Source organism: Rhopalosiphum padi, chromosome 1, assembly GCF_020882245.1.
Source record: "Rhopalosiphum padi isolate XX-2018 chromosome 1, ASM2088224v1, whole genome shotgun sequence".
Taxonomy (NCBI): Eukaryota; Metazoa; Arthropoda; class Insecta; order Hemiptera; family Aphididae; genus Rhopalosiphum; species Rhopalosiphum padi.
This window is the reverse complement of record NC_083597.1, coordinates 71,671,361-71,925,553: the sequence shown is the minus strand read 5'-3', so window position 1 is coordinate 71,925,553 and position 254,193 is coordinate 71,671,361. Positions and strand designations below refer to the sequence as shown.

General features: G+C 28.0%; 18 protein-coding genes, 1 long non-coding RNA gene and 7 other non-coding genes across 36 annotated transcripts; 14 read left to right on the top strand and 12 right to left on the bottom strand.

Moving 5' to 3' along the window:
* Positions 1-13,520: 13,520 nt before the first annotated feature.
* On the top strand, positions 13,521-19,806 carry LOC132918017 (lipopolysaccharide-induced tumor necrosis factor-alpha factor homolog). The gene is made up of 3 exons (XM_060979068.1): positions 13,521-13,780; positions 18,789-18,942; positions 19,293-19,806. Exons 1-3 carry the CDS (start codon positions 13,726-13,728, stop codon positions 19,396-19,398), a joined length of 315 nt encoding a protein of 104 aa, XP_060835051.1. The 5' UTR covers positions 13,521-13,725; the 3' UTR covers positions 19,399-19,806.
* A 5,146-nt stretch (positions 19,807-24,952) lies between these two features.
* LOC132918218 (lipopolysaccharide-induced tumor necrosis factor-alpha factor homolog) lies at positions 24,953-29,334 on the top strand. The gene is made up of 3 exons (XM_060979352.1): positions 24,953-25,261; positions 28,474-28,609; positions 28,981-29,334. Exons 1-3 carry the CDS (start codon positions 25,213-25,215, stop codon positions 29,069-29,071), a joined length of 276 nt encoding a protein of 91 aa, XP_060835335.1. The 5' UTR covers positions 24,953-25,212; the 3' UTR covers positions 29,072-29,334.
* A 9,408-nt stretch (positions 29,335-38,742) lies between these two features.
* On the top strand, positions 38,743-40,068 carry LOC132931971 (uncharacterized). Its single transcript, XM_060998115.1, has 2 exons — positions 38,743-38,910; positions 39,032-40,068. The coding sequence occupies exon 2, from the start codon at positions 39,089-39,091 to the stop codon at positions 39,590-39,592; it is 504 nt and encodes a 167-aa protein (XP_060854098.1). The 5' UTR covers positions 38,743-38,910; positions 39,032-39,088; the 3' UTR covers positions 39,593-40,068.
* Positions 40,069-40,821: 753 nt separating this feature from the next.
* Positions 40,822-46,980, bottom strand: LOC132932071 (putative uncharacterized protein DDB_G0282133). Of its 3 annotated transcripts, none has more exons than XM_060998269.1 (5): positions 46,914-46,980; positions 46,433-46,602; positions 45,942-46,078; positions 44,204-44,405; positions 40,822-44,122 (listed from the first exon to the last, which is right to left on the bottom strand). In XM_060998269.1, the coding sequence occupies exons 1-5, from the start codon at positions 46,914-46,916 to the stop codon at positions 40,960-40,962; spliced, it is 3,675 nt and encodes a 1,224-aa protein (XP_060854252.1). In that variant the 5' UTR covers positions 46,917-46,980; the 3' UTR covers positions 40,822-40,959. The 3 variants fall into 3 exon arrangements, with proteins under 3 accessions (XP_060854252.1, XP_060854255.1, XP_060854253.1); XM_060998272.1 differs by having other exon boundaries at positions 46,841-46,928; XM_060998270.1 differs by lacking the exon at positions 46,914-46,980 and adding an exon at positions 46,674-46,901.
* Positions 46,981-50,472: 3,492 nt separating this feature from the next.
* Trnak-uuu (transfer RNA lysine (anticodon UUU)) lies at positions 50,473-50,545 on the top strand. Its single transcript has one exon. It is a non-coding gene; the product is annotated as a tRNA-Lys (tRNA).
* A 1,162-nt stretch (positions 50,546-51,707) lies between these two features.
* Positions 51,708-66,277, bottom strand: LOC132932392 (uncharacterized). Its single transcript, XM_060998753.1, has 5 exons — positions 65,717-66,277; positions 56,224-56,372; positions 55,850-56,019; positions 53,680-53,863; positions 51,708-53,377 (listed from the first exon to the last, which is right to left on the bottom strand). Exons 1-5 carry the CDS (start codon positions 65,771-65,773, stop codon positions 53,176-53,178), a joined length of 762 nt encoding a protein of 253 aa, XP_060854736.1. The 5' UTR covers positions 65,774-66,277; the 3' UTR covers positions 51,708-53,175.
* A 10,637-nt stretch (positions 66,278-76,914) lies between these two features.
* Positions 76,915-86,451, bottom strand: LOC132922515 (uncharacterized). The gene is made up of 2 exons (XM_060986083.1): positions 86,112-86,451; positions 76,915-81,089 (listed from the first exon to the last, which is right to left on the bottom strand). Exon 2 carries the CDS (start codon positions 81,080-81,082, stop codon positions 77,579-77,581), a length of 3,504 nt encoding a protein of 1,167 aa, XP_060842066.1. The 5' UTR covers positions 81,083-81,089; positions 86,112-86,451; the 3' UTR covers positions 76,915-77,578.
* Positions 86,452-86,590: 139 nt separating this feature from the next.
* On the top strand, positions 86,591-89,648 carry LOC132922534 (chromatin modification-related protein MEAF6). The gene is made up of 5 exons (XM_060986106.1): positions 86,591-86,962; positions 87,754-87,960; positions 88,612-88,645; positions 88,729-88,922; positions 89,264-89,648. The coding sequence occupies exons 1-4, from the start codon at positions 86,888-86,890 to the stop codon at positions 88,896-88,898; spliced, it is 486 nt and encodes a 161-aa protein (XP_060842089.1). The 5' UTR covers positions 86,591-86,887; the 3' UTR covers positions 88,899-88,922; positions 89,264-89,648.
* Positions 89,649-90,469: 821 nt separating this feature from the next.
* LOC132922525 (osteopetrosis-associated transmembrane protein 1-like) lies at positions 90,470-92,164 on the bottom strand. Its single transcript, XM_060986095.1, has 6 exons — positions 91,885-92,164; positions 91,614-91,776; positions 91,433-91,553; positions 91,134-91,345; positions 90,903-91,071; positions 90,470-90,822 (listed from the first exon to the last, which is right to left on the bottom strand). The coding sequence occupies exons 1-6, from the start codon at positions 91,974-91,976 to the stop codon at positions 90,755-90,757; spliced, it is 825 nt and encodes a 274-aa protein (XP_060842078.1). The 5' UTR covers positions 91,977-92,164; the 3' UTR covers positions 90,470-90,754.
* Positions 92,165-94,115: 1,951 nt separating this feature from the next.
* LOC132928718 (uncharacterized) lies at positions 94,116-108,455 on the bottom strand. Of its 4 annotated transcripts, none has more exons than XM_060993584.1 (16): positions 108,020-108,455; positions 105,963-106,010; positions 104,461-104,551; positions 104,241-104,360; positions 104,038-104,154; positions 101,559-101,672; positions 101,241-101,497; positions 99,567-99,735; positions 98,232-98,373; positions 97,898-98,063; positions 97,435-97,808; positions 96,882-97,059; positions 96,546-96,820; positions 96,312-96,480; positions 95,900-96,238; positions 94,116-95,820 (listed from the first exon to the last, which is right to left on the bottom strand). In XM_060993584.1, exons 2-16 carry the CDS (start codon positions 105,999-106,001, stop codon positions 95,407-95,409), a joined length of 2,964 nt encoding a protein of 987 aa, XP_060849567.1. In that variant the 5' UTR covers positions 106,002-106,010; positions 108,020-108,455; the 3' UTR covers positions 94,116-95,406. The 4 variants fall into 4 exon arrangements, with proteins under 4 accessions (XP_060849567.1, XP_060849558.1, XP_060849574.1 ...); XM_060993575.1 differs by having other exon boundaries at positions 108,024-108,455; XM_060993591.1 differs by lacking the exons at positions 105,963-106,010; positions 108,020-108,455 and adding an exon at positions 104,929-105,056.
* Positions 108,456-111,098: 2,643 nt separating this feature from the next.
* LOC132918012 (putative uncharacterized protein DDB_G0286901) lies at positions 111,099-192,886 on the bottom strand. The gene is made up of 15 exons (XM_060979061.1): positions 192,612-192,886; positions 192,421-192,526; positions 188,314-188,410; positions 118,662-118,749; positions 117,917-118,110; positions 116,892-116,958; positions 116,438-116,802; positions 115,460-115,830; positions 115,179-115,388; positions 114,995-115,085; positions 114,765-114,900; positions 113,502-113,648; positions 112,902-113,016; positions 112,603-112,844; positions 111,099-111,449 (listed from the first exon to the last, which is right to left on the bottom strand). Exons 1-15 carry the CDS (start codon positions 192,651-192,653, stop codon positions 111,363-111,365), a joined length of 2,358 nt encoding a protein of 785 aa, XP_060835044.1. The 5' UTR covers positions 192,654-192,886; the 3' UTR covers positions 111,099-111,362.
* LOC132918565 (interferon regulatory factor 2-binding protein-like A) lies at positions 129,227-135,685 on the bottom strand. Of its 2 annotated transcripts, XM_060979860.1 has the most exons (4): positions 134,164-135,684; positions 132,498-132,842; positions 130,262-130,737; positions 129,227-130,184 (listed from the first exon to the last, which is right to left on the bottom strand). In XM_060979860.1, exons 1-4 carry the CDS (start codon positions 134,975-134,977, stop codon positions 130,059-130,061), a joined length of 1,761 nt encoding a protein of 586 aa, XP_060835843.1. In that variant the 5' UTR covers positions 134,978-135,684; the 3' UTR covers positions 129,227-130,058. The 2 variants fall into 2 exon arrangements, with proteins under 2 accessions (XP_060835843.1, XP_060835853.1); XM_060979870.1 differs by lacking the exon at positions 132,498-132,842 and having other exon boundaries at positions 134,164-135,685.
* On the top strand, positions 180,947-181,018 carry Trnat-cgu (transfer RNA threonine (anticodon CGU)). The gene has a single exon. It is a non-coding gene; the product is annotated as a tRNA-Thr (tRNA).
* Trnat-cgu (transfer RNA threonine (anticodon CGU)) lies at positions 182,669-182,740 on the top strand. The gene has a single exon. It is a non-coding gene; the product is annotated as a tRNA-Thr (tRNA).
* Trnaf-gaa (transfer RNA phenylalanine (anticodon GAA)) lies at positions 188,912-188,984 on the top strand. Its single transcript has one exon. It is a non-coding gene; the product is annotated as a tRNA-Phe (tRNA).
* Trnaf-gaa (transfer RNA phenylalanine (anticodon GAA)) lies at positions 189,071-189,143 on the top strand. The gene has a single exon. It is a non-coding gene; the product is annotated as a tRNA-Phe (tRNA).
* Positions 190,711-190,783, top strand: Trnaf-gaa (transfer RNA phenylalanine (anticodon GAA)). The gene has a single exon. It is a non-coding gene; the product is annotated as a tRNA-Phe (tRNA).
* Positions 192,887-193,206: 320 nt separating the features above from the next.
* Positions 193,207-195,966, top strand: LOC132932408 (host cell factor 1-like). The gene is made up of 2 exons (XM_060998772.1): positions 193,207-193,385; positions 194,083-195,966. Exon 2 carries the CDS (start codon positions 194,110-194,112, stop codon positions 195,679-195,681), a length of 1,572 nt encoding a protein of 523 aa, XP_060854755.1. The 5' UTR covers positions 193,207-193,385; positions 194,083-194,109; the 3' UTR covers positions 195,682-195,966.
* A 3,834-nt stretch (positions 195,967-199,800) lies between these two features.
* On the top strand, positions 199,801-200,760 carry LOC132918647 (uncharacterized). The gene is made up of 4 exons (XR_009660529.1): positions 199,801-199,909; positions 200,263-200,342; positions 200,427-200,571; positions 200,672-200,760. It is a non-coding gene; the product is annotated as an uncharacterized LOC132918647 (long non-coding RNA).
* A 4,617-nt stretch (positions 200,761-205,377) lies between these two features.
* On the top strand, positions 205,378-210,498 carry LOC132932185 (uncharacterized). 3 transcript variants are annotated; one of them, XM_060998435.1, is made up of 6 exons: positions 205,378-205,730; positions 205,942-206,028; positions 207,317-207,497; positions 207,559-207,674; positions 208,603-208,692; positions 209,376-210,498. In XM_060998435.1, the coding sequence occupies exons 2-6, from the start codon at positions 205,965-205,967 to the stop codon at positions 209,429-209,431; spliced, it is 507 nt and encodes a 168-aa protein (XP_060854418.1). In that variant the 5' UTR covers positions 205,378-205,730; positions 205,942-205,964; the 3' UTR covers positions 209,432-210,498. The 3 variants fall into 3 exon arrangements, 2 of the variants coding, with proteins under 2 accessions (XP_060854418.1, XP_060854417.1); XM_060998434.1 differs by having other exon boundaries at positions 205,384-205,726; XR_009662829.1 differs by having other exon boundaries at positions 205,399-205,726; positions 208,576-208,692; positions 209,376-209,407.
* Positions 210,499-213,602: 3,104 nt separating this feature from the next.
* On the bottom strand, positions 213,603-219,822 carry LOC132917906 (uncharacterized). The gene is made up of 4 exons (XM_060978898.1): positions 219,647-219,822; positions 216,397-216,574; positions 216,195-216,310; positions 213,603-214,799 (listed from the first exon to the last, which is right to left on the bottom strand). The coding sequence occupies exons 1-4, from the start codon at positions 219,702-219,704 to the stop codon at positions 214,795-214,797; spliced, it is 357 nt and encodes a 118-aa protein (XP_060834881.1). The 5' UTR covers positions 219,705-219,822; the 3' UTR covers positions 213,603-214,794.
* Positions 219,823-220,340: 518 nt separating this feature from the next.
* LOC132931708 (putative 1-phosphatidylinositol 3-phosphate 5-kinase) lies at positions 220,341-230,831 on the bottom strand. The gene is made up of 25 exons (XM_060997655.1): positions 230,451-230,831; positions 229,112-229,216; positions 228,866-229,055; positions 228,476-228,731; positions 228,200-228,409; positions 227,857-228,029; positions 227,654-227,764; positions 227,435-227,591; positions 227,158-227,319; positions 226,600-226,798; positions 225,754-226,395; positions 225,527-225,679; positions 224,967-225,241; positions 224,649-224,901; positions 224,392-224,567; positions 224,146-224,327; positions 223,966-224,085; positions 223,373-223,783; positions 223,184-223,305; positions 222,974-223,119; positions 222,487-222,559; positions 222,194-222,374; positions 221,753-222,079; positions 221,494-221,655; positions 220,341-221,214 (listed from the first exon to the last, which is right to left on the bottom strand). Exons 1-25 carry the CDS (start codon positions 230,607-230,609, stop codon positions 221,012-221,014), a joined length of 5,148 nt encoding a protein of 1,715 aa, XP_060853638.1. The 5' UTR covers positions 230,610-230,831; the 3' UTR covers positions 220,341-221,011.
* Positions 230,832-234,018: 3,187 nt separating this feature from the next.
* LOC132932371 (RNA-binding protein 8A) lies at positions 234,019-236,379 on the bottom strand. Its single transcript, XM_060998723.1, has 5 exons — positions 236,152-236,379; positions 234,638-234,784; positions 234,434-234,570; positions 234,249-234,373; positions 234,019-234,187 (listed from the first exon to the last, which is right to left on the bottom strand). The coding sequence occupies exons 1-5, from the start codon at positions 236,201-236,203 to the stop codon at positions 234,151-234,153; spliced, it is 498 nt and encodes a 165-aa protein (XP_060854706.1). The 5' UTR covers positions 236,204-236,379; the 3' UTR covers positions 234,019-234,150.
* Positions 236,380-236,510: 131 nt separating this feature from the next.
* LOC132932370 (p21-activated protein kinase-interacting protein 1-like) lies at positions 236,511-240,221 on the top strand. 2 transcript variants are annotated; one of them, XM_060998722.1, is made up of 7 exons: positions 236,511-236,702; positions 236,800-237,106; positions 237,589-237,709; positions 237,771-237,933; positions 238,012-238,265; positions 239,638-239,816; positions 239,933-240,028. In XM_060998722.1, coding segments are annotated over exons 1-7 (1,101 nt in total). In that variant the 5' UTR covers positions 236,511-236,627; the 3' UTR covers positions 239,935-240,028. The 2 variants fall into 2 exon arrangements, with proteins under 2 accessions (XP_060854705.1, XP_060854704.1); XM_060998721.1 differs by lacking the exon at positions 239,638-239,816 and having other exon boundaries at positions 239,933-240,221.
* Positions 240,222-241,289: 1,068 nt separating this feature from the next.
* LOC132932242 (zinc finger protein OZF-like) lies at positions 241,290-245,957 on the bottom strand. 2 transcript variants are annotated; one of them, XM_060998514.1, is made up of 3 exons: positions 245,627-245,957; positions 244,553-245,174; positions 241,290-243,511 (listed from the first exon to the last, which is right to left on the bottom strand). In XM_060998514.1, the coding sequence occupies exons 2-3, from the start codon at positions 244,867-244,869 to the stop codon at positions 242,527-242,529; spliced, it is 1,302 nt and encodes a 433-aa protein (XP_060854497.1). In that variant the 5' UTR covers positions 244,870-245,174; positions 245,627-245,957; the 3' UTR covers positions 241,290-242,526. The 2 variants fall into 2 exon arrangements, with proteins under 2 accessions (XP_060854497.1, XP_060854498.1); XM_060998515.1 differs by lacking the exon at positions 245,627-245,957 and adding an exon at positions 245,453-245,536.
* A 282-nt stretch (positions 245,958-246,239) lies between these two features.
* On the bottom strand, positions 246,240-246,312 carry Trnaf-gaa (transfer RNA phenylalanine (anticodon GAA)). The gene has a single exon. It is a non-coding gene; the product is annotated as a tRNA-Phe (tRNA).
* Between the last annotated feature and the right edge of the window lie 7,881 nt (positions 246,313-254,193).

Genomic DNA, 254,193 nt, shown 5'->3' with positions numbered 1-254,193 from the left:
TAAACATTCGTATTGTCTCAACCTCAAACATAACGTCTACCTTTCTTTGATCGGACCCCTGGTTGTTCCAAAAATCGAAAATCGGTAACATATTTAATTGCTTACTCGGGCGGCGGCTGCCCGCCCGTCCCGTGCGTGTCACCGGCCGACCGGCTTATCGGTCAAATTGCCTACCGTTGCTCGCTATCTCAAGTCGACGATGCTCGATTCAAGGTCGTCCGGTAAAAATAATAATTCCGCTCGTGCTAATGTCGCGAGTCAAAATAACTCTAATCGGCCTCCCAAGCCGACCGATAAAAACGTAAATAAGAAATTAACTATCAATACTAACTTAAACAGCGACGTACGTAATCTCTCCGATGATTCCGATGACCAATCATGGTCTACTAATAAATCCAAACGTCTCGTCTCGCCAGGTCTTTCTCCTAAATCTAAAGAGCTAAAAATCGCTAAAACTAACACCTCCAAATTCTCCACGCCAAATCGCTATGAAGCACTCAGTGAAGTGGTTACCACCGAATCCATGGATACGGCTGAACAAACAAATGAACTTTCTCCTACAACTCCGCCACCTATCTTCATCACTACACCAGTCGATTTTAACGATTTTTGCAAATCCTTACTATCGATCACGGGCGAAAACGGCTTCGAATGCAAATCGTCTACCAAACACCTCAAACTCACTACGACCAAAATCGAATTCTATCGCCTTATTATACATCTGCTAAACGAAAATAAATTCGAATATTTTACTTACCAAGTCAAAGCTGATAAGCCCTATCGGGTTGTAATAAGAAATCTTCACCCAACGACGGACACAAATTCCATTAAGGATGAACTAACTTCTAAGGGCTTCGCTGTAAGAAACATCTCTAATATCCAGGCTAGACTATCTAAATCTCCTCTCCCGCTTTTTTTCGTCGATCTAGACCCGGCTCCTGAAAACCCAAATATCTTCAAACTTACCTCTCTTTGCTACACCAAAATTAAAGTCGAAGAGCCTCACTCCCGGAAGGACCTTCCCCAGTGCCATAGATGTCAGGACTACGGCCACACCAAAACTTATTGCAATCGCGATCCTCGTTGTGTCCGCTGCGGCCAAAGTCACCTCTCTGAACTCTGTGAAAAATCAAAGGACACCCCGGCTTCCTGCGCTCTCTGTGGGGAAGCACACCCTGCAAACTATAAGGGATGCATCAAACACAAAACTCTGCTGCGATCAAGAAACTCCAAACTCAAGAACCCCACTCAAACCAACTTCTATCAACACTCAAGCAACCCATCTACCACCAGCCATGTAAACCTCACCAGTTCGGACATCTCTCGGCAGACCAACCCCAACCTTGTACAAACCAGTTCGGCCACCCGACAAAACTCCTACGCCAGCGCAACAAAAGGTAAAACTCAAACCCCTATTAACGACTCCCCTCCCGAAAACCCTCTCTCAAATCAACTGACATCATTCATTCATGAGCTCCAATCACTCATCACACCTCTAATAACCCTCCTCTCCTCTCTCATCAATAAATTAGTTGTTACCAATGACTCTGAATTCTAATCTAAACTCTCCCCTGTCCATAATCTCCTGGAACGCCAATGGTCTCTCCAAACATAAGCACGAATTTCAATGCTTTCTCGAAGCTAAAAATATCGACATCGCCCTTATCTCCGAAACGCATTTTACCCCCACATCTCACTCAAAAATATTTGGATATCAAGTTTATCATACCTGCCATCCGGACGGTACTGCCCACGCTGGTACCGCTATCTACATTAAAAACAATTTATCCCATCATCAATTAGCTCCACACTCTGAACCCTACTTACAAGCCACTACAATCCAAGTCAACCTTTACAACTCTACCCCCATTGCCGTTTCTGCAATCTACTGTCCCCCTGGACCCAAAATTTTGTCTGTCGAATTTCAAACCTTTTTTTCCACCTTAGGTCAAAAATTCATAGTTGGAGGTGATTTCAACTCAAAACACCCCTACTGGGGAAACCGCTCCGCTAATACCAGAGGCCGTGCACTTAAATCTGTCTTAGACACTATGAACTACTCAGTAATTTCCCCCCCTTCTCCTACTTACTGGCCTTCTCACTGTAACAGACTTCCTGATATCCTTGATATATTCGTTTCTAAAATTCCAAACCACATACACTCAACCATATCAAACTTAAACGATCTCTCATCTGACCACACCCCAATTTATCTTGAGGTGGGTGCCTGGGCTACTAAACAAATTAAACCTTCCCTTACTTGTGGCAGAGTAAACTGGCCTAAATTCAAAAAATTAATAACCGACAATATAAACCTTAAACCCTCCCTAAAAACTACCTCTGAAATCGACAGCGCTATTCTTTCCTTAACTTCCAATATTCAAAATTCTGCCTCCGCTGCCTCGAGTAACCATCCTCCACCCCGGAATAATACAAATATTCCTGCCCATATCATGCGCTTACTCGCCGATAAACGCAGAGCCAGAACCCAATGGCATAGATTTAAATACCCATCGGACAAAGCAACTTTAAATTATCTGAAAAATAAACTAAACAAAGCTATTCTCAAACTCAAAAACGATAATTATCAAAACTACATCCAAAACCTCTCAACTAAAGACTCATCTTTATGGAAGGCCACTAAAAAATTAATCCATCACAAGCTACCATCCCCCCCACTCCGTATGCCAAACAATTCGTGGGCCTCCTCTGACTCCGATAAAGCCAGCATTTTCGCCAAACACTTAGCAAACGTTTTCAAACCACATAATATCATCCCAAATAAAATTCATACTCTAAATATTACTAGATTTCTTGAATCCCCTCTCCCCATGGCCCTCCCTGCTAAACATACCAGCCCGGGTGAAATTAAATTCATCATCCGCAAACTCCCAACCAAAAAAGCTCCTGGGCACGACCTAATAAGCAACTTAGTTGTCAAACACCTCCCTGAAAAATCTATCATTCTTTTAGCACTAATTTTTAACTCTATGTTTCGTTTATCCTACTTTCCCACAGCCTGGAAACACTCAAACATAATCCTAATTCCAAAACCGGACAAACCCCCTGATATCCCGTCTTCCTATAGACCAATCTCTCTCCTCCCCACATTCGCAAAAATTTTTGAAAAAATACTCCTCAAAAGGCTACTTCCACTATCGGACAAATTCAACATCATCCCAAACCATCAATTTGGATTCAGGTCCAAGCACTCCACCATCCACCAACTCCACCGCACTGTCGACTTAATCTCTACCAGCATGGAATCAAAACTTTACTGTGCGGCTGTACTCCTTGACGTGGCTCAGGCCTTTGACAAGGTGTGGCATGAAGGACTTCTCTTCAAACTCAAAAAATTCCTCCCTGCCCCCTACTACCTTCTCTTAAAATCATACCTCGAAAATCGCACCTTCTGTGTTCGCGTTAACAACAGCTACTCGTCAAACTTCCAAATACTAGCTGGAGTCCCTCAAGGAAGTGACATAGCTCCTTTCTTATATTCTATATTCGCCCACGACACTCCGACCTCTCTTCATACATCACTGGGTACATATGCTGACGACACAATAATCCTGGCTTCAAACCATGACCCCCAGGTAGTATCTCTCCGACTACAAAATCATCTCAACTCGATTCAACTATGGTCAAACCGCTGGAAGATCAAAATTAATGAAGCTAAATCATCCTTTATCACTTTCTCTCTTAGACCAGGTGACTGCCCCTCTGTATCTTTTAATAATAACCAAATCCCAATCACCCCGACAATAAGATACCTAGGTTTGATCTTTGACAGGCGCCTCACATGGGCCCAACACCTTAAAACAAAAAGAAAAACAGTCAACTCCAGACTCCATTTACTCCGCCCACTTCTTAGATCCAAGACATCATTAAAAAATAAACTATTAATATACAAAACCATCATCAGACCTGTCTGGTCCTATGGCATCCAGATTTGGGGCTCTGCCAAACCCTCAAACACGAGAACAATCCAGGCATTCCAGTCTATCTGTCTGAGGCAAATTGTCTCTGCTCCATGGTTTATCACAAATAATAATCTGCACAAAGATCTAAATATACCATTGCTCTCTCAATTAACAAAGTCTCACTACGTCTCCTTTCATTCCAAATTAATCCAACACTACAATCCATTAATAAAACGCATATCTTCTCTAACAATCCCTGATAACCCCCAGAGACGTTTAAAACGCTCCTGGCCTAGAGACCTTCTAATTTAATCTGTCGGGTGGCACTACTGAGTGCCCTCCCCCATCTGTTATTCTCGATATGTAAATACTTCATCTCAATTACTTATTGTACCAAACTGTTGTATAGATTGTAATTATATTTTAAAAAAAAAAAAAAAAAAAAAAAAAATTAATATAATCAATCGTTAGGTTGCGGCGACTACACCTAGACCTTTTTTCTATGCGACCGCTGCGATCTTAGATATTGTGAACATGAACGTGACTATTTTTCACGTTTTATTATTATAATAATATATATAAGAAGATGTCAAATCTATCATCTATGAGTGTTTTTTCAACAAAACTTTTAACAGTGATTGGTCACAATTGAGTTATTGCTCATTTTTTATAGGAAATCTATAAATAAAATATTCATAACTATAGGTGCTTATAAATAATAAACTTAATTAAATGAACGAGGATAAAAACGTATACTAAAAAAAAATCTTGTATAATAGACAATTATTATACGTTACAATTTTACAAACACTACAAAAAAAAAACATAATGTTTTCGTAATGTGCAGTACAATGTTTTGAACAGATTCGTATGTTATTCAACGACGTCACAGCCACCGAATAATCGGATCAAGATCGAATCGCACGCGTTTTCAGATCAATACAGCGGCACACGAGACGGGCAGCTCAAACGAGAGCGATACACCCGTAGTCACTGGAACTGTACAATCTGCTCGCTAGATCCGACGTACGCGCGATTTGTCATTTCTGCGGGCCGTAACCCGCCGTAGTTCTGCGCATTTATTATGTCGACAATGACGATAACGCACAGGAAAACGGGGTTTTACAAATATACGTTCTGTTTAGGAAACATACTTGAACAGTTAAGAATAACATATTCCTACGGCTATGAATGACTGTTTATCGCATAACACGGGAACAGAAAAAATAAAATATGTAAATATGATGATTATGATGTAATGAACAGTGTTTGCGCAAACGCAACAAACCAACCACTAAAGCACTGCCCGAACAGTGTCGGACTTATATTATAGGCCACGGAACAAGGCCAAGGTCGAATTTTGTTTATGCATACCAGAGCTTGAGTTAAGAAAATGTTAGAGCTGCGAATAGGTATGAATAAAATCACTATTAAGGGCAACATAATATGTTAAATATCAAAAAATATAGATACCTCATGCCTTCCCTAATCGCGCAAGCCTGCCCGGGGTGGGTCTTGCTACGACAGTGGACAGACGATGAATGTCAAATGTCAATGCTGGTCGTTTCGCCGGGCTTTACCCGATTCATTAGCGATTACATATGCAGGACCGGTATCGTGTTCTGTGACAGATAACAAGAAACCGTCGAGACCCCAATAGTGCCGATAAGCGCACAATTTAAATAAAAGTTATATAAGAATAAAATAATTATAACAATAATATTAATAATAATAATAAGATTAAGAATAAGAATAATAAAAATGATAATAATAAAAAGGAAAACAAGAATCTAGAACCTTATCCCCCACACCGAACGGAAAAATCCCCCCTCTCAGACAAAAAATTAAAAGTTAAAATATTAAACAATTATTTATTATATTCAAACCTTTCACGGGATTTTAAGATTTTTCCAAAGTTTTTTCCAACCCGTTCTTTTCGTATTCGCATAATTTGCGTCTTTTGAAAGCCGTACGTATATACGATTTTTTCGCCGTTTGCGTTCGTAACGGTTGCGATCGCGGTAACGAATACGACCGCCGACGACAGTCCCCTGGACGTTTTTCTTCGTTCTTTTTATTTTTGCACATAGGATCGCGGACGTCGATCGACGTACGAGATATTTATTCTATTGTTATTGCTTAAATTTCCATGTTTATAATAAACATTTGATTCGAAGCCCATTTGTCGATATACAATACTGTTTTTTTTGATTCAATAAATTGCATTTTATCCTATTTATATTTTTTTTGTTATTTTTGGTAGCTAAACTTTTATGTCATGTATCTTCAACCACGGGTTGTGCTGTATACCATAAAAGTGTTTCTCGACAGTCGACGACGTTTGTGTCGCACAGTACTGTATTCATGTATACATAGGTGTATATATGTGATACGTGATATATTTTTTGTAGATGTATTGATGAGTTATTACTTATTAATAACATGTTATATATCTTTATAAATTGTAATTTAAATTATAAATGTCATTGGATAATGTGTAATAAATAAATAAGCGTTTCTTTATTTTAAAAAATATTTTTATATATAATAAATTTAATGATTTTTGGGGATTACGGATCACAGGTGACTGAAGGGGATGTGGGGGCTTTGCACGCCACAGTAATGTGACATTGAATTTTGTGTGAAACACTCATACATCCAACATCCACTGAGTTCCCCTTTTAGTTTTTTTTCCAAATCAAACACTGTGTATAATCGTATGATAGGTCATAGATAGTAGATGTTTGTGATGTTTCAAACTAAATTCTATAAGAAATACTTATAATTTTTCCCGTTGTACTTTCTTTCAGACTGTCCAGCAGTTCAGCCATCATCGCGGACCACGGTAAACTCGTTGTCATGTTAACCAAAATATTAATATTCATTTTGTTTCTATACTTAATGCTTGTTGATTAAACGATATTTTATTTTTACGAATAATTCGTAAACCACTATGAGTATACTGTATGAATTTCTACAACTTTGACAAAAATGTATGAAAATTAAAATCATCTTATGGTTTTGATAAATAAAAAGGATTAATATTTCAACTATTTATATACTTCCAACTTCCAACTTCCATAATATTTTGTCCTTATTACTTATTAAAAAACATAGAAATCCAACAATCTCGTACACATTAATACATTATACATGGGCCTCGCCTTGCCGTCTAGTGCGGTCGTCGTATCGTTCGGCCGAGCGAAACGATCTCGTGACACTCGTCTGTTCGTGGGCCGGTCAGAAAATGTTGCGGAGGCGACCAGTGGCCTATAACCGGGCTATAACACATTGCATTTTGGCACCGAATCGCCATCTCGTATTTATATTAATTATATATACCTTGATTTGTTATTAAAATATAAATAAAATGAAAATCATATTTACACAATGAATTACTGTTTTATTTTTTATTTATGAGTATATAAATCAATTATTAAAAATTAATTAGAAAAGACAAAACAGCAATAACCTAATTAATAGTACAATATAAAATGCGATCGTGTAACGCGCTCACACAACTCACGACTGACTCGCCGGGGCACAGGCCACAGACTTGCTACTTTGCTAGTTGCTAGAGAAGTAGTGCGATGCAAGGTTTATAGATTATAATCTATAAACCTTGGTGCCGGTGTTCGGTGTTATCACCTTATTACACTACAGTTATTTACTTAATAAAAAATAAAATTAAATTAAATATATGTTCATAATAGTAATATGATAGTCAAAAAATGTGTCCAAAATTAAATAATTCATAATAATTCAAAATTAAATATAAATTCACAATAGTTTCCCTATGGTATTTAAAACGTGACTTCCCACGTCGCCTAATCCCAATTTGCCGAATCCCAATTCGCCGACACCCCAGTTCGCCGACTTACATGTTCCTAATTTGCCGACTTATTAAAAAATAAAATTATATATAAATTTGTCATGTATAAATAGTTATTAATACATTGTCAGTAGATATATTATATAAAAATAAAAGTAGGTTATGCTATATTATTATACATAGAGCTAAGGCATATATTCTTCGAACAGTATTTATACTTCATCATTGTGTATAATAATCGTGCACTAATCCAAATGTTTGTACTTGACGCCATATAGATTTCTCAAAATGAAAAAGGCATCCTTTTATTTCTGTGTAATATCTAAATAAATCTTTTTTGGCAACAATCATTCCTATTTCAAAATCAATTTGAAATATTTTTAGTTTAAAAGCCAAATAATTTCTTAAGGCAGCTTCTTTAATTATATTGAACATTATCTTATAAGTATTATTGCTTTTATTTGGTAAAAGAGCATAAAACTAAATATAAATAAATATATGATTATAATATACTATAATGTATAAAAATATGAATATAAAATAGATATATATTTATATAATATGTTAATATATATATTAATGTTTGAAATAATAACATACCATAACCACTGGCACTATAACACCCATTACAAAACAGTGTTATGTGTATATTTGCATAAATAATTGGGGGGCGGATTTAAATGTACCATCCACTGTCGGCGAATCGTAAAAATTGAAACTTTATTAATAATTTGTCGGTGAACCAAGACGTCGGCAAAAAGGGAATATTTTAAAAATATTTTAAAACTGGTATATTTGTCGGCAAACTGAGTTGTCGGCGAATTGGGATTCGGCAAAGTGGGTATGAACCATTTAAAAAAATGTCCATTTTAATTTCTTTATTTACGTAACTGGTAATAGTTTCATGAAGTTTATATTAAAGTTAAGTATATTTTAGCGGTGGCCGCTGTCAATACGTTGTTGACAATAAGACTATCCATTTGTAAGTTATAGTCACGGGATCGGTTTTTATTGGATGTTATTTATTTATTTATTAAAAGATTGGTTAACTCGTGTAGAATTGAATGGTATAATTTGATTTAAGTTTCGAATTATTTATAGAATATTTTTCCCAATTTATATTTTTGTCGAAATTAATTAAATCTTAGTATATAATATGAATATATATGTACATAAATGTTTCCAAAATACCAAATTATTATTGTTGAAATATTATACAATTTTATCTTTTATGTTTGATAGTCATTTATATTTTCGTCGAAATTAATTATATCGTAGTATATACTATATAATATGAATATATATGGACATAACTGTTTCCAAAACACCAAATTATTATTGTTGAAATATTATACAGTTTTATCTTTTATATAGTCATTCTTCAACGTACATAGTACGTACATTGTCGTAGTCATAGTTCTAAAAATTATATAGTTGTGTATACTGAATCTATTAGTGATAGTATAATGGCTTCTATTCTTACTGATGAAGAAATACTCAATATGATTAATAATGGAGATTTTCTAATGTCAGACGAAGAATTTGATCTTAATTCTGGGAGTGATAATTTAGGCGAGGGTGATTCTGGAGATTACGATTACGATCAAAATAATACAGCTGAACAAAATATTGTCGATGGCCAGGAACAATCATCTGAATCGCTTACTGAAACAGATTTAGCTCCACCACAGATTAGCTGTGAAAACAATTATAACTGGTCTACTTTTCGTCCTCAAGTTAAAGACATTCCTTTTTCTGAAACACCCGGACTTAAAAATTTCCTAAAGGTATCGACCCAATCGATTATTTAAATTTATTTGTTACAAACACATTTTGGGAGTTTTTAGTTGAAGAGGCAAAATTCATATGCAGTGGAAGTCTTTTTGAACAGCGATAGGACTAATTCTCGTATTTCAAATTGGAAAATTACAGATGTTGTTGAAATGAAAAATTTTTTTGCTCTTTTATTTCACACTGATACTATTCGCATAAATAGATTAGAAGACTACTGGAAAACCAATGAGCTTTTCAATTTTCATATTTTTCGAAATACTATGAGTCGCAACCGATTTATGCTATTGCTCAGTCTTACATTTTTGCAAAAATCCAGGACAAAATTATCGTCCTACAAGTCGTTTATATAAAATCGATAAAATGACAAATTATTTCAATAAAACAATGGAAGAAGTTTACCAGCCATCAAAAAATTTATCAATCGTAGAATCTATGGTTTTATTTAGAGGAAGACTTATCTTTAAGTAGTCTTTAAGTAAGTATCTTTAGTATATAAAAAATAAGATACACAAATACGGGATTAAATTGTACATGATGACTGAGTCGTGGGGATTGGTTCATAGAGTTCTAATTTATTCAGGAGAAGGTACTGGTACTACAGAAGATTTAAGTCATACCGAATACGTTGTAGAAAAACTAATGGAAGGTTATTATTTCAAAGGCCATTCAATCTATATGGACAATTATTATAACAGTGTCAAGTTAGCACATTATTAGAAAAACAAACATACTGTACGGGTACTTTACGAGCCAATAGAAAAAATAATCCTAAAGCTATAAATGATAAAAAATTGAAGAAAGGTGAAGCAATTTATCAATATACAGAAAAGGGAGTTGGCGTAGTAAAATGGAAAGACAGACGAGATGTGATCGCAATATCTTCAGAACATTCACACGATTTGGTAAATATAACTGATAAAAGAGGAATAATTAAATCGAAACCTATTTCCATAATAAAGTATAATGAATATATGTCGGGCATTGATAGGCAGGATCAAATGCTTTCTTATTATCCTTGTAAAAGGAAAACGTTGCGGTGGTATAAGAAACTAGGAATATACATTATACAACTCCTACTACTTAATTCGTACTTATTGTATAATAAAATTGTAAAAAAAATGTCATTTTATGACTATCGGTTAAAAATTATTTCGACTTTATTAAATTTTGGGGAAAGTAATATTACCGAAAGACAACCAAAAAATAATAATGCATTACATTTTTCAAAAAAAGTACCTAAAAATAAAAACAACAAAATCATGAATAAGAGATGTAAACTATGCAGTTCAAAAGGAGTACGAAAAATGACGTCGTTTTATTGTTCAATGTGTGAAGATGAGCCAGGACTTTGTCTAGACTGTTTCGAAGAATTTCACAGAAGTATATAAATAAAAATTATGTTTATTATTTTATTTATATTTATACTTATTTGTATTAATTATTATTATTAATAATATTAAAAAAAAATTTGTAACAAAAAAAAGTTGAATTTTCATTTTACATTTTTGTGTAACCGCTGTATTGCAGTACTAACTACGCCGGTGTCAACACGTAGTTGACAGTATCAGGCGAGACTGGTTTTATGTTACGGCTACGAGCGCACTAATGCATAATACGGTCGGCAGTGAACTTTGTTTTTTCATAGTTTAAGAAACCCTGGTTTTTAACGACCGTACCAATATTCCACGATCAAAACAACCGTACCAATTTTCCGACAATCTTGCCGCCCGGTGCGATTTAAAAATTGTCCGTCCATTAAATTATAATACGTATACCAAAAACCGCAATACAACTTACAAATAAATTAATAATCAATAAACATATACTTTTTATTGAAAAAAACACTAATCTAAATTAAAATAAATCCAGTTCTTCATTAATAAATACAAATATTTTCATAATCATTAGGTATTTAAACTGTATATAATACTAAACAAAGTTATGTACATAGTTCATAATAAGTACATAAAGATGAGTTATTTTTTGAAACTGCATTTTCTTGCTTTTGCATTAGCAAAATCTTTTACTATGTCAACGTCATTTAGTTGTTCTGCCAATTCATGTTCAATTGCTATCATAGCTAATCCAATTAATCTATCTTGAACCATGGTTGACCTTAAATATGTTTTAATAAGTTTGAGTTTAGAATAACTCCGTTCTCCACTGGCGACCGTTACTGGTAGTGTTAAAAATATACGCAATGCTATACATACATTTGGAGCAAAGTCTCCTGTATTTATCACACATTTTAATAGTTCAATGAGATACATTTGATTGAACCATTGTCGTCAAAACTGTTAATTCGTCCGCCATTTCAATCCTATTAATATCGGCGAAATCACCATCTGTTAACACGAGTTGTAAATCAGCACAGTGTTTTATAAGTTCATCGCGTTTCATAATTTTGATTTTTTCAATTTCATACAAAAATAAAAATATATCATTATGTTCTTTTAATTGTTCAAATCTTTCAGTAATACGATTAATAGCAACATCGAGAATAAAATTAAAAAAATTAACTTTCAAATGTAGTTTTGGGTCATTTATCGGTTCAACCACATTCTCATAACTGAAATTTCTTCGAACACGTCGTGCCAGAATTCTACCCTGAGAATGTTTAATAATAGGTTCTACATCTATTTCTTTTGCTAGTTCTGTTGCCTCAAGTATAAACTTCTCAAATGCTTCATAGTCATTAGATCTTAAATTTGCAAAGTACATTAATAATCTTTCTAATAATTTTAATGCGGCACTTATGTCAAAATTTATTTCTTGCATAAGTTTACTAACTGGGTTAATTTGGTTAAGCAAATCATACCAGAAAACAATGGAAAAAAGGAATTTAAAATTTTTGTTATGCTTACAAAGGCATTCTGCTTCCTATTTGGTCATTTTAACCAAATTATAATTTATATTTTTCATAATATAGATAATGAAAATGATGAAAATAATTCTGGCAATTCCGCCGTACCCCGTATGCCCATTACTCGTTCGAGATAAACATGCGAAGTTAAAAATATCGTGATAGTGATTATACGAGCTGTGATCGCCATGCAGTAATTTGTATTATATTTATTAATAGGTATTATATAAATAATAACTAAAATACAATAAATTCATAATATTTTTGCCGCCCCTAATTACCCACTTAAAATTGCCGCCAGGTGCTAATGCACCGTTTGCACGTGCCTCGAGCCAGCCCTGCGCGCAATCGTACTCTTCCGGTGGCCCATCACTTGCTGCCTTGCTGGTTCGACCATACTCCGCATGTCAGGAATATTATTGTTTTTACCCAAGTAGGTATAAATGTATTTATAAACGATTCCAAAATATTGATTATGGTTTATCCCGGATAACTTTACTGTAACCGAGGAGTGTTCATCAGTCATCACTATTAATACTTGTGCAATTTGCTTTATCTTTTCTATGGCTCAAAATTCAGTCTCTACTCTCTAAAAATAGACGGGAAATATATGGTAAAAGATTGTTGTCTCTCACAGTCTCACCCTTTAATTTTTATACTCTCGGTTAATACTGCAAAAATGAATTAAAAATTTAAAAATGGCTACATGTAAATTAATTACACAAAATTCACGACAACAGTATTGTGCGTTTGTATTCAATCGACAAACGAAAACGCAGTATGTATTGAATACAATCTAATGTGTCAGCGATTAATAACTATTCAGCACAATTATTAGTAAAAACGAAGTGTCAATACAACATAAATAATAGTATGTATACAGTATAGTACTATACAGAGGACCAACTCTGACCGGATACCAACATCGGCAACATCACATCACAGGGCATAGACGATATTATTTTTTCAGTCGTAAACACAATATTTTGATTCGGTGTTTGAAATCGGTAATCGCGCAGTTGTCTCAGACTGTCCAACAACCAACAAAATACAAATACCCCACTACACAATACATAGTACATACACGTATACGTCTGTACGGCACTACGGCGTACGCGTACGTTTATTGTCCGTTGTGTCGTCGTCCGATAACTACGTAGTACGTAGTTACAACTTTCGGCGGAGAGTGGTGACCAGTGAAGACATCTTAGGTCTACATTGTACTGCTCTTTAAAGTTTAAGGGCAGACGGCCAGTTATAGCAATATTTTTATATTACGTTCGTGATTTATTCGTTTTGAATAAAAAAAAAACATGAGTGAAAATATAAATGAAACGACCATGCCTGTTTCACAGCTTCAAATCCAATGTGAGTATAATATAAAAATTAAAAACTCGTATTTATTGATTTGATTACGCCATTTATTGTCATAGTTCTTTCGGTTAGGTTGTAGATTATGCTTATGCAATAGTTTATAAGTTATAATAATATGTAATTGGGCTGGAACCATAGTTGAGATAATTTTTAATGATATAAAAAGCAGTTAGGCAAAGTTGATATTATGTAGTATTGTAAGATATGAAACGCCGAATTCGTTAACAATTATGCCCTATTAGATTAATAAGATTGTCATATCTAAAAGTATTAAATGCAAGGGCGCCCATCTGTCAAAACCTAGGGGGGTGACAATCATAATTATAAGTAAATTTTCGTAATACTATCATAAGAAAAGTTAATTTATTATTCATAGCTAAAATAATAACAATAATTTTACTATTCTAGGGGGGTGACATGTCACCCTCTTGCACCCCCTAATGGGCGTCCTTGATTAATTGTACTTCAGTGATATTCAAATGAAAGAAATGGTATGTACCTATAATTATTAATTATCAAATGTAATTTACAGTTAAAAATGGAACTAGAATTTTTTTCCAGGGGGGGGCAGAGTGGGGCAAATATTTTTTTTTACATACCTAAGCGTCTTAAGCTAAGGTTTATCAACAATCAATGAGGTTATTTAAATAAAATATAAATATTTTCGTATTATATAACATAATATAGCTATTAGCTACATAGTACAAATTTTTGAATAGTTAAAAATGTTTTAAGAACAATGTCAAATATTTTTATGTACCTTATATAAGAAAATGTTTAATCACAGACATTCAACAAGTATATTAATAATGATGTACAAAAATGATAATTTCTTTATTACTTTAATATTACATATCTTTGTGGATGAATAATTATGTTGTTTTTACTTACATTCCATAAATATAAATATAAATTAAAGTAATTGTGTTTAGACGTTTAGTAATGAACAAATAAATTTGTTTGACTCAACTTTAATGCAATGATTTGGGATGCATTTGTTTATTTATTTTCATCCAGTAATTAGTACTCAATAAAGAAAATAATAAATAACTAAAAGATTTTTTCTTATTTTACAAATTTCAAAACATATTTTATTGAAATTGTAGTAAATTTTTTCCTTATTAGACAATACTAGTAACCAGTAGGTTAATCCATAATAAAAACACCAAATATGTTATTTGTTCAAACTTCATTAATTCAATTATTATAATTTATAATAAATTCAATTTATTCCTCAATTGATAATGTTTTATGACTTTATTATATCAAACATATTTTTCAGTGGTGGGGGGGGGGGCTGGCGAGAGGGCTGAACTGTTTTCTGGGGGGCTGGAGCCCCCTTTCCTCCCCTTGGCGTCTTGCCTGTTTGCAAATAATGTTTTACTATGCAGGCTTATATTCAATTTTTTAGTATTAATATATGTATAGTAAATTATACAATTTAATATTTTAGATACTGTAAATTCTTTTTTTTTTTTAAATATTTTATCATAGTTTAACTTCTTCTGTATTTTGACTATACCTCCAATCTAAAGGTGACGGATTAGACTGATTAGAGTGGTCCCTATCCCTATGAATGACAATTATAAATTAATATTGTTAGACTAGGTTACTAATATTTTGTTATTGATTTTTAACTGTAATGAGTGTAATGTTTTGACAAAACGTCGTCTTGGAAGTTGGATTTATCAAGGGATTGGAATCTTTTTCACTCATCTGCTCGTGTTTGCCAAGTTAATAATTTATATTATCTAAAATCTTACATGTTTGCAATTGCAATGTTTACTCATAGTCCATCGTCGTTGTATTTGACAATCCGTAATGTCAATAACTCGAAAATGCGATAAAACAACAATTATACATATTACCATATATAGTTAATTTCTTTTATATGTCCATTATGTTTATATTTGTTATTTTATCGTTTATTATAATTATTACTGTTCATGATAATAATATACTATATAGTATATACATAACATGACTCATGATTAACCGGACGTTATATCCATGAGAAGTACAATGACCAACACTATTTAAATTACGTAAAATAGTTAAAATAGTATAGAAATCAAAATAATGAGTATTTACTATTGATTTTTTGATGATTCTCCAGGCATGCTCGGGCTGTCGGGACTGAGGTTAACACGTTCATGGACACCTCACTTTTTTATGTTATTCATGTATCTACCTCAGAAAATCACTTTTTTGGAATAAAAAAAACTCAATGTTTGGAATAATTATATTATTGTGTGATATTATTACGTGCCCAAATGTATGAATATACATAATGGGTCAGTCTCATCTCTAGTCTCGTCTAATACCATTAAAAATAGTACTGTATTAGTAGTAATGCCCGATTTGTTGGTTTTGTAAATTATTATTATAGTAGAAGTGACGCATTACATCAGAATTGAAAAAAATTGAAATTACTGCTCTAGCAGTAACTAACCGCGAACGTGTTAAGAAACCCCCTTCCCGGTCTTTTATCCTATAACGCTTTAATACTTATATTCAAATTTTGTTAATAAACGCTATACCTATTGTTTAAATTGTCGATTAATTATTTTTTTATTTTATTAAAGAATTGAATATATAAAATACTAGGTACTCGAAGGAATATAAAATATACCGTTTTTCAACTTGATAGACCAATTTTAATTATTGAAATTTATAAAAAATCAATAGTACCTAATGCAGTCGTATAAGGTATAGGCGTATAGCTATAGGAAAAATTATAATAAGCTGGCTCTATAGCTACCAATATCTATTAATATAGTCAATTTTTTTTTTTTTTATCAGCTACTAGTATAGTATATAGAACACTACTATGATAAATCATTGGATATTATTTAGATTTTGAATCATTTAGATTAAGATACAAATGTACACTAGCTTATATGATCAATACCATAGTTTTATTAGCATTAAAAAAAATAATATTCTTAAAAAAATAGCGTTGTTGAACAATTTAAAATTAAGGGGATTGGAAGCGATGATTTCCTGTCTTTATCTAACACACACGCAACATAGGATTATAGACGTGTTCTATTTCCAACGCACCGATTGATATAATGAAGCGATAAGAATTCTGAATACAGATTTGAATTCGTCATTAAGTCTACTTGAGATAGAATTTCCCACATTTTTGATCTTATCCTCCCAAAATCCGAAAAACGTTATATTAAAAAAGAGTAATTAAAAGATTGACATATTTCAATTTTTGGAGTAGTAAAAATCAAAAAATCAAAATTATATTTATATTTATATAATAATTATATATAAATTATATTTATATATAAGTATGAACTGTGGTATTTTGATCACAAAACTAGCTGAACCATTAACTTATTAAGATAGTAAGCTGAACTAGCTGACTCGACATTATTACGGAAGTACGGCCACCATTTTTGTGACACTGGCAATGTTTACACCACGGTTTTATGACTAGAGTTTAAACTACCAAATTCTAGTTATAGTTTAGCATTCAGCTACAATTAAAGCTTTACAATTAAAATGAGTTGTTTTTTTCAAAAAAATGAATATTGTTTAGTTATTTTATTATTTTGTTTATAGTATATATATATATTAAATAATATGTTATTATAAAATATTTTATATTTTAAGAAAATAAGATAAGACAATTAATATACAAAAATAGGAATTTGAAAGAATTATTTTGTGTTATAATATGTTGATGATATTTAATAGTTTATTTTTAGAGTGGTGGTGGGGGGACATAGCTTCCAGGGGTCTCTGATCTGATCACTCCGTAGTGAAAACCTTAACCGAACTAAAATCTTGCGTACGCTACTGTACGTGCATTTTCTTTTTGGTAAAAATCTAACAATTTGATTTTTCCTGCTAAAGTTAGTTGTTTTGTTTTTGTTTGGGCATCATTGAAATTATAATTACATACTTCGAAACGTATTCAACATACACTGAATACTAATGATAAAATAAATACACAGTCACACAGACAGACAAGACGACGTGTTCATTGCGTTATCGACATTATAAATGCTCGTTAAGATAAACTGTTAAAAATAATTTAATTTCCATTTCCATTTGACATATGTAGTATAAATTGTGACCGTTAATTAGAGTGCCTGTTATATAGAGGTGTTAATGTATTTTTCCCATAACACTCGCCGGGATCAAAAAAATTGACCGTTAATAGAGATGACTGTCCTATAGGGGCAAGACTCTGTTAGCCCAAAAATGACCATTCGTTTTTCGCCCAAAGATTTTAAAACTTCTTTTTTTTCGCCCAAGAATATTACACTTTTTGACCACATTTTTTTAAAGTACGACGAGCAAAAAATACAACAATATAAAACAGGAACGATTAGTCGGTATGATTTTATTAAATCAATAGCATTTAATTATTATAAATTATAAATTTAATAACTATAATTTGACAATTTATATTTTTTATAAAAAAAATTTTTTTTTTAAATTTTATATATTTTTAACACTATATTATAATAAACTAATAAATGACAAATACTTACAAATGCACAAATACACAATATATTTTTGAAGATTAATAAAAGTGTCCTTCTTGTAATACTCTCTGGGTAATGCTAAATGACTTTATAAAACTAATTTACACAAATAAATAATAAAGTGATTTCCAAAGTGTGTATTATAAAACTGTGGTCAAAAAGTGCTATAATATTCTTGGGTAAAAAGGTAAAGTAGTTTTAAAATATTTGGGCGAAAAGCGAAAGGTCATTTTTGCGCGAAAAAAGTCCCGCCCGTTCTAAAGACTAAAGAGGTGACCATTAACGGAAGTTTTACTGTAATTGACTTTTTTAAAATACAGCCCGGCCAGCACCAAAAAAAAAAAACCGCATCTTACATAATACCGCCCTTGGCATAAGCTTGTGTATTTAAGAATTAAATAAACTTTATTATTACCTAAACTAGGTAATTAAATATTCAATCAGTGTCTATGTGAAGTCATGATTGTTTTATTAAATGTTATTTCTATTTTTAGGGCCTCAATCGCCTCCAGCTACAGTACCACAACCAATGGGTCCTAGTAGTACATCAACTTTATGCACTGTATGTGGCAATTACATTCATACAAGCACATCAAAGAAAGCTAAATCTTCTGCTTGGTGGAGTTGTATACTGATGTGTTTGTGTGGGTTAGTATAACAAAACTCATAATTTTTATTATTATAAATTATAGAAAATTTAGTCAACATTTTTTTATTTATACAGTATGATCACAGTTTCAGATAATACTCAATATTTTGGCCGAATGATAATTTATTTTTGTTATAATTTGCACTTTAATACCTCCTAGGTTCCCAAAAAACTCATTTCAATACAGTCATCTGATAAATATATTTAGTGTTACCTGCAATCATTGTGTTCACACTGTATACATGTATTGTTTTATAATTGTTTAGTATTTTTACAAAATTAAAAGTTTTTTTTTAAACGAGCAAATAGTGTTTAACCCTAGCTAATGTACAATTTTATTTTTTTTTAGATGCTGTTTTGGATGCTGTCTAATTCCTTGCTGCATGGACTCTTGCAATGTTGTCAACCATAAGTGCCCAAAATGTAACACTTTTTTGGGACAGTACAGACCATAAACTAAACTTCAACAATATAGTTGGACCGCTAATTTTTTAACTACTTTTATTATTATTTTTTAAAAACGACAATTGAATTTAAGTAATTTTCAATTTTTCATGTAGTATGGTATTTATATTTAAAAAAGAATAAAATGTGTATTTTATTTTTCTATTTTACATTCAAGCATATATAATATGGTAGCAGTAAATTTAAAAATAAGGTACCATAATATTATTTTTCCACTGATTATGTAAAATAAATATTTTTAATTGAACAGTATGATATGATGTAAAATTAATTTTCTTTTTATATTCATTATCTAATGTTCTACAGCAATTTAATATTATTACTATTAAGTCATCAATTATAAATACTTTGTAAAATGTATATTGTTTTGTTTATGAATTAAAATAATGATTTTACTATGATAGAAGTATTAATTTGTTCAGAGGTGTACTAATTAATATTTTTTATAATGTGCTTCTGAAAACGTTAAATACTATAGTTAAAATATAGTAGTTTGTTTACGAACTGTTATCATTTGATATCTAATACCATTATTTTAGAATAAATAGTGGTATTGTTGCTGTCTTTTAGGAATCATTTGACAATAATAAACTTTCTTATAATAAAGATTTCTTTATTATTCCTTGATTCATAGATTATTATTGTGGTTTTGTACTTGGGGTGGGGGTAAATGTGTTGTAGAATGATAATATAAAATTAATTTAATTCATTCAATAGAAACATTTTTGAATGACAATTTCATGGCTCCATAAAAAATATTTCAAGTTTTAGTGGTTTTACTTGATGATAAACTACATTTTGATTGACCCTTTTACAAATAATAAATATTTTTGCTCCCATATCTTGGTTTTTTTCTAAGTACTCAAATCCCTTGGCCTCTATCATAGTATGCCTATTGCCATATAATTATAAAAATCTTTTTAGTTTTTAGGTTTTTATGTTCTACAGACTACAGACTACAAACCATGTATAGTAATAGTATGTACTATGTATACAAATAATAAATATAATACTTAGTATTACCTACCTAACAATGGTCAACAATAAGTACTATAGAAGCATTTATAATTGTATATAATTATTTATAATAAGTCCTAGTAGCACCCCTTCATTTTAACTATACTACCTACCTCTGATAAATTAATAAATATATGAAAGATAATAGTAAATAAATAAAGCGCATGTTTACAATTTAAAATGCTTATAATTTGCTTAAAAATCTTTCATAAGGGCCATACAGCCCCCGAGTCCTACTGATAATGTTTTTACATTTACATTTAATAATATATCAATTCAATCTAATATTATAAATATCAGGGTTAAATAAATTATTCTGAACGTAAAATGTGTTAAATTGTGCGAAATAACACAACTCAGATCCAAAATGATATTCTCTGCTAGAAAACAAAAACAGTTTAACATGTATTTTGATCTTTGTTGAAATTATGTTAGTTTACTTTTTCAATTGGTTTTAATGCGTATAATACCCAAGAGTTCAGAGCTTAGATGTCACCCACACACGAGACACACCTATACAAAAACCCATCCGACAAAAAGGGTAATCGGTAAAAAAGAACAAATTTTAAATATATTTATTGATTATAAAAATAAAATAATTATCATTTACTATCTTACCTAAGCACACATTTACATTTATACAACCTGTATACACCTACATCGAAATTGCCTACATTAAACTCCTTAATAACCGTCGGTATCTAATTTAAAAAATGTATTATATTTTATTTAATTTTAAAAATATTAGACTATAAATGTATTTCTTTTGAAAAATATTTTTTTATTATTTAAAATAATGTGAGAAAATTTATTTTTATATATTAAATACATTATACAATATAACTTAGTATAATATAGAGTAAGATGTATTTTTATTACTAGAAATTTCCCATGTAGACTTTTCATAAATTTCTTATATTATAATCAATAAATATATTTAAAATTTTTAAAAATTGTTTTTTTCCGTGTTATTTTTTTCGGGATTTGACAAAAATTACTGGTATAGTGGTAACCTACCTGTCTTACTCCATACTTCTACTTACAGATTGACTACATATAGGTATAATATTAATTAAGAAACCACATCATTTTTACACAAAATACATGAACAATATTTGCTGCATATCAGGTTTTTTTTTTTATACATAATTCATTCTAACCGGTAGACGGAGTAGCTCTACTCACTGCTGTATAATATATTAATATGTTTCAGATGCACGTTATTGAGTTTGAATTATATAAGATTTAACAATTTTCACAAATTTAAATTTAACTATTAATTATTGTATTTACCTTTCTATACGAAAAACAGTTCTGAGCAATGATGTCTATTCATGTTTATATTTCTAAGAATAATTTATATTTTTGAATTTTTCTATTAGTTATATCTCAATATCTGGACGGGTTGCGCTATATAATTATTAATTAGTAAGTAATTGTTGTTAAAAAAATTACATAGTCAGGACAGACTCTGAGACGCACATGTACCGTGATAGTGATCATTGATATTCATCTTCGGACTATTAGCGACAGTTGAAAAATAATATTTACCTGTCAAATTAAACTTAGGTACCTAATCAAGATGTTATTTTAACATAGGCATAACTACGAAAACACAACATTTCATGTAGGTACTACAGTTTAATAGTATGAATAGAAATTAGTGAATAGCTTTATGAAAATGTTAACATATCAAAATCAAAATTATAAAGATTAGTTTTTGAGTTATTTATCTTTGTACACTAAGGATAATATGCCCCAATCAGTGGCGGTCAAATGATTTTGTCACGGGGGGGGGGGGGGGTGGCGTAAAAAATAAAATAAAATTTAATACATAAATAACAATAAAGAATACAATAAACATAAATTTAATTATTATAAATATTAAAGAAAAAAGTCATGGATCTATGGGAGATCTATCCCCCTGATGCCCATAATAATAAGTTCTAAAAATATATTATTATAATTAATATTAATCTTTAAATATTTATAATTTGTAAAAATTATTCAAGTGACCAATTATATTATATATACTAAAATTAGATTCAATATTACATATATTTTATATTCTTGTGAAACTATTTCTAAAGACTATTATCTTTAGTAGTTTAATATTAACATTTTAATAACTGAGAAGTCGTTTACATTTTGAATTAAAGAAATCAAATTTTTCAAAAAAAATATTCACTAATTACAGACACATTCAGTAATTTACAGATTTACAGTAAAAAAGGGAATTTCATTAGAAAAACAAAAGATTGTATCACTACAGAACACTCCTAAATAGTATAATTAGCGTGGAACAATTTTCAAGAATTTTAAAATACGTTCTTCTAATATATTTAAAAATTTAAAAAAAAAACAACAGAATTTGAATAAATTTATTACTATAGTCTATAAGTAAAAAAATAAGATAAAGCATGCTTGGTGAATTAATTTGTATAATATACCGAATTTTTACAACGATCAAAATATTATAATTCATGTTAACTTCTTATAATAATAATAAAAACTAATTTAAGAAACTTTTTACATAATAACCTAATAATAACGATAAACGTAATTTATATGAATAAATAAATTGCCAGCTAATAACCACGTACCTATAATACATTTGTAAAATGTAAATTAACTTATTTTAATGTCATGCGTATTATACTATTTGCTAAATTGGTAAAAACGTAAATATATTAATGCAATAAATGCTAATTTTCCATTTAAATTATTTATCTCTCTCTCCAAAATCAAGTTTCTCCATAATATTTTCCATTCCAATGAAGTAATACACCATATTATACTAATAAACAGGATTACCTACAATATCATGTAATACTTAATAATATCTTTTTTTAACTAAAACATAACATTTTGTTGTATAAGTAATTATGCGCAACAACTAAATTGTGAATTGTCTATTATACATGTACTTGTCTAGTATTCATGTACTTTTATAACTGGAAGCTACGTACTTAAAGTATCTTAAAAAAAAAAACTCATAATCTTAATCAGTGTAAGTTATCATGTTGTTTTCCTTTACACAAGGATAGTTCCATCATATTGGTCTAATAATAATAATATACGCATTCAATCGTAATTTTTTTTTTAGATAATTTATATACCAAAGTCTATAGAATGGTAATAATGTTTAGAAATTTGCTGGTTCTTTACGAAAAAATATTGATACAAATTAAAAATGAAGGAATCCATTTGAAATGAAATCGATGATTTCGCCCTTAGTAAGTTCTGGGTGTTAAGATTTGTATTGATCCTTGTGTTAAGGAAAATTACATTGACATAATAACTTACAATTACGAGTTGTTGTTTTATTTTTTAAAGATATTCTATGTACGTAGCTTGCAATTATAGAAGTACATGAATTATAATGGAAAATTATGTTAATGTGTAATTAGACAATTCACAATTTAGTTATTGTGCATTAAGGCTTACGGTGCGGCTACGTTATACTTGAATTAGAACAATTAATGGAGGTTTCTATTCTCAAAAAATATCTTAAATAATTTATTAATTATTTTTAACGGAAAACAGTCATGGTGATAACGAATGAGGATCATTTTGGCGGAAAACGAAAACCCTCGATAAGCTTATAGGTGTTATCAAAAACTTAACCCATTTTGTGGGGGTGATATGAATATTTCATAATTGTTACAATCAGTGGCGTACGCAGGGGTAGGGTTCTAGTGTTTTAACCCTCCACAAAATTATTTCTTCCTCCCAATTTTTTTTATATGTTAAATATATGTCTATTGTTTATTGGTCTTTTGAACAAAAAACTAGCTGAACTATGAACTTATTAAGATAATGAGCATGCTTATAACCGGGGCTTACACCATAGAGTCTATTGAATAGACGATAGATCTATTAATAATATTTTTATAAAACTGCTATCACAGCAACACTGCGCCATATTCATATCATAAGAAAAATCATTATTCAAATATTTGATTAGATATAAAATTTTTATTGATAATAAATTATAAAAACTTTGAATGAACTTAATTTTTATCAAGGCACTTTGATGTTGACTTAACATTTACAAATTATAATTTATGACTATTAAGTTTAAACTACCAAGTTGTAACTATAGTTTGGCATTCAGCTACCATTTATAAATATTATGATATATGAGTGCTAAAAGAAAATATGTTTCATAATTCAGTTTTTTCAAAAAAATGAATATTGTTTAGTTATTTTTAATTTTGTTTATAGTATACATATTACATATATTATATAATATGTTTTTATAAAATATTTTATATTTTAAGAGAATAAGAGAAAACAATTAATATCAAAATAGGAATTTTTGTGTGTTATAAAATTTTTGTAATATTTACCAGTTTATACATGAAGTGTTGGAGGGCGTGGAGAGGCAAAGCCCCCCCACGTGTCTCTGACAAATCCATAGTGAAAACCCTAACCGAACTAAAATCTGCGTACGCTACTGCTTAGACTGTCCAACAACCAAGAAGTACCCCACTACACAGTACACACATGGTATACGTCTATACGGCGTACATTTATTGTCCGTTGTGTCGTCGTCCGATAACTACCTACGTATAGTTACGCCGTCAGCGGAGAGTGGTGACTAGTGAAGACATCTTAGATCTACATTGTACTGCTCTTTAAGGGCAGGCAGCCAGTTATTGTTAGTCAGTACTATATTATACTTAGATTGAATTGCGTTTGCCGAACGCAATATTAATTTTGAGATTAAGTTATCTTTCTCTTTAAATCTTTATTAAACTGAACAATACGGGTACTAAAAAAAGATGAGTGTAGATATAAGTGAAATGACCATGTCTCAGCTTCAAATTCACTGTGAGTATAATATAAAAATTAAAAACTCGTAGTTATTGATTTGTTTATGCCTTTTATTGTCATAGTTCTCTCGGTTTAAATATTATATTAATATTTATACCTACAATATTACAATATATTGTAATTATGCAATAGCTTATAAGTTATAATAATTGTAATTGAGCCGGAACCACATTTTAGACAATTTTTAATGATATTACAAGCCGGTAGGAATGATATTATATGTAGTGACGTATGTAGTATTGTGAGATACGAAATGCCGAATTTGCCTACCTCCTCTAACAATTATATATACCCTATTACATTACTAAAATTATCATAGCTAATGGAGTATTTGTACTTCAGTGATATTCAAATGAAAGAAACGGTACTTATAATAATTATTATTAATTATCAAATGGCCCAAAATTGTATGCACTCGTAGCAATCCCGGAGTAAGATAATTTTGGGCTCAGGGCCAAACAATTTTAGGGGCCCATAACCATAATCAAAATATTGGTGACCCACAAATAAAAATAATTCAGACAAAAAAAATTATATTTATAATTTTATTTCTTATACTTTTTCAAATACAAAAATAAAAATGTTATTTGTACAAATAATATAATTGTATATGTTTCTTTTGATATACGAAATATACTATTATTATTATTATATCCAAATATTTCATGGCTTAATAAAATAAAACGTACTATTCACCAGGGGCCCACTATTGTTTGTTATCCGTTGTGGGCACGCGGCCATGTCCCTCTGGCCCCTGCCACCCTTTAATCCGGGCTTGGCTGGTAGACAGTGGACCACGGAGTTGTTCACCGAAAATCTTAAAATTCCAATTTTTTTGTTTTACGTATGGCGTCCGGGGCCACTCCACCCCCCCATAATTACAATAGAACCTCTCGTTCACCATCGGTTAGTCTGCTACTCGTATATAGTCGTATTATCGATAGGTATTTAGTATATTGCTTTAAACATGTATAGTCGGTAGTGGTATAGATTAAATATATTTAATCTATGGTACTGGGTATGCATACAAAATTATAAAATATAATTTATCTCGCGAAAGTATTGCGAAAGCTGTTTCCTCAACGTCGTCGTTATAAACTGAAAAAAAGTATAATATATTATATTTCACTTCTAAATAATTGTTTACTATATAATACATATCCATATAGGCTTACATTCAATTTTTTAGTATTAATGTACTCGTATAAATAGTAAATTATACAATTTAATATTTTACATACTGTAAATCCTTTTTTCAATATTTTCTGATAATACGACTTCTTCTGTGTTCTAACCACACGTCCATACTCTCAGTTTCAAGGTGACGGATTAGAGTGGTTCCACTGTATGTCTATATGTATTACATATTCTTTATTTATATTTTTAACATTTAATTAAATGTAGTTTATATACTCCGTTTCATTAGAGAAGGTAGGTACACGTTTTTTCGTCGGTGCACAACTTTCGGGCGGAGTGGCTAGCCGTCGGGCGGTAAAGAATGGCTGACATTAGCCTCCGTCAGTGGCGCCATTTGAGTTTTATAATAGAGGTGCCAAAATTTAAGCAGGCCACTTTTTCAAAATAGTAGATACAGTCAATACAGATATGGTTTGTGTGTAAGTCGCTTGTATGGAGTTAAACTCTTGAAGGGTATATTTTAATGAATTCAAATTATTCATTAATAATTTATTTGCCTTTTGGTATGGATCCAAAAATATTTAGTATAGATACTTACATTTAATCAATGCAATATTTATTCCAAATAAAATTAATATATTATATTTATTTATTAACATATTATAATAAATAATAATACAATATTCCATACAAAATTAATTAGTTTTTTAAATTAATTATGCTATTCTATAGCTTATACCTTCTAGTTTTTATTTTAGAAAATCTATCTATTGCTTCGTCTAAATCTATTTTATTAGCATCTTTTTTTTCTATTGCTATTATGACCATTAAATCACTTAATCGTTTGTCACCCATTGAAGATATAATATTATACTAAATGTAATCGTAGGTAGTCTGTAACGACACCATAGAAATATAGAATTATTCTGAATTACAAGCATAATTGTATAATGGAATACCCACATACGCCGATACGTACCAATTGGCTATTATATATTTATACTATATTTTGTTATACCGCATTTATACCTACTAACGAAAAAAACATTATCTGGAAAGTTGTAAATAGCTTTGATCAATAATCATATACGTATAATAGTACATGCTATAATCTAATAAGAATCTAAAAAATAATAAATATTATGCATTATTATTTATTACCTATCTACCTACATACATAACAATATTATATTATAAATTTATATTTTATACCTAAGCATTATATAGTATTCATAACAATTAATAATACATTTTAAATTTTACTCATAGCGCGATAGGCCATCGCCCGTGCGCCGTCGGCGCATTGTAAATTTGAATCCAGACCAATAAGACTCGGAAAAAAATAGGGGAGCCAAAATATACTCTACCCTCCCTCTAAATGGCACCCCTGGCCTCCGTGCTATTGAAAGCGGTAGATGGATGCCCTACTCGTGTACCTTCTCTCAAGAAATGGAGTATAGACTCAGAGACTAATACTCTATTACTGTGAATGAAAATTATAAATTAATATTGTTATAATTATTTATGAGTACTGACCTAGGTTATTAATATTTTGCTAGAAGAAAGTAAAATTTACTTTAGGTTCAAAGAGAGTACAAGCCGGAAGACCTATACTGAAAGTGCCCCATAAAAGAAAAAAAGAAAAAGAATCTAGCTAGCAATATTGTAATAATAAATGTAACTCAACATCGCATTGACATATACTATAACATAAAAAAGTAAATAAATAATAATGATGTAAATATTTCAATGTATTATTATTTAATTGACTACGTATAGTATAAATCACATTGTTATAAAGATATCCACCTTTTTAAATTTGACTTACCCAAATTATATGGAATGTAAATAAACATCGTATATGTAAATATAATTATTAATAATTAATATAGGTACAACAAATATGCTTTCTAAACGAATATTTAATAGTGCGCCTAAAAAAAAGGAAAACGCGCACTACGGATTTTAACCGAATTCGGGAATTAGTAACCTAGCTCAGTTAGGGTTCTATGTGAAGACATGATTGTTTTATTCAATTTTATTTCTATTTTTTGGGCCTCAATTGCCTCCAGCTACAATACCACATCTATTGGGTCCTAAAAGTATATCAACATTATGCACTAAATGTGACAAACACATTCGTACAAATACATCAAAGAAAGCTAAATCTTCTGCTAAGTGGAGTTGTTTACTGTCGAGTATCTGTGGGTAAGTATTACAAAACTTATAATTTTTATTGTTAAAAATTATAGAAAATTTTGTCAACATTTTTTTTATTTATGCAGTATGATCACAGTTTCAGATAATACTCAATATTTTGGTCGGATGATCATTTATTTTTTTTATTTTTGTTAATTTTCATTTTAATACCTCCTAGATCTAAAAAAAAAAACTAATTTCAATACAAAGTCATCTGGTCAAAATATTTAGTGTTACCTGCAATCACCGTATTCACACTGTATAATGTATACATGTATTGTTTTATAATTGTTTAGTATTTTTACTAAATTAAAAGCTTTTTTTTAAACGAGCAAATAGTGTTTAACCCTTTCTATGTACAATTATATTATATTTTTAAGCACTTTAATTCCTTGGTGCATGGACTCTTACAATGTTGTCGACCATGAGTGCCCAAAATGTAACACTATTTTGGGACAGTACACACCATAAACTAAACTTCAACAATATAGTCGTACCGCTTGTACCATAATTTTTTTAACTACTTTTATTTTTATTTATTAAAAACGACAATTGAATAAAAGTAATTTTCAATTTTTCATATAGTATGATATTTCTATAAAAAAAGATAACGTGTTTTTTATTTTTCTATTTTATATTCAAGCATATGGTAGCAGTGTATTTAAAAATAAGGTACCATAATATTATTTTTCCACTGATAATGTAAAATAAATATTTTTAATTGAACAATATGATATGATGTTAAATATATTTTCTTTTTGTATTTATTATTACCTACTGTTCTACACCAATTTAATATTATTATAGTTTGTAAAATGTATATTGTTTTGTTTATGAATTAAAATAATGATTTTACTATGATAGAAGTATTAATTTGTTCAGAGATGTATTAATTTATATTTTTTAAAATGTAAGTACTTCTGAAAACGTTAAATACTATAGTTAAAATAGAGTAGTTTGTTTACAAACTGTGATATCCAATATCATTATTTTAGAATAAATATTGAAAACTATAAAGTCAAAAGAAAGGGTCAAAAATATTTTAAATATTTCTTGCCAATATACACGAACACAAATAACAATAGAATATAATTATTTTATCCTTAAAATATCAGAAAATGTTTAATTAATCTTAATTTTAACTCTATATGAGTATCTATTAAAAATTGTTATTATGCATAAATAATTTATGTTCTCTGAATTATAAAAAAGAATTATGGCAAGTTATAGGAGGAAAAATTGGCAAAATATGCATGTAAATATATGCATAGAATATAATAAAAACATGCGCAAAAAAAACGAAAATATGCCAAAAAAATCAAAAATATACATAAAATGTTTCAATAAAAAAAAAAAAAATTAAATAAAAAAAATAAAATATAATACAATTTATTAATAAACATCAAAATTTCAACATCTAATTGAGGACTGCTTGGTTCAATGTTTGTATATATCTAAAATAATAATATGATAATTTATAGCATTATATACCTAACTGTATTCGGCCAGCGAAAACTTTTTTTATCTGGCATCTAGGTGTGCGATGTACAGTATATACATAATACCAGTGTCTTGGTAAGTATTATTTTATATTATAATATTTGATTAAAATATTTAATTTAAGTGAAATCTTCGACAATAATAACTAAATATGCATTTTTATGCACGAAAAAATGTTTAATGGTATGCTATTTTTAAAAAATGTACCAGAATGTGCAAAAATGAAATAATCAATAAATCTGAAAGTAATATCTAAAAAAATAAAAAGTCAAATGAAGAACGGTATACCTGTTTTAGTGATAAAATGATGTAAGTAGGTGCATTGAATTTCAATGTCCAAATTCATTTGGTTTTGTTGGTGTCTTTTAGGAATCATTTAACAATAATAAACTTAAAGATTTTTTTATCACTCCTTGATTCATAGATTATAATTGCAGTGTTGTATTTGAGGTGGGGATAAATGTGTTGTAGAATAATAATATAAAATTAATTTAATTAATTCAATAGAAACGTTTTCGAATGACAATTTCGTAGTTTCATAAAAATATATTTTTAAAGAGTTTCATTAATCGAAGGTTCCATTGTACTTTATAAACTATTAAGTTATAATTATTAGTCGCTTATTTAAGAATTTATGGGTATTTAGCTATTGTTTTTCGTTAACTTATTTATTTATTCAATATATAATGCATGTTAGTAATTTTTATATTTCATTACCTAATACCTATTGATACATTTTCATTTTTCTGATATAATAATTACCTAATAGGTATTCCACAGTTATATAGATAATGATTATAAAATGTGAAGGTTTATATTTAAATCACCTTAAGGTTTAAGTGGGGTTCTGCGCGTACAAGTGTTTCTACCTATTTGTTTTCTTTCTTTTATCCACGTGCAATATAGCAAATTTTTGTTCAATAAAATTAATCTTTTGATGTTAGTTTTAGTATTAGAGTGGATCAACGAATGAATAAACTAATAGTATATCCAAAATCATTATCTGTGTTTGTACGTTAGGATTTTTACAATATTTCAATTTTTGACTTATAACTTATAAGTAGATATGTAAATTATTACAATTAAAAATGCTCATATCTCATTTTTATTTTATTATATAACGTACATATATAGTTTGTACTACCGACACTGCATAGATATATTGTGCTTATTTCTTATCTTTAAATTAGTTAATAGGTCATATCATTCTAATACTAAATCTAATAGCACAAAGTTGGTTCTACTGAACACAAATTGGCCATGTTGCACGTGGATCAGAGAGAGAGAGAGAGAGAGAAAGAAAACAAATAGTGCGCCGCTAACGTCCTCTTAAGAGGACGCTATACCCGTATGTGTTGTCTGTGTCTTATACACGCCTAACATAGTTAAAAAACTGTTTTTCGCGGGACAACTTAACTTCCTCGATATTTTAATCAAAACAACAATGCAATTAAAGTTATCTGTTTGAGAACTTTGGTTTTTTCATTTAATTATTAAAAATTATTGGTTATTACTATCAAAAAAATTAAAAAGCTACAACACAGGTAAAGTTCTTCTCAATGCGATTTAAAATTTTGGTAATTTTGATATAAATATCGAGGGAGTAAAGTTGTCCCGCGCAAAACAGTTTTTAACTATGTTACGCGTGTATAAGACAGAGACAACACATGTGGATATATAGCGTCCTCTTAAGGATATTAGAATATAACCCATATAATATAATTATATATTTCATATACATACATACATTTTTATATTTTAATTTTATAAAAAAAGGTATTGTTAATTAATATATTTTTATATTTAATTTACAATAAAAATATATAACAAGTATAAACTAGAAAATTTTAATAATTTACATCACTCATTTTTACAATATTAATAGAAATATTAATATTGATACTTTAAATATTGTAAAAAAGGAGATTATAAGTTTGTAAATTAATATATTTTTTTACATTTTATTTATTATTAAAATAAATAACCATATGCATTTCTAATTTATCTTCAGTGAAGCGGTGACGTTTATTTGTCAATGTATTATTCGATACTGCAGAGAACATTGTTTAATGTCAACCGAAATGGTTGGGTCATATTTAAAGGTTTCAAATTGATAGGTCTTGATAAATATCATCAAGTTAATCTTAAGTTTATCTCATATTTTTTTCATTTACTATTTAGTGCCTACAAATTTGATTTTTGATTTTTCTACTCGACAAAATATTATTTTATACTTTTTTTTTAAATTTTGCTACAGTTTTGAATTTCGTAAAAATATGCAAAAATATTGTGTATACAGACAAAAAAACACACATTATTGTAAAATAAATAAATATATTCATTGCTCCATTAAGTTTATAAAACAAATAAATAAAAAGATAACTTAGATATTACATATATCATTGCAAAATACGCGCATGTGCCTGTCATCACTTATCATTTTATCAATTATCTAATTATCGTGTTGTGACGAATGCATTCAAACGCGATCCGTTATTCGTACGATATTGACACAGTTATTCCGTATTCAATAATTACACGTACCTATACATATAGTTTTTTTTTTTTTTAAAGAAATCATAATATTATTAATATAATATAGCTAGTAATAGTAGTACTTATTACTGTCTGCTAGTAAGTACTTTTATTTATTTTACGCTTAAAATTTAGCTGTTCTAAACACGAAAGTAAGATAAATTATGTCATCAATCCCTCCCCAAAATATTCAATGTAAGTAAAAAACTAGCTTGGCTAATTTGCTTTTTATGTGATAATTTTTTTCGTGTTTCTTATTTTACATACTTATATAATTTTATAAAAATCGAAACAAATAATGTGTTTTATTTTTAAATTGTCTAAGTATTGGGGACCTTCCCTCGGCATATTTAAAGTTTTAGTGGTTTTACTTGATGGGAAGCTACATTTTGATCGGCCCTTTTAATAAATATTTTTGCTCCTTTATCGTAAAAACTAAGTGCTCAAATCCCTTGGCCTCCATCATAGTATGTATGCCTATTGCAATATAAATCTTTTTAGGTTCTTATGTTCTACAAAATATGTATACAAATATAATACCTACCTAACAATAGTCAACAATAAGTACTACAGAATCATTTATTATTATTTTTTAATATGGGTAAGAAAAATATATAATTACACTCTCAACACATGTTTAAGTAAGCCTTTATAAAAATTAATGAAGGTAAATTATATTGCAGGTGGATCTACGATTTTTTTTTCTTGGGGGGAGGGGCAGAATTTTTCATATTATATAACTTTGTAAACATCTAATATTTAAAAATTTATGTTAGGCCTTACAAATATTATAACTGTCAAGGGCCCTCCGCTGAATCCACTGCTGTAAATAGGCATTCTCTTATGAGATCACTCCCTCTCAAAAAAAAAAAATAATAATAATACTAACACAATCATATAAATAGATTCATTTTTTAAAATATTATTTAAAATTAGGGAAAGGGTAAAATTATGTGAATATATCGTTGTGGTCGTATCAAATAGATGAACATAATAGTTATAATAATAATAATATAATAAAATTATATATAGATATAGATTTTACTTAATACGGCTTTATATTACTTTTTTCACCCTTAAATAAAATTTTTTTAATAGTAAAACCAATATCAACTTTTGATTTTCAAATGCCAACCTACATTTAAAATGTACTAAATTAATATTTCTATTTTCTTTTATGAATTTTAACAGTCAAATTATTATTTTTCGTTAATTTTTTAGCGAAAATAGGTTTTTAAAGTTGTGTGGTTTGGGTTTTTATAATACTTCATGTTTGATATAAATATAGTTACACCTAAGTAATAATTACTCGTTATTGACTATCGACGTGAGATGAACTTTGTACCTGTATAATTACTAACGCCTCACAGCCTTAATAACCTGTAGCCTATAGGGCTGTAGGACGAACACCTAAAATCCTCGAACCACTCAACTTTAAACAGCTATTATTAATGGTTAAATGAAAAATAATAATTTTAACTTTAAAATTCATAAAAAAAAATAGCCCTATACTATTATATAACATTTTAAATATATAGGTTGCCATTTGAAAACCAAAAGTTGATAATAATTTCACAATTAAATATATAAGGGTAAAAAAAATAAAAATGCTATATAGTTTTAAAAAAGTATGAAACTAAAATATTTGAAAAAAGTGAATGTTTAATGATAAAATAATCACTTCGTATTAAAATTATATAATAATTTTAGGGTTAGTTTAATTTTTGTTTTTTTTTTTGTGGTTGTTAGGGGTCCAATCGCCTGCACTTGCACCACCGCTAGGCCCTGATAGTACTCCAATTATATGCACTTCATGTGGTCAGTCAATATTTACCAGTACTTCTAGGAAAGCAAAAGCTGCTGCTTGGTGGAGTTGTATACTATTAAGTTTCTGTGGGTAAGCATTAAACCGAAATGGAGACTTAATTTTTTTTTTTATTATTTATTAAATTATTATTCTTACAGAATAAAAATATTTTTTATTGTATGAGCGGATAGTGATTAATTGTATATGTATAATTATATTCTTTTTTAGATGTTGTTTTGGATGTTGTCTAATTCCTTGCTGCTTGCACTCCTGTAATGTTGTCAACCACACGTGTCCAAATTGTAACGCGTATTTAGGACAGTATAGACCATAAACTATATATTGACAATATATCTATATAGTAATAAAATAATGTTGTTAGAAACGTTTTCTAAAAAAAAAAAATATTAATCTTAACGTTGTAATAATATAAAATATAATATAAAGTTATCAGTTTTTATAAAAGTAGAAACGAATAACGATTTTATAAAAAAGATTCTCACGTTAAAATTTTCTTTTCAAAACATTATTTTGGAAATAAATAAGCAGTACCTATACAAAATATATATATTTTATTCTCATTAATGTGTAGTTTTTTACGTCATTTTAAATTACCGTGCAGTAGAAATAGTATAATAATGGTTAATGGTTATAGATAAAAAGATACAGGTAACTATTATTATTAATTTATTTTTATATGTTTACTTAAATACTAAATAGTAACTGGTACTTATTGTCCGTTATCTTGACTGTCATATTTCAAGGTGAGCCGTTTTTATTTGATTAAACTAGCATTCTAAAAGCAATAATTAGTATAGGCATTAGGTATAGGTACCTAACACCTACCTACCTATATAATATGTTAAATCCGCTCGTTTTATCTATCTATACAGACAATACATACATGACTATAATAGTTAACCAATAATTTGGAATTGCGACCGCATACGAACCTAGTCTCTCCGAGAACTCTCAAACTACAATTAAGCCTAATACATAGAACGAGCTGTATGCCTGTATCTGAATTGCATGCTGAAAAAAATTTTAAGTACAAATTGCATACAATCTCATGCATTATAGAGTGGTCTGTCCGTTGTCTGAATTGCATGCCGTGTACCCACAAGTTTATTTATCATGCTGCACTAGCACTAATGTGCACATTCACAACTTTAACTGTTTTCTGGACTTTTCTAATTCTTAACGCATGTATAAAAATAAAAACGATTATGATTTAGTTTCTAGATTGAAATATTTTGTTTTATTCAAATACCAAGTAAACATTTTACCAAACTGTACCTATGTATATACTGTATATAATATAGTGTATTGTAGTCTTTTACATATAGACATCATGATGCGTATCTGTCTGTCACTTAATTATATGTAGCTGACATTTGTAAGCATTATTAGATTAATTCAAAATAGATATAAGAAAGGTTAGAGGTACGCCTCTACGACCATAAAATATAATGGTAGTATAATAATATAATTTAGATCAAATAAAGATATCACATTATCACACGTGTATGTTTTGATGATTTTAAATGTTATTGCGCAATGATATTGAAAGGTGAACTTGTTGTAAACGTACGCTCGTGTAAGGCTTGCATAAAATTAAATGTAAAGTAAAGTAAGCTTAATTGTTTTATTTAGTAAAATTATATACAGGGCATGCAATTCGGACAGATCCCTCTAAGAGATGGCATACAATTAAGATGCACCGTTAGAACGAATTGAGTTCCTATAGTTAGAGGTTGTTTTATAGGTATATCCTAGTATTGAGTTCCTACTAATTTAAAATATATATCTAACATACTAGTAATACTAATCGAGTAATTGAGTTCATATTTACTGAGTCCCGACAAACTTTAAAATATACATGATCGTTCCCACTTCGGACTTACCTACAGATTTTGGACCATCTATAATAAAAAATTCTACAGGCGTGGTTAAAAATGTTTTTGTGTTAATTTTGAAAATTTAATTAATGTGAGTTTATAATAGTTAGGCGTGTATGGGTAATTTATTTTTTTAATATACTAATTAAATTGTACGTCTTGTATTGATAGAAACCTATGAAATAAACTTTGTACACAATATATTTGTAACATTTGCTAATTGCTTATAGATAATAAAATCCTATTATTTGTTTTGAATGTAAGTATGTAGCAGTTGCATTTTTTCTCTAATTTCTTATTATTTGATTTGTATAGGTACTTACAATTTATTTTATAAATTACCTATGTGAGTACTTATTACTTTTCATTTTTACGTACTAATAAAATCTTAATTTTTATCCGACGAAAGTTATACAAATGATAAAAAAAAAATATCACAATCGACTCTGTATCCTGTATTAACACAATACACAATATATATAGTCATGTAGGTATTAGGTATATATATTAAGCGGCGACAAATTAAGAGTTTAAGACCCCTGGGGAAATACATTTTCCAAATACTAGGTTATTGGTACTAAAAATAGTTGACGCCGTTCTTAACATATTAATATTATGAAGCCAGGCGCTAGGGGCAGTTTTGCCCTGTGCCCACCCTTCCTGAGAAATTGTGTTCCCGTTTACTGCAGTCCGTGCGTTCACATAATATACGGGACTCGTTTACATACACCAAGAATTGGTTGATACTGAGTTACAGTGGGGATCAAAACAGATAAAAAAGAAAATCCAAATTATGGTTAGGAAATATATTCATTAAATTTTGATATAGTTACATTTTTTTTTTTAAGAAATATACAATCTAGCTATGGACAAGGGCATAATAAGAATATATGCTGAAAGCAAAAGAAGAAAAAAAAGAAAAGTTAAGGGAAGAAACCATCCTGCAGAAACTTCCTTATGCTTAAAAATTACAGTAAATTATACAAATTGATAGTGACACATTTATTGAATACAAATAATATATTTATAATTAATAATTATGAACCTCTGGTACTCTGGTTCATATTTGTATGAAACGAATTTCACATTTTAAATTAGTAATGTACCTAATCTTAATATTCTGAATAAATTTAACTATATTGTTAATTGTTAATCATTATAGTTTTTTTTTACCAAATACCTTTATTGATAATAACTAGTGTCCGGATTTTTATGCAAAGGAAATATTTTTAACAAGCGTATGCTGTTTGATGGGAGTAAGAAATGTTTGTATTTCATAACCTGTAGAATCTGTCAAAAAGTTTTTTTTGCATATTAGTGCATATTTTGACTTCAGAGAATATTTCAGAATATTTTAGCATATTTCCGTTATGTTGGATTATATTAAGGGATATTCTATATATAAGACAATAATCACGGACCGCCGTACTAACTTTACTCCGGAAAATTTGGAAAAATATATTATTGTACATTTATTTTAAAAACATTGTATAATATTTTTTTTTTATTGCATAATGTAACATAAGATATACTTATATACATAATGATAAATTATAAATTCATAATCATAATCAATAATCATATTGCATTTTTTTTTTTACTTATTAGTTAGTGATATCAATATTTTTGGGAATATTTCATCAATTTTAGCTGCATATAAACATCATATTTCAAACGTTTTAACAGAATATAAATCCAGACTCTAGTAATCACACATTTATATTTTTTGTTAACTAAAATGAACTTCTTAGGAACCAACCGTAAGTCCGTAAGTGGTAAGTCAACTGTTTGTAGTACCTAGGTGGCTAGGTATATAGGTAGTAACTAGTAATAAACTAATAAATGTATTAATTTTGAGTTTTGAAACAAATTTCTAATTGTCATCAGAATAGACAGAACTAGTTTATATGGTAATGTATTTATAGATGATAGATCCCTATAAGGCTATACGGCTATATGTAAATATAGGTATCATAAAAAATAGGCTTTTATTGTGAATATCACGTGATGTCAGATGTATACCTATACTGACATGACGTATCTATTATCGTTAAAAGAGAAATACTGATCGCCCAAATAATGTTTTATTAGTTATCGATGATGTTAATTAAGTAATTAATAAGATAGTAAGCCAGAAAGGTCAAAGGTTTCTTTGTGGTAGTTTTATAGAAATTTATCACACAAGTTCAGAGCGATTACGATACACATATAATATATATAACGATACATATGGTCTATGTATATGCACATAGTGATTGTTCCGTGGCAAATTACTATTTGTAATGTCACCACTACGAGCTACAGCACAATTATAATGATAATAATAATTGTTATTTTAAATTATCTGTAAAAAAAATATATAAAATAACAACAATTATTTTTTAATTCGTACTTATGTCTTATTGTATTTCCACGTCTGCCGCTCGGTATCGAACATAAAATTTAATTTATCAATCATATAATTGTCTTGTTTTTTTTTTCAATATCGTGCAAATGTGTTAATTAAGTACCCCGAACTTACCAATGTGTAATTAGACACAATTTTTTGAAACTAATGTCAATTTAAATCGGTAAGTAGGCGTATACTTATAAGTGTACATTTTATACATCGTTAATGCAGCAATTACATTGTATACATAATATACTATACGTACCTACTACCTACATCACGTAATATATTATTAAATATAGGTACTTCGTATTGTTGTATATACGTCGACTTTTCATTCCGACAACAAATATAGAGTAATGGACGACTTCAACTTTACCGACGGCGGGCGCTCAGAATTTTTCGAAACTTACTGTGACGACCACGTACACCGGTCGTCGTCGACAATAGCGGACACGCTGGACTTGGCAGTGTGCCGACCGGCGACGGCGGTGCAATCGCGCCCGCTGGAACGGTTGAGCGGACGATGGACGTTTCGGTCGATGCCGCAGGACGTCAATCTGACGGCGTACGGCAGACAGTTTTCCGGTGAGTGGCCGTCGTTTCGCGTGGAAATGGAGTGCGACGTCGTGGATGCGACTACCGCCGCTAAGGACTTCATCGATGAGGAGACGACACAAACGCCGGACGGCGGCATACGGTCGTCTGGGGCTGATGCGAAAGATTCGACAGCCCCGAGTCGCCGCCCGAACGTGTTCGTCAGACAGTGCGTCGCTTACGCCGGACGCGTCTTTACTTGGGATTTCTATAGGACCGTGTGCTTGTACTTTTTACCAATCGTCAGGTTCCGGAACCGTAGGTGATCGACGTGCACGACGATAGAACCCGTAGGTATTGGTTGTAGGTACCTAATAATAACGTGGTCATGATGAACTCGTGAATCATGAATTATTATTGGACGAGTTCATAAACCTTAAAATTATAGTATAAGGTCTATGCAGTATGAACGAGTTGCATAGTTTGAAATTTGAACGGTGCTCGCCCATTCGACTGTTTATCTATTACAAATTAATCTATAGTACCTATTTGACTATACTTACCGATTGCGTTGTGGCATAATGTCATTATTAAGTATATCCAGATTGTAATACATGTGTGACATTTGTGAAGATTGAATTATTTCAATTATTATTTATAGATCATCATTCAACAACATTTTTGTTGCAAAAAACATTTAAAAGACCTTAATATGTCTGTTCATCATATATATATACACGTTATACACACATTATAACACATAATTCTTTTAAATATATTTAAATTGATGTATATTTTAATTAAAGTGTAGTTTTGAATATTTAGGTATACTATAAGATTATGTATAAATAATATAATGTTGTACGATTTGTATTTACAAGTTTCTAAGTTTCTTAACACTACTATTGGTATGTTTTGAACATTGTTGTCACTCAATTCAGTATCAGCTGTACAATACAGTACAAACTATGAAAAATATCTAGCACAGGTGAATGCAAATGCAATATACATTACCACAATGGCTAGTACACCTAATATTTGTTAGAAATTTCACCTAACCTATACGTGATTCGGACAAGTTTAATTTTATTATTTTCTACAAGTATTTTTTTTTCTAAAATTAAATATATTTTAATAAAAACTAACGTTTGCAACAAAATAGTATGTAAATATTATAATTGTTTATAATGTATAGGAATTTATAGGTTATATTTTTTACAGAGTGCAACTCAGTATTAAAACATGATGAATAATGAAGCATAGTTCAATCAGGTATAAATAGGTAGTTACTTAACCTGAATACATGTAATCAATCTGTTCAGTGTTAATTATAGTAGAACAATGGTTAAATGTATTATATATTTCAATAGTATATAATTATTATCTTGATTCTTGGTTAGGTATGATAATAAAAATAAAAACCTTATAATATAATACATTTACAGATAAAATCAGTTTTGATAAATATAACTATAATAAACTTTAATTTAAATAGAATATTATATTAAATTTATAACCATAAAGTTAACTTATTATAAATACACATAAATAATCATTTTTTTTATTCTTTTGGTTTATTTTTAATAAAATAATTATACAATGTTTAAAAATTACATTCCAATAAAATATTAAACTTTATATATACAACATAAGGGTAGTTCATTTAATATAAAAAATTGTTATAACTTAAGAATTAATTTAAATGTGAACTTAGTAAACTATATAAATTATCTAAATGTGTATTATCTTGAGTTAATATAAAACTTTTCATTTGACTTTCCAAAAGTTTTTTAGTTTTTTTCTTACTTGATCCAGTATTTTTAAGATTTTTTACTTTTTTATCTTCCAGTTTATCATTTATTTTACTCTGTTTGTCAGTAGTAATGCTTTGAGTTTCATAGCAAACAGGATTACTTTTAACTTTTTTTTTTTTTTTGGTTACTTTTACAGATGTATTGTCGTCTTCATTTTCTTGAATATTTTTTGACACAGATTCTAATAATGAATCATATTTTTTTTTTTTTTTATCTTTCACAGTTAAATCACTTAAGTTAACATCTTCTTTATGTTTGGATTTTTTCTTTTTCTTTATCTTAACCTCTGATAAATTACCATCAGAATTTTTATCCTTAGAATCAAATGATTCAACAGTCAAATCATGAACTTTTTTTTTCTTTTTTGAAGGAGGATGATCACTTAAAGAATCATCTAAAGCACTTATTATACTGTTTAAGAGAAAATCCTTATTTTTTCTTTTTTTCTTCTTTTTTTTTATATTATCACTCTTTTCTTCATCTGTAATTGAAATTTTTGGAGATTTTGATTTCATATGCAATTTTTCTTTGATTTCTCTCTGTTTATTTAATTCTGTTGGAATATTAATTTTCATAGTTTGTTTTGGTATATCAGCTTTTTTAGTTTTCTTCAGTTTTCGTTTTTTCAAGATTTTTTTTATAACATCTTTCTCATCATCAGTATTGTCATCATCAGAAGGCTGTGTATTTAAATGTGACAAATTATGTTTTTGGTGTATATTTAAATTCGACACATAAGGTTTTTGTTTTCCAATAGAAATGTTTAAGTTATTTAAAACATCTTTTTTATTTTTAATATTAAGTAAAGGTTTATCTTTTGTTATTGTGTCATTAATTTCAGATGCATTTAAGTTAGTCTGCGAAACAGATAACTTTGGTTTTTTATTATTACGTTTTAAAGAAGTCAATACTTGATTTATTAAAATATTTTTTTTATTTTCTTCATTTACTAATGGAATAACATTTTTTTTCCCAGATAATTTGATTTTTGATTTCTTTAAATTTACATCAAATGTTTCATCATCAGAACTTGAGCTTGTCACATTTGTAGTATATACTTTTAAAAATGGGTTCGAAATGTCTGTATTTAATTCTCCATTATTTTTATTTGGTTTTGATACATTTTTAATTGGTTTTTTTCTAGAATTTTTTTTATTAACCTGTTGTTTCTCATCACTAGTTTTGTTTTTAAGATTTGTAACTTCATTATCACTACTAGAATCTTTGTCCAAAATATGTTTAATAATATCCATTTTATTAACAATTTCATTGGACAATTGAGGAAGTACAGATGTTTCATTAACTTTTTTTTTTTTTTTACCTTTTTTAATTGTTTTTTCATTTGATAATAAATTATTATTGCTTTTGTTACAGCTATCGGTTTCTGATATATTAATAGAGTTATGTGTTGTTTTATTTGATTTAATTGACTTTGAAGATAACTTAGATGTGTTACAAAAAAGTTTAGAAGACGAATCACTTTCATCCATACTACAATTTATTTGATTATAAAGAAGTGATTGATTTTTAGGTTTTTCATTCAAATGGCTTGTATTTATTTGTGTTTTTGATATATTTTGTTTAAGTTTTGAATAAATTTCATCATCAGAGCTACTTGTTTCATTTTCAATTTTTTCATTAACATCAATTGTATGGCTAAAATCTTTTATAGGTAATTTACAATCTCTACTACAATTACTATCCGAATCAGATATCATTGATAATGTAGGTTTCAAACTTTTTTTAAATTTTTCATTTTTAATTTGGTTTTTACAATCATCTGTATCTTTCTTTTGGGGAGTATCTTTTTTTTTAATATTCTTAGTACTCAAACTTAATTTCAATGAGTTTTTAACTACTTGTTCATTTGAATTTTTGCAATCATTAATCATTTCTTCATCTAAATTATGTTCATGTTGAGTATACACTGTGTTTTCTTCTTGATTGTCTTTACTGCATTCATTATTAGAATTAACCAAATGTTTGGTAATATTAGAATTAGGTTTCATCTTATTTGTACTAATTGAATTCAAAATGGCATTTACTATTTCATTTGATTTTTGATGTTTTTTAGTTGTTTTTTTAGATTTTTCAGGTTTGTTTGAAAATGAATTATTAACCGAGATGTTTTTTTGTCCAAGTTCACAGTCAATTATATTAGAATTACTTTGATGGCTATTATTATGATTTATTTTATTAGCACCACCTGAATTTTCATTATTATTAACGGAATCAGCAATTACTTTAAGTTGATTATCATTGTTATCGTTATTTTTACTATTTTCTAAAATGTTTAAAGATTGAGAAAGTTTATTTTTAGCTAACGGATTAGGTAATTTAACGGAAGCCAATGACTTTCTTTTTTCAATACTTTTTTTAGTCAAATGTTTTTTTAATTGTTCGAATTGCTTATTTCTAATCAAATTGATGCTATTTACTGAATGTTCAGAATTTGAAATAGGAGTAGAACTAAATAATGGACTTTCAATGTGATTATTATTGTTAATGCTGTTGCGAATACTGGATGATGTTTTAGTAGGTTTATTTTTATCACCTTCTTTGATACTGGATAACATAGCTTTAATTTTAGAAGAAAATTCAGAATCACTTTCTGAAAATTCTGAAGAACTATCAGCAGTATCCTTATGTTGTATAACAGTATTGGTCGTTACAGGTGATTTGTTAGTAGATTTATCATCACATAATTTAGAACTAGTTATCATATTGTTCATTTCAACTGAAGACTCAGAATCACTTGATGAAAGTTTAAAAGAAATTAAAGGACTATCTGTAAGATCTACTTTTTCTGCATGTTTAATAGTGGTATTAATTGATAATGGTGATGTAGATTTATCAGCACATATATTAGGCATATTTATATTGTTCATATCAGTTGAAGATTCAGAATCACTTGATGAAGATTTTGAAGGACTTACAGTATTCTTATTAAAAGATTTAGTAGAATCACTTACAACATTTTTTGAGAATGAAGATTTAGGAGAACTCTCTTGTATATCTGTAAGGTTATGACATTCATCTTTCCTGCAAATTAAAACAAAATAAATACATAAATAGTATAATTAATTTTTACTGTAATATTAATATAATTAAGTTTAAAATTACTTTTTAATTATTTCTCCTGTAATATGAGGAAGTTTTTTTGTGAGATCAAAAGATAAAACTTTAACATCAATCTTATCATCCTTTTTAATTTTAGATCCTGACCACTGGTCATACGGTTCATTTTCAGGTCGTACTATTGAAACGTTGAACAAATTGTGTACTAAACAACTGACATGATTATCACTAGTTTGGTTTACTATAGCTAAAAAAAAAAAAACAGCTATATGATTAAAAAGAACATAATAAGACAATATATTATGAGTAATAATTAGGGCTTGGAAGTTGTAGGAGCTAAAAAAGGCAAAATATGCACAATAAAATAAAATTGCAAAATATACATTAAAAATATTAAATATACAAAAAAATTATTCTAAATCCAAAAATAAAACACATCAGATGTTGCTAATAAATTAATAATATACATAAAAACTATTTTTAACTGAAAAAAAAATTATATCTGGTTGGCATTTTGACATCTTTGAGGTGAAAATAAAATTAAAAATATTTTTCTTCAATCATGTACAATCATCGACAGTAACGATAAACGAAGAAACAATAAATATATATTCACGATAACTTATCGACGATAAGATAGTACTACAAATAAGTATTTCGGCATGCTAGTGTGTCTAAATGCGTTTCATATCGCTGTTATTACCTTTGCAATTGACTATGGGGATAACAATAAATACCTTTGTTGATAATTATGAGTTTTATATTTAATATGCATAATATGCGTACAAAATCAATGAAATATGCACTTTTTTAGCTAAAATTGGCAAAATATGCATTTTTAATTTTCAATTTTTTAACTCTTCATTATATACTTCAGATTTCTAGCTAGGTCTACTATAAATTGAGAGCATACAGAGCAATATGCAACTCCTACAACTTCCGAACTCTAGTAATCACTAATTAATTTAAACAACTTTTAAAATTTAAACTTCTATATGATCACCGATTATTTAAACTAAAACTATAAAATAAGTGAACAATTTTATTTCAAAGATATTCTTGGTATCAAATACGATAAGATACCATATGTATTTAAAATTAAATATTTAGAATCTATATGTTATTAATTTTAGTTGTTATAATCGATAAACATTTTTTTTTGATAAATAACTCGTGTACTTAGATTTGTTGACTTTCCATAAATAAACATAATTCATATTTGTTAGGTAGTTGAAAATAAAATGCATTCATATACTTGATAACTCAAATAAAAAAAAATAATGGAAATCTCAATAGTAAAATATACTTAAATATAACAATGCATAATTAGAGAAATTAGAAAAGAAACTATTCTCGACTTGCTACATCTTATTACACTAAAATTATTTTTAATAATAACAATTAGGTACTCTTATTTTATTGATGAAATTGTAAACCATTAATGCTATGATATAAATGGTATAAAATCAAAACTTTAGTATCTAGAAAATCTTTTAGAGAATGGTTAAAATGTATAAATGATACCTCTTTTTATTTGAATTATGTAAATTGAGTGAATTTATTAGCGATTACAAACAATAACAAAATACTTTTACTATATAAGATACATAGGAATTATTTTAAATTTACAACTGATAAATAGATAGTTTACATTAAAATTAGCAAATGGGGTTATAGATTTTTATCATTTAACTAATTTATAAGTGTGTAAGTGCTTATGTTAGTATCATATTGAAATGTTTTCCTATTGCTTAAATAGCCCAATTCAAAATTAATGACATACCTTCAATTATAGATCCAACAGGAGGTCTGAATATATAAACATCAACATTGACAACTACACTGATACAATGTCGGATATCAGCTGGAATAAGTTCGTTCGAACTTATTTTACCAAATCCCATAATCAGTCCATTTAAACTGAAAATATTAACAAAATTACTAATTAAAAATGAACTGCATGCAACTAAGGAGACATTAATACCTGCATGTGTTGTTTCTGTCTTATTAATGTACATCATACCAAATTTACGTTCAGCAGAACACATTTTGTGATGTGAACTTTAATATTAACGTAAATTTACCTATCATCAAATTTAAAGGTAAGAATTTTGATGATAGGGAAATTTATATTAAAGCTCACATCACAAAATGTGTTCTACTGAATGTAAATTTGGTATGATGTTTGTTAGTAAGACAGAAACAACACATGCGGGTAGAACGTCCACTTAATACAAATAAGATAACAATTAACAGTATAAACTTTTAACTTACTCAGAACAGTATGTAAACTTTAAATTTTGAAGTTCATCTCTAATAGCCTTTGAAAACGCTTTTGGATTGCTAGGCGCTGCATGAAAACCAAGTTTCAATTTGTACTTGTGGTCTTTGTGTAGATACACATGGTGTGGTAAATTATTGGGATCCATCATTTTTAAACAACTCTAAAACGACATTCTAAAATTAACAGTATACAGCTACAAACGGAGACATCACACATAACATTAGCAAGTACCAGCTACTCGTATGGCCGCTCAGTACTACACCTAAGTATGTTATCAGTGGATTTACTTGAACGCATGTAATTACGATTAAAAATAATACATAAGCGTCTAAATAGTAATAGTTAAAATCATCAAAAAAGACTGGATATTATTTACAAATAAAAATCACATTTATTACCAATCATCACAGAATATAATACTACATTCAAATGTTGGATAGATGAAAAAAACAATTTTACATAGTACCATACCATTTATTACTATACTTCTCTAAGCATGGGCGCATGGCACGGAATTCTATGCTATTGGCGGGTGAAATGATATCATCTTATCAATAAATAAAAACCACAAAAGAAAAAAAAGAAAACACACCCGTTACACTCGTTACAGAGGGGATAACGGCAAAACGCCTATTGCCACGATAAGTTATTGCTTCGAATCATAGACGCATGGCTAAGTATATATATATTGTTTATTTTATTATATATGTTTAGCCATGCATAGACGTATATTATACAATATTATGTTCTGTGATATTGCTATAAATATTATATTGGTTAAAAATTAGAAAATTTGTATCGGATTGTATCGAATATTACGAATTAATCACATATATAAGTAAAAAAAAAAATTCTTTTAAATTTATTCAAATACAAAATGCAATTTTTATTGATGATATACTTTTCAAAAAAATATTCTGTTTGAAGTTACATATTGATAGACAAGATAAAATTTCTGATATCAATCATTTGTATAAAAATATTTAAAAAAAAAAAATACAAAGGTACATTTTTTTTCTAATGTATTTGAAGTTGGAAATTAGAAAAAAATCGTTAAAACTACAAAAAATTGCAAACATTTTAAAGTTAAAAACTCATAAAAACTTTTCACTTTATATCTAAGTTTTTAAAATTGATAATAAGATTTTTCATTAGTAGTTCTTACTGTAACCATAAAATCTGATAAATATTTAATATATAAAGGCAATTAATTTTTATAGACATTTTATGTTAAATGTGAACGAAATTATTAATATGAAGATAAATAACGATGTCAATTAATTTATTATTATTTAAAAATATTATTCGTGGAAACTATTAATACGTTAAATATAACGTAGGTATATTAAATTATTATGAATTTTACTATACGCAACGCAACATTGTAGCGGCAACAATGACATTTTTGATTTATTTTAAGATAATATTATCTATTTATATATTATATTATTATTATATATTATGATTTATGAACCTGTTTACACTGGTTTACGGTATTTACAAAAATATGTTATTGAATTTTGTGTTATATAATTTGATATAATATTTTATATTATGGTTAAAATATATAACATTATAATTTATAATAATAAACCTAATAAACGTAATATTTTCGGAACAAATATATCAATTTACCGTAATATTTAATGTAAAATATAGCTGTATAAAAAAATATATAGCATGAAGTATATTTAGTGATATCATTGATTATATCATTGTCTATTCTATAATCAATGGTGATATAGTCGATATAGACCTTCTTCGTGTATAATATACAAGATATATAGCATTGAATTTCAAATTTAATACAACCATAATAGCAGAGGCACAGAGCGGTAAATACCTTATTTTACCATATTTTTCTATATTGTAGCGTGCGGAGTGCGGATTATCCACGATTCAAATATTATTGATTAATGATTAATTATTAATTAACCTAAGAAAATTCCACAAATAAAAATAAAATGGTTATTTATTATTAAATAAAAACGCAAGTTAAAAATAGTATAAAACATAAAAGTACAATAGTCGTGTGGCGTGAAACGTGAAAGTGGCAAGTGCTATTATATGAATAGTATGAACTCGACGTCTCAACGATATGGACGATATAAGAACGAATTGAACGAGAATTATTATCAAGATTCAAGTGTAATTCACCTATCTAATTAATTTATTAAATCACGGATATTTATTTCACATTTATTTAAAACATGATATTTATTAAACAAATTAAATTATAGTAAAATATTAAAATAATAATAATTAGGGTAAAAACTAAAAACTAAATAAATCTATACCAGCTATTTAAAAAATAAATGTTTTGTAAGCAGTATTATTGTAAAAAGACAGGACGGATGAAATAAATTCTTCGGGTTAGGTTAGGTTAACCATTGGAATATACTAAATGTCTAAATAAATTATTAATGTATTTAAAAAAACTTCTACTTGTAATAATAAATGCATGTATTATTAAAAAATTTACCTCCCTCCCCTTTACACCCCCCCTACCAGAAATGTTAGACGACAATAATTTTATTAATTAAATTACCGTTTGTGGTGATAAAGCAACGCCGCTTTTATCACACTTACTTGGTCTTGATTTGATAATATGTATAATTATAAGAGTTATATTGTCAGAAATACAGTGCAAACTTAATTTGTTGTCATAATTGGCTATCAAAAATTAAGCCCCCCTCCACCGAAAAAAATCCTGGTTACGGCACTGGAGCTGAGCAATTATTCAATAATTATTCATTTTTGAAGAAAAAGGTAATTTTTAAAAAGCGGAGTTCATATCTTTATTTTAAACTTCTTACTAATTAATATTCTAATAAATCTAACAGTGAGTGTTGATAAATAGTTGCAACACTAGCAAACAATTTATATAGAAGTTTATTATGATCAAAAAAATAATATACATATATATATATACAAATATAATTGTAAAATATTTATTTCCTATACTCTATTATGTTATAGATTACTGATAAAGGAGGTGTATATAAAATATTAAAAATATATTGTTTTACATACTTCGCGTAAACATTAAGTGTTGCCCGGCGTAAAGTATAGGCAAAATAAGTACATAAATGTCCTGTTCCATGTTAAGTAATATATACATTATACATTTTACTATTTTAGCTCTTCGCGATTAAGTATTTAAGTTCACTGAGGGATGTGGTTGGCAATAATGCAATTATTGTATAATGTTTATAATTTATTACGGTTCCACTAGCTTGTGCTTTAATTTATTATCAAAAATATCAAATAATATGATTATTGTTGGATAATTATTGTCTATTGACAATAATGACAATTGACGATATTGTACGATACGAAATGTTGTCAACCATATTTATCAGTAAGCAGTGTATGAACTACGAACATTGTCGCATTGATATTTAAATATTAATATTTTTTCATATTTAAATGATAATGTTTTAAAATTCTTAAAATACAAATACAGTAAATTCCCGTTACAACGAATACCAATACAACGAAAAATCCCGTTATAACGAAAGTCATAGAAGTCCTCTGCCGGAAAGCAGGGCTTATAAAGAGCTTATTCGAATTTTCGTTATAACGAAATTTCCGTTGTAACGAAAAAAAATTCGGTCCCCTGGAGTTCGTTGTAACGGGATTTTACTGTATTATAATTTATAACAAAATAGGTATAGCATTTTCGATGATATTATTCTGTATTGTTGTAATATTATCTTAAATCATCATAAATATATACACCAAATACCAATAATAATATTATACTTTATTACTTTGGTTTTTAATATAATATTATTAGTTCAATAAAATTACTTAGGTATTCCTCAATAACGAAGTACACTTAACATCTATTATAGGTACAGCAAACCGGTAGCTTACTTCTTCCCTTTTTATTATTTAATTTTTCTGTAACGTAAAAGACAAAACGTTTAAAAAATTTAATTTTATTATCACTCATAATAAATAGGTACGTATCTATAATAACGTACTTTTTGTTGAAATCTATTGATTTATCATGTTTATATCAGAAGCCCAGATAGCTCAGTCGGTAGAGCATTAGGCTTTTAACCTAAGGGTCCAGGGTTCGAGCCCCTGTCCGGGCGGAGATTTTTTGTGTTTTTTTTTCAGGTTTTGTAAAATATGTTTTTAGGGACTTCACTATTACTGACAATTTTTGTTCAAAAGACCTTAAGTTTTGATAAAATTAAAGTTAGTTTAAGATATCCAATTTCAATTCTGAAAAAAAATTTGAATTCGACAGAAAATTGTCTATAGATCGTACTTTTGTAAAAATTAAATCTTATATTATAATGATGGCAATGAAGTGTAAATAAAAACTTGAAAATATGAATTTTTTTATATCATATTAAAAATTAAAATTAAAAACGGAAAATGTTTTGTATGATTTATAGACATTTTTCTGCTGAATTAAAATGTTTTTTTCAGAATCTAGATCAGACAAAGTTAACTAACTTTAATTTTGTCAAATCAATAAGTAAATTGTCATAAAATTCGTATAGGTGGTGAATTTTTATTGTTGTTGAATTATGACATGTACAAACGCACACGAGAGTGGCATCCGTCTGTGGCTCCAGCCGGTACCCTCATTGTATTTCACTCCCACTAATAATCATTTACAACTAACACATAGATCCCGGCGGCTATGACGAAATTATAAATTACCTAATCATTGCCCCTTAAATCATAATTTATACAAAATAGTAAATAAACGTGTGTATGAGTTTGACAAAATGACAACGATTGATTTTGACAGTTATTTCCTACGTGTCATCTAAGGCAGTTTATAAATAGGCGTGTTAACATTTTCTGAAGAATGTATCTAATTAATTAAATATTATTACCTATTGTTGTTTAACTTTCACATTTATCAAGTAATTTTCTACAAGTGAATAAAAATGTCTAAACGTCTTGTAAATCAAGTACACTATGACCAGGAGGCAGGAATGACACAAAAAAAATGTATAACAGGTACAAAATTGGATCTGCTGAACGTATATATTTTATCATGTTGTATACTCGTACATTCTTAAGACGAAACAATATACACACAGGTTCGCTGTCTTCTGAGTTCTTAAACTTTATATCCTATAATATAGAGCTACTAGATTTAAAATATACGAAGACTAATGATTTAAAAATTATTGACAAATATATTATCTTGTCCGGATAGGTAAATAAAAAGTTTTACCTGAATATTATTATTTATTAGTATAACAAAAAATAATTTATACAAAATACAAACAATTTTATTAAGTATCATTTTATTTTTATTTGCTTACACATAAAATTTAATATAAATAATTCATTAATAATAAATTACAAAAAGCACCTACTGTACAATTTTATTTACTATACCTATAAAATTAACTACTTTTATAGTTTTATATATATTTACAAATTACATAAATGCGCGCAAGTAAGATATTTTTGTAGACCCTGTCCATTTCTTCAGATTATTGAGCATATAATTTGTACACATGTAATATACTGTGTAATGTGTATAATCGTCAAAATCTTTAGGTATGCATGTGCTTACACCTTATGTTTAAACTATTAATTGTCTCTATTACAATATTACTATTATATATATACTACTATAGGTACCATTGATTATAGAATAGACTATTCTATAGTGATTATAGCATACTATAGTCTACTCTATAATCAATGTTATTACGGATTTTGTTTTCACCAAGTATTTTACAAGCTTATACAATTAAAAAAAATTGTTTATCATTTATATTATGTAGATAATTGAATCTGATTTTTGGTCAGTTGAAATGTTAATAGTATATTATCTTTAATAATTCAAGATATACTTTGGTAAAAAATAATAATATATATTTAAATTTTAGATTATTTATCTTAATATTATTAATTAACTTAATTTATTATTTTACATATTAAATGAATTTATCATTATTACAGTATCACATAAATTTAAAAAAAAATCGTACAATATAAACCTGTTCAAGTAAAATATTGACTATACAGTAATAAGGCAAACTGAATACAGTAGTATTATAAAATAAATATAGTTTATGCGTTTAAAAATATTTGGCGCCAATGCATAAGTTGAGCATTATATTATATAAATAATAATCATGTTTTTTAATTTCATCACTATAACAATAAAATATATCCCGTACCTACGTATATAAAATATTAAAATATACAGTTGCGTCATGAGAATTTTTTATCCGACGGGGGGTTATACACAGGCTATAGTTACCCCTGCATATAGTTTTTTAGGTGAGTGTATAGACTTAATACTAAATAATCTACGTCATGTACCTATATAGGCGTTGAGTTTTTAGGGATAAACGAGTGAACATAACTGAAACAATAAAAAAAAAAAATTCGTGACGCCACTGTAAGTAGTATTTATATTCGAGTAAATAGATATATTATATATGAAAAATACAGTATATGTATAGGGGGTGTGTTACGTCATGGGGTTAATGAGGCGTTTGGTCTTTTCGAACGATTCTCATGACTAAATTAGTTTTGGTTCTATATTACTGTACAGTAACATGATACGGTATTTTATTATTGTATAAAATATATTATATACAATAACATGGACTATATTGTACACGACAATAATATATAATATATTATGATATAAATATAGTATAAACGGCGAGGTACATTTCTTCAATACGATGACTTTTAAACGGCTGTTATCCTTTGTGTACACATAAACCACACTCTACGGACGTGGCATTGCCGGAATAGTAGACACCAGTTCGTGTGCGGTGGACCTGGAGCCCTTTGGTTTGCATACGCATCCGCTTTCCACGAGCACGTAGTCCTGACCGGTTAGCGTCACCGGCCCCAAAGGTATTACCAGGAACAAGTATGGTACATATGTTTGTGTGCACTCTCCTCTAACCATGTCGCACTCGTTTGATCTATAATATAAAAAAAAAATTGTCCGGTTAGATTAAAAGTTAACAGGTGGGTTTTGTGCGATAAGACAAACTGTGTTCGTATTTATACGTTATATTATAATTTATAATGTAAATATGTAATATACACATTTTCACAAATTAGCATACATTGCAAATAAACAACAGTGGAAACGTATATTGTTTATAAAATAATTGATTTCGTGTATATAAAAAAAACAATAATGACGAGACGAACACGCATGTGCTTAACAGTGGATGCAATAGGTACTTCGCGTTTAATATAATATAGTTAGCGCACTTACTCGCAAACTTCATAAACGACTTGCTGTAATAGATCCGGAAATTTTTGAACGATAGTCACGGGTTGACCAGACGTCAGCGATACACCGTACATGGGCGCAGTTGTATTGTATCTGGTGCGGCACAGCCTGTTCGGTGTTTGGCATAGTTCACGATTAGCAGCTGGTGTTGATCCATATTCTCGGGCTGAAAAATCATAAACTATGGTTAATTTATTATACGTATTAGATTATAATATTGTTACTGCAAATATTCACGATTCACGAACGTATATTATATATATTACCATCATGTAGTGTAATAGTAAAAATAATCAAAGTGTATTTTGTTTAAGTGTTAGAGGTACGAGTAAATAGCACCAATATACAGTCATCAGTAAGCGAATTTCCGAAAGAAAAATGTGTGAATTATACATATATGTGTATATTATAGTATTATGATCACCCATAACAGCTATTAAATATAATATTATGTTTAGCATTTTATCTTCTGAATAGAAATCGTCATGTGTATAAAAATAATAACTTTGTAGATATGTATGAATTTTCATAATTATATTGGAGAGAAATTTGTTTTTATAAATGCGGTTTAAATATAATATTGTATTGATATAATTGTATCGGAAGTATTTAAAAAGTTACATGAAAATGTAAATGTAAAATATAGAATCATATTTTATTTTTTCCATCATATATATTTTGCCGGAATTGTAGGTAATTCATCTAAAATATGTTTTATTGAAACCGTATATTTTATGTGAATCGTATAATTTACTTAGAAAAACACTCTATTGAATTTATGTTGATCCGTATTTCGTGGTATCAATACAAATAATATATTTTCATTGAATCATTAACCGGGTGTAATGCTGGGTGGCACTTTGGCAGTACAAGAGAATTAAATACACACATATTTAAAACTATTATTTGTGATATGAATATTTAGAATTTATATATATTTTTTAAATTTTATTAAACTATAAACAAATAATTTAATAATAACATTTCGAATATAATAACTTAAAAACAATAAAATACCTAGTTAAAAATATTTTTTAAAAATAGAATGGGATACGATTTAATAAACAAATGTGGTTTACTATTATACCTGAACATTTTTAGCAAAATAAGTTTAATCTAACCTTGATAGTTGAAGTAGTTTATATAAACATAAAATATGATTAAAATATTTTCATAAATGTTGTCAATAAGTAAAGTATTACATATAGGTATTATTGACTATTTAATACTATATTATTTTAATAATAATTAATAATACTATATAATATAAAATACCATATACATAGAAGTATTTGTCCATTTTTATCTAGGATACAAAATTATTTACACTTCATTATTGAATTTACAGATATTTATTTTGTTAAAGATCCGAATAAAACTCGATTCGTTGCGCAGTTGTTCAAGTAGGTATATAATGCGAAAAACGTTTATTTTTCCAATAAATGATCTGATGTTTTACATACTACATATAGCGTTAAGCGTATATATTGTATAACTATAATAACTAAATAATATATATGACCGATAAATTTAGTTCAAGAGTTATTATATTTATTTATGATATCGATTTAGTTTTTATCTATTTTTTTACTCTTTAATTTAATGGTCGTACAATGTGAGAAACAAAATCAGAACAATATAATGTCAATTATCTTGTCAACATATTATAATAATACAAATAATAATATATAAGCCAAGTATCAGATTGTATCTGTTAGAAGCCTGAAAATAAGTACCTACCTAAATAACTGTATCCGATTTTTTTTTATTTTCCATATACATATATAATATGTATATATTTAATCATTTTAATCTAAATATAATAATATATATGTAAAATAAATAAAATAAATGTTTTCATATTTAAATAAATATAATATAATAAAAATTGTAATTTATTGCTTTACAGATAGTTAAAATAAATATTAAAAAAAATGACTTATGTCAAAATGAACTGTAAATAAATTGTAAAATAATCAAATAAATAAGACAACCTTCAATATATATATTATATAGGTTAGATTGTGTAGGTAATATTGTAATAGGTATGCACTATTATAGTATATACTGTAAACTTATATGAGTTATATGTTTATTTATGTAAATATTTTAAATTTTTAGCAAATATTATAGATGTGAATACAGCACTTACCAGTTCTACTGATCGTGTAATCTTCATTGTGATTATTAAATTTATAGGTTTTAAGTAGTGTTTCCCGTACCGTTTCGGGACTGGGTTTCGAGTCAGAGTGAAAAGCGTCGCGTCCTGTCCTCGAAGATCCCCAGTTGTGAGTGCGTCTATACGTGCCGGCTACTATTGACCTGTAAATGTTTGTATAAATAAATGATTTTAAAAACGAATTGAACGTATAAAATTACGGTGATTTCCGATTAAACGGAAACTAATAATAGAATTGTTCAATGACACCAACAAATTACGTTTCAAAAATTGGGTCAATTTTTTATCAATTTTTCTAACTGTATCGTTGCATACATTTTTTTTATAAAATCATATTTTGTACTTACTCTGGATACGGTTTACCATTGGGACCGATGCAATCCAAATTATCGATGAGAGCGTCGCCCCGTAAGTATTTCAGCGATTCACCATTTCCGCCACAAAGTTCAGCCCACGTATATTTACACAGGGATAGTACATAAATTATACGCAGCAACTGTAAAGATAATATAGAATGATAAGAAATAATTATGAATAAAACATTTACAAAAGAACACGCAATAATAGAATATATTCACCATAAATGTAAACTAAGAAATATGTGTATAACGTATAAAATTCATTTTCAAAATTGTTTCGTTTTTTTAAGACAATAAATTTATTATTTTGCTTAAACTATATTGTTGAACCTATATAGGTATTAATTAATTAATTAATTATAATTATAATTATTCAATGTTTTGAAGAAAAATAAAATAAACAAATTGTTAGCTATATAATTATAATAAACTGGTTTTATACAATCCAACTAATACTTAAGCAGTTCATTGTCCGGAATTTATTATATTCTAGTTCTGTAAATTTAAAGATATTCTTCAATAACTTGTTTTTATTTTTTAAGTAATTTTGATACAATATTGCAGTGTACAACTATTTTTTCCAAATATTTCACTATCTGTATTGAAATTGTATTGTATTTTTTTTTATACTTCGTAAGATTATAAAAAAACAGTATAAACGATTTAATAAAAATTAAAATGTATATTTGCAGAAAATTCCTATGATAGTTTGTAGAACAATGAATTACAAACGTAGTACAAAATATTAAACAGTTACAACTAATTAATATTTAAATATGTCAATCGACAGTAATAAATATATAATATGCAAATACGAAATAATATATAAACTATAACATAATCCTAATAATTTATAATTATTATTATCATTATAATTATAATTATTATATATCAATATATTATATAATATGAGAAATGGATGAAAAAACATCGCTTCGCGTCTTTATTAATTTAAATCATATTTGGATAATGAAAAGACTATTGACCTACTATACTGTTTATATATTGTATAGTTTCAAAGAAACTTTTGTAATTAATCGTGTAATTAGAAACCATCAGTCGCGGCGGCGCTTCTTCCGGCAATATTCGTGCGTGAATAATATACATATATATGTGCGTACTGTACATGCATGCGCGTGTGTGTGTTTGTGTAATATCTGGACCAAATACATATATACATTTATAATAGTTATATTGTAATACAGTGGTGTGTGTAATGTGTTTATAATAAGTCGAGGAGGAAATAAAAATATAAAAAAAGTCACCATGTAACGGTATACACGAATTTATTACGTTGACGCTGTACGTTATTTTCATTTTTTTTTTTCATTTTCCATTTCCGATTGGCAAGTATTCCATATCCGTTATAATAAATAATATATTATATGTATCATATTATTGTAAAAAATCGATACATTTTCGATTGTTGCATTGATGTCAGTGACGCCTACAGACTGCGGTGACTAGGACATATTATTATTTCTTTTGCCCGCAGCCGAGCCGCCGAGTGATGAAACGTAAAAAATAAAAACCACGTGAACGCAATTTAAATAATATATTTTATATGTTTATAGACTTATATATATATATATATAGTAGTAGTATTGTGCGTATCGCATAATAACAATATAATAATAATATAATTCCGACAATACACATGCTAGTCACTTCGGAACGAACGTTTACACCAGCTGTACACGACGACGGTGTGTAACCTTGACCGCTACGTATGAATCTTACATTATTATTATTATTATTATGGGTAGGGTACACGACGACTTCGAACGCAGTGAAAAACGTGACACACCGCGCGCGCAAGACGTGTGCGATCGTCGTGGGGCCCCGACCGTAACGGGATCGCCGCGCCGCCGCCGCCGTCGCCGGAGACTTGTGCACGCGTATCCCACACGCGATTGGGCGGCGATCGGGTGTACAGATATCGCGGGATAACCCACATTTTTGAACCGGCTTTATGAAGCCACGACGACGTTCGTCAATCGGCCATTCGTATACCACGCACGGACTCCAGCTGTCGGCGGCAGATATTTCGTCGATGATTCACGGCGATCGCGCCCGAGACCCATTGACCCAAATCCTCACGACGACGTAATCGCCGAGTTACTATTATTATAATGGTTTATTGTCGTATTGTTTTATTCCGGGCCTGTCGGCGGCGGCACGCCGTAAGTTCTCTATACGAGAATTACAAATTTTGCCGGTCTCGTACATCATCATCATTATCATCATCACATTATAATTTATATAGTACGGGACTATTATTATGTAGGTACGGGGTGATTTACCGTCGGGCATGCCCGCCCATCGGCCACATTTATCCTGTACAGTGCTACTTATTGTATCAGTGATACATCTATTCAAATTCAGATTTTTTCCAATTCCTAGTTACACTTATAAAGACCGTATTATTTTCAAAGAAATCTACGAATCCCGTAAAAACTTTTTTTTTTTTAATAATAATTGTTAGGTACTCGAATGACTTCCTTGAATTTTTGACGCGATCAAATCGAAGTTCGAACGAGTAGTTTTTGAGGATTACACATTACTTTACATACTTAGGAAAATTATATAGTCTTCAATAATGGTTTTACATACAATATATATAGCTTAATAGTTCATATGTAATATTATATAGTCTGGTACTTAATATGTATAAATATTAGTTGCCCAATTTAAACAAACTATAATACAATTTTAATACATTTATATATTAGGTTCTATAATTTTCAAATAATTATAGCGCATCCATCACATATTTATAGGCCTATGTACTATTATCCTTAATACATTAGGCTTAACAACTCAAAAAACTACTCAAATTTCGATTTAAAAATGTAAACGATTTCAAAAAAATTATCTTTTTAACATACTACAGTAAAAATTGTAATTCCTTCTCATTTGAAAAATAGAAATTTGTACCGTCCGCAAGACACTCCTTAAATGACACAAAAAAATCTAACTATTTAAAAATTAGGTCCATAGATATACATATTTCCAAATTCAGAATTTTAATAAATGCATTATTGAATGAATAAAACGGATTTGTAAATTAATCTATATATTATGTAGACATGTAGTAACTGCCGAATAATCACGCGTAAAATATTAAACCATTGTAAGTATAACGTGAAACGTCTATATGTATATATAGAGAATTTTCTCTGACATAATAAAATAGGCACGAGTCATTACTATTACTAGATATTACTATATCTATTACTTATATCAATCGTATCGGTATAATTATGTTCTGTAACAAATTTGTTCGTAAATTTCTGATATCAAAACGTTTTTAACGGGTAATAGATACACTAATATACGACTATTTTCGCGTAAGAGTTAATAAGGACTTAAAAGATATCTCCGTTAGGCCATAAAATATGTACACAATTATTTTCTCATCGCGCAGTTCGGATTTATTGCAAAACGGTATTCTGACAAAAATATATATCCATCAATTACATTTTTCGCTTCGGTAGCGGCAATAAATATCTTTTAGCAATAACTGTCTCTATATCTGTTACTGCAGAATATAATAGTAGTTCGCATTAAAATACATAGTATTTTATGATCATTGAATTTGTGTTCTTATTTAATATATAATACATATACTATATAATTACAATGTGATTGAATCATAATTTGTATACTCGCATACAAAGGTCATAGAGTACAAATAATTGGCTTGATTTAAATTTTAATAATTGCATTAAATAAATAATAGATACATGTAACTATAATAGTTTTATACGAGTATCCCGTGAGGATTTAACTGTTACCCGTTATGGAGGAAGTATTAACAGGATAAAAATTGGTTGTTTGACAATATTTATAGAAATTAAAAACTCTTAAAAATCACGAGGTTAAAAAAATAAAATTACATTTTAAAAACGATATTTTAATTTAAAATTGTTACCTTAATATTATTAGGTAATTACAAATTAGATCTGTTAGATTTCTGTTTTACTTTTTTTAGTGATCACATAATCATGATAATAATGTTCAATTTTATAATAACAAGGAGTTTATACTTAATAGATCAATGGATAGTAGTAACAGTAAACATAATGAAAATAATCACGGTTTGTGGTTAAAAATGTATATTCACGATAATACAATTTTATCATCAGAATACTTCTATTTCTTAGAAGTGTTAGCTGTCAACTACTGTCAAGAACTATTATTATGGATAATAATATTCTTTTCTCCTATTAATAAAGACACAGTCAATTGACAATAGTTACCTTAAAACGAGCTAAAAAGTATAAAATTTAAAAGACCAACGGTCTGCACACCTTGCACACCAATAGTTGCGGCACTGGTACCTAAATACATAATATATATCGTTTTCATATACACGATGATGAACGTATATAAAATATAAATACATTAGAATTTATAGATTTATATTATGTTCTATACATCCTTTATGTATGTTACAAACATAACGGAAAAGTAATACAACGTGAAAATCTATTTAGTTTCCATATAAGTTTTATAGGTTCTGACTTTCTGTGTAGAAGAAAAAAAGCTAATGGCTTTATAATTTAAAATCACACAGGTTGGAAGGTACCATGTATACGTGTAACGCGTGTAACACATACGTCGAGGTCTAATATTATATTGCATTGCAATAATATAACTCTCATGACAATTTGATGGGTTTATCGGTCATCGACGAAGTGGTGTAGGGAGTGTTATGTTATTGTCTAGTTTGACAATATATGTTATAATACATATAGAACTACATTATACACCTATAGATTTATTATAGAGTATCATTTCAATTAATACCCACTGTTTGACAAATCTTGCGGTACCAAACGCATCATCACACCTGTAGAAATGGTTCACAGAAGAATGTCTCGCAGGAAAATTGGCAGCGAGCTTGGATTATATAGTTACAATAAAACACGTATAGGAACTAAAAATAAATAAAATAAATCGGTCGTTGTCCGCCTCGTGTATGATTTTTAAAATAACACATACATTATTGACCGTCACACATTAATGTGATAATGTTAATCTGCAGGGTACCTACATTTTAAGCGTTGACGTATCTAAGTTTCACACAGTTAACTATTTGTATAGTATTGTCTATCAGCTAAGTGTGTTTAAGTGGTATATTATAATATTAGATTCTGTTGGCGCCGTGTTTGTGTTTTCAATCTATTTTACATGTATAAATAACATTATATCCATATAAGTGGAATCTACTCTCGCCTTTATTCGAAATAAGCTGAAATGTACTGCATTAACTAGTTCAATTAAACCTTATACAGTATCCCTCGATGATATTTCAAACCGTTGTATATTAATAATTATTATAACTATATATTCATATAGTCACGTCAATACAAAAAACACACTAACCTATACAGTAGCTTATTATTTATTGTGTTTTATAGGTATCCCGTTGTTTTTTTAATACAGCAACTAGTGTATATTATAATACATACATTTGTCCACACGATATTTATAAATATGCTTATATACTGCAGGTTAGTGGTTTCTCTTTTCGTATTATTTTATGCTACAAATTGCAAATCATCCAACCAAACATCGTCCCGAAAGCTTTTATTATTATATTATTAGCACTGATAATATAGTCTGCACATGATGGAATAGCTACTCGTGAATGGATCCTGTAGACGTGCTTCCCATTTAATCAATGCTTGTAGGTAACAATAATTTTATAGGTAACAACTTTTTACCATTTCCGATCAAAATATATAAAATAAATTTATTTGGGATATTTTTTTATGACTCACATTATTAACATTTTTAATTTTATAAATCCATTTAATTCCGTATATCATATTGGGCAATAACCCGACGAACCTATATGAACAACACAGCGAACAGCTCACTCAGATTATCGAAAACGAAAACATCCACAAAACTGATATGAAAACCTTCAACGGGTTAAAAAAATTGACTCGATTTCGTTTATGTACTCGTTGTAGTCACATAACGAATCACGATAATGAGCAAGTGTAACCTTCAAATTCTTCAATTTTATATTTTCATATAATGGATCGAATTGATGTCAAATTATTTGTCGTATGACTATATATACATGTATCGGACTATCAAAGTATATTTTGACATTATTCCATTTAAATTGAATGTATATATTTCTTATAAATCTCTACCTACGGAATATATGTTGTCCAATGCATAAAAGTCAAGTTTGTAAGTTTGTATAGGTATAACAACGTTAACGAGACAACGAGTTCGTTAGCTACATACAAACATCAGTTCGTATAATCTCTGCAACATGCCCGTACATCTTGTATATAGTATATACACATTACATTGTATTTTATATACTAAATTATAATAGCCGTTGTATGTTTTGTGAACGATGAACTATACAGATATAATGCTAATGACATTTTATATCTTATATACTGCACGATATACCTAATACATAAGGTTTTTAAAAATTATTTTCGCATAGGTAGCATAAAATATAGCTTTATTATAATATATAACGCGTACATAATTTAATAATATTCCTAAATCATAAAAATAATAGTTCGAAAACAAGTTGTCGACTGTGACAAACTCGTCGTGAGTAATAACCTTTATAAGTAGATATGTAGTCATTATTATAATAATTCCATCCTTATATTGTATATAGTATAATATATTTATACAGTGTGCAGTGCGAGTAACTTATAATTATTGTAGTTTTTGTATATTGTAAGTAAATAATAATTTCCGTTAGGATTTTTTTTCTTATCGCATTATAACTTCACGCATATGTTTATGCGCTATTTTTTTTCCTTGGATGACGCACCGGAAATATTTACGGGGGCTCATGAGAACCGGTCTGTGTTGATTTTTCAAAAATAAAAAGAATAAATAAATATTGTTTCGGGGACACTGCAGTATATAGATAGGTATAATATTCTTACAAGATACGAAATCTATCTTATACGGTATCCACCGCCGCCGATATGAATGGAACTTTTAAACGAACAGTAATCGTAATTGTTCCCGAGTCACGCGTGACGCACGTTTATACGGACATTGCGGTCCGCGCGGATTCCTGCGGTCATTCGTGCTGCAGTCATTGAACTTGCAGTGTTTTTGTTTCCCAGCCGTTTTTCTACATGAACGATGCTAAATAATTTAGTTAGGATTACTTTTTTTTCTTTTAAAAAAATGGTTCTTTACTATTTCTTCATCATAGGCATCGTCAGCTATATATATATATATTTGCTTCGACTCATGACAAACGTGCGTGACCGACAACCAATTAGGATCTTGTTCGTCGTTAATCAGGATCACAAAAGAAATAACTCGTTATAACCCCTCATAGAGCCATCCAACACTTAAAAAGAGTTACATGGAATATCGATTATCGTTTACGGGACTGCGTCGGGGGTATCCTGGCCACCTATATATACTTATATTATTGTTATGTACGAATAAGAATATGGCTGTCAGTGGAAAATACGTCTCATTCAGATCTGAATATGATTATTATTTATTATATCTCAATCGTGTTCGTCTACAGTGAATTTCACGAAGAGCATTTGTGTGTATATATTATGTATCTATAGTTGTGTAGGTACGTATAACTGATTGATGATTGAATATAACGTCGAATTCCACACAAATACAAATAACTAAGATTGTTTCAGTGTCCCTACCCAAATCGTATATGTATTTATTTTAAACTTAAAAATCTTTATTAGCTATTCCTTTCTATACGAATATTCACTACTTAGTGATTAAAATGTTTAAATTGTCCATTTTGAAGCGCGTAATGCAAATTACATAAACTTTTTTTCAATAATTATTTTGTCTGAACGAGAAATATTTCAGTTATCAAGTTATTTTTTTGTATATAGTTGTTTAATTTATATTGGTTAATGGTTGGTACTTATGGGCTATGATATAAATAATTAGTAATTACAATAAAATCTTAGAGTTGCAGAAATATTCATAATGTACATTATTATCTCAATAAATATGCCATTCATTTACAAAACCATCAATATCATATTGTAAAAAAATTAAACACTTTAATACCCGATGAAATTTAACTGTAGATGAAAATAAGAAACGATTGAAGTAAATTACCAAGTGGATTGAAAATGTATACTTAGATACAATTACCTACATCCATATACAATGTTTATATATATATAAATATATAATATATACATACATCGAAATAAGGTAAATGTTAAACGCATATAATATGATGAATGATAATGAGTTAGAAATGATTTGAAGAATACACTCAAACAATTGATTGTTTATTGTTTACGATTATTATCAATCGACAATCGACACATTTGCCTCAATACATTCGATTACTTAGAACGAATTCAATGGGTATTAGATTTAAGTAAGATTTAAATTTCGTTAGACCTCGATTCTATTGTACTCATTTTGATTATATTTATCTATAATCATCTAAATCAATAGTGTGACGATTTGAAGTTTCTATTAAATTTGAGTCTCTTTATTATTATTTGGAACGTTTGCACATAACGCGATTATATATCTATATTATTAAACATCTTATAGGTATTAAAATAATCAATCATAATGTATATTTTATACAAAATATCAAAATATATTATTATTATAATTGAATTACTGTCTGTTGTTATATTTACACTTTTTGTCTAATGTGTATGTAAGTATATATCATATAATATTTGCTAAACACGTGCATACATTTCAATATCTAATTTACATACATATATTTTGGTTATATTTACTTTTTATACTCAACATACCGGTATAACTGCGTAGTCCTTTTTTATAAATATACAATAGTGTAGGTACTACACAAATATAACCAATTATTGTTTCAATTATAAATTCAATATTAAACGTAAAGACAAATTATTTATATATAAGAGAACAGTTTACAACAGAACCAATCGTGTGTTTAAAGTATATATTATTAGCTATGTAGACCACCTATACCTATACCTAAACCTAACACCTATATCAAATGTTTAAAATTTAATTCTTAACGCTTATGCATTTATTTTTAATATTTATAATATTCTTGTTTAATTTTATATAAACACTATAATCAAAATTAGTTTTTGGTTTAAGAACTTATGGTCAAGTGAAAATCAAGTGAAAATATGTGTAACAACATCGAATTGAGTCAATTAATAAAATACAAAAATAAATAGATTACATAAAAACGTATATTTTTTCGTCGGGTTTCGAAACCAATATACTTGAAGATAATTTTTATCATAATTTTTTCTCTATCTTTTTCAATTTGTACTTAGGTATTTAGTAAATAATGTTAAGTATCAAGTCCTTAAATTGTCACCCCTATAGCACTCACGCCCTCTTGCAGCCTTAAAAACGGCCCCGACATGGTTGGTAAACATAGGTACGGTACTACGGTAGATAGTTATAATAGTTATAACTATACTTGTCTCAACGGCAATACGACGATTTCCGACTTTACCTTGAACGACGACGACCAGTGATGGTGACGAGAAACGGCTTTTCCTGCGGTGATCATGGTGGTGGCGATTGCGACTCGACGTGATGACGACGGTGCGCCGGTGACGATAGCTGCTGCGGCTACTGTATCGGCGGCGTTTGCAGTGAAGAGAGCGTGGTCGGTGTAGTTTGGCGGTTATAGCGCGGCCGCGGTTACGAGCGGTCAGGCTGGACGACGGCTGCTATAGCGGTCATGTCCCGTGTATATACGCGCGCGGTGGATGACCAATTGCTACTGCGCTACGCGCGGCTGTCGTATACGGTCGCGCGGTCGCGCGTGTTTTCCGTTTCGCGGCCACGCGGCGGATCGTCGTCGTGCGGTGCACACGCACGCGGCCAACACCGATATACAGGTTGTTTTTATTTTATATTTTTCAATTTTTTTTTCGCAAAAACTTTACGGCGGCTGCGGCGACGACAATTACGTGTGTTTTCGACAAGAGCAACGTAACGCGCGCGCGGAGGAGTCAACGACCGGCTTGGACTTCGGATGGCTGGTGTTCTGGTGGTGTTCTGCGCCGGAGCCGACGAACGCGATCGTGACCCCTACTATTATAATAGGTACGCGCCGTGGTCGTTGACGGATCCACCCCACTGCCGTCCCGCGCGACGCACGAGATCTGGCCGGCTCGGACCCGCCCGCCCGCCCGCCATCACGTCGACGACGCTACGACGGCGGTGTAATGTATCTACGCGCGCGGCGGCCACAACCGGTCTATGCGGACGGGCGCAAGACGCGCAGCTGCACTCGTTCGCGCTTAGCATTGCCATAGTGACGACTTCGCTACAACGCACCGCCTTGACGTAAATCTGTCATCATTTTTGTTCTGCCACTGCCCCGCCTAAACATTTTACTTTAAATTCTCCGGACAAGAATATTATATATTTTTCTAAAACAATTCTTCCGACGTAGGTACACTACATTGTTCGCTGATAACCCTATATGCTATATAATAATATGTGTTGGTCGAGAATATTTGCAAAATATATTTTTTTAAATTTCAGTCTTAAGGTCGTCGCCAATGACAATAATATGTGTAAATGCGTTAATAACGGGTTATTACTTCTCCGCCCATGTTATTATCTCCAGTCGAAACTTTAAATGTACCTAAACATTATTAAGGTTATTAACCATGTATGCTCAGCCCCATTTTTTTCTTATAGGTAATGAATTTTTTCAAGTTCTACTATTATAAGATCATATTTTAATAACTGATTAGATTTTTAAATCTATTTTATGAGTGAAACAATGTTTTTTCAAATAAAAATCACCCTATTATTTAGGAATACATAAATAATTTATATTTTTGTAAAACCATCTTAAAGGACTATCACTATTATCCTTATAATAGCTTAATATATTAATTTTAGTATCCCAATTTTAATATCTTAGAAACTACTGGTTTGAATTTTAATTGAGATACATCAACATTTTTATAAAAATCAATCAATTAACAATTCACATTAAAAAAAACCTTATAAATATGTATTAATATATTACATATGTGATTTATTAGATATTGTAATAACAAAGATATCAATCCGCATCCATAGAAGAACTATGAAGTTATCTTCATTTATTAAATCTTCTAGACATAAATAATAAAACAGTCAAACACTTCCCCACCTTCCCTAATATGTACATTGAAGACATTTTCAGGAAAACCTTCACTTCGATGATTTAAAATTTCAATTCAAAATTCAAATTTAATTTGAAAATTACAAGTTAATCGTCACTAGTGTAGATACAGATTTTAGTTTTCATTATTTACTAAAATATATTATGCATTATTGAGATATTGAAATACGCAATACATTGCGAAAAACATAATATAAACAGTGAAAAGTTTATAGAAACATTATGTCTTATGTCTACGTATATTTTCATTAGTTTAAGACTCACCCTGCAGTAATAGCTGGTTGTTTATAATACTAAAGTGTATATAAATTATAAGAGTTTTGTTACCGTACTTGTAATATAATTACAATTATATATAGATTTGTTCACCGTCAAATATTATTAGCGTTGTACTATTTTATTCGATTCCGTGGTTTCCGCCAGTTTACTACTTATGACTTATTATATTCTAATGAGTATGGACAATTCGTAACGAAAACGGTTGCTGATCCCATTCCTGTGGAACAAGCTATTATTATGAAGCAAAAATGTGTACGTGACTGCGTTTTTGTAACAAAAAAATAAAATAAAACGTTTGAATATTATTTTCGTTTCAATTTGAGTTTTGTTTAAAAAAATGTATACGGTATTAGGTTTTTTAACACACTTTAAAATAAATGGCAAACTATACGCATACATATTTTGGTCCCGACTTTAGCAATGACTAGAGAAATGCTATTGTCTTTTCAGATATTTTAATCGGGAGTTTTTTAAATGCATTTTTTTTATTTAACAGTAGTCCATGCACTATCATATCGCTTTTTGATAGTTAAATTGGTAATAGTGAATATATAGATTATTAACAGTTAATATAAGTAAACAAAATTAACGGTTGACGTATCATTGTAATATGAAATATGAATAATGTATATTAATATATTATTATATGTAGGAGTATAGTTGCATGCATTGATCTGTATGTATATTGTTTAGTAAAAACTTTTGAATATAAAATAAAAATCATACTTTTGACATTGCTAAAATGTCAACATTGTCAACTGGCACTTGGATTTAATATTTTCGATTTGCCAGTTGTCGATCAGTTATACATGTTACATTTTAAATATATAATTCATATTTGAGTTCAGGGTCAAATAAGACCGGTTAGGTTAGGTTCAAGATGATCGTTATTTAAGAGTGTGCAATGAATCACAACGACCAATACTTCTCGACTCTCGTAATCATACACTGTATAGAATTTAAATAATAGACTACCTATGACTTTAATGTTATGCTCGGTTCGGGGTTACATAAAACTTTAATAGACCGTTATGTGTATACATCAATTTGCGAATAATGGTCATCATCTGTAAAAGTTTTATGTAACTATAATAACTAACAACTGCGATGACCAATTATAATACTATGTTTTATGTATTTTTACATCTATATATATATATTTGTATCTCATATAATCAAATGCAAAATTAAAAGTAATGAAATAACAAAAGTTAAATAAGTTATATTTATTATTAATACATATAGGTGTAAGGTGTTTGTTATTTGATACAGTTTGAATTCAAATTTCAATATTATTTATCAAATAGATATAATATAATTTTTAGGTATTATTCAAATTTTGATTTGTAATAACTATAATAACTTAAAACTTTTAATAGGACGCTATACAGTATACACCCGAAAATTGTTACTAAAACACGCTCTTCGCCAAACTATATTTCTCTTCACCTATTTGTTGTAGACTTAAAATTAACATGTCATTAAAAAGAAGAGAACTTTATCTATTATCTCTCGTCGGATTTTTTTCTTTATCTCAATTTTTATCCCGAAAATGAGCCGTTAAAAAACAAAAAAAGTCAAAAACTTTATCATCAATTGTGAACGTCATATTAAAGTTATTGAAAAATACATGAAAACACTTAACAGCGCGTTTTCTTGGCCGTTGCATACGTTTCGTTTTAGGTGTAGCGTCCTCTTAACTCACGCGTATTTAATATAGCCAGAGAACACAGAACAGTTTATAAATGTATAGACATTAACTGTTATAACTTAGAACTTACAATAAGTCAGGCCATCAGGAGTCAATTTTAATATGAGATTAACTCAATACTCAAGCTACTCACAATAATATCTTAAAATCTCAAATTGTATACTGCATATTATGCTATAAGTGTGCATAGTCCATAGTAATTTTCATAACTATGTAGAAATAAAATTCTTAATTTATAGATAGTTGATTACGAATATTCACTGACTTATGAAGTTCAAATTTAAGAGAAAAGGTCTACCAAATTCAAAAGTTTTTAAACTTAATTATTTTTTTAATAATTTAATCCATAAACATTCGTCTCTTATAACTGTGGTGCGTTCTCAATCACACGTTATACTTATGTATTATGGAGAAAACAATTATATTCAACAGGCTACTAAACTATTACATAATATTGGCGAGTTCATTATAAATTTGTAACATTATGATTGCGATGTATATTTTATTTTACCCACCCGCATAATATTTATACTTAGGTACTCGTAAGCGGATCGGCGATCGTTCGAATGAATCAATGAAATACAGTGACGTTAAAACAAAAAATTATAGATTCATAATACATAATATTATACATTTTAATAACACATAATAAGAGGCCACTTAATGAAATCCAAAATTTTAACACAAATGTCCATATCCCAATAATCTTTGTCGTGTCCTATACGCCTGTTCACGTATAATATTATTGTAATTTGTAATATTATCATCGCGGTTATGACGGTCATGTGTGTTTTACGATAATAGATTTTTCGAAAAAAAAGACATAATATCATACTAAAGCAGCGTTATTTATTTATTATTATTATTATTATTTCGTACACGTCCGTTTAAACCTCATCATACGGTGCGAATGATGGTGCGATGGTGTGAACGCGTTACCAATAATGTTTCATAGATACGACTTAAATAAATGCGTGTATGGTCGTGGCGTATATAATTATACAGCACGACGAATAAAACGACGTTTGGTATCGTCGATATAATTTTTTCGAAAACAGTTTCATAAAAGCTATTTGCAGTATTTACACTGCTATTTATTGCGCCGTCATTATAATATAGATTTACGGTGTTTTTAAACACATTTCCGCGGTTAATACTTAATACATAAACTCAAAACGAAATAGTTCAAAAACGTTGGTTTTCGCGATTCTCGTTGCAAGAAGTTTTTGATTCGTATTGATTTGTTTTATTGTATCCATTTTGTTATCACATCATATTATCATATTACTATCCAAACAGTCGTATACAAGTTTTGTATGAGATAATACGTTTATAAATTTAAGTCCGGTGTGTGGAAGAACGATACAAAAAACTGTACAATTTATTACTATAGTTATGAATTTATGATAAAAATAAAAACTTATATAAATTACTTTTTTTTCGTTTTTTCCAATTATAAAAAAAAAATGACATATTCTTACCTCTTTAAAGTTAAAATTGAATCATTCTATTGACTAGTTATCGTGTAAAATGTACATAGACACAAAAAAAAAACACACATCATTGTAAAATTAATACATTTATATATCGCTCCATTCAGAATTTAAAAAGGATCAACATTATTATACATATTATAGTTAATTTCATTATTTGATTTACAAGTGAATTAAACATTAAGAGGACGTGTCACCCCAGAAAAATATGCCGTAAAAACATGTTTTCGTACTTCCAATAATACGGCTTACTGAAGGGTTTTACGTGAAAAACACCTATTATGAAATTTGTAGAGGAGAATTTTATCTAGAATCGTATAGAGCCTGATTTTCGATATTTTTATTAATTATTGAAATAATTAAAATAATAAATAGTAAAAAAAACCATAAAATTCATTGTGAAATATTGGACGATTGAAAAAAGATATCAAAAATTGGGCTCTATACGTTTCTAGATAAAATTCTCCTCTACATTTTTTATAATAGGTGTTTTTGCTTTATAACCGTTCAGTAAGCCGTATTATTGGAAGTACGAAACCATGTTTTACGGCATATTTTTCTGGGGTGACACGTCCTCTTAATGTTTAATTCACTTGTAAATCAAATAATGAAATTAACTATAATATGTATAATAATGTTGATCCTTTTTAATAGTTTAAATTTAAGGCAATATTTTGTGTTATTTTAATAATTTAACACATCTTCAATTATATCAAGTTGAAAAGTTTCCTAAATTATGATTAGTATTGAATTTTATTCATATTATTAAACGGCGCAGAACTGATAAAAATAATTACGATTTTATAATATACCTAATATGGTACTTGCAAATTTCACACTTCACATATATTGTATATATATTTTTTATTTTTTACACTATTATAGTATAGGTATCAATGGGCATGGAATACTAGTAAGTAATATACGTACATAATATCACCTAATATTAAATATAGGATAATAAGATAAAATAAATAACAGCATTTATTAAAACAAGTAGGTACGATGTTATGTGTAAACATAAATAAAAGTACTAACATTAATATAACTTACTATAGCTCATTTTCTGGCTTTGCCCGGGATTGCCCACTTGATAATCCCAATATTTCATACTCTGAAAAAAAAATATTACGAAAAAATAACCTCATAAAGATTAATATAAGGACAGATAACAACAAAAATGTATCTTCTTAATTCCTTATACTTTTTGTCATATTTAAGTCATACGATACATTTTCAATGAAAAGAACAGTAAAATAATCGTAACGAAAAAAAACTCAATTGATAGTTAATTTAATTTTTTTATTGTACACACACCAATAAGATAAGTAGGTATCAATGATAGCATACTTATGATATGTAAACAATTCAAAAATAAGAATGCCGTGAATCGTCTTGTACGGCCTATATAGTTTATTAGGCATTATTTATAAATTATATATTTACATGTGAACTGCAAACTGCAAAGTATATAGGTACCTACCGGTTATTACAGAATATAATATTTACTGTTGCTGCTGTATACATTGTGCTTTTAATACTATACGGTTTACCTACAGATAACATATATTTTGTCTATGTAGATATTATATTATGTGAGTTAATTCGTGGGAGAGGTCATATAATATGGGCCGCAAAAAAGTATTTTTAGTGCATCACTGTGAAGGAAATCAAGCAATAGGTACCATATATTATTGAGACCGACAATTTTTTTTTATAGTTAACGGAATTATTTCTTACTATATAATAAATAATAATACGTATATTAAAAATAAATAGAACATATTTTCAATGGGCACTTATTGCGATTACCTACAATTTAAACATGTTTTTCTTCCATTTTTTCGATTTTAATTCTTGCCATGAAAACCTTGGATTTACCGTCTGAAAAAAAAAAATGAAAATTACTAGAACTTTTTTCAACGGTCCGGACTATTTTATCGAAAAGACGAGTATATGTAAGTCACGAATCCAATTTATTTTTCAGATATTTTGAAATGCGTGCTGGTAATTGGTTTGCTGGCAGCCGTACCTATATCGTTCCCAAATAAACATTACGCTTTTTGTTTTGTTGAGCAGGACACTTACTTACATTATTTAGTCTTAATAGTTATTATTAAATCATTTTGAAATAATATACAACACAGTTAGCAATGTTAAATTGCACCTTAATCACAATACTGAAGAATTGAATTTGTTTACTGGAAAATCATTGGTACGCATTCGCGAGTACTAATGAAGTCGTATTATTAATACATACATAGATATAAGTACCTTTAAATTCTACAAAATAATTAAAAACTAAAATAATATTTTTGTAATACAAAAGTTTCCTCAACCCTTCACCATTCATTTTTCGCAAATGAAACGTTTAAATAATATTTTAAAGTAAATTATAATAAACATTTTTTATATTATTTGCTTTAAATTTATTTGAATTGAGAATATTTGTTTCCTCGTTATATTAATGGACTTAAGAACAGAACATATTTTTTTCAATAAATAATTTAACCAAATATATAGGTACAACGATTGTAGTGGCTAATTGGCTAAATGGCGTGTTTATAACTATATGCAGAGCGTATCATATAAGTTATAACGTACTGTTTTTTCTTTAATAATCACCGATATATTATAAAAGTAAAGAAGTTTAAAACAATTTAAAAATATTTATTTATTTGTTACCGCCAATTCTTTATGGCAATTTAAAATTTGTATTAATAAACAATTAAAAAACTGTGTTTCTTTAAACGTTAACAACTGTTTTTTAACTAATTTTAGTAATGGCTATTTTTTGACAATTTTAATGGCCTAATTAATATTTTGGTTCAATATATTATTAAAAATATTACCAAAAGACTTAATTCTATGACCACCTAGGGTCAGTCAATTTATTAATGATTTTAATTGAAATAAATAATTATTTCACATTTGTGTTGATACATATCCTATAAAATAATGAAAAGCTATTTACATATAATTCATTAGATTTCTTGTTTAAGTTTATAAAAAAGTACGAAATTGTATTCAATGGCGATTAAAATTATATTTTCTAAAAGTACTTTGATTTTGTATTTTGAGGGAACTATATAGGTACCTACTGCAGGTTTTATTATGTGTGTTTTTTTTATGTCTGAAGATACTTTTTGTGTTGGAAAATTTGTTGCATTTGTACATATTGAATTTACTGTGATTTTAGAAAAAATAGTTTTAGTGATTTTTTTGATAGATAAAAATATGAAATATCTAGTGTTTTTTTAAAAAAAAAATGAGAATGAAATATAAAAATAGGGGAAATATGAGAAATACTTATGCAACACTAATTTTTGACAAAATCGATTTTTCATCTTTTGTCACGGGTAAACTGGTATAGAATAAAGAATTAAACGTAGAAATATAAAATATTCACCAAATACTTATATTAACAATTTCTACATAAAATTTACAAAATATTTTGGATCTTTTTGAATTAATAATAGATATTTTAAAATAATTATCGCATTTTTAAAAATGTTTTCTATATATTATGATTAAAATAAAAATGTATATTCTCAGTCAAAAATAATACATTTTTTTAAACGATCTTAGTTTTTTGTTGTAATTTTAAGAATACTAATCGTGGAGACTAGAAACTTTTTACCATTACGTTTATCGTTATGTTATTATTTTCTATATACATTAATATTTTCAAACTATTAAAAATAATATTAAATTATTTATAACATGAACCTAAATTACACTATTTAAGTGACCTATATTAAATAGGTCACAAGATACATACGTACACTAAAAAATTGTCAAACGGTATCGAATCCGCATTTTGAATTGTTTCAAAATAACTCAAGTCATTTATGAAAAAATAGAAACTTTTCATGTTTCAGATTTTATCAACATTTTAAACTGTAAAAAATGTATGAATAAATGTTGATTATGTATTTTTGATATTTTTAAATGCTGTAATAACAATAACTTATAAAGTTATAAACTTTATATTATCATATAATTTAAATTTGTGTTTATATTTTTTTTGACCACCTGAAATCAACCCTACTTTTTTTACCGTTTAAGTTTTTACATTATAAATCAAATTCAAGGTGAAAACAATATGAGTCAAAATTTGAAAAAGTAGGATGTCAGTAAATGTCTTATCAAATTTTTTTATGTTTTCTAATTGAAGTAATATAGTTTGATTGGTGAGAATGTGTAATGAACAAAAGATAGAAATATTTCCATGAAAAAAAACAGTCGTTATCCATATATCTATTGAATTTAGGAAGACGTAATACTAATATCCGCATATTATATGTTGTCTTCAAAGCTAAACATACAACTTAAGTAAATTACAAACATGTTCATCAAAATCTATTTTGTGTAAAACATTTTTAAATTAGATAGTTGACTTATGCTAAATTTAAAAGAAGAATATTCAACGTTATCTTTATGTTTGTACGTTAACATTAGTTTTAAGTGTTTTTACGATGTTTTCTTTTAATTTTAAAGAAATTTATGACAATTTTTATATTATAATATTGTAGAATGGAACTTATATAGTTCTATAATATTATACCTGAAACAAATTGAAAAATTTACTTGAACTTATAATCTATAATTTGTGAAACATTTAATAAAAAATAGCATCAGTTATATATTTTTAAGGGCCTAAAATCTAGCCGATCGGCGATTACATTTTAAAGTAAATTCCCGTTATATTATCTATATATTTTTGTATTTTAGTCTACTATATATGTTAAAATATTATATGACGAGACATATTTATTAGTTTGATTTTAATTTGAGAATATATTATCTCCGTATGAATAGCAGTTTACTTTTAATTGGTATTTGATGTATATACATGCTAATAATGAATATTGGTCACAAACTCATGACTTACTAATTGATTTCACATATTATCTGTTATTTATTTTTCAATCCACTTGAAGCGATGTAAGAGATATACGAAATTATAAGATTTGATTCGAACGAACTTTGTTATAAAAACACATTTGATTCATTAACTAGTTACAAATTGACAATAATTTAACATTCAATCAAAGAGATTTTTAATGTACTTAATAAAAACTGTTTATATTATAATTAAATATAAAATTTTTTCATTAATCGATAATTACATTTAAAAAAAATTATCATTGAAAATTGTCACTTCGGCCGAAGCAATTTATTTTTATATGATTATTTCAGTCCTTTTTTAAACAAAGAAAACAAATAATAATAACTATTATTATTATATTAAAAATTATAGATTTTCTGATTAAATTGTAAAATAATTAATACATTTAAAGATATACCTAATACCTATACAATTATTCAAAAATGAAACAATGACTTACATAATTTTATATACTACACAAAATGTTGCTTGTTTGCGCTTAATCCTAGCTTTTTAGTCGTTATTATATTATATTATAATATAATAAGTAGTCATTCGTTGATATTTGAAAAGTAATAATTTATTTTTATTTTATACAGATAAATAATATAATATTCTATTACCTATAAATTAACTAATTGTTTACCTACTAATTTAAATATAAAAATGATAAATATATTAATTATGTACTTATGTATTTATAGCTACTTATTTTCAGACATTTTTTTTAACGTGGTAAAAATTAAAAAGAAAAGATAGACATTAAAGTTGTTATAACTAGACAGGTCTATATTTGTACAGTTCTGAGATCTGTATAAAAAGGTATTTATCTACAACATTTAACAAAAATGTTTATGATTTATATTATTTTATATAGGTATAAATTTTATAAAAAAAATAATTGTAGAATCCAATAAAAAATTTAGATTGGTGAGGTCAGTTTTTACCAAATCACAATATTGAGGCAGACTTGATTCTTCGGGGAGAGTTTATAATGTCTGATACAGTAGTGTTGACTAGTTATTTATTATTATTAAACTACCTACTAAATAATTAGGTAACCTACTTGTTCAAATATTATAATTATTATACATAGTACATTTAATATATCAAATCAATCACATCAATAAACAAAATTATACACATATGATGTTAAAATTTAGTATTTATTGAATTCTACAAATCATAAATTTAAATCATTAGATGAAATTAAAGAATTAAAATGAGTTTAAAATAACAAATTATCTGGAACGAAAAAAGTTAATATATTTATTTTAGGAGATTTTAACTAATAGTTGTTATATTAAAAATATTCAATGTATATAATTACAAAAATATGTATAAAATAATGTGACAAAAAGTAGGTATAATTGTGCCCTATATCTATTGAATACTGAATTCACATTTAAAATAAATATATGTAGGTATTATAATTAAATAAACATTTTAAATTATAAAAACATAATAAATAAATAAGTATAATAAACAGGTCTAATAATAAAAATTATAACATACCATATCAGTAAATTATTTACGAGGACATATTATTGAACACACATAATGCACAACCTCATAGTTAGATGAAAGAATACAAAAATAAAAACAAGGTAAACAAATAAATTAAATTAAAATTACAGGTAACATTAATCAGTCATTATTAAGTATATGTATATTTAAAGAATAATAATTTAAAAAAAACATATTTATCTAAGAGATCCTTATTAAATTCCATTTAAAATTAAGATCAAATATAAGTTAGTATTTGCAGGTTGGCTGTAACCAATATACTGAATTTATTGAAAGTATTAGTTTCATTTATTTTCATGTTTAACTGTTTGCAGCTCTATTTGCATGGGTATAGTTTTATGGATATGTTTGTAACTCTTAGTTTTAAACTTTTCCATATCAGATTCAATTTCTATAATTTCTTCGTCATCATAATCCATAACTATATGTTTATCACATGATTCATTAGAATTATCTTCAATTAATAATTGCTTTTGTTTTTTCATTTGGCTATGTTTTTGTTTTAATTGATAGGTATTGTGTCTTTGAGCGGCTTCTGCAAACTTCAAGTTGCATTTAGTCATGTTATTCCTAAACCTTAAATATACAGTTGATGGTTCCATTTCATTGTTTAACTCTTTGGCTATAGCTGTCCATACAGGACTTGTACAGCTTGCAATCAAGTCGTTATGAAATATATCATTTTTATATTTATAAATGGCATCATAAAATATATCATCATTCAAATTTGATGTTTTTGTGTAATTTTTTTTTTCCATCCTCGCAGTTTGTTCAGATTTTAGCGTTTCTTTCCATGATGTTTCTTTTGATTTAATTACTTGGATTCGATTTTTAATTACAGAAGAAGATTCGTTAGTCCAATCTGCTAAACACTTTTTAATTAATTTTGTTCTACATGAATCACTGTTTTGTCGAAATTTCCAAAATGCTTCATCCGGAGAGAGTAAATTATTCATTAAATTTGAAACGTCTAACCAAACTGGACTAGACGCCATAGCAAAAACACCGTTATTGATAATGGAATGTTTGAAAATTGATATTGCATCAAAGAACATTTCATCTTCAATGCTTTGGTCTTCTACAGAATAAGAATCTTCATCTCCTTCCTGTAAAACATTGTTTAATTGAAAATTTCCAAATAATTTCCCTTGACAATTATGAGTGTTACGTTTAAACCTCAAATAAGCTGTTTTAGCTTTGATTGCATAATTGAGGTGTTTCGATATATCATTCCAAACATTATCAGTAGATGGAACTATGCAGTTATTTTTCACCAATCTATTTTTGAACACTAAACAAGCGCCAATAAAGTCATTTTCTTGTACATAGCCAACTTTTTGTCTCATGGATATCAAATCTTCAAAACTAGTATCTGCATCACCCTTCGTGTAATCGTGGTCCATCTGAGAAGTAATTTTTGATGAAATTGGTGAAGAAGTTATTTCATTTTTATCTGTTTCGTAAGCTTCTAGAAGTTTCTGTTGGCAATTGTGTCTGTTTAACATAAAGTTATTATAAAGAGTTAATGGTTTTACTAAAAAATTAAGTTTAGATGCAATTTCTCTCCAAATTGGATCACTAGGTTTAGCATGTGTTCCATTTTTAAGTATAGAGTCCTTATGGTTAATTATCACATCTAAAAATTTATCTTTATCAATACCTTGAGAACGACAAAATTCTTTTTTTGAAGATTTCAACAGCTTTGTACGGCAACCATCAATATCTTTAATGAATCTCGTATAAATTTCTCTGGGTTTCAACGCATAATTAATTTTTTGACTAATCTTTGTCCATACTGCATTATTAATATTTGCAATAATATTATTGTTTATAACTGACTGTCTGTGTGCAAATATAGCTTCAAATAAGTCGCTTTTAGGAACAGAATTAACACCAAAAAGTCGAGTACGGCAATTTTTATAATCATTAATGATATATGAATAAACATCATCTGCATTCAAATCTTTCAAACGACTTGATATTTGTTTCCATACAGGGTCTTCTTTTAAAGCTATTTGTCCATTGGCTAGTAAAATAGAATCCTTAAATTCATTAATTACTTCAATAAAATCATCATTCGATCCATTGGAAATATTACATTCAACTATTGGTGTTAATTCAGTCATACTTTCGGATACTTCTGGATGTTCTCCGGAAAACACACTGCGTTCTGTTTTAAGAGCTTGAATCATTTTTGTCTTACACATATCTTTATCCTTAGAAATAATGTCATAGATGACTTCTGGAGATAATTCAGAATTTAATCGAAGAGAAATCTCATTCCAGACGGGATCACTTAAATCTACAACTTGATCACCATTCATTATTGAATATTTATACAAGCATATTGTTTCAAAAAACTGGTCTTTATTAATTGTGTCTTTGCAAGTATAGTCTGTTAATAATTCAGTAGGTTTAAGAAGCCTATTTAAGCATAATTGGGAATTTCTTGTTACCCTGAAGTATACAGTTGCTGGCTTCAACGTATCGTTAAGATCTCTTGAAATTTGAGTCCAAACAGGATTTGAAAATTTAGCTATTTCACTCCCATTTTGTAAAATATCATTACGATATTTACATAATACGCTGAAAAATGCTTCATCGGATACACTATTAGGCTTGTTCAACTTTGGAACGACTAATGGAGTGAAATTCTCATCTTCCTTACATGCCTCAATAAGTTTGGTCTGGCATAAGTCATGATTACGAATAAATTTTGAATGGACATCAGATGGCTGCAAAGCGTAATCTAACATCTTTGCCACTTCATTCCAAACGGAATTATTATATCTTGCTATTGACCCATTTTGTATAATTTTTTTCCTATGAATATATAATGCTTTGAAAAATTTTGAAGGATCTTCAAACTTCAAACTTTTCTTTTTTACTTTGTTTTGCAGCTTTTCTGTGGATGGTACAAATTTTCGACTAGGAACGTCATAGGTTTTGGCTTTGGATGGGTCAAGTTTACAATGAGTAAGCAACTTTTTATGACAGTTGTGGGTATTACGTTTGAATCTTAAGTAAATACTATTAGGCTTTAAAGCATAGTTCAAGTGTGCTGAGATTTGATTCCATACAGAATCCACACTTGGCGCTACCTCTCCATCCTTAAGAACCTTATCTTTGAATACGAACAAAGCATCATAAAATGTTTCATTATCAACATGACCCGGTCTTTTTTCAACAACTTCATGGTGCATATCCGTTTTCATCATATGGTTTAGTATGGATATATCTGTAGTTTGACTTTTAGGGTCTTTAAGATATGCTTCAATTAACCTTGTTCTACAAGAATGTTTATTAAGAATAAAACGGTTGTAAATACTTTTTGGTTTAAGAATATTATCTAATTTTGAAGCAACACGTTCCCATATATGATCAGAAGAACTAACAATACGACCATCCTTCACAATTTCATGCATAAATTCGAGAAGTGTACGAAAAAATGTTTCTCTAAACATTTTCTTTTCACTCTTATTCATTGAAAAATATTTTGAAGTAGATTCACGCTCAGTGTTATCATCAGGATCTGATTCTGGTTGGTGCTGGTTTTGATTCAATTTTAACATGAAATGATTAGAAGGTAACAATATACCAGATACGGGTTGTCCTTCGACATTATTAATTAACAATATCTGATTTGACTGGACGGATGATGTAGATGGTACAGTTAATGATGTTTTCTCAGATAATTTTGTCAAAGTAGAATTGATAAGTTTAGTGTTTGGTTGATTTTTAAACGTATTCATTTCTTCGACAGCTTTACATATGGTTATGACCGACATTTTTAATCTGAAACATAAAAAATACATGTGAAGTTATTTTGAAGTTAATCTTACTTTATGATATATACGTAAATTGTATGTATGGTATATACTATATAGTCAATAAAATATAAATTTATATAATTAATATTAGTAAGTAAAACACATTTTTTTTTCTGAAAATTATATTATGATAAATAAATCTAATATTTATACTTCACAGAAGTACCCTAAAAAATATTCCACAACATTGATACTAATTTTATGCAGATATTGAATAAATTTAATAAATGTATGATAAGTACATAGTTAAGTTAATTACAAATATAGTAATATAGATATTAAAAATCTAGAAAAATACCTATATATTAATATAATATTATAAATATAAATATTTTTTTATAAAAGTAAATCTATAGTGATTTTGTTAAAACATGAACTTTTAATCGTAAGAGGCGATTAATAGGAGGTAAGTGAAGCAATAACCGTTACTACCAACCATGCTCAATATCCGAATCAAAACCAATGCCAATGGAAGAATTTGATGAACGCTAAAAATTCCATGAACGGAAAAAATAAAAATGTTGAGGATGTTTTCAGGAGAATGAATACCCAAAAGTCAATATGGAATATGCTAAGTTTGAGAAAAAAAGCATGGATTCGGACACGTAATAAGAAATAGTCCTTGGATAACCACAATAATAGAGGGAAAAATCGAAGGAAAACCTGAAGAGGTAGGCCTAGAACTCCATTTCTGAAGCAAGTAATGAAAGATACCGGAATAGAAACATCCTGAAAGTTGAAGAGGAATTATAAGTGACAGAGGTAAATGGAGAGAGACATCAATAAACCAATCTTCGAATTAAAAAAAAAACTAAATTTAAATATAATGTCCAAAACGTCTTTATAGCGAAAAAATATTTTAAACAAGTGAATAAAATAAATGTTACAATCAAAATTAATTATAGTCATTTTAAATTTTTTAAGATATAAAACAACAATAAATTACTTTTTTTTTTTGCTTTTGGATTAATGTAATATAGTTTGTATTCTATAAATTAGAAACATAAGAATTCAGTATTAGTAAGTATTAATTACTAATTAGAATAGGTATAAATATATAATAATATATTATATTGTTTGGAATAAATCGAATATGGAACCCAATGCCCAATGGCCAGTACCCACCCATCCACCTCTGAAAAGCTCTACATTGGCTACTAACTATGAATTACCTAGTAATTACACAAACTTCCGGGAAACACTTGACAAACTTACAATATAATTAACACAGTAAGTAAAAAGGTAATGCGTTTTTGATACGCGTCAAACTCTACTTAAATATGTGAAAGATAAATCTAAAATACCTACCTCACATTATAGTATTTTAACCACTGTAAAATGCTAATAATTTTCACTCCGTATGTATCATATATTATATAAATTCCTACATTTGCAGGTTCTCATAAGACCACATATTGCCCTGGGTTCCATTTTTAAAACATTACTGAGGATCTTCCAAAAAAATTCAGATGTAAAAAATTAACTAATTAAGTACAATACATATAATTAAAATTATCCAATGTTTATCAGAGCATTTAGAGTCTTTTATAAAATATTTTTTCTGTATGAAACTATGAAATATTAATAATACAATTTTATTTCGTGTTTAGTTTATATATTTATATTATTTAGCTGAATTACCAAACTTCGCCCGTGTGCAGTATTTACTTTCTCTAAATTAAATTCTTAAATCAACACACATAGACATAGTTGTGTTTTAAAGAAGAAAAAAAATGTATAATCAACACTTATAGTTAATCAAATACTAAGTACTATAGTAGTAGCTGAACTACAAAAAAAAAAAATAATAATAATAATAATATTAACAAATAATTTTAATGGTTCTATAATTATAATTTGTACAATTTAACTTTATTTAAATTTAAATATTTAAAATGACTTAAGTCATAACTTCTTAGTATACCACGAAGTTTTATTTTGTGATAAATAAACGTATAAATGGTCAAGTCTTCCAACTCCAGAAACTGCCACATAATATAATTGTCCATGCGAGAAACAGTTATTTTCCAAATCTGCACCACAATAAGTTAAAGTCCGACCTTGCGCTTTGTTTATTGTCATTATAAAATAAACTTTTTTTGGAAACTGAACTTACTGAACTAGAAAATCGTTGGAGTATTATTATTTTCGGTAAAAATATTTTTTTCTCCTTTAGCACATCCGGTCAAATTTCAACTTCAATTACATTTTTGTAAGAGATGTGACACGGAATCTAATCTTTTTATAAAACCTAGGAAATTCAAATTTTTTAATAATATGATTAGAACTCCCGCCATCAGTGATATTTTATGAGGAGGTTACCAGATGGTGTTTGTCAATTTCAGAACTCTGTAGAAAAATGTACCGATTCTTCACTATCAACAACTGTATCGATAGAAAAGTATTCATTTTTAGTGCTTGAAATCCACCAATTACTTGCGAGTTTATTGTGTCAGCTCGGTTATTTGTTGTTGTTAAAATAAAGCGTTCGCATAACCATCCACTACTAAGATTTTTCAAATTTTTAATATCTTGGTACTCATTTTGTAAAAGTTGTCCCAATGAAATAAAATTAAATTGTAAATAAAAAAATCACTCGTAGGCTCGTTTGGTACAACTTTGTGAAAAAAAAATCGTTAAATTGTTTAAATGACGCGCTAAAAAACCGTCATCTTTAAATACAAACCCTCCTCACCTTCTCTTCAGACAAAAAAAAATATGAAAAATTGGGCGATGTGGTGACACTAAAAGAGTATTTGGAACATCTCTATATGAAAAAAAAAGGAATAAAGTTAAATATTGTCGTCACAAAATTGGAACATAAAAAAGACCTGTTCTTAAAATATAAAAAATAAGCAGGTTACATTTTCGGTAATACTAAACGATTCAATGTAAAAACTGTATATTATTATTATTGTTATAATACTTGAATGCAAAAAATAAAAATATCTGAAATTCTTCATAGAAATTTGCTATTGCAAATATCGGACGCGACATGGCAGTTGGCCTTTGAAGATTTATATAATATTACCGTTATTAATTTATTAGTTTATTACCTTTACAGCTACATGTTTATTTTCTATATGGAGCTCATAGAATGCTTATTATTTTAATCATTGTTTAATATAGCTAATATTGTTGCCAGTTTTATTATTTCCATACTGAAGATTAGTGTTACACCGACGTCATGAATTTGAATGACCTTGATTGAAGAATTCACTAATATTTTGCAAATCTCAATAACCATTTTTTATCATATGACATATTGTTTAATGATGAATGATGATTAATGAAGAGGCCCCAAAAAACTTTGGAATAGCTCTGCGTGTTCACGTATATTATTATTTATTTATTTATTGGCTATAGTACATGATAGTTTAATTACATCTAATAGGTATTAACTACAACAAATAATGAGTAAATTATAGCAATATTTTTCAATTCGAAATATTTTAAAAGCCTCATCGGTCCTTAATGACTATAGATAGGATATACAGTTATTAAGTATAAACATGGATGTAATTAGGATTGCTAGGCTAAGATAAATACTCCCTACACCAGTTTTCGGTTTTATTAAGCTCAGACTATATATCAGACAAATTAAGAGAGAAAACTTCACGTAAACACTTCTGATTTTAAAAACGTACATGGTTATAGTATATATACAATATACATCGATTTATAATAAAACGATCAGACACGGATCGCAGTAAAATATTCAGAACTTTTTTAATAAGAGAGGGGGAAGGCCGACACAAAACTGTATTAGACTTAGGCACAGTTGGATATTTATAGGATTTATCGCTTGAAGCCACGAAAGGTTTTACGCAAATTACGATTACAACATTTACACGAGAAATCTTTAATTATTTTACGAATCATTATCCACACAGTAATGCATGTACGAAATACGATTTATCGTGTTAAATTAAAATGTAATCGTGTACCTGACGTGTGTAAAATTTTATTCATTTAAATACCAAATATAATAACAAGATAATCCAAACGTAAAACAAAGTAACACTTACGACATATGCCTACTCCGAAAAAATAACGTCCCTTCTCCCACCAAAAAATCTCGGAGGTAATTCATAGAAATTAAAAAGAAAAAAACTGGAACAAATAAAATATGTTTCATAAAGAAAAAAATTATTTTGAATAAAACAAATATATAATTTAGATAGTTATTTTAATTTTCACTATGAATTATGTAATTTAAGGATATATATAATATTTTAAATTTATTGTTAATCGTATTTGGAATTCGATTTTACAAGTTACCATAAAAATGATATACATTTTAACACAATATAATACGAATTCACATTATCGCAGGAATCCAGGACATATTGAAGTCTTTTAATAAAGATTTCGGGATGACGGGAGAAACTTTTAAAAACCGGGACGTCTGGACACCCTACCTTCATCGCGCGGCTGCTTACAATGTTTGACCATGACCGTGACCGTTAACCATTCCCTCTCGACTACCACCGATTCGACCATTGTGTGTGTGCAAATATCTTACACAGCGCGATTCGATATTGAATACCGTCTACCCGCGTGACAATATTAAAATAATTATTTCGATAGTTTTTTTCAAAAAATCGTCCAGAAAACCCCATTATCCACCGATTTTCAAGGGAGGAGGGGCACCTATACCTATTATTTATATACATTACGATATAATTATTATAATATTATCGTATTTAGACTTAACCATTTTTTATCCTTTTTTCGGAAAAAAAACTTTCTCCACACTATTTTACACACTTCCTCCTCAACGATCGTATATGCACAATAATAATTAATAACAATGTACCTATAACTATACTATAATATTATCGAATTCAGACGTATCTTTTATCCAGTTTAATAGCACTGGTTTGGGTACCTACCTAATATATATTGTTTAATTGTTTAATATTACATTATATTTTAATTAATACTTCACATTCTCGTCAATATAATATCAGTTCGTTAAAATTACCTCCACTGATTCGTCCCTTGTAAGACGGCCGCGTTCAACTCTGTAGGCACCCCGTTTGGACTCGGTCGACTTTATGCGACACTCGTTCGCAGCGAACAGGTACACGCGACGTACTGCTCTAGTGCAGTCCAGCCGACGACGCGGTTCGGGGTGCGCGAACCCACACCCGCGCACAAGCGACCGTTTTATTTATAGCGACGCGACGACGTGCGGCTTGACGCGTGCAGCTGCTGTCCGGCGCGCTAACTCGCCGCCAACTACTGCAGCCGCCCGGCCAGGCGGTTGAACGACGCCGTGCGCGCGTGGGCGAATCAATAATACGCATAAGCCCGATTAAGCCGTAAATCAATCCGCCCGGCGCGCCAGGACAAAGCTCAGAGGTGCGCGCGAGATGAAGGCGAAAAGTAAAGCTCGCGCCGCCGCCGTTTGGCGCGAGCGGTGCAGTGCCGCCAACGTCACCATCAGACGACGACGTCGCCGCCGCCCGTTTACGGATCCCGCCAATATTTCGACGACAACAAAATACAAGCCAAACCGTGATCACAACGACCCGTGATAACTGCTGATAACAGATACCGTTTGCTAATCGGTCGAAAAATCATAACTAAAATCTAAAACCACAACGAAATCGTTTTGCATTTCTTCGGTGGAGAAACTCCCATAACGAATCATTTATTACTATTTCGTTGGGTTTTCTCAAATCCTCAATCGCGTTTTGGGCGGGTACCGCATTCGAGCGATAGAAATACTTGGCACCGTTTCCGAGCCCGCACGCCATGTCAAAGTCGTCCGGTTCCAACGACTTGCGCACCGAGCTAGCCGAGCTCGTCAAACGCAAATCAGACATTGCCGTAAGTTTGTATTTTACGGATGATTCGAATGCGCCTCCGGTTATAAAATCGTAACTGTGCACGACCAACGCATCCGTTGTTGACTTGTTGTGGTCAAAGAATATTTTTAAACTACGAATGTGTCTACTAATCGGTCGCAAATCGCCTTATCCCATTATAAAACCATACTTTCAGTTCGTCTACGAACTACCGATTTATCTGGTTTAGAAATGATGTCCCAAAGGTTAGGTAGGTCATAATTTTACGTTATAACTGACGTATTACGTTGGGTTGTCACAATCATAACAACCGGCTCTAATCATTCAAACTCCTTGATATACTTAATTTAGTAATTTACACGAAAATGCAAGAATTTGAGCCAGAGATACAGTACGTGTTGATACAACAATTTACAATAATAATTATATTGTGTTAACCAATTATATACAATTTAATTGATGTATACAAAAAGTTTGTACCTATCAATGAAAATTCATTTATAACTGGCGCTGCTTATGAAATTAAAATGTTATAATAATTGTCATTAACATAAGCCAATAGAAAACAATTGATACTTTTCATTATTATTTATTATTCTAAAGCTACAATTTTAAACAACTATTATAGATTTGTTTATACCTACTGTACTCTAGCATTATATATTTAAATTTATTATAAAAATGTTTTTACATTGATAATTACATTTTATAATAACTTTTAACACCGACACAATAGTCTCAATATAAATTAATTTAAATATTTGTATGAAATGATTTTTTGTTTTTAAAACTAATATTTATTTGTGATTTTAGGAAACCTTAGCCAATCTTGAACGTCAAATTTATGCATTTGAAGGAAGTTACTTAGAGGACACTCATTTATATGGTAATATCATTCGTGGTTGGGACAGATATCTTACATCAGCTAATAAGCTCCCTAATTCTAAAAATGAACCACGTAACAGAAAATTTAAAGAGGCTGAGCGACTTTTTTCCAAATCTTCTATTACCTCTATGGCTGTAAGTTTTGTTTTCTATAAATAATAATTTTATATTAGTTTTTTTTTTAACTTACCTGAAGTATATAAAATGAGTTTTAGACTGCAAGCTCATTAAAATATAATTTGTTATAATTTGGTGATGTCTTATGTTATTATAACATAACTGTTGTGATACTATCATATGAAAATTAAAAACATAGTTTTACTTATAAAATAATGATAAAAGTAATAAATAGTTATATTTTTATGTTATTAATAATCTAAAATCAATAATTATAAATTGCACTTAAATAGTTTGATCTTAATTTTTTGACATTATATAAAATTTAAAAAAAAATAATGTTTTGTTTTGAGAATAAAGCTTTATTTTTGCACAATAGCTTCATTATTTGCTATTATTCTATAAATCGTCATCTCTACTGGACACTATCACACTGAGCATTTGTTGCTTACATTAACAAGTTTATTACATAATCCTCATTTTACTTATTAGTGACTAACTACTTATACAGTTATTTATACTATAATAAAAATATTGTACTTGGTTTTAATTTATTTTTGTATTTATTTAAACTTAAAAGCAACAAAATCTATAAACCCTCCTTCAGACTTATAAATGTTTGTTATATCTGACTATATATACTTATAATTTTAAATTATGTTTTTCCAGGCTGTGAGTGGTTTAGTAGAAGCTCAAGAAAAAGGTATTTGCATAATTATTATACTTTTTTATTTAATCCAGTCAAAATTAATTTAATATTATAAATATGATATTTATTATTGTTAGCTGAAATAAACAGTGAAACTGAGTCACAAACAGGAAATAGTGGTAGTGAAGATAACACGACCAAAGAAAGTGGAAAATCTAATAGTTTGACAAATGGTCCAACCACCCCTAGAAATCCCTTAGCTTCTGCCAAACGAGCGTCTAGTACTAAAAAAGTTAAAAATCGATGATCTTCATTTAACAAACTCAATAGAGTAAGTATATAACTTCTACCTAATATTAACATAATACTATGTGAGTATGTGACTAATGATCCATAAAATACATTTTTAACTATTTTTATAATATTATTGTCTATGTATTGTATTTTTACATATAATAAATAATTGAGAATCAGAAGTTAAAAAAACTTAGATATAAAATGTTTAATTAATCTACCTTACTACCTTAGTTATTAAATATTTTGAACTTTAACATCAGTCTACAAACTATTTATTAAATTATTTACAATTGTGATATACATATCTATTAAAATATTGTATACAATTAAATTCATACCAAATCTGTTTTTAATAAATAATTTTATTTCATTCAGGTTTTAAAACAGTTCCAGCGACCGCAGTGAGAACCTAATGTTATGTTGATATTGTTTAACAAACAACATTCTTGTAAATGTGTTATTACTACTATAATCAAGTATTTAGAATTATTTATTATTGTCCGAACATAATTTTAACTGTAAATTATTGTACAGTAATGTAAAACTAAAACATAGTAGCACATTTTTTAACATAACACACTTAATAACAATTTTTAATTTTATTATAAAACTATAGTTTATAAATCAATTAACATTAAATCTAAGACTTTCATTAGTAATTAATAAGTTTTAAAATATCTAACAAAAAAAATATTAATAAATTATACAATTAATTAAATTATCATATACTTAAATAAAAGCAAAAAATATATTGAATAAATCTTTAAATGTTTAAATATTTTGTTATTAAAAACTGAAAATCAAAATCTAAAATTAATATAACAATACTCACAAGATATTTTATTCCATTTCAAATTAACATTCCTGCCAACTACATCAGCACTGCACTATCATCAATAATTCAATTCAAGTCAGTTTAATAATGTTTTGATTATGGACTAATGTAAAATATAATTTTTATCCATAATTATGTAAATAACAAACACACTTTGCAAAACACAATAACAACTTAAGCATACAATATGCAAAATAAGATAAAAAAAATAACAATGATTATTATTTTAAAACAAACTAGATGTTTTACTCTCACTTTGTCACATAATATGTTTAGTCAGTAGTTGTATAGATTTTTTTGAATATATCAATTAAATATAATATAATCAATAGACAAAAATTTCAATTCGTTTGGTATTCATTTCTCTAAAGTTTTTGAATTATTATTATTTTATTACTATCTTTTGAAATTTCAAGACAGTACAAAAATATATACTGTAGTTCCAATGGTCAGGCACACGTGGGATTGGAGCACTGTTAGATTACAATGCTGTCTGCTAGAGACCAACAATTTGCATTTATCCGTGCACGTTTAAATACAAAAAATAAGGATTATATATGTACACACAGAGTACTGTATCCAATTAGAATTTCGCACCAATTTGGTCGAGTAGAAACGACCGAACGCTATACTAATACATCAGGTTAGTATCAAAAGAATTTATAATATTCAACACAAGGTGGATAAAAGTATTTGAATATTGTGAATTCCAAGTTACAAAAAATATAATATTGGAACAGATTAAATAAAATATAACATAATATAATTATATAAAAATAAAGCAATAATAATAACAATTTACAATTACAATTTGTTTTTAGATACTTTAATAATTAAACATAATAGATAATTGTAGTAATTTTTTATTTTTATGTCTCATAATTAACAAATATCACAGTTGACACTAAATATGATGAACTAACTTAATTATTGTAATTACTTGAACAAATTATATTACCAGCTTATAACATACTTGAGTCACAATGCAATACGTTTTTAAAGTACTGAGTTTTATAGACACAAAAACTAACTTAGGATATGACGACGTAACCGGAAGTCGATGCTGCGTTATTAGTAAATCTTTCATGCCAACGGTTTTCTATAAAGAAGTAATGAATATTGCAAATTAACCATAAGTCCACAAATTAACTATTATATATATAAATATAAAATACTCACGTGATAATAATACATTTGATCTTTCTTGAGATATTAGCCAATTGATAAAATAAAATAAAATTGGGATTAAAAGTATAATAGACGAAATGACAAGTAAAATCCATTCAGAATCATAGTTGGATACGTGACATTTAAACTTCAAACTCCAATCACTTTGTGTGGTGTTAATCTACAATAAATCAGTAGTTAAAAATTTAACTTTTACAGTAAATTGCTAATCGATTCACTTACCAAATCAACAACATCCATACAAAAAGTATTATCATTTTTGTGTTTATTGTAGTAATTGGTTAAATTAATGTAGTATTGTTTGCAATCAGCACAAAGTGATGAGTTTGAAAGTTGTGTGTCATTTATGTGTTTTGATATACACTCATCTAAATTATCACCTCGTATCATAACTCCTTTTGTCTTGTCATTGAAAACAGTACCATTTAAACATACTAATAATAAAATAAAAATTGGTTATATCACATTATCACAAATGTTAACAATAAGTATTAATTTGTAGTAACTGTGTAAGTACTAACGTTTGCATGACGCTTTTTCCCACATGTCCAACACATAGTTATAGCTTGCGTAGACGACTTGTAACCGATCAATATTAGTCAATACTGCTCGACAGTCTACCTCACTATCATTGTTGTGTAACTGTAAAAGAAAAACAAAAAAAAATAACAAAACCCTTGATTATTTCACAATTTTACTTACCTTTTGAATTTCTTCATATCTCTTAAATACTTGATTGAACTCGTTCACACATTTTTCACATACGGTGATCGGCCGAGCATTAGTAACTACACACAGTGTGAACCTTGCTGTCTCATTAGCAAATGATTGCAGAAGACTTTGACATCCGTCAGGCAACACATCTCTAGACCAAAAATTTAATCGAGAACAAAACAGAATTCGTTAGGAAATGGTTTATTTAATAATAACATTTGCAGATCCCAAAAATAAGCTATGAACAATTTTTACGTACATGGTTGACGATATCGATACGTTCGACGCCAATAACAGTTTTAGGTTCAAGTAAAATATGTAAGTATAGAAAAAATGAACGATTTTAACCATGTCTGATGATTTAAAATATTGTTCTGTTAAAACATATCATAACTACAAGTGCACTGTGCGAGTTAAAAATTTCCGTATTTGTCAATAATGTAAGTCAAACAAATCGTATATATTTCTTATGTCTATTCACACTCTTTATTAACTGAGTCATTAAAAATCACTGTAATCATTTTTAATACTGCTCTAATAATATAGAATAAAAAACAAGTGTCCAATATAAACACAGATAAGTCTATTATCAGTACTAATAACCTTCATTATCACGGATGCGATTGATAACCTTAGAAGATCATCTAAGTTTATTACAAAAAAGAACAAATTTTTTTATTTTAATACATTATAACAAAGAAATTTGTGAAAAAAAGTAAATAGAATACAATCTTATGATAGAACAATTAAAATCAATGCATCCATCGTCGACCATATTGTCCATATTCATGTAATAAAACAAATTAATAATAATTTTAGTTGACCATAAAACATGCTTTCGTAAAAAAAAATCGAACACAGCCCTTCTTATTTTTGAAGTTTATTTTTCTAAAAACTTTGATTTTCAATATTTTATTCACATTAATCCCATGATTTTTAATAATTTATTTAGTTTCAAGAAAAATTTTAAATTATTTAATACCATATATTATCAAACATATGACCCGTGTAATAATACAAACACATTGTCAAGACTAAAAAAATATTAAAGAACATGATAATAATGAAAATAAAACGTTGAAGCATCAACATTTTCAGATAAATAAACTACAAAATTGTTAAAAAATAATTAAATAAAAAATTATTGTTTTATAACTTTTTTACCTAAACACTAAATTAAATTAAAACATAATATACTTGTAATCCTTATGACCTTATCCCTGCGAGCCTTTAAAAAAAAAAAAACCATTATTATGATATATCTCCATTATTTTTCAGGATATATCACAATGGATAAATCCTCACGGGATGACACTGTATATCATTGTTTTTCGTTTAAATATTCATTTCTTGGATCTCTGTCAACATTTACTGTAGACTGTAGTACATTTAACTGTAATACAACTTTATGGGAAATCTTGTATTAGATTTTTAAACCTTCAAACGATTTTATAAATTCTTAAACCAAAAAATAATTTTAAAATTTCATAATTATGATGGATTTTGTCAACATTTTGTATTCTTTAAACCTTAAAACACTTTCAACACTTATATTATAAGAACATTTACTTGTGTGGTCTTGTGTTCAATTTTCAATCTTTTTAAATGAACTTAAAAACTTTAAACAAAATTCAAATCAAAATTTCTATAAATTCTTCAATTTAAAACTAGTCTAAATATATTTAAAATGTGATTGTAAATGAAAAATAATTATTGAAGTATATTAGTAGAATGTTAAAAATTTCTAGAGCAAAACAATTTCAAAAATTATACTTCAATTGTTCATAAAAAAAAATTATGTGGCTCTGTGCTGGACTTTTTTTTAAATTCCGATTAAAGACTCATTATAGTGAATCTTGTATTCAATTTATAAACATTAGTTTTAAATTTTACATGACAATAACAACAACAGTTGACTACATAAAACTATAAAATAATTTGGATACGATCATGAATTTTATAAATATTGTAAACAATTTAAATACATATCAACAAGTTCTAAAAAAATGTACTCATATATTTTATTGAATTAATATGAGAAAAACTTATTTGAGATTTTGTATTAAATTGGCAAACAAAATTTGGAAAAAAACTGAAAAAGTAAGTTATAAATGTCTAGAAATAGAATAAAAGAGCCAAACTATTAAAAAAATGTATCATGTCTAACAAAAGGTAATATAAAATATAGTCAATAATTTAAATCTATAATTGGATATAAAAAACATTGATATTGCCAAAAATTGGATTTACATAAAAATGCTAGTTTTTTCTTATTTTGAAAAACCGTTTTTATTATTGTGAGCCCCAGTATATTATTAATATAAATCTTTATAATACTAAACTTTACTTGAATCTAACTTGAAACTAAAAAAATGTATTAATGGCTAGCATGGTAACCTAAGTTTCAATAGTGGGCTGTTATCATAAAGGTCTGAAAACACTGATTTCCAACATTTTTTCCTAATTAGGTTTGTGTTTTATTGAATTCAATAACTTTTATAACGTTTATTATAAAAAAAACTTCAAAAAAATTAGTATACAATATTAAATCATCAAATCCTAAGATCATAAAATTAGAAAACAAATGGTGTTGAAGAGTGACTATTGACAAAAGTAATTGTAGTCATAGGAACCTTTGTACTACCTCAGTATAATATCTACAGATTTACAAAACAGATAATTATGCATTTGTATGTTTATATTAGAGTAATATGACTATAACTATATTACTCTAGTTTATATGAAGTAGTCAAATAGTTTTATCATCAGAACGGTTACAAATATAATGATGTGCTAAGACAACTGTTTGTTAAGAATGGATTTAACTGCCTCATACAACCATAATATAAACATACAATAAAAGTTAAATTTGAAATTTATGCAAAATGGGTATTAATAGCTTTAATATACATTTTATATGCATGACTATATCTAACAACTATTTATGTTATAGACAAGTTTTGAATAATACTAATGTAGAAAGCTTAAAATATTTTTACATACAATTTTGAATTTTTGATACATAATAAATGTATATAAATTATATATTAGAAAATTATTTTCTTCAACATGCAGGTTAACATAGAATTTAATATGAAAAATAAACAATTAATACTCAGCGAAAACTTGAAATACAATTTCACTTACGTATCAATTTAAAGTATTATTACCAAAAAAAAAGTTGGGTTATTTATTTTCCGATTGCTTGAAAAGTTTCATTTTGTATTTAAGCAAGGCACATAGTCGGTTAATGAAATTGAATTATTTTTTATTTTATAAAAATGTTTATAAACTTTAATAGTAAAATCATATCTAAATTAAAGACAATTGATTTCAATTTTAAAAATGATATACTGCGTGAATTGTTTTTTTTTTTATAAAAAGTATACAGAATACTTTAATTTTTTTAAATGTTCTTTGAATCTAACTTATTTAGAATTGAATCAAAATTAATTTACTATACAATGAATAGCAAAATTTACATTTTCAAATTATAGTTTTATATTATTTACAAAATGAAAAAAAAATATGAGTTATAAATGAAATAAAATTATTACAATTATAAATCTATTAAATGTATGATAACATTTATGCTTAATGATCAGTTTTATTATACATACAGAAAAACATAATACATATACATTATAACTAATAATTTAAAATGTTATTAATATCTTCAACCTTGAATTACAATAAAAAAATTTTCATGTTCACAAAAATAGAATCATAATATGAACGGGTTTTAGTGTGAAGAAACAAATGGATACTAAACATTTTTAATTCAAAGATCATTAAACTGTTCACTCAAATAAACTCTAACTGTTCCTGAAAAGGGAACCTTAATTACCCTAGTTTTAGCATCAGGCATCATTGTATCTAACAATTTCTCTAGAGCAGGAACTGAAAGTATATCAACGTTATCTGATTTGTCTTTTTCCTTGTCCTTTTCGGGAGCCGACTCTTCTCCTGGTCGCTGTCTGGGTTTTCTTGTCCTAAGTATAGGTATGTTGTTGGTCGTTTCTTTGGTATGGGATAATTCTAAATTATAACCAATACTATGCTGGTTTTGTTGATATTGAGTTATAAATAAGTCAGTAACACGGAGTAATTCATGAGTCAATCCCCAAACCAAGTGTGTTAATGTCTTGGAGAGTTTCTTGAGACAGTCAATCAAGTGGCAGTTGGTAGTTGCAGACTAATAAATAAAAACAATAATATCTTGTATAAATAAATTTATGTTATAAAATAATATAATGCACATTAAGTATACATACTTGGCTCACATAAGCAGGAATAATCAGTAAAGCTTTAATACCAACACATTTTTCCAACTCATCTTCAACACAATTACTGAATTCTATGTTGACCAATTCCAAAATAGTGAGCTTTTCAAGACCCCTAATAGCAGTAAAAACATCTTGTGCACAACTGTCCCATTTACCACAACAATTTTCCAATCTCAACGATTTCAAATTGACAAATCTTTTTAGTGACACAGCAAAATCTTTTGATAAGCAATCGCAATCGCCAATTTCCAAAAACTCTATGTTTTCAGTAATAGTATCCAAACTCTGATAGATGTCTTTTGGAAATGATTTTATGGAAGTTAATGACTAAATAATAATAATAATAAAAAAAATATTATAACTGTTTTTCCATAAATATTAAGTTATTTAATAAACTTACAAATTTATTTAAATTTATTAAATTTTCAAATGATGGCAATGACGTTAATTTGATTCCAGTTAAACCTTTTAGTCTTAACTCAGTGAGCTTTGTCATTTGGCCTAAATAATTTAAGCTTAGGGCCATAAAATCATTGGGATTTTTGGCCTCTTTTGTTACATTTGGATTTCTAAAAATAAATTCAATTATTAAAATTATTTAAATAAAAACTGGATATTATTTTCTTTATATTACTTTATTGAAGTTGCATTAAGTACTTCAATTTGAGGTAATGAGTAAATAATATCTTCAACTACATGGGTAGGACATCTATACAATTCAATGAATTTTAACTTCTGTGCTCTTTTCATTGCTTTGGAAAAATGCAACCAAAAATTTTCGAATTCTTCAACTTTTATAGGTATTAACATACGTCTAGTATCTAAAGTATCAGTTCTTTGATGATCAATAGAGTCTACAAACCTTTCCCAGTCATAGACCATAGAATTTTTTAAACGAACATTTTGCCACTAAAAATAATTGAATAAATTAGCAAAAATATATTGTGAACAATTTAAAGATTATACTTACTAAGAACTTGTTCATTGCAATTATATGCCACGCGGTACATACTCTAGAAGCAGATAAAAGCTCATGTGTTTTTAAATATTTAAAAACGTGTCTCAATGCTTTAACCATGTAGTTGAATGATTGCATGGATGAGAAAGTAGTTGCAATTTCTTTAAATGAACCATTCATTTCAGAATTCCTGTAAAATTTGAAAAAAAATTCATAATATAATTATTTTATTGATCTATTTATGTAAAAGCATTCTTAAATATTAAATTATGTTCCTGACCAGGCACATATAAAGACCACTAGCTTTTACATGCAAACAAAATTAGGCCTTAGAACATATTGTATGAAACATAAGTAAATAGCAAATAGGGGTTGAAAGGAATATAGGAATGGTTGACTTTCCGCTCAAATCTGAAAACAAACATAACCAAATGATTAAAGCAGTAAAAAAACGAAAATTAACTTACACTCATTCATACAAGCAAGACCAATGACCAACGCTACTGTGTGCCTGGTCCATTATTACATTCCCCCAAAGGATAGGGAAAATTAAATATTAACTTACTCTTCCAAATTTTTGGGCTCTTGAACAACACAAGTCATCAAACTAGGTCCTCGTGTTTGTTTCATTTCATAAACATACTGTTCATGAAAACTGCCATCAACCATTGTAGTTTTGTATACATTTCCTTGACATATAACAGTATTTATAATATCAAGGTTATTTTCATCTTTATATTCATCAATTTCATAATGTGGTTCTTCAATTTTAGAAATTGGCGTTCTATCAATAAAGAAATTAGGAGTATCTGAAGCTTGATGGACTTGTCTTATACGAATCGGTTCAACGCGTAGTTGCTCAGGTTCAGTAGCACCAACAACCACAGTATGAGATGACTGTACACGTGTATTTCTTTGTTGCACAATAGATCGACAGTTCTAAGTAAAAAAATATTAATGAAAAAATGAAATAAACAGTTTTATAGATTTAAAAAAAAAATATAATGAACATTAAAATGATCACTTACTAAACATACATAACCAACAATCTTTAACTGAGCATTTATATTGACACATGCTGGATGATAGTAGACCAGACATTGAGTGCACATTAAAGAAGCAGGTTCATCACTGTTAGGGCACCGTATACCACAAGGAGCCTGCATGATGATTTCCCCATCTGATGTTGACAACCTATTTTTATCCATTCACGTATATGGTTTGATTGAGGAAGGATTATGTAGAAGGAAGCATAAGGATTACAACCCCGTAATTTTGTATTATATTTGTGAAGCCAAATAATAAACTAATAAGCAAAAAACTGTTTAAGCAAAAAAATAAAAAATAAAGCCAATATGTTACCGTCTTTTAATGGTTGTGGTATTTATATCAATATTCTCAAGTTTAGGAGAAACTTTTGGTGACACACTAGATTGAATAGCTTGCCAGTCTTCAGATATATATTCAGGTGTGGATGAAGATGTATTCATTGATTCTGAATTCCCTATGTAATAATGTAAAACATTAATTCTGTATTCAAATAGCACAATAAAATATATAACTGTATTTTTCAGATTATTAAGCAAATAAATACATAGTTACACTGAATATAAAATTATATTACATGCAATTTTAAATAAATGGAATAGTATTTAATTTAAATATACATATTTCATAGATTAATTGCATTGTATACACATTTTTGAATTTCACAACGAGATGCATTATTTAAGAAAAGTGCATACTCTAATTAGTCTAATTTATCAACAATTCTGTGTATCAAAATTTATTTTTTAAAATAGGTTTTTATTTAAAATAAATATAAATTAAATTTATAAACAAATTTTAATATTTTAATTTGTATACTTAACTAAAATCAATTTCTTATTAAGAGGTCACACTCGTATATCCGTCTTACACACGTACAACATAAACAAAACGCATTTATGCAGTCTGAATAAACTCGCTCAATTTACGTTCTAGAGTAATACCTAATATAAAATTAAAAAATGACAATATTTTATAAGGCAAGATGAGTTTTTTAAAAAAAATTAAAGGTTATTTAAAAATTTTAAAATTGTTTCCATTTCTAAACGATATAATGAACGTTATATTGAGAGTAATGGAAAAAACTCATTGTCTGTCCTCAGAAATAAGAAGAATATTATCATCTTTTAATTTTATAATAGGTATATTTATTCTAGAACCAAAATTGAGTGAGTTCAACTTAAGACTGAGTAAACGCTATTTTTTCTCTGTGTTGTACGTGTGAAAGATGGAAACAACGCTTACAGGTGCGACGTCCTATTAATAAAAATAAATGTTTTTGTATGTACAGCCAAGTCTATCATACCATTAGACTAAATATAGTATAGACAAACAATAATAATGAAATTTTATAGCTCATTGTTTTGATTTGGATTTGACTTACTAGTTGTATACTCGTATGATGGCAAAAGATGGAAAATAAGTATCTACTTGTCAATGCTACTAGAGAGCCAAATTAAAATTAAAATATTAATTAAGTGGTAAATTATTATATAAATTGTTAGGCCTTTATTTTAAATCAGAATATAACAACTTAGTTAACTACATTAAATGTTTGTGGTAGTTTAAAGAAGTTTAAGGGGTAAATCTATTAATTAGTATAGGCAGCACTGCATGTTAAGCTAAATAATAAAATATATTTATATTTACCTTTTTTGGATCTTGATCTTGAGGAAGTCTTTGCATTTTTAAAAACAATTTTCATTTTACTAGCAGACTTTTTGTTTTCATCATCTGACAATTCATAATCAAATGGTGGGCGCTGTACAGGTGTTTTAGATTTTTTAGGCCGAACAGCAACACCAACAAAAGAGTCTTCCTAAAAATATATGAAGATAATTGCAAATGCTTGTTTTTTAACAGTTATATGTATAAAATATGAAGAGTATATGCATAAAAAGTCATGTGGTTATGTGCATAGTAAATGATTATTGGTGTACATACAGCATACCTATCAAAATATACAATGTTTTGCACTCATATACAAGATCTAGCAAGATAATAAATATGTACTTTTTATCTATCAAGTTAGCTAAGCAGTATTATCAGATTATATTTATTAGATACATTTTCTGGATAAATATTTGCATTTGTCCAAAGAGTTAACTTTACATCAAATTTTTATTTTATAACTTACCAAAATCATTCAATATTTATTATTTTTTATTATGTAATCTTTTGTATGCTAGTAAGAAAAAATGGAGATGATATAAAATAAAATTAATATTATTAATTATACTATAAATGTGATATTAATATTTCACTAAACGTATCCATTGTAGAAAAATCACATTTGCTTCCATACTCGAACATTCCAAACTTAATGAAATTTGAACTATTAAATTGTTCAAATAACAATTTTTACCAAACATATAACTGTTTGAAATGTTCATGATTCAATAAAAAACCAAGGAAACTGTGAGGGAGGTCAAACCCCTTCCCTCAAAATATTCTTGCATTACACAAACTTAAAAATTATTTTATCATTGTTTTATACAGTCCTTACTAAGATTTGTAAAACTCCCCCATCAATTTTTTATTTCAAGAAAATTCATGTTCAAGTGTTATTTGACAATAAAATAAATTGGTACAAAAAAACAAAAATTAAATATAAAATTGTTTATCACTATATACTAATTGAGTCCCTATACCTCTGAATAGGAAAAAATAATACACTAATTGATTCGGGGGTTAGGAAACTAATAGTATACAAATTGAGTCCAAGGATTATTTTGAGTAAAATATTATTTTTAATAGTTTTATTCAGCCCATCCAAAAATTTACCAATTTATAAACATTTTATTGAATGTACAATGCAAAATGTATATAAAAACTAGAAGTGTTCCTATAATTAATACAAGAAATTATATAAAATAAAAAAAAAGAAATCATGCAGCTGTTGCAATCAAACACCAATAACTGTATTTGAATATATACAATGCTTATCCCATACATTTTTACCAATATAAACGATGTTATTTTATCATAATATTTATTTAATTATATACAAATTATTCATATTATATTAAACCCCTACATTATTATATATTTATATTATAAAATATTTAAAAAAAAAAAATTTTTAACCATACTTATAGATTGTTTTGTTACAATCAGTCCTAACTCCTAAGTCTGTAAAAATGGGAAGGGAAATGTTTTATTTTTAATTTGACAAGACTTAGTTAATATTAAAACATCGACTCAATTAGTATTATACCTAAAATTTTACTGGACTTATTTGTATACCCTAAAACACACTGGGATTCAATTCGTCATAATAGGTTATACTGGGACTCAGTTCGTATGCAGCCTTGTTTTTATTACCTTAGATAATTTAGAATTTGCATCTCTGATCAGTTCTTTTGATCTATCATTCATGCCAATTGGTTGTTTTAAAAAAGTAAAACTGTCGATAGTAAGAGAAGTTTTATCAGATGAGATATCCAACTGTTCCTGAATTTCTCGTAATGATCGTAGTTTTCGGTTATTTGGAGAATAATAGTATACATCACCACTTCTATTTGCCCGATTGAGAACAGTAGATTCACCTGATGTTCTATATACTAATTCTCGTTTCCATCCTGAAAAATATTTATCACAGATAATCAACCAAAATAAATCTTTAATAATTAATTTACTTACCATGCTCAAATGGGAGTTTAAAAATTGCATCAGTTATGTCAACATTAATTTTTCTGCCTGTACTACGGCGCGTTCTACTGTTAGAAGTCAAGTTAAATGTAGGAGTAGTAAGTTCTAAAACATTAAAAATCAATCAACATAATACATCAAAACTGTTTTGTAATAATATTTATAATTCAATTCTATCTTTATTCATATTTAGAAAACCTTTAACACAGTATACATATACTAAACATGAAATATAATAGGTACCATTTATTTGTATAACATTAAGATACATAATGATTTATTGTTGCCCTTTAAATCCGAAATTTCATAAGAATATTATAATAAATATAGAGTAGTAAGCTAAACATATTTATCTTATTATTTAATGTTGTTTAAATTAATTGATAATTAAACACTAAAATATTGTGGTTCAAGGTGCCATTTTGTAATACCAACACATTTTTAATTTAACTTGTGCTTTGTTCGATTAACCTATGAATTCTTTAAAACTTTATCATATTACACAATATTATTATTATTTTAAATAGAAGGTTATTAGTTCAGTAATCATAATTTAAAATAAAAGAAGAATAATGGTAATTAATCAAAGAATGTGTAAAAATTTACTTTAAAAAAATTACTTCTATAGAATGAGACATTAAGAAAAAATAATAGAGCATTATATTATTAGACATTTAAATATTAAAATAAAATATAAATAATTCTGATATGTATTTTTTTTAAACATAGAAATTTAAAATTATATTCTGTAAAAATATCTTAAATGTGACAATATCACTAATAAAATTAACCAATTTCATTATCTTAAATTCAACATACATAATTGCAAAAACAATAGTCATCAAAGTATAAAAAAATTCAAAGAATTTAAACATAAATACTGTAATAAATTAGTCAAATAGTCAAATAGATGTAAATATTTATGATATTGATACATGCAGAACACATAACTTTACCTAGTTTTTTCATTATAGTCCACGCAACAAAAACTGGCCAGTGACCCTGCGACCTGCCCGCCATAAACCGGTGGTTAGCCGTAGGTCCTCAAACTGCACCGCGCCATGCTACTGCGATGTTTACACAATAAACGCGGCAATTAGTTTTGGAAGTATGAGGACCACTGAGTGGAAATGGCTAATAGTCGTGCTGGACACCCGCCAATTTTCGTTGCGCGGACTATAGCATATGTGGACAAAGTCTCTCTTTGGGAAAAATGTAGTTTTAATTTCTATAACTTAAATACATTTTGTATAAGGTACACACATAATATATTATGTTCTCCTGTATTTACTTTAGATTCTAAGCAGAGCAATTTTTGTATTGATTTTAAATGTATGGTTTTTTTTTACAACAAGTAGAAGATAAAATGGGTGGTTTTGTATTGAAAACTTGATTTAGTTTGTACTTACATGAAATAATTTTAAAAATATTTAGATACTTATTGAGCTATTTACAAGCATTAAAATATTTAAATTATTTTTCTATAAATGTTAATTATTTACTGGGTCTAAATTCTTAAAAATTCAATACAGGACCTTAGATAAGTTATTCTTATAAAAATTAAAAAATTAAATAGGCACAATTTTTCTTCTTATATGCATTTAAAGCTTAAATTTTTACAAAATTTGTCAAAATTATAAGAATTAACCAACTGCAAGTATTTTATAGTATAACATTTTTAAAATCTTCAATTTGTATATTTTTTATAAATATATTTGTAGATTAAATTTGGACAAAATTATGTATTTTAACCACGTTAATTATTTTATTATCTTTCATAACCATTAATTGTGAGACTTAAAAGTTTTTATGTATATTATAGATTTTTCTTTACCAACAAAATTATAAAAGTATGTGCATTTTTTAAGATATTATCTACTTGAACCTATAATTCACACCGTTTTACACTATACCTAATGTATACAACAGATCGATACCCATTTGTCTATCTTACTTATTAACTATAAATAATATATTATATTGTGTTGGTATTCCTATACAAATTTGAATTGGCATTTCCGAATACCAAATGTCAATTCAAAGATAAGATTAAAATAAAAGATAAAATGTTAAACCAAGGTTTTTATAATACCTTATCCACATCTTAATGGTGTGAAACTTAGTTATGAACTATTTATTTATTTATTTAAATTAAATAACTGATTAATTATAATAAATAGAATTTATTCAATCAAATAAAAATAGATCAAAACTTCTAAGATATCTTAATACACCACAAAAAATTAAAAGTTTGTGGAATATATGATGGATGTACGTAAAACAAAGAATATTAAGATGTCAAGAAAGAATAGCAACAAATACATTAAAAATTAAGTTAATAACACTTATAAAAATTAACATTTAATATATATATATATGTAAATGAATTGTAAAATTTTGTGTACTAAGTGAGAAGAATTGGGAGATTTTATGTTTTCTGATAAATGTATTATACATTTCTGTCACTCACCTAAAGAAGGTGGAACATTTAATTCCAAAGATTCTAAGGTATCATTTCGTGTGTTATCTTTCTTGTGCCTCTTATTACTTCGATTATTCTTTACATCATTAGGTTCTGGTGATGATACTATAAATAATATATATATATATTTAACACATGTCATAAAATAAAAGAAAACAAACAGGTTTACAAATATAATTTTTCTAACTTACTACTTGATTTAGATTGTTTCTTTTTATTAACATGATTATTATTAACAATGGATGGACTGTCATTTGGCTCGTCTACTTCCATAGGTTCACCTGTTTCTTTACTAAGTTCCATTTTTAATGCTAAATACAACCATATAAATTTTTTTTTAAATTTGTAAAAACATTGAATTTTAAGTTAAATATAAAAGCTGTATAAACATATAATGAATGAAAAACTTACATTTTTTCTTATTTTCAATTATTATCAATACTTCATCATCAATATCAAATCCAATAAAATTTGCTTCTAGGTTTAAAAGATTATTGGTTTCCTAAAAATAAACAAATTAAAACTTTATTTTTAACCGAGCATGAAATATACAATTAACACAATAAGAAATTATTTTTTCATTTATTATATTATAAGCTAATCTAGACTACATTTTATTAATGAAATAAAGCTGAGTTTTTACAAAAATGAAACAAATTATACTAAGTTTAATAGTGAAAAATATCCATTGTATTATATATTTGTTTTATTATATTAACATTATTTAATAGGATTAGTGAATGTTATTTAATAAGAATTAATCTGCACTAAAACAATACATACTAAATTTGTAATATTGCATTTTTATTTTTTAATTCATAATTTTTAGTTTAACAGAAAGCATTTTACATAAAATAAAATATGTATTTATTAACTTACCATTAAGTTACTCATTTTTTAAACCCATAATAATAAAAAAAGTGAATCTAATAACTTAAAAATGTTGAACAACTTAAATGGATAAGAAAAATCCTTCGATGTACAGTTGTCAGTACTCAGTAAATGAGATAGGTAATCAGTGATACCAACATAGAAATCATCCTCTACATATTATTAAACAATATATTAAAATGAATATTGAAATTTAAAAGAGATATAAAATGTTTAACCATATAGAATATAACTAGTGTTTTATTAAATTCATAAAAAAAAAAACATAATGCTTTATAAAATTGTAGATATAAAGCAAAAAGAAAATAGATAATTAAGCCTAAAGGTGAAAAATAAAAATGGTAACAATAGTTATACAGTTAAATAACTTGGTTAAAATCAGAAGTTGTTTATTTTGCATCAATAGCATTAGCGCAACAATAACAATCTACAATGAAATAGTCTCAAACAACGCCTGATTAACCAATAAGCTGAGTAGGCTAAAACCTAGGGCGCCAAATCAACCCTAGCCTACTGACGACCAACTCCTTATTCAGGCCCTGGTCTCAAATGAAATTGAAATAAAAAATGTAGTACAAAAGTTATTTTTAATTTAAATTTATAAATTTAAAAATTTAAGTGTTTATTTTGGTTGTTTTTAGTGCATAAACATACAGGATCTATTTATTAATTATTACATTTTACAATAAACTCTACATAATGTTTTATTTATCTACATAATAATAAAATAGAACATTTATTTTTAACTTCAGTTAAAATTACTGAAACCAAGTTACTTTACCAGGGGTCAAATTTCAAATGGCATTAATATTAAAATTTACAGCAAAATTCTGAAATTTACCGTTGTTTTCAACATACTAAAGTACATTGGTTAACAGAAAAAAGGATCGCTTGGTAGAGCAATTTTATATAAAATTAACATATTTAAATCGTACTGTTTGATTAAGTATAATCAAAAAATCTATGATGCATATTATTAGTAGTTATAATTTTAAATTATGATATACAAATCTGTTAATTACTTTTAAACCAGCAGATTTCTTTCTCTCCAATTTATCCATTGTTGGTATCTAGAATAATACAAAATTAAAAAAATATTATTAACATTTTATAATATTAAGTTATAAAAGATAAAAATAAATTTAAATTAATATTTAAATTTATAAGTGCTAACAAGGAGCTAAAACAAATAATAAAAATAAAGTATATGAGCTAAAAATAAATTATACATAAAAAAATATAAAATATCCAAACAAAAATAATGTTTATATGCAAAAAATAACTATAAAATTAAGGTTAAAAAGGTATGATTCATAAATTATATGTCATATAATAGTGAGAATGGATTCTTGAACTTATTGAACTTAATTTGAATGCTTTAAACATTTTGAAAATTAATACTCAGAATTAAATTGAATATTTAAAAACAACAATTCAAACAATTTGAAAAAATCAAGTTAAATATTGACAATATTTAAATATCTTAGAATATTTTAAACACACAAACAAACATGTACTTTTTTTATATTATTGAGTTAGGTTGTTTTAATATTAATATAGCAACTAATGGTAGGTTAAAGTAATTTGTGTAATCGAATACTTAAAGATGACAAATTATGCTAAATGCAATTTATTATACTAGTGATCAATTAAATACTGATATTTCTTTCTTATAAATTATTATTATATTATTTGCGTTCTTGTCAGTTGTATAATTGTAAAATGTGCAAGTTAATATAATATAATAATAACTTAACCATTTACCAAATTTTAAATAAGTCTTATCTCTAAATAAAGATTAATAGCATAAGGAGGAATTTGATAATTAAGACCTATTTAATTGTAAGACTGTCTGGACAAAAAAAGTCTTTAGGATTCCACGGCAGAAAACTATTAACAACTTAAGGTACTTCTAGTAAAATTTTGTACTAACAATTTGCTTTCCCAATTTTCCAAGTAAAATTAGTAAAAAAGAAGACAAGCGTGACATTAGAGCATTTGACATTTCTGTATGGTACCCAAAAAAAGAGTTCGGTAAGCATTTTGTTGATTATAAAGGACCTACTATTTTTGACTTCCTAAATTTTGAGGTTACAAATATATTGTCAATAATATTAATACAAAACCGGGCTATCTATATAATAAAAAATTGTTTTTGCTTACTTAATAGAAATATTATAAAAACTTTATTGTTAATTTAATCATATTATTTCTATGTAATATTATAGTATGACTAGTTTTAAATACTAGATGTTGAAAATCATTTTCTTCACTATCAGCTTTGCTTATAGAAGTGAATTATTCAAAATACTTAGGTAACTTTATAATTTAATTGATGAATAATAATAAAATATATATATATATAAATACAGGAATGTAAATCAATACCACTTGGCATATTGTGTATAATATAGAACTAATATTTATTAAAATAAATGGATTATCAAATTCTTAATTATTTTTTGTTTTGATTTTAAATTGGGCAAAGTGCCTACTTGAAATTTGATTAACTATCCAGATTAGCCCATTTCACAATATAAAATATTGTCAAGTAAATTTTTAATGTGTTGTAAAATTCAGGAAACTACACAATAGTTGAATGTAACAAATAGAGCTATTCATAATACAAAGACATTATTAACATAAAATTATTAGCTGTACTCGTATACAATATCACCACTCTACAAGGCATTACAATAAACATATATAAATTGTTTTGGTTGTTTGATCACACCTTACAACTGGCACAGCAACTCAAGAAATTTAAAATGAAACGGTTGACAGAAAATTCTACTCCCAAAGTCCCTGGAGAGTATAGTAAAGGATACAACCATTTTTTCTAAAAAAGCACATATGCTAGGTTTCAGCCACTAGTGGATAATAATATGACGTTTCTGCGGGCACTTCGGACACACAAGATGCGTTTTCAATAACAATTTGTGTCACACGAAACGCATCATAGATATATTATAAATATAATTTTTCAATTATAAAACACATTATGACCGTACACATAACTATAATAATAATATAAAACCACTTATAACCACAAGTCTTGTGCCATCATGTGGATACGTACGTACTCGTTTGTAATACAGGATGTGATGACAGGAAACGCGCAGTTCACGTGCGAGCAGGACAGGCGCGTCCAAAAATCGTTGTACAAGTGACTTGGAACGCCACAGTTACCCGGGAAACTCGTTGCCAGTCAGATTACATGGATGCGGTTTTTAGCGGGACGGCGGACGGAGAAGTCTATACGATAACGCGCGGACAGGATTCGTATCGAGGGAGCCGTTCGAGGAACCGATAACAAAATGAGAGAGCAAAACACAAGTGATTCGACATTCGGTAGGTATTCGTCTTCGATGCGTCCGTTCACCGATCAGTAGATGTCAACAATCAACAAATAAATCGCGGGAACCGGTGATTCACGAGCGGGGTAGAGAAAAGACAAGTGGTAGTGTGGTTGTGGTACGCGATGGCGGGGCGTCGTGTGAGGATCGCGGGGATGACGCTTGTGGCGGCAGACGATTCCGGTGTAGTAACGACGTGAAAAGGTGGGCCAACCGTTTTTTCTCCCATGCTAGTTGAGGTTATGTGATTTATCGGAAAACTAGTCAATTAAATTCAATAACCGTTGTGCTAAATGCAAAATTCAAATTCGAATTGTGTACTTGGTCATAATGATTTTCAGTTTTCACCAAGCGAATAAATTTTCCAAATCTAAACCATCAAGTTAACGCATACAATTCGTTTTTAACCTCAAATATGTTCCCGCCGATTATAGGGTCGTTTAAAATTAACTTAAATTATTTACCATCGTCTATCACTCCATAAGGTTGGGCACACGTCAGTACCCATAATTTATTTAACACCATTTTTAAAATTTTTATAAATTATTAACACATTATTGCTTATAATATATTTATATAAATCCACTGATTGCTGTCTAATTGAGACCCTTTGTTTAAATATTTAGGTATACTTTTACAGATTTGCAATTCTAAATATATATTGACTACTGGTTACTGCAGTATCTAGTTCAATACTTTTTAAACGTATAAACCGCAGAAAGTATTATAGTTTTTTATTAGTTTTAGGTATTATTTTTATATTTTTATTATTGTATGAACTATGAAGTGGGTAATGTGATAAGAAGAACAATAAATAAGTTCATATTGATAAAAATACTGAACTTTGTGTAATTATAAATAAATATAGTGGTTAAGAAATGTATTGTGTATAATTACAATAGCCGTTGTAGTAAAAATTAATTATAATCAATAAAAAAATTAAAATTAAATATATTCTTTCGATGGCAAACATTCATCATTTGAATTTGAATGAATTTGAATTTTTTCATCATAGCTTTATGAAAATTTAAGATTTATGCTGAATTTACTTATAATTACAAAGTTACAACTAATGGTTTTAGTTTTATAATATAGTTTTATAATGTCCTACGTGTTGATGTTAGGCATTGGCGACTGGCATAGTTGTCGATGTCATTGAAAATCACTGAAGTACCTAATGAGGTAGTCATATATTTTATCAAATTTGGCTAGGAGATGTCTTCTTTTGAGAACAGACATATGAATAACACAACTAGACCACCATTTAACTGTTTAAGCAGGGGCAGCGCTACACGGGATCGAAAATAGGCAAGTGTCCCCCAACATTTGATTTTGCCCTTCCATTACCCCATTCCATTTTATAGGGGAGGGGCCAAAATTTAATGTTAAAAATATGTTAAGTAATTAAAGAAATCATTATTAATATATGAAATAAAATTAATTGATTTAAAGAGTTTTAGTCTTCATTATATTATTTTAAATTTGGATATTATATTAAAATTAAATATGCTTTTTGCTTTTTTACACATTTACTAATGGGACACTTTCTAAAATCGCATACATTAAAAAATAAAAAGTTATGTATTGTTACATACAAATAAAAGAAAACGGAGGAAATTTGTAGTACATTTGTAATAATAATAAAATAGGTATAATTTTTGATTATTTATTTAGCAATATACCTAAAACATTTTTAGTAACAATTTCCTGAAAATAAGCCCCCCCCCCAATAAAAAATATTGACACTGCCACTGTGTTTAAGTAATCTTCAACATAAATTTTATACAATTATAACTTGTAAATAGAACGCGGATTTTTATTCACTAAAAAGTATCAAAATATGCAATCAAATTGTAAAAATATGCAAGAATTTTTTTAAAATTAATTATGGTAAAAAAATTAACAATTTTTTTATTTACAAATTTAACAACTTAAATAATAATAATCAATAAGGTATAAACTGAATGAAAAAAACATTTTTTTAGAGAATTTTTTGAATAAATTAATATATTTTTAAAATTATATTTATTATTAAAATAAATAACTATATGCATTTCCAGTTTTTCTTTAGTAAAGCTGTACAATTTATCTGTTAACATATTTTTTAGACTGTGAACAATTGTTCAACATCAACTGAAATTGTTTGAACATATTTGAAGCAACTAAGTATTGTAGGTATAATATATATATATTATATATATTTATATATATTTTTATCATATTTGCATTACTATTTAGTGCCTACAAAATATATTTTTAATTTTTCTAGATACTTTTTTAGATTTTTTCTTCAATATACAATATATTTTGAATTTTGTAAAAATATATAAAAACATGCAATGTTAATGTGTAAAAAAAAATTCACAAATTCCAAAAATATGCAATTGCATAGTAATCCGTGCTTTATACTTATAAATATAGATAGGTATTTTAAATTTAGTTAGGTATTGTAATTGTTCTTTAAATATACTTTAGTGGCTCATGGCTGATCCCATTAATAAACTTCTTGTATAATTCTGAATTCGACATTAATTAAAAAAAAAATCAAAGTACAATTGAACAATCTCAATTAGCACATTTCATTTACTTAAAAACATTCTTACTTGATGGCTGATAAGAAAAAATGTTAAAATAATACCACAATTTATATTATATAATATTATTTAATATTTTCATATTTCATATGGTCTGTGATAAAACATTAATTATGATTTATTAATGTTGTATATTATAAAAAAAAGTATTTTTATAATTAAACCTTTATTCTAAACCTTGATTTAAATATTAAATTTTTAACAAAAATTATAAAATTTTTATAGATATATATTTCTGAAATTATATTATTATATTATTTATATTAAATTGTATAAACAAAGAAATAACTTTTTGTTTTTTTAATAATTTTTCATATTATATAAAAATAGTAGTAATAATTGGTATATTTTATGTGAAGTAAATCATACTTCTAACACTCAAATGTAAATCATAATTATTTTTTTGAACTTTTGAATCAAATTAAAGTATTTATTTATGTTTAACTTCTCCAGCTGACGAGTACCTTGTGGATCATTTAGAAAAATAGTTAACTTCTCCAAGACTAGTTAAACTTTCTGCTTCACTTTCAACTTCTTGAGTAGACTGTTTCAATGAAATCTATGTTAACATCATATAATAATAAAATATTAATATTTAATATTTCACAAAATCATAAAACATGGTTTACAATGTTTACATCAACATTGTAATTATTTATACATATTGATGCTAAATTCTTTATATAGGAGTAAAGGATAAATTAGAGAGATGCAACGAGACACTCTTACTTCTAATCAAATTTATTAAGTCATTTTTAACTTTTTCCATTAAAAATAATTATTTATTTTTATTTAATAAAAAACGCAACTATTATTAGATATTTTTTGCATTTCATTAACTTTTTTGATTTTTAAGTTTTTTTTTTAAGACATTTTTTGTTATTTGTCAACAAAATTGTGCACTTTGCGTTTAATGATGAAGACAATAGTTGCAGTAAATGAAATTAATTGCAATGAGTTGTACTATTATAGTGTTATATAGTTGTGCTATATAGTATGCTACCATTTAGACAAGTTTAATAATATAAATAATATAATACTTTACTTTAAAATATTTTATTATTTTTTGAATAGTCATTTTTTTAGTGCATAAATAATATTTTATCGAGACGTTTTTGAGATTGTTTAGAGCAGTGGTCGGCACCGGCAGTTTTAAATTTTAGAATGACAACATTTTTTTTTATACATTTCATTGTTTTTAAAATTTAGACAGTATTTTTTTTCCATAATAACTAATTTAAGAATATACAATTTTTATTTTTTCCAGCCCGCTAAATCTTTTTAATTCGTGCATGTGTACCATAAGTCCAAAAAGGTTGCCGATTACTGCTTTAGAGCATTAAAGTCAGAACTCTAGTTGTTATTATTATTGCACAACCATTAATTAAACATTATAATATTATTATAATAAAACATTATGAAAGTATAAATTTTAATTTTATATTTTATTTTTTTATATAAATAAAAAACTAATGACTATGGAAATATTAAACATGAATAGACTAAGAATAAATAGAACCTACAATTTTCAATTAATTACCATTTTTTTTTTAAATTCCAAGATTTATTAAAAATTCAATTAAAACTTTTATTTAATATCCAAGTTGTACAAATAGTAATTGGTACTGGTATATAATTATTTTTATTATTTTTAGTCGTATAGGTAATAAAATTAAATAAAGTTTAAACATAATTATATAATTTATTATTACCATTGAAGAAGTAGTTGAATCAGAACTTTGTGTTCTTTTGTCTATACAGTGAACTTTATTGGTTTGTTGATAATTATTAGATATCGATGATGCAATTGATAAAGAATTTAATTGCCAATCTTGTGTATTTGATTTTAGACTACTATAATCCTTACTGGTATCATTGATCGGTAAATGTTCACCATTTGTAGTAATTTCTAATGTGTTTCTATCCTTCTCATATTTAGTTAATTGATTGTTTTCTAAATAAATAATTTTTAAATTGTTTTTAGTTTTTTGAAAAAATTATAAAAACTTACTAGTTAATATCAAGTCATCATTGGTTTTATTAATTCTATTTATATCTGAATTTATCTTCGAACTATTTTCAGCTTCCAAATCATATACATAAGTCGTAGTTATATCATTATCTTTCTATTTAAAATTTTCATATTTTAATACATCTATTAGTATTAGACTCATAGGCGCAATTAAGGGAAGGGGCTGGCTGGAGAGGCTAAGGTTTCTCAAAAATATTCAAAGCCCCCCCCCCCAAAGAAAAAAAGCCATGCAGAACTTTACATTATTATATTGATAAATAAAAAAAAAATGTGATTACTACTGAAAAAATGAATAAAATACATTTTTATTATTTATTTTTAGTAATAATATTATAATCACGTTCTTAGATATGTCTATTACGTCTATAGTCTAGACTGTAATTATTATAGCGCGCCACAGTTGTTTATCATTATCAATAAACAAAATATTATCCCTGAGAGGCAGTGATTGAAATATATATGGGAGGGGCTGAAGCCCCCCCCCCCAAATTGTTTACTCTAATTGCGCCTATGATTAGACTTGATACTCATTACTCTGGTAAATTATTAATTAAAAAAATATTAAATAGAATTGTTTACGTAATTATTTTGATTTTCATCATCAGATGGTTTCAGTTGATGATTTAATATTATACTTGAATGGCTTGATTGAGGTTGAGATGATACAGAATGTTCAAATAATGTACTTTGGTTTTGTATTTTATTTTTGAATTTTAGTTGATGCTTCTAAAAATATAGTTAACAATTTTAAGATACACTGATTTAATTCAAATAAACATAACTATAATAAATATTTTTATAGTAATTTTTAAACCATATAAATAAGAATACTTTAAATAATAGTATAACTTTGATTTGTTATCATTGAGTTGGATTTGTGGTATATTTTTTTCTGAGCTGGGTACTACTAGGCGGTAGTTAAAAGAATCAGTTTAGGAAACAGTTAATGAAGGAACAAGACAATTAGAACAAGTTAGAGCTCAATGTAAAAACACATTTTGCATAATATGCATCTTGTGTGGATCCTGCAAATGTATTAGATCTAAAACAACATTTTAAAGTAAATTTTTATTATCAAATATTAACATTAGCTTTTTAGTTGTTATATGCTTATGCAACTATAAATCTATAGTAAATTGTTTTCATTTCTTTACAATATTTTAATACTAATAATTACAAATTTTGTGATGTTTCAAGTGTTGGATTGAGTTCTGATATGAATTCTGTTGCGGATATTATAAAAAGGACCAAGTGTCACTTTAAGATTAGGTCAATTTTACAATACATACAATTATGTAAAAATAGATGAAAAGGAATATTTCTTAATATTTAAATCTCCCTTTTTTAAAGAATCAAATATTAGATTTATCATTCATATTATATCATTAATGTCCAGATCATCAGTGATTTGATGTTCAATTGGAATAGTTGCTAATGCTACTAATAGTGTGCAAAATTATAGATTTTTTTTTTTTTTTATATAATTTTTAATTCAAATAAGATTTTTGCTGCTGTAGTAACTATTTATTGGTATGAATTTTGGCAATACAATTCTCAATGTCATGTAAATATTAAGAAATATTTCAAAATTTATAAAATATGTTAACTATAATAAATAAGTTATTAAAAAAATATCCATAAGCATTCCGTTATAGACTTATATATGCTAATCTTAGTATTTGGTAACTAACTACTAGTCTACTACACTGTTATTTACTAAATTAAGAAAACCTATGGAAACTTTTAAGTTTTAGACGTCTTAGTCTTTACTAAAATATTATTTGATTTAATAATTAAAATAGTTTAATACTACACACACACACATTGGTACACATTTTTTACTTTTAATTGAGATATGTTGTTTTGATTGTTCAAATCATTTTGAGTCTTAAATATATTTTGATTTTGATTTATGTTATTGTTGGAGCATAATGTAATTTGAGAACCATATTCCTTTATAATTGATGAATTTTTAAACCTAAAATAAAATATTATTATATGTAATATAGAACCTAAATACACAATTAAATAAATGGGTATAATAACAATGACATAGATTTCAAGATTCTTACATTTCCAAACTTGAGAAATTATAACCACGACACAAAAAATCTTTTATACTGACACATCCAGTTGATTCTGTTGATGGTATATCATGATGATCTGTAAAAATAAAAAAATTGAAAAAAGTTATTTATTAGGTACCTATTTTAATATTAGTTCGTAACATTGTTATATCAATTATCAACATTTTACCTTTTGAGATTAAAATATTGTTAGGATGATGATTTGTAAGATTTTCGTGAACATGTGTTGCCGTATCATCAAGTTTATTATCTGCGGACAAATTTGGAAATTCTACCAATGGATTCAAAGCCACAATGGTGTTTTTAATTTTAGTTAGTCGTTTTAACACTTGACGAGAACTATTTTCAATTTCTACAGACATTTGGTCAAATGAAAAACCTATAAAATTATTTTTTATTAGATATTACAAAAAAAAAAATATTACATTTTTTAACATCTTTATTAGTTACCAATGTTATCATCACTGACGTTCTCTACTAAATTATCGGCTATATCCAATATTCTTTTTTTTATGACTTCTTCACTAAAACCAACCATACTGTGTTCTTCAATAAGATCATCTACTTCGCTTGAACCGTTAAACTCCAAGGGTTTTGTTTCTTCCATAGTGATTATTATTTTCTGTAATTGACTAATTAATTGATCGCTTAAAGGATGTTTAGACATATTATCTAACATTCCACAAATAATTTTGCGTATTTCATGACGAGCAACTATTTTGTCATTAGATATTTTTGGTTGAACTACTGAATGGCATTTGCAAGTTTCCGGTTCTAATCCAAAAGCGAATTCTTGGTAGGCCACATTTGGTTTATAATTACTAAATATAATATTTGAAAAAAAAAATGAATTAATAAAATGTTTTAATTTAAATTAACGCATTGACGGACATTCAAGAATAAGTAACTATATTGTCATAGCAGTATTGCTGATAAGTGACGCTTTGGAATACTTTTAAATAATACGAGTATTGATATAGTATAGTACTAAAAACACCCATCGAAATGGACACTACTGCTCTAATATAGTTGAATTTTCAATGGTACAATATTATATGAGATAGTTTGACAGTCCCAAAACTGCACAAAGTGACATTGCAAGGAACTTTAAAAATAAATCATGACATCTGATATAAGTTACTTAAAATAATTACATTATAAACAAATGTTGTTTTTTAATCGTTATTTAATAATATGTCTTTATTTAATTAATGAATAATTATGATGGGAACTTGGTACTTTCCGGAAACCGTAGAAGAAAAAAATAAATATACATAGAAATAGATTACAAGTAAAATTACAATTTACTGCAATAATAGCACTACCTATACCTATAGCAGAACTATAAAAAATACATGCTTTTTATAATTTTAATAATTCTCACTGCCCGTCAATGTGTTAAGAATAATATTATTAATATTGTATTACCGTGATAGATTTTTATTATCTGGTTTTATTTGAATGTTAGCTAATTTTTGAGTGACTAGATCAGGTTTTAAATTAACACAAGGAATTCGCTGCACCGTCAATTTGTTTACTTTACAATCATTAGTATTTTTTCCATCGGAAATATTATCCTCAAAATGCACGTTCGTTATACTAACGTTGTTTTGGCAGACATTTTTTAGTAACAGTTCAGTTGATTCAGAAGAGTTGTGAAGATTTTGATGATGATTGTTCATATTACCTAAATTTCCAGAAGATTTGTAAAAATGAACACGTTTTTCTTGAGTTAAAGACTTAGGTTTCGAAATTATTTTTGGATTTTCATTATTTGTATGGATATTTTTACCCTAAAATGTATATCAAAATAAATTTTAGTCAAATTAATAATTAAAAAAAAATATGAACAAAAATAGATCAACTAAATTTTTAACTATACCAATTTTCCTTTTAAATCAGGTTGAAGTTTCCGTGTCATTTTTGATGGAATATCTGCATATATGTCTCTAAACACGATTAAAAATTAATAGTTTATTGATTATAATGAATTTCAATTTTCAATTTATAATAAAATTACTAAAATCCATAACTATAAAAAATTATAAGCTATAGTAGGTATTATCAGTAATTACACTATTATTTATTCATACATTTAATTAAAATTATAAGTTCTGTAATTACTTATATGCACGGGTTTTTTCTTCAATTAATCACATTTTTAAAAAATAAATGTTATTGAAGTTAATATTAAATTTATTATATGACATAAGTCACTTATTTAATTTATGCATAATAAAATTAAAATAAAGTTTTTTATCGTTACTATTTTATCTAGATATAATTAATATCTTACAAAATATAAATAAACGCATCCTATAAAATACTATTTTCTTTTTAGTTCCCATATTTTCCGTATAAATTAGGTCAGTTAGAGTATTATATTTCTAATTTATATTAAAATAAATAAATAAATAAATAAATTTTCAGTTCAAAAAAAGTTCGAGTAAAAATGGGTTCTAGTTTAATTTTGAACAGTTTGAAGAAAACGAAGTTTGACCCATTCAAAATTAAGTTTAATCTTATCAGCACCGATTCGAATCGTTTCGAACCATCAGTGGCGTAGCCAGAGCTAGGGAAGCTGAGGAGGCTGCGCCCACTCGAAATATTATGAAAATTTAAAAATTATTTTAATTTTTAATGGTCTATGACCAACAATAATCTTAAATTGTATTTTATACATAAATTTATCAGCCCCCCCCCCCCCGAATAAAATCCTGACTACGGCTCTGCTTTGAATGGTACAAATGCCGTTGGCTTGCGTTCGGCATACCGTTCTTACTTGTGTATTCAATAAATTGAAATGTATACCAAAACCGAATTTACGACTTAATGTTAATGCACCTTAATGAGCATATGTATAATATACTTATAAAGTTGTATACTTGTATACAATTAAAAATCAACCTTTTAACTATGTCACTTGTGATATCTGCAGACTGACATCTTGGCAATACTTTTTCATGTAGCTTTTTTAAATACAAATCAGTTTCTCTGGCCTTCTTTTTTGCTTTATAAATCAACGTAGACGCATTCACAAAGTCGTTCTTGACCATTTCTTTATTCAAACTGACTACATTATTCGTACCAAATTGGGATCCCTAAAAATGAGCGAACAGTGTTTTTTATTATTTTACAAAACGAAATAGTCTGTATTATTGATTATGTTTATACATATAAACGTTTTACGTTTAAATTAAGTGCTCGAATTGAGAAAAATTAAGTAGTTGAGCTCAATTCGACGATTTAAAAACTGCGTTCCAAGTGCACAATTACTTAACACAAACGCGTGGAGCGCAGCCCCCACACCCCCTCACTAACCTTATACTTATTAAAAATAATAATGATCAACATAAATCATTTATTCAATTATTCGATATCTTAAATAGATAACAAAATAATAATTATTATTATTTTGATATTAAAAATTGTAAAATTCGTTATATAATTGACGTAAATTGAAATCCATATTTTAATAAAAATTAATTTGGATATAAGTTTGTGCCGTCTCCCCGTTCCAGTGAAATAACATAGTTAGGGTACGCAACAAAAAAAAAAATAGTAGAGGAGCTCCGTTCCTGCGTACCCCCAATTCTAGCATGGTTTAATTATAATTTTTTTAGTAGGTACTAATTAGAAATAAGTGGTTTACCTTCAGTTTTGAAAATGTGTTATGGTCAGACACTGTAGTAACTTCGGATATTTCACATGGTAAATTTATGTTTTGGCGTATTGTGTCGCTGAAAAAATGAAAAAAATTATGCAAAATGAAAATAAAATAGTTTATGGCAATAATAAATTATGTCCATAATATATGTACAATAATAATGTAAATGTATAAATAATACTTGTAAAGTTATAAATACATTAATACGATACGTAATTTACAAATTGAGTGCTACCTGCAGCAAATTAAAAAATGGTTAAATATTACATAATATTTTGGCGAACTCAAAAATATTATCAAGTAATAATATGTGTTGAGGTAATTGGGCTAAGACTCATAAATAAAATCCAAGTTTTTCAATCAAAAATTTTGAGGATAATATAAAATGCTCATACCTATACAGCTTATTCGCAAGCGGCTCTTCACTATGATTTTAATTTACCCACAATTACAGAGTATACATCAAACATTTAACAAACAATTTTTCAACCACTTAAATTCTGCTAGCAGTGCATGATTTTATAAACTATAGCCATTAACTTGCGCTCAATACACTAACTCAAACGTGATGGACGCCCACACAACTTAATTTAATTGAATTATACATTTTTGTTTTTCTTTATCTTTTTGATTTTACAATTAATAAATTCACATTAATTTGTACACTTTAATAATTAATAATGTAAAATATATTGACATCTACAAATAGTTAAATCACTAATTTTAGTAATATTTGTGTACGACGTATGACTATATATTTTGTTCATGTCTTTAACAAATTATACTATATAATTAATAGTAAGTTCAGATGATATTATTCTCAGAGAAACTTTAAAATTCAAATAAATAATAATAAAATAATATGTAATAATATATCATATATGAGAATAGCTTTTAAATATATATAATATATAAGTATTGTAACGGACTAGTATAGAAGATTTTTTAAATTACTGTGTATTTTTAAAACTAGCCGATGTGATGTTGGTGTACGCGAGTACGGAGTAACAACAGTAACATAGTTGTTATAATATATGTTATACGTATTATAACATACGTTTTCACACAAGACGCCAAAACGCAATTGTTTTAATATTATTTTTTGACAAAATAAATACGTTCGTTTAGGTTAATCGAGTAAAAAACTTTAGTAGATCGGGTCGCACGCACCCAGTTCGCAAAAATACTATTATACATAAATTATGTACGCGTGCGCGATGTTGATGGAATATTATTATTATATTATCAATGGACGGGCGTCGAGTGAAGACGTCAACCACGTGGAGATAATTCACCATGTACAAAAACCTACTATATAAGTTATTATTATCATAACTAGTTTCCGTGAGTAAAATGACAATAATGCGATGCAAAATACCACAATGCTGTGTGCGTACCTATAGCATATATGTGTGAGTGTAACTGTAAAACCGTGTTAAACAATAGAAACCATTATATATTATATTATTCTCGCGGCCGTCCCGCGAAGGTCGTTTGACGTATACATTTTAAGATTATTTACGCATTTCGGAGCTTCACACAAAACACACTCACACATACACTCGAGAATTCGAGACCAATGAACTCGCAATGCAACGTCCGGGAGCTTGACCTCTAACCAAAAGGCCTTCTCCGTACGTTCAGTCGATCAATATAATATAATATGAAATACAACTCCCGCGTTTTATTTTTCATACGAAATATGTTATAATAAATAACAGTGACGTCACCCTCCTAATAAATCATCCATGTCACCCACTGTAAGGCATATTGATAATATATTTATTATAAACTGTATTTTCAATAAACGCAATGTTTCGTCAAAACAACCTTGTGTATGGAAACCCCTGTCAGTTTAAATTCAAATCTTTTATATTTTACATAAGATAAGAATGATGTTTTTAAACAAATGGATTTTATAACAAGGCGCATTGAGTATGCAATTTTAGTGCATCAATATATGTCCAATAAAAAGTCGATAATTTAGGTACCAATTTTATTTAAGGGGTGCCATATCAAATTCTTACCTACACAAAATAATATGGATTCATTATTTCAGAAATATCTTATAATTTGAAGTTTAAAATATGAAAATAATAATTTGTTAGGGTAAAAAACTTATTTGTTTTTTGTCCAAGTATTAACGAAATAATTTACGAATCAAAAGTCCTATTTATATATAAATACTCAAATGCCAGAACATCCTGTGTATCACGTAATTTTTTGTTTCATCTAGTCATGTGTTTAAGCAATTGGTCTCGAAATGTGTGGTTTAAATAAATATTATACCTAGAAATATACTATCTAGATGCCGAAGCTAATTATATCGATGCGTAGTATAACACAATGCTTAGAAATCGATAAAAGCCATTACGACGGCCGAAGATATATCATTATATATATAAAAATATTGTTCGCCCAGGATGACGGCCTTTTCCCATTCGCTAACACAGACCTCGCGTCGTATTGATCTTGCGAGACTTCATGGGCGACCGCGAAGCGCCTGTGTCGCTACGAAACAAGAGCTCAGCGTATTCCCACTTGTTAATTATCACTAACTTTTGGAGGGCGACCAAACATGTATTTGGCGCCCAATCGATACTATATCATTTATACTGTAGGTAGTAAAGTATAAGGAAACAAACCGCGCGAACATACACTTATATACCTATAGGCTATAGCTAAATAAACACACACGCATGCACGCGTGTTAATTCAAGTTTATTGTTTTTTACACTTTAAAGATACCAATAAACACTGTATTAATACAGCTATAGAATCGAGAGGTGTAGTTTCACATATTTGACATGACGTGTCGAACACGTATATATCATACACACGTGTTTTTTGTTTGTGTATCGCAATTATAACTACGCGCCATCAGTCCCATACGTGCATGATAAACATAAAAGGTTCGTATACCTATTATCAATGACTTCATTGGGAGGGTTTGTATTATGTAATATGAAAAATTGAAGTACAAAAATAATAAGGCCTTCAAAAAAAAAAAAATTCATTTATAAAATAACAATTTATATTTTATTATTATTAAGGTATCAATTTTATTTGTCACTTTAAAAAAACACATGGCTAATACGAGTACATTATTTTCAATGAAGGATAATACTATTTTTCTTTTTATCTATCGCCGTTCGATCACAGGGAAATGTCTTTTTATATATCATCAGTGCTTGTACCACTTAGATTTGGGCTATATGTTTATGGGTAATACACGTATATTATATTGTTTTTTTTTTGTTGCGCCGATACGTAGACGGGGTGGTACGTTTTCGACACGAACGGAATCGCATATATAGTGGTGTAAAGCACTTACAATATCAAACCAGACCGAGGTTGACTTTCCGTCTATCTCTCTATAATTAAATATGCGTCTATTTCCGTCCAAAGGGTCCCGGTTGCGCCAAGAATTTCTAGGAGGGAGGGGAAACCGAAAAACTTGCAGTGCGTACATAAATATATATAAACATATATACACACAAGTTTATAAACGGAATCTCGGGGCTGGAAGCCAAAAATGTGGCAGTGACGTAACTCTACAAACAGCCAGACGACGGTTTCGTCTCATCCGCGCCGCGCGTCAGTGCGACGCACGCGCATAACAACCGCTGACATAAAATAATCAACGAGTGAATGTGCACATTATAAAATATGAATGTATTTAACTAATATAGCAATGTGTTTATAATGTTTTTATGTACAAATGTACAATATAGATGATATAAAACATGTGGGTAATTGGTATAATATGAATATTGGAAGATTGGAAGGGGGACTTAGGGGAGGGTGTTAAGTCCACCGAGAATATTTTCAAGCTTTCCCCTCAGAAGATTTAATTTGTTTTGAAAAACTTATGAAATTAATATGATATATACAACATTCAAATAAATATTTACCTATCATTCATTGTTTATTTACTTTATATTTACGTGTTAGACAGTACACGAGTCGAATAAATTGAAGTCTATATATTTAGTATTGATAATTGATAAAAATGTCAAGCCTTTTTCAAATTTGAAAAAATTTTCTCCAATGGCGGTTGGGTTATTTTTTAATATAAAAATACGCCCAAGACCGGTGATTGTACTCGGAGTATAGGTATACATACACCGCTGTCGTTAAAATACATCGTTTAAACCCGTTGCCGCAGAAAACTGCAACGGGAGTTTTCACGTGACGTCAAGGCTATTTAACTATTGGAGATAATAATAATAATATACAATTCTTTCCCGATATTCTTAGTTATCGTAGCTGTGCAGTCCAGGAAACAGCGGCTAGTATCTTTTCACATTATAGAAGGGGTTGGTGGACGTTCGCACGCGTTTGAATTTTACGCATGCGCGTTACATAAACGCGTTTACCGCGAATGTACCGTATCTTTTTTAGTTTTTTCATATAATTAAGCTTCCGGATTCGAAAGTTTACATCTAGACTATTTAGTCTACTCAAACTTGCGACTTGTTTATCGTTTTCTAGGGCAACTATTGTATATTATTAAGCATTGTAATATAATACGTTATACTTTATACATATATAAGTATTATAGCCTATAGGACTTAACAGATTGAACGAAAACTACCTGTTATCGATTTATATCATAAAATACCTATTTGCACAGATGCAATACGATTAGATTTTGACGATACAAAATCGTTTATTCGTATACACGCACACTTTTTTTTGTGTCACAATAAACTATAGTGTACTATGTAGGTAGTAGGTACACTAACAATAATACAATATATATATATATAATAGGTATAAAAAGTGTACCGCATTTCAAGAATCGTTTGTACACAAGCACCTACAGAGCATATAATATAATATATACTATATAATCTCAATGATTACTACGGAATAAATAAAACAATAAGCATACCATTGTAGGTATAGTATAATGTAAATCGGTGTATAAAATCGTTTCGCGCCGAAAATCTCCAAAAAAAAGGCCACTTCATAACAACACGCCAAACAAATGCTGTAATATTATTGAGCCTTGTTGCACAAATTGTCCACTATATATCAGTCGTGAATTATTGTTTAATTGTTATTGATTTCCGTGCACTGTCCTGACCATTTACGATTTTATACTAATTTATATAGTAAGTAAAAACTATACTGTATATGTATAGGTATACATGGTCTGCCCAACGGTTTATAATGACCGTAATTTCCCTGTGGGCCGTGACGTAAAATCGATAAAATGTCGAAACACGCAATACCGCCTGCAAGACGCTATGACTATTTCGTATACAATGCCGTCATACTATAATCTATATATAAATTTACGAACTACTCTCGCTTTTCTACGTTATGGTTTATTTACTATAAAATTAATATAGTATAATGTATGGGTTACACGTACTTCAGGCACGTAATTTAGTGTCGACAGGAGCGATCACTCCCACCCTCAAAAAACAAATAAGCACCTATTTACATGCCTGACGTACCTAGTACATGAGTTCTAACTCATGATATTTAGAACAACTTATATTTTAATGGATGTAGCTCATAGTATTTAGTTTTTAAATGCTGGATAACCATTTTAACCTGCAGTGTTCGAACTGGAAAAATAAAAAAAGATGGACTCTTAAACTTAAAACAAATTAGAGTCGTACCTTGAAAAAATTTAATTCAACCTACTTTGACGCAGACCCTCGCCCCTCAGCCGTCAATTCTCAAACTAATAATTTATAATACACGAGTATTAATTAATTATTAATTAATTCACATTAAAAATAAATTTAATTAATGAAATGATTGAAATGCACCTCTATTCATTTTTAAAAAAAATTATTTGTATACCTATAGTTTACTGTTTGCTATTGTTATGGTCAGATTCATTTCAATTTAATTGTAGACAGGTGTACGAGGAAGGGAGTATTATGATTTTATTATACATTATTATTTATAAGATACTCCGAATACTCCTATATTATGTTTTATTGATATATAGTAAGTAATAGGACCTCTATTCAGCATACAATTAATATTCTGCCTAATAACAAAAGAGAAGGTACAACTTTATGCAGTACCTATCATAATAATATTAAATTGTATAATTAATCAAATTGAATTTGAAAATTTACCAAATTAATGTACTTAGGATAAAAAAAAAATATTAGGTATTTGATAATTATCGCCCCACCATATAGTTGCATTCGTGTGCTGTTATTGTTCCTACAATACTCGTAATAGATGATATATATTTTAGAAAATGAGAAAACTACATTTCATATTATAATATATTAGTACGTTACTGGCTTTCGATATTTTATTACCTACTTCATTCAAACCAATACGAAAAATTACATTTAATACGATAAAACTAATTTTAATGATAATATATAAGTATATTATACCTAAACCTACCTAAAGTCTGTATTACCTATAGCCAGTATGCATTTATACATATTTTTTAAATTTCTAATTATAATACATTTTCTAATTATAATAATATATCATTTATTTATTTATTATATTGTTTTTATTTTATTTATGGGGGGGGGGGGGTGATACATTTTATACGATTATATGGCGAGGCGATAACAAACAAGTATCAAATATTGTTTCAAAAATAGTGTACCAATATGAAAATAATTAGTATTGATTTTCTCTAAATATTAAAAAATAATAATGGATTTCCTCTTCCCACACTTTTTTGAGTACTAATTATATTGACTGATTTTAGTGAGAGCAAATCTAACGAATTTCGACATTAAACCCCCACGTTATCGTCATAAAAAAAATCAACATTCAGTCGTTATACACATAAATGATATATTTGCGCACTGCAGCATATTAAAACGTATAGTTCAATCGTTTTCAAATTTCTCACATAAATATAAAATTTATCTATACATTAGATAAGTACCATGATAATATTGAGTATTGACTATATAGATATAGGTATCAGATATGCAAATCTTATGAATATACGTCTTATATTATAGTGTATACTTTAACATTATTCAAAAAGCAATAGTATATACTAGGTAGATTGTAAGTATATACTAAATATTAAAGCCAAATATAATTATAATACAATAACATATTTTTACGATCGACACGAGTAAAATTTGTTATAGTTATGACTTCATTAGTTTTATGTCCACGATTATAGATAAGATCAGATTAACTTTAATCGTAGTTATGATATACGTGCCTATGAGTATAAGATAATGTGATGTTTACGAGAACAAAATATTCTTCTCAAGATTAGAATACTGGAAGTTAAAACGGAGACAATCAACTTTTATGTAATCAAAACGAAAACATTTTAATATTTTATCGAGAACGTCTTTATTCTAAGTAATATGTATGAAAATATGTTGTCGAAGAAAACGAAAACAAAATCTAACAACATGAAACCGAAATATTTCATCATAGCGACGACAACCTCTACGTTAAAATCAACTCTTGTATTTAACACGTAACAAACAATAATAATATGAACATACCGCAATGTAATAATAGTTTAAATATTCAAAAACGAGGTCAACGAAAAAAAATTAAATAAAAACTACACATCATCGAAATGTGCCACGTACAAAATTCATGTTCGTATAATATCAATCATAATAATATGTATACACATTCACACATACGCATTACACAATTATACGTACGTATGGGTTAGTAGGTAGGTGTTTGGCGTCAGCAATTTAAATTTATCTGTCGTCGTGTTTTCTTCGACGAATGTTATATTCTAATAGTATTTGCGTAAGTAATATTCAGTTATGGAATATAGGAGCAAAAAAAAAATCATAAACAAATACCTATTAAAAAAGCTAGGTAGGTTGTATAGTAATATGATCTAAGGTACGGATAAAGGTCATTGCTCATCATAAATAATAAAATAACCTATAAATATTTAAATATTGATATCGCTTTACGTCGGCTGTATGACTACCGCGGTCGAGAAACAACCATCCGATCCCCGACGGTAACGTCATAAATTATACAGAAAGGATCGCGCGGGAAAAAGCCACCGTCGTGGCCTGGCTTGTCACTTGTATATACGCAGTGTGCAGACTGAGTGTACACGTGCGCAGTGTTGCGACACAACTTGCCGAAAGTGTAAGACGTGCACATAGTACATAATGACAATTTACAATAATCGATAACGTTCATTAAGCGAAAATTTCTTATATCGGTATGATATTAAGGTATATTATGATACAGTGGTATCGACTATAGGTACGAAAAATACAACTATTGAAAATGTACAGAGACATCCTTAGGACTTGCGGGTCTTAAAATCGTAGATTTACACTACTAATTAGAAAAATAATTAAATAAAGTACACGGGCTAAAAATGAAAAAGTGGGTAATTATTATTTATTTATTTCAGTACCTATAGGCTTTAAGTAAGCAATAGTTGGTAAAAAGTAATATATCAACAAAATAAAAATAATCTAACCCCATATTATACTGAGTAATGAGTTCATACGGCGTTATCGACATTAAAACGTTAATATTACAGACTACAGTAAAATGGATTATTCGTTATTATTCAATTTTCCATGACGTTATGCATTAAGAAGATGGAGACAACACATGCGGTTAAAAGTAAATAAACATCCTCAACGTTAACAACGTCGTACAAGAAATACAGGATCCCTGGTAAAGGGAATGCTCGATACAGTTTAAGACCTGAATTAATATACCTACATAGTACATAATGTAATAGAAATAATTTAATATTTTCATGAAAGTACATGCATAGACTGCGTAGAGTGGCTATGCCAAATCATATAATGAGCCATACATTAAGATTAGGACTTCAATGTTCCGTGTTAATACTTGATTGTGTTACAGTTTGATCGTTTGATGTTTGCAGAATGCAATTTACCAATTTAATGAATGCTGCTCGAATATGCAATTTAAATAGATATATAAAAATAATTGTATAGAACATCGTTGTCTTAATTTAGCTTATCGGCTGATTATGCCGATACCGTATCACAATTCACAGTCGGCAATTAGGTAATCGAACAATTGAAGTACCGTTGACCGTTATTATCGTTATAATATTATTATTATTGTTGTACAATGTACATAACATTATTAATACATGCAAGAAGCCTCGTATTTATTTAATCGTAAACATTATTAATCAAATTATAACACTTATAACTTACTAATATATAAATGTTTTTTTTTTTATAAAAACCGTTTTCCTAAAGGCAAGTAAAAACCATAGTTCAACCAAGCCTCGTCCAAATAGTTTTATTTAAATACCATCTATCAACCGGTGAGTATAAATATATAAATATATATTATATATTTATATTATTACACTGTACTGTGTACACTATACTGCAAGCAGTGTAAAACTGGATATCGTGTAAAAACCTAACCCGTCCGGGACACCACATGACATTTATACTACAGCTATGTATATTATATTATATACCTACGATACATCCGCCAACGACCATCGCTATCGATCGACACACGACTGGGGTGTCCGGGAAACGAGAGCGTTGGTTCTAATGGCGTGTACGGATAAAAACAGCAACAGCCCGGCAGCGGATTCGACCCTTAGGGTCCGCTTACACAATGTACATATTATCGCGATGCCGCCGCTGCCGATCAATACTATATACGTACCAACCCCTCCTCGGCGAACGAGACTAAAATGCCTTTCTTGCATGTACCCGACGGCGGTTTAACCCTATGCGAATACACAATATTAAATTAGATATTGTTGTTATATACACAGGAGAAGGTCTTGCCGTGAAGCACCGCGAAGTTTAGCCGGGGTGACGTCACTCGCAAGTCTCGCGTGTGGACGGATGTGACGAACACTCACTACACGCGCAGTCAGTTTTTATGCACGCAAACGCAACAAACACCGACCGCCCACCGTGTAGTATCACACGATCGCTCGTAAATATTAACGTTTCATTTTTCATTCATAGACTATTACGCGATGTCGCGTGTAGAGGCCGACGAGTTGGCCGGATACGATCGGGGAGGAAACGGCATTGCGCCATTCTCGTTACCCGAGAAGATAATCATCGAGGGACAACAGTTTTGCCAGGGCATTGGATTATCGAGAACCTTGTAACGCGTAAAGTCGTATCGATGATTACGCAACATTCGATCGTGAAAAAACATTATAGCAGTAATATAATGTTGTAGAGTAGAAAATTCACAAGAATGGGTACAGTCGTATTACGCGTATACGAAACGTCCAAAGTATTTAACGCGGACAAAACTATTGGACGCAATCCAATCGGCCACCACGTGGGCGAGTTTTTTTATTAAAGACTTCGACCGAGAATAACAACGATTGTCGCACATGCGGAGTTCGCTGCTATAACCTGCAACTATAAGGCGCAGGAACCTAATTTTTTTTTATTATGATTACGTACTGTGGATTTTACATGTTCAGATATCGAACACGCGACGATAAGCGTTTTAGAAAAAAGCCACAAAAATAAATAAAAAATCAAAATTGTTCTATACAATATTAGGTATGTACAAACTTAAAGTACTGATAATAAAATATTAAACGTGTCCAATGATTACCAATTTGTATTTTTTATTATTATCATTTTTTTTTATTAAAACACATTAGGGAAGGGGCGGCGGGTGGGAGAGAAACCACAAAATCTAGTACGATAATATTTTTGACAAAATATGTACACGCACGAGATGCAAACAAGCGAGATTGTGAGTTCCTTTACAAATGATCTCCGTTCGAAAACAATAATGTCAAACGTAGTTTCAACGCTACCGGCCTAAATATTAATTACAGGGTACATAGTTTAAAGCTACAAAACAATAATATACATTTTGTGCACTTAAGATTTATATATATTATACATATACTTGCTTGACTAGCACAGTCTTAGGACCGTTTTTCTTAAAAATTGTTTTACTTAAAAATTATAAAATAAAAACACGACTTGACTCAGTCTTGACGCCATAGATTGCTTTCTTTCGTTTCCTTTTCATGTCCCGTCGTCGACGAATGAGCCGACGACGAGATTTCGAAGGAAAACGGCAGGGAAACAAGAACATAACAAGGCTAAAATTATTCTAAATTTCGCCTAAAAAGTAAAAATAAAGGACTGCCCCTACAGGGACGTACAATACCGCAGTAATAACTATTGGCATTTTCACGTAACATAATACAATTATTTTATACATAATATAATATACAGTGGGCTTAATAAATAAATGCATATTTTACACTCGAGGCCTCGATCCTTCCAGGCCTATAAAGTCTGATAATCTGATAGGATCCGTAGGTGGTGAAGTTTCATATAATATATGTTTATGTGAAACACATTTACAGTATATAATATGACATAATGAAAATAAAAATAAAAATAATAATAATAATATGATTTATGAGTCTCGTTCTTTTTTCACTTTGAATTCTTCACCCAGTATGGTGGCTATCTCGCCTTGCATGAAAGCCCAGGGCACATTTGAATTTGCCAGTGGACATTTCTCGCCACTCGGACAATACACCTGCAAAAAAATAAAACACAATTTTTAAAACCAAAACGAAAAACGCAAATACTAAACATTCGAAGTCGTGGATTTACCTCAGAGCCAGCCCCCTGTCGCTTGATGCTATCTCTCGAGCACGGGAAACAGAACTTGTGATGGGGAACGGACGGACACTGGACAAAGTGTGTGTCTTCTAAACGTTCTTGGCACAACGTACACTTAAGCGTGGCCGTGTTGGCGGCTGCGGCCGCGGCAGCCGCCGCCGCCGACGCGTTCGTCAGCGGCACGGAAGGCGGCACTTGCGGTAATGTCGGCGCGGCGGCATCCATAGGGGTGCCGGGCGCGACGCCGTCAGGACCGCCACCGACCGGAACAGACGCATTCAGCGCGCTGCCTCCACCAGTGCCGTTGGCGGCTGGACCGCCGACGCCACCGGGGCCGTTGACACTCGGACCGTTGACGCCTTGCACACCGGCACCGGGGGCGCCGCCGCCGTTGGCTTCGCTCGACGTTACAGTTGTGGAGCTGACGTGACGACTTCCTGATGATCTACGTCCGCTGGACGAACCGCCTACAAAACGCGACTTGTTAAAGAAAAAAAAAAGGACGGCAAATCAACAAATCTACTTCAAGCAACAAAAAATAGTGTACGGAGGTAGAGGAAAGAGATCTCAAGGAAAATATCTGGATAATAAATAATTTATAAATGCATTTTTTAACTTTTAGAATTTTTAACAGAAATTATTATATGTTTAAAAAATAATATACATTTTTATAGTAAAATTATATATCACGAATTCATAAATTTAAATTACTAAATATTTTTTTTAATGTAATTGGTATTTATGACTATGAAATACAATATTGTAATGTGATAACTGATAATTATTCAAGTAAAGTTTTTATTATCTATACAATAAATTAAATCATTGATTATACCTACGACAAGTTAAAAACTCTTTCCAGATTTTTTTCACCAAGACCTTATTTTTTCCTTATGTCCTATAGATGCAGGTATAGCGCGGCATGCGGTTTCTATTTCCGCAGTATATCGGTTTTAATACAAGGTTCACAACATATGATAAAACAAAATCTAAAATATTCAATATTTTCATCACGGGAATGGGACACTATTTGAAATTTTGTTTTTAAAAAACATAAACACTGTTTTCTTTTGAAAATCAACAAATCTCTACTATTGTAACGTAGTTGTAGCGAGCAGAAGGTAGCATGTGGTTTACATTTCCCAGAGACGGTTTTAAGGGAGAGAATTCGAAATTATGTTAATATAATATTAAAACAGTAAAATATTATTATGATTAACGGTGCCTTTTTAGTAATCTTATACAGGTTGCGGACGTTGAAAAAATAAGACATCGCGAACACTTTTCAACGTTCTGGTTTTTTATTCCATAATGCTGAGATAATCATTTTCGACCAATTTACAAGTTATTTTTAAGTTATTATGCAATGAACCCGCTATAAGTTTATTCCGTTGTGTAATCATCATTTATGACCATTGATTAAAAATGCACGTGCGCAAAAATAAAACATGTAATGTCGTAGGAATTCTTGTAAACGAGCGATTTTCATTGTTTTTTCACGCTGTTTTAATTATTACATACGCGAATAGATACGAATCGTAACGAAACGAACAATTTAAACATTTCACCGTTGTACCGTTACTACGTAGTCGAACAGATATTTTAATTGGATTGAAAGAATTTCCTAGCAATGTTGTGCCGGCTGCGTCGAACGGCTAGCGATAAGATAATAATATTATAGTACTATTTTCAACCGACTGTGTAAGTACTTGAACTATGCACGCGTGATAATAAATTCGACAGAAAGCTATCGATCAAATACGAGTAATCTAACAAACTGTCACATGCACAGATCGATAAGACGAGCATTTAAAGTGCACATAAAAGAGAGATGTACACGCGGCACCTTATCTGACCCGGTCGCCCCTATGTTAGCCCACTTAACGGAACGCGTGTTTTATCAGCACAAAAACAAAATATTTGAACAAAAAAATTACAGACCGACGAGATAAAATATAATATAGTACTCGTTGTTATTAAAAAAGTACTGCTAAATAAATTAATAAATCTCATACGTAAAAAGAAAACAGCGAAACGTTTTTCGGCGCGTTTGCAGCGGCGGTTGGAGGTGGCGAGTGCCGAGATAACCAAAAGTCTAAAAATTCTGAGTGCAATGAACGCGTGTGCGGTGTGCCGTCGAACTTTCGTCACAAACAATTATCCTGCAATGGGTATATGGATGGAATGGATGGATGGATGGATGGATTTGGCGTGTAAAAATACATACCGGTGGAGTTTGGCGAGTGTTGAGATCCTCGGGATGCGGACCTGGGACCACCGGGTGCCTGGGCGGTGGGACCGGCGGAGCCGGGGGGGCTGCCACGGGCGCTCTGCGGAGAACCGGGCGGCAGGTTATCGGCGACGCTCATCAGCGCCGCCATCGGGTTGCTGGGCCCGTTCTGCTGGTTCTGCGCACCGGGCTGCCCGCCACCGCCGGCACCGATCGTTTGCATGGACGGCGGTCCGTCCGTTGGTGACCCGGTCGTCCGGCCGGCGGCCAGCGGCGATCCGGCCGCCGGTCCGTTGCCGTTGGTCATGCACTGTTGTGCCACGGCGGCCGATGCATATCCACCTGGCGCACACAAGGGACGATCAGTAAACAAAACAAAAAACAAAAAAAAAATAAAAAAAAACTGGCCTAATTGTCCGAAAGATAAGAACGTGTAGTAAGATGTTGCCCAAACACACAGTGCAAAGAAGTTATTAGAGAAACGAAGAGTTAGTAAGAAGAACGAAAGAGAAAACGCAAGACGCAGAGCCGTCTGTGGTTGTTCGAATAAGATATTATTATTATTATTATATACATATTTTATTTTTCCACACCATCCAGTAAAAATGCATTTAGATTTTGTGTTTTTTGACCACGTGTTATTTCGTTTTTAATAGGTCATTGTTGACGACAACGACGACGACGGTTACCACCCCCTGAACGGTAATCCGCGCAAGAATGCACGCGGAGCGTAATATTCGCACTCTAGTCAAAACGCACGAAAATGCACCACCGATCGGCACCCGTCGCCAAAACAACCCACCCGGCACCCAAACAACAATCAATCACCACTACGACGGGGAGAGGAGCAGGACGATCGGATCATCCGATGAGCGATTGTCGTAGAAAACGCGCGCAAGCGCAATGAAACGTATTGCGTGCGTGTGCATGTGTACGCGTTACGTCACGAGACTCGTCGTATACGAGTAACGTTGCCAAATCTATAAGCGATCGACCGACCGCGCTCGCCCATCCTCCAAAAACGCGCAAAATAAGTCAAATTCCGTGATCTCTTGGTATATTTTTAAGGCCCACTACCAAGGTCATAGTTCCACAAAAGGAGGCGAATCTGAGTAATCTGTCAGACCGACCGCCCGGTTAATCACGTCTCAAATGTATTATTATTTTTATAGTGGCCTGCCGGTTGAACCAGGTCGGGGAACCGGATCCCATGACGTCACGGCCCATTCGTCAGCCAACACGTTTTTGTTGGCCGTCAGCGAGTATAATATTATCGACAATCTCGATACGCTCACGCCCCCGCGTCCACACAACATTGCACCCGACCACTCAACGCTATATATAACCACACGCCAGCTTTACAAAAAATTACTACGTCACAGAAGAGTGTATGCGATAATGAATAATAATTTTTCAATGATAGTTGTGTTGTACTGTTATGCCCAATATAAATCTACTACGTAGCTAAGAAATGCGATATATTATATTTTTTTTCTGAAAGGTATAAATAATATAATATTTGTTGTCGGAACGCGAACCACCGTGGTCATCGATACACAACGACGTCGTCGTCGTCGTCATCGGACGGAAAGCAATTGCAATCACCGCGCTACCTACTGCCGGAAGGTTTATTATTTAGGTTAAAAAAAGCGAGGAAACTTACTGGACGTTTTGAACGTGGACGTGTCAAACGAAGTGGTCCTGATCGGGTGTTTGGGTTCGGTTTTGAACGACCGCTCGACGAACGGCACTGCGAGACTGACGGCCGGCAGCGATTCGCCCCTCTGCAGCGGCGGCCGCTGCTGCTGCTCTTCCATCATGCGCTTATTGCTTTCTGAGTGGTGATCGTCGTCATCGGCTTGCGTACTTAGCCCGCGTTTCAGGCCCTGTCCGCCGGCTTGAGCCCGACTCGGAATGTGATGCGCCATGTGTTGCTGCTGTTGTTGCTGCTGTTGCTGTTGCTGCTGTTGTTGTTGTTGCTGCTGCTGCTGCTGATTTTGAGACAAACGCACCGACGTCCGGCTCATGGCCACCTCGTGGTCGACGTGACCGCCACCCGGCCTACCGGGATATTCCATGAGCGTGGATCGCTGATGGTGCAGGGCCGCATAGTGCGACGTGGCCGCGGCTGGCGGCGGGGGCGGTGGAGGTTGTTGCGTCTGTCGCGCGGCCAACTGGTGGGCTTGCGGCGGCAATCCGACCACTTCTAGAGTGCCGTTTTCATGTCGATGTGAATTTTTCGGGTGATGTGCGTTGACGGCGTTGGACCCGCCACCCACGGACGTGGACCGGGCCGATTCCTGGAACCCATGGGCCCGTTTCATTTGCCTGGCCGTCTCAATCACCAGCTCAATGCGGTCGGCACCCTCATAGTTGACGCACCCGCGGCACACTGGTTCAGTGAAATCGTGCAACATTGCCCACGGCATGCGAGGCAAGTCGCACAAGTAACAGTGTTGTCGCTTACCCATCTGCATGGTTACGAATTTGTTGGGAGGACGAGTACGCGTGGTGTCAGTAATAGCCGACAGCTATTATTTACCAGTACAGAACACTCGGCGTTGTCGTCGTGTCGTTGTTGAATAATATTTTGTTTTGATTAAACGTCATACGATCAAAATCCATATGACCAAATGTATTTGTAAAAGAAAAAAAAACACGAAAAAAACAAAACCAAATCGAACACAAAAACTAATAATAATGATAATCCGTACGCGCGAAAACACAGAAAGCGATCATCAAGAGCGCGTACACGGGCACGTACACACGGAAACTGAACGTAACCGCGCCACACAGCGAACGCGATGAACAGCCGTAGTCGTAGTGGAGTGACGTCGCTGCGGTCACGGCGAGGGGCTGAGCGGGGTGAGACCGGTCAAAGGACGGTAACGACGGGGTGGGGTGACGATGATTATGATGATGGTGGAGGCGGCGGCAGTGTCGGTGTCGGTGCGCGCGCGGGCACAACGATCGTGTGCGTGTGTTGTCGCAGCGCTGCCAACCTTTTGTTAGCGTCGATGTGTGGAGAGTGGGGTATCCGCGGCGCGGCCAATGAACAACCGGCTTCTCTGGAGCTCGACGCGCGCGTGACGTATATACCAGAACTCGTACGTGAGAGCGACCCTCCAGTACGCGCATGCGCCCGCGGTCGCCGTCGTAATCGTTGTATTTTATTTTTATCATTGATCCGAAAACCCCGCGCACGCGCACGCGCTCGTCATCACGAAAAACACACCGCGCATGCCGACCCGCCAGTCCAGTGCCGCCGACCCTACTCTTCCGCTTGTCCGTCAACCGGGTCAGACGTCGTCGGCGATGCCCTCGGCGGACGGGTGTTGTCGGCCGTGCGGGCGGGCGGGGAAAGCGGCGAGGACACGGCAGCTCTGCGTGTTGTTACGGTCGTCGGCTGTGGCACATCGGTCGGAGGGCGGCGGGGATTAGGAATACGTCACGCGAGATAAAAACCAAACGGCTCGTTGTGTGGCGACGTGCGCGCGCCGACGCAGTGGAGCAACGGTGAATAAGGAGCAGGAAAAAAAATACACAATAATATCGAATACCTTACGTCTACGCGAACATCCGACACCGGTGTAAACGATATCGTCAAGTATCAACAACTGCTGCTTACTCCGCTATAACAACCCCAACATCAGATGTTCAGATGTGATATTGTATAGTGTCATGTCCGCGTTAAACTATCGCACCATAACTATAATAACTTATTAACACAGTTTCGTTGAAATTGTTGGTTCAACGTCAACAAGCCTTTGATTGTTTATTACCCCCTCCCCCTCCGAGTACTGTTACGATGTTTTATTGTAACTACAAAATGCATTTTTGTTAATATTATCGTTGTTCCCAAGGTGTCGTGTCGAAATGATTGCGGTGGCTACAACTAGCGACCGATTCCCACGACCTATGGACGTATGCGTTTTGGTTTTTAGTTAATCGCGAAGTGTTCGATTTCATCGTTGCCACTTTGCGCGCTATGCCATTCGCGGAAATGCGACCTTAGAATAACAAACCTCTTATCATATTATTTACAATTTTATATTATACGATATTTTATTGATGTTGGTGTAAATCGGATACGATTCGTTCAAGAAATGTTATGAATTTACGGTGACTATTATAGTATATTATACTATGGTATAGTGACTAACCGCGACATAAATGACTACGATAACATAATATTTTCAGTTCCTAAAATTCGTGTCCATAACATTTTATCCGGTTTCTAGATACACGTGTAAATATAATGCAGTTGTTTGTAGCGGCGGTGCAACAATATTACTATGAGAGGTTACTATATTAGTTGAGGTGGGTGAAGGACCGTAGAGACCACCCTCGGTGAGTGAATAGTAGTAAAAAAACCAACTATACCAATGATTCCCATGTGTTTCATGAATAACAGGGATGCTGAACAATGTCAAGGTCACTTTTTCCCTCTACAACCGGAGGTGGAACATAATAAACAAACCCTCTCACGTTCGTGAGAGAATCCCAAACGCATTGTTTTTTTTCTTTTATTTTGTCCGTCCGTTCCCTTTACAAGTACGTTATTGTATTCACCTGCTGTGATATTCTGGACGAGGTCGAAACCGGTCTAAGGTCTTCATTATTATTATTTTTAAAATATATAGTTTTTATTATCACACAGCATTGCTCTTTTGTCACAATAAAGACCAGGCCACGTTCCGAATTAACAAAAAAAAAAAAAAAACATCCAAAAGACCTCATCAAATATTTTGTCAGAGCATTTTAGAAAGTTGTACAACCGGTTTCAATGCACGATTTCAAAAATTTTTATATTGCACATCCTTAATATAACCAAGCCCTAACGATATTCCTCATAAACAACATAAGCATTGCCTAATATTTTCCTTTTTTACAGCTCTCTATATTGTTTAAAAGTTATATTAGTATTTGTTATAACTTATAAACTATACCACTTATTATATATAAGTTATTAGTAAATTTAATCAAAAATTTAGTTTTTTGAATAATTTACAGTCTACCAAGATTACAGTTTACACGTTTATCGTTTCGTAAGTATTTAGGTACCTCGTACCTACTAGGTGAACCATAATCTATCAAATAACTGAAATTACTATAGAATGAGTTGAAAAGATAGAACTAGTACTATGAGATAATTTAAACCATTGATTATAGAATAGACTATCCTTAAACTTTAAAAAAAAATTACTTCGAATGTTAGTTAAAATGTACCTATATAAAATGATAGGTATAAAAGATTATAGAATTTTTAATATTTACACTTTATAATGTGGCAGGAATATAATACAATAGTGACTCATATATTATTAATTCCATCATAAGACATAAATTAACGCAATAATGATTACAAAATGGATAAAAGCGTTAGTACGCTTTAAATATAACTAATAATAGTAATTACTTTCGAAAATTTAAGCTAAAATCTGAAATAAATCTATTTTAATATCCAATAGCAACTTTGATAGTTTTTGTGAGTTGTGAAGAGTATATTGTGTGTATCGTGTAAGCCTGCAGTTATGATAATAAAATATAATATGCTATATTTAATATTTATAAACCAAAAATAAGTTCGTTATTTAATTAACTATGATATAAATAATTATTATATAAATAATATAATAGTTACATATTTATCATGATTTAATTATTAGTGATTATTGTCTAGTGGTTCTGGTTTATTTAACTGATTAATTAACTATTAATATTTCAAAATTGTAAAAATAGTCGACGCTCGATAATATGCGTAAATGTAAAACACGTTTATGACTTTACGTAAAAATAAAAAAGGCACAGATGGTTTTAAAGAGAATTATAACAATATTGTTTATTATACAATCAATAATACACGACGTTTTTTAGTGAATGTCGTCGGTGTTTTCTATAAATACATAATATAAAACAATATTTCAGTTATAAAAAATAAATTATTTTTATATTTTTAAATTATTTACCCTTTTTCAAATAATTACCTTTTTAAAAACGGATATGAAGTTCACTTAAAAATACCATTTTTTATTGATCCATATATTATAATATCTGTTATAGGTCTACGGCCCTACGGGTAACCAGACTTAGTTTTTTTCGTAGGATAGTATTTTTATTTTTGCATTGTTGTAGTGTCTTTAACAATAGTGACATTCACATGAAATTATGTTTTTTTTTAAATATCACAGACTAATATTATTTTTCATAATTGTTCAATACCTATTAGTACGGTAGTAGTATGATTACTGATTAGTAGGGCTCGGAAGTTGTTGCATTTGCATGATTTTTTTGAACCGTTAGATTTATTGCTAAGTGAGCTAGAAATTCATTCCAAGACACCACGAAAAACATATCAAAATTTTTTAGTGCATATTTTTGCATATTTGGTGATTTTTAGATTTTAGAGCATATTTCTTAATTTTACAATTTTTTAGAGCATATTTTATAATTTATGGAGATTCCATATGAAAATTTGTAAATTTGTAAATAAAAAAAATAAATACATTCATATTGAGAGACCTTACTAGATATTCTTGTATCGTATTTTTCAAATTTCTATTTGATATTAAAAACAATGTTTTTCCCCTATAAAAATATAATGTATATATATTTATAAATTACAACTACAGCTATCTTCATCTAAAATAGAATATTATACAAATTTAAAAATAGAAACAACAGCTATCGAAATACGACGATTTTCTATAAATACTTTTCTAGGAAAATAACTCATTGATTACTGTTAATGGCATTAATAGATCTACTGCTAAACCGCTTAGATGTTTTTGTCAGTTCCGGCTTATACGTCCGTCTTATCTGTTGTAGTTGTACGCGTCGTTCTTGTTTTAATTACCTACTTATATTATTTTTAATTCATTATGCCGAAAACCAAACAATTTGCGACAAATCGTTTGAATAGTTTTGTTTTGGAATATGGTACGGATATATTCAAAACCGACGGAAGTATTTTATTCTGTAAGTTATGTGAAGTGAAGGTCAATTATGATTAAAAAAATTAAAATAAATATTATTTATATAACTTTGCTTTTTTTTTATTTATAAATTTAAAAAAAATATTTGTGAAAATTAAAATGTGTAAAATAATTAAATATAAGTGCATATTTTTAGAGCATATTTGTACTTTTTTAAGTGCATAAGTGCATGCATATTTAGTACTTTTTTAGTGCATTAAGTTCCGAGCCCTACTGATTAGTGATTACTAAATACACTAGTATCACATGTTTTTCCATCATAGTATGAATGAAAGAATGAACCATTATTAGTAAATATTTATTTTAACATAGTACTTTTTTCAGATTTGTATAATTGGTCACCAACTTACATCTCTATATTAGCTTTAGCATGAATTATTTGTTTAGCATAAACGTGTAAAATCGAAAACAATAATTGTTGTTATTAGAAAGAAATAAAAGTAAATAATATAACTTTTTCAAACGCTCAAAACATCTTTACATACTACATATTGAGTAGGTAATTACTAATTTATCATCAGTTAGCACACATCAGTGGTTTTATGAGTTCTAATAATACAATTAATACAAATTAGGCGGTTTTCGTTTAATATTTATATTCTGACGATTTTAAAGAAAAATATCCATAAAATGTTTGGTATTTTATAATTAACGGAGTGTTGCATCAATATAATATGGCCTGTTTCTAAAATGTATCAAACTGATCAAGATAATATAATTTTAGTCAATCCTAATCCTTGTATATATCGTTTACTTATGGTTTTACTTCTGTTTAACTTCATTATCAATTATTTCAAGGATTTATGCTTAATGGTTTTTGAGTCCCAATACCTGAATGGGAAAAAAATAATATACTAATTGAGTCCAAGGTTTATTTTGAGTAAAATAAAAAACCAACCATAGTCCATAATATACGTTTATGGAGATGACTGTCAACTAAGTCTTTATTTTTTTAACCATGCTTGTAGCATTTTTTGTTACTCACAGTCCTAAGTCTGTAAAAATAGGAAGAAAGATGTTTTTTTAGTTTGACGGGACTTAATTATAGTATATACCTTAAAACAACCTGGAACTCAAACGCTCAATTCGTCCTAAGAGGTTTATTAGGACTCAGTTCATATGCAACCAGGATTTAGGATGTTAAATAGACAATACTACAATAGTAAATACTAAAATGGTGAAAATATTCTAAATCTATGATATTTTAAAATGTATGTTTTCTTATAATGTTGAATGTGATATCTCACCACCTCCCCTAAATATATCTGTATAAAAATATACAATGATTACAATGTATTATACATTTATTATAATAAAATATAGGTATGTTAGTTATACACTACCTCTGATTTGTGAGTAGTTCAATGGCCAAGAGAAGTTTTAGAACTAGTAGGCAGTAGACCTATATTATTATAGCCACACCTTTGTTCTCCAATTTGGTAATGCTAAGAACAGCTGAAGAATTTAGTTTTAAAAAAATATTTAGTACTTTTTCCCATATTATGAAAGACATTATTAAATATTTTTATATTTGTATAGTAAAAATATAAAATTTATTATATTACAATTTGTAGGGTAGTTGTGACAGTTTGAACACGTGCATTTTTTACGCCAAAGTTTTTGGTTTTAGAAGTTACCGTTAGGAAATGCTCGTTCAGCGCGTGGAATAAGCTTACGAATTGGGGTGTAACCCTGAACGTGGAGAATAAGAGCGACGAACCTATCTGTAAAGTCATCGATAGCCGCACCCCGTCCCGCCAATCCAAGCACATTTGAGGACTTTAAACCGAGCCCCGTCGAAGCTCCTTACGCTCGCCAGAATAATACCAGTGTGTTATAGATGCTGCACTATATGACATGCTAGGTACATAAACACCGACACTACTCGTTGAGATGACATGATGCACCAACGCCGACGACATTGACACGGTCGTGATGAGGACGACGGTCGCATCACCAACGAATTTCCGGGTCAATAAACTCCGTGTTTTCAACTGTCGGCGGCCGAACACACGTCTTGTGTGCACGAGTTGCAACGGATAACCGGCGGGATAGGATATTTTCATATACGGTCGCGTAGCGGTATTATAATATTATATTATGTACGATTACGCGGCGTACATAATAATAATAATAGTATAATATATCATACGCAAACCCGTTGTGGCCGCGTCGGTCTACAACGATTACGACGATTTGTAGAGAGAAAATGCCCGCGAAGACGAAGAGGGAGAGATGAGAAAATATAAAAATATAAAAAGAAACCCAAACGGACACTATAATTTATAACTATCAATCTGTATTCATTCAATACTCTTCGGCTTTCACCAGTCGGATCGTGACGGATGCTACGAATGATAATAATATGATATTACGCGATATCGCGGTATGTGTGAGCGGAGCAGCTCTGCGCCACCGCCGTTACGATAGCACAACTCACGATAATTATTTATTTTTTCCTCCGCTCCGTACGTGCATAAATATTTTAATAATACGAGTAATACGACGATAAAAACGTTTAATAATAATGTTATTTCAAACACGATATTATTATTATAATAATATTCAATATGATACGCGATGTTATTATTATTATTATTATTATTATAGAGACCGCGCGTGGAGATCGGGTTCGTCGACCCGGCCGGCCGTGCCCGGGTGCGTGTGCGTTGCCGGGCGGCCGGTAAACGGTTGCGCGGCTGCGACAGACGGCGAACGGGTGGCGCGGAGGAGGCCGTCGACGGCGGTGCGGCGGTCGTGTGACGTCACGTTCTACATTCACACGGGAGTGGAAAGAAAGTTCTTGGTTACGTTATTACAAGCGTTGTTGTAGGTCAAACGGTGGTGGCCGTCCGTGGTATCCGTCGCCGTCGACGCTGTTGCGGTGGTGGTAATATAGCGGACCCGTTAGTGTCCTCCTCTCATCGCGTACATGCACGTATCGTGTACAGAGTGAACGTCGACCGAGTGCGTGAGTATGCGACGAGTGTCCACGTAAATATGCGAGCGTGTGTAAGTATGTGTGTTTGTGTGTAAGTAACGTGTGTGTGTGTGTGTGTGTAAGTAGGCGTGTGTGTCCCGAACAACGGCTTCGTATACATCGTTTGGCTCGACGTCAAACCGCCGAATGAATTATGTATGAACAGCATGATATTATTTGTGCGTGTGTGTAACATAAAAGATGAAATTATCGTTGGGCCTAAACTTCTTGTTCTTCTAATCCTTCGTATCACACCGCACAATAATTATTGTCTTGAACGTAATAATGTAGTATGCGCGAAAAACAAACATACGAATATTTTTCGTAATCATGCACTTACACCACCCTTGAATACATTAAAATGTTATGTCTATGTGCAATTGACAAAAAATGCAAAATAAAAATCGTTATATCCATTCAATGAGACACGAAAGAATTTGTACAAAAATAGGAGCATATATCATACAGAAATATATCAAAATGTATTGAAACCCTAGTCCTAGTTATATTTGTTATACTTTTTTTTTGTTTTTAATATAATGTGGGTATAAAACGCAGTCTGTTCCAGAATATTGAGATTAACGCGTTTACAACTGTATTAGTCGTAAATCATAATTAATAGATTGATACTGATACAAGATACAAATAATATGCTGTAGTAACGCTCATAGTTTATCGCCTATTGATCACATAATCAAAACTCATAAACAAAGGACGAACCAATGTCCATTATAGAATTTTATTGAGTGAACTCCAAGTTGTGGTTTATGCTGAAATATACAATAATATATTATCTATTGTAAAGAAGCATTCATAGCCTATAAAAGCCTTTCATACATAAATTCATGTATAGTGTATACTAAAGTATAATAGAAATAAACACAATATACAAATATGATCAGTGTTACACAATCGAGAACAGTTTAGAGTTTATTTTTTTTTTTGTACTAAACTATTAGTAATCTAGTTTGATCAAAACAATTCCTAACTACAAGCTTTTGCAATAATTTATAATTTTTCAGGGAACTTGATATTTTTACAGCTTTAAACTACTATACATACTTGAACATAGCAATAATTCTACAAAACTTCTGAAACTTGAATTATAAATATAATAAAATACATTAAGAAACAAATTCTTAGAATATATTTCAAATTTCAATCTCAGATAACGTTGAAAATATTTAAGAAATCTCAACAATGAGGTTCAAGTACTTACCAATACCAATAAGTTACGTTTTAGGTTTTTAATAATAATTTGCCAAGATACGCAAAGGAAGACGAATGTCGTCTAATACCTGTGTTTTTTTTTTTATAATATATTGCTATCATATAACTGTCTATTTATAATTTATTGTATGTATTTAGTAATAAAAAGATTATAAGGAGTATATCATGCCAAAATAATTAAATTAGAAAGTGAAAGCGGTGTTTTTATTACCTACCTTTGTTATCCCCCCCCCCCAAAAAAAAATGAATGGGCACTAATCATAAAATAATTTTATATGATATAGCTGATAATAATAAAAAGTTTTTGATTCTACAGTATACCGAATAATACAACGTATGTTTAACATACTGAACACTATATTAGACATTTATATACGCAAATTAAAATATATTTGTAATGAGCGCTATTTATTACAAATATATATAGTATATAATATTTACTTATTTACTTACCTAATACATTATAAATTATAATACATTATGATAAACTGATAGACGATAGTTATTTTTTTCGCAACCGCAACTACTTAAATTTACCATTATGGGGTAGGTATATATATATATATATATAATATTAAAAATATATAGTGGTATATACTTATCAGTATACCAATTATAATTGTATTTATAATAACTATAAAAGGCTTAACTTATATAAATATTTAATACTTAATTAGGTACCTAATTCCTTATCACTTATATTCTGTAATTACCTTTATACTTGTTTTGAATAAATTATTAATTATTAAATAATAGTAATTTTGCTATAAATTAAACTTTCAACAAAAAAGAAATGTTTCATTTAATGATTAAAATAGCATATATTATATACTATATTAGTCTATATAATACTATAATATCAACTGATCTTATACGTGCAATCAATTTTTCAGTCTTTTATATAGTCATAGAAATAATATTTAAGAATACCTGCAGTATTACGTCTTCACTTTGGTGATACTATGTTTGAAGTTCCTAGTATAACCAAAAGCTAGATAAAATCTTAATAAAAAATTGAAAACTAATAGTCTAAGTTATATTCTGATCAGGCGAAAAGTATATTGGTTTAACAATAATGTGTTTGTGTTTGAAAAAATTGTTATGCTAGAAAAAACTTAAACCTTCAATTTAGAGTGACATAGTAGAAAATTGGATCTAGTTTGTTCAATTCCAAGTTCTTTTCAGAATAATTTGGAAAAATTAGAATAAATATACTTAATCAGTTATTGTCAAAATCAAATAAATTATTTGGTGTAATTCTAATATAAATAAATGTAGGCTTAAAATGTTCATCAAATATTTATATTTGTATTTTCTAGACATAATGATAAGATTTTCAAAGTGTTTTGGCTATTTAAAATGTTCTAATTATTCTATTTTTTCTACTTTTTTTAATATATATGTATGATATAATTGTTATTAGCAAATCAAAAAGTTTGAAAATTAAACGTCTTTTCTCCTACATGGTATTCTAACAGAAATTAAAAAATATCGAAAATACATAGATGACTACAGTAATTTTTTTATTAGCGTTTGAGGTTAACATTTCGACAAAATTGGATAATCACATATAATAATAACGATTTTAGTAATTATGTTATAATTAAAAATATATTAATCGTAGAAACACTAGGAACTTGAAACTATGAAATTTTCAAAATATTTAGAATATTTTTAAGTTATTTACACCACGAACCTATTCATACAAAATATGTGATTTAATTATAGCAAAAATTAGTTCAACCTATCATATAAGTTTACTATTAATATAAAAATAAATAAATATACATTGAAATATTTAAGAAATATATAGAGGCTAACACATAGATTTAGAATCATTTTTCATATATTATGTAAAAATGTATCATTGAAATCAATTATACTTTTTAACATATTAAATGGTTATATTACTGTGATATTCACAACAAATATACACTCGAAACTTACTATATAGTTTAGCAATTTCCTTGTTTTTTTTTTTTTTAGTAAAACCTATACTAATGAATTTAGATTAAAATTATATTGTTGTCAAATACATTTTTCAATGTAATTTATTATTATTAAATCACTTTTGCATTAAATTTCTCATCAAAAACTAAAACGATAACACAAATATTAATTACAATCTAGTTTAGTTTACATAAACAAAATTAAAATTAAATATTATGATACTAAATACGTACTGATACAGGATATTAACTTAAAATAATATATTTTATCTAAATATTTCTCAAATTTCACAATAAAAAAAAAATTTATCAAGAAATTGATGATTAAAAGTAACTTTCTTTGAACAATATTTGATTATTATATTATGAAAATAATAACAAAAAAATATAAACTAATAAACGCTATATAATATAGGCATAATATAAGCCTTTATCATTTTATATATATTGAGGTTAAAATGGCATTAACTAATAATTAATTACCATACTATCACGATGTAAAGAAGATATCTTCTCTACATCGTGCATACTATAAAGTCCATAATAGATAATACTAGAACTATAATATAGTAATATGCTGTATTATATTGCAGTTTTAAATCACTATTACATGTAACAACTTAATAATAATATTAAATTAACGAAATTTTAAAAATGTATTAATCAAAGACCACAGCATACGATGTAAGATCCATAGATAATTAAAACATAAAATGAATTGTTTTTTCTATAGGTACTTAATAATTGTTTGGCTTATAAGAGTATTTATTTATATATAGTTGGACGGTGGTTTACAATTTTAAAGTGTATTTAATATATTATATGAATAATAAGTTAAATGATTCTAAAAAGAAGTACTACAGATAGCCATATAATGTCTATACCCATATTCCCTATATGGCTATATGAATATACAATATTTTATTATATATATTACGAAACTTAATAAGAGCGCTCTGTTTGTCTTCTCTTTCTGTCCCATGCATGCATAGCAAATTTTCGGCCAGCAATTTTCGTGTTATCAGTTTTAATATTAGAGTGAATTCACCTATTATTAAATTTAAAGGTAATAATATCTATAGGGCATATTATAAGAATTTATTGATGGTTTAATTTAAATGTGAATTTTAACAATATAAAATATTTCAATTTTAAGATACCTATAGTTTTAACTCGCTCAAAAATCGATATAATTAAGTGCTCCAGGCCTCTGATCCTGATGATATTCTCAACTTTAAATTTAATTAATAATAATTGATAAGTCAATATATTTTAACATTATAGCTGACAACACAAAATTGGTTCTACTAAATGCCAATTTGGTATGTTGCGTGTGAATTACTATAGAGAAAACAAATAGCAGTGCTACGCTATACTGCGCTAACATGGTGCGTTTTATAGAATCGTTATTATAGGTTACCGGTTACCAACTTTAAGAAATGATAGGTATACATAATAATCAACACCAATAATAAACATTAAAAATTAGATAAGTCATTTATTTAATATTATTATATTAAAATAAATATCATACATGCTTTCTTGGTTATAAAGTATCACGGTATTGTCACGTGTTACATAATATTGAACACTTGTGTTTTGTATAGTATTGTGTTCTACATTTAGTAAAAATTACATTGAAATTAATTGAAATAACGAGTAAAAAAATTCAAATGTCAAATGATAAAATATAACCGATTATTAAAATTGAACTAGTACTTAGCAAATTTGTCAACAGATTGCTGAATATAGATATAGATAAATCAATGATTAAATAAAAAGTAGACGGAACAAGTATATATCATAGATACATACAAATAAGCGAAAGGTCACCCATTCACTGACTAAACACGAAATTTCGAAAAACAGAAAAACACTTGACCTATGAAGATCAAGCTGAAAATAAGCAGTTAGTTAGCTTATATGTGGAAGATGTCAGCTAAGAATGGATATTGTGACAGCGCTGAATTAAGGGGGTTTAAACGCTAAAAGCTCTCATACATTTATATGAAAATCCTATTATGTTTATTTTTGCTGCTTAACTAGAGACATAAATATAAGTTATTCTGGTTTAATTTTCGGTTAATCTGGGTTAATCTATATATATTATGTATCTGTATATAAGTTATAATAGCCATAAACTCTCTAACTAAAAAATAAATTGATAATATTTTATCAATCTATTTATTTAACGATGTGTACCCCCTGCGATGTACTCCTACATGCACTATTGACTATGCACACCACTACATTTAAATTTTTCAAATCACATCATTTCGCGTTTAATCAATGATCATTATGAGTGTCAATTTCTTCACGAGAAACTGCAAGTAATTCATATAATGACTTATAAAATGAATATGTTAATTTGGAATTTAAACAAATTTAACTTGCTAAACCACTAAACCAGCCACTTAACATTCGATGTAAGCTGTTATATACTTATATACATAACAGAGAATAAGCACATTTATTAGGTATGACTGTATGGTTGTAGACAATTTAGAACACATGATATTATATGCATTATTTATATAATACAAAATGCAACGGCCAACGAGGAGAAATTCTAAAAATTGGAAGTCTTGGAATATAATTGCGATTTAAAATCCTTCTGTATTATTTCTTATACTTGAAGTAATATAGTTTTACGTACATTTATTAAATTTTAATACATCTTAAGAGGACGTTTCATCCGCATGTGTTGTCTCACACACGTATTAATATTAATTAATAATTTCCATATTCAATACCTATAACATAAAACAATTATTTCAATATGGACTTGCTAAGTATACTTGTATTTTACTCGTAGGAAATCAATTAATTGGATAATGTGTTTCTTTTTAACTATTTAATTTTCATACATTTTTTATCATTAAGTCTAATACTACAAAGTTATTTTTTAGTAGTTCACTTATTCATAACATAATGCATTTTAAATTGGATAGGTTTACTTGTATTTGTTAAGTTAATATTTACTATAATTTGAATTGTATTATTCATCATGTCTTTAAAGCATTAAAATATAAATATTTATAACAACTTAATTCGTCTAAAATATAAATACGTAATAGTTTACTTTATATATTGATTATGAAGGAAAACATTTAACAAGTATAAATATTAGCTATTTTGTCCGAATTGTCAATTATGCATTAAAATAACAAATATTGCATAAATTATTAAAATTAATTAATTTTTACAATTAGGTAGTTACGTATTTTTTCTAACCTAAAGATATTTGAAAAGCTTAGTAAATATTCATTATGATATTATGTTTATTTTTATTATATTTCATATTATTTGTATATTTACAAAACGTACGTGTCTTTATCTAGTTAAAAACAATATCACATATTATTATCGGAATTTAAGACAAAATTTTAGGGTGGGGAATATAATTTTAATTCTCCTCTTTCGTTTATGTATGTAAACGTATACTTAAATAATTGAATGTCAGCTATTATTATCGCGAACAAAAAAGAAGTGCTCAAGTACTCATCCCTATCATATAAATACATGTTTTCGAAATAAACAAAAGATAACCTTATGATGTAAGGGGTCGAGCTCATGGTCGCCTCGTGATCCATAATCATGTTGTTTTCTCAATAACTGCGATTGATATTGATGTTTTTATTTTTTTATTAGAATATTCACAATGCCGTGCAAGCTTCTTATCTCAATGGGCTCACTAATCAAGACTGAACATTATATTATTATACATTTATATCACATATGGTGATATAAACATACCATTTGTAGTAACGACCCGGACCAAAGTACAGTAATTTTTTTATCTTTAAATTGCACTATATAGCAGACATACATAGATAAACGAAAGGTTAAATGTCAAAAAAGTAAAAACTACGCAATCTGCAAAGCCATACATATGGTTAAAAAATGTACTCTTTTTATAGCCTTATGACTTATCAGTATATAGTGCAGCTGATTTAGATTGGATATTTAAAATGTACATTGTACATATTAATATTATAGGTACATTGAGCAATGGGATTGTTCAAATATTAGTTGTATAAAATGCAAGATGAGTATGTTATATTTAGTATTGACATATCAACCTACACAATCACACTACCTATACAGTCTTAAGTTAACAGTTAAAATGAACGTAACAAGTTGATTAGGCAACAGTGCAATACTTTTTGATAAGATTGGACGATGTGGTTTATAACCAAAAATATTACAACGATGTCTGCAAAAAAAAAAAACGTATATTATATTTAATATCGCGCTGTTATATTTTATTTATACTTGATAGTTACATGGCATGACAAAGTATTTAAATAAGGCTTAAGCGTACCTCACAATATTATTAACACACTAATTTCAATACATTTTAATGTTGTTGTTGATAAACAATTTTGTCTTTAAACATTAAAAATGTGTAGAGTAGTGAAGTACTGTAGTATAATTATAAATTATAATAATTTTTAGTAAACATATTATAATGTATAACATACCCACATTAATGTGTCTTGGATGGTAAATTAATAAATACAAATTAAATAAATTACCCAAAAAGATAAATTTATGATTCAAATTATAGTTGTAAAAAGTTATATCATAACTAATAATGAAAAGATTTGTTTTTCCTAAAATGTTAAATGTTATAAATTAAAAAAATAAAAATGTATCCACTACTGCCAATAACTACAACTTATTGTGTTTTGACAATATACGTGTGTATAATATAGAATCAGACTGTATAAATATTAAATAATGTCTTATAAAACGTATCGTTTTCGTAAATATATTATTTACATTTTACAGGAAACGTCTAGCACAAGTGCGTTTGAAAAAATAATACATGTTTCGCGTGTAGACACATAATACAACTGTGAATACGTAATAAATACAACTTTGTTATCAGCCGTTTTGCCCTACGCTACTTGAGTAACGTTTCACCGTAACGGTTTGCTCCAACACGCTTTGAGCTTGTGACAAAGAACAATATTTCTAACATTGATAACATACTAAAATGTTTTTATTATTATCATACACATTAGACACGACTTCGTATAGATATTTAAAACCACTGAGAATCGCTTTTAAGGACCGAAAATTCTATAATTTAATGTGTTGTAAGTGTTTAGTTGATGAAGGTTAATGAAAAAACGAAATTAAAACGACCTAAACATTTTTAAAAATGCTTTTAAACTAATGCATAATAATTTTAATATATCTATTTTTTTGAAAACCGAAAAGTTTATTAATAATTATTTGTTAATTACTTATGTTAAAAAATAAATAAATATATTTAATACATCATTAAGATTTTTAAAATGTATTTAAAAAAATCGCTATAGATCATAAACGTAAAAAAAAGTTCCAATTCATCTTTTAATTTGTTGGAAATTAAAAATGTAAAAAAGAAAATATGAAAGAATCCAAAATACACATTAGTTATTTACATTTGTATTTTACTAAAACACATTTTTAGCATTGTCTAAAAAGCGTTAAAAATAATAATAAAAAAGAAAGAGTCATCAATTTCTGAGCCCTAAAGACATAAATTGAAAATTATAATGGAAAAATTTGAAAAAAAAACGTAGTTCACCCTACAGTATAGAATAACGGAGAGGAGGCGATAAACAAAATTAATGATACAATCCATCGTAACGCGATAATAAGACAATACCTACGAAGAAGTTGTAAATAAAATATTGCTGTGATGCGCGAGGGTGCTCTATAATAACTCGGGCGCAGAAACGAGGCGGTCAAAACCGACGAAAACCGTTTCGATTAAAACCGAAAGTGTATACGATGTCACGATGATAGTAGTAATATATAATATACGATGACATGATGTACGATGCGGCAGTTGACGATCGTGAGAAGGTGTCGGAGAGGGGTTTAGAGTGCGTTCAACTCGCCGTACCGGGTAGTGTCGAAATCGGGAGGAAATAAAAAAAAAAACTCCTTTCGCGAGGACGACGACACGCGGAGCGTGACTGTACACGTCGTCGTAAACTCGTAAACCCAGAAGGTATTACCCACACGGTGGACCGGTCGCCGAGGAACGGCAACGGAAAAAAATCTTCCGACAGACTAGTCGTCGTATATTATTTATTATTATTATTAATTATTATATGCGTGTATATAATAATAATAATAATAATAATATTATGTTATAATCTCGTACCGAATTTGGTCGTCGCGCGTTACATTATTACTATTATAACTGTCCGTCGGCGGATGCGGCGGAGGGAACAGGCCTACCCCGCGGACCCCTCGCCACAAGGAATCTAGGACGCCGCGCACCGGGTTCAACAAACGATTACAGGTTGACTCTATAAATGCATGCGTGCGTGTGCGCGTGTGTTTTGTAAGTTTTTTTCTCCGTCCCGGAAACCGGTTCGATTACATTATGCACGTTGTTGCCACAGCTTTCGCGCCTCCCGGGCAATGCGGCGCGCGCACGTCTTCTTCAAAGTTTAAATGTGTGCACAGCTGCATTGCGCGTGTGCGACTGACTGTCACGTACTATGTAATAGTATGTGCGCCTTTCGGAGGAGCTCATCGAACTGCACCGCAATATAATATTATAATATTATATATTATTATTGTGAGTCATCGCGCCACCTTTTTGATTTTGTTCGTTTCCCCTTTATTCCCCTCATTCGCGTGATATTTGTTTTTCTGACACGCACACTTCGCGTCACACCATTGTCGGTGTACGTGGCTTATAAGAACAATTAATACATTATTATCGAGTGGCGTGTAATTATTAAAAGGTAGCAGTTGACATTTTATTTTTGTTCGAAATCAAATCTCTTACACTGCACAACAATTCAGTCCAAAATATCATCACATTTAAAACAGTACACCTATCACTGTCTCACATCTATTGAATAAATATTGTTCACTCAATAAATCTAGTAATTCACTCATTTCACCCTTCTACAATCAAACGATTTTTTCCACGTGTTATAGGTTAACTCAGGTTTAAAAAGTATTTAATATTTCAGTTCATTGACTATTTTTTTTTTTGTACTTAGGGATTTGTTATTTTTTTTTAATAATTCAATCAGGTCGTATAATATATTAACAAAATACTTCCTTGACATACACGCACGCGCACGTGAAACTAAGCTGATTCCGCAACTGACGACACCGGCTTTTATTTTACGTTATAGATATACAATGCATCGTCAAATATATCGACTCCGATAACAATAGTTGATCGCTAGTTAATTGTTACTACGTCAAATGCGAACGTTTTCAAATAAATTCATCCCTCCCATGAATGATTTCGATACACTTAATATTATATTATTATTAATTGTTATGTGTTTAATGTTTAATCTGTTATTATATATAGGTATAAATATATATTTATATTAATCGTTTTAAAATATTATCTCACACGATATTATAAAAATGTGTTTTACGATTACCTTATACGATAAACAAATTTTGTGTTTTACCTATGCCTTTATTTTTGCCTCTATACTTCGTGTTTTATCCAAATCACCTTGAAAAATATTACAGTTATCGTTTAAGCTATTACATGATTATTCATTTCATGAATGTATTTTTTTAACTGTGAATACGAAGTGAGTTATTTAATTATTATACTATATTCATATGATACATTTTATATTTTAGCAATTACATTTTAAAATTTCATACTTATAAAAATACGTAGTATACTAGTATATTAAGAATACCTACCACGTATAAAAATAAAATTTACGAAATCAATTTAACAAAAGTTACAATTTTTTCATCTTTTATTCAACAAGTTTTTAAATCACTAAATACAAGTGTTTAAAATATGTGACACGGTGGATAATATTTAAATATCAAAAATTACACTTTACAACATACTAGACTTTTTAATCAATACTAACTTTTTATTGTTAAAAATGTTTAAAAATAAATATTAAAACAAAATAAAATGATTTTTAAGTTGTATTTTCTAATATATAATATAATTTTAAACATGATTTGATTTATTATGTGATAGCAGTTAAAAAAAAAACTGAAAAACTTAGATAAAACACGAAAAACATTTGAGATAGTATGGGTAACGTAAACTAGGTTACCTAACATATAGGTATAGGGTGATACAATTATGTATAAACTAACCATTTTGGGGAGGGCGAAGACATTCATTAGTTATCCAGCCCTTGTGACCTATGATCTCAATGTACTACCAAACTTGTAGCATTTTAACCATTTCATATAAATTGTTGTACAATTTTATAATTTTAAAAGTTATTATAATCTCACTATTTTAACTTTAGTGTATAGAAATTAATTTTACTACTTGTGATCAATTGTATAATATGTAATTGTAATACCTATAGGTATTTATATATAAGTATTTATTTATTATATTACCTATATATGCTCATATGTTTAAAATATTAGATAATTATATTTTAAGAATAACTTGAAAGTATAAATAATCGATATCAATTTCCGTTACAAAGTACAGACTACAGAGGTTAATATTTATAAGAAACTTAAATTAAAAGTGTATAAATATTAAACAATTCAAAATACTCATACTGTGCCTATTATGCTTCGTTTTAACAAAAATAACTCGCATGTTATAATGCTGCATAGATAATAGATATGTAGCATTATGCATATCGATATAGTTGAATTAATCAATTTATTTCAAAAATAATAAAACAAAACTAAACTTCAATAGATAATAAAATTAATATTTTTTGTCAATTTGAACTATATTTATGTTAAAAATCAGCCAGTGTTTACGATACTTTGAGTTCTTTGACGTTTACCTATTAACTTTTATATTTAGGTTCCAACATTTTTAACTTTTCTAATATGAAACCCTTTCATGCTATCATCATTGTTAATTTTTTTTTCATATTACTCAATACTCATTGTATTAATAAAACTGTATAGATTGTAATTTTCCAAAATAAAAATATATATATTACAAAAATAAATATCTGCAGGTTCTAACTAAAAATGTGAATACATTTACGAAAAAATTAATATTTAATTTAAATTCACTTAAAATGAACACATTGGTACAGGTTTGCATAATGCCTTAACATAAACGTTTAAATATATAACTTAATTTGTTTATTTATTATTAATTTAAAAACATAATACGTTCAAGTAGAATATATAATATATGTATATAGTAGTTATCAATAAAATATTATTATAATAATATTTATGTATCAGTACTATTTCTTCTAAATATAAGATAATCTATATTATATATACCAATACCACTTAAAATAATTGGTACATTATTATTATAATAAATCAATATGTATATAAACTAAAAAGTTATTCTGTATATATTATAATTTATCAAGAAGTTTAAATAACAATGATATTTTAATAAGGAATGAAAATATAGTTATATGTACTAGTACTTTCTGTTATACGTTTAAGTTTTGGTTGATTAATAATTAATATTTAAATTTAGTAATCTAAATATACGTATATCTATATTTTATAGTATTTACCTTATGCAATACATAATAAGATGTGTTTATTTACAAAAAATCGATGCGACGTATACAATCATAAAATTAAATCGTATGGTTTGATGAAAAATATATTCTAATTGAATTTTGTTTGTCATGTCAAAATATATTCAACTTTACGATCATCACATTTAAATTTACATAGCATCAGCTTTGTAATAAATATTAACTATATCACAATATAAATAACGTACAAAATTGTAAACAATTATATGTATAAAAAAAAATTATAGAATATATAGTATAGTTTTAATGTATACAGTATACTTGATCATAAATATAGGATTTTAAATTAATGTATCGGGTAATCAGATTTCAGGACTTCAGCAAGTATTATTTTGTACTATTTAGGTACTACAAAGATACATGAAATAAAGACAAAAATTAAGAACTAATGTTTAGTAAAATTGAAATGATTCAAGATTCAGCTACACCCAACCATTAACATATCGTCAATTTTAAGCTTAGATCCATTCTTCTTATAATTTGTTTTATCTATATAGCTTTAATGGCATATTTACCACAAACCACAAAAAAGTGGTTTAAAATAAATTGTATTCAATAATTCTATAATTGAAAAAGAATATATAAATTATGAGCTATACAAGCTATATTCCCTAATACTCAGAATTCAGATTGCCAAATTGTTAGATTACTACATAATCATAATAAGAGAATTTTTAATAATTTTTTCTAAACATCTAATTCAATTAATTATTAATTAGATATATTGATTTGTACAAATGAATGATGTGGTATATTATACTATGTGTAGTGTTGTACTATTTCAAACAAATGTAAAATATAATAATACATAATATTATACAAAATGTTTTTTTGAGTGTTAAACGTCCTCAGTAGTCTGCAGTGTTCAGGGTAGTTTAATCAAATTAATTTATTATACGGTCGACCTGAACGTGAATGAGTATTATTTTATCGCTTGCCACTCAATTTAAAAACCATAATATAACGTTATTATTTGATAACGGTAAATTTGTAGTTGGTACATACATACATTTAGAAGGATGCTGCTGCACAAATATTTTTATCTTATTTTTTAACGGAAATTACTAAAATTGACGTTCTACACTATCAAATACAGTGAAATACTTATAATTTATAAGCTAAATGTGATTATATAATAAACTGGTACTTATTGTCATATTTATGGTTTTTAACAATAATATCAAATTTAATTATCGTTTAATATTGTAATTATTATTTACAACGATACCAAGATATTATGAAAACTGAGAAACGGGTTTTTAGTAAAGGTTCATCAACTGGCCATTGACCTATCTATCTATGTGTCCATATTCTGTGCCGTACACGAGTGAAAGATGAAAGAATATGTTTCACATAAAATAAACACACAAATAGTTTTTAGCAAAAAAAAACGCAACAGTATTCATTCAAATGTTAGTTATAGTTATAGTCCTGGACTATTCCATTTTTGAGGCCCTAATTTTACAAAACAATGGCAATACATATTTGTTTATTGATATTCTAGGGGCTCTTTTTTGAGAGGCCCTGGGCTATAGCTATTTTATCCTCCCCACCATCAATCTGGCTGAATCTGGTATATAATTTATACAATATTATAGACGATGCTTCGTAAATTTCAATAAAATTGTATGATAGTTAACCATTTATTAGGTTAAATTGATGAGCATAAATATAAATTACTTAACATGTATATTTTATATTATTAATACATTTTTTAAGAAATATACAAATACATAAATAAAACAGGATAGGACAGATTTAACAAGAAAGGATTGAATGTGATTAAAATATATATTAAAATTTCAATATAATCAAATACAATTGATATTTATCGTACTAAAATACAAATGATAATAATATGTTAAATACAGAAAAATTAAATAAATTAATGTATTTCACTTATGAAAATATGAAGTAAGTTTAATGTTATAAATATTTTGTTTGAAATCGAATAATTCAAATTAACTAAACAGCCAGTAGGCATAATACTATTATAATAATAAATTATTATAATAATCATAAATTATAATTAATATAAAAATGATTACTTTCTTCATGATTTTTAATCTAAGTCAGTCCCTATAGAAAGCGTGAGAGTGGACAGCGTAGTGAGTTCGCATCAAGCCTGAGTATAATACTATAGTCCATAACCAATAAATAAAATAACTAAACGAAATGGCTAACTTTTTCGAATAAGAACTGATAATAATATTGTATCAACGCTGGTCAATGAGCAATTATTGATGCAATTTAAATTAATTTAATAGTTTTTATAGCTTTTATAAAATAAGTTATCATGTATAGTGGTAAACGGCGATTATAATATAGATTATAGACAATAGTTATAGAACTAACTTGTTATGGTGAAATTTTACTGGTAAAAATAGTAAATAAAATAATGATTTGGTAGGCATAGTCGTATAATTGCCAATGTTAAAAATAAGTCAGTCGGTGTATGGTAGAGAAAAAGTTATGCAGAAAATTTATCGAAAATTATAACGAGCGGAAGGTTGCAGACAATTGACACATGATAATTGATAGATAATAGGTACATGCATATTTTTTGCGTTTCAGCTTCGTTGTTTTAAATAATTATGTATACCAAATCATTTACAAAATCTTATACTTATCTGCAATACTTTTTTGCACGTGACAATTAAACCTATACAGTCATACAGACTATTTCAGAATCTAAAACTCTAAAATGACTAAAATACATCAACCAAATAAAATTATAGATCTAATCATATACTACAGCCCTACAGGTATTAGAATTGTATCGATACTAAATACCTCGCATAAATCATAATATACATAAATAAATATATTTGTACATATATTTTTTTAATTTAACCATTTATAACTTTATAAGAGATGATGCATGTATGATCGGATTTGGGAATTTGTGTCATTGTAATACGAAATGGTCGTTCTTGGTCATAAAAAACTTCAATATAACATTAAATTAAATTTAAAAATTTCAAATTTGATACCTTTAAATAAAGACAATTTGTATATTTTTTCTGTTTATACTATATAGTATATACCCTTATGTTTATTTGTTTATAGTGAACCTACTGAGATTCCACCACTATATATTATATTATACACAAACATGATATATTATTGTGATAATGCAATTAAAATATTGTGTTTATCAATTTAAAAAAAAACCTTATCTACTGTGCAGCTGTCAAAAACTTCCTAAACACGCAATTATGTACCTATACAAGAAATTATACAAGTAAACGACGACACATAAGCACAACAAACATTGGACGATTGTTTATGTTGTGTTTGTATTGCCCCGTTCGTGCTATCGATTTCTCGAGGAGTTCGTTTAGGGTTAGGTTAGGAATACCAGCAGCACCACCACCACCACCCAGGTTAGTCACAGGTTAGGTCACCACTCACCACTACGAGTTAGTACAAATCTGTGGCGGTGGCAATTTTTAATAATAGTTATTATTATTATTATTTTTACTTATTGTATAGTAAAAACAAATATAGTACATAAAGCATATTGAATAATATATTATATACACAATACACACACAATATATGCATCAGTATACCCCACAAAAAAACATGCCGCCAGGCGCCGAGGCCTATTGCCTATATAATACAAACGAGACTGCCGCCAAAATATGACGTAACAGCAGCAGCCGGTCACGTTATCGTCCAAGACCCCGCCACCAGCACCATTACAACCACGTCAGGAAGACTAGTAATTGCATAACGTAAATTATTATCTCTATCACACACACATAATATAATATATACATATATAATTTTTATATTATCTAAAACATATTATTTACAAGCGCGTGCGCGCAAGCTAGTGTCAAATAATAATAATAATAATAAACAGCTGATCGATACGACTGCATGCCGCGCTCAGCAGCCGTGCCGGAAGCGGATGAAAAAAAAACACACGTACGTAATTTATTATTATTAATTATTTTAATAATATGTACGCTCGCCCCCGGGATATCCGTTTCCGGATGATGGACCATGGACGAACGGGGATCCATGGCAGATAACGAATAGGACGATGTCGTTCAGTTTATTTATTGTTATTTTTTTTCCGTATTTGCCTATAAACGATAATAACGAAATGATAAAATATTGCGGTACCGGTACGTTATTTATTTTCTATCAATGTGGCATGTGACTGTCATCACTGAGTGCACATGTGATAACAAATTTTACGAGGTCTTTTCGTTATTACTATTATTATTTAACAGTTAATGGCTAATACACATAAGAGCGGTGGCAACCAGTGGCGGTTCGAGGTCGTAGCTAACAAAGTATAGAAACCAAGACCAAAAAAACAGGTGGCAGTCTTAAATTGTTTTCTTTTTTCTTTCCGAAATGTTATTATTAATAATTTTTGTACTCGTGTATCAGTATTTAGTGTTTACAACCTGCTGGCTGCTATGCACACCTGTTTGAATATGTTTATAGTAACAAACGATTATTAGAACAAGATAACGAAAGGGGGAAAAATAAATGGCATTTAATACATAATAATTTATTTTATTTCATTAACTGGCTATTATTCTACATACACAAAATACAATAACTTGAATAATGTTTTTTGAATCACGTAGCTTTGAAATTGGACCAGTTCAATATCATATTATAATAATATAATGTTATTTGGTAATCAATGCTGTATCATTAAATTAATTACGACTTACGTTGAATAGGCTACTTTTTGCTATCTGTCAGTATGAGAATGATCAATGATCAATAATCTTTAATACTCATGAATCATGGGTAAACTGTTAAGTGTTAACTCGTATAGTCATTAGTCGTTTACTCATTTTACCGTCTTGGGCGTCTTGGTATTCAATTTAAAAAAATAAATAAACCCTATATAGTAATGAGTCAGCAAAATGAGCTAATTGTAATTTGAAATTTTTAATAGCTATTTCAATTAATTATTTAGCGAACATATTTAAAATATTTTTAATAATAGACCAAATTATTTCGCTTGAACTCTCGAGTATTCAACTACTGAATTTTCCTATATGTATTTCCGGAATTTCATCACTTATTTCTTTTCTCGTTCTGGCTAGATTAATCTTAGAAATCTTTTCAAAATGTCTTGGATATTGTTAAGAATTGGCTAAAATGTATTTTATTTTTATTTTTCACTCTTTAATTAAACTTATTTCACATTGATACATACTAAACTTTAATACATCCTATTGAACAAGTATCTGTGGTATCCAAGATACAACGAATAGACAAAACATAATAATTGTCACACTTGGATATTATACAAAAATGCTATACATATCTCTCAATAAATATATCATGTTATCATCATCCATCACCAAAAATAACTGTTTTTTAACCTATAATTTTAAATAATAATCGTACATAATGATTAATGAATAACCGAATATGTATATAAAACTCATTTTATTTGCCCTTGTTTTACTATTATTTTTTGAAGGATAATTTACAAACTATTCAACAGTAAATACCTATAAAATGTATACAATATTATTATAGTATATCAAATCAAATTACAATCTCATTATATCAAAAACATTAAAACTGATCATCAATAATAATGAATATTTAAACAAAGCATTAAATGAGAATTCATAATTATACCTAAGGTATTTATTTTTGAACTGTACACTAGTACCTAATTAAAACAGATGATAAAACGGAATTCATAAAAATAATCGTATTTAAATATATTTGAAAACAACTAACTGAACTAACAAGAAGTATTTCTGTTAATTATTGTATATTTTATGGATAGCATATATTAGTATCAAAGTTCAGTATAGACGTATAATAGTGGGTATTTTGATTTAATGTTTGTGTAACGAGATACATAAATGTTTGATTGGAATATTCAATGATATGAAATTGTATTAACAATACCTACAAAATTTGAATGAATCCTATTTACAAGTTAGGTAAATTATACTAAATACAAACACACTGAGGGCAAATAATGAATAAACGTAGGGAATTATTTGCTATTAAACATATTCAAATTTAAATATTTATTTTTAGTTATAATAACGATTTAGTTGGTTGCTATATGTATAAATTGTCAAACTAGACTTATTTAGACTTAACATTTTTGAAATAAAGTTGAAATATCTGTTACAGTATTATGTAGTTATGGATTGATAAATACTTTTATTAAGTTAATTTATTTGTACATACATTTCAATTGAAAACCAAATTCTATAACATTCATTACATTTTTACAGCTTTTGACAGTATGGTTAAATATATAACAATATTTTAACAGAATAAAGAGTTCTGCTTATAATATGTAGATCTTAGCTCAAAGGTAAGACTCTATTGTATAAATATTATTTTGTGAGTGAACGAAAGAATACCTTTTTTATAAACCATGTCACAATGATGCAATATATCAATATAATATTTTATATTTGTATAGTAAGTTATTTGAAGAATACTACCCTTCCTCTTTACAGATATTACATTACTAAAATTTCGTATCATCATTTATTAATGAATTATGTTTCATTGATTGCTACAGGTTGTATATAATTTTGACTACGTATTTTGTGTTTATTTTTATTAAGTAATCAACATTTTACGGAAAATTTTGAGTAAGGGAATCATTGGGCCAGTGAGCTAACTTATTATTATTTAATATTTTTAATTATATACTTGTGGTGTTCCCAGAAAATCAAAATAACGATACAATTTAATAAAAGAATCGATTATCGATTAAAAATGTCTGTCTTAAAAATAAAAAATTCTGTATAAAAATAAAGTATACCTAATCATATAAATATCAAATATATTTGAATTCTTGATACAATAAGGTATAAGCTTTCGCCTAACGTAGCATTTTTGTCAAAAGTCTAAAGTAAAGCAAGATTTTCTGTATTGATGTAATAGTAAGAATAACATAACTGTTGTTTGAATATTATTTGATTTAATTTGGAATTATTAAAAAAATTGAGGATCAACGCCGGTGATATACAATTTACGATGAAAATAGAACATTTTCAAATACCTTTCGACATTATGACTAGGGTATTCACATTACTTTATGATTCACGCGACGCAGTCATCATAAATGAAACTAATGTCGCATTCGCATGAAAAATATCAAAATTAATAATGTATTAGAAAAAAATCGACCAGACGTGTCAAAAATGTGTATCCGACGGGCAACGAGTGGGTCGGAAGATTAGTAAAGTTATATTCAATTCGTAATACAATCGAAAACTATAAAATAATAACAGTTATCGATAATCGTCGTCGGGGCAACGCGGGCACGTGTATCCGGTGTAGTGGACACGTGTTTTATTTATAATATATTATATATAATATTATATTATTAGACTGATGAACTGGTTCGACAAAATGAAAATGTCGATTTCAAACATCAAAGGAAAGTATTTGTCGGCCGACCGATGCAAAACCAGCGACTTAACAAGATTTTAATTTTTATTCCCATCGCTACTGATCAATGCCGAGAGCAGTCGCCAGTTAATTTCGGATATACATAATAATAATTATTATTATTCGACCGACGGGACATCGTGGTCGCCTTCGCAGTTCGCCGTCGTTCACATGCACGGACTTCAAGGTCATGATTTGGGCGCGCACACTTTCCTTTGTATGCGTCCGCCTGGTTGACCGTCGAAAGGGGTCGCCTGTGAGGGAGTGAAGAGGGGAAAAGAGAACTTATATATAACCGACGACTGTCGTCGATGGCTGCCGCCGCCGCCGCCGCAGCCACAATACTGCCGTGCGTGCGCGTTAATGGCGTTACGTCATTGCGGTGGCGGCGGCGGTCGGTTTCTTGACATGTTATGTGTTATTATTCGTCGTCGGACAAAATATGAGTAGAGAGAGAGAGAGAGATAGAGAAACCGAGTGAGACGAAAATTTTTTAACGAAAAAAAAACCCGGCACAATGAAATAATGCAACAGAAAGGAAAAACCAGTGTCGTTTTGATCAACACAGTGCGTCGATCGCATGATATTATATTATTATTATTATCCATCTCGAATAATACTACTCGGCGGGATAGGATAATAATAATGGTAGACCTTCGGAACCGGTGTGTATAATAACTCGCATAATATAATAATAATATAATATAAATGCATCGTGTACGACGTGTGTTGCGTACACGTCGTATTATTATTTACACATATATTATTGTTATATACATAGCGTTGATGATTACAATTCGTATTGTCGGGTGTTATGGACGGCGTCGGCGGCAAAAGCAGACGTGCCAAGGGTATCGACGCCGCCGCCACCGCCGCCGTCTCGGAGGTTGAAAATTTGTTGAATAGCTTTAGCGCGCGCGCCCATTGTTCTACATTGTGTACGACAAGGCAACGACGGGGCATGGTGACGTGACGTCACGCGGCCGACCGCGCTGATTACACGCGTTTGTTGTTGTTGTTGTTGTTGTTGTTATAATATTATTGTTAGTATTTATTACCGTGCACGTATGTGCAATGTAATCTTACGGCAGTGGTAGTTGGGGGGGAGGATTTGAGAATCGTTTCTGTTATGTATTGATACTACATAATAATAATAGTTGTCGTTGTAGTTGTTGTTATAAATTGTAAATCCTAATTATTCTAATCATCGGCGCCTATGGCCTATAGTATACTAATGATAATTATATGGTAATAGTTATAATACACTGCGGCTTGATACGACCGAGAAGAGTACGATTATTACGATTTATTACGAACAATAATGAGAAGAGTGTAATAATATGGGAAAAAATGCATAACATCAACAACACATGTTACGTCACGGTGAAATCTTACGCGAAAGACGGAGACGGACGATTACGTTGTGTAAACTACTACTACTACTACTACTACTACTACTACTACTACAATAATAATAATAATAATATCCCTCGCTTCGGATATGGCGGGGGCCCCTCCGACACTGACTCTAAACTTCCCCGACGGCGGCCGTCGGACCTTGACAACGTCCGTCAATGAACCTGCTGCAGCAGCAAAGCAGCGCCTCTCACTAGCACGCGATATTATTATTATACGCACACGTTATTACTATTGTACCCGGATTGGTGTCCTTCAAATATTACCACCACTCCTCCTTCCCAATACGTCCATAGCGTTTATAATATTACGTTCCGCCGGACGGACAGACGACCGCCCTTGTACAGACGTCCGGCGGTAATGATGATTACAATAATTATAATAATAATATAATAATAAAATTCGCAGGAGGCGAGCACGTGGTGTGAGTGATGGGTGTGTTTGCTACAGTTGTTGACAGACGAAAATAGCTAAGAAAAAACTTAAAAAAGGAGTCAGGAAAATTCACTCGGCGATCGTAAATCTTCGGTATCTAAATGTATTTTAATACAACGGAATATTGTCATAGTTCATTGTTTATTCCGTTGTATCCAAATACATTTAGATACCAAAGATTAAACTATGACTATTTAAAAGAATTTGGTAACCTTTATATTTTTTATATTGGCTAGTGTGAATCTATATTGAATATATCATAATATCCATTTAAAATTTTGATAAATTTTTATGCAATATAGTATGAATTTACTTACTAGGTGTTGTAAAATCTCAATACAAACAATCCTAATTACTTACAGGTAAAGTGGTAACTAACGGACAGACAGACCACAGACACAAATATAGTGTAAGGTGTTTTAAATTTAAGTTACCTGAAACTGGGAATTGGGATAACAAGCAATTGCGTCGTAAACGAACGGTAGGCGTTTCCAATATATTTTATATATTAATATTTTTATAATGGATAATTTTGTTTTTAGTGTTTGGGGGCAAACAACAATAAACAATAATATTGTTTCCGCCACAAGGTCGGCGGTGAAACGTTTTATATGCCAACATACATATTGTGCATAACATAATATTTCGTATGTATTATGCATGCACATTTTGCGATTTCCTATTTTACTCGAGAATTGAGCCGTCCTTCCCTCTTCGTCATTATTTTCCACGAAATGTATAATAATAAATATTATGAATCGTTCCGGTAATCGGTATCGTTTTTAGAATCAGTATACCAGCTAAAGTACTATACTGCCCCATTATTCTTGTCACACGCAATGCCGAATGATTGGATCATATTAATATTATACGAATATATAATGTATACAATATTGACTATTGTCCCGTCAATCATGTGACAATAAATATTATTATGAACAAATATTTTTTTTACTTCAGAATAAACAACGAATAGTTGTTGCCTGTTATAAATATTTGAGAACGAATTAAAATAATGTACATTAAAAGTTAATATATTATAGTCCCACAGATACAATATCTATACGGCTGTATACGCATTTCAACTAGGAGATTTTAATTATAAACAAATTACAATAGATCGTAGCAATACCAAATGTATTTTGTATTTATTTCAGAAAGAATACAGAATCAATAATTTTTTTTTTCACTTAAATAATATTAATTTACAGTGTTACTTAGAAGTTACTCTTGTATGCCTATTTTTAAGTCAAATAAAAAATATATTTAAAGTATTAGTCTAATAAATAATACAATAATCAATATTATTGTTTGTCATTAATTGTATTACATGTAAACGCTATAGTTATGATTCCTTAACTTTTAATTTTAATAATTACACTTAATCTTTAAAACATTTATTCAATCTAAATCTATTTGATCAATTGTATCAACATTCTTAATATTTTTATAATATTATTAAAATTGTAAACACCATATGTGACCAAAATAAAAAAAATTATCAAAAATACTTTTTTATTTATACAATATTTAGCCGTAAAATATAGTATTGAGGCCTCAATTTGTTGGTCACCAATGCAACAATTATACACTGTTTATCGACGGCTTGCTGTTTAGTTGGATTCTTTGAGAAATCGTCTCAAACAATACAAATTCGGTGGATTTTTTCGAACTTAGTTATAGCGATAGAACTCTTGATTGAGTATTGGGACATTTTATACGAAAAAAAGCGAAAATTCGCTTAAATTATTATTAAAATATTTAATAGTTTTTTAACAATAATAATATTCCAATGGCTAGACGGAAGACTACGCGCAGCGTATTTCAAAAACAGCTGTGACAGAGGGTGTGGCGGTGTAAAACGATCGAACTCGGTTAACAACAATGCGTGTGTGTGGGTGTAAATGCGCGCAGTAGGAACGAAATCGAAAACTACGACGCAGTTTTTGGGAAAACTAATACGACGAAATTTAATAAGTACAATGATACTATAATAGTAATCGGGTAACATTTCGGAGAATGATAAATTTAATGATGATGACTACGGGTGCGCGACATATTATTCTGTTCGCATACACCTCTAGTGACGACAATTAGATTTGTGCAAGACGTAGAAAACAGTAACGGCCGCCACTGCAAGAATACTACACGAGTGATAGCGATATATGATCGCCATGACACGGGTGAGGAGGCAACCGGAGAGAGATCGGCGAGGACCTTGGGACTGACGGCATGGAATACACGACGTGCACGTATGTACGGCAGTTGGATTCGGCGCTATGCGCGCGCAAGCGGTGGTGGTAACGGGCAAGATCGTCTGGGAATGCTGTCGGGACCGGTTTGTTTGTTTTTTATTTTCCTTTCCATTCCCCGGCGGCGGCGGCGACGTCGTTGCACTCGTGCGTACCGCCACCCCGCACCGGATCGCCCACGTCGCCGATCGGTGTGCCGACGGTGGAATGCACCTGTGCGCGTGCGTGCAACCGCCGCTGCACGCGGGAGATTTTTTTTGCGCCTGGCCTCGCCGCCGTCGCGTTTAATACAAAAAGAATTTGTTTTTTTTCCCCATTTGTTATCCATTCTCCGTCGACTTTCCAACCGGTTATCGTCACAAGATATTATTCAGTCGTCACCACTGAGTCTCTGACGATAAGCCCGCAGGGTACGGTGAGTGTACAGTGGCGGGCGAGAAAGCATCAAAAGGGTTTGCGAGACGTTGTTTCATACGACCGAGTTCGGTATTTTTATTTCTTTTTTACTTTTCATATACTCGCCCCGAAAACACGGTCGGCGTCGCGGCGGTTGCGTCACACTATACCGGATGTGACGAAGGAGCTCTGGCCGCCGAAGGTTCCGCACCGAATCGTTTACACGTTCGCTTCGCGCGCTCCGAACCGTCATGCGCAACGGTTCGTCACACGGGCCGTTCACGATTTCACCGTCATCGCGTCATCATACAAAATGTAATAAAATACGGGTTTTTTTCGTTCATTTTCATAGCTCCAATATTGACCTAGACCCACGATGTTTTATGGGAAAACGCGGTCGGATTGTAGTGTATTATTATCGCTGGTTTTAATGTAGTCCGTCGCCAACAGTATCTAATCGTAATAATACCGCCAGCCAACTCTGAGGATTACGTTTTACGTTTATTCTGCAGTTATACATGGTTACACATTTCTGTTCTAAATTGATTAGATTCGAGCAATTTTTGTGGTCAAATCTAGCTAATGCCATAATAATATTAATAATAAATAATAATAATAAATTACTTAGACAAATTATATGAGATTTTAATTTTAATTTTTAATTGGTTATCAGTAAATCGATAAGCCAAACACGTAAGAGATTTCATGAAATAGCTGACATATTTTTCGTTTCAGAGTATATAGACTAACAATGGTTATATTATGTTTTCAATCGATGACTAAATAATATGCAAAAGTCAAACAATACAAAATTATAATACAATAAAAACTTACAACTGTAGATTTTATTATACAAATATAAAAAAATCTAATTTTGTATACAAATATGAAAATGTTGATTGAGTATCTACATAAGATATGATAAAGTAAACGGCTACTTCATTAATATTTAATACGTCAATTATTACGAACAACGTCAGATATTACTACATTAGTGTTATTATTTATTAATCGTATTAATGTATTATCTTATTATTAATTATTATGTAGTTTATTACGATTATAATTTATAAGTATATTTACTACGTAGTTATTTCAAACATAATTATTTGATAATATCGAGCTTCAACGTCAAGGCACTTATCTCACAAGTATGAGAAATTCAAGTGATTTATAAAATAAATTGTCGATTTGAAACAAAAGCTTTATTAAGTAACACAGCATAATTAGTTATAAAAGACGTATACAATATATAATAGTATGAGTTATGACTCTTATAGTGACAATATAGTATGTCACTCTAAGTTAGTTTTTAAGAGCCATATTAGTAATTACAACTTGAAGACTGTCATAGAGATAATATGTGTTATAACTTATAAGCTGTATGAAATTATTGCAAATTTGAATAATTATAATATAAAATAATTAAAACATGAATAATTTAATTTTTATCAGTATTCATTATTTAACTTCTCGATATCTGCAATAATAAACCAATAATAAACTTTCATATACTTTCGTAAGTACTATAACACAATATTACAAAAAAATAACATTATAGGCTTTCCATGAATCGTCGTGAAGTGTAGTTCAAAATTTCAAATATATTGATGTAAGCTGTAAGCATATTACGTTTATAACAGTTATAACCAAACCAATACTATAACAATACATAATAGTACTGTAGCGACACTAAATACATTTTTGTTATTATATTCAATTATTATTCAAAATAAAAGACAAATAAACGTAACGTACGTATGAGTAAACAAAATATCACGGAACGAGAGAAAAAAGCCTGCTTCGCATCTCTTGAGGACACTACCAATATATTATACTACATGTAGGTACCTATATTTGATTATATTTTATTTTAAATAAGTAAATGACAATTTAATGCATTCAAGATTTAAATAATTAATAAACGTATTGACAATCATGTACTTATAACATTTTTGAACTTATTGGGAACTAAATTTTAACCTTTGGTATTAGGTACAATATTGATTTTAATTACATTTCAAACTTTACGAAGTACTTGTTATTTGTTAAAAAATATAAATATAAAATCTATTTGCCAACTTCAACTTTTATATAATCTGTGAACTTCAAATTTCAATCCAATCATGTTTTTTATTTCGCTTTAAAATTGTTTTATCACAATCTTAAAATCAATAAAAGTTTGAATAATCGAGTATTTGATTCATTGATTGTAATAATGTTTGAAAGTTGAATCTGTTTACAAAAAGAACATGTAATAACATTTTTCTATTCAGGAATACAAAATATTATGTTCGTGGGAAAAAGCACGATAATAGATATCTTATACATTAAGTGTAATAGATAATCTATATTTATTTAAGTTTTAATTTTAAGCCCTTTACAATTTTGCTTATTAATTATTATAGGAATTATGATTATATTGATTAGTTAATATTCGTATTGTAATAATACAATTTATATATATTTCTCATAAAAATGCTATAAGTACTACTTTTATAGACATAATATTAATTTATAAATAGTTTAAAGAATTTTAATATTCTGTGTAGAATATAGTATATATAATACTATACATTAATACCTATGATGAAAAACTAACAAAATGTTTATTTATAAATATGAAATAAATGCTTTGTAATTTGTAACACCAAACCAAACCAAGCATAATATCAATAAGAAAAAATTATCAACCGATACACGTACAACACACGCTCCGTATACTATACGTTATATTGCCACGAGGCACGGGGATATCAAACATTAAATTTTATCGTATACTCATACTGTACGAAGTAAGTGTAAAAAAAAACCGATTTCTGATGTCGATATAGCCGATATGAAGCGATAACGGTTTGGATTTGCAATGTCGTTTCGACGCGAAAACGCGATCGGTATTTCGTTATCCAACTTTTAGTTTTCGCGCAATAACATCGTAATATAATACCGCGACGAACAGCAGCCACATGGTCGGAGAGTGATAAAGGTGATATAGGTCTGGGGAGAGTGGACGTGGAAGCCTTTGCGCGCGAAACCAGTGACCGCCGCCGCCGAAAAGAGTGTTCTCTGCGGTGCGGTCGTGCAGCAGACATGACGACAACGTGAAACGACAGCCGACGGGGAGGGTGACGGCGGCAAGGCGATTCGTAGAGCGCAGAATTTCCGGTCAAGAGTTTCTATTGTGCGTCCGCGGAACCATGACGACGGCGGCGACACGGTTCACGGACGGCCTCCAAAATATTCCGCCGCCGTACTTTGTGCGCCGCCTGCACGCATCGCTAGTGCCAACACGGTCCGATTATTTTAATATAATATATAATATGAAATCACACCGCGCCGCGGCTTCTTCGGCTCCATCACCCGTCCTTAACACAACTGTTGCCCCGTCGTGGTCGCGTCGTCACGGTAACGCCGCCGCGATCGTTCGATCATGAGACGACGAAGACGACGACGACGACGACCGCACACCACCGTTACTATTACCAGGCAGTCATTTCCATCCTGTGCGGCTCGTCGACAAGTTCATTCGTACGAAGGGAACATTAATAATAATAATAATAATAATAATAATAAATCGATCGGTGATCGTGCGGCAGCGGGTTATCGCCATGGATACGGGATGCGCATGCGCCCGGCCACGAGTTAACCGATGCATGACACGCTCGCACACTAAAGTAATAATAGTACTACGTGTACGTGGAGAGTGGCGACCATCATCGATTGCGCGAACGAACAAGCGCCCGGCGGAGGAGGCAGCGGTGGCCGCCGAGCCGCTTCGTGCGTCACCAGCCCTTGAACTCTATTCTTACGTTATGATATTATTATGGTCGCCGCCGCTTACTGCGTCGTGTATACCCTCCTCCGACGGCGAGGGAATCCCACACACGCGCGGAGGAGGTTTCCTTTTTTATTTGTTTATTTTTCCGATCGTCACCTGCTCTCGCGTCGCCGCCACTAAGTATTAGTACAATTATATTACTACCATCACTGATCGCTACTACTACTACTATTATTACTACTACAACGACAAACACTATTTCACGTTGTACGGTTACCAATGTTTAATGTTAGCATGATAATATACCGCCTCAGCGTCGCTGACGTGCGATGGTGACAAAGCATACGCCGACTGCGGCGGCGATGGTTTAAGTTTTGATAATGGTAACACCAGTTTGATGCAGACTGTTTCAAAAATGGTTACGCGTCACCGCTGTGTAAAAAGTCTCTGTAACGATTCCTATTAAGTTTCAAATGAAAAGTCGCCTCCTCGTCCCGCTATACTATGCGGAAGTAAAAGAAAAATACAAGCATAAGAGTGTTGACCTGCAGTCTTTCTAAATTCACACGACCAAAAAAAAATTAAAAAGAAGCCCCAATGATATAATAACGTAGTACACACAGAACACCTGCAGCGGAGCCGAACTCAATTTTTTCTTGAATGATGGCAATTATTCAATCATAGATATCCCCACTACAAACCCTTTACCAGATTCAACATTTTGATTTATATAGGTAGTAATACAGTAAAAAATATTATCAAAGATACAACGATTACAAGGGAAAAGTTATAAAAATATACTTAAGTATGATATTATGATCTACTATAGGTATAATGTATATTACTAATATATATATATATATATATATAATTTAACTACAATTACTACAGTTACTTTATTAATATTTAATGCCATGAACGCAATGTATCATAATTATTATACGTACTAGTAAACTAAAGACTAATTTAATACTCGTAAAAAATAAATAATTGAATCGTGAGAATCGCACAAAACTAATATTATGGGAAAAAAATCTAAGAAGAGCACAATTGGAAAAAATGCATAATAATTATTATTTCATTACAAATACAATGATACAAAATACAGTTATCATTTATGTATGAGAAATGATGAGAATTGTTTTCGCTTATCACAATTCCTCGCTAAAAAGCCATTTTCTATAAAAGTTAAGCCCCTATACTGGCTATACTAAATACTGATAATACTAGGTATTATAGTTGATATACCCTATATTACATTATTACTATAATCTTTGTACCATAATATAGAAAAATTAAAAATGAACTTTTCTATTGTTTTCCAGATTGTATATACTATATAGCCATATAGATATATCGTATATTATATCAGGATCCGCGCTGACGACGGTCTCCGCGACGAAAACGAAAATCGGAAAATGGTAGTTGAAAATAACGATGCCTTGCGCACATGGTCGATAACATTATATATAACGGTGTGCGTGAACAGTGAACAGCTGAAACTCCATGCGAAACGTTTTGTTCGTTTTTGCGTGATTACCTTGTATTGCGACGTGGCGCAGTGCCCGTTACATCATTCGAATTTGTGGTCGATCGATCCCGTTCGTGTACAAATATAAAATAATAATATATATATATATATTATATTATAATAGCATTGAAGTGTTGTGATCCACGACGAATAAATAATAATATCGTGGAAGTTCGAAAAACTATATACAAAATATAGGTATTACATAGTTGCACACAACTGCACATTATTATCATTATCATTACTTTTCGAGTTCAATAATAGGTAACCATTATTAACGTCGGAATGTGAGAGGTATTATTATTTATATTTACCATTTACACGGGCAATACTCAGCGAGACTTCAGTTGAAACCGCAGTTATGACTTGTGCGTTATACACTTATGCTTGTTTCTTTATATACCGCCCGTCCCCGTACAATATATATATAATGATGCGAGCAAACTGTGTATAATTATTTTTAAAATTGTGTTTAGTACCACTGCAGTGATAAAAGTATAAAATTAACAAAAAATCGTTTTTGTATACGCAACACATTTTCCGAAAACGATTACGTTTTACAAAAATGTCCACGTACTTTATCACGCCTATCAAAGTTTGATATACTGTGCAGCATTAAACGATCCTGTCTGTGACATTACATAATAATTCTAATTTCTTAAATAAATAATATAGGATATTGGTTAGGTTATATTAGGCTAAAATAGGCCTTCGATATCATATTATTATCATAATATCACACTATAGAGTGTGGTAACTGATTGTGTTATGCTGTATGTCATGTCCAAAAGTTGAGCTCAGCTATCTGGACATTTTTTGGTATATCGTGTTTAGTGAATAATACTATGTTTTTTTCAACGGTCAATTAGAATAAGATAAAAGGTACAAAACACAACAGAAAAATTGCTATAATGAACCCGGCTTTAGATATATAGATTTAGCGTTTACGTATTATTTATTTGTGTAATATAGTGCGTTAAATTTTGAAAACAAATTGTAGCCAGGGTAGGTATAGTAAATATCTAATGAGTATTATAACCGTTAATATTTTCAATATAATACACAAGAAAAATTATAACAATAAAATAATATAGCGTATAATGCATATTAAACACCACACCAAGCACGTATATATATATATATACATATATATTATTTAGTTAAATGTGTATGCTCGAGGAATTTAAACGAGGCGTTTGAATTATATACCTTGTGGGGTAACAGCTGATTGTTAAAGCGAATCTACTTGAATCGTCGTTGTTACAGGAGTACACGACCTACATCAATAATGTGAAATGTTCCGTAAATTATAATTTAAATACCTATTACCTACAAATATATATTATGTATAAGTATATGAATATTAATACACTCGTCGCTCGTATTTCGTAAACGTAATAAGTATAATAAATTTCGTTTCAGACACTATAATTATTCGTTTGAATTTTTTTTAATAATTAAATAACTTGTAACGGATTTTATTGCAACAAAGAAGTATACAAAACGATTTCTAAAAACAGAATGACATCGATTATACATTTACACTTTTATTCATTTATTATTCTTTTTTTCATATATGTTTAGGTATGTAAGACAGTGAAAATAAGAGTTTAATTACTATTGTTATGAAGTTTAGAAGTTCAATTAAAATTATATTTCAAATTTTACATTACAAAAGTATTATACTTGTATTGTTGTTTTATAATACTGGTGGAATCAATAGTATCCTCTTCAGATTTTAATATAGTATAATGTAAAATAAAAAATATAGTACTATCTGAAATTGCAGGAATTAATAAAACAATATTAATATATTGTTTTGTGAATCAAAAGTATAAACATGTGTAGGTACCTAACCTATTATTTATAAATTTATAATAATAATTAATAACATTCAGTAACATTCAGTAATTCATGTTTAAATTTGGTGAAATTCTCTTAATATAGTGAATTCCAGGGAACTTATTAATGGTAGGTCGTATAGGTACCTATTAACAATTTTAGTAAAAAAAAATTCACGTTCTAAGATTTGGAATCTAATTTAAATCCGCTATTAAAAATGTTTCTAGCTATATCTAATTTAAATATAGTTTCAAAATTAGGGTTTAAGAAATTTATTTTTAAATAATTTGATTATATTTTTAATTTATGATGAATATAAATTATAAACAAAATATATTGAAGAATTAAAAACAATAATGTTTTTTCAATCTGTACATTACCATACATTGAATGATTTAATAATGTATAATACAAATATTATAGACATGGATGATAGATCCCATCATGTACACTATTTTATGTATTATATTATTATTTATTGAGTTATTTTGTTTTCAATTTTTAATGTTTATCAAGCTAAATCGATGTACTTATAATAAATATGTTATAAAAAATGCTGTTTTATTTTCACTTTTTTTAAATTAATTTGATATTTACAGTAGAAGGGACAATTTAGTATCTTAATTTTTAGTCTCTGCAGACTAAATAAATCGTGCTCAAACGCCAACGCAGTCAATTACTATAGCGGGAGTTGTACAATGTACATATTATATTGCAATTTTTCCTTCTTCGTCACATATATATGATTTCAAACCAGTTTTTTCAGACTCGTCCAACCGTAGAAATTGCGATCATCTGACCTCTCAGAACCGGTCCTTTTTCAGAATCGCCTTCGCGAAAACTATGCGTGAATATAATTAAATATGATTTTTAATAGTCTGGTAAAATAAAAAACAAGGACGTTTCAAAAAAATATGTACACACACACACGTGTATGCGAGTTTAAATTGATGGAATATTATTGTTGATCTTTTTTAATGCGAGTGGGTACGATTTGAAGTATTACATGTGGGCGCTGCGCACGTAAACTGTTATTATTACACATTCCAGACAATTAACATATGAAAAATATTAATAATATAATGTATAAGAGATTTGGGCTGTTTTTAATTTTTTAGTAAGTCTGGAGAACAAATTCTTTATTCTGTTGTTTAGGATAGACGTTTTTCTAATGAAGTTTTATTGAAATTTGTTTCTATAAAAATTAATTTTTTGTAGAACTTGTTTAAAAAATATAAAAATACAATTAAGTCGAAGTTTTGTTAAGAGTATATAAAAAACCACTTAAACTTCACTTTAAATTTTAAAATATATATTTTAGACACCAATCTGAATCTTTATTAAAGTATAAACTAATAAGCGACATAAATAATTTATCATTGTTATTTATATCATTATCAAATGCATTACTTATATTATAACGAACATTAATAATTTAAACATTTTTTAATAATTATTTATTACTTTCCCGTAAAAACCTGTTACGCGAGAAAAAAAATATTATTTAGACCTTTAATTATTTGCATCTAACCAAAGTCATAAATTTGATATGAGTATATGAGTACTTAATACCTATATATTGATATAAACATTTTATTCATCCATTCAAGTATAAATCTGGCGATGACAACGTATTAATGTAATATTATTTATTATAATATTCAATTATTATACTTATAGTTATAGTTATGGCTAGTATTATATAACTAACTTGTATCTTAAGAATGTAGGTTAGATCATCTAGCTTTAAATGTCCCACCGAACTGCACACTAAGCATAAATATCATACAATAACATACAATTTTCTCAGCATTTACAACTGCATAGTGAATAATAATGAAATATGAGTAATGAATGCAACACATGCACTTTATAAATAAAACACAATATGTGTATGTTATTATATCTATAACGGACGATGCTGAGATTTTTGATGACTCAGTAATTTATAAAATATTAAAGCCACCAAGGTATATTTTACACACAGTTATAACCACATTCCATAACGCAATTTCCAATTTGTTTATCATATTCATATATTATTTTATTAATATACATATACTGTGTCCTGATCCAGGATATAATTCATATGTAGGATTAAAGGATTACAGATTTACAGACTGAATTGTATACATATATAATATGCAGTAATTAATACTCATAATTATTTTCCAAAATTAAAACTTTTTTTTGATGAAAACTCATTGTTTCTAAGTACAAATTATACATTTTAACTTTAAGTCAGCAATTTGAATTAAGTATACGCTAATATACATATTATAAATATATTCCGATCATAATAATAACATTATTTTTAATATATAAAATTTTAAATTCACATTTTACAAAGTATATTGTATTGGCTAAAATATTATTTTAAGATTAATTATTATAAATTGATTTTTTTTTTTTTTAAATAGTGAGTTGCATTATAAAAAAATTAAAAAAATATACCGTTGAAACAAGTCTTATTCTTACGCCATCTAGTGATAAAATTAAATATTTTCTCTAAAGGAATAGAAGACATAAGATATAACAAGGATAGTGAAAATTAGTAAAAGTTTAACGGCACACGAAATCATTTCTATATCATTGATAAATCTGATATTAAATGACAATAATAGTGGAGAAAAATTATTTATTTTTAAAGAATATAATTATTAAACTTCCAGGCATATTTGGCACTTAGGAAAAAGTGATTTGTTTTATATTTAACATTTAATATATTGACGTCAAAATATAGTTGTGTAAGTTTATTTTACATAATGAATGTAAAAAAATCAAAACAGAGTATAAAATTCTCTATAAATTTCGTCTATATAAATATATACTTAATATGTATTATTTAGAAGAAATTTTAGTGCTGCTACCTGCTTGTATTTTATTAAACTTGTAAGTAGTAATAAACAAATGATAAAATCTAGCTAATATCAATAAAATATCTAACAACAAATAAGAACAAAAATCATAAAATAAATATGATGTAGTGGGTGCTGAAGTCCAGTAGTCAATTAAATACATGATAAAATAATAAATATAAATATAAATTAATATAAAAATGTTTTAATTATATCATAATTGTAAATTCTTTTAACTCCATAATCAACCCGAAGATATTTTTATAGATGCCTATACCTTATACATATAAACTATAGCATGTCTATCTTTTACTGGGATGACGCCTATCCATATTTAACACAAAAATACGTATTTTATTTTGCCGCCTATTATCTAATTTAAAAAATCATTAAATCAACCATAATTGTGCGTATATCATTTTATGTACTCATCGTTAGAATTTCGAAGTATACAAACTATTATTTAAGTTGTATTTATAAATTATAATCGAAACTTAAAAGAATATGCCTACCCATATGTTTTATTTATATGAAACTTTTAAAGCAGTTTTTTAATCTTTAAATTATTTATTAAAAAATAAGTTGTCGTAAAATTACTTCTCTATTTTACCCAATAAAATTTTATATTATAATAATTTAAGGTTGTTCTAATTTTAAGACATAAAACCGTTAATTGGTATTAATTTGGTAATGTATTTGAATCTAAATTTACAAATCATTAATTAATTTAGACCAAGGCCAATAAAACGAATTATTAATAGGTACATATTTCAGTGATATGTTTGCATTTCATTGAGTTGTTTACATTATATAATAATATAATGATGTGACTATATAATTTTATTATTTTTATTATTCATTTTTAATATAATGTGTTTTTTAACAAGTTAAATTGTTTGTGCCTTTGTGGTAATAAACATATATTAATTACCCGCATAATTATTTTGAAAATCATATTCCCTTATGATATGAATTCCCTTACGTATGCATAAATTGGTGTATATTTTAAACTAAACAGGATGGGAGAATAAATTATATAAACCTCTTTGGTATAATAGTACATCACCGCACACTAGAATACTAGAATATTAAAATTATGCTAAATGTAGTCATTGATGAATGATGTGTTAAGTCTAAAAATAGAAAATTGGATTTTGTATTATAAATGCTAATGACTATGATTATATAAAAAATATATTATAAAGAAATTATTTTTAAATGCCACTTAATATATTTACGTAAAAGTTAAAAAAATTGTTATAGCATAAAATACTTAACCTCATAGATAAATAGGTTATACATAATAATATGTATATTAAAATGATGATAATATATTTTGTGTTTATATATGATTAAGTTAACAGTCTTAAATCATTTGGAAAAATACATATTATATTATTATATATCCCCCAAATAAGAAAAAAAACATCTGTGTATAAGTGCTTTGTTTCATAAATAAATATGAAATATAAATAATATAATATATTAATTATTAATTGGGTATGATTAAAATCAATAAAAAAATCATTGCACTTTAAAAAAACTATTCTGAACAAAACCTTGGTTAACTTGGGTCCATGCAGCCATTAATTTTTAAAACAATTTAAACTACCTATCAAAATAATAAACATTATAATAATAAACATTTTCAAAGTATATTTATCACCTATACCGCTATACATGGGAGCCCATAGGTAATATTTTAGGGGGGGGGGGGTCAAAATAAAAATTTTTTCGAATGTAAGATAATAAAGATTTAATGTTATTTTATAACATTTGGTTGTTAATAATAATTGCCATAAGAATAAATAAATAATAATTGTAATAAGTATATAAAAAAATAGAAATTAAATAATATAATTAAGTATATTATTCAGTATCAGTAAATAAGAACTGCAAATTCCTTCGTCTTATTCCAAACATATTAATGACATCCTAAATGAAAGTATAGCCGGGCTATACTCTTAATAATAATAATATTATACCTGCTATAATATACCAACCCTATTAATTATAAGCTATTGCCTATGGCTACAAAATATATTCAAATCAATATCAATAGGTAATAGACTAATTAATGACAATATTATATACAACATATAGGAAACTGCAGTGTTATAAAATTGAATCTAAACGACTAAAATGTCAATAATAAGTTGATAAATTGCATTGAAAATTTAGCGTTTCAAATAATCTTTATAAAAATATTTGGAAAGGGTTTCTATGAATATTTGAAAGATAATTAAATAATTATTTTCGTATTTATTTCAAAATTGAAAGTAATAATAAAACGTCTTATAAACCAATAAAACACACAATTTTTGCTGAAGTATATAATAACAATAATTTTTTCTGTAAATTTATGTGTAAATAATCAAAACAGAAACTATACCCACCTCTGAATTAATTATTGACAATACCTAGTTAATACCTTCTAATAATTAATTTACATATTATTATACACAGTGGCGTAGCCAAGGATTTCTTTTAGGGGAGGGTTTTTTGTTTTAATAAAATAAAATAAATCTACAATCGTGATAAAATGATAAAATAATTGAATGATAATGATTATTATAACCAGTGCAGTCGATAATGTGAATACAGCATAACAAAATACATTTTACCACGACCAAACGATTGTATTCCTATATTATAAACATTATATTTTTGATATAAATACGGCCGAAGGGGGGGATTTCAACATGTCCCCCCTGGCTACGCCACTGATTATACAGAATTAACTAAAGAATTTAATTTCATTAATCGATTTTACTGCATAATTTAAATTTACAAATTAATTTCTATAGCTATTTATGTACCATGTGTCCAATTAATAAAAAGTTAACAAATTCGAGTAAACTCTTCTAATTTTTGGTTCAGCTTTGATATTTTGTTAAGTGACTTTGATACATCATATATTTGTAAAATATTATATAATAATAAAATTTAATGTAATACATATTATTCGGGTTAATTATATAATATTATAATATTAATAGTTACGTATTATATTGGTTTATTGATAAAAATTAAACAAAAAGATACAAAATAAAAAAAAGTATGATGTCAGTATTGCTTTGCTATATATTAGGTGTCGAATGGGTTACTATTAAATATTAATAGGTGTATTTAATTTTAATTCCATGATAATCATCGTATATACGAAAAACGATTCTGGGCGGAAACAGTCTATCAGCCTTACCACCAAGTGATATGTTATTTTGGTATAGCTATTAACATCATATATTTTATAATAGTAGGTTAAAATAATTTTTTTTCCGAAAATATTGCATTTATTATATTATTAGGATTTATTCATTATAAATTATAAGAATATATATTTTTCGTATTTCGTTGGTCTTTGATTCATTTTATCTCTAAAACTATTTTAGGGCACTCATAAATTGTCTCTTAGGAATTTTTTTTTAAAAAGGTTACTCGAATGTCTCTACTCTCGAATTTCCTCCCGATTTCAAAAATAGTATTCACTTAAATTGCCTCCTATTTTAAACAGTGACTCTTTTGTACTGGAATCGTCCCCGATAGCTATAATTAATTGATTTAGGTATAACCTTACATATTAATATATTATAGACTAATAGACATATCAAATAAACTGAGTACTGAGAAAATAAATGTTAATAAATAGTTATAATATTTTAGTAAATAGACCGACTTAGCTGTAATAATTATAAAAATAATAAAAATAAATAAGCAATACATCAAATAATTTAGGCGAAATACAATTTTGTTATACAAATATTTTTGTAAAATTAATAAATTCATCACTTTCTTAAGAATTTAAAATAATTTATCTAATTTAGTAAATATAAAATTTAATAAAATGAACTGTGCCTCTTTAGCTCAGTGGTAGAGCACTGGTCTCGTAAACCAGGGGTCGTGAGTTCAAACCTCACAGGAGGCAATAAGTTTTTTTTACCTAATTAAACAATATTAAAAAACACAGATTTAATTAATTAACTTTTTCATAAAAATAAAACAAAACTAATAAATTGATTGTATTTTATTTTAAAATTTGATTTATGCAATTAGTTAGAAAAAGTTTTATCTATTGATTAAATTCATCTTAATATTTCTATGGATTAAAAAATTGTTTAGTAGCAATTTGAAGATTTTTTGGTCAAAATATTTGATTTTTTAAATGTTTTTAGGTTATAGTCCAAATTTATAATATATTCATTCTTCTTAATTCGTAAATAAGTAGATTGAACTAATATATATATATATATATATCTTTTAAGCATTAAAGTAAAGTTTGGCAAACTATGTAATTAGATTCATAGTATAAATGGCTAAAATTGTCTTAATATTAAATTATAATTTTAAAATTATATATTGTAATGTGTTTGTGTATAATAGTGTTAATACTGTATGGTCTGTACACAATATACAAAATGGTCGTAAAAGTAGAAGTTGAATGTTTCAAATTTATACGGTTAATATTTTTTGAATTAAAATAAAGTTATTTATTTTAAAATCAAAGTCCAATGTGTCCTACTGTCCTGTAAAGTTTTCCTTTTTCTAACAAAAAAAAATTATCGAAATCTGATCACTACGAGGCTGAGGGATTTCCTGCAATACAATTTTAGAGCAAAAAAACAGGTCGCTTGCAAGCCGCAGTCCCCTTAGAGAAAAATGGTATTTTAATGTTTATATAAAATTTCACAAAATGTAAGGGGCCTCACTACGGTTATTATTTAAGAGACAACATTTAGGTAATTCGTCTTAGCCGCCCGAGATCTATGTGTTAGTTGTAAATGATTATTAATGTAAGTAAAATTCTATGCGGGTACCGGCTGGAGTCACCAGTGGTTGCCACTCTCGTACGCGCATGCACATGTCAATAACTCGATATAAATATAAAAATTCACTATACGAATTTTACTTATAGATTTGATAAAATAAATGATAGTTAACGTTGTCTGATCTTAATTCTGAAAAAATATTTAAATTCACCAGAAAAATGTCTATGGATCGCATGAAACATTCCGGTTTTAATTTTAATTTTAAATTTAATATTATGATTTGCAAAAATTATATTTTCAAGTTTTTATTACCACTTCTGACTTCATTAGAGTATAAGATTTAATTTTTACAAAGTATTCCGTACGATCTATAGACAATTTTCTACCGAGTTCAGATTTTTTTTCAGAATCAAAATCGGACATCTTAAATTAACTTTAATTTTGTCAAAACTTAACGTCTTTTGAGCTTAAATTGACGGCAGTAGCGAGGCGTATAATATATTTTTAGTTGTTGCAAAAGAAAATGCTGCAAGACCATCTTATCAACTATGAACTAGAACAAGTTGTTTACTTAAAAATTCGATGATAATATATTTATATATTATATACAAAATACAATTATACAAGTATAAATAAAATACCTACATGGGTTTTAATTTTTAATAAAACTTTTAAAGATATTGCATAAATGATACTAATGAAATTTTTGTTCTGCAATAGGTATTTACAATTTATATCAATTTTTATAATATTTAATATGACATTTAACTGTGCTTAAATAAATTAATTTCCTCCAGGATCGGCAACACGCCTCTTTAGCTCAGTGGTAGAGCACTGGTCTCGTAAACCAGGGGTCGTGAGTTCAAACCTCACAGGAGGCAAGCAATTTTTTTTCAACTTTACAATATGTTTTTTTCCAATTTTCTAATACGTTATAAAAAAATATAATTATAAGATACCTAGTTTTAAACCATATTCATTTTTTCATTGTTAATCTTTAATTAATCTATTATTATTATATTATTATATCCCAAACACTCCAAAATATTGTTTTCAATATTATAATTTTTGTTTTTTTGTTACAGGTAATTTTTCTCGAAATTAAAAACCTTTAAAAATCATAAAAACAATTAATGTATATTGTCTAATTTGCAAATAGTCAATTCTAATAATTATAATATGCCCTTTGATAATAATATTATAATTTATAATAGTATATCTGCAGACATGCTATAGCGTCTTTTACTCTTTTATAACTAGATAATATAGAACAGCTACAATTTTTACAAATAACACAGGATTACGTACTTACAAATTAAGCTCTACAACTTACAACAGTTACAACTTGTCAGATGTAATTTTTAAAAGTGGGAAAAGGTCGAATATTTTGATAATCGATGGTGGTGGTGTAGTGTTTGAGCGTGATATTTTAATGTAGCTTAACGATTGATATTTACCTACATATTATATATAATTTTAATTTTAAAGTCTATAGTAGTTGATAGAGAACTTGTCAATACGTATTACAATTATAATACTTATTATTTGGCACTCGAGAAAAACTATTCATTAGTTAACTTTTATATGTAAAATATTCACACAAGTTATTTATTATTTAATTAATTAAATAACTAAAGTAATACTTTACTTCCTTTATTATTATTTAGGTCTAATAAATCATTTTATTTTTAACTGTTTTAAGTGATTACAAAAAAGTGCTTGCATAAATAAGATTAATTAATTATCATAAAAATATTTTATATTGTGTTTGGAATCTCAAATACCTATATTGAAAATTAACTTTAATAATCTATTATTTATAAATATATATTTAATTAAACATTTATCGAAAAATAAACTATTTTCAGCTTTCTAACTATTTAATAGTTAACTATAGATTAAAAGTACAATAAAATAGTAACAGAAAAGTGTGTTAAATTAATGCTTTACGGTCTTTACGTTCATAATTTAACATTTAAAAAAGGTACTGCGAATAGTGCAAATAGGTGTTTTCTATGTTTTCAAATGTATTTTGATTATATATAGTTGGTTCTAGAGTTTGTTGGATCATCAAGTATCTAGATTACAGTTGATACATTATACAGATCTAATCACCATTATACAAAAATAATAATAAGATGTATTAAATATAAATGTATCAAAAGTTATAAAATGTATGTATATATAATGTATATACGATAGTACGATACACCTCGTAAGTTGTAAGGTATATTTTAATACATTTATTATGCACGTGTCGCGTGTGTATAGTATTCGTATATTGTACATATCGTTTGCGATGTACGTATCGTACGTGTATTTTCTAGACTACTTCAATGGTATTCAGGTTAGGCGAGTTTTTTGTATGCAAAACACATTTACGGATCACCCATGCCAAGGTTGGTTAGTTTCTTTACGTTATCTCGTTTGTTTGCACAACGTATGTGTTGTTATTTTTTATTTATCAGAACGTTAACTGCATTTCAAACTCTGACACTCGGTAACGACTCCACAATTCAAAATGTATTTCAAACAAGTAAACAGTAATGTCACTTTTATATTTCATTACGTTATCATAACGTATTCATAATTTATACTTTAAAAATTGTATATGGGGGGGAGGTATGACTATCACAATTCACAAAATTATTGGCGATGAGCCTGCGTATATGCGGCAGTGAATATGCTTAAAAAATGACACACACACACACACAACATGCTGTTTTTTCTTATTCAAAGACCTTGGAATTGCTCGAATTACTACTACCTGTTAATGAATACTTAGGTTGTAATACAGTTGTAAAATTAGGATAGAAAACATAATAAAGAGTTACTACATAGTTAACGTAAAGTGGGAGAATAAAACTCTGAAGGAGAGTGAGAGATACACCGGAGCAAAAAAACGAAATACGAAATTCCATAATATTTTGTAATTTGAATACCTATTACCTACATAATATTAAAATCTTGGGGCAATCTTTGTCTAAAAATAGACATAACTAAAATCACTTTCAGGCCACACACATTTCGTGAAAACGGACAGCCGTAATATTTATATTATATATAACACAAAATAAAATATAGGCACTACATTTTTTTCAGTATAGTTGGAGGTGGCTAAATTAGATCTTGATAAACTCCTATAGATTTATAGTTAATTTTTATACATTTTTATACAATTTCATATATCTAATACATTTTTTGGGGAGGTTGCTAAGCAGTTGTTTAGAGCAGGTTAACTCTTATAGCTCTCCAATATTCACATATGATTGGAATGATTGGATATATAATTTGTTCCTAATCGTCGTGATGCAGGAATTAGATATTCGGTGCGAGGTCATTTCCACGCGAAGTTTTAAATGTTCGAGTTTTACATATATTATGATACCTCCAAAAATATTTTGTACGATTAAAACTATATATATCAAATATGTACATGGTACCATTACTACCATTTAACCACCTTGTAAAAAATTTCACAACCACGATTTGTTAGTAAATTGGACATTTTATTCAGACGAACACTTCAAATACCAGTTACAAAATAACAACTTGTGTCTTGTGATAATTTGTCGGATTATTAATCGACCTATACTATTTTATGTCTTATTGACTTATCTTAATTGCTTTACCCAGAGCATATAGGTTCTGGGTAATGGATCTCTTTAAAGTAGAAAATTGTAGAAAATCAACAAATTTATTTTTGAGTTACTTAAAAAAAAACTCACTGCCCCCCCCCCCCCCACCCCCGTAGACCACCGAGTAACCATCTACAAGGGGTCCAGGGACCACCAGTTAAAATCCTATGGTCTAGAGTCTAGAATCTAGGTTCTAGAGTATTCGATATTTTTTTGATAATGGTAATGAATAAGAAAATACAATATCCGATAACTACATAATAAGCTGCGACAACATTATACTCGCACCGAAACGGCCACGCCAATTTGTCCTAGACCCTCGTGGGATGTATATTATATATAATATATATATATTGAATATTCATAGTTTTATGTTTTTCAGAATGACAAGATATTTTGACGAGTTTTATTCAGTTAGATGTGTAAATAGTACCTTATTAACAAAACAGAAACTATATTTTGTACAACTATATAATCATTAATTAGTAATTACTAAGTTTATAAAATATATACTTAGTTTATACATAATACTACCTATAGATGATTCCGATGGTGTAATATACATAATTAAATTACTTTTTATAGTTTAGAGTGTTTAGACAATGTATACAGGTAAGATTGTAAAAATCAATACGATGTATTAAATTAGGTAAATATATATTATTTTTTTATGTTATCAAAAATTAATTACTTAGAAATTTTATGAATAATGATATTCGTGATTCATCTATTCAGTAGGTTTCTTTAATTCTGTTTAGTGAAGTAGTATCAAAGAAGCATAATATGTTATGTTGTAAGCCATTGAACTTTGTGAAGAAAGCCTTTGGATACAATAAAGGAGGGACCCTTCCTTCACACTCATTCTATTGAAGAAAATATGGTCGAACCCCTCTTAAATGTTCTATAGCACGAGCACTATCTTGCATCATACCTATCTAAGGCAGCTGATCAAAAAGGTGCATACAACTATAAAAAATACTCTTAACAATAAGTCCAAAGACATCTGCAGTTTCAGTTGCTCGTGGTTGTTAGTAAAAGAACACCGGTTCCCTCGCTTACGCACCCAACCTATACTTATAAAAATATATGCACGATGCGCCCTTCCATTAACATGAACGAAAAACTATTTCTCAATTTAAAATAAAATCGTAGTAGGTAATCGTACCTTATTAAGTTATAAAATTAAATTAAAAAAAATAAAAAATATAAAAATATAAAATTATTTAATATATTTAAAAAATTTCACACTTGAACACAATTATTGTATTGGTTTGGTTTAAAAAATAATATATAAGTGAGGATAGCGAGATAAGTACACGCAGAAATATCTACATTTATTTATTCATATTGACACCAAACTTTATTCTGTTTTAAATACAATATGTGGATATATGTTTGATTATATTTATTGCTAATATTATATTAACACATCATATATTTGTTGCTTTTTTCCATATTTTTAGAGTATATTGCAATTTGTTTTACTGTATTAAGTTATAACTAACTGCAGTAGTACGTCATATTAAAGTAGTGTTATGAAATGCTATAAAATCCTAAGCCTGTTGTCTGCTCATATCAGCCAATAATATTACAGTAAACAAGCGTCTTTATTAAAACCGTTTTAACATGTTAGTCATTATTCATATTCTAATTACAATTTTTAATTTTTAATACACAATTATTACAAATATGTAATAATATGTAGATTGTTTAAATTGTTCAAGTATTATTATAAGCCCATGGGGCATGGGCCACGAGTCCTGCAGGTCACTTTATAAAACTATATTATATTATGCCATTATGGTGTTTAACTGAATATGTAATTCAGCCAATTTTCTTAATCATTTTTCTTACAATGAATAAAAAAAAGAATAGTCATTTTTAAGAACTTTATACATTGAATGATTGTAATGCTGTTATCAATACTAACGTTAATAACCTATTTTAGTATCTTATAAAATATTATTTCATACTATTGTGTACAATTTTATTATTATTATGTATAATTAGTAATTACTCGTTAGTCGTTTGCTAGACCTATATAGATATATAGACATGGTTATAAGTTATAACTAATAACTTATAACCAGTGGCGTACCAGAGGGGGTTGTCGAAACCCCCCTTTCGGTCTATTTTTATCAAAAATATAATGTTTATAATATAGGAATACAATCATTTGCAAGGGCAGGGTTCAGACCCCCCCTGAAATTTTCTCTTGAAATAAGATTGAATAGGTTTAAATGCCTATTACATTTAAAAATTAAAAGTTGTATAATATAACATATTTATACTCTAAACCCCCCCAACATTTTTTCTTGCTACGACCTTACCGTTATATGAAAATACATATTTATCTTATTAAAAAGATAATAACACACACTATATATTTCGTATTACCTAATACCTACATCGGCTACATCTATACAATATTTTACAAAGTCTGTAATAATAATAATGAATAGTTTTTGAGCAACAGTTCTACCAGGAATATTCCCAGTATCCTGTCGACCCAGTCCACCCATCATGCTCATCGATAAAATACTATACTTTACTCCAATTATAATTTATGTATTATGTATAACAATTCTTTTTAGAGTAACTATAACCTAAAATATTTTGTATATGAGTAAATGACTATAATAAACAAGTAATAATACTTATCGTACTATTCTAAACATTCAAGTCAATAAATATGGCTAATTACTTATATTATTAAAATAATTATGCATATAGCATTATAGCTATTATAATAGCTATGTATAGCTGTTGATGAACAAAAAAATATAACATTTAAAATTATAGTATTGTACTCTTACCTGTATGAAGTTTTAGCCGTAGAGTCGGGAAGGTCTTTAGTTTTCTTTTCAACTTCTTTATCTTTTAAATTGTGTACACTACTTATATTGGATGTATCTGGAAAAATACATAAGCATTATAAATAATGGTAATAAACTTGATAACAAATATTTTGTTAGTATAGGATATTATTTATAAATAATAGCTACTTGTACTTTATTCATTAAAATTTAGAACTAAACGTAATATTTCAAACTGTTTTAGTGTTTTGTTAAACACAATAACACAAATATATAGCGCAATTTTCAAAATAATTTTGAACTATTTAAATTTTAAACCGTTCAACGGTACGTGGTATTACCTTAACAGTTGCTAAAATTAGTCCAACCCTATTCGTACACTTAAAAACAAATAAATACATTTGAAATATCATAAGAAATTGATGAAATTTTTTTCATATGCAATAATTGAACATTGAAACTATGAAAACATTATGTGACTCAAGTAATCAGAATAAATTAATTAAAAGCATATTATAGATTACAGCAACGCCATCTATATTTAATCAATAATACTTTAGTCGTCTTACATACTGTAAAAATGGCAACATTGGATATAGCCGAAATAGCTCAGTTGGGAGAGCGTTAGACTGAAGATCTAAAGGTCCCTGGTTCGATCCCTGGTTTCGGCAGAAATTTTTTGTCATTTTAAATTTTAAAATTTTAATCGTATTTTATTTTATTTTTTCTGTGACATAAACGAACATAATTTCCACCTGCCGAAATAGCTCAGTTGGGAGAGCGTTAGACTGAAGATCTAAAGGTCCCTGGTTCGATCCCTGGTTTCGGCAATATTTTTTTAAAATTAATGTGAAATGTTTATTTAAATTTATGTAAGAATAATAGAATATGACAATTAATTATTATAGCTAATTAATAATAAAAAAAATTAACAGAAACAATGAATTTAATGCAAGAAAAATGTTAATTTTGAATTTGCATGCCGTTTTCGAATAGGAATTGAAAAATTATGCTAAATCATAAAAAATATTAAAAAGAAGGGGGACTCCTCCAACCGCCAAAAATCCAAAACTGCTTACAAAGTTACAAGGAAGTATTATTTTATATACCAATTTACATATTGTACTCAATAAAAATATTTAAAAAAAAATTACTCAACTTTCAAAATGTTGTTAAAAATATCTTTATAACATGCAGAATGAAAATGTATTATTTATTATTTTTTGTTCCTATTTACAATATGATAAGTTAGTAATTTTATTTACATAGAAATGGTGTTTTAGTAGTTTTACCACTTAGTACTTATAAATTATAATATAGTATAGACCAGAGTCGTAGGGCTTGATGAAACTGACCCAGGCCAGGGGCGCAAAATTCAGAATAAAATATACCATATATTATACCAATTATTAATAACATAAATTTTATTTAGAATATGGGCAAAATAATTATACTAGAATAGTTACGCTATAGTACTTTATTATGGTGTGTTGTGTACAAAAATATTACAATTTACAAGTTTTTTACAAAACAATATATCAATATCATTATAATATAACACCGAGACACCAAGTGCCCAAATGATATTTTAAGAACTGTTAGTTGCCGATAATGTGTTTTGTTTTGTATAATTGTTAATATAATGATTTTCAAAATCGATTATTATTATTAACTCATAGTTGCATGTTTAATTTAAAATTAGGATTCTAAATGTTTTATTTTTATATTTTAAAGACCTTCATCAATTTATTCATATTTATGGGTGGTAGATAACTACTCCTATTTTAGTATTAAGTTTTTTTGTATCAGTCCATGAAAGGAAACACTTGAGAAAGAAGTTTTAGTAAACTTAAAATTATTAAGAACTATCTAAGGTCTACAATGTCACAGGAAAAATTGACAAATATGAGTATTATATCGATTGAACGTGAATTGGCTTCAAATATTTATTTTGAAAATATTATAGATAAATTTGCTACTAAAAAAGAATGAAAAGTGAAATTTTGAAATATATAAAAGTCGGTAGGCTAAATTGATATCAGTGACCCGTGAGGGCTTTCCCCTTACACCACTAATATTGATTATTAACACTTACATAAAAAACTGAGTGGGCCAAGCGCAACTAGGGGGGGGGGGCTAAATACTTTTAACTTGAGTTATTGAAAATCAAAAATATTGATAACATATACATATAATATTAACGTATTTATTGTTTTAAATAATTAAAATTTGTAAGAACTTCCATGTTTCAAAACAATATAAAAAATACGACCAATGGGGGGGGATGCACTGTCGTTGAGTGTCGTTTGTCATGGGGTAAAATCTAGTTTAACGTAATCAAATGCTCAAACAATGGATTTTTGTCTAATACACCCAAAATTACAAAAACTTTTATCAGCCGAAATAGCTCAGTTGGGAGAGCGTTAGACTGAAGATCTAAAGGTCCCTGGTTCGATCCCTGGTTTCGGCAGTAACTTTTTTGTCCAGTTTTTTTATATCACATTTATTAGTTTATATTCAATTTTTATTACACTATTATCAATTATAATAAGTGACGGTTACTACCTTTTTATTATTATTTGTTAATTGTCAATTATCGTATATTTTAAAAACTAGCATAAACAATTGTTTTTGTAAAATATGCTTTTAAATACAAAATTAATTATTTTTTTTTTATCACAAAAAGATATATTTGTTATTTTTAACTTGTTCAAGAAAAATAATAAACTATAATATAAATTTAATTCACCATAAAAGAAAAAACATGTATATCTTAAAATTTAAGTGTTTTTTTATTTTATTTAATTAATTTGTATTTTTATTTTTATTTTTTACAAAATATTCCAAGACACCCACAGAAACTAAGTATTTCATAATCTGTTCTTAAATATTTTAAAAATACTTTAGAACTCTGTATTGAACAATTTGTCCACATTTTTTACTTTTATAAAATTGCATAAGCGCTATGTTCAGTAAATGTGTAAAAAAACCTAAAAATCTAGATACTAGGGATAATAGATAACTAATGAGTAATGAGTAATAAAACATTTTGAGCAGTAAATATATTCATGGCTCATGATAATTACTATAATGTTAGGTTAGGTAATTAGGTTCAATGGAATAATTATGACAGAAACACTTGCCTTGGGGTATACAATTAAATTGGGAGCTTGTATGTATGATAGAGATGTTGCAGGACAGTGTCTCAAGTGAGAACTTTAAAATTGTTAGTATTTAAATAAATGATTGACAATATTACTGAAAAATTACCTTGATAAATACAAAATCTCAAAACCTTATTCTTTAAATCTTTGTGGAATATGGTCCTAATGTATAAAATTATTATTAACCCAAATAGTATACATCTTGCAGTATAGTAGATTTCAAATGATTGAGATTTGAAATAATTCTATCATTTCATATGAATACTTAAATACAATGTAAATGAGGTGGGAACACCATTTTGGCCAGGCACTAATGGTTTGACGTTTGAACAAATGATTACATAACATTTAGGTTGTTAGTTATAAATGTTATAATAATATACCTGAAGTTTATAAAAAGTAAAAGAAACAATATAGGTAATTTCTTTTAGATGAGAGCGAATGTGGAATCATTGTAATGATTGTTATAATATAATTAGTAAAACGATGGATTTATGATATATTTTCAACAAATTTATAGTTTGTATAATTATAATATTATATGTAATATGTATGCATTTTTTTGTATTTTAATTACATGTATATTATAAGTAATATTATAATAGTTAATAGAATATAAATAATATGTACTATTTAGTATCAATGTTAGTAAAACAAAATAGTTTTGTAAAAACGTCAACCTATATTATATAAATTTTTTTAAAAATTGGGTACTTACGCTAATATTTCTAATTAACAAAATCTTATACATACTAATACATACATTTATAATTATTAATTTAAATCTAAATACTTCAATATTAAAAATTGTGTAACTCAGTAAAATTGTTTGAAGTCTTCAAGAATCTTAATGAGTATCTTTACAGTTTAGCTACATTTAAAATTAGAAACATAACATCACGAGTTAGATACATTTAATTATATTAAAATGTATTGAATTTACCTTTAAGTTTACTAATATATTCTATGTTAGTTGGATGAATAGATGATAGTTTTATGTCAATCATTTTCATTTTGGAATTCACATATTTCATATCTTCTTCGAATTTCTAAAATTAATGTTTAAAACTAATTTAAATACAATTATACTTTTTTTCAAATATATTATATTATTAAAATAAAATATATAAGTACCTTAATAGTGTCTGGCTGATCATCAAGCCCCGAATACGACATGGTCAATTAATAATTAATAAAAAAAAGCACAATAAATTAAATGTACAGCTTTAAACATTCTAGATTAATATTTAGACAAATATTTTGGAAACGACTAAAGGCCAGCATATCATAAAATGTTATAAATTATTAACACAATAGAACTTATTCTTACGACACTTTCATACTTATAGACTAATAGACTATAGTATAAATGTAGCTATTATAAAAGGTATAATGATAAATTATAACTTTTCAAATATTGAAGAAAACGGCGCTTATCTTTTATCTTATCATTACATAGTATGTAACGAAAAGAAGAAAAACCGTTAATTATTCTAAAAAAACATAACCAATTTTTAATATTGTCAAACTGATAATTATTAAATATTAAATTAATTTTTTAAAACAATTTGCTAAAATTATAGTTGCATTATTAATTAATATATATGCATTTTATAATTCAAATGCAACTGTTTTCTTGAGTAATGAAATTTAATTTCTTCCATGATTAAAGTTGTTTACTATTTATGCGTACTTCATACTTAATACTTATCAATTATCATTAGCTATTTCAGAAATCAGAATTCAGATCTTAGTGATCCTATATTTTTCTAGATTTCTTATTTTCTTGCTCTGCTATTTTATTTTCAATGTAAATTAGAAGTACTCACTTAAGTTAATGATCTACGTTTCGTTATTTGTTTGTTTGATAGAATAAATTATATTTACACTTAACACTATTTAATCAAGGTAATAATTTATTATTTACGTAAGAGTTACTATTTACTAGTTAATAATTTAAACCCTTTACTCTCAAACTTCTGAGTTGTGTTATACTTATACTTATACAGTATGTTATATTATTATAAAATATACATTTATATTCTAATATGTTTTTGCTATGAGTTAGGGTATATATATTATATATATTATAATTAGCACATGCTAATGAACTTTTAAAATCTTCATGTTGTAAATCAGTGATCTCCTATTATTTTTTTTGGAGGACCACTATGAATTCAGGAAGTTTTCTAGAAACAATTGAATTTAATGTACATGTCTTTCCAAAGAAAAAAAACATATACAATGAAAATTATTAAAAACTTAATTCAATTTACCAAAAAATAATACATTTCTAAATTTCTTGTCTACAAACCAAATAAAGTTTGTCCGTGAACTGCATGTGGTCTCTTATAATACAATAGCACTATACAATGGTTTTTAATATTAGGTAATTTAGTATGAATAATTAATAGCTGACAGTACATACTGCACAATAAAATGATCCAATCATAAACCTTTGTAGTAATATTATTAATTATTAACTTTTCTTTTAAACATTTTTATAGTACAATATAACTTTACTATTACTATGATTATGTAGTATGCAATTATATTCAAAAAAACTGATTAATATTAACATATTTTTTTTTTTTGTAATCTACAGATATTTTATTCATCTACACCCGAGACCATGGACGATAAAGATGTCATTGATAATTCTGTTAAAACGGAAACAATTAATTCTGAAACTAATAATCCTGATCAACTAGCTACCTTAGAAGTAAATGAACCTTCTACAGTTGATCAAGTAAAAAAAGAATCAATAACTGAACCTGCATCAGCACCAACATCAGAACCTGAACCAGAACAAATATCTACTGAGGATACTGATAAGGTCAAAGAACCTGAAAAATTAGAATTAGTTGCTGTAAAAACATCAGAGGACACTGAAAAAGTTGAAACCCCTACAGTTGTAGTTAGCGATCCAATACAACAAGACACTGTTGTTGATCAACCTACACCAGTATCAGATCAATTATTAACAACATCTGATAATTTAATGGAATCTGCAGTTCCTACTCATGATAATTTAATTGAACCCACTCAAGATCAAATTGTTCCAGTTAGTCAAGAAAGTTTAATAAAAGACAGTCAACAAGTTATTCCTGTCACCAGTGTAACCGATTCAGCCTTGAATAATGATATAAAACTGGAAGATAACGGAGTTGATTTAGATCAACAATCAGTGTTAAGTATGAAAGATTCAGAATTAAAAGACTTGGTTATGAGAGAATTATCTGAATTTTTAACTGATGAACCATCACAAAATGTTGGACCTACCCTACTTGAAATAAAGTCAGAACTTATAAAAAATGAAGACCAAATTAAAATTGAAAATCTTGAAAATTCTTTATGCAAGGTTGATAAGAATGATCAGAAAGAAGAGAAAAAATCTGAAAATGATATTGCTGATGCATTGTCAACATTAGCAACTGCTGCTTTAAACCAGGCACCTCCTACTAATGGAACTGCAGAAAGTGTAATTTCAAAATCTGTACAGCCAACAGTACAAGTTAAACAAGAAGGACCAGCATGGTGTGATGTTGGTGTCATTAAAGGTACTACTTGTTTAGTGAAACAATTTTACTCGACTTCTACTACTGATGAACATGAAAATACTAGCTTAGATCATTTACCAGATTATACACATAAATTAAAAATCGATATTCAACCAGGCACAGCTTACAAACTTCGTATAGCTGCTATAAATACTTGTGGCCGTGGAGAATGGAGTGAAATATCTGCATTTAAGACCTGTTTACCAGGTTATCCAGGTGCTCCATCAGCTATTAAAATTACAAAAGCACCAGATGGTGCTAGTTTAACATGGGAAGCCCCTCCTACTAGTTCTGGTAAGATTTTAGAATATTCTGTTTGTTTGGCCATTAAAAGTCCCAAGGATATACCATACCAAAGTCCAAAACCAACTTCAACAAATTTAAATTTTGTTCGTGTTTATTGTGGACCTCATAATGCCGCTGTAGTTAGTCATGAGTCACTTGGAGCCGCGCTGATTGATCGGACTAATAAGCCTGCTATAATATTTCGAATTGCTGCAAAAAATGAGAAGGGATATGGACCAGCTACACAAGTTAGATGGTTACAAGACAGCAATGTACCTGGATCAAATAAAAACCCTTCAATGAAAAGAGAAAAGAGTGTTAATCTTTTAACTGGGGTTCCCAAAAGGCCCAAAATGTAATAATTCGACACATTGTAAATTAATATTCATATTATTTTATTTAAATCGATATTTTCCAAGATTTAATATAATAACAATAATAATATATTTATTTTACATGTTCTGATTATAATTTTATATACACTTCTTATTAATTAATGTATAATATTATGTATTAATGAAATTAGTTTTCAAATATTTAGGGATATTATATTTTATTATTAATAAATAAACCAATATTTTATTAATTGACCATTTAACACTAGGTATGAAAAATATACAATAAAAGATATTTTTGTTCTGTAATATTTCTTTTTTTGTAAGAGATTATTTTATAATTTGAACTATTAGATACCTAATTTTACTAGCATTATATGTATTGTATGCTAGTAAACTAGTTTTATTCAATTTATAAGGTTGAATTTATGAATATGAATACTGAATACTATATATATATATGCTTACTTGATTAAATTGTATAGCATGTATTATTTGTATCTATGTGTGATATGTTTGTATAAACAATTAATGAACACGCCCCAGAAAGTAATAAAAAAATCAATCTTAATATTGTCTCCGAAAACATTTATTGACCCAATGGTAGTAGTTTATTAGATATATCTTCTGAAGGTCAACAATTTATAACATATTTTGCAGCACATTTTCTGAATTCTGAGTTTCAATAAATAATTGCCCATATAATTTGTCAAATATTTTATCAGTAAAATATTTGAATGTATCCACTGATCCATCTGTTTGGTTTAGTGTTCAACTGTCAACTGATGAACAAATAATATTATTATATACTAAATTACTAAACACAAATATGTTGCATATTCTAATTATACATAATATATGTAGTATGTACAGAAAACACAATTTTTAAAAGTAAAATCATTTTAATTAATGGTTTTTATTAACCTTCAATTACTAATTTGTAAAAATATTTAGGATTCTTTAAAAGTAATTTTAAATTAAATCAAAAAGGTAAAATGTTTATATATGGTCCATTAACAGATGATTAGAAAATGACTCCTAAGAGAAAATTTGAATTTAAAGAAATATGTGAAATGAGGGCTAAGATATTTCTCATCTAAATTACATTAAATTTTATTTACCTAACAGAAAATGTGGATACATATAAACCTCATGAGACACCATCTGATAACAGTTTTTTGGTGTGATCTAAAGCTATTAATTAGTTAATAATAGTTCCTATATTAGTATTATTTAATAATAATCTCCCATAATTACTTGAGAGTATTTGTAATTGCATGTACAATAACTAATTTGTATCAATGTAAAAGCCAAAAAGTAAAATGTAATAATTATTTTTATATTACCTATTTAAATTAATGTTATTAGAAGCAAGTACCTAGGTACTTGACTAATTTTAAAGTCTTAATCAGAATTATCTTAAACCACAGGTTAGAAAAACGTATTTAGCATTTTTCCTCTGAAGTAGAACCAGAACTTTTTATTATTATATTTTTTGGCTGTAATATGTAAATATTGGATATGCGTAAATTGTTCGTCGAAAATAGTTCGCGTGACAGTTGCTCGCTCGTCTAATGTTCGCATGGAAATAATTCAAATACAAAAATTGTTTGTGCATACGCATACGCCATACATAATACATTGTTCGCATATTCAATATATTATTAATTCAAAATAGGTTCACTGTTCACATAACATTAAAATATTTTTTATTTTTATTGATAAATATACCTAATAATACATACATAGAAAATAAAATACAAAATACAATGTAGTTAAGTATTTTTCTACGTTTATGGATGTCATTGTGAAGGTACATAGTTTTTAAATTTGAAATACCACGAAGATAATCAATTGTAATTGTTATAGTTTATTTTATAATCTGCACATATTTTTTTTTTTAATTTTCACTGTTATTTTGATAAATTATTTTTATAGTGATTCTTGACCCGAAACATGCTGCTGAATTTTTAAAGTATCTATTATTTTGGAGTGCATGTATAAATCTCCAAATTGATCGATGTTTGAATGAATTAGGTAAATGTAGACGAAAAACAATTGTGCCATCCTTGAATCCTTCAACTGAATTATTATTAATATTATTATAACTACTATAAATAAATAAATAACAATAATTAAATACGTCATAAATATTATTATTATTTATTTATATATTGTAATATAAATCATAACAATGCCATAAACACTAATGCCTAATGGGAATAGTCGGATCACTTCTTTGGCATCTACGACTACCTAACTGTATGTAGTAATGTAGTAATATCACTATTAATTCACTAGTATGTTATTTATTAACTACCTTATAGAATATAAAATATTAAGTCTTATTTTTTTTTTTTACAAACAATTTATGTGCAAACAAATATTTTATTCGAATAATTTTCACGCTAGCAACGGTCGCGCGAATTATTTTCGGCGAACAATTTACGTGATACCGTGATTATTGTATGCTAAATACACTAAACTTATATATATAATTAATATATTAGGTTTAGCTGGCTTAGGTATTTATTATAAAATAATAATATAAATATATTTAATATAGCTACTTTAAAAGTTACATTTAAAGTATTCCTCATATTTTTATACTAATACTTAATAATAAAATTATATATTTTTTTAACTAAAAAATATTTAGAAAATTAAAATTATATTCGTATACATCGTGATATTTTGAATTTATTCTTTTTCTTTATTAAACTCAATTTTTGTTACAACTGCTGAACTTTTAGTGTGTATAAGACATAAATAAGTTCACAGATGACAACATTTTGGGATATTGAAATTGAAATATTTCTAATAACATATTTCATAAAGTATGATGTAAGTATTTATTTCTAGATTTATTTTAAGTCGAAAAAAAAAATAATCCTTTATAGTTTGGTCGTTTGGTGGAATATGAAATATTCATCATGCCACCATCCTGATCATCCCCACCATCTATACAATATTGAGACACAGTGGCGTGCGGTCAGGGCAAGCTAGGTAAGCGGTGCTACATGGCCAAAAAAGAAGTAATAAAATGTTAACCATTTATTATGTATGAATTGTTAAATAACAATGTAAAGTATACATTAAAATTACAATTATATTAAATATTATTTAAGCATTCAATTTAAAAAAATTATCAAGTTTATTCAAAAGAAATTAAATGCATTTTTTTCGTATACACAATTTCTCTACAGAAGCACTCATATTTTAGATTACCCTTCCCCCCTGTATCATTATTATAGGAATGACGGTAGAAAGGGATATCCACATTTTTATATGGCGGTTGAAAGCGCTGTGTCGAACGCTTACTGATATATATATATTCCAATATTTTTCCGTTGCATACAGAATTGGCTTCAACTTGTGTTAGTATTACCATTCGCAACTATTATCGGTAAAACATAGCTCTAGCTCACCGAACAACCCCCGGCTACCATTCTACCAACGATAGTCGATAAGTGCATCAAAGGTTCATGAATCACCAAAAACGTGGTGCACGCGCCACGCACTCGCCACTAGGTAGGTCCCGGCGACTGGAAAGCTCGACGGGTTACTCACGGTGCCGAATTCGCTTGCCATTCCCAACGCCATCCGTGTACGCGAACAAACTGGACAACACGAAGTGAAAGGCCGACATCGACATTCAACCTCCATCAACGTGAAACGTTCGCATCGGACGCATCGGCATTCGGTGGTACGAAAACGCCGACCGCTTCGAGCCGAAGGACCTTCCGTCATGGACCATGGGATGCGCAGTTAATTGTACATTTGTACGTAGCTGTCAGCGGTCGCTTATTCATTATTCACCACTACCCTGTATGCAGGACATTCCCCTGCTCGTGACCTGGGGAAGCTATCTACTCCGGTGGCTATACCGGCTGCAAAACCGCAGTGGTCAAGTCTCAAGTGGATTAATCCATGTCGGTTCGGTTGACTGTGGTTTCGCTAGATATTTTGTGTAGCAGTGCTATCTATTGACTAAATTGAATAGCCATCCTATTAAAAAGTTAAAAATAAGATTAACAGATGGCGGTTAAGTTACCTACTGGGGGTTCGATTATCGAAGTTCAACGACTAGGTAAAAATCAAGAGGCCGCAACACCGGCATGTTGTCTTGTCTCCGTCTTACATGTAGTACTTGCAAGTAGGTACGTAACATTGCAAATTAACGGTCAGCAGATCACATTAAGCTCCGTTAGTTTAAAAATTAGAGTGAATCGACCTTCTATGAAACTTGATGGTAAGAAACTTAGAACATTATTTGTAGTTGTGTGTTGGTTTTTTACGATAGTTTAATTTTTTAGCATATATATTACAAAATAGAAATATTGTTTTAAAAATTAAAAATGAACATGAAAAACTAATGAGATTTTTGTGGCTGCATATTTTTCGAAAGTTAAGTAATATCTGGTTTAATTTGTGACTGGATACGGAGGTCAGGTTCTACATTAAGACGATTTCGGTATATTAATTGTTTTTAGTAGTCGTATATGCTGAAAATCCTGTCTCACATAGTTATGTGGTAGCAAAAGATAGGAGTATTCTTATTGCTTTTTGACTAAAATCTTCAAAACTTGTATTTTTCAAATTTAGCCAAAATTCAACGTAAGAATTGCTACTGATTGAGTTGTGGAAAACCAAATGGCCGAGTTCAGACAAAAATACTGATGAAGGTAAATGGTAATATATTATATAACCATAACTTTGAACACACGATTGCAACGTAGTATATACATTCATAATAATTTTATTTTTAGAATTTGAACCTCCAAAAACTGTATGGGCATCATTAGATAATTATTCGCCAATAATATTTCCAACAATTTATAACATTCTGCTGATATTAGGGACCCTGCCTGTAAGTGTTGCTACAGCTGAACGCAGCTTTTCCACGCTTCACAGGTATAATATATATGTATATATATTATATATTATATGTATATAATTATTAATGCTTAGCTTGCAAATTAATTTTAATACTGCCTTTGCTTTTGCACATTAGATTAAAAACATGGTTGCGGTCACAAATGGGTCAAGATAGACTAGTAGGGCTAGCGCTACTTAATGTTCACAGAGAGTACAATATATCAGTTGAAAATATAATTAGTCGATTTGCATCGATGAAGAAAAGAAATTTAGATTTTGTATTGTAGACTAATATAAATTTGTATAATATGTTAATTAACTGTTTAAATTTTTTAATATAACTATTTATTTTACATTTTTACCTTCATACCTACCTATTACATGTTTTTTCCTCTGTAGGTTAAAGTAGTATACATAATATTATACTATATACATATTATATATTTATATGTTTATGATTTAAGGGTATAACATATTTATAAAAACATATTCAGTAAATTTGAAGAATAAAATAAATATTTTTTCTAAAAAAAACTTGTGTACAGACTACACTACTACAGATTACATACTATTTACATGTCCTGTAAGTCCTGCAAGCATGTAGCCTAAAAAAATTATAAAAATTCACGCACGTATATAAGTATATAACGTAGGTATGTAAATAAGTATATTATATAAATCAAATCAACTGAATTCAATACATAATAGTGTTTAAGAAGCTATATAGTATTGTATTAACAATTGTTCTGAGTATACAATTTGAATATTATATACTTAAAACCGGAAACATTCGCAATCCATAGACACAGGTAATAATAGATTCCACAGTCTGGAAGGTCTACCTTACAGTAGACGAGTAGACAACTGTAGTCATATATTATAAATTCGTGATCTTAGAAAATACGGTTAGCCTTGAAAAATATAATATAATATTATAATGTACATGGACATGAACTATAATTTAATCACGATTTTGGCGTATTGCCGAATATTAGCGTAAAACTTTTTAACAAATATAATTGTTGATTCAATCATAAATACCTACGTTAATTAATCATTTAGTATATTGTATAATTCTCGTATTTTTCTTTCTTTAATTAAAAATACATAATCTGTATACCTACTTATTTTAATTTTACAATAAGCATATGAACGATATATTCAATATTGTGGATTACATGTAATTGACTGATAAAAAGAAGTCGCCCAGCGGTGATATTTTTATAATTCTCTATAATTGTCATCTATTATTTATAAATCAAATCAAATAGGACATAGTTCGGGTGAGGTTATTCTGATAATTTGAATGGTCACACACTATAGTTATATTCCTGATGTGGCGGTACCAATGACGATGACGTAGGTTGATGAGTTGTTTCGAACAGTATTCCTCCAAAACGTTCTCTATTTTGTTGTTTTTGTTATTGTAAATTCTTGGGATAAAATATTTTATAATATATTTATTTTTAAATTTCGTATTTTCGAACCCCAGCATTTTTCCAGCGTAAAAATCTTTAATTAAATAAATGTACCAATAGTAATTAGCTAGCATTTAATTTGCTCAAATAGATAAGAATACATTTGATTGTATTAAAATGATAACTAATTTAAGGCACTTTAGTTTAGTGCGTTGACATTTCTTGGATATTTAGTTTATTAACCTATAATGTCCAAGAATAATTTATTATTTTTAAGAATATTTTCAGTCTGATCTTAGTTAATTGAAATAATTATTATATTAACTATCTACTTGAACATGTCACATATGGCCATATAACTGAAGTTGAATGCAAAAAGAAAATTGTTATTAACGATTTTTTTGTATAATATATAAATATATAACTATACATAATACATATTACATAGCAACATAGGTTACTAGGTTAGGTAAATAAATAATGTTTATTATGATTATTTATTTATATACGTTAATGTATAAAAACATATAGTACATATATGGCTATATTATTTAATTGTATTCTCAATACTGTATTCAGTATTGACGTTAAGTTTGGTTTTTCTCACACTTTAAAATTGACCAATTTTTATTATTAAAAAATTATGTTTACACAATAACGCATGTTGCATTATTTTGGACTAAATAATAATGAGTAATGACATACCTAACTGGTATTCTATACAACACGTCATTGAGTCTTTCTATTTTCCAGCCCCCTTAATATATTATAATATAATATTATCAAGTGTCTAACTGTCATGATACGAATACACCTATGTTATTATAGTAGGTAATACATATATTATTATGTATGTATTAAATTATTTATATTTAGAAAGAAAATCGTTAGAAAACATGTCTATTATTGATAAGTATTTTTAATAATTTATTACTTTTGTCGAGTCATATGTGTTAATCATTAGTAATAAACTGATAAACATAAACATATAATTATTGACTATTGTTATACTCATAACTGTATGAAATCGACCGTAAAACTGCTGACTTTTAAGTTCTAACTATTATTAATAATAAATATTTACCATTAGTAACGTCATGACGCTGCCAATGAATCGTTTTGTTGTTCAGCCATTTTATCTTATATCCCAATATTATATAATGTACATAATACTTATAATATATATACAATTTATTATTATAATACCATATCAGTCTAGATATGAAAGATGAAACTGTTTCCAATTTTCAATTATATGCTTTTAGTCATTTTAATAATTAATGAATTAATTCCCAATTTACACTTTTTGTTTTCAATTCATTTTTTTAACTTGCACAGTTACACCTTCTTCAACACCTGGACACCTGGTTTAAACCCAAATCAAAAATCCAGAATCCTTATTTTAAATCGGATCCATAATTTATATTACAATATATATAAAATAATAATGAGTAAAGGTATTTACAGTTTAGTAAATTAGTAAATATTCGCATAATATGCACACAAATATACTCAGATTAGAAAAATAATAAAATACGCCGATCATTATCGTTGAAATGACTAAAAAATAACTTAAATATTATTCATTTTATTATTAGTTATTACATACCTTCAATAAAAAAGTTTATTTCGTTTGTGGATAGATTTAATATTAATTTTTATCATACCTACTTAGTTTCTATTTAAAATTACAGACAATTTTATAAATAAGGCAACAAATAATTAATTCTTCACATTACGCACACAAATATAATGTACCTAGTTTATGTGATTATTTTTATAATGTTCATCAGTAAATCGGTTAATATTTAAAAATATTTGATGACTTCTTGGAGCTAATAAAATTCGCAACCATTAGCTAATATTTGGATCCGGAAATGTAACACGTCAAGCTAATATATAACTATAAATATTAAAATCAACTTCTGAAAGTTACGACACTTTTGTTTTAATATAGCATTTATTTTTTAGTTGAATGTAATGTATCAGTTTTAAATGATGTGTTGGTACAATTTATGTACGCCCATAAAATAAATATTATGCTCAAGTATTACTCCCCGGTTTCCCTACCCTAGATCCGGTCCTGTATACACAAATAATAATGTGATACGGATCAGGCCCGGATCCAGAGTGATGATCTGGGAGGCATGGAGAGGCTGTTTATAGTTTATAACGTATGTAGGTACATCACAAAAAAAGTATTGATCACAAAAGTATCACATATTATTTAATTTAATTTTTTTTCATAATGGATATAGGTATTAGTGATGTAAAAAATCCGAATAATTCAAATACCTTCTTTGAATTTTCACATTATACAGGAAGGTTTTAAAATTATGTAAAATGTATATTTTTAAGTCTTACTGACTTAAATAAAACACAGTTTAAAACCTATAAATTATATAACAAATATTTAAATTTTAAATAATTAAGCAACAATAGTTTAAAATAACCGGATATTTTGGATTATCCGAATAGTATTGGAATCCGGATATTATAGTGACACCACTAATAGGCATAGGTACATTTTATTTATTTAAGTACCTCTATGATTTTCAATTGGTGGATTATTATATAAGTTTTTCCAAAAAAAAAATGGTAAGTGTGTTGTGTGTCTATGCGGTGGGAGGAGGGGGCACGGTCCTTTGGATACGAGCACACCCGAGTTGTTAAAAATCCATATTCGTTATGGACTTATGGTAAAAGATTCACTTATCATTGCCGCTGCACTTCAGCAGATACGATAAATCGTAAATAAAATTATGTAGAGAAACCCAATTTCTTATGTACCTATTGGTACATACAAAAAATTATTAAAATATCACACCCAGGCACTAGTGTATGCGTATCATCCCAGACGACGTGTTGACGATTAAAAAATGAAATAAATCGAAACGAACAAACAACAATCGTAGTCGTACAATAATAATAATAATAATAATATGATGTGTCGTGTGACATCTTATTAAATATTTATTATAAGTGCGTCCGGTAATAATATTATATCGTATCGCGCCGAAGTCGACGATTTGTTATCGTACAGTGCCACATGACTACGACTTACAAGAGCACAAGAACCCCTCGTTAATATTTAACGCGTCATTTTATCGTTTTCGAACAGTTTATCGACATTTTTGTTATTGTTAGTATATACTAATAATAAATAATAATACATGAATATTGAAACGTTCGGAATTCTAGTTCGGGTCACGGCGTAGTTGTTGTCCGTTGTTACTGGTTAATGCCTCAATGGGCACAATGGTTATGCCATCGTCCGGACCATCGGACTGTCCGAGTTGCTTTCGGTGTCCGACGAAAAAAGTCCTTGACGGCCGCCGTTTTTGTATTGGTTAGCCTGTAAAATACTGGTTAATGGTTATATAGACGTCTAGTGCGGCGTTTGTCCTCGACTCCGTTTCCCGCCCGCCACCGCGTACTTCATCATAACTCGCCCCCCATTCATCAAGTCACCCATCGCCATTGCAGGCTTGCAGCTGCTGTACTCGCTGTAGTTGCCTCGCGATTCGCCCAAGCGCCCTCGTCTGTCCTGTCCCTCACCGTGTGAACGTCCGTCTTCACCGACCGTTTCTCTCTTTTCTCTTTAGTCGTTTCAGTGTAGTGTGTCGTACTGGTGCTCATCGCCCATTTCTGTCTACGCATCGTTGTCCGACATTCGTCAGTTTCGACTTTCACTCGTTTGCTACTTTCCGTTTTATTATTTTTTTTTAATAACAAATAATATTACATTATTCGTTCACGCGTTTGTCCCACAGGTTGGTATGTTCACTTAACCGTTTACTTACTGTTATCTACGAATAACGATTTACATAATAATTTGTTATTGTTTATTACGCACACAGGCATTTCGTGTAAATTATATGCATTATGCTCCATAAATAACAAATACACCTACAAATAAATTATATTTTGAAAATAATAATAAAAAATATTTTATTAATAACTTGTTTATTGTCCGTTTTTTCCACAGACTGTGAACAGAAATCATATACTATGGCAATCAAAGGATTAACGCTGTTGGTGGTGGCTTTTGCGTTCTGCAACTGTGTGGTTAAGGGTGAGTGTTGTTCAGCAATTGAGTGGTAGTCTTGAAAAATGATTATCAAAAAAAAAAGAAAAAATAATATGTCCCTATACCTACACTAAATGTTAAATATTTATCGGAACTAACTGTTATTGTCCTGTATTATGCCTCGTTTGAATTGTTTGTTTGTTTATTTGACGACAAAAGCCATCAGCTATTTTACAATTTATTTCTATGAACATTTGTTATAAGCATGAATAAAATAGATTTGATCTTTAAATCCTCTTCAGTGCTTGGAAAGTTTAATAGGAATTAATTAATCTCATAATAACTGTAACTCTGTTAAATTCCCATTACATGATTGAAAAAAATAAAATAAATTTAAAGATGTTAACGATTTAAAATAAAAGTAAGAAGTGTCCACGTTACTTCTACAATCAAACACAATTCTAGTCGTATTCTGTGATGTAATCAAGGTATGTTGTCTCTGATATATTCTTAAAAACTCAGCACATCCAAAAAATAATAAGTTTCTTTCAATATCTATTTATTTAGTTGCTTAGTGCTGATAGGGTAAGCAACCGACACCAACCGTATTGTTATTTGAGGGACATCTATTTTTTTGTTTACAGGTAGGGGGTAGACAAATGATTGGTATTCATTATTGTTTTCAAATTTGTCATTCCAATTTCCAAGGTCATATTACTGACTGATGGGTGTCAATTACTATTTATGTTAGCTGCACCTTACACTTCCACAGTCCACAATAGTCCTTATTATTGTTTTATTTTTTAATTAAACTATATTAAATAATATTCTATAGTAAGCAATATATGTATATAACTTAATTCATTATATACCTATTGTCATAGTTATTAACTATTTATATTTTGTTAATAGTGAAAGGGTCATAACTGTAGATTTGTTATTTTTCAAATTTAATTACAGTTTACTTAATACTTGATAAAAAAAATATGTTGTTTTTCAATGTAGTGAGTAATGACTTAAAAAATTTAATTAGAAATTTTGATGAAAACTGTAAATGTTTATTTTTCATTAATAATTGGTACTAATGACTTACTATTTAAATAAAATATTATGTACAAGTAAAAAATCAAAACGTATTCTTCTTGTTATTGCAATGAAACTAGAGCTCAACAATATTTTTGACAATTATTACAAAATTAAAATCAAATTTTTGTACTTGATTTTATTTACCAAATTTATTAATTATAAAATTAGTGTTGTGGCCATAACTCATAAGACAAATATGGACGTTTTACTGTATATTGTAGTCACTAATATTATTTGTTTATTTCAGGATCAAGTGATTGTACTTTGCCTTGGTTAGTGGATAACAATCCATTTATTTCTAAGGTTGAATCTTTTTCTGTCAATAGATGTCCTACACCTATTATTGGGGATCAAACTAAAGAATATTGCTGTTATAATACTGACGGAAAGGTTGAATGTTGCAATTTTCAAGAATTTATGCTTTTCGGGTATGTGTGAATATATTGTTATTGTTTATTTTTAAATTTTAATTACTTTTATATTTTTCAGATTGATTTGTCTCATTCCGATTCTTATTGTCTTGCTGATTCTTTCATCTATTCTCAGTTGCATATGTTGTTTATTGTGCCCATGTTGCGCTATTTACAAACGTAGGCAATCTGGCAGTAAGTAGTACTTAAACAAGTGGCTAAATAGTTAATCATAATTAAAAAGACAAACTAGTTAACTAATAATTACAACTAATTACAACAACCATGTATATTATCATGTTTAATAGATATTTGTTTAATTACTATTAGAAGTATTGATATTTTTAAACATTTATTTATTTTGTAATATAATTTTAGTTTTATAGTTCCTTTTGCTCAGCTTCTTCTAGTTAACATTTTTTTATTGTGCATATTTTATAAATATGGTTTAATTTTTAATCGTATTATGAAAATAAGTTTTATTCTTGTTAGAATAACCTAAAACAAATTTATAATAACATACCTTTTCAAACTATAGTATTCTGCAAAAAAAACAAAGAATGCCAAATATCTAGTTTTGCATGATTCACTTTTTTAATACTTGCACCTTAGTAAACCTAAATAATATTTAATATATAACATTTATATTAACAAATAATATTCAAATAAATAATAAATAATTTAAAAATAATACTCAATATTTTTCTATTTTAAAACTTAATAATTTGTAAAAATAAAATAATGTGATGCAATATATCAGCTACCAATATTGAATATATTATTTTTAGATTTTATACATTTAAATTGTTGATGTTCAATTTTACAATTATTAGACTAATAATGGTTTATATTAATTTAATTTTTATTTTGAAACCAGTTTAATTTTTTATATTTCCATATTTGTGAATGTTTATTTTAAATTAAATATTGAAAAATGTATTATGATAAATAATTTGGTTAATATTATTTGAAAGAACATTTTTAAATTTAACATTTGAATATTATTTGCTGTAATGGTATTTTGAAAATGCATGTAATTGTGTCGGTTGTGGATTTCTTAAATAAAAACTGACTACAATTGAATGCATTTTCACAGGTTGTGTTTAAAAAAATATTACTGCAGGGGTACTTGTTCAACCGCTTTCAACCAATTGTGTCATTATAGAAGGTATGCCATCTATAATATCCAGTCATGGATCCTATTATGCTTCAGGTATAAATTATATTTATTTTATTTTATTTTGTTAATTCTCATATAATAGTGATACTCCAGGGGGTTTCCCATTTTTGTCTGGTCCAGTTAAACCATACCACAAATTGATTTTAGTTATGATCAAAATATTGCTTTACCGTGTTAATCTTATCCTAATTGAGTATTATAGGGAAAAAATTATGCAATACAATTTTCTAATTCTTGAAATATTATAATTAATTTAACAAAGTAATGTTATGGATAACTTAATTAAGGAAATTGCTATTTCAAGTTTCATGAAATTTATGGAAAAGGCAAAATTTGTTATTAATGTATGTTGTAAGAGTAGTGATATATTTACGAGGGCGGGAGTACCCCAAGAATTGATTTAACAAACAAGAACAGAAAGCTTGATTTCATTTTATAATTTGACTATATTTATACATATAAATATATAATAAAATACATTTTTCACCCCTCTTCCTCAAATTTCATGATTTAAGCATGAGGCTACTTAGTAAATGCTATTTGAAGATGGTCAATAGAAAAAAAATAAAGGTGTACCAACAATATCCTATTTATATTTTGGAAATTGTAACCACACTTAATGAGATCAAAATAATATTAATAAAATTGTCAACACTTTAGATATTTTTACATTTATACTATTAACTCATGTATTCATTATACAATATTTTTTTCAGCTTCAGCAGGTTCTACACCTTTAATACCTAATGAGTACCCTAAACAATACTATTAGTTAAAATATTTAACTAATAAAATTAATTTATTAATATTATGTATGATTTTATAGTATGTTAAGTATCTGATAAATTTACTAAAAATATGTTAAGTAATTTAGATGTAAATGAATTTAAAAATGAATAATACATGTTGACATTATGTTTATTTAAAAAAAAATACATTTATTAACTGTAAAACTTCAAATGCATTTTTCATGATTTTGAATCTAATATTGTGTAAAGCAGGGGTCGCCAACCAGTCGATTGTTAAAAAATTAATTTTACCATTATCGGTCGATCGCGTAATAAATAATCGGTTAATGTTGACTGCTATATTGTATTCTAGGAATTTACCATAATGCCTCGGCTACAATAAATAGTCAGAATTATTGTCAGTTTCAGTTTTTAACTCGACTGTCAATTTATTAGTGGTCACGTGCAAATGTGCACCTTTTTTCAGACCTTTTTTTTTTTTTTGCTCATAAAACAAATCTCTTCCTAAAGACCTAAATTCTCCTAGATGTCGATCACCTGGGACTAAAAATTTCAAATGTAGCTCACTTGTTTGAAAAGATTGGCGACCCCTGGTGTAAAGTATTATTTATTATTACATATTATATAATATTTTATCTAAATTGATATTTTTGCAATTATGGATAACTATATATCTAAATTTAGTTTTTTATTAAGATATTTTTTTTACACAATCAAATATAAATGTATTCATTTAAAATAAGTTAATAAGCTTCTGACAGTTATGTATATTTCTTTTTTATATATTTAAATTATTTATATTAAATACATATAATGTTAAGCACAAATATGTTTTTATTTACATTCTTTTATTACTGTATCAATTTAATAATTTAATATTATAAACTTTTTCAGTTTAAACTTTTATAATATTTAATTAAAACCGGTGCCAAATGCATTTAAAATAATAGTCTGGATGTCAATTAATTTATTTTGCTACATTAGTTTTTAACATAATTGTTTTTTTTTATTACACTTTTTAATTGGTTGATTATGTAAAACTTTTTATGCTGTTTTATTGAGAATAAACATTATAATGTCTGATACCATATTTCTAATTATTTTAGTTATTTTTTTTGTTATATATTATAACAAAGATTATTTTCACAAATATGACTAAAACATCATTCTGTGATTGTTGAACAATATTAAGAGTATGATATTATGACCAATGTGAAACCAAAATCAATTGTGAAGATTGAAAAGTATTTAAAATATGACTTTTATTATTCTATTTTTTTAATAATTAAAAATACTTATAAATGGTTTTAAATCATATATTATAGAATATAAAATACTAACTTAGCTTATGACTTATTTATTTTACCAATCCTCTTGATTTATTAATGTTTATGATTCCAATTAAAAGAACATCCTCATTAAGTTTTTGTTGTATCTAAAAATATTAATTACTATTTATTTATATATTTAAATATTCTTTTATAAATAAAATAATGAAACATAGGAGTCTAACCATATTTATTTCTAGGTAATTTTACTTTGGTTCTTGATGTAGAAACTGAGCGTTGCATGGATCTTAATATGGTTTTTAGTCATTTGTTTTTGATTGAGAATCAAAATGTGGATGAGTTTTTGAAAAATGACCAAAATATAACTTATAATTATTAGTAATTACATATTTGAAAGGTCCTAATTCATGATAATCAAATTAACAACTAGTAAGTAGGTATTCGTATTTTGTATTATGAATATAATTTGTTGACTTGAAGCTAATGTATTTATACAAAGACTAGAGTTTTTGCTTTCCCCTTTATTACTAGTAATTGTTAATTACTAATTAATTTGGTAAATAATTTATATCTGTAAATATAAACACAAAATTCTTTGTATATACAGTAATATTTTTTTTATCGAATAATACCCATTATTTAAAAATCTATTCATTGGAAACATGTATTGAGTTTTATATCTTAGTCGGTTGTCAGATTATTTTTGTAATATAATACCCATGTGTTTGAGTGTATAATACTATTTATATAGAAATAGATACAATTAAACTTTATGATACCAAGAGTGAATAATCAATAACCATTATCTATTGAAAATTAATATGAATACATCAATAATTAAAATTATTCTAGCAATAAATATACTGTTTTTTAATAAAATATTCTAAAAAATATTTTACCTGATATTAAAATGTTCAAATATAGACAGATTAATATCGCTCAAGAATTTTAAAATTAAATTCAAAAGATTCGTGGTGAGAAACTAATATAAGTTAAATCCTCTAAAGACAAATTTTTTTTAAATTTATGTTTTGCAAAAAAAAAACACCTGTGTATAATATATTATTATGTAAACACTAGAGTAGTTTTTTTTTTGTTAAAAATTTCACTGAACAAAGTCGTACATTCTATATTTCTATAATTATTTACCTAGTGATTTATGAATAAAATTATAACCTAATAACATGTTATAAATTTAAAATTAAAAGTTTGATTTTAATCTGTTGCTTGTACATAGATTTAGTTACCTATTTATATTTAATTTATCAGAAAAATGGACTCAATATGTTAGTATCAACCTCTGTATAAAAAGTTTAAAAGTTATATCGAAAACGTGAATTGAGTGTTACCTATATCTTAGTCGGTTGTTATGGATATTTTTGTAATATAATATTAATACCTGTGTGTTAGTAGTTTGTGTGTATAGAAATGTATTATATAGAAATAGATACAATTTCAACTTTATAGTATTATATTATATTATTATGGTAAGCTATTCATAATTTTAACTCTCAATGTTATTTAAGCCTAGTTGTGCCTATGTTAGCTCGTCATTTTTTTCATAATGATAACTTAAAATAACATAGATAATTACTTTGATAAATAGTAATTATTTTTTTAACATTTAACAAAATATAATGGATTCGTTGTGTTTTAATAATTAAGTAACATTAGTAAATAGCAAGAACATAATATTATCATGCCTACACGGCTACACATCACTATCACTCGATTTCAGTTTATGGACTATGACATAATTTATAATACAGTATACGTTTAATTTGTGTGGCAAAATAATTAAGTTATATCGTAAAAATATAATCCACAGATAAACGAAGTCTACCAGAATTTGTTGATGAATTAATTCTGTTGTTTCATTATTTTATGATAAAGCCATTGTTTTATTATTCACTTTCACTGTACAACTGTGGTACAACGTTAGTATATCAATATGAGCACTTTCTTTTCTGGTTAGTCAGCACTAGGTTAATGGTTAATAACTACATGTATTATGTATATTGTGTATATATATATATGATAACTAGGGCTGTGAATTTATAGGAAAGTGCATTTTTTTTGGTGGTTATAAAGCATAACTTTGTAAGTACATAATTTGAATTATGTAACAACGAATCCATTTATGAAACTTTTATTAAGCATTTTTTCCATTTTTTGACATTTTTAAGTCATATTTTCCTTTTTTAGTTCATTTTCTGTCATTTTTAATTAAATTTCGTCAATCAACATCTTTGAAAACCTTTTTGTTTTGTTTTACATGGGTTGTATAAACGTCAAATTTATATTTTACTCAATCTGTATACGGGTTAGGTAAAGATAATGATTCAATAAAATAAGGCAATTGTTTGATAACTAGATAAGTTATTTGTGGAATATCGTAAATCAATGACGAATTTCCGGATTAAGTTGGTTGATCAATAATATTAGTAGGTAATTTTCGTTTATTACCCGTTTAGCGTTCGCGAGTGTGCAGTTAAAATGCCGAAATAAAAACCGCTTTTTTCGTCAACATTACGAAAATACGTTGATGAATTTGGCATTATATATTTTATTAAATAAACACATTTTTATGCATGTAAAATGTAATGTACTAAATGTGTAATATCCTATAATATCAATATAAATATAAAAATTAAATTAAAAACCATTTAAGTGTATTTTATACTGTCAATTTTGGCATTTTAAGTGCATATTTTATTGCATTTTTTTTGACATTTTTTAAGGTTTTTTAGTGCATTAAATTCACAGCCATAATGATATTAATGATAATACATCTTAAATTAATTAAAAAATTTAACCTTATTCTATTATTACAGTAATATGATTCTTTTATTCATAGTCAAGTCTACAAAAAAGGATGATCATAAATAAAAATGACATTTGTAGATCCGTAAAAATAAAAGTATTCGTTCAAACTAATAAATGATAGCATCATCAATAGTAGATAAAAATAAGAGGCTAAAAATAATATAAAGTAAAGAATAAAAAAAAATATTACACTGGAAAAAAATAAAGGGTGTAGGTTCCATTATTGATCTTTTAGAATTCTTCTCATTCTTGAAATCCAAACTCTCCTTATCCAATAAACTCAGCATATGCTAGTAAATAATCAGTTTGCAAGGCTGAAACATCTGCATAGATCGATGATATTGAGATATTTTGAAATTTTGAATGATCAAAAAATAAACACTTTTTATGATAATAGTTTCTTTCTGAAACAAAGGTCTTATAGACAGCAAATGCTAGTAATATTTTGGAAAAAGACCTCGTGGTTGAAGAGATGCACAAACTTTCAAGTCTTCACTACCTATAGGCTATAGGATCCGTGATAGAATTTTGTTCCAACAATCCAACGGGATAATTTCACCACAGACTAAATTTTCTATATTGACGGAAATATCTGTTTCTAAGTCGTGCAGTAAAATTGTATTTCTAGTTAGGTACTAGGTATCAGGTATGTGTTAAGGCGTAAAGCTTATCATACTCGCCATCGACTTTTGAATGTTCTTTTTCTTCTGAATTTCTGATGCTTCAAAAGAAAATCCATGAAAATTTTTTATATGATCGCGGCGTCAGTGGACATTTAGCTTTATAATTTTTATATTTATGTACATTGTATAAAGACAATAAAGATATAAAATATTAAAAGAATTTGAGGAATTTTTTTAACGAAAAATACACATAAATTAAATTATTAAAAAAAAAATCGATCATACTATACATTTATAACAAAATCGGTGAATACTTAAACAGTGTTTTAAAACGTATAACACTATAACAACGACTTACAAATATAATTTTAAACATGAAACAAGTTCAATACATTTTTATAAAATTGCAAGGTCTAATCTAATTTTTTTGTTGCTTTTTTAGAATAATAATATACAGTTTCAAAGAATAAAAATATCCGTCAGTTTGTTCTCCAAGGAGTTAGGTACTATAAAAGTCTAAACATTTAATGAATATACAGAGCTACTAAAAACCCTGTACCTATTATTTCCTCTTTATAAAATATAATTGTTGTTTTATTTATTAATATCGAGATAATGAATTAATGAGATGTTCTTGATTGTCTTCAACTATCCTAAAAAAAAACAATTAAAAAATACATATTATATTCCGTGAAAAAACTAAAACTATTTTATGTATTTTTAATTCTGATAAATAGTGTGTGTAATGTATAAGTATCTAAATGTTATTATTAGCCGTTGGGTTTGGAATATTACTTGTATACTTTTCACAACAACCAAAGACTTAACAAACTAAAGAAGTACCTATATTATAACTGGAATGTAAAATGTTAACAATATTGGGATTCTCCTCGTTCCTTCATTTTTTACTCAATATTAAAATATTTTAAATATATTTCCAGAAGAAAAAAACAAAACTATAGGTTTCGTTCAAACCATATACCTAGTTAAAAATTAAACCAATACTACTTACGTATAATTATAATATACCTACCTAATTTAATAATAATATAGGTAAAAATTAGCAGGCCCATTTAGAATTTTATCTTAATGGTCTCTATTTAATAATATAGGTACCGTGTGTTCAATTTTAAAGGTAACGGGAAATATTTTGAACGCATGACTTTAAGTTTGATTCGGAGTTTTTTTACTGTGTACAGGACATTATATTGTTGTTATAATGTATACCTAATGTGATAAATTCTAATTTTTAACTATTTTTATCTGCGCATGCACAGTAAAATAAAATTTTATTAAATAGTAATCACTATTTTTGATACTGGCTTGGATTGTTCTATTTTTTCTGAGCAACTTTGATCTTAACCGTTTTTTGATATCTCCAAAATTGACATTTATAGGAAAATCGAAAGTTTTATTAGGTAAAATGTAAATTTTGGAGATAGGTATCAATCCAGTATCAAAAATAGTGGTTACCATTTAAACATAGTTATAGTTAAAAATTAGAATTTATCAAAAACAGATGTATTTATAGGTATATCCTGTACACAGTTTAAAAACTACGAATCAAACTCAAAGTCATGCGTTCGAAATATTCACTGTTACTTTTAAAATTGAACACACGGTATAGTACAAATTAGGTAGGTACCTATGTATGTAAATTGTAAATGTCTAGTTCGAAAATATTAAATTTTATGTTGCCCCTGGGGCAATTTTTGTTAATACGGGCCTGATTTTACTTGAATAAATGGTAGTCACAGGTCTTTGACTTAGAGGAAATCTATCCTGTATAGTTGTCTGACGATATGGTAGTGGTGCACAACCTGTTAAATTTTCTACTATAATATTATTACATTATTTTTGGTTAGGCCAAGTATTTTGTCAACACTGAGGTAATCAAGTACACCTTGGACCTTGGTTAACATTAAAATTCACGAAGTTTATATTGAATATTTTGAACTTTCGTGACTCGTGTTATAAAACTTTAATTTATTTAATGATTAAAATTAATTTATATTACTGTAAGAAATATTCAATATTTTCATGCTTACTTCTAATTTGTCGTCGTTTATAAATCATACAAAATGGGCACATAATACAACATATACCACTGATGAATGATAAAATGATTAATACAATTAAAATAATTGGAATAAGAGAAATTAATCTGAAATAATATAAAAATTATTTTATTATATTGATTATTATAATTTCTATAAAGACAATTTTGTTAAAAATAATGAAAAAATTTACCTAAAAACGAAATATTCTTGAAAATTGCAACATTCGACGTCTCCGTCCGAATTGTAACAACAGTATACCTTATTTGAGTCTCCAAAAATTGATGGACATCTGTAGACTGTCTTTGATAAAACCTTAGAGTAAAACGGATTACTTTGAATCATCCATGGTGGAGTACAATCAGTGGCCCCTTTAAATTTGAATTAATTTTTATTGTTATAGATTATTTTAAAGAACTGTAAGTTGTTTTTTATTTATTTCCTATTAATTATTATCATGTTTACTTAATTCTATATTTTAATTTCGTTTTATAAATAGGAATTTATTTGTTGATATTTTCGATGTACACACAATTAGTATTAGTAGATCAACGTTTGATAAAAAAAACTGATTTAATAAAAAAACCAATACACTCTAAAATATTATTCTCCTATTAATACACTAAATAACTTTTTATTTGTTTGAATGTTTTATGTAGAAAATCCTATTATTTTTTTTTATTATTAATTTATTATATAAATTGGTTAGGTACTTAATTAGGCTACTGCTTTTTATATTCATATTACTCGACTTCCAGTGATATATTTAATTTTTTCCCATTTTCTACAAGTAAAACTATTGGTACGACAAAAAAAGTAATTGCGTATCATAATATTATATTTATTTATACTTTTAGATAGATATAAGATAGATAATAATAATAATAAAATTGTTAATTGGGTATCTTTAGGTAATCGCCAGTGGCGCAACTAGCACTAAATCTTAGGGGGGGGGGCTACAGACGCTACAGCTCCACTCATCCACCTCAAATCTTAATATTAAACCAAAGGTAACCTGTGGGGGTCTTCGCATCCCACACCCCGACACCCCACATATATCTTAAAATACCACAAAAATATCAACATTTATTTTAAATTATAGTATACAATAGTGGGTAGTATGTTATTTAAGATTCATTTATCTTTTATTTACGGTTCTAAATTGTTGTAAAATTTGCTCAGGATCAATTTTTACATCTTTTTCAATACTTAGTAAGGATAAATTACTGAAACGATCTTGATTCATTATAAATCTCAAGTAGTATATTTATTCTCCTCATAGCAGACAATGCACTCTCAGATGTTGCAGAGGAAATTGGCAATATATTGGCAATTTGAACCATCTTATACAAGTTTGGAAAAATTGTTTTGAATAAATGTTCCTGTATGAGATTAAAATGTAGCTGAGCGATGTAAAAAATATTTGTTATTACGTTGATATAAACGAAATAATTATTGCACATTGAATTCAAAAATGTATAAAATATTTTTTTGTTTTGGGGGGCTAATCCTCCGAAGCCCCCCACCTGATTGCGCTTATGGTAACCGCTCTACAACAGTATATATATCGAATGTATCTATTTCATCATTAAGTTAGTCAATGACTCAATGTAATGAGTAGGTATAATGGATTATGTATTATTATTATTGTATTAAATTTGATTTCAATGATAAAGCGCATTGTATACGATGAAAAATGATTTTAAGTGGATACTGACGATACTGTCAAACTTTTTTGTAATCAAAGTTATCAAACAATAATTTTTGTAATTGTATGTTATATATTTAATTGAAATTAAAACTTCGACAGAGAAATATCGATGAAGTGATAAATTATTTAAATATGCATCTAAAATTGATGATAATATAAATAATTTCCATTATAAAATGGAACAATAAAAAAAATATAGGTAAGTACCCTACCTTTTTTATCTACGTACTAACTAGTAACTAGGTACTAGGTACGTGTCATGTTTATATATTGTTTATGATTTTCTTTAAAATACATAGGAATTAGCCGAATTAGGTAGGTAATAGAAATACAATTTTAGTTATGTATAATCCATTTTATCTAAACCTTGAATTTTAATATGCACTTGTTAGATAGTAAATAAGTAAATAAGTGTTTTATATTCAATTATGAGTTATGACTCAACAATAGGTATTTATAATATATATGTATACCTATGTATAGTAAACCTATTAATTAACAATTAATACTCGATCAATAGTATATACTATATATAATACATAAACTAATAGACTTCACATACAATTTTAATATTTGTAGATTGAATAAAATAAATATGTTAATATTGTTATCTGGTTAAAATATAAAGTTGATGATGGGTACTTCACACTTTTACAAAATTATTAAAAATAATAATATTAATAATGTATTATTTTGTATTAATAATATTATGCTATGTTATTTGAAATACTTTAATTAAGTTGTAAACACATTTAATTTGTTATGACTTATGATCGTATTGGTAATTATTAATTAATAATTATTGACCTTTTTAACAAAAAGGGATGTGTTGGTGTGTAGTGTTTTATAGAAATATAAACTTTGTTTTATATGTGAGAAATTGAGAACCTCCTTTTTACTGTAAACTATTAAGCTGTATATCTTAATTAAAATAGTAAATTTAAATTCAAACAAATAGTTTCTTATGTTCATGCACAATTAATACCTAGTTAATACCACAAATAATAATTTTTATTAGATAATGGTTTTACACTATACATCAAATACAATAGTAGTTATATTTATATTTAGTATACTTATTAGTTATTCTTATTAGTAACAGAATTGTTTTACGAATTACTGAAATACTAATATCTATATTTCTTTTAATAATTATAATTTTAAAACCATATATTTAGAATATAGCATTCATAATTCATATATATATAATATATAAACCTGTTTTTATGCCCATCGCCATATTATCAATACTTTTGAGTACCTAGGTAGGTTTGTAATTTGTAAACTTTTATAATTAAAAAAATATATGTTTAAATAAATTTTGATGTACCTATATACATAATTAGAAAAAAAAAAAAATAAAAAAAAATTGTCTTAGAAATGAATGGTAGTAAAAAAGGATATGCCTCATTTTAAACTAAAAAAAATGTGTATCCCGACGGGAAAATGTATTAATGATGCTAAACTAGTTTTGTGAATACCTAATAACTGTGTATGATCCATTGTTTTAAAATATAAAATGCGGACACTTTAAATTATTATAAACACATAAACATAAAATATACAGTAACTGAGTAACCTATAAAGTGTATTAAATAATATTAATATGTCATAAACTCATAACAAACTATTATATTCAGTTATTAGTTAGGCTATTACTGATTGTTACTTATTTCTTAATTATTTATATTTGTATTACATATAATTCATAAAATCTATATAAAATCCTTACCAGATATACGTGTAGCCTGCAGTATAAAAATAATTAATATCACTGTTATTTTTTTCATTGCTTATATATTTTATTACTATAAAGAATATTATAGATAGGTATACTTCATAAGGTTCAGTATCATATAACAAATAGTGGCAAAAATAAAATAAACTATAATATATATATATTATAATTTATATTAAACTTAGATAATCAATTGTTGAAATGATAAAAAAAAAACAGTAGCATTATGTTATTCCCATTATATTTATATTATAGTAATTACTTATTTATTTGATAAATATCTTGCGACTCAAGTAGTAGATATTATGTACATAATAGACCCAACAACATCTATATCATAATATATTTTAATAAAATATTTAAGTGTACAACAATCAACAGTTAATAGATAAGTAGATATTATAATACAATTTTTATTAAAGGAGCACTATCACTATTTTTTTCTATACATTGTGATTTATAGTTAAAATATTATAGTTTGCGCCAAAAAGCCTTCCCACTAACAACCAACTCAACATCCATAATTATAATGCGTGCACTTATTATAAATATTAATTTTATAGATTCCCTGAGAAAATTTTAGGAGATCTGAGGTTGAGAAATGTTTATAATATTATCTATAAGAGCATGAATATTATAAGCTTTATTATTAGGTATTTATAATTAATAAGTAATAATAGAAAATGCATTGATGATTAAAATATAGTTTTATTTATTTATTTAAAAAACTCAATATTAAATAAAACATAATATAACATATAATAACTATTAAACAATCAACTATAATATTATCATAAAGTAAAATTATAATTTATAGGTCCATAAACATTAAATAATAAATTAGATATTAGATATATTAACCCTCTATTTAAACATATGTATAAATTGGCATATTGTATAAGGTATATATAGGTGTTTAATTAAATATGTTCACATCTATAGTTTTACTATAATATAATGAATTTATTTAAATTCTGATTATTCAAAATTTTAATTATACTTAAGGGTTAAAGTTTGTATTGCCACAGGACATTCCTTAAGCGGTATAAAAAGTTCAAGTATTTGAAAATATGGTCCATAAGTATGTTAAAAATTATAATTTGAATACATTTATTATTAAAGAAAAATTTTTTAAAAAAAAGGATGAGCTTGCTTAGTGAATCATTTAGTATACTACTACTGTTTAAATAATGAATAAATTAATAATTATTGGTATTATTATTTTTATGTACATGTACATATGATGATTATTAATAATAATACTATTGTTTCTTGTATTACATAAAAGAAATAAAACTTTAAATAAAATTTAAACTAATTGTAAAACATAATATCACAGAAAGGAAGTATAAAATATTATTAAAACCGATGTTCAAAGCCTTTGGCCATGCCAGTCCATCTATTAGGTACTGACAAAAAATACAAATTCATTGCAGCAACAAATCGATTCTTGTACTCTTCTGGAGAAATTATTGTAGGCAATTTACCTTGACCACCAAGGAGTCCTGATTTTTTTACCATTGTTTCTATTTTTTTGTCCCATGTAAAAGTACGAATGTAATCTGTAAAAAAGGAAAGTTGTAAGTTATTAACTAAAGATAATGTGCTTAATTGAAGTAAATAAAAAAAAATTTTAGAAAAATTTATTTTAGTAAGTTTAAATTAATACTAAATATGTTTTCAAATTACATAATGGCAAACAAATTAAATTTCTACAACTATTCAATTTAATAATAGTTTTTAAAACCAGCATATTTTATGAAGTGTGTATAATTTTGTAATTAGTATGCCATTGCTTTAACAGATAGTTTAAACCTTGATTAACAAAATATAAGATTTACCAATGATTCCTAATACTAATTCACCAGAATCTTCATCTAAGCCAACTAATAGAGAATAATCCATGACAAGTTGTGAGGTGAGAAATTCTGCGTCATCATTGATTGATTGATTTAAAATTATTTTAGAATGAGGATGAACATATAATGGCGATTCACACGACACTAAAATAGGAACCATGGTTATTTTAGGTTATATCGTTATATGTCTATAGAATTTAAAGTCATGAAGAAAAGAAAAAGATATTTTTAGGAAACTTACTTTTAATGAGATTTTCATCCAACAATACAATCTCTCCATCTTGTGAATTTGGATCAACTAATCTATTTCTAACAGATCCTTTTAGATCAAAAATATGAGAAATATTTTTATTGTAGAAGAGATTCTCCATCACTAATAAATTTGAATTGAATGATGATCCTTTGACAGTATTTCGATACCTTACTTTATAAACTCCAACAATTTTACATAAAAGGGTGGGTCGTCTATTTGTTTGACGCGAGTGTATGTATGCAAAATATTGAGGTGCAAATTCTAAAAATGGTAGTATCTCTAAACGAGACATTTCCTTCAATACAAATCTATCATCTAATAATAAAAAATATTTTTTAATATTATGTAATAAATTAATATAAATATAATTCATAAACATAAAATAATAATAAAATACATAATATCATTAACAACTTAACTTTAAATTACCTTTTGTTTTACAAAAATTTGACCCTGATTTTCCACCTCTAGCTGACCATGAAATGCACCTTGCTAAAGAACGAATGTACATTTCTTCTCCTGATACAAAGAATGTTTCTCTTAATTTTGCAAATTGTTTAGCAAAATAAACTTTCACATAGAAATTGGTTGTAGAATCTGAGAAAGTTATCTGTACAAAATAAATGGTGAGTACAATTAAAATAAAAAAAATAATGATAAATCTATCATAATATGTAAAATTATTTTAATATTTGTTACATTTGTAAGATTATAGTACACACCTCAATATGTTGTTTTGATTTTTCATCTGTTTCTTTTTGATCATTATCTGGTTCAACATGTTCTACAGTTGATCTATTCAAATTTTAAATTTATAAGGTCAATTCAATAAATATATATAAATAGGGTCATTTAAATTAGTATAACAAAACTAGAATCATATTAAGATGTTAACAAATTTTCTTAAGAGGACGTCATATACGCATGTGTTGTCTCCATCTTATAAATGTAAGATATAGCAGATTTTTATTCAGTGGAATCAATTTTATGCTCTTAGCTTTAATATTAGAGTAAATTTACCTATTATCATACTTAAAGGTAATATTATTTATAGCCGGGATCACAAAAATTAAAATTGATTCTGTTGAACACAAATTTTCGATGTTTTAGGTTCATAAGACGGAGACACAACACATGCGGATATAACGTCCTCTTAATACAAAATTTGGATGACCATATTTTTACTGATATTAAATTATGTTGATTTACATTAATTCTGTATTCGATATGTTGTTGTGGTAAAAAGATGTGCTCAATGTAAATGCAATAATAGAACTAGGTTCTTTTTCATAAATTGATATAGGAGTACGACAGTGTATGTTCAATACATGGTGTTCAGTGGTTTCGATTGGATTCTATAAATTATTGAAATTATTCATTATATAGTCATAATATTTTGGTAATTTATAAAATACTTACAGGAATAATTGCTGGTGGTGTAGATGATGGTAAAAATTGTGATAGAATTGTTTTGACACTTTTTTTATCGTTTTGAGACATAGATAATTGAGACTTAGGTTCATTCAGTACATTACTATCAACTGAAAAAAAAAAAACAAAAAATTATATATTATACTGTTAATGATTGTTGCAATAATATCTACTGACAATCATCAACAGCATCACTGTCACTGTCTGTTGTAATATCACTTTGTGCCTGTGGAACAGATAAATAACATTTTTCACTATGACCAATGTCAGAATCATTTAGATTTTCAAAATCATGTTCAGCGGCTATTTCTGATTCAGAAACTAATGAATGTTGGCTCAGATGACTTGTTATGTTATGTTCTTCAACAACATAACGACTTGAGTCGCATTCAAAATTTATAATTTCTTCTAATACTTCAGACAGGTTATTTGATTTGGATTCACTTTTCCTCTGTGATTTATCTTCTTTTTTAACAGCTGCTTCTATTTTTATTAATTTAGAATTCCAATTGATTGTGGCTTCACTTACTGCTCTCCTCAATAAAGTCATTGTATCATCCAACTTCCATATTGTACTTAATATTGTCCCTAATAATACATATTATAGGAAATAAATATATAATGAATGCTATACTCTATTAAAGTTAAGTAGGAAACTCAGATATGACTAGTTTTTATCAGGTCATGGTTAATGTCCCTGTTCAACAGTCAGCCATCAAAGTTTCTTTTTAAAGTGAATAGATATCATATAAATACTTAATATTAAATACCATAATTTGTATCCTTGTCAGTTAGTGTTGGTGAAGTAATTCGAAGTTGTATATCATCTACTCTTTGTTTGAATAATCCTTGATCCTTTTGCAATTGTTGTTTTAATGGTAAGAAATTTGCTAAAAAGTATGATATATGATTTTTTACTTATTTTATTTTGTTTAAGTATATTATTTTACCATTTGCTTCCATAGATAAAGAACATATTTTGTTCATAACCGCATTAAATATTTCATGTCCCATTAATGCCCACTGTTTCACTTCTTCCAATATATCAGGACGGTATTGGCTAACTTTTATAGGGACTATTTTAAGTTTTAAACTAGGTAATCTAATTTCCCACATTTTAATATTTAAGTATCTATAACAAAAATTAGAATATTTAAAACTAATCAATTAGTTTGAATTTTTATTTTTTAACATACTCGAAAGATGCTACTGTTTTGTTATAAACAAAAAATTGTATATAATCTTGATTTAAAAAGTGGTTGCAATTAGGTAATGCACGACAAACACATTGCTGAGAATGAAATTTTAGTTCAAGGTATTTTGCAAAAGAAAATGACCATGTATCATCTGACAATGGTACTACAGGTGTTATCTAAATAAAACAACCAATTAATTCACCTATTTATTTAATGATTTACTCTTAGTAATTATTGTCATATTAAATTTTACTTACTAAAGAACACTTTTTACAATATGACCAAGTATAAATTAAATTTTCATTGTATGGAGGATCAATTAAACGGCCACTAATATTAGATAATAAAAGTCTAAAACAACTTTTATCGTGTATGAAACGTCGTTCATGTCTATTCATTGGACTTTCACATGAATCCGATGGACATTCATATGTTTCACGAAAACAATATCTTTCTAAAAATCTACCCAAACATATATCATTAACTCCATAGAACTCCATAAATACCAACCTAAAAATATATTTACAATTATATTTTATCTAAAATAGTTATAAATAATAAATAATACAATAAACCTGGGCTCAACACAAAATGAAGGTGCATTATTTGATTCTGGACAAAAACTATAAAACATCACAGGCAATCGTTGGTGATTAACAGGATCAAATATGTCTACAAGTTTTTCTTTTTTGGAGTAATTATTTTTTTTAGTTTTCACAGATGATTTTTCTAATTGATTGTGTAATATTCTACCACCTTGAGCACGAAACAAAGCCAACATAGTTTGAACTTCATCACCATTTATATCTTCAGTTAGTTTAGACATTATAAATGCATGTTTTGGCTTAAGCTGTAATAAAAAAAAATGTGTAATATATATTATGCAAAGTTAAAATTGATAATTATAACATATAAAGCCAAAAATTAGTTAAAACATGACGTTCAAACTAAATTTAATTTAGTTTTAAATTAACAGTGTCAATTGATTTATAATAACAATTTTAATGCAAACTAAATGATTTTATTAAGAAATTAGCAGAAATAGTCATTATCCATCTACAATATAATCAGTCAAAATATTTGTCCCTAAATCATAATAATATACATAATAATTAATGATATAAGAATTATATACATTTATTTCTGATTCCAACTGTTCATTTTCTTGATTGTAGTCTATTGATGATTTCATATTATTTAGAATTTGCGATACATAAATATGTTTTGAAAAATATTTTCGCAATTTACAACGTTTTCCAATATCTGATTCTAAGTATGGAACAGAAAACTAAAAAATGAAAATTGTAATTAAATTATTTAATACAAATAATATAATAATTGTGTTATTGTTTTCTAACTTACATTAACTATTGGTGATAATGAGAGTAATGTTGAATTTAAAAAGTATTGATACTTATTGTCTTGCTCGGTGTTGGTCGATAAAGGTTGCAAATTGTTCACTTCAGTCAATTTTGATTGATATTCATTAACAGCATTATTATTTTCATTAGAAGAAATTGATGAATCAGCGAAAGAGTCATTGTTCAATTCGTTATGTTTTATTGGTAGTGATGCAAATTGATCCATTATATAGGATTTTTCTAACTTCCAATTATATATCATTAATATTAGTTGTCTAAGTATACTTTTTAATATCTTTAACTGTTTATTAGAACTGCCTCTGAGTAAAACTGAACATCCTCGTTCTGGTACTGGGCATCCTTCAAAGAACATTAAGGCTTTGTTACCAAAATTTTCTATATAAAACTGTTGGCATGTTCCTAACACTGGTTTTCCCATATGCGCATCAACTGAAGTTAATATTTCTGCACCAGTGCATCGAGCAATACGCTCCAGAACAGATGTTTTAACATTCAATACTAATGTAACACCCATTTGATTAAAAAGTTCTTGTGCAATTCTAGAAACACTTTTTTGCACTAATACAAGATCAGGTTTCATTGATACAATACGGCTCACAATATTTCTAAAGTAATCATGCTCCTATACAGTATACAAAAAGTTACTAGAAGAATACATTTTTTTTTACTAAAATAGATACTATACTCGACTCCAAAAGAGAAGACACCACTTCTACCCACAATTTTTCCTTTTACCAGTCACTACCGGTGAAATTTACGGTCACAAAAACCGGTTTTTGCCAGGTGTTTTCACTTCTGGAATGGAGTATAGCATTACTAAGTTTACCTGCATAATAACAGGCTCTAATGATAACAATTTTCCTTCAACACGTTGGTAAATTATTGAACATTGAAGTAATAAAATTTTAGGTCCAGATATTCTTGATGCCATAGCTTTATTGGCAATATTTTTTGAACATACAATACCACTGACAATACAACTATCACTCCGTTCACCTCCTTCTATTTTTTTTATTTGTAAATAACTGAAAAAAAAATACAAATAATGAATATCAATGTAAAAGAAGAAATGTAAATGGGATATTAATAGATTTTATTAACATCAAAAAATAATAAAATATAAAATATTATGAAATTGAAACTAAGGATAAATTAAAATAAAACAAATAATTTAAAATAAGTCAAATATTAAAAATATTAATGTAAACATATTATAGTAAATAACTATAATATAATTATATAGATGTTTTTATACAAACATTTTATTTAAAAAAATAAATATTATAATGTTTTGATTTAGTTTAGCAATTAAACAATATAATTTTAAAATTTTGGTTTTACTTATTTTTAATGATTAGTAATATAAACTTGAAAAAGAACTTACTCGCAAATACTCATATTATCTGTATCAGGAGATAAATCTGGAGAGAGTTCATCAATAACTAAGTCAGAAAGAGCAATTAAGGTGTCTACCCAGTTAATAGAGAGACCATTCTTTTTCAACATTTGTGTGACAAAGTTCAGTTTATGATCATTAAAGATCTTTCTAAAATTTTAAATATTGTAGTTAATTACCTTATACATGATAGATATCATTATTTAATAAAAATATTTAAGTATTAGTTATATTATAACTTTATAAACAATAAATAGTTACTAACGTTAAGTAATTAAAAATATATGCTTCATTATAATCTTCTCCCAGTTTTTTAGGGGAACTCCAAGTTTTCATTGTACCAAAATTATTACGTTGGTAAGTTATTGAAATAATTTCTAACAACTTTTTTATTAATGTGTCTATAGGTCTTGGTTCTACAACTAAAATTATTATTATTTTTAAGTATAAAATTATATTTTATTAAAAAACTTATTCATTTTACCTGAATTTAGTTTTAGTTTTTGAGAACTAGGTTTTGAAATTTGGACTGTGTTATTATGAAGATCTAAATCTAATTTGAAACTTCCATTAGAAATATTTGAACCTTGTTTTTCTATTAAAAAATATATTTATAAAAACAAAAAAAATAAAAACTAATTTAGTTCAAAAATTGCTGATAAGTGTAAACATTACATTTATAATTACCATAAATTTTAGATTTTGTAGTTTTACTCTTCATATTCTTATGAGACTGATTCGGAAGCACTGAACAAAATCTATACAAACTATTACCATCTAAAAAGTCACCTTCATTCTCCATAACTTCTTCTATGTATCCTGCATCCAAAAGTACTTGTCCTATTGCTGTACCATGCATTCTAAGTATGTACAAATGCATATTAAACTATTATTTACAAACTAATATCCACTAAGCAATTGGTACTTTAATTTAAGATTTTATCTAATAGCATATATTATGATAATAATCATAACAATCAAACAATCATAGTATACTGAAACATTATAATTTTAAAAGAATACATCTTACCTGCTAGTAACTTTCCCGTGGTTTAATAGCCACTCAATTAAATTGTTTCCAAGAAAACATGAATGGTAGCTTCTTAAATGATATCGATGTGTTTTTAAACTTAATCCACCGTTAATTTGTGTTATTTCTTCAAACAAGTTATTTAGATTATGAGTTACATTTGGATCATCAGTAGATTCTATAGGAGATAAACTACCTAATGTGCTTGATCTAATGAAAAAAAAATAGTTTAAAATTAAAAATAATAAGTTGAATAGGCATATCATATAAATGTACCGGGATAATGCAAAATTTTCTTCTTGATAACCAACAGAAATTTTTCTACTGGGAGAATTTGTTGTTTCAATTATGTTTTCAAAGTACTTTGTGTTAGATGATATATTACAGTTAGTTAATACTTCATTATTGCCCAATTTCAATTGTAATTCATTTCTAAGTGATATTAAGTCTGGAGATAATACTACATCTTTAGCAACAGACTGTAAATACGACAATACTATTTTGCAACAGTATGTACAAACTCTGAGGTCCCCTAGGGAAAAACATTTTTTAGTTAATTTTAATATTCAAAAAGTAATAAAAAAAAGGTAGTTATATAATTGTATTCATTACATTTGATACAAATACAATTAATAATAAATAAACATTAAAAAAAAACAATCTCACCTGAACATCCCATTATTTTACCAGGTATTTCTTGGTAACAGCATTTTGAACAAAATATTTGACCACATACTCTACAATGGTGACGCCGCCTAAAAGTTGTAAATTTCTCACAACAATCATAACATTCTTTACTCACAGAATCAGGCATCCAATATTGTTTTAAGTCAGTATTTCCATATGATGGATAATCCTAAAATAATAATATAAATAATTTATGATATATTTGCTTTAATAAAATTGACTTACTCCTGATCGAATCGGTAATAAATTTCCAACTCTTTTTAGAATATTTGGTAAATTTCTTGCATCTATAGTCATAAGAGCTTGTGAAGTGTCCTTTTCTGTTTGATCCTAATCATAAAAATCAAGTATAAAAATGAGAAATTTTAGAAAAATACATTATTTTTAGCTTATTAAAGAACATAGTTGTTTTAACAAAAGGTTTGAATAAGGACTTAGGAGCTAATGAACAGGATTGTATTCAGGGCGAGGCATACGCCAGGGTCACAAATTTCAAAACTACATACTTATTAATAAATAAGTATAGTTATCTACTTATTTCCTTCAACATTTTTAAATTCAAGTAAATTTATTGTATGAAGTTAAAATTTCTATAAATTATTATTAACAACTTACTATATTACTACATAGTTTTTGACAAAATTGTTTTGTTGTTAATTCAAAAATTAGTAGCTGAAATGTTCACTGAGTATTTATATTAGCATTTACTAGAAATTAAATAATTTTCAAAATGTATTGCTTTTTATTTTGGTCCAATTTCTGCTATTTATGGGTATTCTATTTTTTTTACTTTTTTGGTTTTTATTCTTTTTATATACTTTTAATATATATATGTATTTAAACATTTTTTACTTTGACATTTTTTTTTAACTTATGCAAATTTTCCATTTTTTGTTTTGGAGAAATTGGTAGTTAGATACAAATACAGTGATTCACCAGATAACTAGAGTATGACTTTGTTAATGAATTTAATTTTTAAACTTAAATTTTTATTATTAATATTTTAGATTTTTAAATTTTTTTTTAATAATTATAAACCAAAATTGTATACATACGTTTTATGAACTATTTATTCATTTTTGTCTTATTAATATTTTATATGTTTTTTATACACACAATATTTAACTAATATGTTTAGTTTAAAATAATTTATGATTTTGAGTTTTCAATGTATTTTGGTTGAGTTACAGTGTATTTTTAAGATTTTCTAATGCATTCAATTCATAGCTCTAATAATATTATATTATGTTATAACCATTAACCAATATGTAATAGGCAAATGTATATAATTATATATTATAAAAAAATTGTCAGTTACAATTGATTTACATATAATTTATCATAAAAATGTTTTATGTAAAATATATTAAAATTTTTTTTTGTTGAATTTAAAAATTATTATTTCCTAATTGTTATTACTTTATATAATAAATTCAATTATTTAAAAACATTTATATTTTTTTACATTTAATATTAGAGCAGGTACAAAATTAAATATTAAATAGATATTGGTAAGTATCTATATTCTATTTCATTATATTTTTGTTTTCAAAATTATACTTACATTACTAACAACCACATCATCATTTTTATCATTGGTATCTGTTGGACTTGTCTTAAAGCTGAATACTTTGGAAAAAAATGAACCCACAGATGATTGCTCTTGTTCAGGACTTAATGGAGTGAACTCCGTCAATGCTGTTGTCGTATGAAGATTAGTCATGATTTAGAATATTTAGATAAATCTAATTTTCTTCAGCAATATTGAAGTTTTCAGCTCAAGTCATTATGCATATTATTAAATACATTGTGAGTAAAAGTTAAAATGTTATTTTATTATTTAATTGATCGAATGACAATAATTGTAAATTTGTAAAGAATAAAGATATTATAATAACAACTATAACTTTTATTTTTTATAAACATTCTTCTATCTTAACTTTTAACTTTGATAATAGTACTTAAACAATTTGAATTATATCAATGTGATAAGACATTTGATAACAGGTAAATTACCTTTACTTTTTTAGAACCAATTTCACCAATTATATTTTTTTATTTTTAGTATCCAATTGTTTTATTAATAGGTGGATGCATAGAATAATATTATCATTGATTAATGCCGGGTACTCATAAAGTAAGAAACGAGTAAAAGACTAAAAGACATTTTCACATTTTCACCGCATAAAAAGAAGAACTTTAGCTGTGAAATATCGTTTTTGTTTTTTGATATCAGAAATATAAAAAAAGTTATCAAAGTTAAAAATAATGGATGTTGAAACAATAAGAATATTTCATAGATGATGTTCTCAGCTATTGTATATCAATAAAATTCGGAGTCTTAACTATCACTACAGCTTGAGTGGTTCTATTCCGCGCAAATCAGCTTTTGCTATGTTTTACGTGTGGTAAGACAGACACAACACATACGGCTGTAGTGTTCTCTTAAATAGCGAGGATATTCGGTCAAATATCGCTACCCCAACTTTGACATATGTCACAGACCAGTGTCAGACAATTATTGTATTATAATTAAAAACACTTGAAGGGATTCAAAACAAAATGGTTTTTTATTGCAAAAAAGATCTATTTTTATTCTAACATATTGAATTACGCAATATGGATTTTAAAAACAAGTTTGGTTTGGATTCCTTGTTTAGTACCTATAAACACTTGACTTCCAAAATGAAAAAAAAATGTTGTATACATAATACATGTATGTTCAACTTTAAATTAAAAAAAAAAATGTTTGATTTTAATTGGTACCTAAACAGCTTAAAGATATAAATATAAGATTCCAAATTATATGAATTGAAGTTACCAGTTACAGCTGGAAATCTGGAATAGAGCAAAACATTTAACCGTCATAATATAGCATGCGTGAGAATTCATCAACAGGTGGCAAATTGTTTGCTATCCTTAAAAACCAACGGGTGGCAGTTGGCCTAGATTCGATAGTAAGGTAATGCCAATAAAGCTAAGCTAGTATCTCCAGCTCCGTGAAAATAAAACCATACACTAGTGGCGCAAATTATTTTTTCATGAGTGCACACCTAGAAATTTATCAGCCGGCACCCTCTCGCCATCATTATGAGTAATAATCATAATTAGGATCTATCATTCATTCATATGCTCTATCATCAAATTATTCTTTTTTTTGGGTAATGGGAAGGTAAGTGTCCCTTTTTGTATATTTCCGGGGACTTGCATTTCTGTATCTGTATTAGAACTTTGTTAATCGTTTTAAAATAAATTAACAATAAAGCTAGTAAGCTAAATTTTATTGGCATAACCTGACTCGTTCATTACACATTTTTAATCATGATGGATAATTGGATGATGAATATAGAAGTTTATAAATAATAATATACATATATTTATTATCTATAAACATTAATACCCATAACAATCACACATTTTTTATAAGTATTTATTGTTACAGCTGCTCCGAAAATTTAATTTTTCGTTCTTAGAAGTGTTAATAAATTACCTCTCTTCCCATCAAACGGATAGTCATTGATTTTCGGGTGAAAAGTGTCAAATCACATGTTAACGTTTAAAAGGTGGAAAAAGTTTTCCGTCCAAATTTAATTAATATAAATTAGCATAGGCATAGCTCAAAATATTTACTAAGACTATCCAATATTTCTATTTTAATTGTAGACATATTTCGTATGAAATGGATCATTTAAAACATCATAACATACATGACACATTTTTCAAAAGATTAAATTTCATTAAATATCAAATTTATCTGATTATTGTTTATTTAAACTTCAAATGATTAAAATTAACAAAAATGTGAATGATGATTTCATATTTTTTTAATTTTTATAAGAGTAATTTATGAGAAAACTCTTTTCAAGCTTTTTACTTGGAAATTTTTTTATCAACATAAATAACTTAAGGGCTAAAGTATGCTAGCTATAAATTATTATGTATATACACTATTCACATGTACAATACAATAATGTATATTAATAACTAGCATAATGTAATAATAATGAAACTTACATTTATACAGTTAATAATCTTGACTTTGGTTTTTGTATTATAATTTAATATTCTTAGATTTTAGTATTTTTTTTTATACACAATATATTCAAGGATTATATTTAATTTCAAGAAGACATATTGATTAATGATAATTATTAAACGTCACAACTTATTAGTTAGGTGGATACCGTATTACCATAACAAATACAGTCTTTAGACATTCATAGTACATTATATTGAAATAAATGAATAACTATAGACAAATAAATAAATAAGGAATAAATATACCTTAAAATAATTTTCATTCGTTGATTTAAATAAAATATTTTAAAAACCTATTTTTATTTCGTTTAATTTATTAATGATTACAAGTAGAATATTATACATTATTGTTGTAGTAATAAAAATATATATTTATCATTTTCTATCACCATTTTAGGAAATAACCATAGACAGTTTTTTTTTTTTTTTTATATATAAAAATATATTTTTATGTACCATATCTGTATCTTTTCTAAGTACGATAACATGTTGGAAATTGATCGGGCTATGGTCTGACTGGTAGTTTTGCCAATAAGGTTAACTAGGTATACTTAATAATAAGGATTAACTAAGGATATATATTATAAATAATATAAAATATATATTTTAAAGAACTAAGTTATGTTAAAAAAATAAGTAGATCATGTTATGTTATTTTAGCTTCATTACTTTTTTATACAATGAATAGATTTTGAATGTAAAATTTTAATGATAAACCATTAATGTATTCCCTCCTACTATAAGCTAATTTATTAGGTGATAACTAAATATACAATAACATATTATATAAATTACCAAATTGGTATATTTAAAAATCTCAAATGTACTATTTTATTTGACTACAATTATCATAGCTGCAGTAAGATTAGATTATGTATTAAAAATATAGAAACATTTTTTAAAATAAATTAACATCAAATTAAAAAAAAAAAAATTAAAGTTCAATTTCAGATTTAATTATAAGTACAGATAATAGTTTCATCTCTGCATTTAGAACTAAAAAACTTTTAAAATTTTGTTTTATAATTTAATGATTGAACCAAAATTAAATTTTTCTTTTATTTGTCATTATAAAACATTAATTTATCAACAAATAAATTAAACCATGTATATTATTTTTAGGTCATGAAAACATTGTTTTTAATATTATTAAAAGTATTACAAAAAAAAAAAAAACTAAATAATTTGAAAGTTTTTTTTACATGTCTTGAGTTTAAATTACTTGATTAATAATTAGCCATACGACGTCTTGATTTTTTAATCCTAAAAAAAATAAAAAAATAAATTAAATAATACAATGATGGTTATTATTATTTAATAATACCTTTTTGCTCCTTTTACAAAGCACCAATCTACACTTATTTGTTGTCCCAAAATATCTGTGTTATTAAGTCCTTCACGTGCTCTAGATGCTTCCTTATATGACTCATATTCAACTAGCGCATAACCCTTAAAAAAAAAATATATATAATATTGAAATTATATAATGAACTAAATAATAATAATTACTTTTAAAAATCCAGTTCTGCGGTCCAAGTTTAAATGAAGATTTTTAATTTTTCCAAATTCAGCAAATTTATCATGTAAATCATCTTCTTGTGCTTCTTCGTGTAAAGAAGAAATGAATAAAATCCAACCTTCAACCGCTGTATAAATGAAATAAATAGATAATGTGAATAATATATAAAAAAAATATGAAAATTGAAAAATTACATCTTTGAGGTCCAGGGCCATCATCATCATTTTGATCCACAGAATCAAATTCCATGTCTTCATCTTTAATATCATCTCTTTTAGATCTATCATCAAATCCACGTCCTTTCCTTCTTCTGGCTTTATCTTTAAGTTTTGAGACACCTTCTAGAATTATTAATTTCAATTAAATATTTTTTCTTAGCTATTAACAACTTTATATTAAATTAAAATATGCAAATATAGTATCATGTAAGTGTTTATTAATTTGGAGTTATAAGTTATAAAATATTGTATTCAAGCTATTATACTATTTAAAATTAGTAAACTTTAATAACACATTGTCTAAAATACAAAAAAATATTTTATACTATTAAAAGAATATTGATATTTTATAATTGAAAACAACATGTTTTAATAAATATGCTTATCTAAAAGTTGACAACAACTGAATTAAATAGATATTATAATCATACAATAGTTATTTTTTAAAACATTAATGTTAAGTATAGGCAGTGCCGGCGCTAGGTATTGTGGGGCCCTGGATAAGGTATTAGCCATTACGTACTCCAGAGTACCCCATTCTAATATTATACATGTGTGATGTTTAGTATAGAATAATACATTTATAGACTTATAATTTGTTAATTTAAATTGTAATTATGTAAAATGTCAATGTGTCTCACGGTATTAAGATGATAATTAAAAATCGCGGGGCCTTGGACATTTGTCTTCCCCTAGCGCCGGTACTGAGTATAGGCACAATTAGGACTTAGGAGAAGGGGATTAAGCTCCCAAATATATATATTGAACAATAAATCACAAAAGTTTATATTCGATATGAGGTATCAAATTGGTTAATATGAGTATGTTGTAACACTGTTTCTTGAATCTGGTAAATGCTTAGATGTTATACAATTTTTTTTTTTTAATGAGCACCAATCTTTTTTACTGAAAATTAATAAGTTGATTTTGTACTTATAAATCTATATAGTTGAAAATACGATTCTAAGTATTCAAAAATTCTAAAAATAAAAATTTGAATAAATACATTATTAAAGGTTTTATTTTGTATCATACTGAATAAAAATTATACATATATTTGAAAATTTGTATTTATCATAAGCCATTTGCAAATGTATGAACTTAGTAGAAGAGTGTAGATAAAATATCCAAACAGATTAATAAGGAGAAGATATGAGGGCTATAGCCTACCCAAAAAATTGGTCCTTCGTTAGGCTTAAGGTGTTCAGTGAAAAATTAATAAAAATATAAATATGACAATTTAATTATTTTGGTTAGCTAACAGTAGGAAAATATTTTAGCATTATAAGGTTGTAATGAGTTGTATACGTTGTATTGTGAAGAAACTTAAAACAAGTTATTTTCGTTATTATAAACATGTTTCATTTAATTTTTAATCGTATTAATATCAATCGCAATATCGGGAAAATGAATAACATATATTACACATCAATTTAAATTGCGTCTTTTTAAAGTTAAGTATAAATAATACATAAATATATTTATATTACCGTCATCTTCTTCCACGAAATCTTCAGCGTTCAAGTCTAAAACGTCAGCCATTATAACTTAGAATACTGAATGTAAAGTTGTGTAATTTGCGAACGGTGGTCGACTTGACGCGAACTTAAACTTTAAAGGGATACGGGTTCAAGTAAACAAAACGTTCGGAAGTGTCTTCGTTTTGCGGACGGCTGTTTTAGTGTTTTGTGGTTTCCCAAGGCGTGATTCAATGACTACCATTATTTATATACATGAAGTTAGTAACAGAACAAGCATCAAAATTTCCAAGTTATTGATAAGGAAATCTTCATGTCGGCCATGTGCATAGTAGTTAATATTATTATTATAATTTATCACCAATCTTGATATCACGGTGACGGTGTACACACTACATTTTAAAACGTGCTTTTATTTTTATTTATGTTCGTTTTTAATTTTACATAGATATTTTTTAATTCTGAAATATTCACTTAAATAGGTAGTTATGGATGTTTTTGAAATCATTCTTGGAACTTATGAATCATTTGTGATTGGTGTAAAATGTCGCTTTAAAAGTCAAGTAAATATATTTTTTAGTATTTTTAGCGCAGTTATACCTAATTCTTGTACATACACTGTAATACAATTTAATTATTAATTTGTTTGTCTAATAACAGAAATCTAAAGATCTAGAACTGGTCCAATCATTTAATGATCATGTTCATCAAGCTAGTATCCGTTCAGTATCGTGTTCGTCCAAGTATATGGCATCAAGTAGTACAGATGAGACTATAGAGATATATAATATGATCAGGCGATGTCATGTACACACAATACTACAGCACAGTGGCACAGTAACGTCTTTAGCGTTTACACCAGATGAGTCACATTTAATTAGCACTAGTGAGGATGGTTCAATAGCAATGTTTGAGACTGGCACATGGAAGCTTAAAAAATTATGGGATAAAGCTCATAAAGGATCAGGTAGGCTGATGATTAAATTTAAATACTTTAATGTATTTTAATGTTTTAAAAACAGTAGTATAAAATAAAATTGGCTAATACCCTTTGTCCTACCTAGTTGTACTATTTGTATGTTAATGTTTTTATAATTACTTTCCAACAGTCACTAATCATGGTATCTGTTAGAATCCAATCTTTAATTGCTTTAAAATGTGTGTGTTTGTTGTGTTTATCCACCGGAATAAAAAAAAAAAAACAATTTTCTGTATTCCTTTCTATCAAATATCCACTGACGGAAACATAATGTTGAAAATATGATATTAGTATACTTTTTTCAGCATAACTAATGATTAAAAAAAAAAAAAAAAAAAAACATTTAGCACTATAATTTTTAAAACACTGAAGTACTTAGGTTTCCAAAAAGAAAAATCCAAAATTTCATTTTAAACTAGATTTGTTCTCCAAAATATATTAATATGTTTCTGTTTTATTAATTTTTACAGCTGTTTCCTTTCTAGCAGTTCATCCTAGTGGAAAATTAGCATTATCTGTTGGAAAAGATAAAACTCTAAGAACGTGGAATTTAGTGAAAGGTAGACCTGCTTACACTACAAATCAGTCTAGGTAAGTGTACAGCTCGCAAATTATTTTGTTGACAATTGACTTATTTACTTTTGTTTTTTAGTATGAGTGCTTATTACTTTTTTGATAATATCATTTGGTCTCCAGCTGGACAGTATTATGGTTTACCGTTAAATACTAAGTTAATGATTTTTAATGTAGAAACTGCAGGTATTGCTTGTACAATTGAAGATAATCATAAAATACATGGAGTCACATTTATAACAGTAGGTGACAATTATATTAAATTAATTTGTATGTTGTATTAGAGTAAGTAAGTAATCCTAATTTATTTTTTGTTTTAGGAACATTTGGTATGCTATGGCTCAGAAAATGGTACACTGCATTGTTATGATATTATTAATAAAGAAAGTGTATGGGAAATAAAAATCGGAGATACTAGAGTAAAATGTTTAATTAAAGTTGATAGTAGACTTGTAACAGCATTAAGTGATGGCCTTGTTACTGTATGGGAACTCAATGATAGTAAAAAACCTATTGAAAGTTGTTCGTTGTTTTTAGACTGCAGAATTACTTGTATTTGTAACAATTCCTTAAGGTAAGTAATATTATAAGTTATTAATTATACTAGATGTCATAATATTTCTTTTATTGACTAATAGGTAAGATTCTACAAGACTTATTCTTTAATAAGGATATTTTATACTAATAAATTAGGACTTGTTAGCTTTTTCATATAGTTAACTTTTTTGGTTCTGAATGTAGATTATAATTATTAAATATTTTCACTTTAACATTATTTATTATTGGCTTGATATTCACATTTATTTTATTATGGAAAACATTTGGAAATTTTCTTGCCATCCATCAATTAATGTTATGCAGTGACGTATTCAAGGGGGGCCAGGGCCCCCCTCGTTGGCCGTATTTACTATTTTTTGTTTTAAAATTTTTTATTTATTTGTATACATGAACAACATACTACAATATGTCTTATACAATTTTAAACAGTATGTGCCCCCCCATTAAAAAAATTCTGGATCACCACTGATGTTATGTATTGGTATACAATAAAAATGTACAAGTTTTTATTTTGTATTAGTTTATCTTCATATTAAAAACATAGGCGTACGTAGACCTGAATTTCGGGGGGTGCCTACAATTTTTTCAGGCCCTTTTCTTAATTTGGGCCCTCTTTTAACAAGACATGTACATATTTTAATAAATTATAATGCACAAATAAATATTATTTACATTATATCACACATTAACCAGTGGTATTACTAGTACCAAATAATATAATACTTCATTAGATAGTTGGATCTAATCTATTTTCAAGATAATTGCAATATTTATTTATTATTTTTACTTTTGTAGTCAATAACATCTAGCTGTTATAATACAAAGTACTATTTTTATTCTAGTAACATTAGTTAAAATACGGGCCCATGTATTATATGCTATAGGACATAAATTTAGGGCCCCAATTACATGTCGGAGGGTGCCCAGGCACATCCGGAACCCCCCGTGCGCACGCCTATGATTAAAAATTAAGTTTTTTTATATCTTCAAAGTTACTTATTAAAGCTTATGATTTTTATTTAACATTGATTCTACCTTAACAAAGTGGCCACATTATACATAGGATACTAAAATTATCACTGACAACTGAAAAAAAAAACAATAATTAATAAATTAACACTTTAATCTAAAATCAACTGTGCTAGTATAAATTTAATTTCCAAGTTTAAGTTATCACTTGCAGTTCAGTTTTGATAAGTATAACAAATAGTAAAATATGATTTAGACTTAAAAAAAAATGTTTTTTGATAACATTTATAGTTTCTGAAATAATGAGCATATTACTTTTAATTAATCTCTTGATATTTTGAAAAAGAATTAATATTATTTGATATTAAATAAAATCTTAATGATATAAAAACCAATTTCCACCAATACTCTTTCCCCAGGTATCACTTATACTCAGTCTCCGACTGTTCAGCAGCGAGGGAATCAGCTCTGAAAATCAGTAATGTCACTAGACTTGAATTTTTTTATTTAATAACTGTCTTAAGAATTCTTTGTGGAAATATGGAATATCTTCTATTATTCTATTATATATCATTCATTCAATTCCAAAATAAAACGTGTAAGATAATATAATTGAATAACATGTACCATAGGTTTATGTACTATAATTTTGTTTATATAAAAATTGCTGATAAATTTCTGAATTTTTAAATAAAACTATTTTTATTTTTATAGAAAATCAAAGATGGTAAAAGATGAATCTGACGAAGAAGCTGAAGAAGTTAAAGATGATACTATTATTGGCACAAATATTCCTAATAAGACACAAAATATTAAAAGAAAATTGCCAATTGAGGATATTCAAAATAATAAAAGAAAACTACCAATTAATGGTGTTAAAAATAATAAATTAAAACCTACGATTAAGAAGAAAAAAAGTTTATCAAACAATTGGAAAGTTAGTGAAAATGTTTAATGTATTAAAAAATAAAATATGATTGTAATAAAAAATAATTCTTTAATATTTAATGTGTTTAAATTAATATGATTAGTAATTTTTATTATCTATGTTTTGATAATCTGACATAGACATGGTAATAAAGATGGTTTATTTAAACAGGTAGAAATTTAAATAAAAATCTATTTTTTTATTTTTTTTACTTTATTGAAATTGGAAATCCCAATATTAGTAATGCTGACAAGTATTAAGAATGTTTGATTGATAGTGAAGTATAGTAGTTTAAACCATTCTGGTACACTGGCCCTAACCTTAAGAGGACTATACCTATATGTGTTGTCTTTATCTTACACATGTAAAACATAGTAAAAGCTGTTTTGCCCAGGATAGAACTACTCAGGCTGTAGTGATAGAAAAAACTCCATATTATATATAATATAGTTAAGAACATTATCTGTGAAATATTGTTTTTTTAATAAATTCAAAATATTTATTTTTTTAAACTTTAATAACTTTTTTTTAGTCATGATATATGGAAAATAAAAACAATATTTCACAGCCAAAGTTCTCCTTTTTATGTAGTGAAAATTTTGTTTCTTAGTTATTACTGTAATCTTCTTAGATCTTTCCCGCGGAAAACAGTTTTTGCTAGGTTTTACATATGTAACACTCATATGGGTGTTGCATCCTCTTAACATATTTTAATCTTTTCGAGCTATAAATCTGACTTTTCACTAATTTTACTTGACATGTCAGCAATAGAACCTTATGCCATGACTTAAATATTCAAAATATAATTAATTCTTATTATTTAACTAAACTTTATAATAACTTTATCAATCACCCAAAAACTATTCACTGTCTTAAACAAAAATGAACACATCATATAAATGAACATGTTCATACTCAAAGTAGTACTAATAGAAAAAAAATTGTAAATCTATTTAATAACTGTATTAATATTTGTGTACAGATTGTAAAGTTATATTTTATAGTTTTTTAGTAATGATTTTAAAAAAGATGCCTAAAGGTTATTTATTACTTTTTTTTTTTTTGGAATTAAATTTGCTTATGTTGTTAGACATTTTTTTTAAAAATTATTTAAGATCAAAGGTAAAATAATATACACAAAAATTGATTATTAAGATATTCTTTTTTTAAAAATCAAAACAAAAATAAGATACTCAAACAAAATTTCCCAAAAAATTATATATATGATACATAGCATAGTTTGCACACTTTTGGTAACCTAAATAATAAATTACAGATAACAATAAACCAGGTTATTTATAATTAATTCACTAGTTTTCACACTCTATAAACATACCATTAATTTGATATAGTTATAATTTATAAACTAATTATAAATATAATATATTTTAAATAAAACAATTAAATATAATCCATAAAAAAAATGAACACAACAAAAATTAATTTTTAACTAAAAGTAACAGATATAATACACATACATATATTAAATATTTCATTCATACGTTAAGTTTATGAAATCTAGAATATTCTATGCTTTCAATAACTTATACATCGTATACCTATAAAAAATAACTGTTTATTGATGCTAAGAAGTTGTGAAAAAATTATTTTAAAAACTTGAAACTTTATTGGGAATTAAAAATAATAATTTGAAATATCAACAAAATTTAAATTAATGTAAAATGTATGAATAGATTGTTATGATAAAGTAGCGGTTCTCACCATTCTTCTGGTGTGACTAGAATAATATTCTTTGGTAATCCGCTTAAGTCTTTGGTTTTCAAAAAAATAAAATTAAAATTAAAAATGAACTAACTTCTAAACTTTGGCATCCAAGTTGTTAACATAACACCTAAAAACAATTCATTTTGGTTTGAATAAATAATAAATTTAACTAGATGTCTGAAATCAAACTACATATGTCAATAAATTAGTTACAGCGATAAGCAAGGGGAGGTGTACATTATTATAGTATTATCATCTGTGAAAACCAACACCGATATTTTATTAATAAGTTAATATTTCCATTACCTATTGAAAAAGCTTAATAAGTTCTACAGACTACTTTTATAAATTGCTTTATAATACATAATTAATATCTCTCAATTTGAACATATATTACAATAAATATTCAGAATTATTTAACATTTAGTACTCAAATTCACCACCACCAGTTTTGAGCTATAAATACAGCGTTGCAAGATAGTTGTGGAAGAACAAGTAGCTTATAAATTATACTATGCAATCTGATTCATTGATCAGGTAAATTTGAGCCATTTTAAGATTTGTTATAATTTTCTAATTAAACCAGAAAATGGATCAAATTGTTCTTAATCTATGTAAGCTAACAAGTAATTGTCATGTTATTTATAAATTAAAGTCATGACGTTAATTCCTCTAAAATTTCTTCAGTTGTACGTCGTTCACTTTTAAATCGGTCCATATACATTTTTGGGACAGTCCAGTCTAATAATATTTCAATATTCTTTTTTAACAAGTCATTTTCGCTTTGACCATTTTCACGGTAAGGACTCCGACCAGAATTTTCAATTGAATCACATAATACCAAATCAATAAGTCTTTTTCCGAAACCTAATGCATTTAAACGTTCAGTGGTTGATATACGTATCAGTAAAACTGCCAATAACATTCGCATTCGATCTAAAGCCATACCAGGGGGAATAAATTCTTTTGTTTCTTGTTTTGGTGAACATGTTTCTTCATGAGTAATTATTTGAGTTTTTGTTTTGAAATATGAATTACATTTAACACACAAGTAAGGTTTGTCTGTTTTGTGTATAGTTAACATATGTTTTTTTAAATGTGGTAGTTGTGTAAATGCTGTATTGGTACATACAAGACATTTAAATGGTTTTTCTCCAGTATGACGTCTTACGTGCATTTTCATAGCTGTTGAATGTGCAAAAGATACTTTACAAACTGGACACGGATAAGGTTTTTCTCCACTATGTCTTCTTTCATGCACTGTCAGTTGAGAACGTTGTACAAAACGAGCATCACAACTTTTACATTCATAAGGTTTTTCATGACGATGTGTCCTCAAATGCTGTATCATATGTCCTTTAAACTGTTTATGACATATTTTACATGTGAATGCTCTGATATTATTATGATAACTAGATAGATGTTTAGTTAGACCATCCCTACGTAAAAACGCTTTTCCACACACTTCACATACATAATCATTTTGTCCCATATGCCGTTTCATATGGCCACGAAGAACTGAACGACATGCAAATAATTGATGACATATTGCACATTCTAGTGTATATTGTTTGTTATGAGAACGCGCATGTTGCCATAGTTGACTGGCTCTTGTGAAGGATTTTAAGCATTTGTCGCATCTAAAAAATTTATAGAAATTGCTCAAGAAATGCAAATTGAAATGATAATAATAATACAAAATTGTTAAATAGAATAAATAATCACTTTTTAAATCAGACTGAATTAATAAGTGAATACAGATATTTATGTTCCTTATAATATTGCTAAACTAATAAAATATTATAAAAATAAAAATATTTATATATAATATATTAATTTAATGCAAAAAAATTAAATAGACAGATGGTAAATAGGCATTATATAATATATAAATTTATTTTCCATTTTATATTATTAAGTTAATTTTAATACTTTTAATTAGCATAATAATCTAAATGGATAATAAATTAGTATAATTTTATACTTGATATTTATATAATTTTATTTGTCTTAATATTTTAATTTGCAGTATCATTGATTTTTTTTTTTAATTATAATTTTAGGGTTTAGATACTGTAAGTATAGTTCTGCATATTAAACATTTTAGGTAGGTAAATAAAATAGCTCAATTTTTAGACTGAATAAAAAAAAAACACATCATAATAAACTAAAATGTTTAATACAATAGGAAATACTTCATTGTAAAAAATAGACTAAAGCATATAGCTAATGACAGTAAAAGTACTACAGAAATAGTATAGTTACCTTATACTATTACATAAAGTAGAACTATAATTATACTAATTTAATTAATTTTAAATATCATAATAGATTAATTTTTAAATAATTCTATAAAACTTAAAAGAAAAAAATACACATATTTGGTCAATTAATTATTATATTGAAAATCCACCACCAGTATTTTCTTAAAAACTAAGGCCATTTTATGAATGTTTATGTGCTCTAAATGATAATTTTTTATCAAATATTTTCTAATTTATTATTTTAAAATCAAATTGATTGATTTGTTTGCTATTTTTTTTTTTTAAGTCAGAAATATATTTTAAATGAAAATAATATAATTTACTATTGACAGTTGAAAGATAAAAATAATGTATTTTAACTAAAATACACTTGTTTTATTACACATAAATTAAATGGTAATAAAAAGAAAAAAATACCTGTGAGGATAATATCCGGTATGAATGCGCACATGTTCAATAAGTCGTTCCTTGATTGGAAACTTTTTGTCACAATGACCACAAGTAAAATCTTCTTCCCGACCACAATTGTGAATGCACATCTTATGGTTTTTTAGAGTATTCTGATGTGTAAATCTATTTCCACATAAATCACACTCATACGGTCGTTCACCAGTATGGACCCTGTAATGCTTTTTCAACACGTTGGGGAATGGGAAAATCTTATAACAATATTTGCATTGATGCTGTCTAGGGCTTTTTCTAACAACAGTTTTGTTTTTTTTAACAACCCCCATAATTAATATTGCGTTGATGCCGTGTTTAGCTGTTAAAAGTGTTATTCATGCTCATTTATCACTAATGCAAGTAAGATAAAGTTTATAATAATAAAATTAATTAGTATTTAACTTATTTTCATTTTATAGCTTAGAAAGATAAGTTTCCCCGACACCGTAAGAGAAGCGTTGATCTAGTCGTGGTATAATTTCATAAAATATCAAAATTTGAAGCCGTACGTTATTGTGTGTCCATAATAGTTCTTGAATATTGTTCATAATTTTGTTTCAAGACTAGATTCACCTTTGGTTTTATCTGAAATTATCTTAAAACAAAACAATACAAAAAATGTAATTGGATTAAAATGCAGTATACACATATTTATTTTGATTTCAATTAAATAGTAAATTTTTAAGGAGAAAAAAAATAATTTAATGGAGTTTAATATTTAATTGGTAGAATTAAATTTTGATAAAATTATAGGATATTAATTCTAAGATGTATATATAGTTGTAAAATTAGGTATAAATTGTAAATAATAATTAAAATTAAATTAGCCAATCTTAAAAAAAAAATAATAAGAAGAATGAGAATAATATTTACTGTTTGCCTGTATACATTTAATACATGTAATATGTATAAAATGATACACGAACACGCAGCTTTATTGAAGAAGGTATATTGATTCTATTATAAAATAAAAAAAAAATAACTTATGGAAACAAATCGTAATAATTTTGGTGATCTTTTTTCATGATATTATGGCAATTAACTTACTTCAAAATGTATAATTATAATTATTCGAAACTTTTAACTTGCCGTGTACTACTGTAAAATTAAAAAAAATATAGGTTAACTGTACATAATACATATCTGTATGACATTATTATGACGTGTTGATACCAAAAACTAAAATACTAAATAGAACTAATAGAAGTTGGTGGCAACAATAGAATATATTATTAATGGTAATGAATAATGATTGGTGGTTTTCAGATAAATGTCAATAATAATTACGATAAATATTAAGTAAAAATGTTTAACTGATAATAATTTTCTAGATACATAAATGATTACATAACATTTAATGTAGACATGCACTATTCAAAATAATCGTGGTTCTAACACTGTACTGTTCAATCATAGTGTTCAATAGTACAAAATATGTGTGATAATAATTTTACATTGTTGCCAAATATGTTTTATATTGTAAGTTTATCGATTAGGTTTTGTATTTGAGTTTAAATATATACGTAAACTGCCATTAGTCGGATAGCATTAAATTTTTGTTAATATAAAATAATATCATAGTTAACAAAGTACAAAAAAATCCATTTTAATTACAAAAAATTTAATGCAATGATGCGTTTGAAAATAACAAAAAAATTATTGCCGAAACCAGGGATCGAACCAGGGACCTTTAGATCTTCAGTCTAACGCTCTCCCAACTGAGCTATTTCGGCACATTGAAGAAATTATAAAAAATAGGTTTAATTGAAACGTGATATTTATTTTTTAATATTAGTAAAGTAAAATAATTTATTCAGTTACACTAAAATTTATTACCGCTAGGTAAATAGTCAGGATGATTATATTTCTTTTTTCGGGGGAAATTATTTAAATAATTTTAAATACAATTTTTATTTTTTACATGGTTGATAGTAATTAGTTGCCATAATTTCATCGAGCAAATCCTGGATAGACAGAAAAAATAGCAAATTAATTAATAAATAAATATTATTGAATCATATTAGCCATTGTTTTATAAATACGACACAATAGGTTATAATGTTATACACTATATTATTATTTTATATTTAGCCTATGAATTTGGCATCATTGATTTATAAATTATTCGTATAACAATAACATTTTAATTCGATTACAATTATTTTTTGAAAAAGTTGTCGAAATTAAACAATTTTAATTTTTTCCTAAAACCGGGACATATAGGCGTCCCGAAGTTACTTTTCGGGACACCGGTACACTAAATCGAAAACCAGTGACAGTCACGGAAAACCGGAACGTATGGCAACCCTAGTTGATACACAAAACTTTTTATTTTTTAAAAATAAGTTTTTTTTGGGGGGGAGTCTAGACCCCACGGACCCTCCAACTAAATACGTGCTTGACTATCTCAACGTATATATTTTTAAATTTTTTTTTGTATATTTACTTTTTAGTCTTTAATAATGTTGTACCTATATAACATGTTTTTATTTTTTAGTTAATTTTATATATATAGAGCTGCCCATCCTGCCTATATATATACGCCAGAATCGCTACTGCTTATATATCTTCAATCTTGAATCTACTATTACTAATGCAAATCAATAATTCATTTTTACAGTTTTATCAATATTTTTAAAATAAAAATAAAATATTCAGGTATCAGGTAAATAATTCATAAACCTAAATCAAATATATCTCAAAAAAAAAAAAAAAAATACGAATACCTTATTAAAACGAATAATATATATTATTAGGTATCATTATTATTACTGCAAATTGTTATTATACATATTATCTGTTTATTTTTTTTTATATTTATATAGGTAGATAAATTGCGTTTTTATGATTTTTTGTAGTCACTAGTCGATATACTAATATAGACATATAGTTATATACGATATATCTATTTATAGTTATTATATTATATACTTGACAGTTGACACTTGTACATTTTAATACATGCAGGAATAGATCATGGATGGTATGCGGACAATTGGTCCCCGTCATAATTTTATACTCTGACAATTAGTCCCTGGCTTAAAAGTTAAATACAAAATATTTTTTTATCATTAAACGTTTTCTAAAATGTTTTTTCTATAATAAAATACTTTTAGAATAACTTTGCATTCAATTTTTAAGCTCTGAATCTATATAAAATTTAAACAAATTATGTATTTTTAATAACAAAATCTGAAGCATTTAATAATAAATTTAAAAATATTGTTAAAATTAAACTTCCAAATATTTATAATTTTTTCGAATTGATACAAATAATTAATTCAACAACAATGATATCGTTGACAAAAAATAATGATGATGTTTTTTTAAATAATTTTTTGAAACCTTTAAGCGACAAGGAAAAAAACATTGTTTCTATTTGTAATAATTTTAATAATAACTTTTCAAAAGATGATCTTTTGAATTATTTGTGTAGGCTTTCGAGATTTTTATAAATTGTAATTATTATGTTATACAATTATTTTTTTATTCGACTATAATAATATTATTTATTAATTTATTATTATATTATTATGTTCATTTTTATTTTTTTAAAACAAATAACTGTTATTATATTCTAAAAGTATTATATTATTGAAAATACATTTTAAAGAATGTTTAATGATAAAAAAATATTTTGTATTTAACTTTCAAGCCGGGGATTAATTGTCCGGGTATAAAATTATGACGAGGACCAATTGTCCGCATACGATATTTTTTCGCGGGGACCAATTGTCCTAGATTCATCATGGATCCAAATCTAAAGAAATTAGACTTATTACACGTTTATTTTAATTATTAATTTTTTAATTAATAATTAACACTCACAAAGAATGTGGTTTTCTATTGGTAAAATAATTTTCAATATCAGTTCAGTAGATCCAGAGATTACCCCTAACAACGTTAAAAAACGACTTTTCTTTGTATAATAATGTACATAATAGTATAGATATAGCTATAGATTATATAGTATATTAGTTATTACTACTAACATAATAAGTAAATATACTATTTTAACTATAACAACTAATCTGAGTAAAGATTAAAATTTATAATATGGTATTGTTATTGCACAATTTGAGAATTATTATATGATATAAAATAATTTAAAAGTTGTTCGTACCATGAATATATAACTATTATAACTAAGTATACCTATCTTAGTTCATCGTTCGTACATACGTACATTACATTTTTAATTATACTGTGTCAAAATACTAAGTAGGAGTCGAATTTGATTAGTTCCTTATTATTCCACTGGATGTCGCTGCACGTACTGCTTACATTTTTTTATAATCTGACGTGAATAAAATACTAATAATAATAATATGTTATTATGTTATTAATACATTATTACAGAAGCATATATAGGGTGTTAAGCACAACCCTTATTGCAAATAAGCCCAACCAATTTTTACTTAATAGGCCTCTCCTCTCTAGTAAATTAGAATAAACTCATGCCTATCAAGTTCCGTCAATATATTATCTACGTTTAATTGCGTGGAACGAAAAATAAAATAAAAACAGATTTCAATTTTTAATAGTCCTCTTTGCATCCCACGTCGCATTTTTAAAATATTATTTTTTATTAATTTATAAACTATTTGATAGAATTGTAAACCAATGAAGTATTAAAAATTTTAATTTTAAATTTAATTTTTAAAAAAGAATAAAGTATAGGTTATACGTATATAATGTTGTTAAATTGTTTAATCTTTTTTAAAAATGTATAGTAAATCTAAATCTATATAAAATCATTTTTTTTTTAAATACAAATTTTAAATTCAAATTTAGATAAAAATAGATACTTAAGTTGTAATCAAAGAATAATGATTTTAGCCACTTTCAAATTCTGTAATTACATAATAGTTAAAATATAATTTTATTAATAGACTATAATATTAATGATCGAAAAACACAAAAACTTCTTTTTATTGACATACAAAATAAGTACTGTAGGTACTGCGTATATACGCATAATTATGATAAACCAAACATTTTGTTTCATAAACAGATAAACTGGTCTTTTATAGTAGTTTACTTGGCTTGGTAACATAAATTATAGTGGAGGATTCCATTCCAAACAAGTGAAGAGAGGTATGGAATAAGATACAACACATTAATTGTGGCCGACAAAAATAGTAATAGTACCTCGTGTGTTAAAAAAAGGATGCAAGGTTATAAAAAATTTAAAATTTTTAAAAATTGAATATACTCATTTACTCCGAAATTTTGTTAGTAAATTAAGAGATTTAGCAAACCAAAAATCAACTGGAAAACTGGAAAATTGCAAACTTTTAGACAAAAATAAGAGGATTTCAGCGCAATATATTAAATTGTTTTGAATTTAGACATAATAATGTCATATTCTTAAAAATATTATTCTTAATCATTTTAGTAATGGGTGACTTTAAGATTATTTAAAAATATAAAAGTAATTAATTTCTTTCTACTGCTTTAATATTTCTAAAGTTTATATTTTTTAATAAATTTGTAAATTTTAATAATTTATATAGATTCAAAAATAATAATGAGAATTTATTGTTGATTGAATGTTTACTTGGGCGTGTGTAATTTGTGCCAAAAATAAACAAAAAATATAAATATATATGTAATTTGCTCCACATTTAAAAATTAATTTTAGTAATTTCCTTCACTTTAAAATAAGTAAGTAAAAACAGGTACTTACTTTTAATACGTGAAATTTGCAATTCTTCCAATGTAGCATTTTTTTCTTCGGGTGTTATAAATATTTTGTCGAACTAGCGATATTTCATCGGTAGTGATGGTTTGTAAATTAGATAAATTTTCAAAAATTTTAGTTCGTAATATCTTACTTAGTTTAGTATACAAATTTTTCATAGCTTTTCTCTTACATTCATTTAAATGCATTTTGCTGTCTATACTTGTTTGATCATTCCTGTTATGTTCATTTACAATTTCAACTATTTGAACAATATTTTCTTAAGATGTACACACTTTTGAAGTATATTTAATATTTTATACAGGGCCGTCCCGATGATTTGCGGGGCTCGGAGCAGAGTAAAATAGCGGGGCCTAAAATGTCTAAAATATCACTACGCGCGTCAGTTGCATATACAGAGTGATTATTTTATCATTAAACACTTATTATATAAAAAGTGTAAACTTTTTTAAATTTTTTTTTTTTAAATATTTAAGTTTAGTGCTTTTCTATAACTATATAATATACCATTTTTATTTTTTTCACCCTTATATTTAATAGTGAAATAATTATTAGCTTTTGATTTCTAAATAGCAATCTATATTTAAAATGTCATAAAATAGTAGGACTATTTATTTTATAAATTTTTACGTTAAAATTATTATTTTTCATTTAACAGTGACTTATAGCTACTCAAAGTTGGGTGGTTTGAGGTTTTTAGGTGTATTTCCTATTCCTACAGATTATTACGGTTGTGAGGCATTGGCAATTGGTAACAGGTATACAAACGAGTTTATTACATATGAGATATGAAACAAGAAGTATTATAAAATCCGAAAACCAACAAACTTTGAAAAGCTATATCTCGCTAAAGAATTAACGAAAAATAATAATTTGAAATTTAAAATTCATAAAAAAAATAGCCCTATTAGTTTAGTAAATTTGAAATATAGGTTGCCATTTGAAAATAAAAAGTTGATAGTGGTTTACCTATTAAATAAAAGGGTGACAAAAATAAAAATTTTATACAGTTTGAGAAAAGCATGAAACAAAATATTTTGAAAAAAAAAATTTGAAAAAGTCAATACTTGACAAAAGTAAATTAGGGACGGCCCTGATTTTATATGTAAACAATTAAACATAAATATCAACAATAATTTTTAAGGGGCTTCTGTTACCTTGCATTTACTAAGGAAAAATCAATTAGACAACCAAATAAACACGTTTTTAATTATTTTAACACAATGTTTAGACTACGTTCATTACCCATTATTGAAAAACGTTAATTAACGGTATATAAAATAAATATTAAATTGAGTTGGGTTCAGAACTTAATGCAACTATTTTTAATTGCGTTCATATTTATTATAGTATATTATAATTAGAGAACTGGTATAAGATATTCAGATATCCAATATCTAGATATAAAAACCGATACTATACCCAATATTTTAATTTGATAATGACTGAAAAAATTTATTGATTAAGAAAGTCGGCTGATTTTTTACGATATAAGATACGAATAACCGATATTTTATACTATCTTGAATACTATAATATGGTATTATAATAACTACTATGTTTGTACAATATATTTATATTATGTACCTACATTATATAACATACCTATATCTGATTTTCATATTTATATTATTGTTAATCAATAATTATAAAATACTTTTTTAAATATAAACATAATGTATAAGCTTAAATTTAATATGCCAACACTTTATTTTATATATTATTTATACAGAGTACAATACATGATATTTTTATTCATGGAGACGTATTTTTTATTTTTACGTTATTTTATTTCCAAACAAAATTAAGACCGTAGCTTAATAATTAAGTAGGTAACTTATATTTAACAGTACATGTTATGTATTAGCACTTTGATTGAATAATAGACGTATATTTATATCGAGTCATCGAAATATATGTTACATAATAATATGCGCATGATTGATAGGCATAAAATTCAAATTTATTTTTGTACAGCTTTTCTATTCTGTATAAAAAGTGAGTGATTTTAAAATTTATCAAGTACTTAACAATATGAGGTAATTAAACATTTTTATTTAAGGATATATTTTTTAATCTTATATTTTATTCATTAAAATGATTAACAATCTATTTTACAGATAATAATAGATTTGATGTAGTTTAGTTTATTTAATAATCGAGGAAATTCGAAATTCAGACCAGTAGTTTATATTAAGTATAGATAAGCAGTGGTGAGGTACGGGGATACCCCACAAAATTTAAAAATAGTGAAAACTTAAAAAAAAATGTAACGATAACAAATATTAAAAACATGTTGTTTTATTTTGCCTGGAAATAATGTAAAAAGTATTTTTAAAAATATCAATTTTTATATTAATTTATTATTTATTAAAATTATTTAAAATCTATACAGATAAGAGTATAATAAATACATTTTATCATTAATATTGTTTGGTAAATGACAGGATATTAGCATTAATGGGCAGGCACTCAGAATTGCCACCCGACTTGGTACTTTTTAGGTATTATTGTGTTTTTTAGATTCCGAGCGAAGCGATGAATGTATTGATTATAGTGTGATTTTTTATTGAGGATGAGTACACGATAAGTTGTCGTTAAAATGCTTCGATTTTCAAAAACAAGGGTGGTTTTGTTTATAAAATTGGATCTATAGTCTGTACTTTGGAGAGGTTAAATTTAAAAATTCCTAGTACTTATTAATTATTTTTATAATCGGGAAAAACAAACAAAAAATAAAAGAAAACGGGAATTTTTATTCAAATTCAATTTTAGACCAAATGTTTATATTATATTTTCATTTTCAAAATATTTTGACTATTTTTGAGTTATTTATAAGCATAACAAATTTTATTAAGTTTTTTTTTTTTTTTATAAATGTCGATTAAAAATTATTTGCTGGGTAGAAATGCTTGAAAATTGAATATAAATCTTTTCATAACTTATAAGTAATTAATTTCTCAAGTAAAAAATATTGAAATCTTTAGTTGAAATTTTGACAAAATTCATAAAAACTCAAAAATGTACAAATTATTTTGTAGTTTAAAATTCATAAAAATGTTTCCAATTTATATAAAAAAAATTCTTTAAAATATAAAAAATATATAAGCACATTTTTTTTTATATACATTTGAAGTTAGAATTTTGACGAAATTCGCTAGGCCATTGTCTTTTGAGTAATTTATGGATATTGCCGGGAAATGAAATGGAGGATATTTGTTTGATTAATGGATTACTGTGAGAGTTTAAGTTATAATGAAATTAAAAGTAATATAATTTGTCTAATTCATCAAAGGTAGTCATTTTTAGGTCTTTATGGAGATTTTTTTTTGTAAAATACCAAAGAGAGGATGTTCTTAATCGTAAGCAGGTAGACTAAGGCATTTAATTTTGTTTGCTGTTAGGATTGTTTAACATAAAAATCTTACATTAAACGTCTTATAATATAAAATTGACTTTGATCACATTTTTTAAAATATGGCTAATTTTTTAGCATTCTAGTCAATAGGTTGACGGGTTATTTGTATGAGCTTTTACATAAGCGATGCATTTTAAGTTAATGATTGTCGTGTAGTGTTATGTAATAAATCATAAGCGTCAAAGGGGGGGGGGGGGTATGTTATAATGGTGACGACCCTTTGGCTTTGAACTATACAGAAAATGGACAATTTGTCGTCATGGGAGTTATGAACACGTGTTGCAAACCCGTATTTAATCAACCGCACATCATCAATAGCGCTGAGCAGAATTCTAAAAGATCTCTAATGGAATCTACCACCCTTGATTTTCTTTTTCCAGTGTATTATTTTTTTTTACCCCTTAGTCCTTATTTTATTTTATTTTTAGCCTCTCATTTTTATCTACCTCAATCATTTATTAGCTTGAATGAATACTTTTATTTTCACGGGTT

Coding starts and splice junctions, on each gene's coding strand:
- LOC132918017 (XM_060979068.1), top strand. CDS start 13,726: ATGAGTGAAAATATAAATGAAACGACCATGCCTGTTTCACAGCTTCAA. Junction 13,781..18,788: donor TTCACAGCTTCAAATCCAAT/GTGAGTATAATA, acceptor TTCTATTTTTAG/GGCCTCAATCGCCTCCAGCT. Junction 18,943..19,292: donor ATACTGATGTGTTTGTGTGG/GTTAGTATAACA, acceptor ATTTTTTTTTAG/ATGCTGTTTTGGATGCTGTC.
- LOC132918218 (XM_060979352.1), top strand. CDS start 25,213: ATGAGTGTAGATATAAGTGAAATGACCATGTCTCAGCTTCAAATTCAC. Junction 25,262..28,473: donor GTCTCAGCTTCAAATTCACT/GTGAGTATAATA, acceptor AATTGCCTCCAG/CTACAATACCACATCTATTG. Junction 28,610..28,980: donor TTACTGTCGAGTATCTGTGG/GTAAGTATTACA, acceptor TATATTTTTAAG/CACTTTAATTCCTTGGTGCA.
- LOC132931971 (XM_060998115.1), top strand. CDS start 39,089: ATGGACGACTTCAACTTTACCGACGGCGGGCGCTCAGAATTTTTCGAA.
- LOC132932071 (XM_060998269.1), bottom strand. Junction 46,079..46,432: donor AAGTTTACATACTGTTCTGA/GTAAGTTAAAAG, acceptor TAATATTTTCAG/TTTAAATGGACTGATTATGG. Junction 44,123..44,203: donor ACAGGAGAAATAATTAAAAA/GTAATTTTAAAC, acceptor TTTAATTTGCAG/GAAAGATGAATGTCATAACC.
- LOC132932392 (XM_060998753.1), bottom strand. CDS start 65,773: ATGATCACCGCAGGAAAAGCCGTTTCTCGTCACCATCACTGGTCGTCG. Junction 56,373..65,716: donor ACTGGTCGTCGTCGTTCAAG/GTAAAGTCGGAA, acceptor TTATCTTTACAG/TTGCTGCGTATAATTTATGT. Junction 53,864..55,849: donor TTACACGATCAGTAGAACTG/GTAAGTGCTGTA, acceptor ATGATTTTTCAG/CCCGAGAATATGGATCAACA.
- LOC132922515 (XM_060986083.1), bottom strand. CDS start 81,082: ATGTCGGTCATAACCATATGTAAAGCTGTCGAAGAAATGAATACGTTT.
- LOC132922534 (XM_060986106.1), top strand. CDS start 86,888: ATGTCAAAGTCGTCCGGTTCCAACGACTTGCGCACCGAGCTAGCCGAG. Junction 87,961..88,611: donor CTTCTATTACCTCTATGGCT/GTAAGTTTTGTT, acceptor ATGTTTTTCCAG/GCTGTGAGTGGTTTAGTAGA. Junction 88,646..88,728: donor AGTAGAAGCTCAAGAAAAAG/GTATTTGCATAA, acceptor TATTATTGTTAG/CTGAAATAAACAGTGAAACT.
- LOC132922525 (XM_060986095.1), bottom strand. CDS start 91,976: ATGGTTAAAATCGTTCATTTTTTCTATACTTACATATTTTACTTGAAC. Junction 91,777..91,884: donor GTATCGATATCGTCAACCAT/GTACGTAAAAAT, acceptor TTTTTGGTCTAG/AGATGTGTTGCCTGACGGAT. Junction 91,554..91,613: donor GATATGAAGAAATTCAAAAG/GTAAGTAAAATT, acceptor TTTCTTTTACAG/TTACACAACAATGATAGTGA.
- LOC132928718 (XM_060993584.1), bottom strand. CDS start 106,001: ATGGATAAATTGGAGAGAAAGAAATCTGCTGGTTTAAAA. Junction 104,361..104,460: donor AATTGAAAATAAGAAAAAAT/GTAAGTTTTTCA, acceptor GGTTGTATTTAG/CATTAAAAATGGAACTTAGT. Junction 99,736..101,240: donor CAAATTCTAAATTATCTAAG/GTAATAAAAACA, acceptor ATATATTTTTAG/GAAGACTCTTTTGTTGGTGT.
- LOC132918565 (XM_060979860.1), bottom strand. CDS start 134,977: ATGCAGATGGGTAAGCGACAACACTGTTACTTGTGCGACTTGCCTCGC. Junction 132,843..134,163: donor GTCCACGTTCAAAACGTCCA/GTAAGTTTCCTC, acceptor TGTGTGCGCCAG/GTGGATATGCATCGGCCGCC. Junction 130,185..130,261: donor GACAGGGGGCTGGCTCTGAG/GTAAATCCACGA, acceptor ATTTTTTTGCAG/GTGTATTGTCCGAGTGGCGA.
- LOC132918012 (XM_060979061.1), bottom strand. CDS start 192,653: ATGTCGTATTCGGGGCTTGATGATCAGCCAGACACTATTAAG. Junction 116,959..117,916: donor ACAAGTGACATAGTTAAAAG/GTTGATTTTTAA, acceptor AATCGTGTTTAG/AGACATATATGCAGATATTC. Junction 115,389..115,459: donor CGTCAGTGATGATAACATTG/GTAACTAATAAA, acceptor ATAATTTTATAG/GTTTTTCATTTGACCAAATG.
- LOC132932408 (XM_060998772.1), top strand. CDS start 194,110: ATGGACGATAAAGATGTCATTGATAATTCTGTTAAAACGGAAACAATT.
- LOC132932185 (XM_060998435.1), top strand. CDS start 205,965: ATGGCAATCAAAGGATTAACGCTGTTGGTGGTGGCTTTTGCGTTCTGC. Junction 206,029..207,316: donor CTGCAACTGTGTGGTTAAGG/GTGAGTGTTGTT, acceptor TGTTTATTTCAG/GATCAAGTGATTGTACTTTG. Junction 207,498..207,558: donor CAAGAATTTATGCTTTTCGG/GTATGTGTGAAT, acceptor TATATTTTTCAG/ATTGATTTGTCTCATTCCGA.
- LOC132917906 (XM_060978898.1), bottom strand. CDS start 219,704: ATGAAAAAAATAACAGTGATATTAATTATTTTTATACTGCAGGCTACA. Junction 216,575..219,646: donor GCAGGCTACACGTATATCTG/GTAAGGATTTTA, acceptor TCAAATTTAAAG/GGGCCACTGATTGTACTCCA. Junction 216,311..216,396: donor CAAGAATATTTCGTTTTTAG/GTAAATTTTTTC, acceptor ATATTATTTCAG/ATTAATTTCTCTTATTCCAA.
- LOC132931708 (XM_060997655.1), bottom strand. CDS start 230,609: ATGACTAATCTTCATACGACAACAGCATTGACGGAGTTCACTCCATTA. Junction 226,799..227,157: donor GATAATATGAGTATTTGCGA/GTAAGTTCTTTT, acceptor TTTTTTTTTCAG/TTATTTACAAATAAAAAAAA. Junction 224,902..224,966: donor TCATTTTGTGTTGAGCCCAG/GTTTATTGTATT, acceptor ATATATTTTTAG/GTTGGTATTTATGGAGTTCT.
- LOC132932371 (XM_060998723.1), bottom strand. CDS start 236,203: ATGGCTGACGTTTTAGACTTGAACGCTGAAGATTTCGTGGAAGAAGAT. Junction 234,785..236,151: donor TTTCGTGGAAGAAGATGACG/GTAATATAAATA, acceptor TAATAATTCTAG/AAGGTGTCTCAAAACTTAAA. Junction 234,374..234,433: donor GCAGAACTGGATTTTTAAAA/GTAATTATTATT, acceptor TTTTTTTTTAAG/GGTTATGCGCTAGTTGAATA.
- LOC132932370 (XM_060998721.1), top strand. CDS start 236,628: ATGGATGTTTTTGAAATCATTCTTGGAACTTATGAATCATTTGTGATT. Junction 237,107..237,588: donor TAAAGCTCATAAAGGATCAG/GTAGGCTGATGA, acceptor TAATTTTTACAG/CTGTTTCCTTTCTAGCAGTT. Junction 238,266..239,932: donor ATTTGTAACAATTCCTTAAG/GTAAGTAATATT, acceptor TTATTTTTATAG/AAAATCAAAGATGGTAAAAG.
- LOC132932242 (XM_060998514.1), bottom strand. CDS start 244,869: ATGGGGGTTGTTAAAAAAAACAAAACTGTTGTTAGAAAAAGCCCTAGA. Junction 243,512..244,552: donor ACCGGATATTATCCTCACAG/GTATTTTTTTCT, acceptor TAAATTTTTTAG/ATGCGACAAATGCTTAAAAT.